The 280,113-nt window shown below is 47.1% G+C and overlaps 10 protein-coding genes across 25 annotated transcripts in view; 6 read left to right on the forward strand and 4 right to left on the reverse strand.

Annotated features, from left to right (window-relative positions):
• The first annotated feature begins 12,770 nt into the window (after positions 1-12,770).
• LOC135280108 (nuclear factor 7, brain-like) lies at positions 12,771-20,754 on the forward strand. Of its 2 annotated transcripts, XM_064387859.1 has the most exons (7): positions 12,771-12,805; positions 13,327-13,618; positions 14,180-14,275; positions 15,856-16,089; positions 16,460-16,479; positions 17,166-17,281; positions 17,378-20,754. In XM_064387859.1, exons 2-7 carry the CDS (start codon positions 13,346-13,348, stop codon positions 17,920-17,922), a joined length of 1,284 nt encoding a protein of 427 aa, XP_064243929.1. In that variant the 5' UTR covers positions 12,771-12,805; positions 13,327-13,345; the 3' UTR covers positions 17,923-20,754. The 2 variants fall into 2 exon arrangements, with proteins under 2 accessions (XP_064243929.1, XP_064243928.1); XM_064387858.1 differs by lacking the exon at positions 12,771-12,805 and having other exon boundaries at positions 12,827-13,618.
• Positions 20,755-22,699: 1,945 nt separating this feature from the next.
• FLT4 (fms related receptor tyrosine kinase 4) lies at positions 22,700-80,123 on the forward strand. 3 transcript variants are annotated; one of them, XM_064387745.1, is made up of 30 exons: positions 22,700-22,836; positions 43,952-44,048; positions 49,798-50,069; positions 53,700-53,812; positions 54,710-54,872; positions 55,135-55,274; positions 55,968-56,136; positions 56,684-56,801; positions 57,390-57,541; positions 58,299-58,461; positions 60,151-60,295; positions 62,820-62,928; positions 64,002-64,361; positions 64,611-64,757; positions 65,433-65,564; positions 65,842-65,948; positions 66,241-66,376; positions 67,189-67,293; positions 68,691-68,804; positions 69,030-69,118; positions 69,353-69,500; positions 70,066-70,160; positions 70,502-70,624; positions 70,993-71,104; positions 71,485-71,584; positions 72,074-72,179; positions 73,119-73,258; positions 73,852-73,972; positions 74,743-74,828; positions 76,181-80,123. In XM_064387745.1, exons 1-30 carry the CDS (start codon positions 22,779-22,781, stop codon positions 76,395-76,397), a joined length of 4,137 nt encoding a protein of 1,378 aa, XP_064243815.1. In that variant the 5' UTR covers positions 22,700-22,778; the 3' UTR covers positions 76,398-80,123. The 3 variants fall into 3 exon arrangements, with proteins under 3 accessions (XP_064243815.1, XP_064243814.1, XP_064243816.1); XM_064387744.1 differs by having other exon boundaries at positions 22,701-22,836; positions 76,178-80,123; XM_064387746.1 differs by lacking the exon at positions 22,700-22,836 and adding an exon at positions 42,335-42,456 and having other exon boundaries at positions 76,178-80,123.
• Positions 80,124-84,487: 4,364 nt separating this feature from the next.
• RNF130 (ring finger protein 130) lies at positions 84,488-140,284 on the forward strand. Of its 6 annotated transcripts, none has more exons than XM_064388219.1 (9): positions 84,488-85,074; positions 85,140-85,430; positions 95,316-95,510; positions 108,477-108,727; positions 112,193-112,264; positions 114,091-114,173; positions 120,667-120,763; positions 121,759-121,963; positions 133,097-140,284. In XM_064388219.1, the coding sequence occupies exons 1-9, from the start codon at positions 85,002-85,004 to the stop codon at positions 133,204-133,206; spliced, it is 1,377 nt and encodes a 458-aa protein (XP_064244289.1). In that variant the 5' UTR covers positions 84,488-85,001; the 3' UTR covers positions 133,207-140,284. The 6 variants fall into 6 exon arrangements, with proteins under 6 accessions (XP_064244289.1, XP_064244290.1, XP_064244284.1 ...); XM_064388214.1 differs by lacking the exon at positions 133,097-140,284 and adding exons at positions 124,008-124,101; positions 126,891-127,087 and having other exon boundaries at positions 84,490-85,430; XM_064388217.1 differs by lacking the exons at positions 84,488-85,074; positions 85,140-85,430; positions 133,097-140,284 and adding exons at positions 91,964-92,123; positions 124,008-124,101; positions 126,891-127,087.
• A 1,306-nt stretch (positions 140,285-141,590) lies between these two features.
• TBC1D9B (TBC1 domain family member 9B) lies at positions 141,591-162,580 on the forward strand. 2 transcript variants are annotated; one of them, XM_064387476.1, is made up of 22 exons: positions 141,591-141,788; positions 144,027-144,137; positions 145,935-146,053; positions 147,040-147,268; positions 147,928-148,186; positions 148,845-149,052; positions 149,185-149,397; positions 149,554-149,715; positions 150,287-150,437; positions 150,786-151,000; positions 151,734-151,851; positions 152,561-152,846; positions 153,501-153,630; positions 154,815-154,913; positions 155,574-155,642; positions 156,406-156,646; positions 156,939-157,004; positions 157,153-157,224; positions 157,630-157,680; positions 158,788-158,835; positions 159,283-159,389; positions 160,173-162,580. In XM_064387476.1, the coding sequence occupies exons 1-22, from the start codon at positions 141,671-141,673 to the stop codon at positions 160,863-160,865; spliced, it is 3,765 nt and encodes a 1,254-aa protein (XP_064243546.1). In that variant the 5' UTR covers positions 141,591-141,670; the 3' UTR covers positions 160,866-162,580. The 2 variants fall into 2 exon arrangements, with proteins under 2 accessions (XP_064243546.1, XP_064243547.1); XM_064387477.1 differs by lacking the exon at positions 157,630-157,680 and having other exon boundaries at positions 141,592-141,788.
• A 1,163-nt stretch (positions 162,581-163,743) lies between these two features.
• On the forward strand, positions 163,744-167,131 carry MRNIP (MRN complex interacting protein). Its single transcript, XM_064387687.1, has 7 exons — positions 163,744-163,828; positions 163,909-163,968; positions 164,092-164,189; positions 165,374-165,443; positions 165,748-165,881; positions 166,125-166,227; positions 166,457-167,131. Exons 1-7 carry the CDS (start codon positions 163,769-163,771, stop codon positions 167,024-167,026), a joined length of 1,095 nt encoding a protein of 364 aa, XP_064243757.1. The 5' UTR covers positions 163,744-163,768; the 3' UTR covers positions 167,027-167,131.
• Positions 167,132-167,566: 435 nt separating this feature from the next.
• On the reverse strand, positions 167,567-171,882 carry SQSTM1 (sequestosome 1). Of its 2 annotated transcripts, XM_064387685.1 has the most exons (8): positions 171,615-171,882; positions 171,409-171,504; positions 170,381-170,610; positions 170,116-170,272; positions 169,557-169,646; positions 168,879-169,123; positions 168,454-168,661; positions 167,567-167,869 (listed from the first exon to the last, which is right to left on the reverse strand). In XM_064387685.1, the coding sequence occupies exons 1-8, from the start codon at positions 171,790-171,792 to the stop codon at positions 167,712-167,714; spliced, it is 1,362 nt and encodes a 453-aa protein (XP_064243755.1). In that variant the 5' UTR covers positions 171,793-171,882; the 3' UTR covers positions 167,567-167,711. The 2 variants fall into 2 exon arrangements, with proteins under 2 accessions (XP_064243755.1, XP_064243756.1); XM_064387686.1 differs by lacking the exon at positions 169,557-169,646.
• Positions 171,883-178,867: 6,985 nt separating this feature from the next.
• MGAT4B (alpha-1,3-mannosyl-glycoprotein 4-beta-N-acetylglucosaminyltransferase B) lies at positions 178,868-229,546 on the forward strand. The gene is made up of 15 exons (XM_064388376.1): positions 178,868-179,116; positions 213,954-214,133; positions 214,815-214,955; positions 215,779-215,912; positions 218,360-218,406; positions 220,498-220,611; positions 221,046-221,121; positions 221,492-221,606; positions 222,358-222,488; positions 225,309-225,416; positions 226,354-226,547; positions 226,934-227,012; positions 227,468-227,555; positions 228,417-228,529; positions 228,604-229,546. The coding sequence occupies exons 1-15, from the start codon at positions 179,020-179,022 to the stop codon at positions 228,625-228,627; spliced, it is 1,641 nt and encodes a 546-aa protein (XP_064244446.1). The 5' UTR covers positions 178,868-179,019; the 3' UTR covers positions 228,628-229,546.
• On the reverse strand, positions 229,481-239,672 carry LOC135280457 (leukotriene C4 synthase-like). 2 transcript variants are annotated; one of them, XM_064388377.1, is made up of 6 exons: positions 237,462-239,672; positions 237,307-237,372; positions 233,204-233,303; positions 231,404-231,474; positions 230,656-230,737; positions 229,481-230,398 (listed from the first exon to the last, which is right to left on the reverse strand). In XM_064388377.1, the coding sequence occupies exons 2-6, from the start codon at positions 237,362-237,364 to the stop codon at positions 230,251-230,253; spliced, it is 459 nt and encodes a 152-aa protein (XP_064244447.1). In that variant the 5' UTR covers positions 237,365-237,372; positions 237,462-239,672; the 3' UTR covers positions 229,481-230,250. The 2 variants fall into 2 exon arrangements, with proteins under 2 accessions (XP_064244447.1, XP_064244448.1); XM_064388378.1 differs by having other exon boundaries at positions 237,307-239,672.
• A 136-nt stretch (positions 239,673-239,808) lies between these two features.
• On the reverse strand, positions 239,809-262,194 carry MAML1 (mastermind like transcriptional coactivator 1). 2 transcript variants are annotated; one of them, XM_064388374.1, is made up of 5 exons: positions 261,483-262,194; positions 251,401-252,798; positions 249,176-249,436; positions 246,160-246,274; positions 239,809-244,168 (listed from the first exon to the last, which is right to left on the reverse strand). In XM_064388374.1, the coding sequence occupies exons 1-5, from the start codon at positions 261,849-261,851 to the stop codon at positions 243,177-243,179; spliced, it is 3,135 nt and encodes a 1,044-aa protein (XP_064244444.1). In that variant the 5' UTR covers positions 261,852-262,194; the 3' UTR covers positions 239,809-243,176. The 2 variants fall into 2 exon arrangements, with proteins under 2 accessions (XP_064244444.1, XP_064244443.1); XM_064388373.1 differs by having other exon boundaries at positions 251,401-252,801.
• Positions 262,195-263,497: 1,303 nt separating this feature from the next.
• Positions 263,498-280,113, reverse strand: part of CANX (calnexin) — an 18,802-nt gene continuing 2,186 nt past the window's right edge. For 3 of the 4 annotated variants that reach the window (XM_064387400.1, XM_064387401.1, XM_064387402.1), the window contains exons 2-15: positions 274,316-274,504; positions 273,785-273,858; positions 273,187-273,245; positions 272,830-272,971; positions 271,444-271,525; positions 270,117-270,309; positions 269,025-269,214; positions 268,631-268,744; positions 268,015-268,171; positions 267,488-267,703; positions 266,957-267,076; positions 266,714-266,852; positions 266,467-266,555; positions 263,498-265,879 (exon numbers count right to left, since the gene is read on the reverse strand). In XM_064387400.1, coding sequence (XP_064243470.1) covers positions 265,826-265,879; positions 266,467-266,555; positions 266,714-266,852; positions 266,957-267,076; positions 267,488-267,703; positions 268,015-268,171; positions 268,631-268,744; positions 269,025-269,214; positions 270,117-270,309; positions 271,444-271,525; positions 272,830-272,971; positions 273,187-273,245; positions 273,785-273,858; positions 274,316-274,501 — 1,815 coding nt within the window. In that variant the 5' untranslated portion in view covers positions 274,502-274,504 and the 3' untranslated portion in view covers positions 263,498-265,825. Of the gene's footprint in view, positions 265,880-266,466; positions 266,556-266,713; positions 266,853-266,956; positions 267,077-267,487; positions 267,704-268,014; positions 268,172-268,630; positions 268,745-269,024; positions 269,215-270,116; positions 270,310-271,443; positions 271,526-272,829; positions 272,972-273,186; positions 273,246-273,784; positions 273,859-274,315; positions 274,505-277,323; positions 277,393-280,113 lie in introns of those variants that run through there. The other variant, XM_064387399.1, reaches the window with a different exon arrangement.

Genomic DNA, 280,113 nt, shown 5'->3' on the forward strand with positions numbered 1-280,113 from the left:
GACTATAAGAGGATTTCTCTGTTCAAGCACTAACATGCAATGGGTGCTGAGAGAAAGCAAGCACTGATTTTCCTCCTGCATCCCATATCCCCCTTTGCATCTCCCTCTCTGATCTGTGGCAGAGAGCTGAGTGCAGCAGCCTGTGCAGTCCCAGCACGGAGGAGCTGACGAGGTTTGTACCAAGCCACGAGGAGGCAGACTGCAGGAGAGATCAGGATTTCTCAGGCAGCCACGCACCTCAGCCCCTCACCTGCCCCTCTGGAGCTGGATGTGCCCGGGTTCTGCAGCACCCTGGAGCAGCCTGCTCTCCTGACTGCTCTCACTCAGCATCCTGCTTCCCACACTCCCTGCTTCTGCTCAGGGATCTTTCAAAACTCTTCTGTCAGTATTTAATTTGCTTTTTCTATTCCAGCTCTCAGGGCTGTCCGTCCCCAAATCCAGTTTCCCACAGATGCTTGGACCTTTTTTGCCTGAGCCATGTGGCATGGACAAGACCTGGCCCCCTCTCATCCCTGCTGCTCAGGTGAGCCCCCCTTGACCCACCTGCAAAGGCCAGAGCTTCCTCCTCCTGCAGGAACCGAGCTCTCTCCTCCAGTCACTGTCTCATCGCTGGCCAGGACGGAGCTCTTGGTCCTCTCCACTCTCTGGAAGTCAACCTGTGGCAAAGGAGTGAAAAGCACTTTTCTGCAACTGTCCTCGGAGGAGAGAGGAAGTCAGGTGAGGATCTGGGCTGCTGGAGAGTGTTTCATCGCCAGGAGCAGCTTTGGAAGCCGTCCCTGAGCAGCAGAGCCCTCTGGCAGGGTGACTGACAGCCCCCTCTCACGAAGCTGGATGCTGTCTTCGCTCCTGAGTGAGAGAAAGGCAGAGAGCGTGTGTTTAACAAACAGCAGTGGAAAGGGGGAGGGAGCCTGCTGCTGCTGTTTATACAGTGTTCAGCCACTGAGGGGCTTCTTGCATCGAGCAGAGAGCAGCCTTTCCACCACATCCAGTTTCCTCTCCAGGGAGAAGTGCTGGGAGCTGGAGCTCTGCAGGCTCCCTGTCCATACCATGGACCTGGGCAAGTGTTATCTGCCCTCAGTCCACAGCTGTCCCATCTCCTCAAGCTTTGAACTCACTGGGACTGGCACAGCCATGTCCAGAGGGGGATCTCCCCTGCAGCAAGAGGTCTGCAGGTCCTGCAGCTCAGCAGAGCCTTCACAGGCCTCCCTCCACCCTCCTCTGTCTCAGTGTTTGCCCAGTGCTCAGAGCAATCTGCAGCTTTGGGACGGGACTTCAGGGACTTCTGAGGTACAAACAGAAGTAATGCTGAAAAGTTTTAGCCACTTTGCAGTGGTTTGGTCTGCTCCAGAGCCAGATTCATTGTGGATGTGGAAACCACATGAGAGACTTTCAATTTTAGGATGCTCAGCACTGTCCACACACCTGAAGTAAGAAAGAGAGAGAGACAGAAAAGCAGCATCCTCATGTCCAAATCTGCAAAATCCAAGCTTGCTGGAGACCAGGAATGCACTCTAAAGGCAACACAGGGAAGCAGATAAGTGCAGATAAGCCCCAGCTGTTCAAAGATTTTGCCCTCAAGGAGAAGTCATGCGTATTCTTAGCATAGGATTTCCAACTTAGGCAATGTGTGAATTTGCAGCTCACCTGGGCTAGGAGATGCTCCCACAGGCTGAGGAGAAGGACACCTCTCCTTGGCTTTGAGTACCTGCAGCTGGAATTTTATCAGAGAAGTCTTGCTCTTTACCCCCACAGTGAACTTTGTTCTCCTTTTCTTTGTGAGAATGGAAACAGGGAGGCTCTTCAAGCACCCCTTTGTGCCAAAAATTCACAATACAGCAGGAAACATAAAACACTCTAATGGCTCAGCAGAAAAAGAGGAACAAGAACATTCCTGAAATCACATAGAAAGTGACACTTGAACCCAAGACTTGGACAAGAGTCCTCATAAGTCCCATCTTCCCCCTTCTCTCTCTGTCTCCCCTTCAGAAAGAAAGGACTAAGCATGAAATCCACCAGCTGTGCTAACTGGATTTTTGTGGGAGTTTCATGTCTTCTCCCCCTTCACTTTCCCTAAGGCTGTTGATTTAGCTGCTCAGGAAAGCTGGGAGTGGAGGGAAGGAGGACAAGACAAAACTGCTTGGAGAGAGCCATTGCTGTCTCCAGTGGCTGCAGAGAGAGGCAAAGAGAGCAGTGAGTGGAGTTGCTACTCCCCCTGTTCCCAGTGGATGGATACTCCTCCTCTCCAGGGTCCTCAGCAGTGATGGTTGATTTCAGCTCAAGATTGTTTTTTTCCTCCTTTCTCTTCTGTGTGAGATTCTTCTTGCTCGCTCCCCAGATTCCTTTGCTACCACTCCCTACTCTTCTCTTCCCAGGGCTGAAATGAGATGCCTGGGGAGAAGGCAGTGATTGACAGGAGAGAAATTTGTGCAGCCTGAAGCTGTGAACCTTCATCAGGACCATGGAGTCATTCCAGTCATTTTTGGCACGTGGTCTTTGCTGGATGATAGCAAATGCAAGCTCTTAAATCATGGATCAGTCAGCGCAAGTCCCCAGGATGTCCTCTCCCTCATCTAAGGGGTCCAGTGGAGCACCAAAACCTGCTGTGCTCCAAAACATCACCTCAGCTCTTTGACCAGACAGAGCATTGCAAAAAGGTGCAGCTGAGCTCCAGCACACCTGGAATGCCATCCCAAATGGCACCCACCAGTCTGGAGTTTGGTGCCCAGTCCCTGGCTGCCCCAGGCTCTCCTCACAGTGCCACAGACACGGGCTGCCTGCCAGTCTGCCTAACCTCCCCCAGCCACAGCAGAATTACAGCCAGCAGCAGGTGCAGCATAGCCTTGGCTCCTCCACAGGGAGGGACACCCGGGGGCTGCACTGCCAGACCCTCTCACTCCTGGTGGGCTCAGAGGAGCAGTCGTGGCACAAACTGCAGCAGCCTGAACACCAAGGTGCAAAACAACCTCCCCACACAGCTTACAGATCCCAAAGCAGCTGAGGGCCTTCCCAGCCCCAGCAACACTCTGAAGGAGGAGGATGGGGGGATACAAAAGTGGTGCCTTGCATTGTCCTGGGGTGTGGAAGGCTGTGCAGCCCCGAGCAGAGATGCCAGGACTGTTGTAACCTCAAGGCTGGGGTATTCTCACACACAGGCTGGATACCCACAAACACCTGCACAGGTGTCCTAGGAGCCTTGTGTCCTTCCAGACATGATGGGATCATCCAAAGGATCTTTGCAGCTCAGAAGCCTTTCCCAGTGGTTGGGCTTCTATTAGGCAAAAGCCATTCTGCTCACCCATGCTTCTGAGAAATACAACAGTGAATTTTGTACTCCAGGGAGCAAAAATGATGTCAAAAGGCTGAGAAATGGGGCAGAGAAGAGAGCTGTCGTTTGGCCTGTAATCTGCTCTGCCTCTGTGGGCAGGCAGGCTCTCAGTCTGAGCACCTGGCAGCTGCAAACCATCTGCTGTAGCTTAACTTCTGTCACAAAGGAAGGTGGATTATCTGTTCACTCCCTGGGAGGAATCTAAGAAAACTGTTACCAAGGCTTCCAGATGCTCTGGTTCATCCTGCTTCATCTGGAACAGCAACAGTGACATACTTTAAAAAGCAGCTTTTCATTTTTTAAACATCTGTTTAATTCCACCTGCATGTAACCAAAATATTTCCACTGCTCCTTCCTGAGGTGTCATGCCTGTGTTTTCCTGGGCAGCCTCCAAAGTATCAGCAAGTTTTGGTAACACAAAAGCCCCTTTTCCATTTGAGCCCCAGAGTTCACGGATGCAGTGGATTTGGGAGTCTGATGCATTTGGGAACTAAATTAGCCACAAAGAGACTCAGGGGTGGGAGGGCGGATGGCAAGCTGTCTGTACCTTCTCTGAATTTAAAAACAGATTCTCATTTCGTAACAGCTTTTTGTCCCCATGTGAACATTTCTGGAACTAGTGAAGGAGCAGAGACACCATGAGGGACAAGGTTTGGTTAAAATATCTGAGCTATCTGACACTGATAGTGTCAGTGAGAGGCACTGGAGAAGCAGGAGGAGAGATGAACCATGGGTTGGCCTGGGATTGGCCTGGGTCTGCCTCAGCTCTGCTCACCTTCAGGGCAGGCAGAAGTCAGGGATGCTGGGTGTGTCTGCAGGGTGAGGGTCAGTGAGTCAGGAAGGAGATGATCATATGGAAAAAGATCAATGGGATTTGTCCTGCTGAACACATCACCACACTTCAGCTCCTGCTCCACTCGCGGCAAACCCACAGGGCTCCTTTGATTACGACAATTAATGCCTAGGAGGGTTTACCCCTTTCATCCCCTTCCCACCCCTAGATCTCACTCTGAAACACAAAATCCCCTTGATCATCCTCACATCAGGACAGAAGGACTCCAGGCAGACATCAGCAGTGCTGAGCCCAGAACTGGCCCCTGCATTTAGCTGCCATTTCTGCAAGTCACTGCACTGAAAGCTTTGTTAATTTATTAGAGGGTTGCTTGTTGTTTGTGTACTGAGCCAGGTAGAAAACAGCTTCTGCAGAAGAGGATAATTGCAGTCAGATAAGCTCTTCAGAGCCAGGATTGCAAAAATACGATACAATGTAGACCAGCAGTTGTCTGGGTAGACCAGAAACATGGCTGAGATTTTGGGTTGGAACGTGTTTCCCCCATCTCTCACAGACTCCCTGTCTGCTTTTGGGCAAATCATTTGATGTATCTCAGTTCTCTGTACATAAAAAAGGTTATAAAAATGCCTCACTCTGGCAAACTCACCCCTGGAGCAGGGGACCTGGTGCTTGGATGTGCAGCAGTGGCAGCTGCTTTCCCACTTTGCCCTAGGGGATCTCTTTCTAAGTTGCCCATCTCATTTAGGCAGCGTGTTCTGTCATCAGGGTCTTGCTCTCCCAAACTGGATACTCCTCCTGCACAGTTCTACAAAGAAATTTTTGCCCAGGCTGTCACTCCTGAGATGACAAACAGCGCTATAAATGCTGGATTGTGTGATGAGAACAGGCAGAGCTGGATGGGCTGATGGCAGCCCCAGCCTAAACTCTTCCAAAGTGTCAAGACTGAAAGTGATGCAAATGGCTGGAAAATTCAGAGCATGACTTGTCTTCTATGGGCTTGGTGTTGCCAAAAAGCATCCAGGAGCTGGGATCCAGGTCTCAGCAGCACTGTGGCAGCTGCAGGGTCATGTTTGCCCCTTCACTGCCTCATTCCATCTTTTCTGGTCCTGTGGGGACCCACACCAGCTGTGGGCAGGGAGCAGGTCACCCGTGCCCTGCTCAGCTCAGCAGTGCTGGGCTGGGCTGGCAGCAGTGTGTGAGCACAGGAGGGTCAGATCCACTCCTGGTTTAAACCCAAGGATTTGGCTGAAAATCCATTTGGCTCCGTGTTCCCCAGAAACATGACTCACAAGCCAGTGTCTGACACTGAGAGATAGGTATGACACGAGTGCCCCATGGGAAGAGCTGTGTCCCCAGGGCATGAGCAGAGCACGCAGGAGCTGAGCAGAGACTGTGCTGGAAAGCACAAAGCCTTATAAAGGCAGTGCTCTGGGTTTGTCCTTCTCCCAGCTCTTCAGGCGATGAAAAGGACGGCTCACAGCCCTAATTAACTGGAACATGCTAATACCACTGAGCTTCCCTGGCCAGCAAATTTGGCACAAGGCATATGGGACACTTTCCAAACAACTGCTCAGGGGAGCGCGTGCCTGCAATTTATTATTCGAGGAGCAGTTTCCTCTCTGCCTTCGCTGAAGAGCTCACACCAGACACGAGGGAGGTGAGTCTGGAGCCTGCAAATCTACTCTGAAAGCCATTTCGTGCTGAAGAGAGAAGAGACTTATTTCTCCCCAGGCATTTAAGATATTTGAGGTATCAAGGGAAATATGGCTTTGCACAGCATTACCTCTGGGAGCACTCAGTGCCTTCGAATGGTGCAGCTCATAGAGCTCAGCTTCCCATGAGGAAAACCACGCTCCTTCAGGGTGACATTCACTCTGGGCAGGAGAGGCAGGACCAGAGAGTGTGCATTGTTATTTTGCAGAGTGAATCAGAGGAGCAGAGCCAGCCCAGGTAGCTGGAGAAAAGGGAAAGGTAGCAGGGGCCCTGGTGCTGTGTCTCCAGGATGGGTTATTCCCCCTTTGACAACTGTCCTGGACAAGGCAGTACCCCAGCTTATTGCACTGCAAAAGGAGTAGGAAGGAGCCTCCTCATCTCCTGTTACAAATAAATCAGTTTGGGAAGCTTTGGATGGGAAGCAAAAGGCAGGACTTTGTAAAAGATCAATCCCTGTGATAAGATCATCACTCTCAGTATTTACTGCACTGCCAAAAGCAGAGGCAGGAGCTGCAGCCTCCTGAAGGCCACCCCCTGCCCCTGGCCTCACCTTCAGCCTGGCTCCCACAGCAGCCCTGCCCCAGGACAGTTCAGGGCAGCTCTGACACAGGGTTTGCATGGCACTGAGCAAACCTCACCAGCACAGGCACTGGGAGCAGCTCAGGTTTGTGCAGTATTCCCAGGGCTACGCTGGTTTGATCTGCCCCTCATCCTTGGCATCACCTGTGGCCATCAGCTGTGCTGACCAAGGGCACATCTCCTCCTGCTCCCTCCCCACGGCCTCCTTGGCAAACATTCGTTGTTATGGTGACAGCTCCAGAAGGAAAATCTTTTTGAGGATCTTTCAGATTTTTTAACAAAGGTACAGCCATTTTAGTTATTTCTTTAAGGGAAATGGTTATTTTGCTCAATGGTAACTGAATTTCTTTCATCTTGTTCCTGGTGACCACTCTGCTGATTCTCAGGCTCCAGCTTTCAGTGTGTGGCTGTAAGAAAGTGGCAGGGGGAGAAGTAGAGCCAGGTTGTAAAGAGCTGCTTTTAAACCCTCTTGGGAGCACAGGAGGTGCCTACAGGCTGAGGCTGCTCAGCTGCAGGCAGTGTGGAGTCTGAGTTTCTCCAAAATGAATAAGATTTTGGAGCACATCTGCATCTTTCTCAGATAGCAAAGTGTGAAATGAATAACAACAGGGGACATTTATGCCCAATAACCTGTGCTGTGTGTGAAATGCTGCACTGAGAAATACTGTTCTTGTGCAATTTTCTGCAGAAACCTCCCTTGGCTTTTGAAAACTGTGTGATGGTAAATGAATTCTCTCTGTTTCCACTGAATAGACTGAAGACTTTCATATGTGACATCAGGGAGAGAATTGGGCTCTGCAGATGTCTCTAATGCAAGTAACGAATATAGCAAACAGCCTCAGCCCAGCAGGAGAAAGCAATCTGGGTATGTGATGTGACCACAGGCATGGATTTCATGGCTACTGTGTTCTGACCCTGGAATGTGGATGCTAATGGACAAGACTCCAGCATCCTGAGCAGCCCAGCCTGCCCAGCCCGTTTTTGTAAGATGAGGTCATGAAGACCTTTCCCACACCCCTCCCATAGAGAGCTGAGGTCAGAAACCAAAGAAAAATCATTAAAAATCAAAACCTGCAAATGCTTCAGGCTCTGAAGGGGCAGCTTAGCACATCTATGAACACTCAGCACCCTGAACCAGAGATCCAAGTGAAAGAGAAGAGCATTCCAGGCATCCTGCACGCAGTGACCAGCAGGGTGCCTGGGGGCTGACACACAACCCATCACAGGGCAGGCTGAGAGGACAAAGCTGTTCTGGGCAAGCCCATGCTCTGTGTGGAGTACCAGAGAGGTTTCACGCACAGCTCAGAGTAAACAGGCAAACAAGTGGCAGCCAGAAATGTTAATATTTGCAAAAATCTCCTGGTTTTGGCGCCTGGGTGTGGGGAGCTGAAGGATGCTGGTGGAATGCAAACATGATGGATTCTTGGCTGCCCAGAGGGGTGGCATGGGGAATCTCACAGGGCAGGACAGACTGCCTGACAGCCCTGCTCATGACTGTTCACACAAGGAGTCCTGGAGAGGGAGACTGGGATGAGAAGTTCAGTAGCACATGAAACTGGTCCCCTGGGATTGAGTTATTTGAGCATCCCTGGGGGAAAAAAAAAAAAAAAAAAAAAAACCAAAACAAAAGAAAACAAACCATGATTAGGCCATGTTCATCCTCCTTTGCCTGTTTCAGACCTTGTTTCCCTCCCTCCATGTAATAGGAGATGGATTTCTCCATGCTGAACTCCAACCCTTCTCCTGGATACATGAGGGCAAAAATGACGCAAACCTTCAGACTCCTGCCCTCACTTCACCTGGGTCCTTTCATGGCATGTTTAGGGTGGTTTGAACCTGCTGAACACTATCTCTGCAGGGCTTTTACCTGAACCATGGCTGCCACTTCATAGTCAGACAGCTTCAGAGGCTCCAAAGCCTTGAAGGCTCTGGCTTCAGCAAAACAGCAATATCATTTGGGACTGAGAAGAAAATATTGGCAAATAATGGTCACCTCTGGTCACCTTCCTCCTGCAACTATTTATCCAAAGATACCATATCTCAGAGCATTGCTTCATTTCCTGCTCACCTTTCTAAGCGAGGCCTCTAAATCACATCCCTGCAGCTGAGCTCACGGAGGGAAGTGTAATATCCATTAGCAGTGATGCTGCTGTTACTTTGATTTACCTCCTCCCTTTTTCTTTCACTCTTTTCTTTCTGTTTACAGCGATCCCTTTCCACTTCTTCCCCCTCCAGGTCTCAGTGCAAAGAGCTGGCAGGAGCCCACAGAAGCAAATCTTCCTGGGATGCAGCCTGCTTTTGGGGATGTGGGGAGGCTGGGGGTTTCTCCTGGACCAGCAGCACCCCACTCCTTCCTGACCAGAGATGCCAAGGGCAGTGGGAAGGGCTGGCTTCAAGCTACCCCATCCTCACCCCAACAGAGTCCTTCACCTGGGGCTTGTCACACATGGAAAAGATCAACCCCAATTTACCCCTCTGTCCCTCTTCTGCCCCAGAGCTGGGCACTGCTCAGGGTGAGCCACAAGATCCTCCAGGAGAGGAGAGCGGGATCCAGAGGAATCAAAGTCCTCGGAGTGTATTTGCACTCAAACCAATGTGAAACAGGGAAATCAAAATGCAAAGCTTCTTGTCCCCTGTGGAATTTCCCTGCCTGCATCTGGAGAGCCGACACAAGGGACTGACACTGGGATCAGAGGTTGCTTCCCCTTCCCCTTCCCCTCGTGTTTCACTGGCACCCCAGGGAAGCTCCCAGACCCACTGCACTTCCCCCTTCATCCCCCTCCTCCAGCAAGGCCAAACAGCTCCTCTGACACCATCTCCAAGAACACATATTTACAGCATGGAACAGAGAACGGTGAAGAGCTTTGGACCCAGTCCATGTGCTTTGAGCCAAACCCTTCTCAATCCATCTTATCCTTCACCTCCCCAGTGCATAATCAAATTCTCCAAACACAGCGTTCTCAGGTCCCAGCCCAGAGCTTGGAGCCTCCCGAGAGGGATATGCTAAAAAAAGAAAGAAAAACATTACATTGCCAACTGAAGTGAGTGCTGAAAGGAAGGAGATGCCAGGAGCACTTAAACAGGAATCCGAGACCGGGGGACGCGCGGGTGTGTGTTTTCAATCCCCAGGAGGAGATGTGTTCACTGGGAAATGACTGCCACTCACTGCTAGATTTAGACCTTGTAGATGATGCCCCAGAAAGTGAAGTGGCCATGACAAGGACATCCCCATCTGTATTAGAACTTTCTTCTTGGATTGATGGATTAGTGCATGGTAAAATGGTGCCACTCCTCCTTTGGCTCTGAAATCTGCATGTACAGCTCAAACCTGCAAAGAGGGAAATAAGCAATTTTACATGAGTGACAGGTTGGCAGCAAGGGGAGTTATTTGGGAAAACTTATACATGAGGGGGTCCAGGACTCTGCTGGGTGCTGAAGGATGTCCTGAGCACCTGAACCCAAGCTGGCAGCTCCACACCCTGGTCCAGAGCATCTCTTCCAGGAGAGCAGCATCCCATAGCCCCAGTCCTGGGCAGGGTATGTGCTGGCACTGCCCAGCCTGGTGCCATGCCAGGGGAATGCTCCTGCTGTTCCCACTGCACAGAGGGACCAGGACTAGGCTGCAGCTGGGGCTAAAAGCAGAGCTAATGGGGAAGTTCCACATCAGCTGAGCTATCCCAAATTCTGCTGTTTCATGGTGAAGCTTCAGTTCCAGCTGCTCTCCAAACAATGGGCCTACAGGTGTCCCTGGGAGGCTGTCACCTCCTGGGCTCCATAGCAGGGAGAGATGAGCTCTGGCCACAGCACAGATCCTGATCTACAGGGATGCCTCTCAGCACTGTTGGAACATAACCTTCCACAGCACAGCCCAGATCTCTGCTAAAAAGCAATTATTGATGCTTTTACCTCTCTGCAGAGCCTCACAAATAAAGGATCACAGTGCTGCAACAGGTGAGGGAGCAGCATCCTGGCTCACCCTAGGCTGTGTGTCCTGTGCTGGAGTCTTGTCTGTGTCTGTGCATAGTTTATAATGTCTCCTGGAGGAAGAGTGGCAAAGCCAGGAGGCTTTGAGGAACGATGGCAAAAGCCAGGAGGACAAAGCCATTTCCCTCTCAAAAGGATGCACCTAAGCAGATTATTCAGTTCCCATCCAGAATCCATGAGCTCAAAGGCAGCTGTTTCTCAGGATTGCTGGCACGTGGCAGGAGGGTGGGAGGTAACACCAGCTGCAGTGCTGCTGTGAGGGGCTGGCACTGGCACTGCTCTAGTTCAGCCCTGGCATGTCCACAGGGTGAGAGCCAGCCTCGTGGAAGCACAGAGATGTAAATGTGGGGACTGAGGTTTTGCTGCATGAAGTCACAGCTGAGAGGGGATTGTCCAGGCACCCATGGATCCCAGTGCCATTATCCTAGTGATATTCCTGGGGCACTCCTCCATGTTGTGCAGCAGAAAGGATAAAAAGGCAGCAATGGGAGCAGGTTCAGCCTGCTGGAAATAACCCCTGCCCAATGTGTTCTTGTCCCCCAGAGCCCAGTGGGGACTGAGCATCCCTGTCCCAGAGCCACCATGGGGACTGAGCATCCCTGTCCCAGAGCCACCATGGGTACTGGAGCAGGAGGGTGCAGCCAATGCCCACCTGCTCAGAGAGCAGTCCTGAGCCCCCAGAGTAACTGTGTGGGAGCTGCCAGCCCCTTTGGCCATGGCCTGACCTTGCTGTCCATGGATGTCACTTGCTTGGCCAGCCACAGGCCAAGGGGTGTACCTCGCTTGCCCAAGGCCAGCATCCCCCAGGACTGGTTGCTCCTCATGCATGCAGTGATGTTCCAAGTCCAAACATCAGCACGGGGCTGTGGCTGAGCGTGTCACCCCACAAGGCAGAGGCTGGGGCCTGCAGGGCTGCTGTGGCCACATGCCGGTGACAAAGCAGCACAGTGTAAGAGAAAGCCTGGGAAAATCCCTCAGACAAGCAAATGAAGATGGGCAGCAACACTTTCTGCACTAATTGCACTGCTGTAACGAGCAAACAGAGCACCAGGAGGAGAAGGGCAGTAGCTGGACAGTGCCTGGCACATGGCCCTTTTGGGGGCATGCTCTGGTTCTAATGGTTAGGAAAGAGGCAGGTGGTCTGTACAGCTCTTGTGAGTCCCTGTGTCCCCCCTCCTTTCAGTTTTATTTGCTTTTACTTCCAGTATTGAAAGTTCTTGTGATGTTTCTCACATGTCCACACCAGTGTCTGCCACTCCCCACAGCCTCGCAGGGCCAGCATCAGGTGACCGCACAAGGATGAAAACCCTTCCTTCTTTCTTTATTTCACTAACAAGCCTGCAGCCCTCGTGATTCCTGAGGTGACCCAAAGCCGTGACCCCAAAGCGTTGGCCAGAGCTCTGCTCTGCACATACCGTGAGCAGGGGAGAGAGGCAGCCTTTGCCTGGGGTCATTTCTGTGCCCTTTACGGAACGCAGCAGTGGGGCGGGAACTGTGCGGTGCAGGGGCAGTGCACGGCCCAGTCCACTCCAGTCTGGTCCGGTCCAGTCTGGTCCAGCCTAGTCCCACCCAGTCCAGTCCATTCCATTCCATCCCATCCCAGCCCAGTCCGATCCAGTCCAGCCCATTCCATTCCATTCCATTCCATTCCATTCCATTTCAGTCCAGTCCAGCCTAGTGCAGCCCGGTCTGGTCCGGTCCAGTCTAGTCAAGCCCAGTCCATTCCAGCCCATTCCAGTCCAGTCTGGCCCATTCCAACCCAGTCCGGTCCATTCCATTCCATTCCATTCCATTCCATTCCATTCCATTCCATTCCGGCCCATTCCATTCCATTCCATTCCATTCCATTCCATTCCATTCCATTCCATTCCGGCCCATTCCATTCCATTCCATTCCATTCCATTCCATTCCATTCCAGCCCGGTCCATTCCATTCCATTCCGTTCCATTCCATTCCACTCCGTTCCATCCCATTCCGTTCCATTCCATTCCGTTCCATTCCATTCCATTCCATTCCGTTCCATTCCATTCCATTCCGTTCCATTCCATTCCGTTCCATTCCATTCCGTTCCGTTCCGTTCCAGCCCGGTCCATTCCGTTCCGTTCCGCTCCAGCGCACTCCTTTCCTCGCGCGCAGCCCCCGCGGGCTCTCCGGGGCGCGCGGGCCCGTGACCGCGTCACATGCCGGGGCCCAGCCCCGCCCCCTCCGCGGGATCCCACCCAATGAGCTGGCGGGCGCGCGGCGTGTCCGCATCGTGATTGGTCAGGACGGGCGTCAGTCCGCGGGAGGGGCGGGGCGTGGCGGAGGCCCCGAGTTCGGGGGTGTCGGAGGTGGGAGAGCGACGGGACGGGACGGGACGGGACGGGACGGGACGGGACGGGACGGGACTTGCCAGAGCTGGACTGGACTAGGTTAGACCGGACCTGACTAAACTAAACTAAGCTAAGATAAACTAAGCCAAGCCGTTTGAGCAGGGCGGGTCCCTGGGATGGCGGGCCCGGGGCTGTGCCCGGCAGCGGGCGGTGCGCGCCGCGGGGCTGGAGCGGGGGAGCCGCGCCCGGCAGCGGCGGTGCCGCACGGCCCCGGAGCCCGGGCGGTGCGCGGGGTGCCGGCAGCCCTGGGCCGGGTGAGCGCTGCGCCCGGCCCGGTGGGGACGCGAGGCTGGGCCCTGTCAGAGGGTTTGCTGGAGGGACGGGAAATTGAGAGCTGCCACTCCCCAGGGAGTGACCTTCGGCCGGGCTGCTCGGTAATTTCGGTGATTCGGGGCTTTCCAGCCCTGCACACACCCGCTGTAGCAGCTGGACAGGCGCTGTGCCTCCCTGCCGAGCTCGGGCAGGCAAGCCCTGCCGCAGTTCGAGGCTGTGGTTCCACGGGGCTGGCTGTCTCCCTGTGAAATGCCGGGGCTGAACGGGATGGGGCGTGCTGTCGGCAGGAGCCGTGTGCCCGCAGGGATGGCCGGCGGGAGCCAGGAGCGGAGCCTGCGGGAGGAGCTGACCTGTGCCATCTGCTGCGAGCTGTTCAGCGAGCCCGTCATGCTGGACTGCATGCACCACTTCTGCAGGGGCTGCATCCTGCAGTACTGGGACAGCTGCGGCCGCGGCCCCTCGTGCCCGCAGTGCCGCCGCCGCTTCCCCAGCCGCGCCGTGCGCTCGCACTACCTGCTGGCGGGGCTGGTGGACAAGGTGCGCCGCTGCGGCTCCCAGCAGCACCGGCACGACATGCGGGTGAGTGCCCCTGCCAGGCTGGGAGAAGGGGACGGTGACACACGAGCCCTGAGCAGCCACCACCCCTCCTTCCCACAGTGTGAAGCCTTTTCTGACCCAAGTGCGCTGATGTTTGGGTCTCTTTCCTCTCCCTCTTTCCTTATAGCTTTCTTTTGAACACTTTTCTTTTGCATTTGTTTCCCTCACTGCTGTGCCTGATTCCAACCACAGCGTTGTCATTTCTCATTTAAGGACATGTTCCCCAAGTGAGAGGGGGGTGAGGGCTGCTTGTGCCAGGTGCTCTGCTTGAGGGGCAATCCCTTCACGACACACAGCATTTAAAGCTTGTGCAAACAGATATCTCAGCCTGGAGCTCCCAGTCATAAAAATAAACTGAATTCATCACGTGCACAGATACTTCATTCTCAAGGCTGTGCGTCAGGTGCTTGCTTCTCCTTACAGCCTTTATATGAGATCCTGTTGCATTCTCCTTCTGATGCTGAAAGTAGGGGTTGGGACTGCTCCTGAATCAGAGCACAGTGCTGAAATGGCCTCCTTACCTTCTTTTCCTTCTTCCTGCAGAAGCACCTGGAAGATGCTTTGCAGGCTCGTCAGAAGGAGATGGAGAGCTTGCTGCAGAGGAAGCGTGTGGTGCAGGAGGACATCTGCAGCCTGACGGTAACAGCTGCGGGAGCTGCTCCTCAGCAGCTTCTGGGACAGTGCTCACAGAGGATGTGTGTGTCTTCAGCTGAGGTCTAGCTCAGCTTCCTGTAAAAATCTAGATGAGTAACAGTGGGGATCTGCAGAAACTCCCTTGCATGAAGGCCCAAGCTCATCACTGCTGGGTATTCAGCAGAGGTTTTGGGAGGAGCACTCATTAATACAATGTCTGCATTGGTGCAGCAGAGATGAGACATGGTGAGGGGTGAGAGCTGTGGGCAGCCTGCTCTGGCCCTGCAGTGCCTCTTTGGGACAGCATTAACTCCTGGCAGCTCTAAAATCCTCTCATGTCAGAAGGGCTGGCAACAAAGCTGAAGGAACTGGGTTACTGGCAGGGTTGGCACTGCAAGAGTGGTCGCCTTGTCACAAGACAGTGTTGGGATTCACTGCAAAGCTCTGAGGTGCATGAGGAGCCTGAGTGCTCTCCATGGGCTTGAGAGGGACAGGCTCCCTGTTGGTACAGATCTGTGAAGTGAGAACAGCCACAGGCTGACTGTGCTGCTTTCTTGGGTGGCATAACAGCGTTAAAACCAGGGAAGGGCAGTTTAAGGAAAATGGAAATAGTTCAAAGATGAGATAAAAGTGAGAGGGTAAAAAACCCCTGTGTTCTGACTGGAGCCTCTGATCCCCAGCCTGCTCCATTTCAAACCTCTGTCCTCTTGCCAGATGTGGAATAGACCTTGGAGATTAATGAAGAAGTATTAGCACATAAGCACATGTTTTCCTGTTGCTGTGCAAGAGCCAGGAGGTGTCTCAAGAGTAAAGGAGCAAATCACTGATGTCAACAGGGAGGCCCTGCACCTCCTCTGTGGATCTGGTGTGTCAGCACAAACACCTGCTAGAGCAAGAGGAGAGGAGGCTGGTGAAGCTTCAGATCTCTGAGGGAGATGGGTTTCCTGTGAGGAGAGAGGGATGTGCACTTCAGGAAGCACTCCTTGAGAAAATAATGAGGGCTAAGGTTGCACTTGGAGATTAAAAGCTTAAAGATTTAAGGAAAACAAAAAGTCATTGGCTGTCTCTTGTAAACAGGCAGGAAGGCAGTGAGAACACAACAAGGTTGGCTGGCGAGTAAACAACTGGAAAAAAGTGACCTCTGTATAGAGCTGAATGGGATTTTATCAGCCTTAATGACAGAGATTAGTTTGTGCAGCTTGCCCATCAGGTAGCTCTGCTCAGGGCCTGGAATGATAAATGCAAACTGACCTGATCAGCTGAGTCTGTAGCTCCACAAAATGTAAAGAGCTCCAGTCTTGCCCACAGGCAAATACCTGGTGGTGTGGGAGAGGGCTGTGGCTGCATGTGGGGATTTCTAGTTACAGTGACCACGCCTTTGGTGGAGCTGGTTTTTTGTGTTGGTTGGTTTTTCCCCTTTGGCTCTGCAGCCTTGAATGTTGTCCTTGTGTCCAGTTCTCCATCCAAAAACTCATTGCTATGTCTAAACCTCAGATTTCCAGGGCTCTGTAAGCAGAGAAACAGGCACAGCCATTCTTGTGTGTTCTGGCTGTTGGACTCACCTTCTGCCTCTTCCCTCTGCTCAGAAGGTGTCTGGGGAGCTGAACTTCAAGATTCGGGCTGAGTTTGCTCGCCTTCATCAGATCCTGGAGGAAGAGGAGAGAGCTGTGCTGGCAGAGCTGGGTGAGAAGGAGGAGCAGTCACTGGCCCAGCTGCACAGGCACGTTGGCCAGCTGGAAGAGGGGGTGGCAGTGCTGCAGAGGGACATCGAGCACATCAAGCAGACCCTGAGCAAGATGGAAGATGTGTCACTGCTGGAGGTGAGATGCTTTGCTGACTCCGGCAGGAGGCTGAGAGATATTTCAGGATCTCAAATTGGGATGGGGGAAGTCTTGAATGACAGCATTAGGCTGTACCCCAAAGTCATTCTCACTGCTATCCCTCTGGATTATCTACCCAGTCCTTTGGAGTCTGGAGATTTCAGCCACAAGGGATACAGTGACATCAGATGTGTTGGGAGCCTTCCTCATTCTCCATCCAAGTGCCCAAACAGTTTTCCCCAGGCTACGGTTCCTGGTAGCTTGGTTTCCTCTCTCTGTGCTGTGTGGCAGCAGGAGGCAGGACAAGGAACTTATTTGTGCAGCTGCATGAATTAGAGTGACTGCTAATTCTCTCTGCTTCTCCCTGCAGGTGGAGAGCCTGGATATCAGGTACGTGTCTGGCATGAAAGAAGCTGATTCCCTTTTCAGGAGCTTATCTTAGTCCCTGGCTGGGACCACATGGGAGATGCACTTATCTCAAGTTTTAAAAACATCACAAAGTGCTCAGGAAGTTGGTGTGCTGTGCAAGGTGCAGGCTGGTCCCCAGCACACACTGGATGCTCTTCCCAGGGAGCATCCTACGTGTTGGCATGGCTGGAAGAGCGGGTAGAGGAGACCGTGGTTTGGAATGGGTGCAAGAGCCATGCATGCTGAAGAGGAAACAAATTTGGGGTGCTTTATCTTCCCCCTGCCCTTCGTCAGCTTCTTACTACTCATGAGGCTGCAAAAGTGACCTTGAGATGCAGGTTTGTCTGAGGCTGGGAGTAGTTGAGGGCCAGCACTGCCATAGGGGAGCGTGTCCCTGTCCCCTCCCTCTCTGGGATGCAGCCTGACTCCACAGGCCCAGCCAAGACTCCTGCTGAGTGTGCTGGGTGTGGGTTTGCCAGGAGTCACACTGCTCCACGAGCAGTGCTGCTGGCTCTGTCTGGGGCACCTCTGCCCTGAGCCCCTCACTGCACTGGGGCAGAGCAAGCAGAGACATTTGTGTCCTGTCTTTACCAAATCTGTCCTGCAGCCCTGCCCGTGCTTTTTCTGCTGGCATTGGCAGTGACCCTGCGTGCCTCTCTGTGCCCCAGGCCCTCGGTGCATGTTGAGCCCCAGCCTGCCCTGGACCTGCAGCACTACAGGGACAGCCACAGTGGCCCCTTGCAGTACATCTTCTGGAGGCGGATGCTGCGCTCCATCTGCCCTGGTGAGCACATCGCTGTGAGGGATGGGCGTGGTGGCCAGGCCTGCTCTGCACAGGGAGCACACAGCTGGTCAAATGTCATGTTTGATGTCTCTGCAGCTCCTGCCCCGCTCACCTTTGACCCCGAGTCAGCCCACCCCAACCTGGTCCTGTCCAAGGATCTGACAGCAGTGACAGAGAGGAGCCGAGCCCAGCCCGTCCCCGTCAGCCCTCGGCGCTTCCGTCAGTGCGTCAACGTGCTGGGCTCGCAGGCCTTCCGCGGCGGCCGGCACTACTGGGAGGTCTGGGTGGGCAGCAAAACCAAGTGGGACCTGGGGGTGGCTGCCGAGGCTGTGGACCGGGCAGCCAAGGTCAAGCTGTGCCCAGAGAACGGCTACTGGACGCTGCGCCTGCGGAACAGGACGGAGTACTGGGCCGCTGCCAGCCCCTGGGTGCGCCTGGCCCCCCGCCAGCCCCCGCGCAAAGTGGGCGTCCTGCTGGACTGCCCGGAGGGCACCGTGGCCTTCTTCGATGCTGGGGACATGTCCCACCTCTTCACCTTCCACCAGGTCTCTGCAGAGAGATACTGCCCCTTCTTCAGCACCTGCTTCAGTGACGGGGGGGACAACGTGGAGCCCATGCGCCTCTGTCACCTGGCCCTGTGAGGGACGCCGGCCTGGCTCCTGCCCGGGGCTGCGCTGGAGGCCAGCTCTGCACACACAAGCCTGAGGGGTTTGGAGGAGCTGTTTTGGTTTCAGTTTTGGGAGGAAGGAGGGGATGAGTCTCCTGCCAGTGCTGTCTGCCCTCCCCTGTGCCGTGGCTGTGGCACCCACAAGGCACTCACAGGGGATCCTGGCCCCCTTTCCCGAGCACAGCACAGTGACAGCACCACGGGGCTGCAGGGGAGGGGGCTGTGTTCCTGGCACCTCCTGCCTCTCTGTGCTCCCACCATAGGCCCCCTGGAGGAGGGCAGCGGTCTCGGGGCACCCTCGGGTGCCCCTCAGCCCCCCATCCCGGCCATGGCATCCCGTGCTGGAAGAGCTTCCCGGGGCAGCGCTCGGGGCCGGCGGCAGAGGGAGCCCGGTGCGCGGTCCCTGGCTTTGGCGCTATTAAAGCTCCTTACAAAGCCTCTGGTGCCTGCTGGGGCTGCTCGGGCTTGTGTGCTGGGGGATCTGCTGCTCTGCGGTGTGGCACAGCCTGGGGGCTCCGAGCAGCCCCCAGAGCCCTGCTCCAGCCCTGGCTCTTCGGTGCCTGAGCACAGAGGCTCACAAGAGACGCTGCTCCCGTATATTTCCCTGCACATCTTGCAGTGGCTTTTCACCATTTGCTGTTTGAGAACAAGGGAGAGAGGCTCTGAGCCTAGCCCTCATCTTGGGCTAGAGCGTTTTAAGATTTGGCCATCTCTGGTCTGACTGGGTCTTAGGGACTTGTACATGTGAAAAATGCCAAGTCCCAATTCTTTCCACATTCAGCAAAAACGTGGTTGTTTTCCTGTCAGCCTCCTGTGGCCCTGCTGGCAGCCCTGCACCTGCAGGAGGGCAGGCAGGGTCCCTGGAGGGGCAAGTCAAGGGGGTTTGGCTGCTGTGGTTTGTGGCCAGGAGGTGCTGGCAGTCAGCAGAGGGGCTGGGATGGATCCAGGCCTGGCTGGTGGAAGTGCTGGGTGGGAGGGAGGATGGCAGTGCCTGGGATGGGTGGAAATGTCATGTTTTTCCCACCCAAGTCCATTCCGGGCTCAAAGCAGAGGCCAGAGCTCCCCAATACTGTGTAGTCCCCAGTGCTGGCTGGAGCCAGACTCCTCTGGCAGAGGCTCAGCTTTCTGTGGCATGGGAAGGGCCAGGTGTGAGGCTGTCCAGCTCCACAGCTGGACACAGGGACACTTGCCAAAGCAGGGCCTTCACTGGCCATCTGTCTGCCCAGTGGGGGTGGCACAGGGGCCCTGTTCCCCCCCGTGGTGCCACAAGGGACATTGGCTCTCCTGCACACCCTGCTGCACTCTGCCAGGGCTGGGGGTGCCTGAGGGCTGTGCCAGGGCAGGACAGGGAGCCAGGGGAGGATGTCCGTGCAGGGCTCAGGCAGATGTGTCCTGTGCAGGATGCTGAGCACAGCCCAGGGCTGCTCCCAGTGCCTGGGAAGCCTCTGCTCGGTGCAGCCTTGCTCGGGGTTGGGTGTGGAGGGTGTGCTGGGGGTTTGTGCTCTCTCCTAGCCCCGGGCTGGCCTTTAGCCAGTGAGTGCTGAGCCCATAGGCTGGACTCAGCCTCCTCTCCCAGCTCTCATCTCCTCCTCTCACTGCCCCACAGCCTCAGCTGCAGTAAGAGTGGAGAAGAAAGAGCTCTTGGCTTGGAAATGATGCTGCAAGCAGGGCTGTGTTACCCCCTTCAACGGAGCCTCTGGAAAGGCAAGGCTGGTTTGATCACAGCAGGGAGTTACACTGGGAAAGCTGAAACCCATCAGCTGCCCAGCCTGCCCCAAACTGCAGCCAGGTCTGGCTGGGCAGCAGCAGGAGTGTCCCCAAAGTGTCACAGGGCATGGATCTGCCAGACACGGGCAGGGTGAGCACAGCCAGGCTTTGCTGTGTGCCAGTGCTCTGCCCAGCGCTGCCCTGTGCCCTGTGCCACGGGGCCAGCGTGAGGCACAGACTGCCAGCGTGTGCCACTGCCCTGTGCCACGGGGCCAGCGTGAGGCACAGACTGCCAGCGTGTGCCACTGCCCTGTGCCACGGGGCACAGACTGCCAGCGTGTGCCACTGCTGCCACCTTCCACACTCTCCCCATCCCTAAGGCCAAGCTGCAGAGCAGCCAAACCCACTTGTCCCAAATGCTCCTGAGGGAGCACGTCCTTTCTTCTCCTGCCAGGCTGTGCATAGTGGTCGTGGCACACTGCTACCAGGCAAAGCCACATTTTGGGGTATGATGTCCTCACCTGGCCCTGCTGGTGGGGCAGGGCTGGGGAGGCAGGGCAGCTCCTACATACAGGGAAAATGCTGCTCTGGGCTGCCACATGTGCAGTGTTAGCCCAGTGAGGAAATGTGGTCTCAATGCCACTAGATGCTGCCTGAAAAACACATTTCTCTTACAAACCAGAACACCGTGGGGTAGGAACCATAGGTATGAATGCAGTGACTGCCTTAGCTTGGCCTGGGTGCAGGCAGAAGGGGATAAGGATGGGAGAGTGAACACGATGGGGTTAAAGCACCTCTCACCCAGCATCCAGACTGCACCTGCCAGGACTGGCTCTCACCCATCTTCTCCCAGGTCCCGGCTGTGTTTTTCTTGTGGGTTACCTCATTGTTTTGTCCCTGGGTGTTCCCAGAGCCACCCCAGTGTCCCTTTCCCATAGTTATGCTAGGGCTGGGCAGTGTCCAGCAGCTCCTGCCTTGGCAGCTTTCTGTGATCTGTGTATGTCTTTATCCAGTGCTTTGGGGAAGCCTTTGCTTCCTCGGGTCCCCCCACGTGCTGGAATGGGGACAAGATTTTAAAATAAGATCCTTTTGTTTCCCAGGGCCGCAACAATGGAAAGGTCCCATCGGTCCCACAGTCACCCTGCGTTTGTGATGGAAAATTCCCCGCCGTGGCGGGGCGAGCCCTGCCCGTGTCCTGCCTTTGCTGCCATTAGATGGCAGCACGGACGGGCTGGTCCTGGCCGGGCCGCCTGCACCGTGCTGCTTTCGGGCTGCTGAGGGTGGAGGATGCCAAAATCCCTTCACTTTTGGGGTGCCAGAAGATGCCTGTCCCCTCAGCCGCGGTCAGACCCTCTGCTCCTCTCGCACTCAGCTTCTCCAGGCACCCTCTGACTGTGCCCTTCGGCCAGCAGCTCGGTGGTGCCATGATTCATTCCCGTGTCATTGTCCCCCCCAGCGCCTCAGCGCTCCCCTCTCAAGGGCACTGACCCCGATGCTGTCCCCAGCCTGGGGCACTGCGTGGCTCTCTGATCACAGCCCTTGTCACTGGGGAGGGGTCTGATCCAGCAATTTCAGCTCTTCACTCCTTGGTGCTGGGCAGTGACACCCCTCTGTGACATTCCAGCTCCCTCTTATCACGGCAAGTTTTGGAAGTTTCTCTTCAAACTTGTAAGGGCTTGGACACCCACCTGGGGTGAAGGGACGTGGCCACTTACTGCTCTGCTGAGATCCAGGAGGGAGGTGATCCAAGATGAGTGTGCTGAAGAGTGATGGAGTTGGCACTCTCTGGGATTCAAACTCACTAATCAGGATGGGGAGAGGCGGGTAAAATAAATTCTGTGACTTAGAGTCCCTCTGAGGATTCCAGGAGAGGAACAGGGTGATTCCTTCTGCGGGTTTGGCAACGTGAGCAGTTGAGTGCACCCCAAGTTTTCCTGCCTTTTTGAAGCCATGAGCACATGGCTTTCATTCAGGCTGTTTCTTCGCTGCCTACAAGTGAGCCTAATTAATAATCCTCTGGGGCCGTGTTAATTGATCCGTTCAGCGCTCGATGGGTGCCCAGGCAGCTGGCAGGGCTGTGCCATCTCCTCCGTCTGTGGCTCCGAGCCGGAGCCGCTGTGGCTGGCAGCGGCAGCGCTGTGGGGGCAGCGCCGCTGGCACCGGTGGGGCGGCACCGCTCCTCTGCCAGCGCCACGGGCGAGTTTGTGGGGGAATTCGGTGTGTACCTGCCAGAGAGCCGAGAGGGTGCCGCACCGAGCGGTGCTGAGGGACAGCGTGGCTGTTCCACGCTGCTGGCACCGTGCACGCATGGACGGCGAGAGTGGGGGACCCCGCTGCACCCCCGCTGAATAAGGGTGCAGTGTGAGCGCACCCAAGCGCGTGTGTGTCTGTGTGCCCCGGGGGGCGGCAGGAGCGGGGTGCAAGGGGTGTGTGCAGGACTGCGTGCCTGGGTGTGTGCCTGCAGGTGTGAGGTGTGGAGCGGAGGGGCTGCGCGGGCATGGAGGGGTGTGTGCAGGCAGGTGCGAGATGTGCTCCATCGCACGAGGTGCGTGTGTGCTGCTGTTGAGAGCGTGTTTGTGTGCATGCCCCCTCCTCCGGGAGGCCGGGATGTGCACCCAGGCACAGACAAGAAACAGGCGATGCACGGGCATTCTCACACAAGTGCAGGAGTGCACACAGGTGTGAAAATACACACAAGTTTGGGGGTGCTCATGTGCCCATGGGTCAGGGATGATGCAGAGCCACGCACACGGCTGGGGAACACACCCCCAAGACGCAGGGGATGCAGACCCACACGCACACAGGTGGAGACACCCAGGTGCGAAGGGATGCGCGCACCCCCGCTGGTGCGGGAGCGCGGATTGCCGTCGGTGCCCGGAGCCGCAGGTGCGCTCCCCCAGCCCCCTCCGCCGCCCCTCCCCGTCCCGCCCCGCCCGCCCGGCGCCCCGAGGCTCGGCGGAGGGCGGCGGGCGGCCCGGGCGGGCGGAGGAAAAGGAAGCGGCCCCGGTGCTCCCCGCCCGCCGCCGCCGCGCGTCGCCGCAGCTGGGGCGCGGCGGGAGCAGAGCTCGGGCGCGGGGCGCTCGCACCGCTCCGCATCGCACGGACCTGCCGGCAGCCCCGGAGATGAGGAGAGTTTGCACGCTGCCCCTCTGGCTCTGGCTCGGCATTGTCTCGGAGGCAGGTGAGCTGCCGGGGCTGCGGGCTGCCCTGCCCGCTCTGATGCCGCTCCGCACCTGCGGGCGCGCTGGGGACGGGGCTGCTCCGGCGGGACGGGACGGGACGGGACTCGGCTCCTCCGCCCGCGTCTCCCCCAGACCCCGCAGGGATCCGCACTGCTCGCCGCGGCGTCCCTCACCCAGGACGGGGATGTGCCGTGCCCCGGCGCTGCCCGTCCCGGGCTCCCCCATCCCCGGCGGGGACCGGCGCTCCCGGTGACCCCAATCCCCGACGGGGTCCGGCTCAGTCCGCCCTGGGGTGCCCCGTCTCCCACCGGCGCTGCCCGCCCCATCCCCAGCCGGGACGCGCCGCGGTGCCCGCCCGGGTGTCCCCGACGGCGGTGCCAGCGTGCCCGCGGTGCCAGCGTGCCCGCGGTGCCAGCAGGACCCTGCGCGGTGCCCCGGGGTGCGCGGAGCCCGCGCCGTGCTCGTGCCGCGGGTGTCCCGCTGCGAGCGGGGGGAACCCGCGGGACCGTGCGGGAGGGATGCCGCTGCGCGGGGACGCGCCCGGCTGGGGGGCAGCCTGGAGGCCAGTCCCGGCTCTGTTTATTTATTTTTTCACGCACAGAGTCATTAATTTGTGTGTGCCGCGGAGGAAGGCGCGAGGAGGCGGGGGTCCGTGCAAGGCTGTCCAGCCTGCCTGTCCCAGCTCTGGTCCGCCTCGGAAGTCACCCGAGGCAGATCCCAGTGAAATGCTCTCCCTTCCCATAGCACTCCTGTGGCAAAAGGCTGCTGGGCAGAGAGAGAGAGAGAGTGCAGAACCACGGCAGAGATGGGGCTGCAATGCCCTTCTGGCAGGCAGAGCTGGGTGGGCACTGCCAGAGCAGAGGGGACAGGACACCCCACCAGATACCCCCAGAGGAACTCTTTCTTGCACAACTAAAGCATTTATAGCCCAGATCAGATCAAGACTGAAAGAAAGTTAGTAATGGTGGAAGCTTGCAATGAAGGGATGAATTTTGGGAGCATAAATAGAATTTTCTGTAGCATCAGCTCAGTGACTCGCTCTCACCAGTGGCATTTGCTGCTATTGTTGAAGTGAGCTCACAGGAAAGCTGCAGGTGTGGCACGAATAGCATCACCAGCAGTGCCACTGTCAACCTGCTCTGCCCAAAAAGCTGCTGGTGGCTCTGGTGTCAGGGGGCCAAAGGACACAACGGGTGGCTGGAGCTCAGGGGATGCTCAAGGAGGCTGGGCAGAGAGGAACCTGCTGCTGGTGGCATTGCAGCAGGAGCAACTGTTCAAAGCTCCCTTGTTAGCAATTTGTAAAGCACAGTGTAGCTGCTCCCGGGCTCTTTCATCTCCTGGAGGTGCAGGAGCAGTGCCTGGGAGGCTCTGGCCAGCGCAGCTGTGTGGCCTCGTCAGCACAGGGCTGAGCAGAGCTTTGAAGCCCTCAGTGCTGCCTGATTAGTGCAGCGAGGAAGGGCGATGTGGAGCTCAACTGGGGGATGGTACCACGGGGATTTGCCTCTCCTCCTTCCATTCTATCAATGAGGACAATTTGTCAGTGCGTAAAGGATCCACAAATTTCTCATTAACCATAATCCCAATGGGCTGCAAATATTTGCTCCCCTTGGAAGCAGGGATGTGTGTGTGAGACTGTTCCACCTGTGAAGGATGAAATAATCATCTCAGGATCATGAAAGGTCTGTTCTGGCACCACTGTTCTGGTGGCTGTTTAAATGGGCTAGCATTACACACTGCTGTGTGTAAGAGCACAAAGCTCTCACACATTCCAGCTCCATGGTGCTCCCAGGATGGAGGGGAGCTGGGGAGTGCCCTGTGCAGGCAGTGAGATGGGGGGAACAGGCAGAGGTTCAGCCCCAGCATTCTAGATCATCTTGGCCTCTCAGAGCAGCCCTTTGAGAGTGGTGATGAGACCATGTGCTCCCTGAGCCACCATCTTCTGGACACAGAGCAGTGCTGAGCCCCCCAGAGCCAAACAATCCCGCTGGGGACACTGGCTGGCAGCTTCCAAGGGCGTTGTGTGAGGGAAGGGGCCGTGCTTATGTAGGATTGAGCCGATTGCCTTGGCTGCTGCTGCCTGCTCCCCTCAGATCCACACAGAATCCAGCCGGGTGCCGGGACAGCCGCACGCTGGCCGTGCCTGTGCAGCTGGGATTTGAAGCAGTTGCTTTATTGCAAGTAATAAACATGGGCCATTTCAGGGACACCCTTTCATTGAACAGCTCTGACTGCACAGCAGCCCCACCAGGCTCAACCACGGCGATGAGCCAGGGCCTCCAAGGGGAATGGGTGTTTGCAGGGATGCAGCCTGTGGTCCCTGGGGGCTGCCAGGGAGGGGACAGCCCCAGCTCCTGTGCCCTGCTGTGTGCTTAAGGATGATTTCAGATGAGTGAGTTGCAACTACCGCCCTGGGATTTGGCTTGGGCATGTGAGACCGCGGCTCGCTGCCTGCACAAACACCCACCGGGGCGTCACTGAGCTCAGACTGACGTCTGGTCAGAGGGACACTCCTCCAGCAGCACAATGTCCCCAGCCAGAGCAGGCAGGGTGGACGGGGTTTCCTCCAGTGTACCCCGTTCCACTCTGCTGCCTCTCTCCCAGGGGCTTGCTCCACGCAGGATCGCTGTCCCCAGGGTTTCTCTTGGCCCCGCGTTGCTGCGGTGCTTTCCGGGGCAGGCGTGGGAAGGGCAGGTGCTCCCAGCCAGCCAGGAGGGAACAGGCTGTTCCCGGCATCCCGAGGCAGTTCCTGGAGAAAGAAGGGGAGAGCGGGATCCCACGGGAACGGCAGCAGGAGGGAGGGAACCGTGGCCAGGGAGCAGTTTCTCCAAAACTGTAGGGGACACCCACCACGCTCAGGAGGTTGCCTTGCAGAGCAGGAGGGGGCTCTTGGTGGGTCCCCAGGTCTGTCCAGCTCCAAGCAGCTTTGGGGAGCAAGGTGAGCCCTGGGGATAGCATCTATCTCACCCAAATTTTTCTCAGCCACTCCAGCTGGCACAGCAATGGTGACTTTGCCATTCAGCCTGCTGGACTGAAACAGCCCCAAAAGGATGGGTGCAAGGCAGGGGACTCCTCACTCCCATTTGGGGGGGGCTGTGCATTTAAACCTGATGGGGGGGGGGGGAAAGCTGCAACAAGCTGGGGGTGATGGGGAGGTCCTGCAGGTGCAGGGAGAAGCAGAAAGCCCTGTGGTGGCCAGAGCCCACAGGCTCCACTGCCCAGGGAAGGTGGGGAGCCAGCAGTGCTGGTGGTTTCCGTGTGAAGAATGGCTAAAGCTGCAGGGCTCTTCTGCTGGGATAGACAGGCTAGGGCACAGTGCCTGAGGGCTGCAAAATCATGGCTCCCCTGGAGAAGGCAGCCCCTGGTGGATTCCCGTGTTGGGAGCACGGTGGGAGGCTGGTGGTTTGTTGCACACTGCTAAGCAGCAGTGGAGCTCACCTTCACAGGGCCTTGTGGGTGTGAGATGTTTGCCTGGGTCCACGGGCAGCTGTGCATGGAAAAATATGGGTTTGTGATGGGTTTGCAAAGAGAAAATCCACGGTTCAAGCTGAAATCCCCCCTTTCCCACCTCGGACTGTGAGCCAGAGGTGCCCAGTGCTGTGTTTTGCCTTGACCTGCCCCAGCTTCCCCTGCAGCTCCTGCAAATCTCCAGCTGGGCAAGGGGCAGCAGCCAGGTACACATCCCACTCCTGCTGTGTGCTGTGGGGGGATCACGACCTCCTGGTGCATGCCACGGTTTTCCGGGGAGACCAGAACTGAGCCTTGCCCTGGGCCAGAGCTTTTGTCCTTCATTAGGAAAAGAAATACTGCTGCAGCTGCACTGGCATCTAGTGACTGGTTAAATGAATTCCAGGGGTTTTATTGCCTCTGGCTATCCCAGACCTTTGTTTCTCATTTCACGTTGTTAAAAGAGGGGGTTAGCCAGGTCCCAGGGGAGCTTTTTCTCTTTGGTCAGAGCAGTTGTGATGTTTTCGGCACAGCGTTATTGCCCATCTGCGGTGCCTCATTGTTAAGGCAGAACAGTGGAAGCGGAGGTGGCCTGTGGTCAAGTCGGCGAGGAGGCACAAGCCCTGAGCCCAGCGTGGCCGCTCCTTTTGTCGAGCAAATCGCTCCATCTGTAGGTGCAAGTTCAGCAGAAGGAGGGTGAAAAACCTGGCCCTGCAGCAGCCGGTGCCGAAACTCCCACTAAGTTTTATAAGCTGAGGATATTAAGTGGGGAGTCTTGGAGTCTCTCCTGGAGTCGTTTCCCTGCTGAGGTAGCAGAAATAGGTCTCAGCCAGTGACTTGTATTTCACCTTACAAGTTCTCCCACGAGTGAATTGTTTTTCTTGCTGTGTTTCTGCCCCCTCCTTCCAGGGCGAGGATCCCTGGCGCAGCCTCTGCGGCCAAACCTGGAGGTGCCGTGGGACGGACGTCATGTGCTAATGAGGGAGGATCGCTTTAGGGGGTCAGGAAAAGGCTCTCTCTGGGCAAACAAGGAAGACATGGTGATGGGGGAAGGCAGACTTAAGTGCTGTGGTCTCCTGTATCCGAGCACATAATAACCGGGCAGCTGCTGCTCCCCTGCTCAGGTTCCGTGCAGTGAAAGACAGCAAGGACCCCAGGGCAGTTCACAGGAAGGACCAGAGAAAGGGGCAAGTGGATTGCAGACTGTCCTGGTCCCTGTTGGGCACAGCCCTGGAGCGAGCAGAGAAAAAAATGAGATGAAATGTTACCTGTCTGCAGCAGCCAGCCCAGGGCTGGTTACAACTCCTGGCAGAGCCTGGAAAACCCCAGTTCTGTTTCAGAGGAATTGGTGGAAGAATAAGCTTAACTCTGCTCCTGGAGTAGGTGCACGCAACAAGGGAAGGGATGGAGCAGCTCACTGATGTTTTTGGGACCCGTTGTCTCTATGTGAGGTCTAGCCACCCACCCATGTGCAGGTGTGGAGGGGTTCAGCCTTCTCCTGGCTCCAGTTGGCTGGCAAAATGCCAGCCAGTGCTCCAAGCCTGCCCGCCGTGCTCTGGGGTGCCAGCAACAGTGACACAGCACCCAGGCTCCATCCCACCACAGCCACACCGCCTGCCTGGTGAGACCACCTGCTCTGCAGGCTCTGGGAGCCAGGGTATCCCCCAGGGAAGGGTTAAGCAAAGAGGAGCAGTGCCAATGCCAGGCTGGGTGTCCAGGTTCTCCCTTGGCGGAGGTCAATGGTGGTTCATGGGAAAGGAAAAATTGGCAGCTGGGCCGGATGTCCCTGCATTTCCCCTCTTCCTGCAGCCGCCTGAACGATGTTCCTTATTTAGCTTTCCTGACGGACAGGAGGAATCTGATGGCGGAAACTGTCACTGCCTGATAACAGTTCAGGGACCCCTTTATGATGGGCGGCACGGCAGGGAGCAGGGCAGCGCTGCCCTGGCTGGGAGGGGACAGCCAGGGCTGCCCTTTGCTCCGGGTTCCCGGGGACGGCCAGGCAGGGCGGGAAGGGCACTCACAGCCTTTCCCTTTATGCTGCTCTGTGTACAAACCTTCTCAGTGCTACTAAAAACACTCTCAAGACCAAGAAGTGATGGTGTGTGTCTCTATATCTGTAATATTGGCTATTTTTCTTTCTTTTTGGTGAGGCATCTGAGCTGGTAGAAAGGGCCATGGATGGGCAGAGGGGAGGCATAGACAAAGCCACCCTGCCAAAGTCTGAGACCAGGTACTTTGTACTCACTGGCAATGAGGATGTGAAGGGCAGCAGGGGCAGGGATGCTCCAGCAGGAGCTGGGAGTGATGACCAGAGCCAGAAGTTGAGCACACACATCAGTACTGGGAGCAGGTCCCATACAGGAATCCTGCACAAGCAGATGAACACAGCAAAGGAGATGTTCCTCCATGTTTTGTTCCCAGCTTTTTCTCCATGAAAGATGGCATCTTCTTAGTGTCTGAGCCATTGTCTCATATGTACCCATGGTGACCAGCCTCAAAACCACAAAAAGTCCTGAAACACGTTTTGTGTGTCAATGTATCCATTGATTTTTGCCTTGCATCTGTGGGGGCCACCAGGCTGCTGCCATACCAGTAACAGCATTGTTTCCATGGCAATTAATGTACTTTAAAAGGGCAGAATGTACAGCAAGACTGTATTTACTCAAAAGCAAGCCCTAAGCACAGCAGCCCTTGCCACTGGCCAGGGCATTGCACTCTGTCTGTGGAATGCCCAGGCTGGCATTGCTGTGCTTTGCATTGAGATGCAGGACATGGTGAGCTGGTTCAGCCAAGGCTGGATAGCACAGAGCTCCCCAGACCTGTGCAAAGGCTGTGCCACAGCCTTGCACCTTGAGACCACCATTCCTCTGCTGCTTGGAGCTCTGTGTTCCCTGGGGTGGTTAGAGCTGCACAGCCAATGTGAGCCTCTGTTTCAGTCTTAGCTGAGGAATGCTAAAAATCTCACTGCAAGATGCAAAACCTCAGCAGGAACTCACAGGGGTTGTGTCAGTTCTCTCTGAGCCATCTGCTGTCTGACCAGGTCACCCACATGAGCATCCATGAGTTGCAAGACTGAGGTTTGGATCATCAAGCCATGGTGGTACCTCAGCACCAAATGCTTCTCGCTTCAGCTCAAATCCCTTTTGTGGTTGTTTTCTGTCACCAAGCAGCACAGGCAGGGTGACTGGTGCAAAGGGAATTGTTATATCTGCCCGTGTGTGTTCCTGTGCTGCTCTGTCAGTGCCACAGGTGTGTGCAAGGCTGGTGGACGTGGCAAGGAAGCAGCAGCTCCTGCTCCAAACCCCAGTGCACATTTCAGATGGTCGTGTTGAGGATGAGATACCCTTGGGCAATGACAGGGATTTGCATCCTCCTGGCTGTTTTGAGGCAGAAAAGGCAGTAAAAATTCATTTTGCAAGTTATTTGTTTAAAGTTATATGCGTTTCTGATGGTGTCACTTTCTAGAATGTGTCACTGCAGTGAGATGAGTTAACTTCCTGCTGCACTTTCCTGAGCAGGAGTCATCTCACCCATTCCCTCGCACAAAAGTTTGGTGTAGAGCCCTAGACATTTACTCTATGCTCAGCAGGGGGGAGAAAGGCTTTTTTGGAGATGCTCCAACCTGTCCTCGAGGAGGCGTTGAAGGAATTGGGGAGGTGATGGCGGAGCCAGCTCCTAGCCTGCATGGTGTCTGCATGCATCCATGTTCCCAAGACTGGCTCTGTGCCTCAGCCAGGCTGTATTTAACCCCACAATTCCCCCTCTTCCTCACTGGCTAATTCAGGTCCCTCCACCACAGCTGCATGAGGGGACTGGCATGGTCTGGCTGAGGGTAAAATGAAAGAGCAACATCAAAACAACTGAGCCCCAGCCTCAGGAGACGAGGCCAGGAGGAGGCTGGGAGGCAGTGGGATCATGTGGAGTGAGCAGTAGACAAAGGAAGGAAGTTTTTATTACTGGGCCAAATCCTGAACTCTTTCAGTTGTATTTAGGCCAATGTCTCAGTGACTTCAGTGGAGCCTGGTCTGAGTAAAGAGAGAAGGAAGAGCTTCAGAATCTGGCCCCTGAGTTATTGTGTCACGTGGGAAGTTTATAAAGAATTTGCAAGCTCACGGTGGCTTTGCTGTGCAGCTGGTGGTAGCCAGTGAGCAGCACCCCTGGCAGCTTCCCCTGGTCACTGTCCCCTTCCTCTCTGGGTCCTTCCCCATCCTGCAGCAGGTTCTCCATGCCAGCTGCTGGCAGGGCAAGTTGGGGCTTGGCAAACCTTGCAGGGCACAGAGAGGTGCCCCAAGCTGGGCAGCGGCTCCAAGCTTTATGAAGGTCTGTCTGCTCCTTCACAAGGCTCACGAGACCCATGGAGGGTTTTGGGGTCGTCATCATCCTTCTGAGTTACAGAGGCACTTGAGCTCTCCATGTAGCAGGGAAATCTGTGAAAGGATTACTGGTTTTATTTATTCCACAAAGAAGCACAGGGACATGTAGCAGAGCCTGGAAATTCCTCCACTAATTTCTCAAATTGATTGGGGGCACCATGTATATGTCTGCACGGACATATGTGTGCTGACAGTGAGGTTTGGCTCCAGGTTTAGCTCTCCATCTGTAACTTGTTTTCCCCATTTCTGAAGTACTGGTGTCCACTGAGATGGATGTTAGCTGTAGTGACCTAAAAAAATAAATACTGACATAAGTGCGGTTCAAGCCAGTAGTTTCCATGAATGACAGTAAATCTTGATATTTACTGAGGCAGGAATGTTGGGCACGAACAGTGGATTATACTCAGATTTGGAAGCTGCCAGCTCAGAGTGATGGCAGTGAGTGAAATGGCACCCAGCAGAGGTGACGGCATCCAGTGCCCACAGAAATCCATCACTCACACCCTGCCTCGTCCAGCCCGAGCAGAGTCCCCAGAGGGGCGTAACTGGGTCTGAGTGGCCATCAATCCCCTCCCCACGCTGCAGCCCTGGCCCTGGGGAAGCAAAGGGCAGAGGTTTAACAGCATGTCTGAGTGTGGCAGCCAGCTGCAGAGTGGGATGCTCCCACAGGAGGGGCACACATCCACAGCAAGGAGATCACTCACCCTGGGCAAGCAGTGCATGGTCCTGGTGCTGGGATGAAGCACAGGGGAAGAAACTGGCTCCAAAAGGAGTTACCTGGCATGCCTTGTGAAGCAATGTAGTTAAGAGAGTGCATCTGGGCCTGGTGCCTCCTCACGGGGTTTGTTGGCTGTTGCCAAACTGTCAGACTTGGCAGATCCTGGGCTCTAAGTGCTGGCTCTGGCAGTACTGCTGATGCTGGGATGGGATCAGGGCAGATCCTGGTCTTTCATCCCCTCTCTGTGCCGTGACAGCCCAGAGTGCAAGGGAAGGGCAGCTGCAGCTCATCCCGCAGTGCCCTGCTCTGGGCAGGCAGGCTCAGACCCAGGATGTGTCCCCTTGGGTGACAGGGTTGAAGTTGGATTTTCCTGACTGTATTTGCTTACTCCTGTGCTACAAGGACTGACAGGGCTCCACTGTTAGTGCTGCTCTGGGTGTAGTGTGGTGTCCACAGTTTAAACATGGGGATGGAGTTTGATGTTCCTCAAAGCCCCTGTATTGTAGGGAAGCAGGAGCCTTTCCAATGACGTCGGTCACACCAGGATTGTGTCCAGCCCAAGATGCAATCCCTGCTGCCAAGGTGCCTGTGTTGCCCAATGACGTCCCTCCACAATGTCCAGCATTTCACAATATTTATGGCTGTTCCTCACCCTTGGCTGCTTAGACAAATAAAGCTTGATGCAGCCTGAGGCAGTTAATCCTTAGCTCTCCAGCCTCCCAGCAATAACAAGGAGTGGGTGGCATTTGAAAGAATGCACTGGGGGAGAGGGGGAATGCTGGGATCTATTTTTTATGTGGAGGGGGAAATCCAAGCCTGCCTTCATTGAAGATAAGCGACATGGCTGGGCTGAGCTCTGGCTCAGAGGTTTCAGTGGTGATAGAAGGCAGGAGACTTTGCACAGTGTTGGCCTCACTGTAACCTTTGCCAAAAGAAAAACACTTCTTAATACAATAGTGATTTAAAAAAAAAAAAAAAAAAGGAAAAATAAACAGGACCCCACATGAACTTAGGAAACCTGTTCTGGCGTAAAGAGAGATGTGTATGATGAAATAGACCTGAGTGGCACTTGGAAGGACTCTGGCCTCCAGACCCACATTTCTGGGAGTGGGGAGGGGTCAATGTCTCTCCTGGCCCCTCTGGTTCAGTATGGTGCCAAAACACCCCTACTCCCAAACAGCTTCTCCTGCATTTGTGGACTGAGCCAATGTGTCTTTCCTTTATCCACACCTGAATTCTCAGGGGGGCTGCAGAGGCCATCACCAGCCTCACCCCACAGCTCTGAGCATCAAGTACCTCATGGTGACCAAATGGAGAGGCGAGGAAGTGGCGTGTTGTTTCTTTAGCACCGTTTCCCTGTTGGTACTTGTGCTCCTTGGCTGGAAGTCATTAGCATGTGTAAACGCTTCCTTCCCTGCGCGTCCGCTTGCGTGCTCTTCCCACTGCGCTGCGTGGCAAGGGAAGCACCTTGGAGCAGGAAAACAACAGTCAGCCTCTGCGCACCAACAGAGAGTAACTGCGTGTTTGTGGAGCTTGGTCACCCTGTGTGTAAGCTATTTTTAAAAAGCAGAAGAAGGAGGTTTAGCTCATTGGCCTTCCAAGAGTGCCAGAGTCCTCTAGTGCCATTTAGGCTGGGCCTTTCATTGTAGGAATTGTGCTGTGATATACAAAGTGTGACATTTCCAACTCAGCCTTTCTTGGAAGGGATTTAAGTTAGTTTCATAGCTGCACAAGGGGTGTTATGTGGAGGTGGAGAGAGAAATCTGTGCAGATGTTAACAGCCAGCTAATCTCAAGTGACGCGAATGCCCCAATACACTTTGGCTCTCAGAGATGATGATTATCATCTCCCGCTGCAGCGCGTCCTGGCTTGTGGTCACAGCTCTGTGCCAAGAGAAACTGAGAGTGTGTGCATCTGTGACTTGCCATTAACGCCCTGGACAGCCCCACAGGGCCAGGCTTTCTTCCACTGCCCTGACTCTCTGCATCTTCAAGTCTCTTTGCCCAGCAAGGGGCAGATGGGATGGCTGACCCAGGGCTGAGGTGCAGCCCAGAAAAATCCTGTGTTGGGGCAGAGCTTTGCTGTGCTCTTTAGAGCCCACCCCTCCTGGGGATTCTGCAGAGAACAGAGTAAGATTTCACTAACCACATCAGGGAAGGCCCTGGGTTTGGGCAGCTCCGGCTGCTTTCAGGAATGGCAGAAAGCCAAGCTGAGCTGTGCAGTGGAGGGTTGAAGTTTCTTATCTCCTACATGCTGTAGGTGCATTTACCCCAGGGATCCCAGCTCCCGTCCTGCTCGCACCGAGGGCTCTTAGATCTGCAGCGAGCGCTCAGAACTCCTCCGTGAGCCCTCGCTGCTTGTGTCTGACCTCGTACCTGAGCCTTCCTTCCTCTGCCGCTCCCTCTGATGACTAATTCTCCTTTGAAGAGTGTGTGCCTGTGATCTTCCTGGCCCTCCTCGTGCCCACCCCACCCAGGGTCGTGCTGATGCTCATGTGTGCGTGTGCAGGTGTGCAGGGAGGAGGGCTCGTGCTCCCCAGGCAGCAGCTTTCTCTGTGCTCCTGATCACTCCTCCCTTTGCTTTATTATTATTATTTTTAGATTATACTCAGCGCTTGAAGCCCCCTCTTTGATAATCAGGAAGTTTAAATTCCTCCTGCATTTTGCTTGTGCTTCCTACTTTCTACACCCATCCTCATCTAACATAGCTTTTTCATGTTGCATTGACTCTGGGCTAAATTAATTTTCTTTGTTCCCTGTGTACCTTTAATTAGAATGAATAAGGATTCCTCCTTTCTTGCATCCGTATACATTTTTCCAAGCCAGAGAAGCCCAGTTTCTGCTGCCCTACCCTCAGTGGCTCAGGCAGGGATGGAGGTACATGGGAGCTGTGTGACAGCCTTCCAGGGAGCCTAGAGCAGATGGGGAGTTTAATGCAGGTTTTCCAAGGTCACAATAATCATCTAATTGCAAAACTATTTTTTCCCCACTTACCCTGTTTATCAATCAGCTTCTCTTGCGCCTCACAGCTAGAGATCAACTTGAGGGTGGGTTGTGCTGCAGAGAACAGGCACTGCCAGCTCCAGGGCAGCTGTTTGGTTTGAGGGCTCCGAGTTGATTTCAGTTCACAGCTAAGTAACAAACATCTGGATGCAGACTCCAGGGACATGAAGATGGAGGAGCAGGTCTTTTCCACTCGGTACATTGTCTCCCAGTGCAGCTGCAGGGCTTGCAGACCCCTGAAAAAGCCCATCACAGTCAATCTTGCAAGGCCGGCTGGGCACAAGGCAGGCAGGGAACCCCAGACTTTGTTCACATGGGGGAAACCTGTGCTGAGTGGAATACAGGGTTTTTTAGTGTCCTGCTCAGTCTGTCCATAAGCCAACAGTCCTGGGAAGAGTTAAACTTCAAAGGCCAGCAATTAAGCCCACACACATCAAGGAAAAAGCAAACCTGTGACTTGGTTTTTTCTTTCCAAATGCTACTGCCCTTTTCTCTCGTGCCCAGTGCCGACCCTCGGGCTCTGTCTGATTTCCCGGTCAGCTGCCTCTGCCTCCTCATCTCCCAGCGAGAGCTGGATGCTGAAGCCTCACATGGCTTGAACTCCATCTTCCCCCAACAGCACACCTGCAGTTTGGTTCGGCAGGAGTTCACCTGAGCCTCTGGAAGTGGCTCGTGGTGGAGCTGTAGTTGATGATGTTGAATCTAAGGGTCTCCCTCCACTGCTGCTCAGGCTTTTCCCTTTCTCTGTGTTCATGCAGCAAAGTCCAGGTGCTGTGGGTGGAAACCTCTGCCCAGGGGCTGAAATTGGTCTTGGCTTTGCCTGGACTGGCAGCAGCCTCAGCATGGGCAGCTGGAGAAAGGGGATGTTGCCCTGGCATGGACAGGGAGATCCTGGATGTACCCACTCTGTTGTGGCAGTGGGTGGTTTAGAGACTCCTGGAGCTGGATGTGCCACCTGGATCACGGTGTGTAAGAGCTGGTAGTGACTTGTCTTCTGGGAGCTTATCTCTCTTTGGGAATCTCTCTGTGGATGTCCCACAGTGGAAAAATTCACAATTTAGGTGAGTTGTGTGAAGACGTACTTGGTCATCTGCCTCGTAACTCCACAGGTACTCCACAGATGTAAGAAGCAGTGGATTGTAATTTCATTCCATCATTTCCCTTTAATCACTGATGGGCTGCCACTTCTTCTCAGTGGCCAAAGATGTGTCCTTAGGGCTCCCTGGGTTTGTACCCACTGCTGCCAGAGGTACCTCAGCCCAGCAAAGCCCCTGGGGTTGCACCTGGATAGTCACAGGGTGGAATTAACCTCTGAATCCTGCAACGGTCAGGCAGCGCCTGAGCAATCCCAAAGAGATGAACTGGAGGGAGCAGCAGTACAAGCCTTTCCCAAGACACTGGCCCAGAGATCCCCGGCCCCAGGGCCCACAGGGGGATGTCCCTAGCCCATCCTGGCCATGCATTTGTGCTGGCAATACCTTATGACAAGTAGTGGATTTGGACCAACACTCGTTTCACACAAGCTATGGACCATCCTTTGCATCCCTTCAAGTCAGAGATGTAATGAACGGTGTTAATTGCTGATATCAGTCCCCTAAAGCCATCTGATCCCTCTGCTCCTTCTACACCACGTTAATCACACCCTGCTGGGGCAGAGAATGTGAGCAGGGCGAGATTTTGAAAGAAGTAAATTAAAACAGGAAGAGAAGCAACCTGACAGTCCTTAAGATGTGGGAGGATAATTTTAATTGAGTTTTGCAAGGGTTTAGCCGTGCAGTTAATAGGGGCCACTGGAAGAGGGCTGGTTATGTATGCTAAGCAGGACAGCTCACCCAGCACTCCTGCAGAGCCCCGGCGGTGGCAGAGTGGGAGCTGCCACAGGCCTTTGGGTAGCTCTGAGGGTTTCTGCCCCTTAGGGAGTGAATCCTGCGGACAGAATAGGTCCTGTTCCTGTCTGAAGGCGCTGGGCTCCCCCTCCCCTCCCTGCGCATCCCGCTGAGCCGGAGCTGCCCTCTGAAATGTCAGGGAGAGGAAGCAATCCTCGGCTTGTTAGTTTCTACAAGGAAATAAAACACACAGATGGCTCGAGCATCCTCTATCTCAAAGGCAGGAAAAGGATTCTCCGGGCAGGAGCAGGCAGCCAACAAACGCGGGGCGATCCAGGCAATGGAGGACCAAACAAAGCAGCGTCTGGCCAGCCCTGGCCCGCAGCAGAAAGGGTGGGCCGGCGGCCGCCGGGGAAGGCAGCCCTGTGATGTGCAGAGCATCCCTCGCTGCAGCGAGGGCAGCGAGCAGGCGCTCCCCTGGGGCCCGGGGGGGCTGCTGACAGCACAGATCCTGCAGGAGGTCTGCAGGGTGGCCCCGGCTGACCCGCTGCCCCCGGCCGGACATGTGGCTACCTGACACGGGCTAACTTTGGCTCAGCACGGAGCCGCTCGGGGAGGATGGAGCGGGAGCGAGCGCGGGGGGGCACGGGCAGGGAGAGGAAAGACGGCAGGAGACAGAAATGCAAACATGGCCTGACAGCCGTGGGGCAGGGGGAGGGGAGGAGGAAAAAGCAGGGTAAACCTGGCAGGATGGAGCAGGAAACCGGGCTGGAGCAGCAGGGCGATGGTGAGATAGTGCTTCCTGCCCAGGGAGAGCGGCAGACAGATAAACAGCCCCAGACAGGCGCTCGCTGACCCCTCCTTGGGATGCTTGGGGATGCTTTGGGATGACGTGGTGGCAGGACCCTGGGGCAGAGCAGAGTCCAGAGCCAGGTGAGAGCATGGTCAGGCACTGGGTGTAGCCGTGCTCTGCTGCCCTGGGCAGCCAGCTCGGAAACACCCTGATATAAATCCCTGCCTGGAGCCACCAAGGGACCAGGGATACATGGGTAACTGCTCCTCAGGACAGCCCATCTCTCTTGAACGTGCTTTCTGTTTTTGAGCTGCTGTTTCCATTCCCTGATGGATGCCCAGCTCAGAAGATGAAATGCTGAAGGAGCCCAGAGACCTTGTGCCTTTTTTTCCCTCATTACCCATCAGTGCAGGTGGTTATGAGATACCAGAAAATAACCATAACCAATTAATTAAAGTTTATCAGCCATGAGAGGCTAAAGAGACTTGTTGGGGTGCATGCACTGAGGCCCAGCAGAGTTTTGGACTGAGGCCTGTTTGGCCAGAGCCAGAGGCGCTGGGTGTGCAGCTGTGGAGAGCCAGGGGCTGGGGAAGCAGGGTGGAATGCCCAGCCTCCGTGCTGCTGCTCTGGCTGTGGCTTCTGCTGGTGTTGTGACCATGCTGCTGTTGTGTAATATGCTGCTTCTTTCTCTGCCCACCCCATCCCACTCCCCACTTGGCTGCCAGGCAGGGGGATGCTTTGGCTGGGGTCTCACCTGAGAGAGCTTCTGCTGAGCTGGAGGAGAGCCCTGTTCCTTCAGTCCCCAAATGCCTTGTCTGTTTGGACACATGTCCTTCCTCCTCACCCGGCATCGCTGCAGACACAGGATGCTTAGGGTATCTCCCTAAGAAAAGCATTTCCACCAGTTCTGGTGGTCCTCTGGTGGCCTCTTCCTCAGCCCTCCTGTTGATTCCTGCTCAGGGGGCTCCCACCTCCACACACCAACTTGCCCACAGGTGTTTTGGGGCAGAGATGATGTCTCACACCACTGGTGGTGGACAGGAAGGGTCAGACACCCAATAATGATGGTCACCTCTGTGTTTGTATCAACTGAGTTTCTACAGTTATTTTTTCTTCCTATCCCCTGAGAAAGGACACATGTCCTAATTGAAGCAACTGATCTGATGCTTTGGGAACGTCCCCACAAACTCATAAGGCTACAAATCCACCCCGCTTTGATTAGGTGTTGTTGCAGGGCTCTGAGGTCCATGGACAAAAATTTGTAGACCAAAGGACCAACGCCTTGCCATTGGCACTGCCCACCATGAGAAGGGAAAGGTGCTGCCCAAGGCCTGAGTGAGCCCCTGGTGTGTGGGTTCAGCTGTGTGGCTGGCACAACACCGGGATCAGAGGGCTGGTCCTGCAGTGAGAAGCACAGCTCCCCTGTTTAACCCTTTTGAGGCAGGTCTGAACTGAGGGCCCATCCTGAGTTATGGGACAGGGAATATCTTCCATGAACCCCTAAAATAAGGGATCTGCTCTCTTTGTCCTTGTGCACATGCATAGTTTGAGGGGGATTTTCAGTTTTCTATCATTATTTTTTTTCATTTGTTCATTAGCCTGTTTCCATCTCTGTTTTCCTCCCATCTGCACTGTGGGCCTGGGTGGCTGTCACTCTGCCCTGGCAGTCCTTGGGCACAGGCTGCTGGGCAGAATCTGCTCTGTTTTGGTGTCAGTTCCTACCATTGTTTGGGGCTCACTTTGCCCACTGTGAGTTTGGAGAAAAGACACCTGGTGTTTCATCCCTACATCGGCTGGAGCCTGACATTTATTTCTCAGCCTCGTGTGATATCTCACCTCTCTGCAAAACAAGCCTTCCTCCCTGCTGGAGAGCACTGGGAGGAGGAAGAGGAGGAGCTGACAGCCCTACTTCAAATTTCCCCTGCTGCTCTGCCAGCTGCCTGCTCCTTGTGTGACGTGACACTCACGCTTTGCCGCTCCAACCCACAGTTGGATGCTTGCCCCGTGCATGAGAACAAGTCGCTCTATGGGGGAACTTCAGCCCTGGAGGTGGGAATTTGGCCGGGCTCTGCCTCCAGCACGTGGACTTCCCACATGTCAGGTCCTCCAGCACAAGGGCAGCGAGTTGTACCAGCACAGGGCAATTGTGGAATGGTAACTGGAATGGGGGGGAAATGGCACCTGAGGTGCCAGAGTTAGTTCCCGTGGGGCACATGCAGTTTTGCCAGAAAATGCTGCTAATTCAGACAAGTCCAGCCTGGAAAGCAGGAGAAGAAGTCTGCAGAAAGAGCAGAGCAAAGCTTCTCCTCCTTCTGCCCCAGTGCTAGCTACTGCTGCTCTTTTGAATAGTCTCTCTTGGCCGGAGAGGTACCAGAATTCTACTGTTGGCTGCTCAGGAGCAAAGCTTTGCTCACACAGTAACTGGCACAAACAAAATTTTCCTTTTTAGAAAGTGTCCAAATCTTGAGTTCCTGCATTGCTTTGTTGGACAGATTGACTGGGAATTTTTGTCTGAAAAGAGCAAAGGAGAGGTGGGGCAATAGAAGGACCAGGGGAGCTTTGCTTGGGGAAAGGACTCTCTTTTTTCCCTTCCAGCCTATCTTTTGCCCCAGTACAGCACTGGGATGGGCAGGCTGGGCTAGGCAGGGTGCAGGGAGGCCTCACCTGGAGCAGCTTTGCTTTGTGCATGTTATCTTGCAGCCCTTGTCACAGACCCCAAGGTGTGGTGCAGGAGCTGAGCTGGGCCGGTTAGCTGGGGACATGTGCTGGCTGTGAGCAGAGATCCAGCCCAGCGCCGGGGAAGGAAGTCAGCGAGAAGGACAGAGTGTGAACAAAATCCCTCTCCGGAAAGGCGCCCCGTTAATCAGTCAGCGGGGCCGACTCAGCAGAGAGGGAGGGAAGGGGAAGCAGAGAGGGGCTGGGGTGGTGTGTGGGGCTTGGGGGAGGATCCGGTGCAGGGCTTCCTGTGAGTGGAAGCAGATGGGGAGCAGGAGCTGTGCTGTGCCCTACTGCACCATACCATGCTGTACCTTGTCCCACACACAGCCTTTGCCCTGTGTCCCAAAGCCTTGGCACGCTGTGGCAGTGCTGCCTCTGGCACTGATGCTGCTCTGCAGGGATTTACCATCCGCAGCCACTGCAAGGCAAAGCCAGGCCCTGTGGAGGGCTTTCCCACATGCCCAAGGGTGGAGAGAAGAGGTCAGGCTGCAAGATGCCCTGGGGTGGATAGCACTTTCCGGGGTGAACTTGGCTTCCCCACGAGGCAGGGAGTGCCCTGGATGCAGGATGCAACTGAGAGCAGAAGTGGTGTCAGGGTGCAGAAAGAGGTAGAGGGGCCTGAAAATGAAGGAGAAAGCCCTCAGTGCAGACTGGCCCCTTCCAGAGCCATGTCCTGCTAGATCAAGGCAAAGAAAACTGCTGGGAAATGTGCTTCTCTGGAAATAGACAAGGTGTGACTGGCTGTGGGATCCTGCTTCCTCTCACCGCATCCCATCAATCCCCCTCTGTTTATTTTAATATCCTGCTGCCAACTTGCTTGAAAAAAGCGGCAACCATCTTGAAAAAACAAAGCCAGAGCTGCTGCATGCCTTTTTAATTACATTAATGCTCTCCCCATGCAAGGGCACAATTGGGTGTGCAGGAGAAAGCGGGAGCTGCTTGGAGGGCTGAGGAGATAAAGCATCACAGGGGTTGGAGGTGGGGAAGGAGGGACTCAGAGGAGAGGAGACACTCCATGCTCTGGAGACATCTCCCTCGCACCCTGGGATTTGCCAGAGACACAAACCATCTGTGTGTCGGTTAGCAGAGATTTTATGGCCAAACCCAGCACCAAGTTCAATGCTGGGGAGAGCAAAATGCAGGAGAGAGCCATGGCAGGGCACATGCTCCCTCAGGGAGGGAAAGGGCAAGGCCAGCAAAGGGGTGGATCCATCTGGCAAGCACAGAGTGATAGAGAATTTTTGCAGGGAAAGCTGATGGCTTTGAAGATGATTTTGCAGGCTGGGAATGGGTCTGTGCATCCCTTTGCCTGTCCTGGATGCCATGGATGGCTCTGGGCATCAGCATGCCAGGCATCAGTGTGAGCCAGTGCAGGGAGTCCCCAAAGTTCCCAGCAATCCGGGGCCGGTGAAGAGGCTGGATGGCCACAAGAGCTGGGCCCGCAGTGCTGCCAGCAACAGGAGTGTCCCCAGCCCTGCGCCACGGTGCTTTCGGAGTGAGCAGTGGTTCCTTTTCCTGTTGTACTCACGGAGGGCCATGGACAGGATGCATCTGCAGGAATCCCACAGCCCCAACCTGCACAGATCGTACTTTTCCTTTCTTCCCCTCCACCCCCTGGTGTTGTTTGCTAACAGGTCACCAGGCAGCACGTGAAGGGAGGCAGGGGGTTATTTCTGCCACCATCCTGCTCCCCCCAGCCCTGGTGGTGGGGCACAGCATTGGCCAAGAGACTTCTGCCGCCTTGGCACTATTTAGTGGCTCAAGCAGAGGGACCATGCCAGTTTTAAGATCTAATTCAGTGCCTGCTGCAGCCAGCCCTGGAGCTGGCCATGCCAGAGTTTTGGGGATTACCTTTTTTCTGCTTGCTGCCCCAGAGCACAGACAGGATGAGAAGGTTTGCTGCCCCCAGCAAGCCATTATCTTTTGCATTTTGGACTGAGCACTGTGGGGGGACAGGCACCCCCAGCTGCTGCCTGGGACGATGGGCAGGGAAGCTGTGGCCATCTGGAGAGCAGTGTTTGCACTGGGATAAGTGTGTCCGGCATTAATAGGAAACGCAGCTTAGCAGACAGATTCCTTCCCCCGCCTCCTTTTTTTAATAAACCTTTTTACATTTTGAAGGGATTTTATAAAAAATGCGGTCATTTATTTTCACAGCCCCGGGGCACATTTTTTCTGTGTGACATCTGACATCCCCTCCTTCGGGAAAGGGGAGGTTGGAGGCGCAAGGCGGGGTGTCCTCCATGGTGGCCGAGCACCACGCAGCCCCAGGGACCACAGTGGCCGTGTGCTGAGTGACAAGCGATGGCTGCTGCTGCTGCTGTTGTTGTTGTTGTTGAGGGAGAGGTGTCTGTAGGACAGGCCGTGGCAGCGGGACACGCACACAGGAGCTGGGCCTGGGCTGCCACTCCTCGGTGTGGGCAAGTGGAGGGGAGGCGGGAGATGGCGGGGGAGATGGCTGTCACCCTGCTGTTGCCATGGGGGCAGCCGTGGGGACACCTCAGAGCCGAGCGGGCGGGAAGGAAGTGGAGAACAATCGGGGAGAACAAGGCCGGCGGGCCGGGCCTGGCAGGCCGGCGGTGCCGCTCCGCACGTCCCTCGCCGCCGTGTGCCCCCAGCAGCCTCTCCTGGTGGCACCGTGGCTTCCCCGCCAGCCTGGATCCCCACGCCACACTGTGCCGGAGAAGCTGGTTGTCTTCTGGATCAGGGTTCCCCACAGAGAAACATTCCTAGAATCATTGGGTGATTAAAGTTGGAAAAGACTTCTAAGATCGGCAGGTCCAGCCATTAACACAGCACCACTGTGTTCACCATTAAATCGTGTCCCCACGTGCCACATCCACATGTCTTTTGAACACTTCCAGGAATGGTGGCTCTACCACTACCCTGGGAAGCCTGTTCCAATGCCTGACTGCCTTTTCAGTGTAGAAATTTTTCCTAATATCTAATATTAACCCCCCCTGGTGCAACCTAAGACTATTTCCTCTCATCCTCAGGATCTCAACCTGTAGTCCTCAGGTCACAGTTCTGGAGGAAAAGTGTTACAGCTGCTTGTGAAACACGTGGAGACACCACATCCCTGAGACATCTCCAACCCTGCCAGATCTCTCTGATACCCGGGTTTATATGTTACAAGGGAAGGAAACAGACATACACAGAACACAGTTGCAAAAAAACTCATGTTTTTGTAGAAAGTCAAGCTAGCAGCATATTTTTGCATTCTTTTCTTCCTTAGCATTTAGCACCTACCTGAGTCACAGCCTCACATTCCATAACATTTTTCCCCCTCTCTATTTCTGGTTGGTTTGCTTGTTTTTGCAGTCAACAAGACTTCTTTTGAATAATCTCACATCTCCAGAAGCTGAAGTTTTAAGATAAAGATCATGAAGTAATGACAGTTGGCAACACTGTGCTGATGAAAAACAACAGTAGTCTCTGAGGGTAACCGGTACTTCGAGATGTTTTGTCCATGAGGAGCTCACTTAGGGTGCGTGTCTGGCATGCCAGAGATGCAAACGCACAAAAAGTGAGACTCTCCCTGAAAAAAGCTGGGAAAAGAGCATGATAATGTTTAACTGCCTGTCCCTGAGCCTGGATAATCTCACTCCTGGAATGCCTGTCCGGTGGTACAGGGAAGGGGGCTGCTGCAATCCACTAAGGTTGGTCCTCGTCAGGTGACTGCACCTGAGAGTGCACCACAGGAGACAGGAGAAGGGCATTCCATGAATGCCTCTTTGCTCCAGAGAGCATCTCAGTCCAAACACACTGTGGTATCTGGGCATCCCTGATTTGTCCCCCTGATTACAGAAAGCTACATGGGTATGGAAAAATCGCCTGCCAGACTCCCTCCAGTTAGCAGAGGGGATCATTTCAGAGCCCTGGTCCAGGGAAACCCAATATCATTCACCTGGTGAGGAATGGCTACAGCTGAATTCCCCAGTTTCTGGTCTTCCATTCTTTTCTGGCCCTCATGCTTGCTAGGCTGTCTGTCAAAGCCCAGGGGCTGTCTGGCCCTGGCTCAAGATCTGCTCACTGGAGCCAGGAGGGCTGCAGGAAAATCTATTGTGTCCCACTGAGCCAGCATTAGCTACCTTATAGGAGCAGACCCCAAGGAGATGTTGGCTTCTGGAGCCTCTGCCCCTCTCTGGGCTGGTGGCACCAGGATACCTGCTGCCCACAGCACTGGGGGCAGGCTCGTGGATCTCTGCATCACCCCCTCTCTCCTTTCTTTCCACAGACCTGGTGAGCAGCTATTCTATGACCCCTCCTACTCTGAGCATCACCGAGGAGGAGCACGTCATCAACGCCAAGGACACGCTGACCATCACCTGCAGGTAGGCACCAGCCAGTGCTCTGTCTACTTTTACCTGGGGAGGGTTGGAGGACCAGGCAAGAGGAGCCCACCAGGAACACCTTGGCTGCAGTACTCCAGCAAATTAGCATGTCTGACTACAAATCTTCCACATCCCCCAAGTGTGAATTAATCTAATTAATTGAAAAAGAAGCAAAAGACATCTCAGAGGATTCAGTGATAACCTCTGCTCTAGTCTTTTGGAGAAGAAGAAAGATAAAGAAACATTTTGTGTAATTTGATAGCTTTGCTGTAAGCTCTTCAGGGAAACTGGTCTTCCTGACTCTCCTTGTCTTTCTCTGATGTTGCTTATTCTCACCTCACTGGGGCCACTGAGATTGAAGTTCAGGTTTCTAAATCTAGTGGGACATTTGGGGGACACTGAGAAATATCCATGGGAGAAGGCAAGGCCGCAGTGAGTGGTGGCTATGAGAGACCTCCAGCTTTTCTAGGAAGAAGGGATTTAATGCTCTCCCTTTACATATGTGGGTGAAAAGAAGCCCCAGCCAGGCCAGGTGAATAACTGCGAGAGGAGCTGGAGAATCTCTGGTTGTTTTGGGCACTGTGGCTCTGAGAAGGTGCTGTGTCTGAGCTGATTTATCTGTGCTGGGACACTTGGCTGTGCATGTTTTCTGAACTGTCTCCTGTCTCAGAAAGCAGAAAAAAGCCCCCATAAACAAGTGGGAGAATTGCCCAAGGTCAGTTTTCCTGGAGTTTCCCTTCAGCAGCTGAAAACAGATCCATGCTTGGGATCTGAATGCTGGGTCCAGTGGGGATCTAAATTCAGCATGGGCCTCAGATGGGTGTTTCTCAGTGTTATATATAACCACAGAGCAATTACTGCAAACACTTGGCTGGCATTGTGTTCATGTCTTGTCACAAACATATTTAACTTTTCCTGGAACAGATGGCATTGCTTTTCCTTTGTGAATCAGTTCATAACCAAGGGAGAAGGACAGAGGAAAGGTTGTTGATATTAATTACTGAACTGCTTTCACTTGGTCTGGGAATCTGAGTTGTTGTGGGCTTGTTTTCATCCGGTGACTTGAGGAGCCATCATGAGTGCTGAGATTTAGGAAATGTGTGAGTTGGAGATCTGTCCGTGACTGTCTGTGGGGGCTGTGGTCAGCCACAGAGCCACTGTGGGAGCACAGAGGAAGAGAAGGGAGTTTGGGGATTCCAGTGCTCTGCTGTGGTACTTTTCTTCACAGAGAGATGTGGGAACTGACACTCTCTATTAAAACCTTGGAAGAGGTGAGAATCAGTGAGGATATTCTGAATGAGATTAGAATCAGGGCAGACCCTTTCTCCACAGGAGTCCAGAAGGGGACACAGAAAGCACTTTCAAGACTGTTGTCTATAGATTGAGCCAAGTTTAAAGGACATATTGAAGTTAGAGGTGTGGTAAAAGAAAGTGTCTTCTGCAGCTGTGAAAGACTGAACTGGCTAGCTGAAGAGCCCAGGACCATCTTCAGACAGCACTAAAACCCACATACCCTCTGCCCATATTGCTCTTTGGCTGCTCCTTGCCCCTGCATCCTGCTGTCCCAGATGTGCTCCTTGGGGCTGTGCAGTGTCCTTCACACCATCTGCAGATAGATAAGTCTCAGTATCTCCTGCATGGCTCAGAGCATTCCTCTTTTCCTTCTGAGCTCTCAGTCCTGTGTTTGTCTGTCTTGAGGAAAGGACTTTGACTGCAGGACACTTATTCATTTGAATGAGGAGTAAATCTTTCCTGGTCCCTGGATCTCTAATTACACCCAGCTGCTTCTCCAACCTCTTCTCTGGACCATGGCCCACCCTGGGAAGACCTGGCTTGTGTTAATGGGAGCTGAAGGGAAAAACATGCAGACCACCAAGAGAACAGGCAAAGGAGAGGGTGGTGGAGCAGGGTAGGGCAGAAATAAATACAAAATCAAATCCAGGATTCAGGGATTTCCTGCTGAGCATCATGTTGAAGGTGACTTCAGTTTGACCCTGGTCTTCTCTTGAGAGCAATGTCCTCTGGCTGCTCTTCGAGCTGCCCTGGAGCCAGGAGTACAGGCTTGCTTGAAGCAGTGCTTCAGCAGAAAGATGAGCTCAAAACCCCTGTGTGAGACTCCCTGGAGACCATTCAAGCTTCACCCACCGAGCGTGAGAGCCATGCAGCCAACTGTGCTCTCAGGCTCCCTCGCAGCAGCCTGAACCTCAGACATCCCCAGCTCTGCTGCCCTGCTCCTGCTCCGCAGCCCACCAAGCCTCGTTGGTGCCCAGAGCCCGTGCCAGGCCTTGGGACAAGCAATGCCTCTGGAGCTGGGCATGCTTAACAGATACACAAAGGCACAACACACACACACACAAGGAGCCACCAGATGCTGGGACTCTGCTTTTGCAAATGCCATCTCATGCAGTCTTGTTCCCTTGTCACCCAGCACAAGGCACCCTTGAGAGGCCCAGACAGAGCAGGGGACCAGTGCAGGAGTGTTCCCCAAAACAGAGATTGTGCCAGGGCTGGCTGAGAGCCCCAGGGATGTTTTGATCCAAGCAGGTGGCAGAACAGGGGGAAGAGGCTGGTGCCCAAATGGACAGTGCAGCTTTTATTAGCTCCCATTCCTAGAAGGAAGGAAAGAATATTGTGAATCTCTGCATTCATGCCCTCAGCAGCCTGCATGGGGGGAAAGCATGGAGCTTTTGCTCTTCCAGCTCATAAGCATTGGAGCAAATCCCACAGGAGCCAGCTTCACAACAGCAGAAACCTCTGGAGGGATCAACTTGGTTCTGTCTGTGCCATCCCATCCTGTCCCACCCTGTCCCATCCTATCCTGCAGGTGCTGGGCACACAGGTGGGCAGCAAACCAAGAAAAAGAAGGGCAAGGATGTCCTTTGCTGCCCGGTGACCTGTTCCCAGAGTGACTCACAGATGTGCAAACCCATCTGTGGCAGAGAGGAAATATTTGACCCCAGAGCCCTCTTGGCTCCCGTGAAGGAAATGAGCACTGTGGCAGGGCTGAAGGAGCCTGAGGATCATGTGAAGCCCCACAACCCCTGCTCTGGAGCAGTGTCCTGGAGCACACAACACCTGCTGCTCTCTCCTACACTTGAGTGGCTGCTGTGAACATCCCCCATGGTGCTGAGGGGAATCTGGTTTAGCCCAGCTAAGCCACAAAGCCACAACCAGCTTTGTCCATCATACCACGCATGGGAGTTTCAAAGAGGATTGAAGAAGAGGGATGCCAACTGCAACATCTCCCTTGAAGTGCATCTATCCTGAAAAGATTGAGGAAAACAGCTGTGGAGAAGACTACAGAGCATTTTTTTCCAGCTGGCATCAGCAGGCTCCATCGCCAAGAGGCAAATTATCACCGAGCTGAAAGAAAACAACTTGGGAATAAATCTTGGAAGGTGACAGATAGGAGAGAGGGAACTGTCCAAAACTGCTGCTTGGACCCTTCCCTGAATGCAGGGGGTAGATTCAGAAATAAATCCATGTGAGCCTGGCCTGCCCTCATTCCTTCCTTCTTCTGGACCTCTTAAGTCACCAGTGACACTAACCTGGACTAACAGTAATGCCACGCCTTCTGTGACCCCCCAAGCCTATGGACATATGAAAGGAAATGAAAGCACATCTGAAAGGAATGCCTGGGTTGAGCTGCCCACGGGCTGGTTGCCATGTCTGTGTGCACTGGTCCATCCATGTTTGTATAAATATGTGTCACTCAGCTGCTGCAGGCCTTGATGGTTAATGGAACAAGTGGATCTGATAATGTGTGAAAATCCCAGTAGATAAACAAACAGAAAGCGGAAACGCTGGAGACTTCCACAATTACCCTCCTGCAAGTGGAGTGCCAAAAATGCCTGGTCTGAAGCTCTCAGCTCTGGGCTGAAAGCAGGGACAGCCCCATGGTCTGTGCCAGCGCAGGGGGCTGTGGACACAGCAGCCACAGCTGTGGCAGAGGCCACCAGGTGTTCCTGGCTTAGTGATCAGTTTCACTGTTATTTTCTGTGCACATGAATAGGGTGGGACAAACTCAAAATTCTGTTCTTATTTTTATTTAAGTGTTCATGAGACTCTGGTACTTGGGAGAAGCTTGCCTCTGCTTCATGAACACAAGCTGCCAGAGCTGTGCTTTCAGCTCTGCCTCAGGCACTGATGGCATTTTTAGTGAAAGCAGAAGTTTGAGCTGGGTAAGAGGGGTTGTGTGACTGTCCCCAGGGGCTTGTCACTGCCTCCAGAGCCCTTGTGCTTGGCAGCACGGGAAGAGTGCAGCACACTCTCTCCAAACTCATCTGCCACAAGCTGGAAGAGAGCAAAGTCTGCTCTATCCAGGGAACATAAATCAGCTGCTGAAGACAAGCACAAAGGGGCAGGTCTTTCCCCTATGCTTGGACAGAAATCCTGTCCTCGTTGCATCTGAGCCATTGTGCCCTCCAATGGCACCTTATCTCCCTTCCTCCTTGCTGTCCCCTGCTGTCTAGTGATGGTCACAGTCTGCCTGTGCTTAAAAGTATCTGCCCACAGAGCTGCCCTGGCAGAGGAGCTGTGTGTTCCAACATGTCTATTCCCAGCTTGCATAATAGATGAACCCAGTTTCCCCTCATAGAGCTGATGGTGCTGACAAAAGGCCATTTTTACCCCACAGCTGTCTCTTATGATGGCTATGGCTTCTTTCCCCCCCCCCCCCCCCCATTTCTTTTTTTTTCGCACGTACTTAAGTGACTTTCAGCCATTTGGCAAACTTTCAAGTGGGGGCTAGGCCTTCCTCTGAAAGGGGCTCTGATTTCACAGAAGGAAACTTCCAGTGTGAAATAAAAGCTTGTTTTGTTTGTAGTAAACAAGTGGAGTTATAAGAAGCCACGGTGGCACGTGTGCGCACATGCAAGCTCCCGCTCTGGAGATCCTCAGCTATATATAAATACACACGTGCGTGTTCTGTCTGGGGCTTTCTTGAGTTCCTGCACTTTTCTGTCTGTCCTTGGGCTGCTGGTGAACAGGCTTTGTGGTCGTGCCATCAGGTGTCAGCGTCTCTGCAGAGGTGGGAAGGGCTGGCAGCCCCAGGCCAGCTGGGGTTTTGAGGGGCTGCAGGGTGCTGTGCAGAGCAAGGGGAGCCCCCTCCCACAGCAACGGGGAAAGGAAGCAGGTGGCAGCTGGCCAGAAGGCAGTCAGCTGAGCCTCCTCTTGTTTTCCCCTTGCTGTCTTTTATCCCTGACTCCCTCCTGCTTTTCTCTTTCTCGCTTTCTTTCCAGTCTGCTCTCCTTCCCCCATTCTTCTTCCCACTCCATTCATCACACAATGAGCCCCAGCCAGCAGCTACACTGAGCCAAGGGAAATCATCACATCCATGTGTTTCCCTAATAGCTATGGACCCTTTTAATAATGAGAGGGAATAGAAAATAAATGGAACCTTTCCCTCAGGGCCCCGTGTGTTTCCCTGTGCTGGCATTCATACCAGCAGGACAGTGCCATGGGACAGAGGGGCCTGTTTATGAGTGTGCTGATATCTTACAGCTTAGCATGGCCAGAGGGGTGTCCTGGGGAAGGGGATGAGCCTTTGCTTGCCCAGCACTTAGGGAATCTGGTTGCCATTTCCTTGTGCCTGTTTTTTCCCTTGGAGGATGGCCATTCCTCCTTGCCCCAGCCCAACTGGTGGCTGGCTGGGCCACGTGCAGGTGTGCAGAGAGTCACACAGAGCCACAAAGCCACCGCGTTCCCCACGCTCAGCCCAAAGCTAACGCTGCTTTTCACCCATGTCTAGAGGCCAGCACCCTTTGGAGTGGTCGTGGCCAGGGGGCAAGGTGGATCCTGCTGGGAAGGAGGAGGCTGAGCTGGTGGCCTCAGCAGCCCCCAGCGGCGGCTGGGCAATCCAAGAGGAAGACTGCGAGGGGACCGGCACGAAGCCGTACTGCAAAGTGCTGCTGCTGACGGAGGCGCAGGCCAACCACACAGGTTACTACCGCTGCTACTACAAGTACATTGAGGCCAAAATCGAGGGCACCACGGCAGCCAGCACCTACGTGTTTGTGAGAGGTAAGAGCTGCTGTGCACTGCAGGCTGGGGGCCTCGGGGCAGCCAGTGCACCAGCATAATATCTGAAAGATTAAACATCTCAGTGTGCCTCCCAGGGCAGAGCGTGGCTGCTCAGCCTCGGGGAGGGGGCTGAGGGCTGGTTCCCTGCAAGTGCAGGGGACCAATATCCGTCCATGGCGGGATTCAATTATGTCCCATCCCGGGGGCATTGCTCCAGCCGGGCTGGAATGCAGGAATTCAAGGAGTGAGAGCCCAGCCTCAGAGATGCTCCAGCACTAAAAAAAGCACAGGAGTTATCTTCTGGGCAGCTTGGGGCCCCCTGAGGTGCTGGTGGCCAGGGGTGGTAGTGTTTCATAAAGCTGAGACTGAGAGGGAGAGGATGAGTGGTACCAACACTCCATGTGCAGCCTGCTCCCAGACCTGCTGGCCTGAGCTGCTCCACAGTGACAGATCCAGGTGCTCCTCTCCACACTGTGCAGGGGCTGCCCATGCAGGCAGGGTTATGAGGTGTGTTTTGGCAGAGGAGGGATGTTCTCCAGGCTTGGGGCTGGAACCTCAACTTAGGGAGTGGCTGCAGGGCCAATACTCAGCATCTCCATGTCCCAGGGGTTCCTCCTCCGTTGTCTCCCCCACTGCTCACAGCAGGCTCCAGCAAGATAAATGAACTCTGTCCCCTGGAAACAGTTGGCTGAGCTATTTCTCTTTCCGCCCCCATTTATTAGTTGGTGCAGTTGTCATGAGCCAGGCAGGTCATGACATATAAGATGCATTTTTCAGAAGTCCCAGGGCAAAGCCAATTTTGCCTCTGCAGCTATACAGAGAAAAATGCAGGGGCAAATCAGAAAAGCTGGGCAGCTGTTGGAAAGGAATTGAAGTCTGTCTGAGCAATTGCTTCCTCTTTCTGTGGGCTATGCTGCCCACCCTAAAACAGGACAGAGCCTGCCTGGATTTCAGACACCTGTGAGTTGGACAGGGGTGTTCAGACACTCTAGAGGGTTGTATCAGGATGGAGGCAGAGAGCTTCTTAAATACACTGAAAATGAGTACAACCCCACAAGCTTATATGCAGGGAGTGCTTTTGCAAGAACTGATTTTTTTGTGATCCAACAAATGTCACTTTTCCCCGATCCACTGTCCCTCATCTCCAGCCTCTCTGCAGCTCAGGAGCTGCTCTTCTGTTTACAAAGAGTGCACATGGTGCAGGTTAGGGGCAATAAATCCCACACTGTCAGGGCCCATGGGACTCACAGTGCCTGTGGACAGTGTGTGTGCAACAGATCCTGCCAACAGCTCGCAGCACTGTGTGCACATGGCTGCACAGCACATGTTCACACTCAGTCCAATCAGGCTGTCCCCTCTTAAGGTTATCAAGCATCCAGAAAACCTCAGAATCTGCCTTTCCAGTCAGGACAGGCTTTCAGGCAAGAGAAGGGACATGTCAGGAAAATTCAGGCATGTGGTAAGCACAGCCATTGCAGAACATTCAGATAAAGCCTGCTCCTGCTGAACTGGGCTGCAACGTGAGACTGTCCCTGGAGAGCTTGGAAGGGCTGATGTAAGTGTTGGGGATATTTGGAGACAGGATGATCAGACCACAGGTTTATCCATCAAGCTCATTTCTCATGTTAAGGGCTTGGTGAAATTGCCCGGAAGAGAATATCTGTGCTTGCCTGGAAAAACAGGTTTTTCTGTATTTTACCTGCAATCCAGTGGTCAAATGAACTCTCCATGCATGCGTCTCCTTCCCAAGTGTCTGGTTAGGTGTGCATTTGATTACAACTACAGATAGCTCTGTAGACACAGAATGCCTCATCAGGGTAGGATAGGCTACGTACAGCCCACATCTCATAAAGCTTAGCATGTATTAATGAAGAAGATGCTAAATTATTCCCATCCGACCCATTAAGGCAGTCTTAAGGAAATTTGTGATGTTGTCAGAGAGGGGAGTTAGTGCATGAATCACAAGCCCATTGGCAGCAGGACCAGCCCACTAAATCAGTTCTTGGCTGCCGTCTGAGCTTGAAGGGGACCTCATAGTCTCTCACCTCTGCCAGCTGTGCAGCTCCTCCTTCTCAAATGCCCAAAGTTTGGGAAAGGAATGAGGAACATCTTCACACTGGAAACAAATCTGTGGTTTCAGAAATCAGCAATCCTGTGGCAGCAAAAACCACCAGGAAATAAAGATAAGAACACTCTGGGCAATCCATGTTTTCCTAAGAGGTGACCAATACAGTTTCTTGAGTGTGGGTTGTTTCACCTACACTGTAGAAAAAGTGCTTCACACAGAGGTGAGGAATTTGCAGCATGACTATCACTGAAGCAGCAGCTTTACAGATCGATAATTAAAGGTTTATGCACTTAACAGTGGGAGCACTGAATTGGGTTGGGCCCAAGTGATTTGAACAACAGAATCCCCAAGTGAGGATCAGTTCCAAATTTATCTTTGACTTGTCCCTTTAGATGGGTCTCTCTAGGGGTTGGGTATCAGAGGGAAAGAATCTCAGGTTGGACAAACGATTCTCCTCATGCTACACTCCCTTGAAATCAATGGTTTAGCTGAAACACAGGTGAAGAAAACTAAATGTAGACCACTGGGATCATTTGGTCTGATTCCAGTGTACCAAAAGCTGTAAAATCTCTCCTAGCAGGACCCTGAGGCAGCCCAGTGTCTCCCAGATGCAGACCCATCACCCCTTATAAAGCCTCCTTCACCCAGGGGATATTTCCATGAATAAAGCCAATCATGACCATGTGCTGGATGGACATTTACAGAGGAGACATGCTGGCAACACCGTGCCTTCAAGCCACTAGGAACCAGTCTCTATTCAGAGCATCCTGTGAGGCATAAAACCTGTGGAAAAGGGCAGGCAGGGGCTGATAGTACAGAATAAATCATCTGTCATTGAGGCCACCAAGCAGCCTCACAGTTCTTTGTCTTTTCCAATTTTGTCTTCATCCCATTTTCTCAGCCTGGGTCGCTGCTGATTGTACACTGGCTCTGCACAGAGTTTGGTGTAACATCCCTGGCCTTGCTAAGTCATTTCATCACGATTATTTCTGGGTGGTTTTGCTCTTCCTGTCAATATTTGTGCCTGCAGCAGTTGGGCGGCAGTGGGGTGGCAGCCCTGGGAAGCTCAGCTCCTGTGTTTATCTGCCGGCCGGGGTGGCTGCAGGATGACATCTGCATTCCACCGCGCTGCGGATCACTTCCTCGCCAGGGAAGGTCGCGGTGCCGGCGAGCAGAGCCCCGCGAGGGGACACAGCCACCAGCTGGGCAGGCGCCGAGCCCAGGACACGACGCACTGGTTTCACAAGGGTCAGGCTCAGGCAGAGACCTCGAGGGCTCCAGGAAAGGGGAGGTCATTTCCCTCACTGCCCACATGCCGCACCAGGGCTGCGCTGGTTCCGTGTTTGGTGCGGAGCAGCCGGCTGGCTTTGCACTGCCGAGCTCCAGGTGTCTCCTCTGGCTGTCACATGTGGCAGATGGGGCTGAGCAGCCCAACGTCACTCCCTCTGGAAAGCTTGTGCTGTGTTAAGGAAATTCAGAAAGCCTCTTTTTCTAGTGGTGGTTGCCTTTTCCCACTTTTTTCTTCTTTTTTAGTAGTTGATCTCCTTGTATCTTTTCTACAGATTTTGAACAGCCATTTATCAACAAGCCAGAAACCCTCCTCATCAGCAAGAAGGAGAACACTTGGGTACCATGTCTCGTGTCCATCCCTGACCTTAACGTCACACTGACCTCGGTGAGAGCTCGGCTGCTGGGAGCCTCTGCACTGAGATGTATTGCATTTGTTCTGCATTTGTAATTCCTGAGTGGAAGCATGACAGGCACTGCCAGGAAAGGAAAATGCATGGGATAAATTTTCCATGGAAAGTACAAGCCACTGGCTTCCTCGTTTTATTTGCTGGTTGAAGCTGTGTTGTCCAGTTCCCTTGGGCAGATCCCACGGGTTTCCTGCCAACCTTGCCTCTCTTCCCTGGAGCCCTGTGAAACAAAACAAGACTTTGTTTTAAACCCAATTCCCCACAGCATCCCCCGTTTGCCTCGTCTCTGTGATCTACACCCCTCTAGGTGGTCAGCATCCCCACAAGGGACGAGGCTGCAGCCCTGGGGCTCATGACTAAAAACAGCTCTCTTATCAGTTTGCTTTTGCTTTTGCCTTTCCCCCCCACACTTTTTTTTCTTTTTTTTTTTTTTTTTTCACAATGCAAATACATCCTTCCAGGATGAGTGTTACTATTGTACAAAGGCCTCCAGGGACACTCTGGGGGCCAGGGGCCTTTCCCTTGCCCGGGAAGGACACTACCCAAGGTCAGCACTCATCCCGGTGGGGCTGATGTTTGGGACATCGGCATCAGTTTCCTTAGCTATCTCTAGAAATTTCCATTCCTGGAAGTCTCTGGCCCACTCTGCAGACGGGGAGGCTCATGGTGCAGGATGCAGCTACTTGGGGTAGAGGGGAGGCCACGATTCCTAGATGGCAAACCCTTGGGGGAAGAGGGCAGGAGGCCAGCACAGCATGATGCTGCATCATTTCTTCCCACAAAAGGGATGTGTTAGCCAGCATAAAGTCTGGGAGGGGTGGAGTGGGAATGTGGTTACCCTCTGATTTCATTTGGCAAAATGTTGATTTTTCCAGCAAAATTTCTTCATACACCCTGATGGGAAAAGCACTTTCTGGGACAACAAGAAGGGAATGCAGGTACCCACACACTTGATCAGGGACTTACTGTATGTCCACTGTGAGACTGAAATCGACAAGAAGGTCTTCAAATCCAATTTCTTCATCATCCATATAGCAGGTGAATATTTGGGAAGGTTCAGGGGAGCAGTTGGGGTGGCTCTGAAGTCCATCAGTGTGGCTCATGGGATTGTTATGGTCCTCTCTAGCTACACAGACTCTGCATGGTGCACATAGCTCTTCCACTGTGTGTGGGACAGAGATACACCATGCAGCAGGGGGTCATTCCCAAACCTCCTGGGAATGGGAATGACACATTGCACAGTCTGAGTCAAAGAGTTAACTAGATCAGAAATCTCTTTTCATTCCCTCTTCTGCATCAGGGAGTGAGCTGTATGACATCCAGCTGTATCCCAAGAAAGCCATGGAGCTGCTAGTGGGAGAGAAGCTGGTCTTGAACTGCACAGTGTGGGCTGAGTTCAACTCCGGGGTCCGCTTCCACTGGACTTACCCTGGCAAACAGGTACCAGCAAGCTGAGCAGCTCCCCGTGCACTGAGGGAGTTATCCTCTGAGTCACCCCCTCCTGAGCCTTCATTGTTCCTCTTCACATCATTGGCAGGGTTCTTCTTCATACTCCTGACCATGCTGTGCCCTGGACATCTGTGTCAGAGTGCTCTCCCATTTTTTTCTCCTGCAGCAGAAGGCAGACAGAATGAAGACATCTTTTCCTGGCAGAAAGCTCCCTCCTTGACGAGGTGTTACTGCTCTGGGGTTCTTGAGAAAACACTGGCTTCACTTTCACCAGTGCAAATCCAGAGTAAATGTGATTGGTTTGAAAGGAACTACTCTAATCATAGAGCCCTTGTTACCAAAAGCCTGTGAGGTGGTCCCTTCCCCACTGTGTTTTCCCCTGCTTGTACCTTCTGGCTTTTTCGAATGGTGTGACAGGGGAGTCCCTTGAGAACATCTCTCAGTTCATGGAGCTCCCAGCCTGGTTCCTGGGCTACAAGAGCAAACCATGCTAAGACCTGAGCTCAGCCTCAGGCAGTCAGTACACAGAACATGTGCCCTTCCATCCCTGAGGATGGCACTCAGTTGTGCAGAAACCTGTCCAGGCAGGCACTGAGCATCAGGAATCAGAGCTGTGCAGGGCCCATCCACACAGCCTCATCCCACTGCTGTCCCTCATCCCCTTCTCTGTGTCATCTCCCACAGACGCAGCGAGCAGTGATCGAGTCCGAGCGCCGCTCCCTGCAGACATACACAGAGCTCTCCAGTATCCTGACCCTCCACAACGTCAGCCAGCAGGACCTGGGGAAGTACACATGCACTGCCACCAATGGTGCCCAGATGCTGGAGGAGAGCACCGATGTCATTGTGCATGGTATGGCACCTGGCAGTGCCCTGCAGAGCCACCCCCAGACTGCTTGGGCAGAGTGGCTCCTGACCCCCCCTCCACTCTGCTCTAGTGAAACCCAGCCCTTCTCCAGCCCCTCAGCCCTCCTGTGCCCCAGCACCATGCTGGGAGCAGAGTCACACTCACCAAGGTCCCAAAGGGGAGGGAAAGAGGTGCCAACACCAAACTGGCACAAATGCAGTGGACTGGCAGGACACACTTATCTTGTAACTCTGTGGTAAATGCAGTGCCCCTGTGGCATGGCTGGCCTGAGGGGCACAGCTGCAGGTGCACAAGGCACCATCTGCTTTGGGTGGTTGTTTTTTGGCAGCAGAAAGCCACAGGGCAGCCCAGCCTTCCTGCATTCCCAGTGGTTCCCAAGAGGGAGACAGAGGAGCTGCCAGGATCTCAGCTGCGCTGTTATGACACTCCCCCATGTCCTTGATCCTTGCTGTTGGGTCCTGTGGAGAGCAGCAGAGCTTTGTGGCACCCTGTCTCTTTGAGTTCTCCTCCATGGTCACTGTTTTCCTTGCAGAAAAGCCCTTCATCACTGTGGAGTGGAGGAAGGGCCCGGTGATAGAAGCCACTGCAGGAGATGAAGCTGTGAAGCTGCCAGTGAAAGTTGTGGCTTACCCCCCACCAGACTTCCAGTGGTAACTTACTTTTCTTAGCTTCAGCCACCTTCTCCTTTCCTCCTTTCCTCTGTCAAACAGGGAAGCCTAGCCTGGCTTCCTTGCTAGGTCCCTCTGTCACCAAGATTGTCACAAATGTCACTTTTTTCCACCCATGGGGGCCATTTCTCCCATGCCCTGGCTCTCAGCTGCACAGCCTGGCTTGGCAGCTCTGCATGGCTGGAGGGGCCACGTGGAGTTCCCACAGGAGCTGTCCCTCTTGTCCCTCTGCTGTGGTGATCACAGCTGCCCAGAGGAACAAGGTAGTGGGATGGGTTGTGCGCCTCATCATGCTGCACTTCCATCAAAGCTGACTGGAGATGGGAGCTTTGCACCCCCTCACTGCTCTGGCAGAGCTACAACACCCCCAACCCCACACACCTCCATACCACACAATGTGCAGACCCATAACCTGGGTCCAGGGAAGGCCCAGGGCTCTCTCCAGAGAGGTCCTCAGTGCTAGCACAGGGCACCCTGACTGCACTCTTGTGGGGACCAGCAAACCCTTTGCCCAGCTGCCAGTGGGACACTTCCTCCCCATGGCTGCATTTTCTCTCTGCCTCCCCGCAGGTACAAGGATGGAAAGCTAATTCCCAAGCAATCTCAATCTTCAATGCAGATCAAGGATGTGTCGGAGCAGCATGCTGGGACATACACGCTGGTTCTGAGGAACAGGCTGGCAGGGCTGGAGAAGCACATCAGCCTCCAGTTAATTGTCAATGGTAAGGAGGGGATGGGGCTGGGGCTGGAGCTGGGGGGGAGTGCTGAGCCCATGGCCCCAGCCTTTGGGCTGCTCCAAGAACAAGTCCCCCTTGCTGTCCTGAAGCAGTTGGTGCCTCCATCACCTCTTCCTCCCCTACGGCAAAATTTTGTTCCTGGCTCCCTCGCTTTGGGCAGGATTTGTCTTTGCTCAGGGGCCACTTCCCAACTGCAGCTGGAGATGCTGCTGAGGGTGACCCTGACTGATGTGGACTTGGGAGCAGGGCAGCTGCCACACAGATAAAGTCTTGATTTGGAGTAGTTCCTCTGGGAGGGAAGCCCCTGTGGAGTTTTCCCACAGCAGAAACTGGTCCCAGTCACACAGTAAACAGATACCAGCTAAAAAATGCTGAAAGGGCACTGCTGCCTGGAGATGTGTCTCCAGCAGGCTCTGTGACACTGTGCTTTGAGCCCTGCAGCATCCAGACAGTTCTACTCACCAGAGAAGGGAGAAATGATGTCACTTGAATCTGCTTAAGTATGACCTACTGTGCCTTGCAGGCGTGAGTTGCCCTGAGAGCCAGCGAGCTGTAGTGCTCAGGCTGTCCATAAATGGGGCTGGGGAGGGCTGTGCCAGGCCTGGGGAGGGCTGTGCCTGGCCTGGGGAGGGCTGTGCCACACCTGGGGAGGGCTGTGCCAGGCCTGGGGAGGGCTGTGCCATGCCTGGGGATGCAGCACCTGAGCCTGCAGCTGCTCACAATGTCACTCTGATCCTTGCAGTTCCTCCACGCATCCATGAGAAGGAGGCCTCCTCCCCAAGCATCTACTCCAAGAGGAGCCCCCAGGCCCTCACTTGCACTGTCTATGGCATCCCAGCACCGGAGGTGATCCAGTGGCAGTGGAGGCCATGGATGCCCTGTCGGATGTTCTCCCGACGCAGCCTGTAAGTGCCATTTCTTCCAACACTTGTGTCTTGTCACGCCACCATCGTGGTGTTATGGGCTTCTTGTGACCAAGGCTGTGCCCCCAGCTGTGTCTCACTTTTGCTCTCCCACACACAACATGGCACCTTGTGGGAAGGCAGAGTGGAGACACTTGTCTGTGTGGGAGTTTTGCCCAGGCTGGCTGGTCCCAGACACCAACAGCTTCCACAGCATCCTCTGCATCCTCAGCCCCCTGCATCTGTCAGTGCATGTCCATGGCCCAGCCACACCTCACAGCACCGGCAATGAAACCACTGATCAGTGTGCTAATGTGGAAACTGAGGCAGATTGCAGGAAAAATTGTCACAGCCCCTTGGTAAGACCCCAAGACAACAGTTGGGGTTCACACCATTCCTGCCCTGAGGTCCCCGTGGTGTTTCTGTCCTTTCTCTTCTCCTGGGAAGCAAAAGTGCTCATAGGCAGCTGCGGCTTGTGGGGAAGAATTGCTGAACCCTGGGGAAGTGCCAGATCTCTGCCAGCTGCTGGGATGATTTGCCCGCAGGGCAATAGGTAGGCAGGAAGGGTGCATGCCCACTGCCTGTGCCCTGGGAAGCTGAGGCAGCTGAGGCATTTTTTAATGACAGTCTCACCGGATGAAGGAAAGGGATGCTGGGGAGTTGTAGCCAGAGCAGTCAGGGTGGAGGACATCAGAGTGCCTGGAGGAAGCCAGGTCCCGCAGCCCTGTGCAGGCTTTTGCCAAGCCAGGGACACCAGAGAGCTTTCCATTGCATGCAAGTGCACTGTGGCCCTGTCAGGAAGTAGAGGGGCCCATGAATTATGAGCACTGTCTCCCAAGGCCACCATATTTCTGCCTAGCACAGCTCCAGAGGATGCAGGAGGCTTCTTTCTCGCTTCCTGTTGTTTACACAGCTCACCAGTGTGTTTACCACAAAGTGCTCTGGCCCACACTGCCAGCACACACCTTTGCTACAGCTCCTGGGCCCTCAGCTCCCCTCTGCTTCCCTGTCACCCAAAGCCTCTCCCTTCTATCCCAACCCACACTTTTGGGCAGACCTCCCACCTTCCACCCCAACCTGCAGGCTGCAGCATCCCAGGTCCCTGACAGATTTGGCCACTTCTCCCCACGCACCTGTCTCAGCCTGAAGAGGCACCACCATTCCCCTGTGAGACACCAGCAGCACCTCTGCCCGGGGAGATCTCCCTCCTGGCTTTTGTTGAACTGGGGGCAGCAGGAGCACCCCTGGGTGTTGTGCCCTTGGGTGTTGCACCATCTGCTCTCCAGGCCAGCACCAGCCAGTGACAGCCCTGACTCTCATCCCAGCAGGGCTTTAAGGCCTTGCTGCTGAGCAAAATGACACAAGAGTTGCCCTAGACACACATGAATCATCCTGTCTTTCTCCACTCTTAGCAAGGAAAGATGAACCTGCGGGTGAATACACTGCTCAGGACACCTGTATCTGCTCCCTGCCTCAGTTTTCACACCTACAATTTTTTTTTCTCACTGGTGGTTGCAAGGCACCCTTATAAAGCACATCAGAATTGTATAACTGAAAGACCATGACATTTTGTGGAGTTATAGGACAGGACCATCAGTTCTCTGACACAAAGCTGCTTTTGCTGTCTTTTTCCCAGCTAACCTTCTCTCCTCTCTCTCTTCTTTCCCCTGCTCATCCCTGGCTCTGGGTTAGCAACAGCAGGCACCGGGCAGCAAGGCGCCACCAGCGGGACCGGATGCCCGAGTGCAAGGACTGGAAAGATGTGTCACAGCAGGACGCCGTGAACCCCATCGAGAGCATTGACACCTGGGTGGAGTTCGTGGAGGGGCGGAACAAGGTGAGGCTGCATTCCAAACCCATCCTGGCACAGGGAGCTGGAGACGGGCACGGGACTCCTTTGCAAACAGCCAGGAAAGGCGGCCTGGAAAGGGGCCTGGAAGAGACAGATTTGGGGAGGGCTTCACACCTCTGCTTCTAAAGTAAACCATCAGTGGCAGTTCCCAGCCCTGGGGCTCCACAGTACCAGGCAGCCCCAGGGCGAGGGAGAGCTGTCATCTTTGAGAAATTACCCTGTGTCCAGAGAGGCCCCCACTGGGGCTGGCAGCACAGGGATTTCATGGATTGCTACTGAACACAGGGCATCCAGCTAGGGAAAATGTGGGACAGGTGCTGTGGGGGCTCTCATGGCCATTTCTGAGCATTTTGCATAAGCTGTTCTGTAAAAACCAAGCCCTGCAGAGCATCCTGGGCAAGAGACGGGAGTCACAAAGTGACCAGAAAATCTCTGGCCTTGGTGCATGTGTCTGGTGGGGCACTTCATCCAGCTGTCCCCATCCTGGTGGGGTGAGGGTGGTTTGGAGAAGCTGACATCCATCTGCTGCAGGGGTCAATGCGTGCTCCACAAAGCCACTTCTCCATCCAGCATTTCCTCTCTGGAACGACCATCTCTCCCTCACTGCAGTGTGTGACCTGCTTGCAGCCTGCTTCTGTCTGTCTCCCGGGTAGCCACAAGTGTCAGGCCCGTGCCATGACGAGGTTCCTGTCCCCAGTGGTGTCGGGCACCAGCCGCTCACAGAGGGATGCAGAACAAACAAACGGGCCCCTGTTTCCGAAAGTCACTTCCTGTTTTCCTACACACCTCTAAAGGCACTTCCCGTCCCCTGGCCTGGCCGGGAGTTCATCACTCTGCCAAAAAGGGTGGCAAGGGCAGATGATTCTCCTCCCAGAGCAGCTGAAGGGAGGTTGAGGGATTGATGTTCCCCAGGGACGCAAGCAGGGGTGGTGGGAGCTGTTGGGTAAGAAGCCCCTGCTACAGATGTGACTCTTGTATTGGTCCTTTCTGATATTCCCCTATTTTCCTCATTTTCTTCCTTCTATTCTTCAGCTGTGTCCTCATTCCATCTGTTTGGTTGTAACTCTTCCTAGGTTGTGCATCCCCACAGATGTGCAAGAGCTTTGGGAGAAAAGAGCTGTTTCATTTACAGTGGGACACTACATCCTAAAATCTGCTTTCCCTCTCTTTCCTTGTCCTTTCTGCCTGTCTTCTCTCACCATCCTCCTGGTTTTCATTCCATCTGAAAAGGCCAGAATGAGCCACGGGATGCCCAGTGCACAGTCATGCACTGCAGGCAGCAGGATGATGTCAGATCAAGAAACCCCAACTCAAACATAACTCCACAGATTAGAAGGAAAATCCCCAAGAAACAGGAAAGGCAGCACACAAAAGTGCCAGCAATAGGGTCACTCTGGTTGTATGAATAACCCCAAGAAACGGAAAAGGCAATGGACAAAAGTACCAGTAATAAAGTCACTTCAGCTGTGTTGAGTATGCGCTGAATGAATGGCTGTTCCTTCTGGTTAACACAACCTCAATGCATTGCCCCTCAGAACGGAAATGCTTCCCAAAGTCTATGGATTATGGGACGTAAAGGCAAAGAAATTTCCCTGTAGGAGCATGTTAGTTTTGCATTTTAAACACCATCTCATTAGAGGGATTTTTTAACTTGTTGTTTAAACTGGAGACTCAAACTGCAAATCTCCTCTAAGGGGAGTGCTTGTAACAGTTTTGGTAACTCACACATGTGCTGTGTGAGCCAGGAGGAGGAGGAGAGCAGCCTTATTCCCCAGCTGCTTTTCTTGGCTAATTTGGAGGCAGCATCCCCTGGGTTCATGCTCCCAGGATGGCAGCCTGGCTGTTTGCCCAATCTTAGTCATGTCTTGCTGGAGGGAGAGAGGAGGAAGCTTTTAGGACCACGTCTATGTACACTTGGAATTCAATGAAAGATGACAGCTCTTCCTGAAGGGATGAGAGCTGGGATATTTTCACAGGTTTGATTTCTCCTTATGAATAAAAGGAGTGCTTGCAGGTCTGTAGGTACCCGTAAATTCCACTGAACCCTGTGGGACACTAAATAGTCACTTAACTGCAGAGGGCTCAGGGAATCAAAGCCCTGGTGTCCTTTCCCTTTCTTCCCACTGTTATAAATAAAGCTTGGCAGGAGCTTAACCATCCCCTCAGCCCTGCATCCTGTTACTGTCCCCCTTGCTGAGCACTGTCCCCATTGTGACCCGAGGGGCTTAATAAGAAGTTTGCTCCCATGGAGAGGCATCTAAGCTGACTGGGCTCCATAAAAAGATGCAGAGATTGGGAATAAAATCATGTTGTTATCGGTAGAGCCAACAGATAAAACTTGAAATGCACAAAGGGCTGTAGGATAAGGGTCTGTTTTCACACAACCCTTTCCCAGGGCTATGCAACGACAGCTGTTGGGGGCTTTGCTACCTGCCAGAAAGCAGCACTGATCTTACTTCTCTTTCTTTTTATCTTCCTAACTCTTCCTCATGTTCTCTTCCCCCATCAGACAGTCAGCAAACTGGCTATCCAGGAGGCCAATGTCTCAGCCATGTACAAGTGTATTGCCTCTAATAAAGTGGGTCGAGATGAGCGGCTGATCTACTTCTACGTGACCAGTGAGTACTGTAAAATCCCCCCACCTGCACCAGCCAAGCTCTCTGCTTGAAACAGACAGGTCCCTAGAGCTGCCAGGTCCTGCCATTCACAGTTAGGATCTTCAACAGTCCAGCAGGAAAGCAGGGCTAACCCAGAGCTCTGCTGGGTGGCAAAAGCCTGAAGCCCTGGCAGTTTGGCACAGGCAGAGTTTGGCAGGCAGACCGGGGAATGAGCCAGCGCTGCCTGTGCCTAGGTCCTGAAGAAGCCGTGGCAGGTCCTGGGCAGGTCTTGGGCTGGGGACATCCCGCTGGCTCAGACCCAGGCAGCTCCCTGGGCTGGGGATGTGTCTGGTCCAAGAGCATCCTCTAGTGGCACCACCCAACCTATCCCAGGCCAGGTCCCGCTGGCCTCAACCCCCGGCAGTGATCCCACGGGATTTTGGTGATGGGAGGAAGCTGAGTTTGTAGGAACCAGAGCCCCGTTGTGGGCTGGAATCATGGCCCATAGGGGGCTGCTTGAGCCTCCTGCCAGTGGTACCCCAGCACTGTCTGCTGAGAAAGGGAGCCCAGCAAGGGCACTGCAAAAGCTTGTCCTATGGAATGACAATTCCATAATAAAGTTCCCAGCCCAGAAGGCTGGGCTCATGGTCCTTGTGATACTACATGTGCTGTCAGGGCCACCAGCTGTTGTGCAGCAAGATGAACATCTTCAGTCACTGCTTCAGTGACGCTCTCTGTGTTGTTGTCCAGGCTGCTGTGTCACTGCCTGCACGAGTGAAGGTGGGCATGTGTGCAAACCAGAATGCTGCAGCTCAGCTGGGAGCAGTAACAGCCTAATTCAGACCTCCTTGGCTTGTTTCATTTGTGAGCCCATCTTAATTTCACCCTGGGACTTGAGCACATCCCGTAGCACCCACTGGGCTTAAGCTGTGATTGCCAGCAGTGTGCACGTCACAGTTCTGGTCTGCAGTGGTTTCCTTTACCCTGGCTGAGGACAGGCAGATCTCTGAGAGCTGAGCCCAAGGAGACAATTTCATTGTGTCTGGCAGCTCAGCCATGAAAACTCATTCACATGTTCATTTCCTTCCTGAAAGCCATTCCAGATGGGTTCGAGATTGAGTCCCAGCCCTCAGAAGAGCCCATAGAGGGGCAGAACCTACAGCTGAGCTGCAATGCAGACAACTACACCTATGAGAACCTGCAGTGGTATCGGCTGAACCTCTCCAAGCTCCACGATGAAGAGGGCAACCCCCTCGTGCTGGACTGTAAGAACGTCCACCACTATGCCACCAAGATGCAGGGGGAGCTGCGCTTCCAGCCCAACTCCAACGATGCGACCTTGCTGCTCACCATCCCCAACATCTCCCTGGATGAGGAGGGAGATTATGTGTGTGAGGTGCAGAACAGGAAGACCCGGGAGAAACACTGCCACAAGAAATACATCTCTGTGCAGGGTGAGGGTCCACAGGGCTGGCGGGAGTGACAGAGGAGAGCTGGTGCTCTTGCTGCCATCAGCTTCCCAGGCCATCCCCAGGGGAAGCCACACAAGCCAGCTAAACTCAAGGTGGCAAAGGCAGGGCACCTGGGTTCTCAAGACACCCTTCAGCAGGGGTCAGAGACCCAAAGCCCCCCAGGAACACAGATATTCTTTTGATCAATCAGTTTCCCGTTTTCCCCTCCTCCTCTTTGTGCTGCTCCTCCAGCCCTGGAGATCCCCCGCCTCAAGCAGAACCTGACAGACATTTGGGTGAACGTCAGCGACTCCATAGAGATGCGCTGTAAAGTGGACGGCAACCACGTTCCCGAAATCAGCTGGTACAAAGACCAGAAACTGGTGGAAGAAGTGTCAGGTACAGTGGGCTGGGGGTGGATCACAGGCAGGGCAGTATGTCCAGCAGCTGCAGAGCTGAGCACTGCTGGGTTCTGGGACTTGCTGTCCCCTGATAAAGGCACCCGTTCTCTGAATCAGCCAGAGCCTGGTTTTAATCACATTCTGTCCTAATTTGATGCAGTCTCACTGGCCAAGTCTATGCCCTAGGGCCCGGCTCAACACTGTCTGTGCTTGTGCACATTCAGCTTGAGAGCAGGGAGAGAGAAATCATTCATGTTCTTACTCTCAACCCAGTGCCTGACATCTCTAATTATGCAGGGACTGACCCAGATCTCATGGAAGGAACATGCAAAGCATCCAGGCACACTGCAAAGGGAAAGAAACAGTTTCTGAGGGTGAAGCAGAACTTGACACACCAGCTGTACTGCCCCTATTCAGCATGTTCAGTGGGGGATTTGTACCCTTCATACACTTCCTGGGGAAGTGTATGCCTGGGGAAGTGTAGCCATGCTTTCAAACCCTCTCCGGGGTTTTTTTGTGGCCATCAAGAGAAGAGCCTCTACCAGCTGGTGTGATGTAATTCTGCCATTTAAAATGAATCAGCCAAAAAATGCAAGCCTTATTTTGAGCCTGAGTCCAGTGTACTAACCTTCCCTCCCTGTCAGTGACCATGACAACCCTCTGTGCCTTACAGGGATTGACCTGGCAGACTTCAACCAGAGGCTGAGCATTCAGAGGGTGAGGGAGGAGGATGCTGGGCTCTACCTGTGCAGCGTCTGCAATGCCAAGGGCTGTGTGAACTCCTCAGCCAGCGTCTCCGTGGAAGGTACCAGCAGCCACAACACCCCTGGGGATCTGAAGGGTGGAATAGGAGTTATGACCAAGCTCCTGTGCCTCTTCCCTGTGACAGTGGGAGGCAGGGAAAGCCCCTTGGCCTTGCTGGTGGCATGGTGGATCACAGGAGGATCTGTAGTCCAGACCATGTTTAGCTGAGGCAAACATGTACCTCCAGTCACCCCACATCCTGATGCAGGCCATAAGGAATGGCTCAGTTGGAGCACAGAATGGGAATCTCAAGCTATGATTGCCCTTCCATCCCACAGGCTCTGATGACAGGACCAATGTAGAGATTGTCATCCTGATTGGCACTGGAGTTATTGCTGTTTTCTTCTGGATCTTACTTATTCTCATCTTCTGCAACATCAAAAGGGTACGTGACTGTCACTGCCCCAGGCAGGGAGGGTGGCACACCAGGGCTTGGGGCAACACCAGTGCTGTGATGTGGGGCTCCATGACAGCACCTGCTAAAAGGAGGTCATTGAGTTATGCTTCCAGTGCAAGGACAGGTGAGTAAGGGCTGTGGTAAAGGAGGTGATGGGGAATGGCCTTTGCTTGAGGGGGCAGGAGGTCAAGGCAGGCAAAGAATCCAAATCCCATGTGGGAGTCATCGCCCAGGGCAAGGAGGGCACATCCTCACCCTTTGTGTTGGCTGGTTCCTGCAGCCAGCCCACGCAGACATCAAGACAGGCTACCTGTCCATCATCATGGACCCTGGCGAGGTGCCCTTGGAGGAGCAGTGCGAGTACCTGCCCTATGATTCCAGCAAGTGGGAGTTCCCACGGGACCGCCTGCGCTTGGGTGAGCCAGACCCCCTCCCTGCCCTGCACGCTGCAGCCAGGGCTTCCCACCAGCCCTGCAAACTCACTCTTCAGATTTCTTAACACACCTCTGTGCATTTAATGCTTTCTCTCTGCCTCAGGCTTCTCATCCTCTTCCCCAGGTGTCCCTAAAGCCCAGCTGTGCCTGGGAAATCTCTTTAGGTCTGAGGGTAGATAGGTCTGAGCCAACTGTTATCCCAGACTTCCTGAGGGTATCCACACAGGTATTACTGAAAACAGAAGACCCCTGGGCATGGTTTAAAACACATCCCCATATTTTCCAAGTGGGAGTCTGGACAGAACAGCCCAGTTTACAGCAGGTACCCCAGGTTCAGGATCAGGATTGCATCCATTACTGTCCTCATGCTGAGACACCTACCTGCAGCCTCTTCCCTCTGTCTGGCAGAGTTTAAAGGGCAGCAGACTACCTTTGAGGCACAGAGCAGTGACATTAGTCCTGACTGCTGTGCTGCAATGGGTCATTTACCTTTCCCACACAAAACAACTTGTTGCTCCAGGGCAACAAACAGCCCCTCACTTCTCCATGGCCATTTCCTTCCTCTGCTTTGTCCATGCCAGCTCTGTCTCAGTTCCTCCCATCGTCCTTTCTCTTATTCTCACCGACACAGCAAGCAGCCACCTGAAAGGGCACATGTTCCACTCCTTCCTTTTCCTTTATGATTTTTTTTCTTTTTTCTTCCCATGATTTCCTGTTGGGATTTTTGTTTTCCTTCATTCTATTCTGCCTTTTCTGCACCTGCCTTTCTTCACATTTACTCTCCTTGTCCATAGGTAAAGTCCTGGGTCATGGTGCCTTTGGGAAGGTGGTGGAAGCATCTGCATTTGGGATCAATAAAAGTAACAGCTGTGAGACTGTAGCAGTCAAAATGCTGAAAGGTATGTGAACAGTGAAGCAAAACATGCAATGTGTGTAGACAGCAATTAATGAGGCACCTGCCACAGAACATTCACCCTGTAAATGCCTGTGTTTTAATTAATGGCTTCTTGGCCTCAACACTTCTTGGCCAGAGTTGATCCTCTTTGGCTCCATTCAGCTGGACTTGGAGGCTGAAGTGGCAGACAGCAAGGACTTGTGGAACTCAGCTTTCAAGGAAATTTAGCTGTCTGCAGAGGCAAAGAATGAAATCTGTCTCAAAGGACTAACGAGAATCCAGAGCCTCTCTTTGGCATGCCACTGAAAGAAGTGTTGCTCCCAATTGCCTTCTTCCAAATGTGCCTGTATTTTGTGTTTATGGGCCAGATCCAGGGCTGGGTAGGAAGCAGGTTGCAGCTCTTATCCAGCTCTGAGGGCTAAATTTGCTTTGCACCTAAAGCCTGGTCTATCCAGAGTGAGATTTTAAACTTTTATAGCCACGTTTTCAAACAGGCATCCAAAACATTATTCTGTAATTTGGCACCAAACGAAACACTGAGGCAGTCTCTGGCCAGAGTAGCCTGTACATGGAAATCGTGTCACGACTCATCTGAGCAGTATTTGCTGTTGTAAGTGTACAGATCATCTGCTCAGCAGGGGGGAGCCTGGTGTGCAAGGTTGCTTTACAATTTTTTGAGGCAAGGCTCTCACCTGGCCCATCAGCTGCAGCTCAAGAGGATGCTTCTGTCTCCCAGGCTAAATTTACAAACTCTGAAGTAAGACAAAATGCATATGGGGAGGCTGACAAGTATGAAAAGGCACACAAAACCAGAGAACACACCCTGTGTAAAACAGAGGGTCAAAAATTGATGCGAATTGGACACTTGAGAGAAGATGTAGTACAGAGACATGGCAGGAGCATGACACTGTGTTTGCTATTGAAGAGGAATCATCAAAAGATATCTGGATCTGAGTTGAGACAGCTCCTATCTTCAATTGTGATAAAAAGAATCAGATATCTTTTGTTCCTAATTTTCTTTCAAATTGTGTCATGGCTCGTTATCTCTGTTTGGAGGCCAAAAGGGCAGAGGTTCAAACGGGTGCATCCCAAGGAGAGTCTCAAGTGATGTTTTTCACTGCACAACTATCACAAAGAAAAATCTGTTGGGCACAGATTGTGTTGTTCTTTGTTCTGGCTCCCTGCACTTACAGAGAGCACCCTATGTGTTACAGCAGGGATCCTGGGATCTCCAGACAAGGCTCAACATTTCATGTGGGAACATGCAATAACAAAATGTTCTGAGGCTTTGAGGTCACAGCCTCCTCAGCAAGACTCACATTAGCATGCTGCTAGAGAAGGGTGGTGAGGGGGAGTGAAAAGCTCTGAGGAGGTGTCATGACATGGTCTGTGTGTTTCCAGAGGGAGCTACAGCGAGCGAGCACAAGGCACTGATGTCAGAGCTGAAGATCCTCATTCACATTGGGAATCACCTCAACGTGGTGAATTTGCTGGGTGCCTGTACCAAACCCAATGGTAAATATCCCAGGGGAGCAGGCTGTGCTTGCTCCCAAAAGTCAGAGCTTGTCCCCTGTGTCTTTTTGCTGACCACAGGGACCTGTGGGGAAGTTGTTAGTGTGTGTGTGTACACTTAGAGCAGATGTCACAGCTCAGCAGGGCTGCACATAACACAAGTTGTGGCAAATTCTGACCATCTCAAGCCCTTACTTCTTGCCTTAACCTTTGGTGTCTTCTCACCAGGTCCACTCATGGTTATTGTTGAGTTCTGCAAGTATGGAAACCTCTCCAACTACCTGCGGACCAAAAGGGAAGGATTCAGTCCTTACAGGGTGAGTAGCTTCCTTTGCCCCTAGGGACCTGTCCCATGTCTAGGGAAGGGAGACATGCAGCCTAATCCATGATCTGCCAATGTGACAAAGACAGCCTCTGTCCTTCTTCCTGCAATGGTAGATGCTTCCAGGCCAGAATTACAGTTTAAGAACAGGAAGAGATTGTGCAGCTCACGGGTGCAGGGGTTACGGTGTGAGTTGCCTGCTGAGGGTTTTGGTTTGGTCCCCTGCCAGGAGAAGTCTCCCAGGCTGCGTATTCAGGTGCAGTCCATCGTGGAGGCCGTGAGAGCAGACAGGAGGAGCCGCTCTGGGACCAGCGACAGTGCCATCTTCCACCGCTTCCTGCTGCACAAGAGCCGCCCGCCGCTGCCCGTCCAGGAAGGTAACACTCCAGCCTCGGCAGCAGCTCCTCACCTGCACCACCTAAACTGCGCCAGACTTGGCTAGCCTGGGGAATGGGCAGGAATATCAGTGGGGAGCGGGGCCCAGCCTTGGAACTGGTCAGGGCTGCATGGCAATTCCCCGAACAGGGCTATGGTATCATCTCTTGGGTCTTGTAATAGACATCGAAACCCAGAAGGGATAATTAAATCCCTTTGGGGATTTTAGCCTGAAGAAAGGAGAGCTGAAGGGGATCTTGTTGAGTCCTCCCTAGGACAGAAATACTGAGCTGATCTTCAAAGCCCCTTCCAGTCCTGTTCCCCACAACTCTGTCTCACTGACATGTGCTGGAGGCTGGACTCTTTCTCCTCACACTTCAGCAGGTTCCTGCTTTGTGCTTTCTGGCACCTAAGCAGAAAACCTTAGAGTGGAGTTGATTATTCCAGTTAGGACTGAGGACTAACTGTGTTTCACTGAGAAACTGGCTGTGTCCTGCAGTCTCAGAGAGAGGCAAAGAGGACAACAGATTGCCAATTGTCTAATCATTTTCTGTTACTTCTGAACAGTGGATGACTTGTGGCAAAGTCCCTTGACAATGGAGGACCTCATCTGCTACAGCTTCCAGGTAGCACGTGGCATGGAATTCCTGGCATCCCGAAAGGTGAGTTCAGCCTTTCCTTTGCTCATCTGATCTTTTGTGCATGCCTGATGAGAGAAACCTGACTACAGCCACCTTTCAGGTGACACAGAGAGATTCAGTGATCTGCTTCACACTCCTCAGGAAATCTGAGACAGATGTGTGTGCAAAGCTGGGAAATTAGTTCTCTTGCATTTCAACCTCTCCTTAACCAGCCCTTTTTGAAATGTTTGTCTTTAGCTTCTTCCCATTTCCACCATTCCCCCATTACAGCTCAGGCTTATGGGGGAAGGGAGGTGCTGGACACTTTCTGATTGTGGTTTCTCTCACTCTTATTTTGCCCCTTCCTCTTTGTGTGCCCTCAGTGCATCCACAGAGACCTGGCAGCTCGCAATATCCTGCTGTCAGAAAACAACGTGGTAAAGATCTGTGACTTTGGCCTGGCCAGGGACATCTACAAGGACCCCGACTATGTCAGGAAAGGCAGTGTGAGTGCATTTTCTCAAACCCTTTACAGATAGGGCCCCTTTATGAAGAGATGAAAAAGCAGGAGTGGAATTACTTGCATGGCTGGGACCAGAAGCCATTGGACCAATGATACATGTCCTGTCCTCCTCCACCAGCAGATCTCTGTCTCCTTCCTTCTACCCCTCAGCCTGTCATTAACTCACTGCTCCTTATACTCTTTCAACCCCTTTCAGTGTCTCTGTCCCTCTCTCTGACAAACCAATTCCTCCATGGAGAGAGGAGCAGGCTTTTGACTCTGATTTCCTTTTATCCATTTCATCCCTTTGCTACCAGAAACCTGGAACAGGTTCCCAACTGAACATTTGTGCCTTGCCTCTCCCTCCTGCAGGCCCGTCTCCCACTGAAGTGGATGGCTCCAGAAAGCATCTTCGACAAGGTCTACACTACCCAGAGTGATGTCTGGTCTTTTGGGGTCCTTCTCTGGGAAATCTTCTCACTAGGTGAGTGCTAATGAGGGTCTTGTGTGCTGAGGGAGACACCTCTACTCACGTAGCAATTTGTGGGTGAGTCTGTGCAGGACAGACATTCTGAAGCACATCTAAGGACTGATGGGAAGCAACATTGATGTAGGCAAAAAAAAAATATGGAGGCCAAATCCACCCATGAAAGAGTGATGGGGGCACAGGCATACAGAGGTGGCCTCCAGCTCACTGAGGCAGAGAAGCCTGACCCAGGCAGCACCAGGGATTGGGCTGTGTATGAGTAGTGACCACACCTCTCAGTGTCCTGGGATAGATGGCAGTCTCAAAAGGGCAGTCTCTAAAGGACTGGTTTCTGATGGCACATTTCATGTTCCCACCCTTCTCTGAACCTTCTTTAGGGGCATCTCCATATCCCGGAGTCCAGATCAATGAGGAGTTCTGCCAGAGGCTCAAAGATGGTACCAGGATGAGAGCCCCAGAGTATGCCACAGCAGAAATGTGAGTCAGCAGCCTCAAGGATTCCAGCATTGGTCAGAGCAGGGGCTGCTGTGGGAGGGCAGAAACCTACCAGATCCCAGCAGAGAGCACAACAAGCCCCTCTGTGGGATGCAGACCTTCAGCAAGGGCAGGGGATGAGCCAACACATCCTTTGCTCTAGGCCATTGCCTGGAGAGCAAGGCAATGGGTTCTGATCAGGGCTCTCTAGGTGTCCTTGCATGCCCGTGCTGGGATGTCTGTAAGTCTGTAAGTGAGCACTGTGCTTTCCTGCTCTGAAGGGCATCAGAGGGGTCTGAATTAGCTCCTTGTTCCCTGTTATAGTAAGTGGATAACAAACCAACACCCTGCCTGTAAGTCCACTTGGCCAGTGTGCTGGGGGGGCCAAGCTTTCCTTCACAGTGCAGGAACTGGCAGTCCCAGTGGGTGGGAGCTGTGGAGTGGGGCAGGAGGGGATTTCTGTGGTGTAAAAGCTGCATCTCTTCTTGGCAGCTACCGTATAATGCTGAGCTGCTGGCATGGTGATCCCAAGGAGAGACCGACTTTCTCTGACCTTGTGGAGATACTGGGGAACCTTCTTCAGGAAAATGTCCAGCAGGTGAAAACCTCTCTGTGTCCCTGCTCTGCTCCAGACAGCTCTTTCTTCTGTCATCACCAGCTGCCTCAGTGTGCCCTCAGATGACTCCATGGTCAATGCAATACATTTGTGTAGGCCCCCAATAACACAGAGATTCCTGGGTCAGAGGTCTATTTCCCAGAGCTGTTAGAGAACTCATTTCTGCAACAGCCTTTTAGCTGCATCCTCATAAAACTCTGCTCCTTGCAGGGTAGAAGCCCTCTCAGTCGTCATTCTAGTAACTTCCATCCTAATCCCCAGATGATTATTTTAAATTCTTCAGCTGAGTCAAGGCCCTGGTACTTCTGCCTCCCACATGCCTGCATAATAAAAACCAGGACTTGACCAGGGTTTCTGAAACTCTGTCCTCAGATGGAAATGTCAGGGCCATGTGAAGCAAACAACTGTTACATTACAGCAGTCAGTAATACAGATTTCTTTGAACATATTACTAATCACTTCCATGTGGGAACTCACCAGGACATTTAACTGTGATGAGCATGCAGCTCTGATTTTAACTTTTTCTTGATGTTCTCTTTCAGAAAACGATAGCTAAATGCTTGAGTATTGTCTCATCCTGACGTTCTTGATTTAACCTTTCAGCACTGGTTCCCAGCACAGGCATGACTAAGCCACAAATGACATTGCCCTGGAGCACAGCACTCTGTCCATGTAAACTGGAGAATTATGGGATTATTATGGGCAGTTGTTTTCCTGCTCACACACACCTCCATGCGTCACTCACAGCTACTTAACACAAACGTCACAGAAATCTTCAGCCAGATATTTTGTGTAGAGAAATAAAATTTCTAAATGAGAAATCTTCCTTCCCAGAAGCTCTGACAGCTTCTGCCTGTGGAGCCTTTTCTTGTGGGAAAGTCCTCCCCTTCTTGTAAGGCCATTTACTGTTCTTCCTACCAGGAAGGGAAAGATTACATCCCGCTGAACGACTCTCACAGCTCAGAAGATGATGGTTTCTCCCAGGTGCCTTCCTCTGCCCAGCAAAACTCAGATGAAGAGGACTTTGACATGAGGATACGCTGCCACAGCCTAGCAGCAAGGTGAATCCCCCTCGAAAAGGGCAGAGAGAGCCCAGCAGGCAGCGAGCAGCCTGACCTGTAAGGAAGCCTAAGGGATATGGGGAGAACCCAGGTGTTTGGACAATCCCAGGTGATAAGGTGTGATCCAAAAATTTAGGCCATAGATTCTTGCTTATAAAAGCAAAATTACTTTATTTTGCTCATGAGGAAGTGCTGGTTTGTAAGCCTATCACATTCCTTCTTCTCCTCTGGCTATGCTGCCAGAGTATCATGTAAGGAGTTTGAACCTATCTGTTCCCAACTGACCCAAACAATAGTCCCAGGCCTCTCCTCTCTGATGAACTAAGATAATGTGATGCCTGGGATCTATATGACATTTTCTGCTTATCCCACATGGAGAGGTTATTGGGGCCTGATTCACTCAGTCTAGTCTCCACTGCAGAAGTAGCATGGGGTTAAGAGGTCTAAGGTGACCCCGTTACCCTCCCCAAATCCACCATTTGGGTCATCCTCCTCCCTGCAAACTTTGCACAGTGAGGAGGTTGATTTCAGGTCCTGTTCGTTCAGGACATTGACTCTTGCCTTTACTGAACACTGTATATTTCTGTTGGTAGATACTACAACTGTGTCTCGTTCCCTGGTTGTTTGACGGGAGGAAATCAGATCAGGTGTCCATCCAGGATAAAGACATTTGAAGAGTTTCCCATGACACACACAATGTACAAGGCACACCCGGTGAGTAGCATCTGAGTGGACTTGAGAGGGGACAGTCTTTTCTGACACCTTTACTGTTAAGACTGTGGAAGGAAGATCACCCCTATCTTATGTCAGTCTGTGTGTCATTCCTGTTCGGTCCATCCAGTCCTATGCACGTTCATTTCTCCATCTGGCACGCAGGGGTTTCTCTCCAGCAGGGTTCACACTGCCTTAGTGGGAAACAGGGAGGTTAGATATGCAAATGGGGAACTATAAAGGACCTCAGAGAAGAGCCTGCTCTTCACCCTCTCAAATCTGTGAAAAGAGCCTGATTGAGCACACTGAAATCCTGCCAGGACCAGGTAAACCCAGAGTGTTTATCTGCAGCTCCTGTATCTTGATCTATATGGAAGTGTGCAGTAGGGACCCTCCAGGTCTCTCTGAACTGTACTGGGACTGATATCTCCTCTAGCAGCAGAACTGAAGTCATAGCTTTAGTCTCAGAGGAAAGTATCACCTCTCACAGATTTGATGGTAATACATCTTCCAGCCAGGGAGGACTCTTTTTTTATTCCCCAAAACCGGCACTGAACTATGCATACAAATCTTACCTTTTTATGTGCTGCTTTTAAGAAGGTACCTAAGAAAATCAGATACAGCAAAACTATGGAGCATGCTGGTAAAGTGCTCATACCCCTTCTTCCCCATCACACATACACAGGATGTCATCTCCTGAATGATTTCTCCTCCCTTCCCACTCTGATCAGTCGACAGGGACGTTACTGATAACTCCTGTTGCTTCCTTCCAGGACAATCAGACAGACAGTGGGATGGTTCTGGCATCTGAGGAATTTGAGAGGATAGAAAACCGACACAGAAAAGAAGGTGGATTCAGGTACTCCTTAAGCCTAGCCACTGAGGCCTCCCTGCTGCCAAATGCAGTGAGACCAGGAGGCAGCTCCTGGTATCTCCCCATAGGCTGCACTGCTTGGAACTTTCAGCTGTGGGCCCTGAGCCAGATAAGTCCATGGACTCCTTAATGAGAGGCAAAACACAGGAAGAACAGACAAGCCTGCTGTTTTCTAGGGTTTAAAAATATAAGCTGTGCCCATCAATGAGAATGTGCCTGTTAAAATAATGAGGCACAGTGGAGTGATGGTGTTAATGAGACTGTTAATGCTTATTGACATTTTGTGGTGAAATGTGTCAGGGCTTGCTCAAGCAGTGGCAGATGGGATGGGCAGAAACTATGTAGCTGCCACCCTCCTCCCTTAGCCCTGACCCATGGGTTACAGGGCCCTGATGTGGTGGTGCAAGGATGGGGCAGGCCTTAGGATTCCCCACATGCTGACATGGAGTCTGGCAGGCTGAGCTGGCACTCTCAGAGCTGAGGATGTTATGGATGGTTATGTCCGTGATCCAGGCTTTGAAACTGGGTGAGGACCTGTACAGCTCATCTCTGCCAGAGCAGGCTGAGACCCTGTCTCTGTGACAGTGTGTTGAGCAAGGCATGTCACCTCACATGTAGACAAGGCCAGTCCCAAGCCTCTTCCTAACCTCCTCTGCCTCCCAACATCAGATTGGACTGGTCGTTGTCTTTTCTCTTAGCCATAGCCCTGTGGCCTGTCTGCTCTTGTATCAAACCGTCTCCTGCTTCTTGTCCTGTCCTCTTTTCCCTAAGGCATGTTCCTGTTGTCTCCTACACCTGATGTCCCGTCTCCTGGAAAACACTACTCTTAAACTTCTTCTTGAGCGTGTCCCTGCCCCTGCTCTTGTGATTTCTTGACAATCACCTAGTATTGGCAGGCACTGAGATGGGACATGTGATTTCCACCCACATCTTCGTCTTCTTCCTTTGTTTCCTTTCCCCAATCCTGGCAGTTGGTTTGTATCAATTTCTTTTATTCCTGCCAGACCTAGAAGCAATTAAGGCAATGTCTCTTGTCTCTCCCTACTGACTGGGGTCCCAACCCTTCCCTATATGTAGAAGGTATCCCAAATGTATCTAGGAGAGCTGAAGTAAGTGTTCCAGGTTATGTGTGGATTTGTCACAAAACAAACAGGCTGTGCTTAGATTTGGAGCAAGGCCTGGTTTTGTGCTTTGAAATGGAGGTGCAAGTCCATTCCTGACCCTGTCTCTGCTGCATGCATTAGCAGATGAGATGTCCTGAAGCTAGGATTCCTCTAAGCAGGACAGAGGCTTTCTTGGAGTGCCAAGGTTAATTCTGTCTCTCTCCCTCACAGCAGTAAAGGGCCCAGTCGAACCGTGGAGGTGTCAGGGGAGCAGTTGGACCTGCGGGGCAGATGTCGGCCGTCGTATGGGTCCCAAGTCGGAGGCCAGACTTTTTACAACAGTGAATACGGGGAGCTGTCGGAACACTCTGAGGATGGCAGCTGCACCCCGCCTGGAGAGGGGGCCAGTCCCCCCACTCTCCACGCTTCCTTCTTCTCCGAGCAGTACTAATGGCACCAGGCCCTGGAGGCGACTGCAAGGCCCTCCAGGCATGTCATCAGGGTCACTCAGAGATTCTCCTTCAACCTATGCCCAAACCCAACCAGGAACCTACCCCAAACGGACGGGGAACACCGATGTCCTTGGAACAGCAGCATGAACCATGCAGCACCTCCAGCTGCAGCTTCCCTGTGCCGCGACTGGAGAGAGCACAGCACTGATTCCTCGTATTTCTTTTATTCCTGCACCTCAGACAGATGCATTCTGCCCGAGAGTGGGTGCCTGTGTTCAGCACTATGGCACCTTCTGCCTAACATCCAGCCTCCGCTCAGATCAGCTTCCCATTCAGAAAGCCCATTTCAGGTCAGATATAAATAGATCTGTCTTAGTCTCAAGTTTCTTCCTGGTGTGCAGCCTGAATGTTTTTCCTTGGATTGCTTCCTCCTCCCCTCATCATGATGTCAGCTGCTGAGCTGTGGAGCAGAATCAAAGGGAAGAAATCCCTGGTGGCATTAGCAGCAAGAGCAGGACATTTTAAAGAGGTGTACAGAGAGATCCCGAGGGATCTTTGTAAATGTTCATGCATGCTGCTCATCCTGAGTAGGTGTCAGCCTCTCCATCTCCTCTGCAAGCAACACCCACACCCCTCTCATATCTGCTGGGGGGAAATCTGCCAATCTGCCTTATCACTAGGATTATTTTAGCCATCTCAACACAGCTAGTGCTGAGTAGGTCATCAGCAGATGGCTAGAGTGCTCCCGGTGAGATAAACACCAATTTTTTTGCAGGCTGTGTGCAAAACATGTTCCTTTATGATCTCTGCTGGGAGCAGGTTACTCACAGGTCTGCTGCTCTTGCCTTCCCCTTCTCCCAGAATGGTGCTGAGATCATTTGTAGCTCAAGTGAGAAATTAAAGCAAAGCTAGGTTAATTTGAGCTGGCTTCTAAACATAGAATTTGCTGGGAGGAAAAAGTTCAAAAAGGGCAGGGAGTGAAATGTTTATTTTCAAGCTGCTGCAAAGCATTTTGGAAACAATGGAAGGAACAGTGCTCCAGCAATAAGGTGCTCTGGGTTACATCCCCTTAGGTGTTGACATCACTGAACATGGAGCCCAGCATCTTGCCAGGGTTCAAGCCCTGATTCTCCTGGATGGACAGTTTGCACCATGACTTTTCCTGTCTCCCGAGTTCCCTGACGCAAAGGAGGCACTCTCTGCCCAGCGGGCTCCTCTCCAGTTTCTTTTGCAGAGCTTCCATCAGAGCATGCCTGACTCCAGAGGATTAAGAAATAGTTATTTGCTGAGGAACCATCTCCTCACTTTGGTCTTCTATTTCTAAGAGATACCACATGTATCCAGAGCTCTGGGAAACCTCCACAGCCCTTCTCTATAGATTTCTGTACTGCTGCCTCACCACTTCCCACCTACTTCTTTCCATCCTGCTCCCAATCCAAGAGCTCAGCCCCAGAGCACGGTTACATCACCTCCTCAGGAGTCTGGGTGAAAAGGCTCGTTTGAACAGCTTGTCATCATCTCTTCTCCCACATGCCCGTGGCTGGCAGAGCTCTGTGCACCAGGGCATCTCAGCACCAGGGAATTACTGCTTGTGGGCCACGCCTCTGTCACAGAGCCAAGGGTTTGGACTTGTAAAACTGTGTTTCCTGTCAGATGTACAGCTTTCCCAAACTGTATTTCTTTTCCAGCAGAGGGTTTTACGCGTTTCCCGACGTAAGCCTGTGAGTCCTTATGGATGATGGTGCCAAGTCTTAATTATAGCTCTCCACACAAGTGTAATGGGGAGATTTATTTAGCACATGGGAAAAGCATGCCTGTCATTCAGGTTCTCTAAGCCTGTGCAGCTTGTTCAATGTTCCACTCCCTTTTTGTGTCAGAAGGATGACATAGCTGCAATTTCCATGGCAAAAAAGAGGCACAAAACCAGACCAGCTTGAGCCAAACTCCTCAGGATGTGGAATTGGAAACTACATATGACAATGAATTCCCTGACTTCTACTGGTGTCCCCTGAAGCTGCCAGGAATTTAAGCATCTTTAAGTAATTGTTACTACTCAGTAAGAATCCTCTGGCAGGAGCTGCTGGAGAGCCAGGACAAGGAAGTAGGACAGCCAACAGGGTGTAGGCCAGATCAAATTCTCCTGCCCTCATCTTGCCCTGCTTTTGGAACTGGTGGTTCCCTTGGCAGAAGGAAGGCTGCATGTGACTCGTGCTGCCCCTGACTGGCATTGACAGGGGTAGAAGGTGACCAGCTGAGCTAAATTCAGGCTGCTCACTGGGTGATGTTCATCCACAGGACCCAGACTCTCTTGTTTCCAGTACTCCATGAAGAGTTCTTTACCTGGAAACAGCTCCATCTGAGAGAGAGCCCAAGAACAGTATAATAGTTAAAAAACAGAATTTCAAAGTAGCTGTTATTCCCTGTCCATATGTAGGGGATAGGTATGTGCCAGCAGAGCATGACATTTGCTGGGCATGGCAGAATTCCTCAGCAGAAAGGGCACAGGGGAAACTTGGTGCCCAGGCTGGGTGTCAGCATGGACATCCAGCCAGTACAGCTGCACTTTTTCTCTAGGTTTAGCTGTAAATTGCTCACAAGCATCCTTGTGGAGAAGGGTTATATTATTAAAACCATTGTTAATGATCCCCTGTGTCACCTGGGAGAAGCACTTCTGTGTCATCTGATTTTTAACCATTCAACTCCACAGAAGTTTATTTTGTCTCTCTTGCACGATCTACATGGGAGTTGGAATCAGATCCTATTGTGTCTGTATCAACAGTATTGCATGAACAATGCAGCCTGATAGGAGCAAATCTGGCTCCTCTTCAGACACTCCTGCTGATGAAGGACAGCTGTAGAGTGGGATATTGAAGAGCTGTTGAGACAATTGCACTTTTGCTCTCTAAAGGTATACTAAAATTAGATGTGCAAACCTGATAACCCTTCCCATTCTCTTGAATTATTTCTGGCTTTTTATTTTTACAGTCTCCAAATAAGCATGAAGTGAAGCTGGTCTGTTTTGGTTTTAAGATGTGAGAAGGAAGTGTTGTCTATCTTTCCACAGTACCAAGGGAGTATTTCAATGTTTAAAACCCAGGTTTCGATATTTGTGCCTGTTCTGTTCAAAATGCACTCTCTGTTTTGTTTTGTTTGGGCTTGGAACTCAGCATTGAAGCTAAGCTATTTATCATCATCACCTTCCTCTAAAATGGCTGCTTCCACTCTGTGCTCAATCTCACTTTTCTTTACAAAGTGTTGGTATTGAGAGGACATTCCTCCCTCCTGAAAACAGTGTTGGGTCCCCTACTTGCAAATACACGTGTCTCTGAAGAAAAACCTGTGTATCAAGTAACACTACATTTATATTGCAATATTTTAACCTGGTACCTGTTGTTGCTCTAGCAGCATTCAATGTTTCAGTGGGCTGCCTTTGAAGCAAGTAGGCTAAAACAGGGGTTATGTGTGAGTACAAAGCATGATCTGTGTGTGTGTGAGTGTGCTGTGGGTGAGTGCGTGGGTATTTGCACGTGAGTTTTCCTACCAGTGAATGTTATGTGAGTGATTGTAACTCACATTGAGTCCTGTCTCTGGAAGTTCACGGTTATATATCAAACCACTTAGAACACTGCTTCCTTTCCTCTTCTCCTATAGTACTTGTTATCCTTTGTCATTAAGAGTTTTGTTGTAATATCTAAATGTGAACATGAATAAAGTCATAACTGGCAGCCACTCTCTGGTTCCTGGGGCCATGTCTGCCCCTGAGGCAGCCCAGCCCTGGCCCAAGCCATCAGCACATTCTGGGTTTATTATTTTTACTTTTGTGTCCGTTTGCATTTCCCCCCACGTCTTCTTGGAAACAGCTGAATGGATCTTGGGGTGTTTCCATCCAGGATGAAAGTCTGTCTTTTCTCATGGTGAAGTCAGATTCTCTTTGGTGAAGCTCGCTGGCAGCAGCAAACACCGCCCCAGCCCTGTGCCCGGGACCCACCACCCTTTCCTGGCACCTTGGCCCTGGGGGTCTCAGCCCTGGAGGTCCCCAGCCTTCCTGTCCTCATTCACCATGCCAGGGGACCCAGAGAGCCCCGGACCCCCTTCTCCTCAGGGAATCAAACCAGTCCCGGACACCCTTTCTCAAGGCAACAAACAGCGCGGACTCCCCTTCTCCTCATGGTACCAAACCCCCACAGACCACTCTTCCCAGTGCATCAACCCCCCCGGACCCCTCTCCTTCTAATGGCACCAACCCCGCCTCAGTCGGTTCTACTCACGGCACCGACCTCGGGACCGGACCCCCTTGTCATCATGGCACCAATTCCCTCCCAGTCCCTTCTCCTCACGGCACTGATCCCCGGGCCGGACCCCCTTGTCATCATGGCACAAATTCCCTCCCAGTCCCTTCTCCTCACGGCACTGATCCCCGGGCCGGACCCCCTTGTCATCATGGCACAAATTCCCTCCCAGTCCCTCCTCCTCATGGCACCGATCCCCGGACCGGACCCCCTTGTCATCATGGCACAAATTCCCTCCCAGTCCCGTCTCCTCACGGCGCCGGCCCCCGCCCCGCGCCAGCCCCTGGCGGCCCGCAGGTGGCGCGCTGCCCCCGGCGGCCGCGGGCCCCGGGAAGATGGCGGCGCGTGTGGGGCTGTGTGACAGCCGAGCCGAGGGCGGCAGAGAGGCCGGGGCACCGCGGCTGAACGAGGTGTTCGCTGTGAAACGGGACACGAGTGGATTCATTCACCCTAAAATTTAAAAAATTTAAAAAAAAAAAAAAAAAACAAAAAAAAAAAAAAACCAAAAACAACCCCACCAGGAGTTCAAGGAACCCACAGGCACAACTCCCGCGTTACCCCACGGCACAGCTGTGGAGGCATCGGCACCGTTTGTCTCACTAAAATAATGTCCCCTGAGGAGCCGTCAGGGGCAGAGACACAGCTGAGGGGACAGAAGGGGGACATCTCCGCTCCTCTCCATCGTCATCCCTTCGTCCAGCTCCACCATGGTGTGAAAGCATCCAAAAGGACCTTTTAATTTTTCTTTCCCCATTCAGGAGCCTGCCCATCTGGGCAATGAGGAGATTGAAGCTGTTTTACTGATGAAATATCCTATTTTGGTGCATCCTGGAGCAGTGCTTGGCTGCTCCTCTTCTGGGGCCATGAGCTGTCCCCCTTGGCTGCTCCTCGCCTTCTTTCCAACCCATCCATGGGACAGGCTGGGAGGCAAGTGAGGAACAGCCTCCCAACCGTGTGAGCAGGGATGGGGATGGGGATGGGGATGGGGATAAGGATGGGGATGGGGATAAGGATGGGCACGGGCATAGAGTTGGGGATGGGCATGGGCAAGGGCATGGAGTTGGGGATGGGCATGGGGATGGGATGAGATGGGGATGGGGATGGGTATAGGGATGGGGATGGGCATGGGATGGGGATGGGCATGGGCATGGACATATGCATGGAGTTGGGGTTGGGCATGGGGATGGGAATGGGAATGGGGATGGGCATGGAGATGGGGATGGGCATGAGAATGGGCATGGAACCAAGGGCAGCCCTCACACAGGCATTGCAGCACCTCTCTCCGTCAGAAGCACAGCCCACAGGAAACCAGACGGGGCAAAATAAAAACCAGCCATTTCATGTGGTTAGCAAAGAATTGCGGATGCTCTGGCCGGGCTCCTCGTTTTGCTTCTAACATGGCCAGTGAATACTTCCTCAATGCTTTTCAAAAGTGCTTTGAGATCCTTCCCTCAAGGTCAGCACAGTGATAGCAAAAAGTCCTCAGGCTCCCGGGACTTCTTCGCCCCTTCTGAGGACATTTCAGCAATAAAGCACATGAGTTTGCATCAGAATGATGCAGAGCTCTTAGTGCTGAGAAATCAAAGCAAGAACAGCTCCAAAGCATGTTCTGCACACTGCAGTGTGTCAGCCACAGCTCTCGCCCTCTGGCTGGGGTGAAAGTTTGGGTGAAATGAGGAGACAGTCAATAGCATGTGGTTCCTCACCCAGCATGTACCAAGAAGGGCAAAATTAAATTTAAAAAAAAATGTAAGCAGAACATTCAGTTGCTGCTTCAGAATAATTTCCTGGATTGTATTGACATTCCTACAGAGCTCTGCAGAAAGAGCTTCTCAGAGGATTTTACAGAGCCACACATGCCTTTAGCAGAGCCCACACATCCATTCTGCTCCGAGATGCAGGTTTGCAGCATGCTGCTTTCCTTGGAAATTGAACAGGTCTCTCCAAGAGCAGGATAAAACTACTTGTATCTCAGTGAAAAAGACAGATTGTGCTTCAAAAGCGTTATCTTATGTGTGTGTGTGACCAGGTGCACCACAAATGAATAAAATACAAAAGTTCCCAGAAGAAAAGAGGTTAATAAGATGCATATGTTAAACACCAAACTTATCTGAGGGCCTTCCCATGCAGCTGGGGAAGTCACCAAGGAGACCATATCTCAAAAGAACAGCTCCACAGCCATTTTTTCAGAAACTTAGGAAATATCCTAACTCACAGTCCTGCAGTAATTGTTCTCTTTTGCTGTAGCTAATTTTCAGTTAGTTTGTCTTTCAAAATCCATGGAGGCCATTACACTATTTTGTTACATCTCGCAAGAGGCTGAAATCCTTAAAACTATGTTAGTTGATCATTCATCAAACCCTATTTTACAGTGTTTCTGGGGACTAATATTTATTAACAATATTTGAGTGTTTGTACAATTTCCCATTTTAGTACATCAGAAGCAAGCAATGCCAAATAGGGTAGGAATGACCGAAACCTGACACAGAGGCTGTGCTTTTCCTGCCCCAAAATCCCATTCAGTTCTACCTGGGCAGACTGAACACATCCCACCTGGTTTTCACACACACAGCTCTTTCACCCCTATTTCTGATATGCTTTAAAACTCTTTCTTTGTGTATTTTTGGCGATCAGCACTCCTGAACTGGAAATATTTTTCTGAAAAGGTGCTGAGGAGCCACGGGAGCCTGTATGTGCATGTGCCCCAACATCTTAAGCTGCCCCAGGGAAGGTTTGGGTTGGACATTAGGAAGACTTTCTTCACAGAAAGGTGGTTAGGTATGGGAACGGACTGCCCCAGGAGGTGGTGGAGTCACTGTCCCTGGAGATGTTCAAGGGAAGACTGCACGTGGCACTCAGTGCCATGGCCCAGTGGGCATGGTGGCGTTTGGTCACAGGGTGGGCTCCATGAGCTCTTTTCCAGCCGGTGGTTCTGTGACGCTGTCATCCATTCCTACTGGTGTCACTGCACCCCCCATGTGTCACTGCACCCCCCATGTGTCACTGCAGCCCCCCCCGGGTGTCACTGCAACCTCCCCTGGGTGTCACTGCAGCCCCCCCAGTGTCACTGCAACCTCCCCTGGGTGTCACTGCAGCCCCCCCAGTGTCACTGCAGCCCCCCCCGGTGTCACTGCAGCCCCCCATGTGTCACTGCACCCCTCGGGTGTCACTGCAGCCCCCCCGGTGTCACTGCAGCCCCCCATGTGTCACTGCACCCCTCGGGTGTCACTGCAGCCCCCCCGGTGTCACTGCAGCCCCCCCGGTGTCACTGCACCCCTCAGGTGTCACTGCACCCCCCCAGGTGTCACTGCACCCCTCAGGTGTCACTGCACCCCCCCGGTGTCACTGCACCCCCCCATGTGTTACTGCACCCCCCATGTGTCACTGCACCCCTCGGGTGTCACTGCAGCCCCCCCGGTGTCACTGCAGCCCCCCGCCGGTGTCACTGCACCCCTCGGGTGTCACTGCAGCCCCCCCGGTGTCACTGCACCCCCCCATGTGTTACTGCACCCCCCACGTGTCACTGCAGCCCCCATGTGTCACTGCACCCCTCGGGTGTCACTGCAGCCCCCCATGTGTCACTGCACCCCTCAGGTGTCACTGCACCCCCCCATCTGTCACTGCACCCCTCGGGTGTCACTGCAGCCCCCCCCACGCCCAGCTCCCACCGCCGCCTGGCCCCGCCCACAATGACATCATACACAATGACCCCGCCCTCCATGCGGGCCCCGCCTCCCGAGGGCGTGGTCGATGCCCAAGCTCCGCCTCTCGCCCTCGTGGCGCGGGGCGGGGCGTGCGGCGCCTGCGCAGAGCGCGGAGCTGCAGTCGAGGCGCGGGCGCGGAGCCGGTGGCGGAGCCGCGGGACGGAGCGGGGGCCCCGGCGCCCTCGGGGCGAACCGGGCATGAGGCGACGGCTGCCGGCTGCGGGCGCCGGGCTGGGCACTGAGCCGCGCCGCCTGCCGCACTAAGGCGGCGACGAGCCCCGAGGCGAACCGAGGCGGCGCGGAGGGCCGAGTCCGAGGCGAGCCCCGCGGCTGTTCGCGGGCGCGACTGAGGCGGCAGCGGCGGCTCCTGCCTGCAGCCTCCCCTGGGCCGGCGAGGGGCTGCCGGGGAGGGGGCCGCGGCGCCGCCCCCGCCTCCTCCCCTCGCCTCGCCCCGCCGGAGCTCCCCCGCGGCGGCGGGCGGGCGGTATGAGCGCGGCTCTCTGAGGGGCCGGCGGAGCTCGGCTGCCCCCGAGCCGCCTCCCCCGGGAGCCGCGGCGGCGGATCGGACTCGGCTGGGACCTGCCATGACTCCCCTGGCTCCTCCCATGGCATGAGCCCGGGCTCTCCTCCCCGCTCCGCCTGCTTTTGGTCTCTCTCCGCTCCCGGGCTGTCAGATGGGATAGGACACACCCGGGCGTGCGGGGCTCGACGCTGCCGGGGCGAGGCGGCGGAGGCAAGCGGTGACGGCCGTCGGCTCGCCTGGAGTCGAAGATGAGCTGGCGGTGCGCTCGCCAGCACTGGAACGGCGGCTCTTCCGTGCTGCTGCTGCTGCCGCTGCTGCTGTGGCACGGCCGGGTCCGGCCGGCCGGCGCCGACAACGCCAGCCAGGCGTACTACACCGCGCTGATCAACGTGACCGTGCTGAGCCCCGAGCGCGGCGGCCCCACGCTGCTGCGCATCGACCGCGGCCGCTACGGGCAGGACTCCCCGAAGGTGGAGGTCAAGGGGCTGCTGGTGGCTCCCGTCCCTATCAACGGAGGTAACGCTTCCCTCGCTCGCTGCCGGGTGGTTGGTCCTTGCCTGGGCTGGGCAGGCTTTCCTAGAGAGCTCTTGACAAACGAGGAGGAAGAACTTGCCCAGAGGGAAATAAAATAAATCCGTGATCTGAGAGTGTTGGCTTGAATAACAGCTCAGCAAAGCATAAAGTGCTTTCCAGCATGGATCCCAGTAGATTGGGTGTATTGAGCGGTGAAGGTGTTATTCCTTAGCTAACTACAGAGAGGGTAGCGGTAGTTGACAGTCTTTGGTTACAGCATCGCCTTGAATCCCAGAACAGCTGCATAGCCATCTCGCTCTGCATCTGGATAGCTGTGGCAGCTGTGTGAAGTCACAGTTGCTCAGTGTGCAGTTCTTAAAAACACTGTTTAAGGTGCCCATCAAGATTTGGAAGGACTGAAGCTACCAAGCTGTTGCTCCTAGAGCCAGCTCACAATGTGCTTGCTTGCAGTACTGAACACTGGATAGAATGTCCAAATCAGCTTTCTTTTAATTAAGCGAAGCGGTTGTCCATCAGTTCTTTTGATAAATGTTGGGGTTTATAGAGAACACTAATTGGAACAGCTGAGAGTATTGTCATGATTTTTGCCTGAAGCAAAACTGGTATATTCAGTAATAGTGATGTAGTTTTAACAGTATCTTCTTTCCAAAACCATTCTTGACATTATCTAAACTGCCATCTTTAAGAAATGGACCACTTGATGGAATACAGTGGTCCCAACCTGCCTCCTGGACAGTAAACATCTGAATAATGTATTCTGTGAAATATTGTAGTCAGTTAAAACTAGAGTCTAAGTGGTGAATACTAAGAGTGTTTTAGAAGAACTGATAGCACAAAACTACTGTATTATTAGAAGCTTTAGAGAATTTGCCAAATCTTAAGATCAGGAAAATACTTTGATACTTTTTCAGAACAAATTCATTGTGCTAGGCAGCCTCTGTAAGCTTCTGGTCTGGTTGGATCAGGCTGTGCATCAGCAGGTGCTTGCCAGTCTCAATGGAGCTCTGCAAAATATAACTAGAATATATTAATAGGGTCGATTTTGGGGTGGAAGGATGAGGGAGCAGAAATTGTTGAGGAAGTCTGCTGTAAAATGATTTTTATTTGTACTTCAAATCCTGTCTCTCAGCTAACATTAAATATGTTGCAGTCATTCTTCTGCTTCCTGATACTCCTCACATCACCACACAACCCCCTTGAAATCAGGACTCCGTCCTGAAAGTTTTAGGCATGTAAACACTGTTACTGCAAGTAGTATTTTAACAGGTTTTAAACTACTGCCTTTTAAATACATGCAAGATATCAAAGCACTATATTTTTTTGAGCTGCTTTATTTGTCAGGAAAAACTTTTGATACTAATTCCTTTTAATCTGCCTCTGTAACTTTTTCTGCTTTCTTTTGATATGCCTTCACTAAGGTGCAATTTAAACACTGAGGGAGGCTTTGACAGCATTTTCACAGGCAGCTGATAATTCTCAGAGCTAAATAAAATTATGAATAGTCTATAAACAGTATTTTTATATCTGCTGCTAAGTACTGTGATGAATAACTTTCTTGAGAAAGCACTGCAGGAAGTGTGAAAATGTCAGACCTGACATGGTTTGACATAGTGCAATTGTTAAAACTTTGTTACCAATTTTGGGGGAAATTCAGTTAAAGCAAGCACAAGAGTAGTTGTTTTCCTTATTCTTAGAGACTCTGAATTGTTCTGTGTAGATTGTTATATACTTACATTTTATTTGAATTTTGCTGATGTGCCTGTGGTTTTAAAATGTTTCATGTAGTAAGAAATATTGGAATATTTATGCTTTTAGTTAAGCTGTTCTTGAACATCTGCTTTTTTATATTCAGATTTGATTAAAAATGATGCAGTCTTACTGAAAGTAATTGCCTTCATGTTTTTTTAATCAGCCTGTTAATATTGTTGGTGAACTCTCTTGCATATTTTTTTCTAATAGCTCTAAACATGAGTAGCTGCCAGCCACTGCTCTTAGAGCAGTAAATGCTGTACCCCAGTTTTCATGTATCCTCAGAAGAAAAGGATTCTGCAATTGTTAGCAACTTTATTTGATGATTCCTTGAATTTGAAACTGCTGTGATGTCAAACATTCACCCATTTATGGGCTGTCTTTGAAATGTTCACAAATGTGGGTGATCTGTTAGCACCTTGATGGCATGGACTGTTTTAGAGCTGAAGTGTCCTTAATTTCACATTTTTGCATGCTCTGTGAAGAATCACAGAATGGTTTGGTTTGGAAGGGACTTTGAAGATGATAAAGTTCCAATCCCCCTGCCATGGGCAGGGGTGATTTCCACCAGACCAGGCTGCCCAAAGCCCTGATCAGCCTGGCCTTGAACAGTTCCAGGAATGGGGCATCTTATCACATCCCTTACTCATTGCCTGCAGGGAGATAAATGAGTTCACTAATTCCAGATTCAGGGCCTATGATCTGCTGCTGACCACACACAATTTGTAATTTTAAGTGTTCTGTGATGCTTTTGACTTCTATTCTTGAATATGCCTAATATTTTATGTTCTGCTTTTTGAAGATGCCAGCTCCATGTGGTCACCCACCCTTTAAATCCCAGTGCAGCATGATAGTCGATCACTTCTCCTGTTTCTTTAGCAGGATTTCTTTAATGGAATTCAACCATGTCATGTTAATACATGTATTAAAACCCTTTCTGTGTTCTTTTTATAGAGCTTGTATGAAACTGATAGGGGCTTTCAAAGGCAGTGTTCCCCTGGGAGTGGGGTGGCAGTAACTGGCATGACCGCCTGTGAATGTGACTTGTGAAAGTGCAGCTCCAGCGAGCTCCTGGTCACAGTTGGCTGCTGGCTGTACATTCAGCAGCTGTGTGGGCATATTTTTCCACGCACATTAAATGCACGATAGCAGCATGGTTTCTTTATTAATCTCGCTTCCGTTCTTCTACTTTGAGTTGCTTTTCTTACCTCCTCTAACTTGTTAATCTCTTGCCATGACTTAATTTCTTATTAGAAGAGTGTTTTAAAGTGTTTTAAACCACTTCTGGACATAATTGCTTGCAGATTCAAAAAAAAAAAAGGTCTTCTTCTTGTACATGGAAGGATAAAAGTGAAATAAGTCTTCACAGCCTGATGCAGATTTTCTGATAGTTTAGTTCAGTTTTATAGTATTCCTTCATTGAGGTTCCAGAATACTTCAGTCCCTTACTCTGTTATTTGTGACTTTGTGCAACCAGACATTTTCACAGATCATAGAGTGGTTTGGGTTGGAAAGGACCTTAAAGATTGTCTAGTTCCAAGCCCCCTGCCTTGGGAAGGGTCACCCTCCTAGACCAGGTTGGTCAAAGCTTCATCCAACTGGCCTTGAACATCTCCAGGTAATTTCAGGCCAGTCCTCTCCCAGCAGCTGCGTGGTGCTCCTGGATGTCTGTACATGCACCCTGCAAGTGTTGAGCCCTGTGCCACTCCAGTGACTGTGCTTTTGCTCTTTGGTGTTGGGTGCCTGACACCACTTGTGGTGCAGACCTTTAGGTGTCAGGCATATTCCCCTTGCCATGGCAAACCAAGCTAGAAGCTACTGAATATTCACCTTAATGGTTCTTGGTAGAAACTGCAGTGCTTTGTGGCTTAGTTCCCTCAAAAACATTCTCCATGGGGAAAAGGACTCTGTGGGGCTGTTGAATCTGGGTTATTGCTTTTGGTTTTCAGTGTGAGGACTGGAAATTCAGTCTTGTGTGCTCTGGAGAATCCCCTTGCTGGGAGCTAAAGTTTTGTGCACCTTGGCTGGCTTGGGAAGCAGGCAGGATGACCAGGACTGGCATTGGAGCTGACAGGAAGAGAAATAGCAGCACAGTCAAAGTTGAAATGTTAAAAATCACTAAGCCAGTAGGTCAGGAATGAGCAGGTGAGGAGTGGAAAGGGATGGAATCTAAAGGACTTGTAGGGAGGTGGTGGTTGTAAAAAAGCTGCTTTGGAGAAAGAGCTCACAGAAAGGAGAGCTCTCCCAAAGGGATCTAAGGATTGGGGCTTGGCAAGGAGACTGAGAATGTGAGGAAAAACATATGTTAGAAAAAGGTGAAAGTGTGGAAGAAACAATATTGGCTCAGTGTTAGGAAGGAGGTATATCTTCTGCATAGTGCTGTAACTACAGCATTCTGTAGCATCTGGCACTTCATAAACATGTTGTGTGAACAAGTTTTAGCTGCAGAAGGTTTGAAATGCCAGTTTCCTGGTAACTGCAGAGCTTTAGGCAGCATTCAGACAGAAATCCTGGCCCAGAATCCACACCAGAAAGGCTTAAAAAATGCAACAAGCAAATATATCAGTAGAGTAGGGGAAGAAGGATATTGTGCCATGCTTTTGTCCTTCATCATTGATCTTTGTATTCAGTTTAATTGGTAGTCATTAATTGATAGCAGAAGTGGAGGTTATATATTGGAGTATATAGCCATAATTGTAGAATACTTACTGAGCTAACAAGATTAAATCTGAACTATTATAGGACTCTTCTAAGCTTCAATGATTTTCTTTTGTTTAACTTCCTCCCTGAAACCAGATTACCTCTTGTTCAAAGAGTTTCTTTTCATGCTAAAGCCAGCTTTAGTCAAAGCAATTACCTGAAAGAGCTGTTGAAAAGAAAATGTTGCTGTACATAACTCATTGATTCATTGGCACCACCTTATGAAACAGAAGTTATGACTGGCATGAATAAGGGCTGTATTGATAGTAGCACCAGTAGTAATGGAAAGAAAATATGTCCATTGCATGTATTAAGCCCTAATGGGGTAGAAAATATTCCAATTCCTTGAAATAATCCATCAGCAATGCTGAGTTGCCTCTGTGAATTTCCCAGCTGAATTTCTTTTCTGGAGATTTCATCACAGGATTATAATGAATGTGTTGCACAAAGCTGTCTTGTTTTACCAGTCAGGTGTTCTGCACAGCACCTACCTGGGCAGCAGAGCTGTAGGGAGGGAATGCTTTGGGGTGCAGCATGCATGGCACTGCACCTTCCTGTGTTCCTCTGTGGTTTCTTTACCAACAAACCTCTTGATCTGCTGTCCCTCAAATACTAGTGGTGTCTCTCCAGCTATTGTATTACAGTGATTGAAGGTCAGACTTCAAAATTATTTCTGTATGTGTAGCTGAGACAGACCAGCTCTGGCAACTGGTGCTGGATTTACAGAGTACAGTATTAGCTAAGATGAAATCAATAGCAAGATATCTGACCTTTAGAGAGAAAAAAAGATAAAAAAGCCCTGCATAGAATAAAATGGTTAATGCCTAGAGAACAAAGTCTGATAACAGCCAGTGCAGCAACCTTGGCTGAAGGGTGGCAAGAGCAGCAGGAACACCGTGTGAGAAAGAGCAAACCCAGGCACAGTTCTGAAGTAGGGGACAGTCTGCATTCAGACAGGTGTGCACTTGTGACAAAGCTGCTGGGAGCTGCCCTTTTTGTTTCATTTTTGCTCCACAAAATGGCTCCTCTTCTTGTAGGGAGAAGGCTAAAACATGGTCAAGCAATTGGAAAAGAAGAGAAGGAAGGTACTGTTGCTGTGCTGATGTGAGCTTGCCACTACTTCTTCAGTAGCTGTGGAGCCTTGGTTGGATCTGTTGTATTATTAACTATTTTTTCTCCATGAATCCCTAAAATGCTGTCACAAACCTTAGTTCTATAGCAGAAAGGGGTCTTGAATTATAAAAAATGCTCAAAGAGAAAGAGTTACACAAATTGAGCAGCCCTGTGTATTCTGCAAAAGGAAACTGAAGCTCTCCTAAAGCAGAAAACAAACATGAGCCTAATGGTAGGTACTTAGATCACAGCTGATTCGTCTGTAAAGAGGCTCTTCTGTGGTGTTAGGACTGAGGGTAGGAAGGGAGATATTTACAACAACATTGTGCATCGCTCTTTAGCCCAGCAGGCTGCCACTTCTAAACCTTCTAAACCAGAAAATTGGGGTTTTTGCCAACACATGATGCATAGATAAAAACACAGAGACAGGCAGGGTAAATAGCTTATATTTCAAATAAGCCAGAAGAGTAGTACACCTCTAGGGAAACTTACTTAAATGGCTTTCTATATGCTTATATCTTCTGAACTTCCATGAGTGGCTTCTGATCATATCTTTCTCTGTGCAAGTGATTTGTTTTAGAAAAATTTAATAGGAAGTTGCTTTTCATTCTTGCAAGTAACATCAGTTTTGGGCCTCTCACTACGAGAAGGACATTGAGATAGTGGAACATGTCCAGAGAAGGACAAAGGAGCTGGGGAAGGGGCTGAAGCACAGGTCTGATGAGGAGAGGCTGAGGGAGAAGCAGAAAAGGAGGCTTGGGGAGGATCTTCTTGCTGTCTAAAGCTCCCTGACAGGAGGATGGAGCCAGGTGGTGTTCAGCCTCTTCTCCCAGGTGTAGCAAGTGGCACAGTGAGAGGAAAGTGCTTCAAGCTGTGCCTGGAGGGAGTTAGATTCAATATTAGGAAAAATTTCATCACTAAAAGGATTGTCAAGCGCTGAACCAGAGTGCCCAGGGCAGTGGTGGAGTCACCATGCCTGGAGGGATTTAAAAGACTTGTGGATGTGGCACTCGGGAACGTGGTTCAGTGGTGAACACAGCCGTGCCAGATTACTGGTTGGACTCAATGATCTTAGAGGTCTTTTCCAACCCAAGCAATTCTGTGATCATCCAGGTAATGCTTGCAACCCGTGTGTTGTTGATTCTAGTTGAACTTTGGATAGGAGATCATAGATGGCAGGGTAGTGGAGAGTGTCAGAGGTGATTCTGGCTGACCCTGTTCACGGGTGTCCCCTTCAGTGCCCACTGATACCCCTGGCACCTGAGCTGTACAGAGGTTTCATTGTAACCATCTCACTATTCTAGAAGAGGGACTGTTATTTTAAGACTTCCACACTTTTCAGAATATCTTCAGTCTATTGAAAAAACAAGCAGAACACCCCACATTTTTCACTATTGTTTCTGAATTTTATTTAGTTAAAAGTGAAAAGATTACTTAACATTTGTGTGGTGTAATAGAATGCTAATGCAAAGAAAAGTGGGTTGTGACTTTTTGTTAAATCTCAAGTGATTTGCAGACAGTTCAGGTTTACCTAAACCAACCAGATTTTCCTCAATGTTTTTGTATTACCTAAATACTACTGAGCTAATGTTGTCAGCTGTTAAATTTTCATCAGGATATACTCAATACACCTCATCAGGAATAACACGCTGTAAGCATTTGAGTGGTGTTGGTTGGTCTATATCTGGAAAGCTTTAATCTCTTAATATCTTGTTTCCTAATTCTTTTGCTTTATCCAGTAACATTTCATAGTTCTGTCCACAGCTGAGAGACTTTGATCTCTACTGTGGTAGAAAATTTTGTACTACTTTTCCCACCAATGCAGTTTCTGTTATCTCTTACTGCTTTCTCTGTTGCTTTTTAAGCTAAAAATTTTCAAGCATACAAATTTCAAGGTGCCTGCATGAATTTGGAGAATGCTTCTTCCTCATTCAAGGTGCTCTTTGTTACTTTTGTGGTTTTTCACTGTAATAAGCCATTGCCTTCTTCTTGTGGCCATTTTTGTTTTCACTTCATATTTTAGTTTTGATCATAATTGTACTGAAGGAAACAGTAAATAATCTGTAGGATTACTGTTTTTAATAATCTCATATATTTTAGGTGAATTTATGTTGGCCAGAGTGTCTACTTTCAGAATAATCTGTAGGATTACTGTTTTTAATAATCTCATATATTTTAGGTGAATTTATGTTGGCCAGAGTGTCTACTTTCAGAGTTATTTTTGGCTGTTTGAGGGGATTCTGTGGAATTGTAGCCATTTAGAAAATGGTATTTTCCAACAGATGTATCATACCTGAGATTCTTGAATATGATTTCATGAGAGTAGGATGGGATTTTTTGCTTTCAAGGCTTGAGAAACTTCCTGTGACAGTCTGCTAGTGCTTTCCCCCTTCCATGATTTTGAGTGAAAATATTCAGAGCAAGGTGGAATAGTTCATTAAACAGCTTTTGTCTTAAGAGAGGGCAAAAGGTTGGTGGTACACGTGCTGAGTTGTAATTCTTGGATGTTTTCAAAAAGGACTAATTCCTTTCAAAAATACACATAATTCTCAAGTTTAAGATTACAAAGACAAGCTGCAAAAGACTAGGGAGCATGAACATGCTCTTCTGTGATTGTTGGGGTGTGTGGTGGCCATCACCGGTGCTGCAAAACACGTGTGGATCCATGCTAGCTAGCAATTTCCACTAGGATTTGAGTAATGATGTCAGGGTAATGGAAGAAAACACTATAAAACTTGGCTTCAGGCATCTGTATTTCAGATTTTCCCTGATGCCTGTATGAAACAAAAATACAGCAAATAGCCCTCCATGTCTGAGATGTCTAATACAGGCTTGAAAAACAATTGTGAAAAGGATGTGCTGGTATCTGGCTCCCCACCCTCCTTCCAGGGGAACAGGGAGAGGCACTTCTTGTCCAAATTAAGAGATGCAACGACTTCCTGTATGTCTGCCACAGTATAGATTCATCTGCACTCGCCTTCTTTAGCAAGCAGATTTTCTTTGTTTCAGAAAACATCTTTAGCTCTTTGAATCCCCTTTGTTACAGATTTTAACCTCAGCTATGTTAAACAGAGAGTGCTTAAAAAGACCTTTTGTTTCCAGCTAATATATTAGACTGGATATTTTTTGGTGGTAGAATTTTTTTGCTGAAATCTCATAGTTGTGCTGAACTCATTTCTTGAAAAGGAAAAAAATTATGGGAGACTTCATTTGATTTGCTCTTACATTGCAGAACTGTAATGTTTTCTGAGCTATTATGCAAATAGATTGTTTTTTTATGTCTTGAAAAAATCACTGTTTATCCCAACTATTTTTAGTAGCCAGAGATTATTATACTCTTGGCATTCAAAAGGATAAATATATTTGCATTATAAACTGTTGTTGGCTCTAAATTAAAATGCTGTAATGATATGACCAGTGTATCAGACTAAACTGTGTTTCCAGTTGTGCAAACAGATCCGTCTTTCATCGGTTTCAGCTGCTGGGAAGTTCCTTCTGCCTTGGGTTTTGTGCCTTCTGTACACAGCTCCCTGGCTTTGGCTTGTTCCAGGATATGTTACACCATCAGAAGGGACAAAAGAGCTTTGCACACTGTTGAATTCAGACATCTGGCATTTGGCATTTCTGTTACAATTCCTTTATACCATCTATACCTAACGAGTGCATTGTGTTTGCAAACCCATTTGTTTCTCTATGAATTCGAATACATTTCCTTGTAGACAAAATGTGCATATGCAAAAAGCTGATGTTGGCTGCTGGGGTTTTACAAGATCAGCTTTTAATGTTGTCCTTTTTTACAGTAGCCTGCACATGGCAGATAACACTGAAATCTTGTTTTCACAACCTGCTTTGTTTAGTTGTACTTCCCACTGCAGTGATATTTGTGGCTGCATTAGGAAGAAAAAACAGACTTGTACTCCCAGAATGACTGATAAACAGCTGCTTTGTAAATGCCTGTAGCAGATGAACCATATTCTAATGTTTTTCGGCCCCTAGGCAGGTATTGATCTGAATGTGAATTCATTATTCTAGCTGCACTGGAGTTAAAAATAGCTTGTGTTAGTGAGACTAATTCTTGGGCATATAGTCACAGCTTTCAATGCGTGAGACTTCTTTTTTTAAAATCTTATTTTCATAAGAATACAGTTATCTTTAGACTTTCTTTACAAGAGAATAGTGGCTTCCTAGTGCATAACATTTAAGTACTTCAGCAACTTGGAATTAGGATTTTTCTTTTTATTTTTTTTTCTTTGTTTTGCCTGTTAGAAGAAATTGGTGTCGGTGTAACTTTGTTTCTCATTTCAGTTGCAGATCGTCTGGGCTGTGACCCTCGAACACGTTTCCAGGTCCCACCAAACACCAAGCAGTGGATTGCTTTACTACAGAGAGGAAATTGTACATTTAAAGAGAAAATCCTGCGAGCAGCTTCACATAATGCCACAGCTGTGGTCATTTACAACAACGTATCCAGTGAAGAACCTGTCACAATGACTCATCAAGGTAAAAAAAAAAAATGTAATCTCCTTCACTATAATGCTTTTGCCATACAAACTGTTCCTAAAGAGCCCTTGGTATTGGGGAGATGGTGTTGGAAGTAGCCATTCACTAATGATATTTGTGTATATGCAATATAATGAAATAAGCCAATAATTCTGCAGAGTTATTTTCCTTTACCATACATTTATCCAATGAGGAACACTTTCCTCTGCAGTGGGGATGTGGGTGTGTTGGAGTGAGGAAATGCCTGTAAGATCTGAGGAGCAATCTTTTGAACCTTTCTGCAGAAGAGAAGCTAACATACAGATATAATGGAAGATCTAGAATTTTACAAAGCATCTGAACCTGAACAATTCTGTAGCAGCATGTCTTCAACTCATTGTTCTGCTGGGGACCTTCAGATATTAACAGTTGTATTTTGGGATCTGAGCTTTCATGTTTTTTTAATGACAGTTTACAGAGGACACTTTACAGTTTACTCTTTCTACAGTATGAGTGCCATACAGGAATCAACAGGAGTTCCAAAAACAGTGATTTGGAGGGTAGCTGCCTCTGTAAATTGTCTGGAATCATGCTGGAAGTCTGTTTTTCTAGAGAGTTCTCTTCTTTTACAGATGACTATGTGTAAAATTTTACTGTTCCTTGTGATTATTTTTGTTGCTGGAAGTCTCATGTATAAACATTTCCCTTGGTTAATTTTTTTTTTTTTTTTTTTTTGCAATTCTGACAACTACCTTTTTCATTTTCCAGAAGGATTTCTCCTTTTGGTGCTATGTGGCTCAATCAGAAAGGGCATATCTCTATATTTGATAGTGGTACTGCTGGCTGATTTTTTTTTTTTTCTAGGATATATTCAGTCTCTTTTAGCATAGGGGGTTGCTTGGAAACTAGAATTTCTTAATTATTGCTCTGCATATTGTCACACAACTAGAATTGAATTCCTTGACTAAAGAAATGCTATGGTTGTTTCTTTCTTTTTTTGAACAAGGAAAATGTTAGAGGGGTTTGATCTTCCCAACTCTCCATACCACAGGAATTTTGCAAGAGGGTTTTGACCTCCATGTAGCAATTCAAAGCCTGTTGACAATTGATTTTTATCTCAGGTACCTTCCTTAGACATTTTTTCTATGCAATCTGCAGGTGAAAAGTCCCCTGGCATTTTTTGTCACCTTCCCTTTTTTTTTAAATATTCCCCATTTCTCTCTCTACAATTGTAGTGCAGTCTTAAACATTCAGCTCTAGACTCTTTGAACTGCCCTTAAAAATATTTATACAAATATGCTCTATTTAGCAATGATTGTAGTTTTCCTGTGGTCTGGAATACCTCAGTGTGTCAGGAAAAAAGCTACTACTACTAATACAACTTTAGCATTGTTGGCTGTATTACATGTTAAGCAACATAATGAGTTTGATTGTAATTTTATTACCCACTCTCATAATGCTGTATAGATTGCCAATTCATTTTTAGCAATAAGATGGGGTCTCTTTTATTAGGAAATCCTTGTTCACTCCCTGTTTCAGCTCAGAAAATCAGTGTGTTGCCTTTGAAACTTTTTCAATAAGCCCAGTAGTTCTGGTTGGTTGATATACCATCTAAGATGTAAAATTTGAGAACTGCTGTGGGTAAAAAAGTGTCTTGTAAGGTAGCCAGGCAGCTGTTTGGGTAGTTGATATTTGGGAAAAAGACCAATACTGTCTTGAGCATGTTGAATTCCAAATATTTACTCTTTCTTATGGTAAGCATTAAAAAAAAATGCAGTTGCTGGAAATTATGCGTATTTTAGCTTTGTATATTTGAAATACTGGGGTTTAGGTGCATGTGCTCAGTATGCTCTGGAATCTGCCCTGGTTTGGGCTGAAGGCTCTATCTCAAAATTAATGTCACACTTGAAGTGTTCAAACTACATGACAGGCTAAAAGTAATTTTTTAGAACTGAAGTAGCACCTGTAATGAAGTGTTGCTCCACAGCCTTTGTTTTGGTTGTGTTCTGGACATGTGAGGGATTTCCTCAGCAATCACTTTGCAGAGCTTCCTGCAAATAACTTCCTGGTGGGCTGATGGAGGAACTGTAATTGTGTGTAACTGAGATGTAGACTAGTCCTTTGGTGTTAGCCTTAGCCCAGGGAGGGTTTGGAATCCAGCAATCCCCTTCTTGAGAGTTACTCTAGGGGGGAAGCAGATTCCTGAACCTGTGCTTATGGGGTGAGGCTTTTTTAACACTGTGTAAAGCAGATTTGCACACATTCAAGCCATTCCCTGGTTTTCCTTTTTCTGCCTTTTCAACTATAGCACTGCTTATGTGCTTTTTAGGTGGTGAACAGTCATCTCAGAGGTCTCTTCCAACCTAATTGATTCTGTGTAATCCATTTAGATATTCCAGTGCACTGCATCACTTCTCTTCAGTATTTTCTGTCCCTAAAGGTTGGGAGGAGCTGTCCCTGTGTATTTGAGAGCTCTTCTGTACTGATTAAGTTAATGTGTTGGGGGTGATAGCAGGTGAGGATGGAGGTGAGCCACCAAGCTGGCTCATATGATGTCTATTGCTGTGCAGTATTCCTCTTTTCTTTAAAAATAGAGTCTTCACAAAACAATTTGGCAGCTGTGTTGATGACCAAGTTAATGACTCTATTTTCTTTCCAAGACCAAGGAGAAAGTAGACCTTGTGTTATTTTATACTACTGTAATATAATCTTTGTACTGCTGTATATTAAGCCTTAGAAATATTCTGTCTTTCTGGTGAAGTAGAGAGGAAGGCAGCAACTGCTTATAATGCACACTGAGCTGCAAGCTTTCCTGCTTGGATATTTGCATGAATTCCAATCACCCGCTTAGACAGTGTCTGTGGTAAAAATAAATAACACATGACACAGATTTTTGTATGTTGCCTACCTGCAGAGAGGTGATTCCCTGTGAAAAGAGCTTAGGAAGCACTTTTCACCTGTGGGATTAATATTTTATCCAAGCTATTTTATGCTTGAATACACAGTTGAAAATTTTATTCTTATGGAAATTTGTTCATACTCAAAATGTTACTTAGCAGAATGGCAATTCCTTCTGGTGGCTGGATAACAGCTGTCACTCTGGAATCAGTCTGTCATCACTGTGTCAAATGAACAGTTTCTGCTGCTAATAGCAGAATTTGCTTTCTCTTGTGTCATAGTCCACCAAGTCTCTGCCCTTTAATTTTCATCTTTGAGTTTTGAAGTAAGTAATGACCTTCAGTAATTGCTTCACTTTTTTTAAATACCTGTACTTCTGTTGGTGTTATTTGCAATATTATTTTCTTTTCTTTGTTCATATCCTTGTATATGTCAGTGTATACTTATTTTGCACAAAATAGATGTCTTCTATCAACCTAAGCAAAGGACATCCTTCCCAGCATAGGTTATGTTAGACTATGATGTCACTGGCAGGAAGGCAGTTTTATGAGTGGTTTTGCTTGCTGCTTCTGTTAAAGCAAAACTGATACTGTCTAATGTAAAAAAGAGCCTGTGTGGTGAAGAAAATATGTAGTAGCTGTCTCCTTTATAAGCAGTTATGGGAAAAGGAAGAAAATTCAGGTTAAATAACATTTTGATTTTTATATTTTGGTTGTGTGTGGTGGAGACAATCCTGTTAAGTAAAAAGTAGTTAAATCTGGGGAGGTTGGAACTGGGTGATTTTTAAGGTCCCTTCTGAGCCATTGTATGATTTCATGATACTGAATTTCTATCTTAAAGTCTAGACTTTTATTTTGATTTATAGAGAAGAATATATGCCAAACAAGCCTCTAAAGTTCAAATTTCATACTAAGAATTTATGGAAAAAATATAGACAGAAAAAGAGAAACACATATAAAAGACAGTGTCAAAATGAAGTTGCTGGATTCCAGTAACCATGGTTTATCAGCTCCTAAAAATTTCCATATAAACAGCTTTACCTGATACAGGTAAATCTTTTAAGGTCTTTTGAACCAAGATGCAGACATCTTGATCTTGATCATCAAGATCAGTCTTTATTTCTCCTCTGACGAAACACCTCATTAATTTCCTGGAGGAAGATGTTTCTGTTCCGTGGTGTGCACAGGTGACATTCCCCTGCCATGGCACTGTGCAAGAGCTGTCCAGCACGGGCTCCCAGAAACAGGTTCCTTCCAAGGGAAGGATTTTTCATGGCCCTCTGTTTGCTGAAAAAGAACAATGGTGTGGGAGGCAAGGGCTGTACTTGCTCTGAACTGTGCTAAATGTGCCTGTATGTTCTGTGGATTGTTTTAGGTCAGTGGGTCAGAGGCAGGAGGGACAGGAAGCAATTTGAAGTTGTTGCCACCTAATGGCTGTTCCACGTTCTTGCCCTCATTCTGAGTGGGTACAATAGAGATGGCAGTCAAGGTGCCACTGTCCTCTGTTGTGGCACTGATCCCTGAGCAGCTCATCTCTTAACTCTGCTGCTTGCCTTTTTCTCACAAATGTCTCTTTATGTAACTCCCAGCTGAACTGATGCATGAAAGCTCTGGCGGGGTGCACTGCAGATTATCTTGCACAAATGTGTGCTGACGAGTATTTTAGCTCTACACCAAATCCACTGCAAAACTTGTCCTGGATTACTGAGACCTACTTTTAATCCACAGGTCCAAACTAATTTTATTTTGTATTACAATATTGTTATTAAAAGGTATTATTAGTAATTTATCTTAGACTGTTAGTGAAAAGGAAAGAGCTGAGTCATTAAAACTGAAGCCTTTATAAAAAGGCAAAGTAATTAATAGTCTAAGCATTGTTTACATATATTTGATCATTTTTTGTTTATGTTTGCTAATTGAAAATGTGGAGGATGAGTGTCAACAGCTTTATTGTTGATCCCGTTTCCCACAACATTCCTTGGAGGTGTACCAATCAGGAAAATCTGTCACACAGTAGCTAGAGGTGCCTGACACTTAGAGACCTGGAGAGGAGTGTTTGATGTGCTGATTCTGGACCATAAGGAAGCACTTGTCTCTTCAAGGCAATCCAGGGAAACCCCTTTACAGAGCCATCACAGCCTTGGTGCCTTGCAGAACTGCCTACCAGTGTTTCTGTGTCATACATGCCTCATCCACAACTGAAATAACAGCAGTCAGGCTCATTTTAACTCAGCCAGCTGAAAGGGTAATTAGTTCTGTGGCTGTGAAAAGGCCCACGGGACTGTTAGTGACTGTAAGTAATTACATTCTTCTTCTTATCCAAAGTCTGAGCTCCAGCAGCAGAGTAATTCCCCATATCTGTGGACTCAGTAGAACCAAATTTATGATATTAATCTATGAATATGCTATTTATAAATCTCTCAAAGTATTTTGTGGTGTCCTTGGGTAAGGCTGTCTTGCCATTTCTCTTTGGTGCTTTGCTGATTTTTTTTTGAATGACTGTCCATGTCCAGATTGAGAGATGTGTACAGAAGTCTATAGAAGAAAATACATGAGCATGACAAATTGCCCTTTTTTAGAAATCCCTGGGTTTTTTAGGTGCACCATCCATTAGTGGGAATACAAACTGTTGCTATCCAGAAATGGCAAAATATAAGCCACCTGCTAGCAACTCATCACACTATGGAATGCAAGAGACAATTAGCAAAATCCAAGTGTGTCTTAGATTGATGAATGGGTCAGTGAGGTCTACACTGCACTGATATTATTGAGGAATCAAGAATGTAACACTGTAACAGGTTTTGGACATTGTTCAGAAGTATAGAAAGTGAAGAAAAGCTGTTTTCAAATCAGCAAAAATATCTTCTGAAGATAGGAGGACATAGATATTTCAGAAATGTGTTAAACTGTGACACAGTTTTTCTCAGTGGTGTGTAATGTGTTAGGATTACACCACTTCCCTAGTCAAAACTTAAAGTGATCCTTCAGCTTTTTATTCATTTGCATTTGTTCAAGGTTTGAATATAAAATTTGGTCTCCTTTGTTAGCATACTAATACCTTAACAATACAAGTATTTATGCCTTGAAAGAGACTGCAAATCAGTTTACTTGCCATAAAACATTGTTAAATGCCATGTAAAATTGTGAGTAAAAAAAAAAAAATCTGTGCCCAGATTGTGGAAAGAGGATGATCAAGTGATACATTTCTTTGTGCCAAACTTTTTTTATTCTTCCTGCATTATTTAGGTGGAATGTCCATTTCCTTTCAAAAAGATAAAACTGTAGTGCAAGCAGATGCAGAGAAGCATTGCTAAGAGAGTGTGAAATGTCTGTAAAGTCACTGTAACATCTGTCTGCTTTTCTTGTGCTAGGCTTGGTTTTTCCTAGTGTAAAGAACCGAAAAGTTCACATGCACAAAATACATATGTGTATGTATATAAATGTGATTTCCAGATGATAAAAGTCCTTCCACAGAAAGGGAATATGTGATATATGTGGAATTATCAAGATGATTCAAAGGAGGGGAGCACAAGAAGCCCCAGGTCTCCAAACCCAGTGTCCCTACTATTCTTGGGGAACTCTGCTGCAGTTTGAATTCCAGGGATTTATAAAGTCTCTCCCCTTCCTGGCCCAGCCATGGGTCTGTCCTCCTGCTGCCCATCAGAAGCATTGAAGTAGAATGTTTAAAGACTGGGCAGAGATTCTGGAACTTGAGGGACTCTGACAATAAAGAGGTGGGTGCATCTTGTAGCTTTATAGAAGATCTTAATTTTTCTAGCAGTGCTTGGTGTCATGTGGCTTGGGATGGAAGACAGGAGCTCCTTGGGTGAGGAGGAAATGACCTGCAGAGAAGCCAAAGCCCAACACCTTTTGTACATACTGATGTTGTGTTGGATCTTTGAGAGGCTGTGAGCGTTGGTTTTCTGGAGTGGGCTGGGTGTAGGGCAGAGACAGCTCGACCTTGAGGAGCCTGAGGAAATCCAGGGGTGTGGCTCCCCAGCTCACGTGCATCAGCTGGATTTGGACTTGTGAATGAATCAGGATGTGGCTGTGACTACCTGTTTTCATTGCATGCAAATTCCTCCTTAAGAAGCATTTCCCTGAGTGTCAAAATAGAGCAGTTGGGTTATGAAATAATGTGTCAGCAGTTGTCATCTAAATACAGCCCAACCATTTTTGCGATTGATTTTGCTATTTGGCTCTCCTTTTAGGAACTCTTGGTCAGAGTAGATTATAAAGCTGATCAAAAATACAGCAAGGACATTATACTGGCGCATTGTTTTGTGTTTAATGAAGGAGGACAGGCTTATAAGTTTATTATTTATCACTTATAAACTTAATGTGCTACAGACTAACACAACAAGAATCTGATTAGGCTTTTAATATTTGTTTTGAATTTAATTGTGTCACGCCCATCTTTGAAAAGCTGCTCTTGCTGTTTCTGGTTTTCTAATCATATGCCTTAATCAATGCCTGCATTTCTTAAAGGAGCAGGACTTTGTGATGATCCATCATGTCTGCAGTACAGCAGTGCCTGGCACGTTGCAAAACACTGAAGTGTGTGTAATCATGTTTAGAGGGCACAGAGCAGGACCCTCTCTTTACCTGACAGAGTGAAAAATGTTGAAGTTCTTCTTGCTACAAAGAAGAGTTTTGCGTGTTCTTCAGATTCATATTTACAGTATTTTTATAGAAGCCTTTTCCTCACTGAACTTGAAATGCCTACTTCTTTGTCCTCTTGAGTAGAGAGAATTCAAGTTTTAATTTCAGAAGCTTTTTTATTTAGGTTGTTTTGCATAGGTTTGGACAGCAAAGAGACTGTTGTGATTTCTGAAAATACCTGCTCAGTGTTTTGGGATAAAAGGTTGTTCCACTGGTTGTATTTAACTGAGGCATCCTATGAAAGCCTGACTTTTGGGTAATAGTTTCAAATGCTGCTGCCCTTGATGATTTTTCTCATGGTAATTTTGTAAAGTCTGTTCTGGTGTCTGACACTACCTAAAGCAGGCCTCCTAAACTAAGTGTTTACATACAGGCAATAATTCAACATTTTCAATATTATTAAGGCAACAGGAAGACAAATGTTTTTAAATGCTTCTAGTCTCATTTTAAAATTAATGTATATTCTTGGCATTAAATTCTTGTCTTGTTTAGAATGCAATAGCTGTCAAATATTATGGTCTTTTTGTGTTTTCAGAAGTATTTGATTTGGGACATCTCAAATAACATATTCTACTCTTGAGATTGCTCATGTGTTGACAGCTTGGATGTGCTCTTGTTTACTTTGTGATTAGATCAAAATAAAAATATGTGCAGCTAGACCAGTTTTAATGACTCTGAAGATATGCCAAGGCTCGTCCTCTTGGTGTCTGCTTTCCCATAAACCTGTTTAGAATGTAAGAGTTATCCTTCACAACGAATTTCTTTCTTTTGCATCAGACACAAATGTTAAGGTACCTGATAAATGTATGGGTTTTCCCACTGTTGTGCCATGGAATTTTTATTTATAAACAGTTCTCCCCAAGCCGGCTTTTTCTAGCAGCACAGCTTTGCACACAGGCCAGTATTCCCTTCACTTATCCTGTACCTCAGGGTTCCATGGATTATATCCTCTGTGACTGAATCCCTTCCCTTGTAGAGGTGATCCTTCCTTCCACCTCTGCCCTCAGGCAGCTCAAATGTCCTCTGGTGTTTTCATAGCACAATTGGTCTATCAAAATTTCATATACAGCCATAGCTTTCATTAGTGTTTTCCTGCTTTCTTTGTCATTTTCTGGGATCCCAAATTCTGTTGGAGTGGTTTCATTGTTAGTTGATGTTATTCCAAGAAATCTGTCGCTCACAGTAATAGGACTGATCCCTTTCCTGGGTACTGAATAGTAGGTCTTGCTGTCTTTTTATTTCTGATATAATGCATTAAGAAATGCTTAGCACACAGCTACAGGATTTTAACAGAAGAATAGGGAAGTAACAGAAGAATAGGGAAGTCTGGCTTTTGAGGATGGGCAGTTCTATTTCCAATTACATTATCACGATGATGATCCTATTGCTGCACTCAGAAAGGCAGTAGCATTTCACTGTCTGAATCCATCTTTAAAGTGACTGTCTGGACCAATCTTTACCTTTATCAGGGAATGGGGAATTTGTGTTTTCTAAGGAAAAATTTTCACCAGCAGAATTGTTCAGGTAAATGTGCTACATTTAGGTTTTTCAGAAAGAAGTGATGAAAGGACTCAGTTGCAGTTAAATTTTCTCTGCTATTTAAAGAGAGGACAGTATTCTTTCACAAGCATGAGATTAGTGCAGTCTGTGTGCTTCATGCTGTGTCTGCAGCATCAGCAGCCACTATCAGAGACTTATTGCAAGGACTTTAGCTTAAAATATCAGCCATTAGCAAATCACTGACCTTTGTTATGAGTATCTGACTTAATTCTCAGTTCTCTGCAAACCTTATTGCATCAAATCACAGTAGTTTGGTGCCTCTTGCAGTGGTCTGACACTCTCCACACTCGAGGTGGGATCTAAGGTTTGCCCTCCCCATGTGCAAGGAGGTGGATGAAGCTTTGCAGCCCTGACTGGCAGCTGCATTTTGCCAGGCTGCCATTGCCTGCAGCCTCCAGTGGATGCTGGGTGGATTGAAGGTGTCTGAAGGCTGCTCTTTGAACCATGCCTGTCTTCAGCTTCAGCCTGGTATCCTGGACATAGTTAACCATATTTTGAGCTTCAGATAAACATTTGGTAGTCAAGAATTAACAACGACAAAGACGATAAAAAAACCTACAAAAAAATCCCAACACAACAAAAGCACCACAGATATTTGCCTGTGATGATACTTGTAACATTTGAGATGACTTTTTATTGACTTTCTGAGCATGATCTTTTGGAATTGCTAGGGGATGTGAATAGGTCAGTGAGAGAGCAAAGCAGTTTCCTTATGAGGTCTACAGGAAACTCCTGGACGTTGCTGTTTTTCCCATAGTCCTGTTTTTACTGTCCTGTAAGCTTTTAATTTCTTCTGTCTTCTGCTCTCACAATGTAACATTATACTGATTTAATGATTAGTCACAACTTCATCCCTTTTCATACACAGAGTTGTATAACTATCCTAATTAAACATGCACATGGTAAAATTGCAAGCTAGAAAGAGCTGCCTGGGCTTGGATGATAGCAATTAAATGATTTATGTTTACAGACATCAATATTTATCTTATGCCTACCGTCTGTCCTAGCTTGTCATCTGTGGTTCCATGTGTAGTTCATTGGCTTTAGTAAGCAATCCAGATTCTTTTCTCTGGACACTGTGTTCTTGGCTGAGGAAAATATTGCTTTTCATAAGATCATGGAGTAAGACCATATTCTGAGTTTCACAAACACTCTTAGTCTTTCTGTCTTCACCTGAGGATTTTTTTCTGCTAAAGTTTCAGAAATACAAGGTTTCAAGGTGCTTAAAATAAATGAGTCACTGTCTCCTCCTGCCCCCAATTGTTCTCAAACAGGGAGTTCTTGCTAAAATTATTTAGGGTGATGCCCCTGACAAAAATACGGATGAACCAAGTCCCAGTTTTCACTGAGCTTCAGTATGTTCAACAGACACAATTTATTTTTCTTTTCTGCAGTTCTCCTTGGCTCTGGCGGGGTCAGAAGCAGCAGTAGCACTTTGGCTGTTCCCAGTTGAGTCATTTGGAATGCAAATCACTTTGCAGTGATGCCAGAGGTTCCCATTGTGCTGGGCTTTATATAAAACGTGTGACAGATTGTCAGCTTTGTCACATTCCCTGGGCAGCAGGGAATAGGTAGAGGCTTCAGCTTTGGATTCAGATAGAACTGGACTAGTATCAGAAGATCTTTGTCATCTTTGCCTTGCAGATAATTATAAATATTGATGTCTGTAAACATAAATCATGTTAGATATTACACTGAGTGCTTCAGCTTGATATTTTGATACTAACATAATTTCTCAGTGCAAATAAATTCCTACTGGGGAAGCTTAGCAGAGCATGTGCTCTGGGGAATAGTCTTCCTGTACCTTTCCCTGCTTTTCTTCCCAGTCTGAACTAAACATGAAGAGCAGAAGTGAAGTCTGGGGAAAATATCAAGCAATATAAATTATCTGCTCTTGATTGATCTTGCACTATCTGAGCTGCAGGGATTTGGGGTTGCAGGAGCATGTGCTGCATCTAAATGCAGGATCTTGCAGGAAGGGTATCTCTTGTGCTGTAAAAATGTGCTGCAAGTCTGGGCAGGAACTATCTTCCCAGCTGGACAAATAGGAATCTGGGTAGATGTCCATGAAAATAAAAGTAGTGACCGACTTTTACTCTGAGATTTGCTGTCTATTAAATATCTTGGTTGTTTTTGCATGAAACCAAACTTGGTACTGAAGTGTCTCTTGAGAGCTGGATTAAAGTTGATCTTGTGTGAGTCTGTGCTATACTAGAGATTAAATACATTGTGTTGAGTTTTCATTGCTATTCAAAGCTTTTGAATTACTGTGGCACTGTTTCAAAAATATTCAGAAGGAAACACTGAACTTTCTTTTCCTGTTCAGTCCCATGTTACCAGGACAAGGCCTGAATGACTTTGCCATTTCCATTTTAAATAAAATTTAAATTTCTTGAGGAGAGCAATTGAAGGGCTGTGGAATGTTTTTTCAATTATTGTGAAAATTTTAATTTCTGAGATTATCAGTTTTGATTCTTTGAGTAGTTCTGTCAGCACAATCCACATCACCAACGTTAGTAAACTTAACAGGAAAACTGCTGATGGTGACTGTTAATGCTACTATTTAGCATGGTGAATTCAAAGAGTAACAAGGGAACATTTAAGGCTCTTGCACAACTCTGTTGTAAGTCCCCATTTTGGAAAAGTATGTAGCCGTCACCCTTAGTTATTGTGCCCAGGGTTTCAAAGGTGCTGCTCTTTTGGCTCTTGAATATCATTTTGTGGATACAGTAGCTTCTTAAAAATTAGGTTGTGATTAAAAGACTTCTAACAAATGCCTTGTGTTAAAATAGGACCTCATGTTCTCTACTGTCACACTAGGTTTTCTGTAGCTTAAATCCACTCTAAATCCAGAATCTTGGTGCTGAAGTCGTTTGCCTTATACAGTTCCTCTCTGAGGGAATATGAGTTGGAGCAAGCAGATGGAACAAGCAGATGAACAGATTTTGCAAGCATTTTGAAAATAGGTCTTGAAAGGGTTTTTAGTATTGGAAGCAAATAAGTCTGGATGAATAAGAATGAAGCTTCACAAGGTTTTTTTTCATTCTGGCTTTGGTTTTTCTAAAACTTTTCTTTCTTTTAACTTAGAATTACCCTGTGTTCAAGATCCTCTTTTTTTAATAAGGTCTTTGCTTTAAAACATGGTGCTCTCTCTGCTCTATAGGTGATTTTGTTCTTTTTCAGCAAGGCTTATGGCTTTCCTATTATCCTTGTACCAATAATTTTCCCTTTGGGACAGGAAATAGTCTAGAGGCAAGACACTATGAAAACAGATGGGCTGCACATTGAAAATGGAGCTGATGAAGCTGACAGCCTCTTTGCAATGCTATCAAGCGTGTCTTTGTATGGGTGATAAAATCAGCAGTCAAACTTCTGCCAAGTTTTTTCAATTCTCTTCTACTTTGCAGCCACATAACCACACAGGAGAACTTGCATAACTCTCCCCAGCAACATCCACAGCACTGCCTATGCTGAGGGCACTCGAGCAATATTCTCACTCATCTCCTAAATGTTTTTCTGAGAGTTGGCTGTTTATGTATTCACGGCTTCAGATCTGGAACAAATATACTTTTGAAAGCTTGTTCAGACTGCATGCAGTAATTACAGTGTGGGAAGTACGGTGTACCAGCAGTAGAGATCTGCTACTGTGTGTGGAGCTGCAGAGACTTTAGGGCAAATGTTAATGCCCTAATTTGAAAATCTGGGTTTGAAGGACAAGGCATGAGTAGAGTGCCCAGTAGCATGTTCCACGTGCCATAGATGGCTTAGATTAAATCCTCTTGAGTTGTCATTTGCATTTGGAAAATCTTGTGAACAGCATGCCATGTTAATTTAAAATAAAAATTAAACTTTTTTCCCCTTTTTATAGGAACTGGAGACATTGTTGCTGTCATGATTACAGAATCGAAGGTTAAGGAGATCCTGAATTACTTGGAGAAGAACATCTCTGTCCTGATGGCCATAGCAGTGGGGTCCCGTGTTCCTCCAAAGAACTTCAGTCGGGGCTCTCTAGTCTTTGTGTCAATATCATTCATTGTTTTGATGATCATTTCTTCAGCATGGTTAATATTTTACTTCATCCAGAAGATCAGGTACACAAGTGCACGTGACAGGAATCAGGTAAGGGGTCTCTTCTCTTAAGTTATGGAAATAATATTTCAGTATACAATAACCAACAGAGAGCAAGTAAGGAATGCCCATCAAACTAGTGTTCAGAATCTCTTTGTTCCAAGGCAGAGCATGTTGCCAGAAAAGGATTTTTATGCAGCAAAGTGTTTTCATCCTGAGCAGCACTGGTATAGATCCTATTACATGACAGGAAAGAATCAAACTGAAACAAAATACTTGAGTTTTTGTTTGTGTAAGTCCAAAAGTCAGATGGATTCTGTGTTGGCTGAGTAACACATACTGGATGTATATTGGGAATTAGGAGGAAAGTTAAACTGTGAATCAACTTGTGTAGTGTAGGGGAGCACTGAGCAAATGTTAGAAATTCTCTCCATGCTCTTAAGGATATGTTCTGTAATAGTTAAGGTAGTTCAGAAATTGTACAAAAGTATTCCCAAACTATAATCTGTTATGAATGTTGGGGTAAGAAAACTAAGGTATAGAGCTGCTTAGTGGTCTGTGTTAACTTTCAATTTTATTTAAGATCACCCTTGGTAAGGAGTGCCTGATTCTCCTGGTCATACATTTTAACCAAAATTTTGTCCAATATGCCTTTCTTACGTTCTTTTTCAAGTCTTAATTTGTTTGAGCACTGAGTTATATATGACCATACTCAGAGATCAAGTTGTCAACTCAAACACAGATAAACTTTAGAAGTAAATGTTTTACTAGTGTGAACTTAATGACCCTCCATAGTGTGCCTTGGCTTTTATTGAGAAGGGTCAGTAAACCTCAGGAAATCTACAGTGCCCTCTTTGCCCTGTCTTTCTGTCAAGGCTAACTTAGAAACCTCCTGACCTCTAGTCACTCTCATCCCTTTCCCCCAAATTACAGCTGATACACAGCAGCTGACTGCAGGCCAGTTTTTTGGTGTTCTGTCAAACCTAAAATAAATCCAAACTTACAAAACCTCGGCTGTGGCACAGGATTTCCTTTTCAGTTACTATAAATAGTGTCTAAAGCTGCAGGTCCCATGGGCATCCTGTAGATTTTCTTAAGGATGTCATTCTTAAATGACCACACTGTAGCTGGTACTTAGTGTGGTCCCTTGGGATGGTGAAAGTTTAAATATAACTGTAACTTAATGAATGTCTGTGGAATACTAAATTGTGCCTTCTCTATCCCCTACATGGCTTTAGGCTCCTTCCAAATGTCCACGTTTCAAAACAGTTGCTCCATTGGGAAAGGGCTCTTATGACCTCCTTTTCTTTCTTTAGATTTTTACAAAGGTCAGGAGAAACTTGATGAAAATTTTATGTGGTTTAAAAAGCTGAGCTTATTAAACTTTAATAAGAAGGTGGCGACAGCTGCAGCTTATTTTTAAAGCGCTTTGAGAGCTTTCACAAAGACTGTACTGTTAGTGGTGAAATAACTTGGTTTAGACTATGATCTTGTTTTTAAGTTATGTCAAGGCACAAGTTTTTCTGGTTTTTAAATCAAAGCCATCAAAAACTTGCTGTGTTTTGTAGATGACACAAGTAGATATTGGTATTTCACATTGTTATTCTTGCGTGCTTCTACCAGAGGTGTGAAACTCTTTTGCATGTGGAAGTGACCTTTTCCATCCAGACAGTTGTGGGTTTTAAAAGCAAGCATATGCTGTGTGCCTGTGCCCTAACTTAGCAAAACAGCAAATCCTGAGCATTTCCAGTGTTAACATGAAAGAGTATTTGTTAAAATTAGAAAATAGAAGAGCTTGACCTCGGAAGAGATGGAAGTTATTATTTATCAAATCTATTTATGTAAAAGAACTTCAATATGCTGGAAGAGTTTTGCTGAAATATTATGCTTTCAATGGGAAAATAATCTTTAAAATTTCTTGTAGTGCATATACAGTCACATGCAGTAGAACGAAATGTAGATACTACCCACATTTACTTAGCTGTTGGAGTTGAGCATTTAAGTTAAATGCCATTTCAGCCTCATTCCTCTCTCAGTAGTCATGCTTTTGGTTATGCAATGGTTATCTACTCCAGCAGTGTGCCCAGTGTGTTCTGTGTCATTAAGTACTCAGGCCAATGTGCTTGTTCTGGGGCATGTAATTTAGATCAGCTTAAATTGACCAAATTCTTGCATATTGAAGTTAGGGTGAGATTTCTGACTTTAGCAAGCATGTAATTTCCCATCCCAGCTCTGTTTCTAATGCTGTGCTTCCTACATGGATGTATTTCAGTAACTGGGACTGCGTATCTGATTTTTTTCCAATTCTTGTTCTAAAAAATTTAAAATAAGAGTTGCTGTTCTGTGAAAATCACAAGGAAGAAAAGTGCTTACGTAATTCTAGAATAAGTGATACAGTCAGTTGTGATACAGACCTCTGAGGTCGTTGTGTTTCTCAAATAAAAGCAACTTTCACTGCAGTTTGCATGTGGGGAAATGTGTGATACAGGGAGTACACCTTATGAAGGATTTGGGTTTCAGTTTTATAGAAGGTGGGCACAAAACCCCACGCATTCACTTCAGGCTGCAGGAGAGGTTTTGAGAGCTGCATTCTGAGAAGCAGCCTGTCTCTTTCAAGGGCAGAGTACAGCTAGGAGGGGAAAGAGAAAATACATCATTTGTGTTTTTAAGTCAGTTGTAAACCAAGTCTCATGTTTCATGTCCCTAAAGGAAGATGATGGGATCTTTGTTTCATTCAGTGCCCACCTCTGGGACCCCAGTGGGAAAACAGTGACAAACAGCTGTTCTTTGTTAGCTGGGAGCTGGGCATTTCAATAGGAATCAGCACTTGCATGTCACAAAAGGCTCCTTCCATCCAGCTGTGCTGGTCATAAAGCAGCATAATCAGCCAAAAAATAATTCAACCTCTGCATTCAGATTGAGGTTATCTTCAAACCAATATTAATTTCAGCTTTATTTAAGTCTGTATTGGCTTATTTAGATTTCGTGACCCATCATTTTTTTTTCTGAGATCCTGGTGGTTTTGGGTAATAGCAAGAGAGAAACTAGGTTACACTGGGAGGATCATTTGCATCTCAGAGTAAGATCAGCCTGCTCAGAGTGGAAATATAAAAATAATTCAAGCTTAAGAGAACAGGCAGCATATTACAGCACACTGAATAAAAGCCAGTATGAACAGAATATAATGGAAATCATTGGGAGGGGACATTGCTTCAGCTTTTGTCCTGCAACCTGGGTTTGATTAGGTTTGCACATCAATGTTGATTCACTTCTGTGGACTTCTGTACAGTCCATGAGTTTGATGTGGAGAGCATTTGAGGATTCAACTGTTGGCTGTTTTTCCTTCTCAACAAATCTCTGTGCTTTGCTGTGTTTGCATTTTGTCTTATGTGTTGGCCTGCTGCCATAGTGTGTATTGCAGTGGTATTATTGAGTCCAAATAAGTCATTGTAAAGGACACTAATGAAGCTTGTTTATTAGGGTTAATTTGTGTTCTCTTCTTTGTCACTTTATTAGCGTCGTCTTGGAGATGCTGCCAAGAAAGCCATTGGTAAATTGACAACCAGGACAGTAAAGAAGGGTGATAAGGTATAATAATAAGATTTCAACATTATAAACTTGAGCATCATGTTTAATTTTTTTTTTCTGGGGAAACAATCTCATTTTTTTTCTTTGCGTTTCTGATTTATGACTTTGCCTTCCTTGTTGGAGGCTTATTTTGTCCTGTGGTACAATATTTTGTGTAACTGTTAGTATTGATGTGTGCTGTATATTTCAAAGAAGGTTTTCCTGCTTAAATACTATTTGCACTCCATCTGGCAGCTGTGACTGAGGGTGGTTTTGTGTGCTGGCTGACTGGGAGGGTGTCCTGGCATGAGTAGATGGGACTGGCATTGTTTATGTGGAACTCTGAAGCTTAGAACTTTATCATGTGTAAGTTCTGTAAAGGAAAAATGAATTTAAAAGACAAGTAATTGAAGATAATCTCTTAAGTAAAATACAACTATTAAGTAAATTAAGGGGGAACATAAAGAAGTATTTCAGTCAAAGTTACTCCAAGAATATTTCTTGCTAGTATAAAAACTAAAATATGTGGTGTGTTATATCCTAAGCTTTTTCCACTTTTGAGAGCAATATTGCTTTATTTTTGTTTCTGAAAGGAAAAAATAGTCATTTAATTGCTCATTTTTTTAGCTTTAATTTTCAAAAGGCAGGGGAATTCTGGCTATGATTTGATTTTTAAAATATTGTTTCTTAGGGCCTTTTTATTGTGATTCCTTTTTTCTTTCTTATCAACGCTATCAGCAGTGGGAGATTAGGAAGTGATAGGAAAATTTTCTTCCAGAGAGAAGGCAGAGCAAAATGTCTTTCTGTTCTTCCTCCCTCCCTATGTAGTTCTATTTCAAAACAGCCCACTGCACAAAATCTTTTCTGTAATGGGAGAATATACGAATTAGAGGAACCTCTCCATGTAAAACAATGCTGTTGTCTTGACAGCATAAATTGAGAACTGGCAAGTGCTGTGTAGGTTGCAGTACAGACAGCATGAGGTGCCCATGCAGGTGAACAGAGCAGGAAAAACCTTTCCTTCCTCAGAGGGGCATCAGGATTCTCTGTGTGCAGCCCTGGCTGGTGCTGACCAGGAGCAGTTGTGGCCTTGCTCTGGTCCCTGTCTTGGTGTCTGACTTGTAGCTGGTTGGCTTCAAAAAGAATAATGAAGTTGAACCAAGAAGGCACAGCCTGTTTTGTGTCACAGGCCCAAACATTTTAAATATGTATTGTTGATGCCATATCTGTGTACAAAGGAAGTCCCCCCTTTTTCATTTGAGATTTTAAAATATCATATTTTAAAATATAATTTTAAAAAATCATAACTTCTGGAAAACAGAAAAGAGAGGAGCTGGTCAATCAGTGATATTCATGTCTTGATAAGAATGATGATAATTCTGCAAGTAAGCAGCAGACATAAATATGGGAGTACTCTGCACTAAGTAAAATGTGCTCATTGTGACTGTAAAAATGAGCCCCAGAATTTTTTATTCTGCCAAAACAAACAAACAAAAAAACCCTGGATAAAATAGAAATGTTAGCTCTAAATTGGATGGAAAAAAAGGAAATCTAGGAAACTCTCCACTATATTTTACAATGATTCCACTGAACATTAGAATCATCTTAGGCCTTAGCTAATGTATCAAATGATGATTTACCAGCTCCAGGAAAGGGCAGTTTTGCATGTATGAGATGCATGTATGCTTTTGTTGCTTAAGTCATGATGGAATATAATAATCCAGTCATTGGGTTTGTGGTTTGGTAACAGCCACTTGGCACAGTGCAGTTCATGTACGAGTCACAACTACTTTGACATTTGTCATAGCCTCAACTCTTGACTTGAATTCTCATTCTGTTCATTTTAGGAAACAGACCCAGACTTTGATCATTGTGCTGTCTGCATTGAGAGTTACAAGCAGAATGATGTTGTTCGCATTTTGCCGTGCAAGTAAGATAATAAAGTTGCTTTGTTTGGAAACTGTTCTCTTTTGCATCATTTCATGTAATAGGTGCATTGTAATTCACAAATGCATTCGTTGGATGTTTCCAGTCCTAATTACAGACACTTTATTTTAGACTGTGGTGCCAGAAGGTGTGAATGTGGGTGCTGGCACTTAGGACAATGGAGATTAAACAGAATTATATTAAAGATATTGGCAATGGAGCTATTGAGATTGCAGTGAGGTGGAGGCGTGCAGGTTTAAGGACCCAGTAATGGGCAGACTCAAAAAACTTCAGCATAATGAGCCAGGTACAGCTGCAGCATTCTGCACTGTAGATGTGCAACAACTGGCTGCTGGTTTTTGAAACTGTAGGGAACGGAAATGCAGTCTTTGCAACCTTCATACCTCCTGACATTAGTCAGCCACTGTGCTGTCATCTGTCTTTGGTCCTTTTAATGCAGTGTGATCTTGGCTTGTGTCTGAAGATTTGTACTTGCTGGTGATTCTGCATTACTGCTTAAAGTGTAACAACTTCCTCCCCTTTTATAGCATTGTGTTGACATTTACAGGTTTTGAGTTTGCTTCCATTCCAGTTCCATTCTTGAGTTGTTTTGGGACATTTTCTCTTTGAGAGATGCTTTTAAATACTTTTCCACCTGGTGGTTGATTTTGATGAATCATACATTCTGGTAGCATTAAGCATTACCAAGGACATCTTTCCCTTGTGTTCTGAAATGCAAAGCTTCCTCCTCATCTCCAGGCACAAAACCCACGTGTAAATTAGGTTGTATATATGCAGCAAGATCCAGTAACTCGGCTTGTGCTTGGTACATAAATGGTTCTGCATGATACTCTAGAAGCAGCAAAGTCATGTGTTGGAATCAGTCTCCAGTCAGGCAGCAGCAGCACATAAGAGCTCATTATTGGTCTGCTAAATCCTCCTGCAGGCTGCTCTGAATAGCTTGAATATCTTCTAATGTGCAGGGTATTTCTATAATCATAAAAGGAAAACAGTATTATTTTCTATCTAATAGGTGTGCATTATACTTCTGTAGCCAAAAATCTAATTCAGTTTACTGTTCTCTGTGTTCCTTACCTCTTGGACAGCAGGAAACAATGACCTGTTTTAGATTCTCAGTGTTGTTTAGCTAAAATGCCCTACAACTGTTTGTTTAGAAACTTTCATTAAAATATTTAGGAATGGAAGAGATTAGATTGGAAAGATTTGGGAGCCTTTTGTCATGTGGATGTATGTGCATTTCTTTTTTACAATTCAGTCATTTTTACTCAAAGTTGATGTCCTCTTGCCCTGAAAAATGTACTCACAAGTGTAAAGTAAATATTTCAGTTACATTTATTGCAATCTCAAGTGAAGCTTGTATAGGTGAATTAAGCCCTGTTATTTTGATGTGTTATGCAGAAGGTTATTCAGAAATTAGAGGAGGAACTTCTGGAAACTGCCCACCAGTTTTGGACCTCTGAGATGGTTGTTTTGTAAACTGCCTCTTAAGAAAACTTCTCTTGTGTAGTTCTACTGTGAGGCTCAAGGACATGGAATGAAAGGTCACAAGTCCCACTCTTCTGTGCCTTTCTCTTGGTACTGAACAAAGGGCAGGAGGAGGTCCTTGCCAGTGAAGAGAGAATGACTCTTCCCTGGTAGGAAACCAGCTGTTCCAATGAGCACAAGGCAGAGTTGGGATTAAAAGCCAACTTCCTTAGTTAAACAGCTGCCCCTTGGCAAGCAGTGGATATGTTGCTGATATCCACAGATACAATACAGACCATTTGAACAAGGTGATCATTGATTTATTTTTTTTAATTTAAAAAAAAAAAGAGAAGTCCTTTTTCTTCAGACACTTTGTTGAGCTGCAGTGCTGCAGACAGGAGGCTCTGGGCTCTCAGGGGTACTTGGAGCTGTTCAGGGAGCTGCATGCGGGTGCACCTGGCTGCCACCTCAGCACAGCCTGCCCCAGTGCAGCTTCCCATGTAAAGGAGAGATCAAGGCTCTTGTGCAGATCATTTTCTGTTCTGTTTTTCACAAGAATGTAAGGTCAGCAAAGGCTCAGATTACATTGCTGCCAAAGGCTGTATGACAACTTTTATGTTCGCTTTCTACTTCGTTTTTACATCTCACTTTTCATTTGCTGCAGCCCAGCTTTTAAGTTAAGTGCAAAACCATCTAGGCTAGACACAGTGAGATGGATGCTTTCCACAAGACATTTTTATATTTGTAGATGAAAAGCCAACTAGTACCTTCAAAGATGGGCCCAATAAATTTCAGATTCCATGTGAGATTTTTCAGTCTTCAGTACCCGAGATGCTTCTTCCCAAATCTTGTTATGGAGGTTTAAGTCCTTTCTGCTTCCTCATATTTCAACCTTCCATTTTAGTGCAGCATGCAATGTTAGTTAAAAAAAAGAAAGAAAAAAACAGCACACAGACAATAAAACAAAGCCTACAAGAGACTTTCTAAGGCAGATGAGAAAATAAATTGCAAGGAAACCATGGAGAAAATTACTTGACCGAGAGGAAGCAAATAAAAGACTAGAAGTTCTCACTGTGCCTGTTGTAATCATTAGACAGTAGGAATCACTGACATGTGACATCTTTGCTGCTTTCATCAATTTAAAAGTAGCCTTTCCCTTTAGTAGCACAGTTGTTCTCTGCAGTTAAGTATAGTCTGTCACACTGTGCTTCAGCAGAGGAATCTGGTCTGGGCAGACAGCAGGCAAAATCTACCAGCAGCTGAGCAAGTTGCACCTAAAATTCTGTAGTGAAACACCACATTTGTCATGTAAAGTTTTGTGGCATGCAGGAAATTGTGGCCAATTTAAAAATAAACTAAAATGGTAGAAATTGAACTGCGTTGTTTGCAGTATTTTGTTTTGTGCTTCAGAGAAATGTTCAGTACCAGCAGCCTATGGACATACCTATAGCTTTAGTGCACAGAGGGACAAGCAGCCATCTGTTTTAGGCTTCCAAGCTGAGGAATGTGTCTTTTCTGAATGTCATTATGTAAGTGAAAAGTGAGTATAAGAAGCAATATCAGAGGGATCGTAGCAAAAGACAAACCTCATTGAGATAACTTTATTCTGCCATCACACTGTTGCATCTAGGGGCTGAACAGGCACTAGGTGAAAAGTGATCAGGAGTGGGTAGTGTGAAGGATTAGTGAGAGATAAGGGAAGAGGAGAGCAAAGTGACAGGTTAGAGAAGAACAGAAAATGACATTGGAAAGGGCAGAAAGATGGCCAAGGAAGGAAGGAATGAATTAAGAAGATAGGAAAATAATTAAAAGAGTAGCAAATACTATAAAATAAATGACTTTTGAGCCAACGTTTTAATTCCTGTCCTGGGCAAGGAGGAAAGTGACAAAAGTGACTAAACTGGATTTTCAGATTTTCATGTTTGATTCTGTGCTGCTGCAAATAGCTGCCTTTTTAAGACCAAATTAACAGAGAGTATTGATGGCATCCTTTCTGCTTTCTGCAGTCCTTGGACCCCAGGGCCAGAAGAGCAGCTGCCTCCAGCAGTAGCCAGAGAACCTCAATTGCAGCAGCAAAGATCCCTTTGGTGGGATGCTGCACTGAGAGCAGGGAAGGGTGCTGAGCTCTAGGGAAACAGCTGTCATAAATCATTCAACCCTTCTCCTTTTGTGATGTGTGGATTTGGAGGCCTTACACCACCAAAAGAAATTCCTAAGTCACTTTCTCCCCTGTGAAATGCTGCAAGGAAGCTGTGTTGTACAAGAGTCAGTGTTGTGGTGTTTATCACCAGCTGGAGGGCAACTGGATTGGGTGTGCTGACAGAGTGGAAAAATACCTGCAGGTCACCTGCCTGGAGCTGTGCCTGCATGGGAGACTCCTCAGTGCTGCCAGCCCGGCTGCCAGCCCTGCTTGCCCAGCCCCGGGCTGTGTCACACCTGACCCTGCCTGTGCTCCTGGGGAACGGCAGCAGCTGTCGTGACCAAGAGCAGCTCGCTGGGAACTCGTCACGTTTATGGCCTTGGAATACCAATTACAGAAGCAGGGAAGATGGAGGAGGTTTATGAGAGCAGAAATTGCAAGGGCTTACTTTGTCAGGGTGAGGTTTTGAAATAATTCTTGTTTGTTGTCGTCATTGCTGTATTACTGCTTTTTTAACTCTTGCAAACAGAGAAATCCAGACAGAGGCTGAGCCACAATGATGCTATCAGCAAACTTTTTAAGAGGTAGAGAAACTGTGTAAGTAGTAGGCAGAGCCATGCTTTCTAAATCAATAACCTTTGGAGAACTGCACTTCTTTGAAACACATTAATAAACATCCTTAAAGATTTAGGAACTAAAAGCAAATAATTAGGAGGTCATAAAAACAATTGCGCTGTGTATATAAATATACCAAAGTGCTAATGACTTTTTAAAATAACTCATAATATTTAGTGGATACATGTTGGCATCTATATCAGTTGCCTGCTTCACTTGATCTGAGTGCTTCTACAGCACTGATTAGCCAATAATGATGTAATAAAGCTGTTTTCATACTTCTGTGGAGTCTTGATGTCTGCTCTTGCCCAAAATACTAGATTTTCAGGTTTGTTCTACTTCAAAAAACAGACTCCAGAGACCTCAAACCTAAGCAAATAAAAGTAATAACTTACCTAATTTAGAAAAATAGTTTATCTGCATGTTTCAGAGTATTTCAAATCATTATGTATCACCCAGAGTTTCTAAACATTGTGTCCTGTAGTTTTGTGAGTAATAAAGGGAATGCATTAAGACTTAATAATAATAGAAGTGAGTCTATTTTGGGTGATGATTTAAATAGAAGGCCCTGTACATACCCTGTTTTTTGTGATTGCCAGAGGACTCAGACCAGCCAAGTGGCTAACTGAGGTCCTTTAAGTCTCTATACCTGCATTATCTGGGATAGAGATAAGCAAAATAATTTTTCTGCCTGTCCATCTTCTGTTAACTATTTTACACCCTAATTCTGCATCTTTAGTTAGTACAGGTAGGACATATAGCTGTAGCTGCTTAGAGCTTCATTATGTTGATATTCTTTAGGCCCTCCATCAGTCTGAGTAGACATAGACTGTTATATAATTATATGCTGTCTTTTGCCATCTTTAACAGTTTCAGAAGGCTTTTCATGTTATTTTCCAGAGATTTAAGAGAGAATTGTCTGGTAACATGCCGTATTTGGTGTCTGGTTTTAAAGTCCCAAGGGATAGGGAGCAAAGAACTCCCAGATTCCATGATGAGCTTTCTCAGGCACAGAGCACAAGTGTAACACGAGCAAGGAGGGGACAGAGGGAGTATCTCAGCTTTGTGCTGCCTTGGGGCACGCATGGCCACCTCTCAGACTCTGCTGATGCCTCAAATGGATGCCAAGACCTGCTTGTTCTGCCCCTGCCCCTTTCCCTGCTGGCTCCAGAGCACAGCTCTTCGCTGACTAAGCAGCCCTTATAATTGCTGATCATTGTCATGATCACCAGTCTGTCGTGTTTGGGTGTGCCTGCTCTTACTGGCTTCTTGCTCTGCAGGCAGCACCACTGGAAATGAAGGCTCAAGGCTCTTATCATAGGAATTAACATAGGAGTTACTCTGACTGGGTTATTATGAGTATTTGCTAAAGCTATATTGGGTAGAGGGTCCTGTGCTACCCATTCCTGCCATGAATATGCTCTGGAAAGTTCTTTGCCTTTTGAAATGCTAAGAAGGCATTTCCTTTACTTCCTTTAATTTATACACCTTGTTTTGCTCTCTGCATATTCCTTCCTTGTTATACTGGTTCATATCAATCCCAGCATTTACATTTATATCCATGTATGTGACTAAGATTTTGAATACAGTGTAGGAGGCAGTTCAGACTGTTGCCTATTGCAGAGTTCCCTGCTTTGCAAGTAGGAGCCCAATTTGCCTTTCCATCTCTGAAAGCCCAGTTTGCCTTTCCTTTTATTTTCATGACAACCGTATGGTGGTGGACATGTTTTTCTTCTTGATACAAGAAATACGGATGGCAGGGAGAGCCTTCTTTCTGCTTCAGTGTGATAATTATAAAAGCCTTTTCAAAGTCAAACAGGAGTGTGTTTGGGTTGCTTCCACTGACTTGTGAACAAAATTGACAGCTGATGGGTCTGTGCTCTTCCTACCAAGTTTATGCTCAAGATTCTGCATCAAAACTGAGACAGGACTGTAGACAAGGTTATGGTTGAAATGGCATTACCTTGGTTCTTCTACCTTACATCCACTACTCATATCCACAATAAAAGGGGGAGAGGGGTGAAGGGGAAACGAAAATTAAGTGTTTCCTCCTAACTGAACTATTAGTAAAGACAGACAACAACAAGCAATATTTTTAATTTATTTTTTTTATTTACTGCAATTAGCATAGAATACTGGCAATTCTAAGAATTAAAATAAGGGGAAAAAAAAACAACTATCCAAAAGTTTGAGTAGTTCTCATTGTATTAAACAGAATTGTTTGCAAATTATGTATGTGCCTTCTCTGTTCTTCTAGGCACGTGTTCCACAAAGTCTGTGTGGATCCCTGGCTCAGTGAGCACTGTACATGTCCAATGTGTAAACTGAACATTCTGAAGGCACTGGGAATTGTGGTAAGTTGCTTGGTTGTGAACTCTTCCTCTTCCTCCCATGTCTGAGACCCAAAATAGAAAGAATAATTGTAGGGGAGAGAGGGGGAAGAGTGTTCCAGTATCCTTACTCTGAAAATATTTGGGGGTTTTTACAAATTTCTTTGGTGCTGATGTGTTGGTTGTCCTTCTTTCTATGGTTGGTAGTTGAGAATATATTGTTATATTTGCATTTATGGCAAGGATCTACCAGAAGTATGTTAGATTCTCTGTAATCTTCCTTTTTCTCAAGTCCTTTCAATTCTTCTTGTTAAATTTACTCTCTGAATCTCTTGTTCTTTTGGTTTCCTGTAGGCAGTCTTAAATTTGCACATTAAAAGCCCTGCTCTAGCCAAGGCCAGTGAGTTTTCCTCAAGCAGCTCATGTCTTACGGGATCCCCAAGGACTGCTTTCATTGACCAGTTCACAAAGGGATAGCAGTGAAACCTCAGAGCAGATTTTTTAATCTTTCCTGTATGAGGAAAAAATTACAAAGTGGGAGTGATGCTCTTTTCAAAGTAAGAGAAGAACATATGGAGAGACTGTCTAAAGTGGCTTTGATTCAAGACAGTGAGAATAATCAGGCCTCCATTTTTAGCCGTGTCAGTCGCAAATGTGCACATTTCCTAAGGAATAGTAGCAGATATTTTTTGGATGACCTGTTTTTGCAGTCAATAACATCCCTGGGTTTTTAGAAGAGGATACAGAATTCAGAGTGTGTCATGATTGTGGTAAACCATCCAGACAGAGGCTATGATTCAGGTGTATTTGAGTCCCTTCCTTGTATCTCAATCCTTTTTTCTGCTTCTTCCTTCTCCTCCTCAAGAGGCAGAGGAGGTTCATTCATGTGTTTCTCACGTGTGTGACCTCGGCACAGCCACAGCAGCTGAACAAAGTGTGTGTGTATGGTTCCACTCCTTGTGTGGGGGTGCTGCATGCAGAGCATTCCCCAGGGTAACGTGGAGCTGTGTCTTTCACAGCCCAACGTGCCGTGCACGGATAACGTCGCCTTTGACATGGAGAGGCTGACGCGGGGGCAGCCGGCCAGCAGGCGCTCGGCGCTCGGCGACTTCGGCACCGACAGCTCCCTCAGCCTGGAGCCCCTGCGCACCTCGGGCATGTCACAGCTGCCTCAGGACGGGGAGCTGACACCAAGGTCAGGAGAGATCAACATCGCAGTGACAAGTAAGTGTCCTTCGGCTCCCGGTACCATCTACGGCGTCTGTGGGATGTGTGTGTGTGTGTCCATCCCTCTGTGCTGCAGGGCCCTGGTGATGGATGTCCCTGCAGGGACAAAGGTGACCTCAGTGTCTCTGCAAGAGGCATATGCTCCTTATTGGAACCAATAGCTCTAGGTATGACAGTGCCAGCACTTCCATTATTAATGGTATATCCATTTAGATCCGCATACAGAGAACCCTGGATGAACTGAAATGGCACCAAAATAACCTTCCTGAATTCGGTGACCAGCACAAGAAGCTGGATTGCCAAAACTGTTATTTATCTCTTCAGAATACTTTACATGCAATCATTTATACAAATATAAATATTTTAGCTGATAGCTATTTCTGCAGACGTTTTTTCCCCTGAGAACATTGCTACTGGAATTCTGACATCACTTAGCAGGTGTTTTTCCTTACAAAATTTGTGACTTAAAGAAGCATTTGATGTGCCAACATTTGAGTATTGTCCAAGTGTTTTATAACATCAGAAAACTGTTCCTGCACTGCTTGAAAGCTCTTATCCAAAAGAGTAGCATGGAAAATTTCCACTTACTGGAATTTACCTAGGGTTTTTAATGTACAATAGCACTATAATAAATTCCATACAGATTGTGTTGAATTGCATCAGTTTTCCATATGCTGTACAGTCTCAACTTGATGCATGAATGGTTGTTTTTCTGGCTGAATTGAAAAATAGAATCTGTGCAGTACAATAGTCTAATTTTCTGCTTGTATTTTGTTTATGTGCATCTGTGATCTAGATTTTGAACTTAGTGACCCTGGTTGCCACTGATACATGTATACAAGGCAGTGAAACCAATGCAGTTCATAAGAGTGTTTCTTTAGATGCTGTTGCAAAGTAAATGTCTCATAAAAAATAAAAAAACTCGCATCATAAAAAACATAGTCCATACCTAGAAATGTCCTGATCTGAGATGGGAAAATCCACATACAAAATCTGGATTCTCCACAAAGCCAGGAAGTCACTTTGCCATCCAGGGTTCAACCTCTGGTTCACATTGCACTCAGTTGTGTTGAAGAAGAACAGATCCATTGCTGTGCTGATTCCTTGTCATGGGTGGGAAAAATGTAGTTTTCACTTTTTACTAATTGCCTGTTCAGAAGGTGTTTTTTACTGTGTGTTCCCAGCTGTAGTGCTGCTTGTGCACAGATGGGATGCCAGGGTAAAACAAGAAATAACCACCAACAGTTCATTCTGACAATGTTTATAAAGTAAAGCTTTAGAAAGGGCTCTTGAAATGTTTGTATTTCATGGATGACACATGCACTCCTTGATGCATGAGAATTCAACCAAAAGCTGTTCAACAACAGTGTTTGTATTCTGAACTGTTACTGTGTACCAGGTTGATCCTGGGGAGAATTTTGAATAGTGAACATTCTTTAATAGACTTCTTTATATTACTTTTTGTTTAATATGTTTATGTGTCTACCCTAGTATTGAAATTATTTTTCCACTGGTACATCTGTCTATTAAGTAGAAAACTGTAGTTATGTTTTACTCTTGAGCAATCTATCCTGATTTTTGCTGAGTTTTAAATAACACTATAACATAAATTCAGGAGGGAGGGGGCAAAGACACAGCTGAAGTGTGACTCTACTTTGGGTGTGCTTGTGTGAAAGAGCTGCATCTCACCAAACCTAACCCAACCTGGCAGTCGTCTTTCTGACTTGGGGGTGGACAGAGTTTTCATTACATTTCCCTCAATCCTGCATTTCACTTCACTTTGTTAAGTAACTTCTTTGTCACTAACCCTTGGGCTCAGCCAGGAAATACTGTTTGTGCCATGCTTTGTTTCTGCACCTCTCTCCACTTCTTCTTTGCTAGCCTTCTCCCGTCAGTAACTCTGTGGCTTAACCTCCTTCTGCTTCACCTCCCGGGGCCAGTCATGGCTTAGAAGCCTCTTGCCTTCCGCCAGTGGTGTTTGAGGGAAATATTGGCATCGCTTTCTCCCACGAGTGATTTCCTCCCTTTCCTTTGTCAACAGAAGAATGGTTTATTATTGCCAGTTTTGGCCTCCTCAGTGCCCTCACACTCTGCTACATGATCATCAAAGCCACAGCTAGCTTGAATGCTAATGAGTAAGTAAATACTCAGATGTTTCTGTGCGTTTCTGGTGGGTGTGTGGCATGGACAACATTGGGAATAAATACCAGCAGAAGGGGGAATATGTAGTTTTCAAGGAATCAAATTAATTTCCTGCTTTTCTCAAACACGAGTGTCTCTGTTAACAGCAGGTTTCAGGGGAACATATAAAGTCCCTCTTAATTTCTATTAAGCTGGGTTGTCTGAGGAAATCTCTTTGTTAAGTTGAGACATGAAAAAGGGAAAACAGAATATTTATGGTCAGTTTTTGATCAATGTTTTAGGTAAACAGTAGATTTTTGCCATTGAATTCCTATGTTCAAAATTCACCTGCCAGAGCCAAAACTTACTACCAGCAGTTACCTTTTACAGTTTTCACCTCAATTTTATAGCCAAATTTCATATTAAAAAAATAAACCTGTATTCCTAGTTTGCACATTTTCAGCTAAAGGGCCAAAAAAAAAGGTGTTTAATTTGAAATCTACCTTTTTCCTCTTAGGTGAGGAAAAGATTAAAGCAATGAATGCTCTCTTAAGTGAGGGGATGCTTGCTTCCATGCTTTCTTAACCGATGTGGAAACCCCCAGCTTCCCTTCAGGCAGGCTGGACAAGAAATTACCCTAGCAGACGACTTCCAGTCTATTTTTTTTTAATAATTCTGTGTGTGGCCAAGTATAAATCTTGCAGTTTTGCACATCTATTAACTAGGTACATCTAATTATTTTCATGTAGGTGTTCAGAATATCTGGGCTCAGGATATATGTTTAATTTTATTTTAATTTTTTATTTGGTAAGGCAAAGTGTCAACATTTGTCTCTGAACATCTTGACACAGCTGAGTTTCCATTAAAGTGCTGATCTCTCTACCAGAAGTGGGGTGAGATCCAAAGAAATGCAGCTGGGAAATGCAGCTTTATAAACATTTTCTTTGGGTTTTTTTTCTTTGAGATAAGATAAGGGGTTTGGAATTATTTTTTTTTTTCTACTTGGAAAGTATAAGATGTCCCCAATAAGATGGAAACATGTCTAAGAGTCTCCAGTGTAAAATTTTAGGCATTGAAGAGTCTCTAGGGTAAAATTTTAGGCAATCTCAAGCTAATGCTCTTCAGGAGGGTCCATAGTATTGATCATCAGGGATTTTTGATTAACACTGCTTTGCAAATTTTCCTCCTCTTTTCATATGCTCATTCCAAAAGGGCTTCATGAAGAAAACTTTAGAACTTCAAAAAGCCCTATCAAGTCTACTGATTTTTTTTTTCCATTTGTCAAAATCTTGACATTGCAGCCATCAATCAGCAGCTTGGTGACAGAGCTGCAGCTGAACATAGTTAATCTTTAATCTGCCTGGAAAAGTAGCTTGGAAAAGCAAGGGGCAAGATGAGCTGCAGAACAGGAACGTCTGCATTGCTGGGCACTTGCACGTCCTTGGCAAGGAGGAGGAGCTGGAGCCCGTGAAGTCTCATCCAGATGTGGGCACTGATAGCAGCTGCATTTCTGCCTTTCCTTGCAGCTCTTCTTTTTGTTGCTCAGTGGGATCTGGGACAGTTTTTACTGCAAGGACAAGCTGCTGCACATTGGCAGGGACTTTGGGCCTCCAGCAAAGTGTTTTCAATGATGTTTCCTCAGTACAAACAAAGGGTGTGCTGATACAAGGAGAGCTCCTGTTCTCAGTGATAGGAATTGAAATGCAAGCACATCAAGTGTGTACTTGAGACAGACTTGAGAAAACTCACAACCCAGCAACCAGAGCTTCAAAAATCACTTCTTTGTGTAACTGAGGTTCTTGGCTGTGGCCTTTAACCTCAGCAGCTCTTCATCTGAATCCTTTGGGATCTGAGCAGCCTCCACAAGTGCTGCTGGGTTCGATTACTCATTTTAGACTCTTTTAAAAGACACTAATGCTAAGATTTATTGTTTTACTGACACCTTCCCAGTGCCAGACAAAGATTTTCCTGTGCTGAATATCGTGCCAGATATATGGCAGCTCCTTCTCATTGCTTTTTCTATTAAACAGCATAACTGCTTTTTATGCTGCTCTCCATGTAAAAAGCAATGCTGGCATGCCCTGCCTTTCTTATGGTAGTGTTTCAAGAGGAATCTGAGGCAGTTTTCTTATTGAAAAACAACAGTAGCAAGAATGAGGCCATGTAATATGCTGATGCAAGTAAAAGACCGGAAATTCTGCTTTAAAGCTCACCTAAAAACATATCCTGTACCTTTTCTTCACTGTGTCCTTCACACAGCTTAAACATAGTTATTTAGAGCATTAGTTCTGGAGTTGTGAGTATATACATACTTAGCTGTGTGCATGTATAAATACACACACATGCATTTTTAAATAGTTGTGATAAAAGTAAACATTGTCTAAGTGATAAAATAAGGAACCAGCTGCTTTCTCTTGGTCTCAAAATACCCTTACAGCACCAGTATAAAAAGTTTTAGGGAGTGTTTGAAAGGAACAGAAGCAGCACAATTTGCCTTGCTTCCTAGGGAACAGTCAGAAATTACAGTCTAAGCGTGGGTTTAAGCCCAAAAAGCCCAAATGTTGGTTAGCACCACTTGAGAAAGTTTTCAGTAGCAGATGGAGTGTCCTCAAAACCTTAGAAGTGCTCAGACCTCTGCCTGAACTGTAGGAACCATGTGACAAATAGAGACATCTCTTAATGCTCTGGCTTTGTTTAATTAGTCATTTTTCACTAACTTACTTTTACAGGATATTTTTTTTTTTAGTATTGGCAGTATTAACTTTAACATAAATATTTTGTTCCTTTTTTTTCTGCCCTGCAGAGCAGAATGCTATTGAAGAAGCGCTTTCCGGCCGATTGCCTTGGAGAGAGACACCTATTTTTATGCATCATTTATCGATCATGCAGCACAAGCAATTATTTAGTACATTCTATTTTTTCATAAAATTTGCTGATGCCAAAGCTTTGTATTAAAGAAAAAGTGAAGAAATAAAAAAAACCTTTAATTATGAAATCTTACTCTGTGAGAATTTGATTTTTCTTGGGCTTTCTGTGTTAGTACTCAAATCTGAGAGCATTTTGTAAATTTTACAAGGTGCTTTATTTCATATGAATGATTTCATCTCTGCAGATCTCTATTATTCTCCATTCATTTCGGACACAAGCTAAGTAGTGGAAATCTCATGCAGTGCCCTTGTTATGATGCCAGTCAAGTGACTGAAGTGACTAAAAAGTGTTGTTAGCAATCATTTGACATCAACTTGTTAGGGAAAAAGCTGGGTCAAGCTGTCAATTCTGCTATAATGGACTTATCTTGACTCCAGCTGAGAATTAATTTGAAATAAGAACATTTTCTCAGTTTCTCCTCCTGTAACACTCCCAGTCTCCCTGGGAGCACTGCAGTATGATTTTTGCCTTGAGGCCAGGCATTGCTGGAGATTTGCAATGCTGTGGTCTCAAAACACAAATCATAAACTTTTTCTGTCTTTTTCTTTCACCCCGCCCACCTTTTGATAAAAGTGAAGCTGCTCTAAACCACTTCTTCCTTCCAAATAACAAGTGAAAATGCAGCATTTCCCCCACTGCAGTGTGTGAAACCTCCTTTCATACCAGTGGCAGGGGTTAGTTTTGGTTCAAATTCAGATCATGGAAGATTGATAACGCTCTTTAATGCAGAAACTCTGTGCAAGCATGTCCTTTCTTGCCACGGCTCCTGTACTGATGAGGAGACAGAGGGAAAACATCTCCCCTCACTGTCCTCACTCTGGCTGTTTCATGCAAGTTATGCAAGCCCTGTGTGAGTAATTTCACAACAGTCAGTTAAAACACACGGGCCTGAGTCGCAGCCAAATGCTAATGCTTGACTTAACGAGATGGGTAAATGAGGGTAACAAGTAGGGAAGGAAAAAGTAATTGACAGAAGTTAAAAACTGTTCTGCGTTCAGTTGTTTTTGTTGTTCTCGGATCAAGATGTAGAAAGTGAATGCTTTCTAATTTAATTAAATTAACAGAGAGAAGCTATTTTGCTGTAAGATTTAATTTTTTTATATACTGGGAACTAGAGGATTTAATTTAATTTTATTTTTATGTATAGGCACTTTTAGAATTTAGGAACATAGCCAGATGCTACATTAAAATAGTTTCTTAATTCTTATTTGTCCATCAGGCTTCAGCTGAGAAGGCAGCTTTTATAATAAGCAGTGAAGAATGTGATAGCTTCAGTGCATTTAATAGAATTCTTCTTCAGTGCGTCCTTGTGAAATTCTGAAAGAAATATGGAAACAAATCAATAGAGCAGTAAGTGCATTTTGAAAGACTGGAAAACCCCATTGGACTTAGTCATGAGAAGAAAAAAAACCTCAGACATTCTGTGTTTGAGGGCTGTGTGCTTGTAACGTACAGCATGTGTCAACTGAGTGTTGTTGCCAAAAGTGGAGGAATGTGGTTAGAGCATGATTTAGGGAACAAGCTATGATACATGTTTTCTTCACTCATCTCTCAACAGCAGTAGTAAAACTGATAAGTTTGTGCTTGTCTCCTGAAGCAAAATTCCATAAGTGCTATTTAATGCTGTTGGGCAGGGACCACGTGAGCAGTGCAGTGACCCAGATGCAAAAGGCACCATAATAGTTCCAGTTCATGTTTCTTCTTCAGTACAGTACCAGAAGGAGAAGTTGAGTGATATTTGGAACAAAAGGGTTGATAGGACTTTTTAGTGCATTTCCCTCCATGGAAGATTTAAATAACTTAGCATCATCTTTTCCAGTTTTTCTTTTGTGCCTCTAACAATTGTCTCAACAAAGTGTTAATAATGATACAGCTTTTGATAGGTTGCTTAGAGGTCAGGCAATCAGTGCATGTTTATCTGCTAATGAAATAAATATGTTCAAAGATGGACACTACATCATCCCAGAAACTTTGGGTTTTTTACTCTGGATAGACAGAAGGAAATCCCCAAAGTTTTTCATAGAATCTTAGAATCACTTAGGTTGGAAAAGCCCTCTAAGATCATCAAGTCCAGTCATTAACCCAGCACTGCCAAGTCCACCACTAAACCATGTCCCCAAGTGCCACATCTCTATCTTTTAAATACCTTGATCCAGTCTATGCAGCTCTGTCTGTGGAGCCTTCCTGCCCTCCAGAAGATCAACCCAACATGGTGTTGGCTGCAAACTGACTGAGGGTGTGTTCAATCCCCTCATCCAGATGACTGATAAAGACATTAAACTGGGCTGCCCCTGTTCTGAGCCCTGTGGATGTAGCTCCATTCCCCATTGCTCTCTGGGCTGAGCCATCTAGCCTGTTCCTAACCCATGTATTGTGCATCTGTCCAAGCCATGTCCCCAGTTTCCAAGAGAGTGCTGTGGCACACAGTGTCAGACTCCACCAAAGTACAGGTAGACACATCCACAGCCTTTCCTTCATCCACTGAGTGGGTCACCTTGTCACAGAAGACAAGGCTGGTCAAGAGGACCTGTTTTTTTCCTAAACCCACACTGGCTGGGTCTGACCCCATGCTTGTCCTGGATGTGCCATGTGATGGCACTAAAATGATCTGTTCTGTGACCTTCCCTGGCACCAAGGTCAGGCTGACAGGCCTGCAGTTTCCCAGATCCCCCTTCCAGCCCTTCTGTAGCTGGGTGTCACATCTGCTGACCTCCAGTCAGCTGGGACCTCCCCAGGTAGTTGCTGGTAAATCATGGGAAGTGGCTCTGTGAGCATCACAGGGCTACCCCAAGGACTCTCCTTCCTTGCTTTTCCCTTTGGAAGAATTTTTAGCCCTCTGTTGCAGCACTCCAGTTGTGGCAGTCATCCCACCATGTCTTTCTGGGTCTTCTGAGGAGGCACATCCCTGCTTTACACGGCTGTAAATCAACAGCCAGCACCAAGTGCAGAACTCCAGCCTGCCCCAGCCTTGCTCAGACTTCACCTCTTTTATCTGAAAGAGCCATTTGAGGTGTGACTGTTCATGCATATGGAAAGCAGTTGCTTTAAAGTCTTCCTGCGAAGCTGGCTTTGAGGGAAGGGTGCTTTATGAAATAATTCCACTCTGTTCCTTAACTGAGAGGGTGTCTAAAACAGATTAAGGTAGGGACTGCTCTGATCAGATTTCCACAATAAGGAGTCTTTGCTGGAGGAGCTGTGGAAGGGACTGCAGCTTGTGGCAGAAGATGGCCCTGATTAATGACTAAGGGCATTAAGATACTTTCACATGGAAAGGGAACACCAGGTGATGCTTAATCCTGGTGCACCTGCAGTGCTGTGTCTCTTTGAGTTTTTGGCCTTGGTCTTGTCCTTACTTTGGTGGCATCCTATGGTAGGTATAAAGGTCAATTCCAGGGTAGTATGTTTATTTTCACACTCAATGCAAGTTATCTGAAAAGTTATTTTAAAGCATGTAATGAAAAATAGTGGCATAGAGCACTGAAGGATTCATCTTCATGTCTAAAACTGCATGCAGCCTTCCCATTTGTTTTCTGTACCTAAGGGATAAATCTTGATCTTTCTTGGTAAGTGCAAAATAGGAAGAACAGATTCATAAGCTGAATTTGGAACTGCGGATGTTTTTACTTGTCCTTAAAATACATTTATTCAGTAAATTTATCAGCTGGACCAATGCCACATTTTTAACAAACAGTAGCAATTTTCTGCATTAAGAGGACCATGGCTGGGTCACTGTGCCCTGCTGCTCCAGCTGGAAGCTGTGGGCAGTGCTCCTGACCTGGTTAATGGAGCACCTGAAGATTGAGTGGTGGAAAACACTGAGCAGCAGCTGGAGTCTCAGCTCTGGGCTGGCTGCACTGGATGGGAGAGGAGACAATTAAGAAAAGAATGAACGATGTGTCTCATAAATGGTATGGAAGCCAAGAGATGTCTATCTGTATGGGAACATGCAGCCTTCCTGGAAGTGGGTGGTTTAAATTTCCTTTGCCAAGAAGGACAAAAACGTCACAGTAAAGAATTTTAGAGGTGTTTTATATACACTGTCTATTTCCAGATTAATATAAAATACTTGTTGTCAGATGACCTGCTCTGCCTGTTGATTAAATCTCTCCCTCCAACCTGCTAGAGTGGAAGTCTGGGTGCACACAGGAAATGACAGCCTGGGCTGTCTGCTTCCTAATCCCACATTTGATTTCTGTGTAATAAAAACAAAAGCAGCACCAAGATTTAGAATCCCTTTGGTTTGTTTGAGCATTGGTTTTTTGTAACACTGCAGCAGGTGGAGAAAGGGGGGATGAAATATCCAATATTCACAGCTTGTTTCAGCTGCAAAGTGAGACTTCCTCATCAAAAAGAAAATTATCCTGACCCATAAGACAGTCTTGAAATCAGTTCTATCTGGTATAATTTCAAAGCAGGTTCAGCGTTTGGGGTTTATTTGCTTGAATCATAGAATCATTAAGGTTGGAAAAGATCTCTAAGGTCATCAAGTCCAGCTGTTGGAGACTGACCATGATAATCTGGAAGTCACAGTTCCAGCGTTATGTTTCCTTAAACACTCAACATTTATTTATTTGCTTGTATTTTAATTATTGCCCAGTTTTAAAAACCTGTAAATTTGGGGGATGGTTCAGATCCAGAAAATGGGTGTTTATCATTCTCCACCAACTGCTTCTGGAAGTATATTCCAAGACAGCCCACTTGGTCCAAGGACCTGGATACATGCTCCTTGCAGAGTCAACAATCCCCTGCAATGTAACCACTAATTTCACTCTTGTTTCAGTTAAGTACAAGATCAAGAATTAATTTGCTTATGACAACTTCCCATTCTCATTGCAAATGGTGGAATGAGTGTGTGCACTGACTTTTGCTTGTGAAAGAGGAGCAGATCCATTGCCCAACTCCATTTTCCTGCTTAGCAGTTGTTAGCAAAGGGCACACAAAGTCTCTGTTTTGGGTGAGTGGGAAAGGAGAAAAGGTGTTTTGGACAGTAGCAGCTGAATTCTTATTTTCTTATGTCTTCTGTAAGGTCTTTATTTCGGAATGGGGTAGGCTGGGCTCAAAATTTGGCAAAGAAAGGGGGATTTAAGCAGCTAAAATCTATCAGGGCTAAAACTACAATTCCCTAATCATCTTGCTTCACTGATGCCTGAAACTGGAGGCACCTTAGTGTGTTGAATGCCTTTTTGATGTACTTGGAAGCTTTTCAGTTGCCTCCAGTTTGGCTCCTGTAGCTGTTGTAATCTAAGCAGCCTTGCTCCCAGCTAATCCCCCCTGGGATGGAGAAACCAGGTAATGAAGTGTTTTGGCCGAGGGCCTGATCTGATGATAGATGCTTTCAGAGAGAATCATTTGTACAGCAGGAGGGCTGGGCTCCTTGCAAAAACACATCTGTGGATTCAGAGAGCCACGGGAATGCCAGGCCACCAAGGAAAAAAAGAAGACTTGCACTCCCCAGTTTATCAACAGCCACGTGGTGCTTGTTTCAGTTACTGCCAGTGAAAAGAGGGTTGGGTCTCCTTGGTTATGTGCAAGGAAATCATAGGTGGCTGTTTCTAGAAGGTGACTCATGTGCGTGGAGTTTGCTGAGCTCTGGAGGAGGTCAGGCTTCCAGCAGCATGGATGGAATCATCCCTGGGGAGCCCCTCACTCTGCTCCTTCCTTTTGACCCTGAGCTGAAGCTCTTTGTGCTGGTGCAGGGCACAGCGCTTTGGTGCTGACCAGAGATTTCAGGGTCTTCTGAGGAAGCACATCCCTGCTTTACAAGGCTGAAAATCAACAGCCAGCACCAAGTGCAAAACTCCGGCCTGCCCCAGCCTTGCTCAGACTTGACCTCTCTTATCTGAAAGAGCCATTTGAGGTGTGACTGTTCATGCATATGGAAAGCAGTTGCTTTAAATTGGCTGGGGAGCACAGGAACAGAGGTGAAATGTTTCATATGGTGGTTACTGCTTTATGTTGAAGGTTGGCTGTTTTTTCCATGTGTACCGTGTTTGTGTCCATCACACAGGTATGAGGATACTTTACTCAGTTTTTCCATTGTTCATGTGTGTTGCTAATGTGGTTTTGTTCTACCTCTTGCAGGCAGTCACTTCTTCCATCGTAACTCTCTGTCCCCTCGAAGCCTGGTCTACGAGAGCGAGTTCTCAACCATAGAGCCTGCCTTGGACATGTACGACGAGAACAAAACCTGAAAGGAATCCATGCTCCTTCCTGGCCCTTTTTCCGTTTTTTTCATTTCTCATTCCTATTGTTGTGTACTCTTTCCATGGATCTCCTTTGTCTGAAGAAGAGCTGCTTTTTCCAGAACACGAACCCGCCTTCTCGTTTGCACAGACGAAGACCAGCTGTGGTGGATTCTGAGGGTGGCATCTTTGAGGTGACAAAGAGCTGTGACAAGCAAGGTTGTCTGATGGAAATTGCTGAGTAACAGCATGGGGAGCTGTGTCGGCCCAGCCACGGCGATGCAGGAGAGGTTTCACGGTGGCCCTAAGAGTTTGTGCTGAACTGCAAATGCGTCCCTTACACAGGCATCTGCTGTTTCCAATTTTTTAGTTGTCCAGATGGTTGGGCAATGTCAGAAAGGGAACTGGTTGTAGAGGAGATGGCCAGTGACTGGTAAAAGCACTCGTATATCTAGGTCAATCCATAACTTTACTGTGAAATAACCCCTTCTGAGAGGGACCTTTATAAGTGCATTGAGTTTCCTACAACCCACTTAACCCTGGACAGTGGCAAGCCAGTCTGATGTTCAAGCTGCAGAGAGGACCTGCATTTGCAGAAAGATTTCAAGGAACTTGATGGTTGGATTTTTTTTTCTCCAATTTGATTGAAGCAGGAGAAAAATGGTATACACAGAATATACTTTTGGTCCTTCTGCGTGCTGAAGTCAAGTGAGTCTCTTTCTGTAGAGAGGACATTCACAGAACCAGCACTTGATCTACCTAAAAACCATTAGACTTTTTGAAATATGCAGGAATCAAATTAGCTTTCTTTCTCACGTAACTTTTTTTTTGGGGGGTGGGGGGTAAAAAATCCACCAAATTTTTCACTGAGGTTTTTTAAAAGCCAGCATGTTGGCATTACACAGAGAAGAAAAGAGGTAAGCTTCTTATCCCACTCTCCTGTTGAGATCTGCAGCAGTTATTTAACAAATACGTTCTCTGAGCTGTGCCCTTTCCCACTGACATCAATAACGGGAATGCAGAAAGCAGGAGAAGAAAGGAAAGCAGCTACTGCTTTGGCACGCTGCAGGAAAAATCAATTTTTACCAGCATGTGACACAAGCGGTGGGGAAATGGATATTGTTTGCAAGCTTCTGAGAGAACAATGCAGAAATGGAGAGCGAGAGAGGAACCTCTGGAGCCAAGTCATGCACAGCGTTCCTCAGCTGAGCCGACATGGGGGAGCGAGCGCTTCCGCTCCAGCGTTTCCTACCGGACAATGCATAGCTGCTAATGAATGTTTGGATTTTTCTCCATTGCAGTCTGAGTTACTGTAGGTGTAGAAACTCATTTGTGTCCTTGTAATGTGAAACACAGTTTCACCCTCTGTATAGGAATCTTGAGAAATCAGTTAAGCCAAAAAGAAAGGTAAGACTTATCCTGCCATGCTTTAATTTCACCTGCTTTTGCAAGCAGGGGAATTTCCCCTCCTTTATAATGTTTTTAATTGTATAGCAGTCTGCTTAACATATATCCTTTTCTGAAGTGTGGTTCAGCTGTGTATTTAACATGGATGTTCAAGAGAAAAAGAAAAACCCAGCTCTGTAAAATGAGGAAATGAGCCTCTTTGCCGAGCATGCTTTGACTTTTGTTGCTGTGCGTCAGCTTTATTTAATCTGATAATTCAAGAGTGGGTGGCATGAAGTGTAGGGAGGTTTTTCTCATAATACCCACATAGATATTTACCAAATGCACTTTTATTGCCATTCAGCTCACTCTGGAAATGCGCTGAAGCCCCAGACTTTTTTAAGAGCACAATTTTGACGCCCACTTTCTCCTACAAAGCAGAAGTGAAGGTCACAGGAAGTGCCCCAGGGGCTGGGCCAGCAGCGGGTCGTGGCCAGTGGTCAGCATCCCTCCTCTGGTGTGGGGCAGGCAGCGACAGCTCCGCCGGCGAGCCCAGGCACAGCTCCCCAGCCCAGCCTGGCTGAGCTGAACCCAGGCCCAGGCACAGCTCCCCAGCCCAGCCTGGCTGAGCTGAACCCAGGCCCAGGCACAGCTCCCCATCCCGGCCTGGCTGAGCTGAACCCAGGCCCAGGCACAGCTCCCCATCCCGGCCTGGCTGAGCTGAACCCAGGCCCAGGCACAGCTCCCCAGCCCAGCCTGGCTGAGCTGAACCCAGGCCCAGGCACAGCTCCCCATCCCGGCCTGGCTGAGCTGAACCCAGGCCCAGGCACAGCTCCCCAGCCCAGCCTGGCTGAGCTGAACCCAGGCCCAAGCACAGCTCCCCAGCCCAGCCTGGCTGAGCTGAACCCAGGCCCAAGCACAGCTCCCCATCCCAGCCTGGCTGAGCTGAACCCAGGCCCAAGCACAGCTCCCCATCCCGGCCTGGCTGAGCTGAACCCAGGCCCAGGCACAGCTCCCCAGCCCAGCCTGGCTGAGCTGAACCCAGGCCCAAGCACAGCTCCCCAGCCCAGCCTGGCTGAGCTGAACCCATACGGGGCTCGGGGGCGGCAGCAGGGCTGGTTGAGCAGCCCCTGTGTTTGTAATTACATCTGTGAGATCAGCAGGGACACGTGGGAGCGGCGCCTTGGGAACGCAAACCCCGAGAGGAAAATCACCGTCTCTCAAGGATGTTATGGGGCTTGTTTTTATCCATGAGGGCAGTCAGGTTATGATAAACCCAGATACCTGGGTTACCTGGTTCAATGCCAACATGTCTCGTTGTCTTCCAGCCAGCACAGAGCTGCTCTGGTGGGGTTTTGGGTAGGACAGGCTCTTGTAGCACTGCGTGGGGTGCTGATGCCCCAAGCAAATCCTTCTCATAGGGGCTGCCCCATCCCAACACAGGGATTTCCCCTAAGGCCACCGGGAATTTCACTGGGGCAGTTTCAGCACAAAACCAAACCTGATGATTTCTCAGCTCCAGCTGAGCCTGTTTGCACGAGCTGTGTGCCAGAATATACAGAAAAGCTAGAAGAGGCATGGAAATTAAAAATAAGAAAGCACAAATCCCCCCCAAAGACAAAATAATAACTAATGTAATTTGTGCTCTGCTAAATCTTATTTCTAACTGAATACCTTGGCTTTAAGCAGGGGGAGGGCAGGTTTGCCTCAGTGGAGATCAGGGTCTGGCCCAGCAATGTAAAAATGGATTTGCGCTGCAGCATCTTGGATAGGGGAGCAGGTATTTGTAATTGGCATCCTGGATTTGGGACATCTTGCAACACTGGAAAAATTAAAAGCTTGTTCAAGCAATCAGTCCCTACGTGAGTGCCAGGACGTGCTGGAGCAGGCCTTCCCCAGTTACTCATATTTAGTGTGGGGAAGAGGCACCACAGCAACATGGGTGATTTTTTTCTGGGCTGTGCTGGTAAGTTTGAGGTTTTCCTTTTAATATTAATCAGTATATAAAAAAAGCTTGATGAGCATTGTTGTTCTTGTTCTGCTGCAGTGGTGCTGTGTGTGGTTGAGTCATTTCACAGAAGTAAAATATACGGCAACCTACCAAGCACTGTAAGTGCCAGTAACTTGGAAAATCATTCTCAAGGTTAAAAAAAAAATGCTTTTTTTTAACGGGAAAACATTCAGTTTATGACTTCTACGTATAAAAAAAAAGCTTTTATCTCCAAGTGTTTTCCTAAAGCATTTAAGCCCCAACACTTTGCCTTCTCTTTCTCAGCTTCCTTTTCTAGGAAAGTTTTGCATGTTCCCATAATACATTTGTAAAATCAAGGTTTGCTTGTGTTCTTAGAAGATAATTGCCAGTAAGAAACCAGACTGTAAGTGTGCTTTTTACCTATAATACACAACATTAATTATTAAATTTGAAGCATGTTAAAATTTACCTAATGACCCTCAGAATTGCTCCCTCCAGTGAGCTCATGTGTTGGAATCTGCATTGTCCCTTTGCTCTAGGATGCTTGCCCTGGCACCTGAGGATGCTGTAGGAATAACCAGGCATCCTGCATTAGCCAAAGAAAAAACAAAACCAGTTTATTAAACATGTCTAGGACTATGTTATGAGACTTTCACACATCTGTTTTCTTTAAACACATTCCTGTAAAATACTGCAAAGGCTTGGGAGAGCCAAGAGCTTTTTACCAGCTCCTGGAAAGCAGAGGGAATTCTGCAGGAAACATGGGTCACACTGAGGCTCCAGGACTTGTTCAGTCCAATTTAGGTTTGAGGTAGTGCCACAGTCAGTTCATGAGCTGAAGGATGAAGGCACCAGGGTTGAGCTGAAGTTCAGGCAGCTCTGCAGCCTGATTACTGGCGAGTGAGTTGACTTAATTATTTAAAATATTTGTTATTTTGCTTAGCTAATAGTAATTTGTTTTTTACAGCACAGGAAATAGCAGAGCAGCTCAGAAGCCGAGGCACAGTGGGGCAGAGGGAAGAGCCACAGGGCCGCTGCCAGCCCTGCAGGGTGGGGAGAGAAGGACAGGAGAGCTCAGGGCAGGAAACCTCAGGAAACACCTTCAAATTCCCAAGTAAAGCTTTTGCTCGTTTTTCACCCTGTGTTACCCAGCCATACTTGACCTAATTTTCCAGCCTGAGTGGTGCAGAAGAGTGTGTGATGTGCCATGACAGCTTGCATATGTGTTGTTATATTTAAAGATATCTTCACTTTTTCCTTTCCCTGCTAGACTTGCACTGCAGGGCAGCCTCAGCTCTGGCACACTCGGTGGAAACTGGTGAGCAGGGGAGGGAGTGAGAGAGGGAAAGATGTTCCAACTAAACAGACTGGGGGGAAATCAGGGGAGAGGTAGCACTTCAAGATGCTGGTGCTCATTTCTGCTTTTTTCCCCTTGTCTTTGAAATAATTAAGAGAAAAAGCTGTGCTCCCTACCCCTTCCTTGTGGGATGCAGTGATAAGAGCAGGACTCCAGTGGGATTTTGCTCCTGAGGCAGAGCCATGATGCTCTGTAACCCCCAGCCAGTGATATCCTCAGATGTTGATTAAAAACCCAAAATTCACAAGGGTGTGTCAGGTTTACCTGGTCCTTGCAAAGTGCTTTTTTTGAGGAATGGAATCTGGTCACAGAGCCTTTGCAAAGCACCACTAATTGACACCTTGTTATCTATCTTTCATTAATCTAGTCTTTTTAAAAGCCTTCGACATCCCCAGACACTTTTAATTCTAATCTCTACCTTTCCACTCCATCAGTTCCTACTGGCCTCCTCCTCCCCTGGAGAGCTGGGTGAAGGTCCCTGTAGTGCAGGCACTGCTGTCCACTGTTCTCCAGCATCTTCTTCATCACTGTGCCATCACCTCACTGTGCCATCACCATGCCAGCCAGCCCCTCCAGGGGGATGCATCACCCCAAACCAGTCACAGTCTGTGGGAGCACAGAGGCTCCTGGTGGGCTGTGCTCAGCCAAAGCAGGGTGTGTGGGATCTGGGCTGTTGTTGTGGGATGCTCCTTCCCTGGATGACTGAATGGAGCATCCTTTTGCTCTTCTGCCCATCAGCCTCATGGAGATGCTCACATGAACAGAAATGGATGTGTAGGTTGTGCAATAACATATTAAATTTTTTTTGTTTCTTACTGCAATAATGTCCAGGGTCTCTGGACCTGGGGGTCCTGTGGTATAAATTGTTGCCCAAAAATAGTCCTTTTCCTAAGGAGTTAATAAGTATTAATATTCCTACAAAGTAAGAACTACATAGTGTTTTACTGAAAGTTGAAGCTGCTTAGAGTGATTTCAATGCAAGACTGAGGTGTAACATTAGCTAGTGTCATACAGCTGGGACTGGGGGTTTGCCCCCCAGAAATCAGATGGACATGTGTGTGAAGGCTCCCTCACTCCTGCTGGGCTACTCCTTTCTCCACTTGTATCCAGAAGCCCCTCAGAAGCCAGGAGCTTTTATTCTTTTCCCTGAGCTCAGCTGTGTGCATTTATATGCCATTTGTGCCATTTGCCTTCTTTTTTTTTTTTTTTTTTTTCTGCTTCTCACATATTTGGGGGCTCTCCTTTGCTTGGCTCTGACTCGATCTTCAGCTGCCCAAACCCGTTGGGGGGACAAAAGCCATTAATTCCCAGCAGAGCAGCTCTGCTGGGCTATGTTAAGGCATAGATGATCAGATTTGCTGTGGATCCCCCGTGCCTGTGTCTGTAACACCCTCACTCTCTTTCAGGCAGTAAGAGCTGTAGCTGCCTGCAGCCTCCCCACACACTGGGCTGCACTGGGAGGGAGGATCATACAGAAAACAGCTCAGCAGCCTCCCATGCTCCAGCACAGGAAAGTCTGGGTGTGAAAGTAAACTTGTTCTTTGCTGCTGTTAAGCCAGGAATGTTTAATAGTGTTTGGGGCTGTCAAAGCAAAGCTCCTGGTGCAGGTTCATGAGGTCCCAGCAAGGCAGCACCCCAGCCTGTTGCTTTCTGCTTGTGCTGGAAGGTGCTACATGAATGAGAGAGTTTCCCTGTGCCACCACATCAGCAGACAGACTTTCCCCACCCTGTATGCCTAGGCTTAGCTCCCAGCACTGGTAAGGTCTGTCACACTGCTACTGTAAAGGGGAATAACCTTTTGGAGCAAAAGGAGTGGTAGCATTGCTCTTCTGCTGTCCCATCAGCCCTGCTGCAGCTGGCAAGTAGATGTTAAATCCTAAAAGCTTCTCTGGATGGCCATGCCTGTCCAGGATCACCTGCTCGAGGCCATGGCTGACTATGCACTGACTCCACCAAAACAGGATTATTTTATCTCAGCAGAGAGGGAACCCCCCGGCCTTTGGGCACAGGAGACTGCAGCAAACAACAACACAAAACCCCAATTTGCGTGCGTGTAAAATGAAGTCTGTTGGGACTGGCTTGCTGCCAGGTGGGTCACACCGGTGTGACCAGGTAACCTGAACATGCCAGCAGCTGCCAGGGGTCTGGGGACACTGTGGGGACACAGGGACACACAGTGCCCTCCCAACAGCCAGAGCTCTCCAGCCCCTGTGGAAGTGTAGCTTGCCAGCAGCAGAACTTGTTGACATGTTTTGATGTAAGTATAACACTGTATTGTAGTTATGTGGTATATGCCAGTATGTTCATAGTGTATACCGACTAGTTAGGGTTTGCTAATGTACTACATTTCAATAAAAAGCAGTTTAAAAATACGGAGTTTGTGAGTTTGGTGTCTGAAAAGATGGGACAATAAAAGCATCACCCAGTGACTCCAGTCCTTCCAGCATTTCTTATAGATCTGTTCTAGAGGGTGGTGTGGAACACCATTTTCAGAGAGGATTTTTCCCACTTGGATGTAAACTAATATTTTTTGTTTTTCTGCACTAGTGTCTAGAAATCCCAGGCCATTAAGGGCCATATGGTTCAAAGTGGCTTATGAATATATGGAGACACAAATCCACCTTCTCACAGCTTTTGACACTTTAAAGATTGCACAGAGTGAGCAAGAACAGCAATAGTTAAATGGGGAAGGATCCTTCAGCATCTTCTCCCAGTGCTCAAACCCTTCCCACAGGACACCCAGCCTTCAGAAACCACCCTGCTGCTCCCCAGAAACAGCCATGGCACTGAGGTGAAGGTACAGCCCTGCAGGCTGAGCCAGCTAATAAATATTTATATTAGAGTAGTGTAGAAGGCCTCCAGCTGGGATTAGGGCACTGCACTAACAAAGATAGATCATCCAGGGTTAAAGGATTTAAAACCTAAAAAAACCATGGAATTCCTGCCTTCCTGGGAGCTGGGCAATAAGCACAGATATGGCAGATGTCAGTGTTCTCTGCTGCTGTAACCCTTTCAGAGTTTTCCGGGAGGCTCTCTAATGGTTATTGAAACAAGAATAGCGGTTCACTAAATTATTGGGAGCTGTTCCACAGCCAAGGGATGAGAAGGAACTGCATCTCCCCCTGTCCTGTGTGCTGCAGAGATCATCCTTGGGCTGGGCCACAAGCTTTGAGTGGGCTCCAGGGCTGCAAAGCGAGGACAGAAAGGGACCAGCTGCCACAGGGGGATGCCAGGACCCCCGCACTGAATTCAGGAGCGTGGGATGCTGGAAGTGCCTGTTCTTCACAGCAAAAAGGGAAAATTAATTATTAATCTGAGAGATGGAAGCATCGCCAGACTGGGCAGGAGTGCTGGACAGTCTCTGCTGTTCCACTGCCCGGCCACCCCTGGGGTGGATATTTTTCTAATATCCCCCCCAGGATATTCTAAAATCCCCCTCCCCCTTCCCGACTTCAAGCCATTCAGTTCAGGTGTTTTCAGTGCCACAGTGTGCCCACGGGAGGCAGAGGAGCTTCGCAGAGCGCGGCGGTGACCCCCGACAGCGCACCGCGGGCATCGCGGGGGCGGCTCCGGACGCGGGGCTCGAACCCGCGACCTGGGCGCTGCGGAGGCAGTGAGGGGGCCGGGCCGCCAGAGGGCGCGGTGGCGGCGGGCGCGGCGCGGGCCCCGTGACCCGGCCCGGCCGCTCCCCCGCGCCGCTCCCGCCCCGGCCGGGCCGGCCCAGCGCCGCGGGCCGCTCCGCTCCGCAGCCCGCCGCGATGTGGCTGGGCCCCGAGGAGGTGCTGCTGGCCGGCGCGCTCTGGGTCACCGAGCGCGCCAACCCCTTCTTCCTGCTCCAGCGCCGGCGGGGACACGGCAAAGGGGGCGGCCTCACGGGTGAGGCGCGGCGGGGCCGCGGGAGGCTCCGGCCCGGCGCGGGGTCCGGGAGCGCGGGGCGGGGGCCGGGAGGGCCTGGCGGGGGGACAGAGGCGCGGTCCGCCCGTCTGCTCCTCGCTGTGTGTGACCCCCGAGCCCCTCGGCCGCGGTGTCCGCCCGGGCCCGGGGCTGTCAGCGGTCAGGCCCCGGGAGCTGCTGCCGGGGCGGACGCACAGCTGACGGGATGCCCGGGACCGTCCTTTTCTCTTGTCAAAAATGGCTCCTCAGCCCTGCTCGCGTTGCTTTGAATTATTAAGGTGGTTTATTTGCATATTTTGTGTGTCTGTGTGCCTTCCCAAGATGTAGGGGATGACAGTAAGACGTGGTTTATAATTAGCAGCAGTATGGAAGTTGTGCTGTGCATGGGCCGGGGGTGAAGCTGTGTGGGTGCTGCCCAGTGGAAATTACCGCTGTGTGTGGGGGACAGCCGTGTTTGTGACATAAACTGCTAAAATAACATGACTGTCACCACAGCACAATGTTAACAGCAAATCCCTTCACTTTTAAAAACCCCGTTTATGTGCAGAACGTTTTCAGTTATGTGAATTACAAAGATGTGAATCTTACTTTTGTCAATTGCACATAGCAACTGTCGTGTCTTAGCCCTTTTAGACAAACTCATTACAGAAGTGGTGCAACTGCTAAACATCATTGGCATATTTCATCTTTTCACAGTGTTCAAAATTATTGTGAACTGTTCTGTTTGATGCCACCTAACTTGTGCAGTTTTGCATATAGGTCTATACTTGTATTCTACAATTTTCTATTTTTTTTCCAAAAAGAAACAACGCCCGGTGCTATTCTGGTGACATTTAAACTGATGTGTTCCTGACGGGTGGAAGCTTTGAGCTATGTTTACTTTTTGAGCTGGTGTGGCTCAGTGAGAGTCTTCTTCAGAGCTCCTGGAGGTTCAAAGCCACATGTCCTTAGGGAGCTGTGCAGCTGCACAGTGACATCTCAGAGCCAGAGTGGGATGTTCAGCTGGGCTGGAAAGGTTTTTGAGTTGCTGTCAGTCTCAAGTTATTAAACATCTCATTACCGGCCTGTGTGTCAATATTTGACACATTCAGTATTGTCATAGGATGGATTATTCAAATTTAACTTTTAATCCGTATCCTGCCTAAAACTACACAAGAAACCCAGAGCCCGAGCAGATCCTGCTGTGCTGGTTACGTATGTGTGTGTTGGTCACATGGGCTTGCTGTGGGTGATGTTTCACTGCAGGGACAGTCAGTGGTATCGTCTTAATTTGTTAATTGCTACATAGATAGCCAGCAGAGATAAGGGAGAGGAAGTGGCATGTTTCTTGATAAGGAATGAGATATGCTTGAGTACAGTTTGCACAGGCTTACCCAAACCATGAGAGCTGGGAATTGAAACTGTACCCCCCACAAAGTCAGAGCATCCATGCTCCCTCTCCAAGTTCCAATACTAGAAAGCTTTTAATCATGAGTGTGTTGCAAAGTTAATTTGCATGGGAGATGCTCATAATGCGTTGTCTAGAATAACAAAGCAAATCATGTATCTGTTTTATCTAATTGAAATAAAGGCCTCATTGAAGTAAATTGATTTGCTTTACAAAGTCTGGTTCATCAGCATTTACTCTGGAAGTGTCTCCTTTCTTATTTAACATCATATAAAAATATTTTGACTTCTGTATTGCCAAATTTTGAGTTGCTGACATCTTTGTTTAATCAAAGTACTACTGGGAACATCCTTGAAACCTGTGAGCACCAGTTTTTCTAGATCTACCTGATTCCATTTGGACAAGTTACCTACTTTTGGCATTGGTGATTCTGAAAAATACAGCATTGAAGACTCTTGTGTCTTTTAGCTTGGTAGGCTTAAAAATTGCTATTAGAAGCAAAAACCCCACAGAGGAAAACACATTTCACTTTCATTAGAAAACTCTTCTATGAAGATGGGGGATTGTACTGAAGTTTAGTAGGCATTTTAATTGCCATCTAAACTTTGTTCATTACCAGTGGGACAGGCTGCAGTTGGTTTTTAGGGAATTTACTCCCAGTGGCTGGAGGTAAATTTCTGAATTTTCTGAACTAAGTGCCACAGCTCTTCTTCACAGCTGTTCACAGGCTGTAAACATCAGCTTTTTCTGCAGTGATCATCCTTTGTTTTTGCTTATCCCAGTTCTTTGTTTTGGTATGACACTGCTGTAATTTGTGTCTCTTTGTTTCCTAGGTCTCCTTGTGGGAACTCTAGACGTGGTTTTGGATTCCAGTGCCAGAGTTGCCCCGTACCGGATTCTGCACCAGACTCAGGACTCTCAAGTGTACTGGGCAGTGGCCTGTGGTATGTGACTCTTATTGGGGACTGGATTTGAGTTATTCTCTTGTCTTTTTGGTTCAGATGAGCAGTTGTCCCACACAGGAGTATCCTATGACTGCTCAGGACACTTCCAAGAACTTCTGATGAGGTAGTGGAAGATTCCAAAAATGACAAAACTCAGTGTTGTTTAAACTGTGATTAAGGAACTTGAAGCTCTGCAAAAGCTTCTGTTTCTGCAGATGTTAGGAATTTTCTTTCTTCCAAGATGTACCTTGTGTTTGCAAGGTTGTAGTGAGATTGTACAGAGAATAATACCTGCTGGTTTTGGTGGGATGATGAATGTCCTGCTGCTGCTTACCAGGAGCATGGCACAAGATGGGAGCATGTAACATTATTCAAGGTACCAGAGGTACTTTGGGGAATCTCTTGATCCAGTTTATGTTTTTTCTATTATTTCTGGCCTGGAATAGATGTGTATATAGATCTGTAAAAAGGACTAGAATAGTATTTTCTTAACATCAAGGATCCTTGGCGTCTTTTACTTGAGAAAGGTAACTGCTGGTTTAGAATATCATAATGCAACCATCTGGTGCCTGTTGGTGAACTTTGATTAAAGCTTTAGGTCCTAATGGTTGCTAAAGAGGAAATATCTCCAGACATATTTGTTAGACGAACTTTGTTTATAATAAAAACTTCCACTTCTCACTTTGTGGTGGAGACAATCTGATCATGAAGGAATCATTTGCTAGGCCCACACAGGCTGATGTCTTGTTTTTCCTCTTCCCACCTTCTCCCCAGGCAACCAACACAATATTCTCCCTTGCAAAGCTATTTAAATTCTGCAGAGGAGAGGTTTAGATGTTGCTGTGTTTCACAGAAACTCAGGTTCCCCTTTGAGGAGGGTGGAGGCAGAGAATTAAGAAAGACAGAAAACAAAATGGCAGGTTGGGAACTGCGTAGAAAAAAGGAGAATATTTAGTGCAGATCTGTAATTTTTTGTTATCTTGATGCTCAATAAGTAATTTTTGTTCAATTTCAGGAGTATTTTAGTTGGTACCCTCTATATCTCAGTTACTTTTAAACAATGCAGCATGTGGAAGTGGGGTGGGCTGGGTAACACCCAAATGGAGTTTGATAAATTATTTTGGAGTAAATAATTGTTGTCCTAATCCAAAGGTTGTTTTTTTAAGTCATACCTGGTTCTCATTCTGCTGTCAAAGTAAAAGTACTGGCATTCCTTTAATGTTATAAAATATATACTGCTCTCTAGTTTAAAAATGCAAATATTTTATTTACAGTTCACTGTGTATAAATACTAGTGGGCAACAATCTGGTCACACATGCAGCTTCAGCTCTTCAGCACTTTGTTCTTACAGCCCTTCTTGTAGGAATCACAAACTTTTACTCCTTCATGTATGTCATTCTAATATTCTTCTTACAAAGATGTCACTTAGTGAGGCCAAGCTTATTTTAGCAATTTGGCTGCTATCACTTGGTAAGAGATGTAGCTCATGAAACAAAACAGGACACAGACTTTATTCTGCTGCTGTTTCTGAACCTGTGGATTTTTTTCCACAGTTAAAGCATATAATTGATAATTGTGTGCCTTGGAATATCCTTGGTTATAATGGAGACATTTTATTAGAAACATAAGGTTGGTGTACATAAAATATCCTCGACATGTACACAGTTGGTGTGTGCAGTTCATCCTAGTCACTGTTCAGTAATTATTAGTTTCCTGCTGTGAATTTGGAGGAAAAAAGACCTTGTTCTAATTTTTTTTTCTTTGCTCTTGGCATCATCTTTCTCCCCTTCAATTAGGATCATCTCGTAAAGAGATCACAAAGCATTGGGAATGGCTGGAGAATAACTTATTGCAGACCCTGTCCATCTTTGACAATGAAGAAGATATCACCACCTTTGTCAAGGGCAAGATACATGTAAGTGACATGTTTCCCTGAAGGACTTCCAGATTCTGAGAAAGGACAAGGGAGATGGTTGTAAGACTTTTTTGTCCTTTTCAGTCATACATACGTGTGAAAGTGTCATGGAATGCACCAGCGTTGTCAACATCAGGTCACAGTCAGAGCAAATACCGAACTAATATATTGGAAGGAGAAGGGTTAAGAGGAGTAGATCTCAAGGAACAGCCTTCTTAGAATGTTCTTACTAATCCAAATATAATATCTCTTTAAAATCATTGCCAGTTATGCCTGTGATGCAGGGAGAATGGTTTAACCAGCATATAGCAACAAATGGAGGAGAGAGAATTCTAGTTTGCAAGCAATGTACTTGCCCTGCCAGTGGTCTGAAAGGTGCCTGGGTTGTAAAGGAACTGCACCCCAACTTCCACTAACTTTGGAATCAGGTGTCTGCTGGTTTTGCAGTTAACACACTTCAGATTCCCAGCCCACAAACCTTCCAGAGCAGAAATTTATAAATTGAGCTGCAGGAAGTTGCATCTTTTTCAGCTCTCCTGTCAGATTCTTTGTATTTTCCATGTGTGTCTGTGCATGAGAGAGATTGTGGTCATTTGTTGTCCCTTCTGGCCAGTCAAGATCTGACAGACTGCAGAGTTCTGCCCTTCCTGGCAGATGATCTTCTTCCAGTTGAAGAAGCAGGTGTGCAAGTGAAAAGAGACTTCAGTTCTCCTGTGTCCCAAGTGTTCCCAGGCCAGCCATGAGGAGCTCAGTCAAACATTAAACATGAGTGCTTGTGGCATGTGTTCAGGAGTGGATCCCAGACAGCCACAGTATCTGACTGCCCTTTCTGCATGTCTTTGCTGTTTCTGACATGACAGGATAAGTGCTGTGTCGTGTTCCTTTGTGCCTTCCAGATTGCTGCTGTGACCCTTTGCTTTGTACGTTATTTCTGTCAGCAGGCACCTTCACTTCTGTTTCTCCTCTCTCCTCCCACATCCTTGCAGGGCATTATTGCTGAGGAGAACAAGAATGAGCAGCCCCAGAGTGAGGAGGATCCAGGTAAATTCAAAGAGGCTGAACTGAAGATGCGGAAGCAGTTTGGGATGCCCGAGGTGGAGAAGTTGGTCAATTACTATTCCTGCAGCTATTGGAAGGGACGTGTCCCCAGGCAGGGCTGGCTGTACCTCACTGTCAACCACCTCTGTTTCTACTCCTTCCTGCTGGGCAAAGAAGGTGAGATAGGAGCCTACAAATTGTGTTTCTATCACTTCTCATGATCTTTTTGATGCAGTTGATCTTTTGTGTGAGCTCCTTTTTAAATGACAGTTTTGGTTTTTTTTTCCTTTTAGGAATCCTTGAGCTCTGTCTGGCTCAGCACATAAATCAGTCCTTGTTTTCATAGGCACTTCAGTGCTGTTTAGACTGAATGCCTGAGTCATTTTTTAAAACATGTCCCAAGTTGTACATGTGTTTTACTCAAATGTTTTACAAGTTAGACTTGGTTAGAGAACCAAGCAGTATTTTTACCTTGGTGGGTCTTATCTGGAACACCTGCCAGGACCCAGTCTTTGCAAAGCCCCAGCTCCTGAGTCCAAATCTAATTTGCTGGAAAGAAAGAATGAAAACTTGAGTGATTGTAGTTGAAAGCATTTATTGGATGGGAGATAGTTCTTTTGGAACTGCATTATTTCTAGTCTAGTTAATCCCAAAGGTTATTTCCAAGTATTTTTGGAGAACCCGGTAAAAGTGTGAAGAAAAGAAGTGTTCATGTGTAAGAGGCAGGGGGGAAATGCTGCTCCACTGAGAGCTTGCAGGCTGCTTGACTTTCATTTCTGTTTGGTTGTTGTTTTGCCTTAATTGTGATAATAGTATTTTTTAATTCTTTTTCTCAGTTACACTGGTGATCCAGTGGGTGGATGTAACCCAGCTAGAAAAAAATGCTACACTGCTGTTCCCTGAGTGCATTAAAGTAAGCACAAGGGACAGTGAACTCTATTTTTCCATGTTTCTCAACATCAATGAGACGTTCAAGCTGATGGAGCAGTTGGCCAACATTGCAATGCGGCAGCTACTGGATAATGAGAGCTTCCTACAGGACAAGTCTCTCCCAAAGCCCAGGAGGCCTCTTAAGAACATCTCTGCATTAAAAAGGTATTATGTTCTCAGCAGTGAGAAAAGAAGACAGGTAGTAGGGAATTGTAAAAATAAATCTGCATTATTTTGTAGCTCCCAGGTGCTGCTGGGGTTTTCTTACTCTAGGGGCTGCATCACTTGCTTCAGTCATTAGCCTTCTGCTTGTTCTCTCTTTTTCCTCATCCCAAATTGGAGCTGAATTCACACACACCCTCATGTCTGTCTCATGCATGCCTAGGCACTGTCAGAAGGAATTTTCAACTAGAAATTGCTGAACTTCATATGTAAAAAAAAAAAAAAAGGTGAAGAAAGAAAATTACACCAGCCCCTTTGTCTGAAGTTAAAGATTTATAAAAAGAAACAGATTGGTATTGTAATAAATCCTCCCACTGGGGACTATTCTCTGCAATTTCAGGATCTGATATAATATTTCAATTTTGCAGATGCACTTCCATGTTTTATTTTGTATTGCAGAACATACCTTGTCAGAGAGGCATGTCTGAAGGCTGAAAGAGGAGTCAGAGGAGGGGTGGCATCTCAGTTAGAGAAAGGAATACTAAGAATATACAGCACAGTCTGAAGGTTGTGATTGGAATGAACATTTGACATTAGTGTTTGAGTGGGTTTTTTAATTGAGTAAAAAAGCTTCAGGACAGTGCCTTTTACTTTTCCCCAGAGACCTGGATGCTCGAGCCAAAAATGAGTGCTACCGTGCCACTTTCCGTTTGCCCAAGGATGAATGCCTGGATGGACATACAGACTGTACCTTGTGGACACCATTCAACAAGATGCATATTCCTGGCCAGATGTTTGTTTCCAACAATTACATCTGTTTTGCCAGCAGGGCAGAGGAGGCCTGTCATCTCATCATTCCTCTCAGGGAGGTGGGGATTTCTTAGCTGTATGTTAAGACTACAGGTCTCTCTTCTCTTCTGTGTCCTTCTGCCTGTTGTGCTGTGCTTTGTGGATAATGGAAAACATGGCAGATCCAAATGGCCCTTGTCTTTATGTTCTAGGTGACAATAGTTGAGAAAGCAGATAGTTCCAGCGTGTTGCCCAGCCCTCTGTCCATCAGCACTAAAAGTAAAATGACCTTCTTCTTTGCCAATCTGAAAGACCGGGATTTCTTGGTACAGAGGATCTCTGACTTCCTGCAGAGAACACCATCCAAGAAACCCTGCAGCACCGACAGGGAATGGAAGTGGAATGTGGCTGATCCCAGCAGCGAGGTACTAAGGAAATAGCTGGGAGGAACTTTATCAACTTTTCAGAGCAGTGCTCCTTACAGTGTGTTTGCAGTGCTTGTCAGCAGCCAGTGCTGTCTCTGTTAGGCCATGAGCAGAGGAGGGAGTGTGAGCTCAGACATATTCTGTTCTCTTGTCCAGGAAGTTCCAGAGCTGCCTGCCAGCAGCCCCCTGGCTGTCAGCCCCACGTCTGCTCTCAGCCATCGACCCGTCAGCTTCTGTGCTGGGCAAGTGCCAACAGCCTCACAGGGACTGCTCAAACTCTTCAGGAGGAATTCTGAGGAGCTCTCTGGACCCAAAGGGGTAAGTCATATTTTTATGTAAAGCAATAAAGTATAAATAGTTTGCAGTAGATTGCTGATTTTCTGGCCTGCTCTAGAATGGAAATGCATTTTATCCCTGCTCAGTATCACTGCTGTGTGTGTCACAGTGGTAGTGCTGCATAGAGGTAACTCAACTGTCAGCTTATGCTGTTTGTACTGACATGCCTGAGATACTTGACCAGAGGCTGAGAAATTAGTGTCACCAGTGTTCTGGGATGCGAATTCATGGCTGTGAAGAACAACTTTTCTTCAGAGAAAGAAAGCAGGGAACTTGTATCTCTGCTTGCTGATTAATCATCTTGATCCATGGTTCTGCTTGCATTTATGTGGAGATTTGCACAGTTGTAAAGACTTGATTTTAAGCAAGGTCATAACTGATGCAGAAAAGGGTAGATTAGTATATATACACTCTTTTCTTCAGCAGAAAGGTTTTAAATGTCACAATGTATTTTTCCTGTGAAGTGCAAGCCTGAGTATACCCAGAAATCACATGTCCTCCAAACATAAAAATGCAATAATCTCCTAAAATAGCCATATTTGTTCCTATGAAGGCAAAGGAGAAGATGAAGGAAGAGTCTTGGAATATTCATTTCTTTGAATACGGGCGAGGGATGTGTATGTACCGCACTGCCAAGACGAGGGAGCTGGTACAGAAAGGAATCCCTGAGAATCTCCGTGGAGAGCTGTGGCTCCTTTTCTCAGGTAGGATGTTGTGCTGACAGCAGGAATAAACTTCCTGCACATCTCAAATGAAAGGGTGTGAATCTTAGCTAATTTCAGAAGAAATTCATGACAGTTTAATTTCATCTGAATGATACTTTATGGTGGCTTGCTTTATTATCCTAGTAGCTGTTTGGCCTCTTTTGTCTGTGTTTCAGTGTTGAGACCTAAACTATAAAATGGTTTAACAGTGAGTTTGCTGCTATATTTTCACATCTGTTTGTAGTTCATGAGTTCATGTAGTGCTTCTTGGCTCCCTTATTTCTGACACTGGGAATAAAATCTGTTTGAAAGCACCAAAGGTAAAGCAGTGTTTGTTTGTCATTTCAGGGGCTTGGAATGAGATGGTGACTCACCCTGGGTACTACGCAGATCTTGTGGAAAAGTCAATGGGAAGGTACAATCTTGCTACAGAGGAAATTGAGAGAGATCTGCATCGCTCTATGCCAGAACATCCTGCCTTCCAAAATGAACTGGGAATTGCTGCCCTCCGGAGAGTCCTAACAGCTTATGCATTCAGAAATCCAACAATTGGGTACTGCCAGGTAGGAAAGAAGTCTTAGACTTATTAGTCCTACACAATGACCATGATTGATATGGACTTTTTCTGCAGTTTTTTGTTCAGTTTCAAGCTTTTCCTTTATGTTGTCTGTGTAGTGGTGAGAAAGTAGGAAAGAAATTATGCTGCATCATCTCTTAAATATCCTTTGAATATAGTATTTGAATAAACTTTTCACAGTGCTGTTAGGTGTAATGTTAGTCTTTAATAGTTTTCCTGCTAGAGTTTTCCATAGTTCAGCAAAAACATCTTCTGGTTTCATTAAAAGGAGCAGTTAGATAAGTGATGTTGCACATGGACAGTCAGTTAAAAATGTAGCCATTTCCTGGTTTGTGAAACAACTTGGTGGAAATTCAGGTTGGTTTTGTGTATTGCTGTGATGTTAGAGGTTCTCATTATGGTGTACTTTTATGGCCAAATTCTTACAAAGATTTTTATGAAGACTTTGACAACTATTCTTGTTCATGTTGTTTACTGAAAGTGCATGATGAAAGGTCGTCAAATCATTTGCTGTCTCATGAACAGAGGAACTGAAAACAGGAAGAAAAACTGGCTTAAGGTCATCTATTGACTCAGATACCAGTAGAAGCTGGAAATAGATGTGACTCTTAGTGACAATTCATTCATGCTTCTAAGTTTAGCTAATCTGTAATAGCAGAGTTTTGCTGAAGACCTCCATGTTTTTCTCCTGTACCTGTGTTTACTGTGCTGGCTCCTAGGCCATGAACATTGTCACCTCAGTGCTGTTGCTGTACTGCAATGAGGAGGAGGCTTTCTGGCTCCTGGTGGCTTTGTGCGAGCGGATGTTGCCAGATTACTACAACACAAGAGTAGTGGGTGAGTCCTTGTCAGATTCCTGCTGCACTGTGGATTTTCAGCTGCACCAGCATCTCCCAGAAACATTTTGTTGTTCAGAATTATTTAAATGATGGGTTTTAAAGATAATGAAGTGCAACTCTGTTCCTTTTAAAGTGGCAGGGGTGTGATGGAGACATAGGAAGAGACACTACAGGCCTCCAAGGTGGTAGTTCTGCCTTATATTAACAAGGAACATGTCACCAAAAATTGGTATCAGGAGGGATCATTAGCAGTAAGGAGGAATATCTAGAAGAACATTACTGAGTTTTAGTTTTCCCCATCTGAATGATGTGTTAAATCTGTGCAACAGGCTCTCAGGGAAGGTTAGTCAAAGCACCACTTCATGGGCTTTTAAAGTTGGTTTGTATAAAAGACTACAGTCTGGTGTAAATACCATAATATCAGTAATCCTCCACCCCTCCATTCAGGGCAAATGCACAAATGAATGAAAGGTTCTGTGTTGAGATGTTGTGTCTGCATGCTCTGCAATGTAGAAATAGTCTTATTGGTTTTATTGAGAACAGGGTAAAAAATTAATGTCTTTATTTCAGTTATGATGTTCAGAGGAAATTTATATTACATTTGTATGAAATTTGGTGAACTCATACTGTTTTGTTTAATAATTGCTTAGCTTGGTACATGACGCCACCATTTTGAGTTCTACCATTGTTTTATTTGTCTGTTTCAGGTGCATTGGTGGACCAAGGCATCTTTGAAGAACTTACACGAGAGTATCTTCCACAGCTGTCAGAAAAGATGCAGGACCTGGGAGTGATCTCCACCATATCCCTTTCCTGGTTTCTCACTCTCTTCCTGAGTGTGATGCCCTTTGAGAGCGCCGTGGTCATTGTTGACTGTTTTTTCTACGAGGGAATCAAGTTTATCCTGCAGGTGTCATTGGCCATACTTGATGCCAACATGGAGAAGTTACTGCAGTGCTGTGATGAAGGTGAAGCCATGACTATTTTGGGCAGGTACCAGTCATTTTTCTTATTTATAACAGAATAGTAACAGTGGCCTTTTAGTCCTCATCTCTTTCTACCTAATAGCAGGTCACAGATAAGACTCTAGGATAAAACTTCTACTCCAGAGAAGTTTGCTATTGCTTTCTGCAAGAGCTGAAATTAATTGTTGGCTCAGTTATGGAGGAATCCATTATTCTGGAGCTGTTTTGCATCATGATGAATTCCTGCATCTCAGTTTGAATTTGAATTCTTAAAGGTTATTTATTTGAAGTTTGCATATTAATTCTGCTTTACTATTTAGAACAGATTCTGGCAGGAATCACCTTCTGGAAACTTAAAGCATTATCAAGCAGATATCTCCCAAGTCTAGTAAATGTAAGATTTTCTTGTTTGAAATGACAATATCTTCTATGTGCAGCAAGGTTTTCAGCATGTTACTGGAAACCTACTTTTAAAAGAGCAAATACCCCCAAAATAGGGTGAAAATCAACTTAACTCCAAGTACATTGAGGGTAGCATTGCAGATTAGATGGGAAAAAATAAATTCTCCTTCATGTTTAGATTAGTGATGCAAAGAAGTTGGGAGTAATGCATATAGGATATTATTTCTTTTTCTGGACACTAATCCTGGAATCTTGCATCTGTTCTCATTTTTGTGCACAGATATTTGGACAATGTAGTTAACAGACAGAGTGTCTCTCCCCCTATTCCCCACTTGCACGCACTGTTGACCAGTGGAGATGACCCCCCACTTGAAATTGACATCTTTGAACTCATCAAAACTTCGTATGAGGTAAAGTTCTGGCTTGGTATTTTGGCCAAGAGATTTCTTCTCAACTAACATGCCATTTCATACATTGTGCAGCCAAAATCTGAGCAATGTTCATAGATTGAGATGCTTAAGGAGTGCAGGCTGAAGCCATTGTTGCACTTCCTTGGTGTGAGTAGAACCTGACAGTGTTGGCTGTTGCAGATCACAGAGAGTCTCCCCAACACCAGAGGGACTAAAATGAAGAGTGCAAATAAGGAAGGAGTGATGGACTAGAGATTTCTTCCTGCTTTGTCAAAAAAAGTCTCCATTATTAATTCTGTTTGAGGATATTCAGTGCTAAGGAGTTAAGGAGGGAAATTCTGGGTGAAAATTGTGAAGTACTCTGCAGAAACATGGAAGAATCCCAATTCACATGCATAGGAATCCTGTTCTGTGAACTACATTATAGTAATAGAAAGGTGACCCCAGAATGGTGCCAAAGCTGTTAAAATAACTCTGCACTGATAGAGGTGTTCCTCACAATTCATACTGAGAACAAACTCATAAGAAATTTGTTTCTGAATGATGGAAAGAACACAGGCAAAGAACTGGTGTTTGGCAGTTCTTCTCTGCTATTCTCTGCTAAGTGTGGGATCCTTTCCCTCTTTATCTTGTTTTTCACCCCATCCCCTTCTGGCTGTTTAAAGTCAGGCAGCTGTCATTTTCCTGGGTGTTTTGTGTACTTCTTCAAATCTGCCATCTCTGTTTGTTCTTGGCTTCTTTTTATAAAAGAGTGTCACTGAATTCATGTTACTTGTCTGACCTAGTCCATAGAAAAGCTTCTTGACTGTGGTGTTTCAGGCTGAATCTCATGGGGGTCCTAGAGGAGAAGAATGACAGGGCTGGAAGGAATGACAGTCTGTTCTCTTATCTCTGCTGCAGTACAGGGCCTGTATTTCAGTCAGTCCTGACAGATCCTTTTTCAGCTTTTCTGTAGACTCCTCTGATGTTGGATTTCTCATGAACTCTGAATTATTCCTCTTGCAGGACAGGAGTGAATAGGGAATAGAGCTCAAGTTTGTTCTCATCTTGCTGCTCATAAAAGGCTTCTGGTGGCTTTAGGTCATCTCTGAGGGGATAGTACACTTGTTAAAGAGTGTGTAATTGCACATGGGTTGTTCTCTCTTCAGGAGGTGATGTTGACCTGATCTGTTCCTTTCTTGTAGAAATTTGGCAATCTGAAGGCAGATGACATTGAACAAATGCGTTTCAAGCAAAGGCTGAAAGTGATCCAGTCTCTGGAGGATACAGCCAAGAAGAGTGTGGTATGTGACTCCCAGACTGAATGAGCTACCAAATGGCACCTTCATGAAAAGTGTTTTGCTGTGAGCATTGAGAAACTTGGTGCTGTAGCAGACTGAGTTTTAAGTGACTGAAAGAATGATTGAATGAGATGTTTGGCATGGAGGCTTTGACATAACCTCCCATGCCTAGTGCTGTCTGTTTTACTGCTTGTCTGGAATCTTTGAGAAAAGCTGGCTAGCAGATAATTATTTTACTGCCATTTAGAGAGTCCATTAGGGAATTTTGCTGAAGGGTTCATGGCCAAAGGGGAGTGTCCATATTTATTGCCATTATCTCCCATGTCCTAGGTGGAAAATCTCATCAGGGTGTTTATTTCACTGTTGCTCTTTAATGCATCCAAGTCAAACATCTGAAGATAAAAACAAGAGGAAGGGGTGACACATTCTGCTCAGACAGGTCTGCACAAACAGGAAATAAGCACAGTAAACTACTGAAAATGTCAGCAGTTTCTGCTTGACTGCAAACTGGTTTCCAGGGGTATTAGAATGGTGATGTTTTTCATCCCATTCTTTGTGATATCTCTTTGCACTTGTTCTCTTCTGTGTTACACAGGTTTTTCAGTGAGTTGTATTTGATTTTTCTACTTTTGAAATAAATTGTTCTCTGTGTTTTAACTACAGGTCCGAGCTGTGTCTGGTGACATTGGTTTCACTATGGAAGAACTAGAAGAGCTGTATGTAGTGTTCAAGGTAAGAAGCTTTCCTTGAGGGTGAGGAAGAAATGTTGTCACACACAGTACAAATAGCAAAGTAAGTTGAAAGGGAAGCAATGACTTTGCTTTAATTCTTAATGTGACCTATCAGAAACTGATGTGGCATTCTGTTACACATGGTGCCAGTAGGACTGGCCCTGTTACTATCTGATTAATTATTTTTCATCTTTTTCCCCCAAAGGTGGCCAAATTCACAGTATTTGAATGATACTCAGAAAGAAACTGTAGAGTCAATGGAAGAGAATGTAACAAAGCCCTGAGAATGGGGAGCTAGGGTTGACTGTACCTCAGTTTTTAATCTCAAGTTTCCCATTGACCTCATCTGTAATTGTGACAAGATTACTTAAGGGCTTTGCCCCTATTTGTCAGCATACATATTTTTAAAAGAATGGTATTGCCCAACTGCATTTACCAAAGTTGGTTGTACTCTGTTTTAGACTCAGAAAGAGAGGCTTAGTTCTAAAACCTGCATGATCCCTTTGCAATAAAGCCTGAGTATTGTTAAAACCTGAAATCATGTATTGTAGTTCTCTCTTTAAATCATTCCTTGTTTTTCCTGAAATCTGTGTCTCTTCCTTCATTTCATGTTATTTTGTAGTGAAGTAGCACTAGGAATCACAAGGCAGATAATGTTTCCTGAGATGTCTCTTGTTTGCTTCCTCAATGCTGTTGTTGAGCTGTGACAGTCTCCACTGCTGTGGAGCAGCATCATGTGCCCTGTTAATCCTTTCCCTCCAAAGGCCAAGTACCTGATGAGCTGTTACTGGGGGAACAACCGTGCGGCCGCTGCGCGCCGGGACCAGAGCCTGCCCTACCTGGAGCAGTATCGCATAGACGTGGAGCAGTTCAAGGAGCTCTTCATCAGCCTCACCCCCTGGGCCTGTGGGGCACACACCCCTGTGCTGGCAGGGCGGCTCTTCCGCCTCCTGGATGAGAACAGGGATTCTCTCATCAACTTCAAGGAGTTTGTGACAGGAATGAGTAAGTGTTGTTTTTGGAGAAAACTGAATGCTGCAAAAAAAAAAGTGTCTGTCCTTTTCCAAGAAGAGAGAACTAAAAGGAGATAATGGTTTGTTTACTGTCATGAGGGGGGACATGGCAGGAAGCCTCAAGCTGGACAAAATACACGTTTTGGTATGGATGTCATTGTTGATTCCTCACAGGACTTTGAGCAGTCATTGTATGGGAATTCATTCTGGTTTGAACCTGTGAGCAGAGGGTGATTCTTTATCATTAAAGTACTATTTTTCTTAACCTTTTATTTTACTTTCAGGTGGTATGTACCATGGTGACCTCACTGAAAAACTTAAAGTACTCTACAAACTGCACCTGCCTCCTGGTGAGTGACTGCTTCTGTGTACTGCTGTTATTGAACACAGGCTGCTCTGATATCAGTTGACATGGGGTGCCTCAGGAGTTTTGCTAATGAAGTGGGTCATACTGCTATTCAATTAGAGATTTTAACATTTGTTTCTCTGTGAATACAGCTCTGAATCCAGAGGAGACAGAGTCTGCTTTGGAGGCCACAAGTTATTTCACAGAGGATGTGACAACAGAAGGTAATGCACCACTGCTGCCTGTAGGCAGGAGTTGCAGCATAGATCCATGAGCTCTGAACTGTGGTGTTGCACAAGGCATGGTCTCATGCTGGCATGTGTTAGGATTGCCAGTGTGTTTGAGTTCACTGTCTTTGTTGCATGATGGGGAAGAAGTTTGGAGCTAAAACTCCTCAGTGTCCATTCCATGCAGGATACAGCATGCTCTGAAGCATGGGCACAGACTGCTGAGGAGGAGCAGTGTGCTTTTACCAGCCCTGTCTCCCACCATGATTTAGGTTTTTTTCATACAGGTCTCATTGTCTCTCTTCTTGTTTTTGTTTCCTTCTCTGTGTCTGTCTATGTCTGACCTTTTCCTCTGTTTTATCTGGGATATTGTCCCCTCAACCCTTTTTTCTGCTGCTCAAGTATCTCCTTTTGTCTCAGAGCTGGATATCTGCCTGCACTGTGAGTCTCAAGGTCAGTCCATGGATTATGTGCATGCATTGAGCATGGCTGTGGTGCTGATACCACCTGCCAGCCCAGTGTGCTGATGTAAATACTCTGAAATTATTGCTGCTGCTGCTCCTCGCTCATGACACTCACTATTAATAAAGTGCTATAATTAATTAAATATCTTTCAGTATATTCTGCCTGTTGAGTTTCAGCCTTGGTCAAAATAGGTTTTGTCTGGCTTCTTTCAGTGGAATTCATCTCATCCTAAAAACTGCTGGTCAAAAAGATGCTCAGAACAGAGTAGGGGGATGTTAGGCTTGCTGGCCTGGGGAGGTGATCCCTGTGCCTACTCCACAGTCTTCCAGTTTAAAAGAATGAGGATGCAAGCCACTGAATTGCTGAACTCTTGGTAGACTAGTTTACTGCATTTCTTAAAGTACAACATTAGGGATTGTCAGATAGGAGTTCAAAGCATGTCAGTCATGCTAAACATTTACCAAAATACAACAATGCCCCCCAAAAATCTGAGTAAGTACAAGAGGTAATTGTGCAGTTTGGTGCTAGGTGGCTGATTTAACAATCTGAGTTGAACCAAGACTTCCTATTTTCTCTAGTGACAATGCAGGGAATCAGAAGTTCATGAAGTTAGACTGCAAATTGCTCCCAAAATGTCAGTTAAGGCAGTGACTAATGAGGAGTGTAGACATTAAGTCACATATGTGCTCAGAAGTGGTTTGGGTTTTTTCCATTCATTATCTTGCTTTGGACAACTGAACATCCTTATCTTTAAGCCATCACACTGCTTTTCTATCTTCCATATCTTTGTTTTCACACTTTCTTTTAAGACCTCTGCCCTCTACCTCAGCTCTTCAACCCACTTTTTGTGTGGCTCTTTATCCAGCTCATCCCATCAGCCTTTTGCTTCCATCCTGTTCTGTTCAATCCTCTAACCACGATTATGGGAGTGTGAGATCTAACTTCTATTAAATGTATAATATATCAAATGTACATATATAAATGTATTCCCCTATTGTATAACTTGAATTTGTATATTGAGTTGTCTTAAGTTCTTTGTGTGTTGTATTACTGAAAATCAGCTAATAATTATTTTATAATTCTATAATTCTTTAGAAACCCAAGAAGATAAAGGAAGAAGAAATGAGAATGGCCCAGAAAAAGGTAATTTCATCATCAATAGACCACATTCTAATCTCATCTCTCTCATATTATGACCTGTTCATTGTCTCATGCTGATAAAGGAGACTGCAAAGTGTCCCTTGTGGACAGAGGTAAAGCAGGAGGTGAGCTGGGAAATAAGCATCCCTTATGCTTTACTGCTCCTACTCTTTTACACACCAAGATCACAGAATTTGTAATTCATATTGGGTAAGTTGTCACCTCACAGAGTTTGTCTATGAGAAGTCAGACTGATGCAGCGCTGTTAAATTTTTTGCTCTACTGACCTGCATCAGATAAACCAGCAGAAAACAGTGCAGCCTTCCTGGTAGATGCTTTCCTGGGCTGTCAATAACACCTTCTTTAAGCCTGATTTTTGTTGGCTCAGCATTCACTTTTTAAGTCTGAAACCATAAACTACCTGACTAGTGGCTTGTTCTTGCCTTGCAGAGGAGAAAGGTACCAGTCCCCAGGACTACAGATACTACCTAAGAATGTGGGCCAAGGAGAAAGAGAACAAGAAAGAAACCATTAAAGATCTCCCCAAAATGAGCCAGGTAAGAAAGGAGTATGAAGGTTTCCAGTTGGATCATTGGCAGTTTAGTGGAATTCTGCAGTATGTGCAGCCATTGTGCCACTATGTTCAGTCCTGTCCCACAGCTTTCCCTGCTGTTCTGGTCTGGTGAGCTTTAGGACCTCGAATTCCACACATTCCTGTTGAATTCTGCAGTGGATATGGACAAACTGCTTGGTATCAACCAATCAAATGTAATGGATTCACTCAGCCTCACCTCAGACCAGTTTTCCTGTAAGAACTGCACTGTGTTTTCCCTCCAGAGCAGGATGTTTCAAATATGCCATCAGTCACAGAAACTTTTTCAACTTTTTTTGTTTTGCATTGTCAAGTTACAGCTGCTTGGTGGAGAGTGAAGAATGTGGTTACAGAAGAGAGAGTCAGATGACTGGTGTGATCTTTTCTGTCTCTAATTTCCTTGATGGGTGCTACTTAAACCAGTTCAGAAATGCTTAGAAGCTGACCACAGAAGAGTAGCAGAATAGAAGTAAAACTTAAGGTTTTCTTAGCATTAGTGAATATGTGATTATTCTGTTCATCTGTCAGCAGAAAACCCACCACTATTAAATTGCTAGCTGTGTCTCAATTTAGCCACTACAGAGAGGGGGGAGTTTGTGTCAGACTGTTCTGAATCAGTGCAGTAAGTTGCCACTTGGTGGGGAGGCAAATAAGCAATGAGTCATCTGAGATAGTGCCTGTTGCTTCATCCACCACTGACAACTTTTTTCAGCCTGATACATGATTATTTGGTCTTTGTCTTTTAAAGGAACAGTTCATAGAGTTATGCAAGACCCTTTACAACATGTTCAGTGAGGACCCCGTGGAGCAGGAGCTGTACCATGCCATCGCCACTGTGGCCAGTCTGCTGCTGAGGATCGGTGAAGTTGGAAAAAAATTCTCCAACAGGCCCACGAGGAAGTCTGAGGACTGCAAAGCAAACAGTAACCAAGATCCTGTCAGTGAAGAGGAGTCACCAACATCTGAGCAGAGTCAGAATTCAGCAGTGGAGCAGCAACCCCAAGCTGACCATGAGGACAAAGCCAGCGTTGATGCTCAACCTGAAAAAACCCAGCAGGAAAACCAAACTCTAGGAGATGGGTCAGGGGAAGGACAAGGCTCTCCTTTACAGCTGCTATCAGATGATGAAACCAAAGATGATATGTCCATGTCTTCCTACTCCATGGTCAGCACGGGCTCCCTGCAGTGCGAAGACATCGCCGACGACACGGTGCTGGTGGGCTGTGAGGGCAGCAGTGCAGCTGCCAGGTATGGCAGCACCATTGACACTGACTGGTCCATCTCCTTCGAGCAGATCTTGGCCTCCATGCTGACAGAAACAGCCCTTGTGAACTACTTTGAGAAAAAGGTCAACATTCTTCAAAAGATCAAGGACCAGAAGAAAGTAGAGAGGCAGTTCAGTTCATCCAGTGACTATGAACTTTCCTCTGCATCAGGGTGAGCTCAAGAAATCAGGAGTTGTCTTTGGGAGATAAAACAAGAAGATAGTGTGGCAGATGGCAGGATGGTTTGGTATTTTCTGTTTGGGTTTTTTTTTTGTTTATTCAGAGACCAGTAACTACATAATTACAATAGAATCCAGTTGATAAGGGGCTCCTGACAGTGACTGTGTAGGTGTTTCTTTGGCTGCTCTGGCTGAGAGAATTAGATTTACATTCTTGAGAGCCATTAGAACCTAATAGCCCCTGACATATAGAATTACCACCATAAATTATGCATGTCTGCCTTTTGCTATCTTTTATTTCAATGAAGTTTTGTTTCAGACAGTAACTGCTCCTTGCCTGCCCTTGTTTGCTGTAGGTTCCTGGGTAACTGCACAGCAGATGCAGCCTGGCTTGAAACCATGCTCACCTCTGGCTGCCAGTCCGAGAGCTAATGCAGTGTAGTCAAGTGCTGTAGGACTCTGACCTAAAAATAATCTTGTACGTTCTTGTAAGCTGTTCTGTGACTCAGCAGCTGTAAAGCAAATGTGCCCCACTGCTCCCAGCACCCTAAGATCTAAACATAGACATTGCTCAGACCTGCAGGTTTCTTTCACATTTGGCATTTTCATAGTGTACGATCACTTATTTCTCCTTCAGAATTCAGGAATTTCCAGGCAAACCTGGTTTTCTAGCATTTGCTTTTCTATTTCTTTGAAAGCTATTGTTTTTAGTTTGTCTGGGAAGCCACAAGCTCCTTGACTTCAGTGCAGAAGTGATACTGAGTCAATCAGTGGGCCCATGATGGTTATAATGAGGGAATAAGTTCCTAAAATAGAAGTCAGTGAATCAGCCTCAGCATTCCAGGGGAGTGGCACACTGGTGTGCTGGACTGTCCCTGATGACACATTCACTATTTAGTGCTGATTCTGTTTTTCCTAGCTAGTGATGGTCCCCTAAGGAGGACCTCCTAGGAGGAGGATCCCTAAGAATTACCTGATCAGTCAGCCCTCACAAATGCTTGGGGCAGAAGCTGTGCAGGAGCACTGTGCCACCCACTGCTGCTCAGTGTCCTTCCTTGAGAGCTCAGCAATGGCTCTTAGAAACTATTGCACATCCAAGGGCATTTGACCTAAAGGGGAAGAATACAGAGCAGCATGGCTCTGACATCAGCCCCTTGTGGGAATACCAGAGCTCATTCCAGTTAGAGACAAAGAAACTGGGAGACTTAGTGAGTGCTCTTTGAAATTAAACCCAGAGGAAACTATGAGTAGCCCTTCTGGTAGCAGGGTGTGTTCTCCAAGGGAGAAGTAATGCTGTTACTACAGATAAACTCATCTCAGCACAGAGGCAGTGGCCTTGCAGGGTCAGGGTGAGGGACTTGCTGCTTAGCCAGAGCACACCCTGCACTGAAGGCAAGGTGTGATCCAGCTTTTGGCTGGCACTTGGGATCTAAAGGTAGGAAGGACACATGTGGATGTTCCCGTTTGACACTACTTGGTGTGCTACTCAGTGTTAATTCATCCTCATGACATTTTTGGTCTGTTCACAGCTGGTACATACTTCTTATTTCTCTGCCTCCTCTGTCCTGTATCACTGGAGAGCAGCCATTAGTAAAACTGCTTTTACTAATTATTCAGTAATTTATTGTAATTTTTTTAAGTACAAATAATACATGTGATTTTACACTGTCTGTCTTACTTGTCATGTATTCAATAAATGAATCAGAATCCTATAGGCTATTTGGCTGTCTTTTATTTCTCTCTGAGCTTGTGGAATACTGCTGGTTCTTTACCCAGTTTCAGAAAGAATGTGTCACCAAAACTGTGGGGGAAAAAAACCTTCCAACAACATTTTTTATGTTAGAGAATCAAGGCATTGCAGTTCTGTCCAGGCTGGCTGGTTTCGCTGAGGGGCAGGGGGATGCACTTCACACAGGTGTAACACAGTACGGTGAACACCGCATTTCTTATAACTGCCCTTGGAACCCCTTTTACAACAGAGCAACCAAACCAACAATGCTTAACAATCACCAACTGTTTTACAACTGTTTTTGACACGGACCCGCACATCTCCAGGTCGGTGCGAACCTGACCGGTACCGACAGGAGGGTCAGGCACCGCCGGGCCCGGCACAGCGGGGTCTGCCCCGGGAAGGGCACTCGGCAGTGCCCTGATGGCCTTGGTTTGTGAGAGGGGAGAGCCCCTCCCGGTGCCGGTGTCGCTGCCTGGCCATGGTTCCTGGTGTCGCTGCCCGGTGCCGGTGTCATTGCCGGTGTCATTGCCGGTGTCGCTGCCCGGTGTCACTGCCCGGTGCCGGTGTCACTGCCCGGCCGTGGTTCCCGGTGTCGCTGCCTGGTGTCATTGCCCGGTGTCACTGCCCGGTGTCATTGCCGGTGTCTCTGCCCGGTGCCATTGCCCGGTGCCATTGCCGGTGTCTCTGCCCGGTGTCGCTGCCCAGTGTCACTGCCAGGTGTCATTGCCCGGTGTCACTGCCAGGTGTCATTGCCCGGTGTCATTGCCCTGTGCCATTGCCCGGTGTCGCTGCCCGGTGTCATTGCCCGGTGCCATTGCCGGTGGCATTGCCCGGTGCCATTGCCCGGTGTCTCTGCCCGGTGCCATTGCCCGGTACCGGTGCCATTGCCCGGTGCCATTGCCCGGTGTCACTGCCCGGTGTCTCTGCCCAGTGTCACTGCCCGGTGTCATTGCCCGGTGCCGGTGTCACTGCCCGGTGTCATTGCCCGGTGCCGGTGTCATTGCCCGGTGTCATTGCCCGGTGTCTCTGCCCGGTGCCATTGCCCGCTGTCATTGCCCGGTGCCGGTGCCATTGCCCGGTGCCGGTGTCATTGCCCGGTGCCGGTGCCATTGCCCGGTGCCGCCGCCGAGCGGCGCTGGCGGCGCGCCGCGGGGGTCACGTGGCCGCAATGGCGCAGCGGTTCTGGGTGCTGAGGTGCTGCAGCTGCCGCCGCTTCCAGGGGCAGCAGGTGGGGCCGGGCCGGGCCGGGCCGGGCCGGGCGGGGGCGGTGCGTTCCGGGCCCTGACCGACCCCTCTGTGCCCTCCCAGGCCAAGCGCAGCGGGCGCTGGAGCTGCAGCGTGTGCGGGCAGCGGCAGGCCGTGCAGAAGGTGAGGGCAGCCCTGCACCCCCGGCCGCGTGTGGTGACCCTCGGTGACACCGGGGCCGTCCCTCACCCCGCGCTGTGCCCCTCGGGCTGCGCCCTCAGCCTTGTCCTCGTCCGTTCGGTGCAGGTTTACGGGCAGGGCTCGGGCCTGGAGTGCCGGCGGCACGTGCAGAAGCTGAACTTGCTGCAGGGTGAAGCAGAGGAGGCGCTGGGTTGGACATCTTGGTACCGCCATTGACCTTTCCCTGCTCATTGCTCTGGGTGTGCTGCGGCTGATGAGCATCCTCACCCGCTGGGTGCAGCTGGCCAGCCTGAGCATGTCACAGCAAGGTTTTCTGGCCTGCTGGGAAGCCTTGACCGTGCTGGTTTTGGCCTCTTTGTTGGGGGTTTAGTGTCCCAGAGTGTGTCTTTAGATAAGGATTTCTTTCAGATAATTATAGGTGATCAATAGCATATGTTGGTCAGGCCTTTGCTCATTAATATGCACACAATAGGGTTTGGGTTTGTTGGGGTTTGATTTTTTTTTTTTAATTTGGTCTTTCTTATGTACTGTTTGATGAGCTGACTGTGGAGATGTTCCTTTTACAGATTACAGTCTTCATCAGATTACATCCTCAAAAAACATCCATTTGAAGAAGTTGCTGCCTAACTGTTGGCATTTAGGAGGTTCACACTGTGAATCTGTTGAGTAATCACTGTTGCTAGTGATAAAAGAATTGTTCAGGGTAAACACTTCAGTGTAATTCCTGCTGGGCTGGAAAATCTGAGTAGCACCTTACTGTTTATTTCTTTTCTAAATCTGTTTATAAATCATGTAATCTTGAAGTGGTCTTGAACTCGTCCAGTCTCCTTTTTACTCAAAGTTATTTTCAGAGATCGGTCAAGGGTAGTTATGTAACTTGGTTGTGACTACACAGTGCTTCACAGTTAAGCTTGGGGAAGAAAACTCATTGTTCACTTTATCAAAAAGTGTTGCTATTTTTATTCTCAAAGAATTGTGAAATTCAAAACATTATGAAACAACTTCCCTTTTCCTTGCTTTCATGGGATAAAATGAGTGAGTTTAAACTGTTGTACCAAACACTGTTATATCCCTAGCTGTGATCAATTAAATTTATAATTTCATAATTAGTGGCATTAGCTCAAACTTGCAACTTTGTATAGCAACAAGGAGGGCTCTAACTAGAGCCTGTAACTAGATTTAATCAAGTGTTTGTGCAATGTATCTTGTAAAGCATTCATTTGGCATAAGTTTTTCCATAGATCCTGTTTTTCTGATATCTCTCCTATCCAGTGTTCCTATCCATGCTTTCTATTCAATCCCTTGTGCTGTGACTGGGTGATTTGAAGCCTATAAATCAACAGACAGGAGCGTGTTCCAGAAATTGTAGTTTAAACCTCTATTTTAGGTGTGTAGAAGACTCTGTAAATGACAGCAAAAATAGAGCAGCACAGCATGAGGACAGTTCAGTGCAGCAGGTAAGATCCCTGCAAAGCTGGGGTAAATACAAACCCATTCTGCCCTGGGTGAATGCTGGTGAAAGCAGTGATCCCTTTTTGTGGTTCAGAGAGCTGAAAGAGATGTTTATGAAAGAGATGTATTAAATCAGAGATGTACAGAGGTGTACACAGAACCTGCTCCACTGGGGACTGAACCTGGAACGTGGTACAGGAACGTGTCCTAAACTGATTCATGATTTGAGGCATTCAGCACACGTGTAAACAATACCAAAAATGAGAACCTCCGTGTTTTGCTGGTTTTAGTAACTCTCCAGTGTTGTAGGAGGGAAGGACAGAAGGCAGTCGCTGGAGTAAATATCTGGACCAGGAGAGTGAGGATCAAGAAGATGAGGAGGAGGCAGCTCTGGAAAGGCAACAGTTCTGTTCCCAGAGAAAGAACACTGTGGGAGAACGAAGGTACAGAGAGAACTTGGTTTTGCAATTCCTGCCCCCGAGTGGTGACACTTGATTTGGAGGTGTGGGAGGGAGCTCAACTCAGATCTGAGCTAAAGGTGCAAGTTGCAGTGTATGACCTCAGCTGAACAGGGACTTGGTATTTGGGGATATTGAGCCACCCATTTTATAAACTTCTCTGGTGATTTGTGAAAAGAATCACAGTGGATCTAATCTGTCCTCTTTGTGAATGGTTTTCTTGGCCAGGAAACACCCGAAGCGCTTCCTCTCCAGTGCTGCTCCAGAGCATGCAGAAGAAAGTGGAGCTTCTCAGCTTGTCTATCAAGCCAAAAAAGTTAAAACCACTGAGGTATTTTACTTATAGAACATGGTCCTGACCTCTTTTGTATCATCATTTTGAATTTTTATGAGTCTTTCTCTGTTTTTCTCCAAGCAATCCAATGAATGACTGAATGACCGGGGAGAAAAAAAAAATGTGTTGGGGGTTTCCTCTCAGAAAGATTTTATTTAGACAAAGCCAGTGCCACCTTTAATGCTTCTATGCTGCATTTATAACCAAGGTCTCTCCTTTCTTACAGTGCAAGAAAGGCTTTGTAGCAGTGCCTGATGGACATGATGGAGATGCTGGTTCTGGAGGCAGTGTGGTTCCTGCTGTCTGTGAGACTGTAGTGCCTGAGGAGAATACACAGCCCCCGACTGCTTGTACCAAACCATCCAAGTGGGGAAAATTTCTCTCAGTATCTGACAGCTCTAGTGAAAATGCTGCTGCAGTTCCCATGGCACTGCAGGACAGTGGAGGTTTGGGGCTGGACAGCACAGCTGCTGGTGGAGCCTGGAGGTGCTCAGAATGGGTTGGAAGAACTCTGCCTCAGGATGCAGGGTTTGAATTTAAAAAGTGTGTTGCTAGCACTGAGGATCTGGCCTCATCCCTGGCCAGCAGCAGGTGGCCAGTTGAGGATGTGCTCAGAGAACCTCCCAGCCAGGTGCTGAGGGTGGGATCTGTTGCAGACACCACTGCAGGAAGGTGCTGCTTGGACACCACGGGGAGGGCAAACACCCTTGTTAACTCTTCCCCTAGACCAAAGCTGAGCAACATTTCTCGTGAGCAACTCTTCTGCACAGGTGAGGAGTTTGATGATGATCTCTGAAGTTCAGGCATCTTTGGCACCTCTTTCTTGGCTGTAATGTATTTGAGATAACGTTTACTGATACACTTTTGAACTAAAGGTTGTTTCACTCAAAGCCATAGAGAACTGCACTATTAAAGTTGTTTACTTGCTTGATGGTTGTTTGGGGGGGAAGGGAAGGAGGGAGAAGAGACTGTTGCTCTCAGGTTACAGGGTTGTCTAGCAACCTCAGCAGCTAGAAATAGGAATGGAATTAGGTCAGCTTGGGGAGAGAAAGCTCCCAGGCTTTAAGGATTCCTGGCCTGTACAATTAAATTCTGTGATTGACTCCTCCTTACAAACTACAGCTCTTTCTCCCCAAAATACATCTTTGTTGAAATCTGCCATAGCACCCCTTTCTTCCAGAGCTGTAAGCAAGCTCCAGAGCCAGCACAGCATTGGATTTCTCTTCCTAAGTGTAGCCCTAGGTGTACACCAAAGTATGTGCAGGAAGGCACTCCCATGTTTTCAACCTCATCCATAAATAATGTAGCTGTGATACTGAAATGTTCCACAGACACATGACATGCAGTAGTAATTTATTTTTCCTCCATTCTACAAGCACTTAAGAACATGAGACAGAAACCCAGAGTAGCAAGAATGATGAACCACAATAGCTCATGGTGCATTTATCTGCTTTCAGCTAGAAAAGTGCTTTATGTTACTACTACAAGTGGGGTGGCTGCTTAGAATACTGGATGGCATCTAGTGCTGCCCCAATGTCGCAGTTCTTGGTCTGCAGGAGCCGAGTGAGCCATCCACCCTCATCAGAGAAGCCCATGGAGAGCATCTGGGACAGGGACTCGATGAGGCGAGGGTCAGCTTCTGTGGAAAGAAGAATGGAGTTCAGCTATTTCATGTAATAGGAAAAGCAGGCAAGGCTTTAATAGCACTCTTTGAGAGGAGACATGCTCTTCTTTGTCTCCCAGGAGTGCAGATGTTTGAGATAAACAATATATAATCAGAGCTAAGGAAAGTGCTTAGTCAGGCTCAGCTGGCCTTGCTGTGGGACTCAGTGCTGCCGATGGCAGTTGAGGGACCTTGGATACTGTTACTGGCTCCCAGCAGCAAAGCCACGGGATGTACTGGTCCACATCCTGCATTAAAAGGCTCTCTGAGCAGCACCCAGCAAGGACATGGCTGAGGACAGCACCTACTCTGTGTTGCTCAAATGGCATATTAGCCCAAGGTCAGACACGTGGTTAAGACTTAGCAGCCCACATTCACCTGATCATCTCTAACAGGGTGCAAGAGCTGCCAAACCTGGCCAGGTCAGGGACAGGTTTAGCTCTGCCTTACACAACTTTGGTTTTTACCACCTCTAAAACCAGTCTGCTTGTGTCAGGCCAAGCTGGCAGTTCCCAAGCCAAAGTTACTCTTAGCTATGGAACCTGCTCACACTCTCCTACCTGGGGGCAGGTGTGGGTAGAGAGCAGCTTCTCTCAGTCCTGTAGGTCCTGGCTGGGGAGGATCCCGAGGCACATCCAGGGAGCTGGGACCATCTGTGTCTGGCATTTGCAGAGACTGCAGTTCACCTGTGGAGGGATCCACTTCTTTGGATGATAAGTGGGTCCAGTCCTCCTCACCCCCCGATGAACTGCTAGACTCACTGTTTTCCTAAAATGGAAAAGAAAAAAAGGGTCCAGGTGCTGTAGTGCCTTCCAGGCAGTAGGCACACTCCTGCTATTTGCCTTGAATGTAAAGAATTACATCCACAAGAAGTCCCACCACCTTTGCTGTAAATCTGTAAAGGTGCTGTGTGCTCTCATCTTAATATTCACTCCCACAGTGCATGCCAAGTGATTGTATTCAATTACTGTCACAGCTCCTGTACCTGGGAGTGGAAGATGCCATCTTCCATTGGTGTGGGCACAGGATCGACCACCATGTCTTGCATCTGTCCTGCAATGATGTTTACTTGTGCAGCAGACTCTGCATTACTCCAGTCTGCTTTGGTCTGAGCATTCTGGGTTGGAGCACTGCTGGGTGCCGCAGCATTGCTGTTCTCTTGGTTGGCAGAAGTGGGAGTCACTTTGCTTCTCTGTCCTCCGTGTTCCACATCAATATCAACTTCAATACCTAGAAAAGCATTTGAGGTGGACAAAGTCTTAAGAGGTTTTTCCAAAGCACAGTCCTAAATGGATCAATCGTGCTCTACACCCTTAAGGTTTCTGCCATCCTACAGTCTGCCATGTAACATGCAGGAATTAAAATGCAAAGCCTTCTTTAATAATATGTCCACATAAACCAGGCAAAACCCAGAGTCACCACTGATTGAAGTTAGTGTTACAGTGCTGACACATAAATGAAATCTGTCCTCATTTTCTCTCAAAGAAAAGGTACTGAGTGGCTGTTCTAAGCCTAAGCATTATTAGTATCCAAGTCTAAATTAAGCCTTTGAGGCTTAGGATACAGGAGGTAGTGCCAAGACCAGTCACAACTGACTGCTGCTGCTGTTAAACAGACCTGTAAGCCAGTCTCAGGGACTGGTAACAAACTGTAGGTCACTTACCCAGGGGACTCAGAAAAGCTGCAACACTCTCCCCAACATTCTTTAGGAAGGTGACATTGGGGTCCTGAGGCTGGCTGTTAGTAGAAGCTTCTAGAAAAACAATTTCTGTTAGCACACACAGGCTCCGAGGGAAAGGGCACCTGCAGAGAGTGTGTCCCCACAGGAGCTTAGTGCTCACTCCTGTCACTCACATACATTACAGAACAAAGCACTACAGAGAAAAACTAACTGAGCTACCTCTGGAACAGAAAGCCAGCATTAGCATTGTTATGGCTCGTTACCCATGCTGAAAGGCAGATCTGGAGTAGAATGGTGACATGCTTGACCTACCAGCTCAGCTTGGTTGGGTTCCAGATACTTTATCTGCATCCCCATTGACTGCAAGGACCCAAGCACACCTTACAGTAATGACACTTAGTGCTGAAAGGTGCCAACTGTTTAAAGCAAATTAGATTCGCTCCTTTGTTTGTTTTCCCACCCAGACTCTACCCTGTGCTGCAGAACCTCAGCTGGGCTGAGGCTCCACCACCACCCTGTCTGCCAGGACATCTCCTCTCACCTTCTGCAGCAGGTGCACTGGGGGCTGCAGCGGTGGCCTCAGCTTGCTCCGAGTTCTGGCAGGGAGCTGCAGGCCCAGGATACCCCCAGCAGTGCATCCATGCAAAGGGTGGGACACCATGGCGCATTTTGCGGAGCCAGCGTCCTCGGGGAAGCCACTGTAAAGGGTGACATTCATGTGACACTGGGTTCTGAGCAACTGAAACTCCTCACTTGAGTTTGAGGACTCTCCCACTCGTCAGTTCCCTGCCACAGATTTTGCTCACCTCAAATGGATTGAGCAGTGGGCTTTGGAACATCACCATGTTGTGCTCCTTGTGGATGCCCTTCCCCTCACAGGTGCTGCACAGGTCATAGTCTGGACAGACACTGCACTTGAACCTGGTCCCCACCACGGGTCCCTCGCAGGCGTCACAGATGACGTTGGGGTGCACCATGCTGCGGGGAGGCTCCTGGCTGCACTGCGAGCGGTGCTCCCGCTTGCACTCCCTTTTCTCTGTAAAGGAAAGGAAACTTCACATCAACATCAGGTTACTATTTGCAGCCTGGAAGTCAGGCAGAGGAGGAAGCACCAACAGCCCATCAGAGCAGTGTTGACTTACTAAGTCAGTTTATTTTTACACCGGCTGTCAAACCTAAGCTGGGCTCATGGAAGAGACCTTAAACCACGTGCAAAGAGGTTTTGCAAAGATACCTTCTACTGAAACCAAGCATACCTTATCCTAAATATCTCTTGGCATGCTTAACTGAGATTAGCACTGCACCACCTCATCTGGCTTCTCATCCTACCTTCCCAAGTACTGCAAGAACAAAATGTTTCTGGAGAAGGAGTTAGGAATGCAGATGCCAGGAAGCACAACATGAGAACGGGGACAACAGGTGTGGCTCGTTAGATGGACTGCAGATAAAGCTTTGAGGGCTTCTACCTGAACACAACGGACTAGGGAGCAGCTATCCCCTGGGAAAGGGGAATTAAGGCTAACATGTTGTGAATATTTAGGATATCAGTGCTAGTTGAGCGTATCCAGGGAACGAGGATGACAACAAAGCCTCACAGTGGGCCAGCTGATAGGGCTAGGAGGAAACCTGTGGTTTGTTTATCCCACCTCAAATTCGTGTTCTGTCCTATTACACTGCCCTTTATTTAACCTCCCCCGCAGAGGCCGCAGTCTCCACCAGGCCCCCGAGGCCACGGGAGGGGCCAGGGCTGGCTTCTCCCTTCGGGCAGCTTTGGGAGCGCTGCCAGGCAGCGCTCAGCCCGACCCGCCGCGCCTGCGGAGCTGCGCGCCCCTACCTTTGATATAAACACGGAACACGCCATCCCGCGCGTAGGGCATCGCCAGCTCCAGCTCCTCGTCGGTGGAAAAAGCGACCAGGTCCCCGTCCTCATCTGAAAGGGCGAAGCGCAGGATGAGGGGCCCGGCCGGGTGTCACGGGGGGAACGGGGTACCCAGAGCCCCGAGACCTGCCACCCCCGGGCCCGGCCCCAGCCCCGCTCACCCTTGTAGTGCATGCGGAAGGCGGGCGGCGGCCCGGCCCGCAGCAGCCCCTGGAACAGCTCGGCGACGCGCTCGTAGATGGCCCGGTAGCGGGCGGGCGGCGGCAGGGTGAAGCGGCGGATCTCGCGGACTGTCCCCTCCTTGCCCAGCAGGTAGGCTTTCACCGTCAGCGCCGCCATGGCTGTGGCGCAGCAGGAATTGCGGCCGGGAGCCGGGACACGCACAGACACACACGGGGCGGAGAGAGCGGCGGCGGCAGCGGCGGGGCGGCCGCGCTTTTATAGCCGCTGTGTAGGTCACGCCCCCAATATTACGTCATCTGCGCTCCGGCCCAGGCTCCGCCCCCGGTCCCGATCCCGGTCCTGGTCCCGGTCCCGGTCCGTGCCCGTCCAGCCCCAACGGGAACGGTGTCCTGCAGCCCGGAGAACTGTGCAAGTGCCCGTGTCTGCTCCCTGCCCCGGGGCAGTGCGGCAGCGTTTGGCGGAGCGGGGTTGTTGTGGTCTCCAAAGCACCAGCGGGGCGGCGGGGGGCGAGTGCGACACACGGACCTCCTGGGTGGGCTCCGAGACCCTCCGGCGGGGAAACACCACACCACGGGGCAGCGCTGGGCCCTTCACTGCTCGGCAGCGGCCACCAGGATCCACCGGGCCAGGTGCCACCATCCCGGTGCTGCCTGTCCCTGCCTCGTGGCCAGCAGGGCCAGCTCCCCTTGGCCATTCTGATCCTGCCTGTCCCTGCCTCATGGCCAGCAGGGCCAGCTCCCCTTGGCCATCCAGCCTGATCCTGCCTGTCCCTGCCTCATGGCCAGCAGGGCCAGCTCCCCTTGGCCATCCAGCCTGATCCTGCCTGTCCCTGCCATCCCTTGGCCGGGGAGCAGAGGTAGGAGCCACGCGCCAGCCCCGCTCGTGCAGCACTCACCGGAGGGGTTTGCATGCCGAGCATGACAGGAATAAATAACTCTTCCCTGAACCCCGTGTTTCGGAAGGGGGGGCACTAAAAATAAGGTCACTGGTGTAAACACAACTGACATTAAGGAGGATGTGCTGTGGCCTTTCCAAGCTGGTTGGCAGCAGTATTTTTTTGCAGATCAGATACAGTTGACAGGCATCTTAATCCAGCCACGGGAGGGTTCAGCTGGCAGAACACACCGTCTGTGCTGTCCAAGCATAATTAAATAATGATGGATCAATGATTATTAGGTTCCTTGTTGGTGTTAATATCTTCTCACCCAAGGGCCTGACCACTCTGACTCTTGGTGCTATATTGCTTGGTTTAAGATATTAAGAACTTAGGAGAAACTATGTCATGATTTATCATCTTCTGTAATCAAGAGAAACATAAATTTTAATTTCCACCATCAGAAGGTAGTTTATTTCTTGACCTAAAGTACATATGTTAAAGCACTTGGCCTTTCATGTAGACACATTTTTGGCATATGCGTGGCAATGTTGAAATTGCAACCCTTTCCTGGAAAATAGTATTTACAGTGGAAAAGTTTGCCCCATTTAAGTTAAAATGCTTTCTAGAAAATTCAGTTTCTAGGTATGACATGGCTAATATTTCCACTGTAAAGCAGTGGGTTAAAGTTTAAACACCAGCAGACTTAGGTGGAAGCATGGAGGATGCTGTGTAGGAAATGATTCAGCGGCTTTTACAGCAGGAAATATTGAAAGGTTGGGGCAGGCAGCAAATCTGTATGGCGTTCACCTTCCCTTTTGCCTGTTTATTGTGTGTATCCTTATGTCTGAAAATGTCAGTGAAAGCTGATGACTTGACTCTGTTGGATTATGTTTTTTCTCCATAAAATCTGTTGTGGCACCAGGAGAAGCAGGAGATGGAGTACAGGACACTCTGCCAGTGTTGGATGTGCCTCAGCAAGCAGCACCTCCAGCATGCCCACCTCATGTCCTGTTTTTGGGGACCCCGAGGGTCACTTTTGTCCCATCTATAAAGCCACAGAGTGTATTTTGAGACCCAGCTCCAGCACATTCATTCCTTAGGTTCCAAGCTGTCCCAGACAGCTCCAATTCCTATTCCCTTCTCCATCCCTGCCTGTGTTTGAGGGGTGTTTGAGGCATGGGGGGTTGTCCTCAAGTTGCTGTGTCTTTTTACATCAGTTCTGTCTCCAGGCTAATTGATTGTTACATTTATCAATCAATGCGCTAGAGTAAAATCAGAAATCTGCGTTTTCCTCTGTGTCCACTTGAGTCCATTTCTCCTGGTGGGACATGCTGAGTCACGCTCAGCCCTCTGGGTGTGACATCATGCACTTTTACAAAACATAAGGCAAACAGGCTTTCACCGGCCTGTTGTTGGCTTACCTCACCGATCACGGGACGGGGGTGACTCAGTGAGTCTCCTCCTCCTCCTCGAGGTCGGGGATTTCCTCCCAGCAAGCCCTTCTCAGCTCAGACCATTACCTCCAGCTCTCCCCCGTTACCTCCAGCCCCTGCCCGGGTCCTCAGCCCCCTGGAGAAGCCGTGTGAGGAGCTGTGCTCTGGTCCCACATCCACTCGAGAAGTTTCTCCTTCTGTTTGTAAGTGGATCTGGATTTCGGCATGAAGTAGTGGCTATATGGATATTTTCTTATGATTCCTTAGGAATGCCATAGCATCACAGCAACCCCTTCCCCAAAAAGTGCCTTGTTGGCCCGGGGTGCTGAGCAGCCAGCTCCACAGATGGATGTAGCAAAGGAACAGTAAAGGCAACAGGGAAAAAAAGCTGTTGGAGTTTAAAAATTCAAGTTAGAGAGGAAAGGCTTAAAAAGGAGCAATTAGCATCCCTTCAGTGCTCTGCTTTCTCTCTACACCCACTCCTGCTGGGAAATGTTTAAAAATATTTGGTGAGGTTTTTGTTCTGAGGGCACAATCACCAGAAATATGCCTTCTGTCCAAACTTCTTATGTTTGCAATAAAGCCCTGGGGGGAAGAAGGTGGGTTGGAGGAGGGGAAATGTCCAATCTTTTCCTTGCTTGCAAGCCACAGCAGAGGCTGATGAGGAAATTTTCCAGAGGAAATTTTCCCCCAGATCATTGCTCCAGCCTGAGGCTCCCCTCACTGTCCCAGCAGTCCTGGTGAGGAGGGGAGGGTTTGACTCCTGTGTCCCCTGGCCCTGCAGGATGTGTGTGGTGACGGAGGGACCATGCTCAGCTCTCCAGGCTGCACCAAGCTCCCCATCCACACACAGCAATCCCTCATGCTCCTTCCAGAGGCTTCTGGAGAGCTGCAGGATCCTCCAGACACGTCGGGTTGGACACCGGTGACTCAGCCCGGTCCCATGACCTCTGCTTTCCTCCTCCAGCCCAGTGAGAACCCTGCTCATGCCTCGGAAGCAGAACCCTCCTTCCTCATTGGCACAGGCAGAGCACAAAGCCGAGCAGGGAGTTTTTTGCTGTCTCATTTCTGAGGCTGAGCTTTCCTGAAGTTTGGCTGTGCCACGTCAGGTGTTTACACAGGCTCAGCAGCTCCTCATTGCTGGAACTGTTCAAGGCAGAAAACTCTGGCACAGTTTTTTTTCACTGAGACACAGGAGCAAATAGGAAGAACAGGTAGAGAGCAGGCACAAGGTACAAGCACACTAGGAATGTCATGCAGCTCCATAAGGATTTTGTGTTCCTGGAGGTGAAAAAGCGTTTTTTGCAACCAATGAAATTTCTTGGAGCTAGTGTTGCTTTGAGAATCTGACTTGTAGCTTTTGCCCTGAATTAAAGCATCAATATGTCAACACTTTGAAGGTAAAGCACCTTGTTGTCATTTTCCTCTCTCATGGCTAAGGAGATTTGGAAACATTCATACAGCAGTGAAACAAGCCGTGGTGATGTTTGAACACAGCAGCCTATAAAACACACAGAGAATGAAATTATTTTGTTTCTTGCATAAAGCAGCCTGGGGAGGATCAAGCCTAAAGATGGGTCAAACTCTTTAGAGCACTAGATAAAATCAGCTATCAATCTGGATTACATTTTATACCTAGACCTAATAAATGTTTTCTCTTTCTAACTTTTGTAATGGCCTCAGGATCTGTGGATTGCTATGGGAGTGTTTCTCATGAAGGCCCCTCATTTCTGCAGCATGCTCAGCATTGCCAACATCATCTGTACAAAGATTAAAAAAAACCACCCTTTTCTCTGTATTTGCCATTTGCCAGGGGTTTGGTTCTCTGCAGTTCACATTTTAATCTTTGCTCTGCAAAGGGACCAAAGCTCAAAAACTTGCTCAAAATTTGCTCAAAACTTGCTCAAAATTTTAAAAACAGAATAAAAGACAAAACTGGGAAAAGAAGAATGGATGTCAAGAATAAAAGAGACCTTTGCAAGTCTGAGAGAAAAATAGCATGTGCTACGATTTGGTTTAGTCCCTAATTTTTTCCAAGAGAACCCAAGGTTTTTATCATGAGAGGGTGATATAAAGCTCATTAATTTTTTCTTTTATGAAGACAAAGTATAACAGCAGAAATTAGATTAAACTTTATCCTTGGGAAAGAGTCTAATTAATTGTCTTGGAGAAATTATTAATGTTCCTCCCCTCTCTTCTGCTGCTGACGCACCAGATAACCCGAGTGGTGGGAGCATTTTGCACCTCTGAAAACAAACAGCCAACATTTAATGGAGTACAATGTTTCCCCACCAGCAGCTCTCGCTTGTCTGCCACCTCTAGGGAGGGCTGCCATGAATTCCTGCGGACTCGCTGCTGGCTCGCGTTCTGGTGGGGACAACGCTTTGTAAAACCCGGGTGAGGATGCGCAGGTCCGGGTACCGCCCCGAGGGGTTTTTCAGCGCTCCCGAGAGTTCTGCTCCGGGCATTTCCCTGCTCAGGGCAGTCCCTGCTCGGGGGTGTGCTCTGTGCTCGGCCTTGTGACTCCTCCTGGCAGAGGAGGGAGGAGGCAGAAACTTTTGTTGCCGTCCAAAGGGCTCCCTCTGCCGATTTCCTGCCCGGATTTTCTAACCACCGGCAGAGGCCATTTCAAGATCTGAAAAACGTGCTTTATTTCATGAGCTGAGGGATATTCTAAGGATGCAGATAGGCAAGGATGCAGAAATGGGCGAGCTGTGCTTTTCCTCATAAACGAGTTACCCAGAGCGCCTCGAGGCAGCCCCTGCGCCTTGCTGAGCGCTGGGCTCCCTTCATCACCTTCCCAGGAGGAAACACAGTGGATGCCTGTTTGGCAGATCTTCCTTTTCAGGAGAATTCCCGTGTGTGCTGGAGTGCTGCTGGGCGGGGATGTGCCCGCGGAGGGCAGCTGGCTCCCGGCTCCTCCCCGCCTGGGGTGGCATCCGAGCCCGGCCAGCGCCTGCCCCGCCTCCGGCACGGCGCACGCCTCGCTGTGCATCGCACCCGGCCGCCCCAGACACTGCAAGCAGCAGACTTTGATCGCTGGAAGCCAGTCCTGCGGTGTTTACATCTCTGAGAAATATTTACTTGCTAAAAGGGCTCTGGGGAATGGGAGATGACAGCTTTCGCTGGTTCAGGAGTTACGTACCCGTGTACAGCGCACCTGAGCTGCCTGACCTCGTGCCCACTCACAGAAACAAGTTCAGATGATGAAGGCAAATAAATGCCTGTGGAGCCTGACCTCACAGCACGGTCTGTAATGGAATAAGCTGAACCCATTAACAGAAGAAAACAGAAGCAAAATAATTTTGTAATGTGATTTCTTCTGTCCTACACCCAGGCAAGCAGCTTGAGGTCATAACCCCTGGATGCCAGGTGCTTTGGAAGAGGGACAGCGTCCTTCCAGGCAGCAGCTTCCGCTTGCGATGTTCTTTGGCATCGATTTTCTCTCAATAAACATTGGATGCTGTTTCCTTAACCAAGACGAAACGCTTTGGGAATGGCAGCGAGGATGCACTGCACGGCTCCTCATCCTGCAGCCCCAGCTGTGCACACGCCGTGGGGACATCCCTGTGCCCAGGGGCTGAGCACACACCTCCCTCCAGGGCACCCACCCGTGACACCGCGGGGGCCACGCCATTCCCGGGGCTCCACCTGCAGGGATGTGCAAAACCCTGGCACGGCCACAGTGCTGCACACCCACACTGCAGACAGACGGACCTGGGTGCGTGCTCACACACACAGACAGACATATGGACACAGAGCGACACATACGGGCACACACACACACACACACACACACACACACACACACACACACACGTACAGACCCACACAGGCACCCACAGGTTCATCTGTAGCTCTGTAGGCACATACGGATGGGCATGAGGAGGCAGGCGTGCATCGACAGGAGTAAGCCAAGGTTACAGGTGTGTACATTGATACATGGAACCCGTGAGCTTGCACTCTTGCACACACGTACACGGAGGGACATGGACAGATACACACACACATAAGGGCACACGCACTCATACACACACAGACACACAATCTCAGACACAATCTCACACTGTCACATGCTCACAGACACAGATACACACACACAGACATGTACAGACAGAGATGTGCAGACACACACAGACACATGCACTTACACTCACACACACATACTCATACACACCCATACTCTCAGATGCTCATACACACACACATTCTCACACACTCTCACACACTCATACACACACAGTCACACACACTCATACTCTCACATATTTATACACACACATTCTCACACACACTCACACACTCATACACACACATTCTCACACACTCACATACTCTCACACACACATTCTCAGACACTCACATACACACACTCACTCTCACACACACACTCTCACAGACTCACACTCACACACTCACACTCACACACAGACTCACTCACACTCACACTCATACTCTCACTCACACACACATTCTCACTCACACTCACACACATTCATTCACACACTCACACACAAACACACACACACACACTCACACACAGACTCACTCACACACACACTCATACTCTCACTCACACACACATTCTCACTCACACTCACACTCACACACATTCATTCACACACTCACACACAAACACACACACACACACTCACACACAGACTCACTCACACACACACTCACTCTCACTCACACACTCACACTCACACACAGACTCACACTCACACTCACACTCACACTCACTCATCCCGCCCCTCTGCACTCCCTCATTCCCCCGCACGAGGGCGCCCTTCACCCGCTGCCGCCCCGCCCCTGGGCCCCGCCCTTTGGCCCCGCCCCTGGGCCCCGCCCTGTGGCCCCGCCCTCGGCCCCGCCCTGTGGCCCCGCCCCGCCCGCCCGGCGGGCCCGGCGCGGGGCTGCGTGCGGGCGGTGCGGGCTCTGCGCCCCGCTCCGCTCCGCTCCCGCTCCGCTCCCGCTCCGCTCCCGCTCCGCTCCCGCTCCGCCGGGGCCCCCGGGGCCGCCGAGGCCGCGCCGCGCCCGGGACATGCGGCCGCCCCCGCCGGCGAGGAGGCGATGAGGCTCCGCAGCGGCACGGCGCTCACGCTGCTGCTCGGCTGCCTGTGCGCGCTGCTCTCGCTCTCCTGGTACGGCGCCTTCGGCGGGCACAAAGGTAAGGGGGGCTCGGCCGCCTCCGCGGGGACCCGGCCGCCGCCCCGCCGCCGGGGAGGGCGTGCGGGGACTCGGCGAGCCGGGCCCGGCTGGACCCCGGGGGTGCATTGGGACCCAGAGCCGGTGAGCATCCTGCGGGATCCGGCTGGAGCCCCACGGTGCGGACTCGGCGGGGCTCTGTGCGCCCCTGGCCCCGCGGTACCCCCTGGTCCCCGCGGGACCGCGACCTGTGGAACCCCGGGAGCGACTGCCCGTGCCCGGCTGGGCGGGAGGCACCCAGCCGGGCGAGCTGTGGCCAGGGGTGCCCACGGAGGGTCGGGGGGCTCTGGGTGATGGGCGGGCTGTTGTCCAGGTCGGGGTGCGCTTGGCTTGGCTTTGGTGATGTGCTTCTTTGCATCCCCATGTTTATGGCCAAAACCTTCATGGGCAGTGGAGCCAGGTGGGTTAAATCTGCGTGGTAGTGCCAGCAACTGGGGGAAGCTCTCAGATGCTGGGGGTTCTTTGGGCAAACTGGTGAGGGGAGATCTGAGCATCTCTGCCTTCTCTAAATGTGTCTCTTGTGGCTCCAAGCTTAGTCCGGTAACTTCAGTGGATGTGGGACAGGTGTGACAGCTGTGGCTTCGGCACACAAATATTGGTGCTGCCTTTGCAGTGAGTAGGCAGCTGCAGAGCAGAGGTGCAGGGCCCCGTCCCGCCGAGGCTGCAGAGGAATCCTGTGCAGGTGTTACAGAGATGCTTGCTGCTTGTTTTTCCTGACAGCACAACAGTTGCTTTTCTCCACCCAGTCTCTCACTCAGGCAGTGCACTGGACTTATTCTGGCCTGGAATTGTGACAGTTGCTTCTGAATTGTGTCTCTGTACTGTGTATGAGTGTGTAACCTCCTACACCTGTGGTAATTGCTCAGCTCTTCCAGTTCCTGCACTTTTAGAGGTCATTAAAGGTGTGTGGTCCAGCCAGGCCTTGATTCTCTCCTCCCACTTGCTATAGAAGCATCTCTGCCTGCCACAGGTGAGAAGCAGCTTTTGCTGAGCAAAGCTGTGACTTGCTGGATTTGCAGTCCTGTGGCACACCATGCACCATCACAAGGTGCAGCTTGTATGTAGTGCAAGGCCAGCATCAGGGCTGGGCAGCTCTTGGGGAAGGTTTTTGGGGCAGGATGATGTGAACCCACCCAGCCCCTTCCTTGGCAGCAGCCTTGGAGTGCCTGGGATTTTGTCCTGGCAGCTGCAGGTGTCTGACAGGTGGCTCTTGGAATCCTCTGCCTCATTCATCACTGAAAGCTTCCCTGTTGTGCTGCTAAGGTGATTTAAATCCCACCAGAGCTGCCTCCTGCAGAGGTTTGTGTGGTGGGCGTTTGCAACGCAGGGGTGCTGCCTCTGTACCAGGGATTGCTTTGCTTCTGCTGGTGATATTTTTAACTGGCCAAAACGTTTGCAGGTGTTGCTGTTGTGTGTTGCTTTCAGACAGAAGTACCAGACCACAGTAGTTGTGCAGGGGCAGAGGAACGCTCTGAGAACTGCCCTGTGGTTACCACTGAGCAGTGGCTTTGCTTGCAGCTTCCTCTCGTGAATAAAAAGCAGCGTGCAGGGCTGTGTGGGCTCCGAGCAGCCCCTCCTGCTTCCAAACCCCACTAGGCTGTCTGGGCTGTGTTGTCCTTTGACACACTTTAATTTTTTAACAAGCAGCTTTTCCCTGTGGCTCATGCAAGTGCCAAAACAGCACCCCTGGGTACCACTGTCCCTGTCCCTCTCGGCAGGTCCTTCTCTGGGATGTGCGTTTTCCTCTGGCAGCAGCAGATTGTGGCTGCACACAGCAGTGGCCACAGCAGGGCACGGCTGGCTGTGGCAGCACAGCAGCTTTCAGCTATTGTGGACATTTACCTATCAGTAAATGTTTCAGTACAGAGCTGGAGAAGACCTTGAGAGGTCATTGAGTCCATCTCCTGCCCTCCGCAGGATCGCTGATAACCAGCCCCTTCCTGACAGATGTTTGTCGTGTTTGTTCTTAAAAACCTTCGATGCGGGGACTCCTAAGCTCCCCAGACAATCTGTTTGACATTTAGCAGCCCTCATATTAGGCTTTTCTTATGATTTGTACAGAAATGTCTTTTTCTTCAGTTCAGTTTCAGGATTGCTCTTCTTTTTTTCCATCTGTCGGGAATAGGCAGAAAAGTTCCTTCTGTCCTTCTTTGCAGCCAGTAGATATTTGGAAGTTGCTACCATTTCCCTTCCTAATACAGATTAAACCACACTGGTTCCTTTGATCACTATTTTTTAGGTCATGTATTCTTGGTCGGCAGTTGCTTGTTACTCTCTTCTGGACCATCATCCTTAATGAGGGGGATGCTTAACCTGGATAAAGGGCTGAAGTTGCTGCTGTATTTTTGTTCGGAAGACTAAGCGTTACTTTGTAGCTTTTACTAACAATGATCCTGTTTATACATCCCACTGTGTGTGTGTTTCACTTTTGCCATAGGTGACTCATGTTTATTTTTTATCCCATCAACCCTTCAACTGTTCCTCTCCAGATGTTGTCCTGCTTTTCATTCCTTATCTTGTGTTTGCCTGGTTAATTATTCTTACCAATTGCATTACCTCACGCTTGTCCTTCTTGAACTGTATCCTTTTTTTTCCCAGACTGCATCTTGTAAATTATTGTGATTGTTTTGAATTCTGATCTTGTCCTCCTGCATGCTTGCAGTCCCTCTCAGCTTGGTGTAGCCTTCCAGGGCAGTTAGCCTGTTGTCTCTGCCATCAGCCAAGTTGTGGATGAAAACACCAATTGGTGTTGGATCTGGGATGGGTTCCACTGGAAGCAGCTTCAGCAGAGCCCCCCAGTCTGGGCTCAAAGAGCAGTGCCCCACTCACAGGTGGTCTCCCAGCAGTGGTGGTCCTACCTTCGGGCAGCTCAGGCCAGTCCCTGCATCCCTGGCTTCACTGTGGGGATATCCCTTCAGACACCATCAGATGTCTCTGAAATCTTTGTTTCTTCTCCTTCCTGCAAGTCCTAACACCCTGTCACAGAAAGAAACATGATAGATTTGATGTGATTTGTTCTTGATGAACAGGTTATGTCTTGCTGAAGTTCTCCTTGTCTTCTAAGCATTTCAGCTGAAGTTAACCTGATTATTCTATAAATTCCTGCTTCCTTATTCCCATACCTGTATTTTTCAAAGATAGGCTTTGTGTTTGCCAGTCCTGTGATATCACTCATGCCCTGTGAGTGATGAGACAACTCCCAGTGCTCCCGAGTTGCTGATGTCGCTGAGTTCTGGGGAAGTCTGGCAAGGTGTCCGCATTGCCTCTAGTGGGGAATAATATGATATTAAAATGTAAGGCATTGCAGAGTCTGCTTGTCTTCCCACTCTGTGTTGGGAGGACAAAACAATTAATTGAAAGGAAAAAAAAAACCCAGAACAAACCATCTCTAGAGCTGCTTTTCCGAGACCAGCTCAGGGCTTGTTTACCTGCTAATGGTGTTCTGCTGTGCTGTGTTTATTAGTAAAGTTTTGACCTCATGGTCTGCAAAAACAGATGCTGCCTCTTTCCAATTATAAATGGGGTTTGAAATAGTCTGCTGGAGTGGGAAGAGAAGGGCAGCCTCAAATAGCACAGCCACTCACCCAGGCAGCAGGTGTCCAGCATCACGTCCTGTTCGGAGGTGGGCCACGTGCTGTGCGTCATGGTGGTGGGTGTCTTGGCCAAAGTCTGATATTCTCTCTTTGCTGATTTTAGATTTAAATACGGTTTCACTTCCCAAAACCGTGAGCTGCCATGCAGAAAGCTCTTTTGTAACCTGGTGTCAGGTGTTGGACGTGTAGGACTTGACTGTGGAGGATCAGGCTTTGGGAAGGCACAAGCAGGTTCAGGTGCCCAATGTGGGGACTCTAGGGGACTCAGTGAGGGATTGGTAAAACCAAGAACGTTTCATGACTTTAGGTGAGTCACAAATACAGGTAGGATGAAGGCAAACAATTTAACCTACCAATTAAATTGTTGTGGTTTTTTTTAATTTCCAGTGGTGTAAACTCTTTAGTTCTCATCCGTAATGTTTGTTCTTATCTTGACTGACTGATCAGCCATGTGCTGTTTATGCAACCCTTCTCTTTGCCCTTTGCAGCTTATGCCAGAGCCATAAATGCTGGAGGATATTTGATTTTTAATTGGACAGGAAATTTTAAATCTTGTGTTGAACCTCTTAGGAGACTCCCATTGGAAATGCTGTGTGTAGAGGCTGGCATGTTACCTCCTTGGTATGGCTGTGTAGCTCAGGGGAGGCTCTGTACCCATGTTGCCTGTGCAGGCTTCCCCTGGCAAGTTTTTTCTCTGTCAGCTTTTAATGATTTCTAGTTGCTCACTGCCAGCCAGCTCCTGGCATCCATTGTAAAACCCCAGCTGCGGCCAGCTCTGTACCTGCAGGTTTGCCTGCAAAGGGGGGTTGCTGTTTGTGTGGTGGCTTCACACCCCTGAGATCAGTTGTGACTGTGGTATTTTGGATGCTGACCTTGTGGGAGCTGTTTTTCCTGGGGATGTTGTGAAGTGCTTCAGAGCAGGCGTGCAGAGCTCCTGGAAGGACTCGGCACACGCATCCTGCTGGGTGTCTTGGTGCAGGTCTGAGCACAGGGTTTCTCCCTTGGTCTGTGGGTGTGGTGAGGAGCAGGATGCTGGGTTTGGTGGCTGTGGGGCCCTGCCTGCAGCGTGGCTGTTCCTCTGGAGCAGCAGGGAGGGCTCTGTAAGGAAATATCCCTCGTGCAGCGCCACGCACGGCGGGATGCTCTGCTCACTGGGGGTGTCCTTTGTGGGAAGCAAACTTTGTCCTGGAGGGATGTTCCTCTGAGTGTGTTTACAAAGTCTTCTTCTATAGTGCATAAAAGCCGTGAACACTAATCCGCTCTGGAAGCAGCAGAGTCAAAGCTTGATATTGTTAAAGATGAGCCGTGTCCTGCGGCATGTGGGGTTCCCGCTGCTTTTTCATTTCTGTTGCCTGCACCAGCTTGACTTCAGGTTTTTGTAGTTCCTTTGAGGTCTTGGGCACTGCCTGCAGCGAAATGGATACAAGTGAAAGCCCTGGTTTGAGCTGGGATCGCTGCACGGCAACCCTTGCAAACGTTTCCCAGGAGGAGAGATGCCAGCAGGAGACCCAGCAAGGGCTTTTGAGGAGTGAGGAGGTGCAGGCAAGGACCTGGCTAGGGGACCATGGAGTTTGGAAATCTGTCATTAAAATGCATGGTGGATAAAAAGGTGTGCAGGAGCATTTCTGAGAGACTTTATGTGGCCTGGGTGGTGCTCAGCAGACATTGTGTGAAATTGGTGGCTGGAATGCAGCAGCATTTGCAAAATTACAGCGCCTGTGACTTGAACAAATTCATCCCAAGAGCGAGGGGCACTGTGTAATCTGTTGAAATGCATTTATTAAAAAAAGTTGTTCATTGTCTGGAGTCATCTGTATATCTGTTTTCGTTTATTTGCAGTTTTTTAAAGGCCTTTAAATGGGCCTCTTGACCTGTATTGTGTGTGTGGTTGCTGTGTCCCATTGCTGCTCCCACACTAAGAGCTGTGGCTGTGATGGAGTTGAAGTTACAAGGGCTCTCTGCTAACCTGTGTTCTCCAGCATAGACTTGGATTCATGCCTTGCTGTGCTGTGTCCCTCCCAGTCTTGGAACAATTGACTGCCTGGTTTCATGCCTCAGTTCCCATCTGCTCTCTGGGGACAGTGGCATCTCTTGTCACAGGGGTTTGGAGGACACTGCCACGCTTCTGTGACAGCAGGGTCTGTGTCAGTGCACAGGAGAGGAGGAGTCAGAGGAGGTTAACACACCCCCAATTACATCAAGTACTTCTCTTGGTTTACTTCTGTTGGAGAACAAAACTCATTTGTGATTCCCTTTGATTCATCTAAAACAAATCATTGATTTGTACTTATATCCTGAATGTTCATTGATTATTCACTTAGTGTTTAATGTAAAACACATCTGTAGCTGGCTAATTTAAGTGAAGCTGCCAGTCATCTCCAGAAAGCCTTGAAGACACTAAGTGCTGGAGAAATTGCTTTAGCAAGGCTGCTGCAGGTAGGCTTGGATTATCCATGGTTCTCCCTCTTCACATAACCCAAACCAGTCACCAAAGGACCAGTTTTTCTGTTTGTAATGTAAAGAAACACAAACAAATATCCCTACTGGGGTGCCTGGCTCAGCACAGGCATCCACAGCCACCAGGACTTTGAAGGAAGTCAAAGCCACCTGCCTAAAAATACTTGGAGATGATGCTTAATGTTCTGGGTGAAGGTTTTCCATATCATTATTGCCCCAATTCTAATGTTCAAGTTTTCTTTTTCATGAGACAGAGATCAAGAGGTTGGGAGATTGGGTGGCTGAAGAGAGCTGCTGTGGTGGCAGAACTCACTGGGCAAATTAAAGGATTGTGGAAAGTATTAAAATAATCAAAGAGCTTCAGCGGAGGCGGGCAGGTTAGCATTGTTAGGAGGAGAGGCTTTTCAGGGAGGGCTGATCAAGTATCTGCTTAGCAGCTTCCTGATACAGGCAGAGGATTGTTGTCTTTGATGGAGGGGAAAAAAAATTTCTGCCTTTTCCATTTGAATTGCAGCATAGGGGGCTTTTTATTCAGCAGTGCCCTTCTTGGGTTTATTTTCGAGCTTATGTCAGGCTTCCCTTTCAAAGCAGGAAAGTCTGGGAGTGGCAGATTCCTGTATTAAATAATCTCTTTCTGCATTAATTGTGTCACTGGCCAATTCTCCTTCTGTTTTTGTCCCGGTGTCAAGTCACATTTGAGTCTCCAGGATCAGTGCATTAGCATGGATGCATCTCTGATGCACAGAGACAGCTCTGTAACTCTGTCTTCTCTCCTGCCTGCCCCTGCCTTGCCAGTGTTTAAATATTCTATCCTTCCTGTGTTACATACAGGATAAATGCTTACCTAAAGGTTAATCTGTATTTTGAAGTGACTAGACATGCACATGAAAATGTCTTTGATGCGAGATATTTTAATTTCTGCTTATATTAAAGTGGACAGCAGTGGTGTTAAAATGTAAATCATTAGGCTTTAAAGAAGCTTTTGGGCAAAAATTAATCTCCACCTGTCTTTTATGTTCATGACGAGTTTTGTTGTGTTGCAGTGTCTATTTACTGGTGGCTATAATCATCACTCTGGTGGTTTAGGAGTTGTTGGTAGTGGGATGGATACTGAACTGTGGAAAGAGCAAGGTGTTGGCTTATGTCAGTGCTGCTGTCTGGTCCATACCTGTTCATCAATGAGTTTTTAATGATCACATTTTCAAGTCTGCCTTAGATTTTTCTTCTCTCCTGTGATGCCAAGAGCTTTCTGGAAGGTTCAACCTGGACACCCTTTTTTGTCACTCACTGCTTGTACTTACGTGGCAGTAAATCCTCTGTGTATTGTCAGTGTTCTGAGGAATGTCACGGCTTAGGGAGGAGGCCTGTGGTACCAAAAGGCTGTGCAATCTTTAGAAGCTCTTGTAAATAATCAAAGAAACACTTCTAGTCCTGAGAAATTAGCTCCTTGAAGATCTCTGTATATATATTTTGTATAGTGGAAACGTGTAGTGGTTTAGTTAAAGTGTAGTAGTGCCAGTACCAAGAACTTCATGCAGAAGGTGGAGAAGATTTCTGAGGGAGAATTAAATGTCTTTATTCCTCCCCAAAAGACAGTCAGGGGAGCAGAACTGCTGTGCAGTGTCCCCAAGGTGTGTCCCCACGTGAAAAACAAGAGCAGTGTTTGTCTGTGTTCTTTGCTGGCTGAATGGATGGATCTGCTGAGCTGATCCAGCTACGGCTGAGCTCTCTCAGACTCAACCACAGACAAGTACCTGTCAGATGAATTATTCAGTTAATGCTAGCAGAAGTGTTGGGGTGGTCTCCCCTCCCTCTGCTCTGTGCCCAGACTGTGATCTTTTACTTTTATTTGATCTCACCTTTCATGTTTTAACTATTCCTTTTTCGTGCCATCTCTCATTGAGCTCTCTGGAACTGGCTTTGATATCTTTTCTCTTTGTCTTCTATTTCCCTCAGTTTCATCCCTTTCTTCTTCCTTTGATATTGTAGAAAATGACCAGGATGGAGATCTTCCCTATGTCTTCCCTCTCTTAATCTTGACCAGTTCAAGTTATCCACTTTTTGAAGAACTTTACCAGGCACTTGCCCAATAGCGTGGCTCCCTTAACACCAAGCAGTGATTTTGGGTAGGAGCTGGTTTAGGCTGCCTGGGAAGAAGATGCTGCTGGTCCTTGTACCGAGCTTCAGGGGTTGTTCTGAGTCCATCTGGGTCCCTGGAGTGGTGGTCAGGCCAGGCACAGCCCCAGGACTAACCACCCTGGCCCCAGAGTGAGGATGTGCCGTGGGATGTTTCCACAGGTGTCACGTGTGGGGCGGCTGGTGCTGATGGGCAGCAGGAGCTCATCCTGAACTGCACATACAGAGCTTCAGCTAAACTGAAGGAAAAGCAAAAATTGTGTTCAAAAGGAGATTAATTTGCTAACTTTGAGGAGCGAGGAGTATTTAGGGAAAAAAAAAACTGGAAATGCAAATTCTGGCTGAGCACAAGCTTTGTCATTTGATGGCTGAAATTCTCCACTTCGTTGTGCCAGTGAATCCACATGAAACATGTATTTTCCCCAAGCTAAAGAGCTGACCTGGGTGGGGGAGGTAAGTATCAGAGTGGTGGATGAGCATAATTAGGACTTGGATTGTGGGTTGGCTCTGTATAGATCAGTTTGTGTTTCGTTAATGTCTGGTTCCACCCTGTCTGTCTGTTTTATTGGATTAATTTATTAGTTTCTGAAAGTGTCTCTCCAGTGAGCTAAAATATCTATTTACTGTAAGTATTTGGTTACCATGAAAAAGTGTATTTGGCATGTGTTTGGCAAATATTAAGTACTTTCTTCTGTTTCTTTTGCAATTTAATCTTCTATTTATCTTGGGTATTGATTGCTGAAGGCCTTGGTAATTATTTGCTGATCTTGAAAACAATTATTTTAGAGGCTCGAATTACTTTTGTAATATTAATCATTACCTTCGTGTGTTTGCCTTAAAGGATGGGGTCCCTCTGACAGCTCCAGGGTGGACACTTACTGTCTGAAACGATGCTGCCATCTTAAAATAACAAAATCATTACTGGTGTTTTGTTCCCAAAACTAAGCAAATACTCGCAGAGATGCAAACCTGGCAGTTGCAGTCAGCTTGTGAATTCACTGTTCCTCTTGATGTGAGGAGTGGCCAGATTCTGAAGTCAAATAAAAATATGGTTGTATTCAGTTTCCAAAATAATTTGAGGGTGCGTTGGTGCAGGGCTGGTGGGGCGAGGGGCAGCCCCCCTCTGGTGGCAGTGGAGCTCTGCTGGGAGGGAGAGAAGCCACACTCCAAAGGGTCTCACACTTGCAAGTGAATGTGGTACCATGCAGAGGCACATCTTGCTTTGGGGGAAGGTGAGAAATTGAAAAGTCTCTGCTGGGAGCTGAGTAATTGGCACCTGCTATTATTGTGTCCCTCCTCCCCCTTTTAATAACTTGTTTATAGAGATACCTCTCCTACAGATCTCATTACACAGCCATAAAGCACGATTCTTTAAAAAAATACATGCATTCCTATTCATGTTGGGTCTGAATACCTACCCCCTTCACGTTCCTTAAGGAGAAGGGATGGTTTTTGTGGTACCCAGGCATCTTTCCTCACTGCTGTCAGAGTCACAGTGCCCATGAGGAGACGAGCTGTGTCCTTGCCATACCTGGATGGAGATGTAATTCTTCCATTAATACAAAGCCTGGCAGGCAGTTAGAGTGGCTGGGAGGGGAATTTTGTCTTCTTGTTATTTTAGGCCTTGAAGCAAGGGGTTGTGTTGGGTGTTTGAGTGACGTTGGCCTGATCTCCAGCAGAGCTTGCACAGTGCCATAGATTGCTAGAGAGCACGAGAGGTGACGTTTGGCATGTGCCCCAGGATCTCCTGTGCCCTGAATCCCCCTTCCTGCTCGTGCATCAAGTGATACTTTAATTGGTTTTAACAGTTTCATCCCTGTTCTTTTATGAGTGGATTGTGGTGCAAAAGGAAGCTGGGAGCGTTTTTGGATCCTGTCCTGGGTAATTTGATGAGTAAGTCTCGCTGAGCTTCATCTCTCTGCAGGTGCAGTGATGCATCTCCTGCAGGGGATGCAGCAGGAAGAACGTCTCCTACTCCTCCTCCCAAACACATATGTGAGGAAGGAAGAGGAGGAGAGGGCAAAATCATGTCCATGACAATTATTTTCTGATTCTTTTCATCACCTTATAGAACAAGAATGACAAGGGGAGCCTCAGAAAAGAGGGCATTCCAGCAAGCCCTGGCAGGGATGTAATCTCTTTTCTTCATACTGAGGTATAAAGATAATTCCAATCGGGTTTGAAACAGCGGATGGCAAATAATTCTTGAGCAATCCGCTTATGGTGTTCCAGGATGCGAATGAAAACCACTAATGGGATAAAGAAGGATCTAGATAATTATCTGAACTGCATTAAATCCCATCCTTTCAGTAGAATACTCTTGTGTGGACACCGATTTCATGTGTATCAAATGCTAAAGCTGACTAGACATTTTCAGAAGCTGGTTGATTCCAACACAGCCATCCTCTCTTGGTGATCATCTATCTTTTATCTACCTGGTTGGTCATAATAAATCTGATTTCTGGTCTCTGCTGCCCTGTTTCCTTTTTTCCCCCTCCCCGCAGCAGGTTAAAGCTGTGACACACATTCTCTCCAGGGCAGATTTGAAACCTCCTTCATCTTTTTCTCCTTTCATTTGGTCTGCTGTTTTGAGAGACTTCCTGGGGTTTTTTTCCCTGTTTTACAGATGGTAGTGCTGTTGTTTTAAGTCCGACAGAAGAGCTGCATATAACATTTAGGTGTGCAGGATATTTTTTTAATTGATCAATTTTTTATCCCCCCATCAAGAACTCTGCCTTGCAGTGTGGGGAACAGTGCTGTGCTGCAAAACAAATTCAGTTGTACAGTCAGCTAATGAGGCTCTTGTGGTAGCTCTTTGTGTGTGAATCTAAGGGACACCCCATGGATGGAATGGAGGATGGCAGAAAGAGAAAGGAACAGTTTTGTAGTGACTGAGACCGTGACATTTAAGTGGGGTTGGCTCAGTTAACAGCGTTCAAAGCTTTGCATTATGGAAACTGTTCTCTGAGACCCCATGGTCAGAGGAAAGGGTGACACAAACACACCTCTAAAAATGTGAAGAGCACCTCTAGGAAGTGGCTGATTCTTCATTATCCCCCAGCAGCTTAGGCAACTGCATTTTCCAGCTGTCAGAGAGCCATTTCTCTCCAGTCTCACATCAAGTGTTCCCCAAGTGAACTGAGGCATGTCTGAGCTGGCTGCAGCCTCTCTTGGTGAGCCAGGCTGTGTGTCCCACAATGGGAGCAATCTGGAGACTCTCAGCTGAGATGGCTGCCCACGAGCTGTCCTCCAGCTGGAAGAGGAGGATTGGCAGTTGGCACCATTCCTTTGCACTCCAGAGGACAGATGCTGTTCATGGCTCTTTTGTCAGGGAAAGAGTCCCATCATTCATTTGGAGAGTGCCCAAATGCAGCTTCTCAGTAGCAGACCCTCTGAAAGCACAAGGTTCCCATCTTTACTTGCTGGCATGGCAGCCTTGTTAAGGCTCAGTTGTCTTTAGGAGTACAGAAGGGCTTCCTTGTTCTTAGTCAGAAGTCAAAGAAGAAATTCTGTCCTGTCCAAGATGGACTTGGGTCTCCAACCTCCCTCATGTGGCAGAGAGAGTTACAAGGACTAGTTTTGTGCTGAAATCCAAGGAGTTGGTGTGTCTCTTTTTGCTGTGAACTCTAAATTGCTCTTGACACCAGAATTGCTGTTCACACCAGCGTGAGCTGTCACTTGCCTGTCCCAACTGGAGGATATCCCTAAAGGCACATGAGGCTCAGCCCTTCCATGTCAGGCTTGGATTTGGGACGGGGAGGCTGCACAAGGGTGTGATGTGCAGCTGGGCACACCCAATAAGGCACTTGCCAAGCAGGTCTGTGTGTAGAGAAAAGGATATGTGGGATCCTTGCAGCCTCTGGAAGGCTCTTTAGGAAACAAGTCTTGTTTAAAAATTGTGGCCATTTTTGGTTTTGGTGACATGCTTCTTGAACAGCAGCTCTTAAATTTAAATGCTCACACAGAAGAGTCAGTATCAAGCTTTCTTCACCTTCTGATCACAGTTGTGTGCCCTGTGGCTCTAGGAACAGGGCTCAGCTTTACAGTGATGCCTGGTGCAGGCTTTTGTCTAAAAATACTGACATTCTGCAAGAGGAGTCTGGCAAGGTCCAACAGCTGATTCCTTAAAATCCATTGATTGCTGTTTAAAATAAGATATCCATCCCACACTCTCATGACTTGCACAGAGATCTGGATGAGCATTTTCACCTGGGTCTTGGTATCACTGCACACCGTTAAGATGAACCACTCATTAAGAAACCTCATTACTTGCTCCATTAAAGGTGTCTGGTTAGCTAAGTTGCTAATTGAAGTGTCCTTTCTTCAACCCAGTGTTGTGATGGAGCTGTTCCTGGGGCTGTTATGCCAAGTGTTACTTCCACAGAGCATTATAAATGATCTCCTGCCATCTCCTGCTTGGGTGAGCGCTACCCAGAGAGAAACTGTGTTTTTTTCCAGCTGTCTGCACAGCTCTCAAGTGACTTGCACGATGCACACACACAGAAAGGCAGATATTTCATGTCTCTTTGGAAATCTGTCAAGACAGTGGCAGATCGCTTAGCCTGGGTTGTGCTGTTTGTTCATAACTTCTAAAATGCAGGTCAAGGAATATTGCTGTAATATTTAAAGGTCAGGCAAAATTACAGCCTTTAGCCCTTTGTAGCAGCTGTGGTCATCAAAGGAGGTGTTTTCCTCTTGGGATTGAAACTTTCAGCACTTTTCTGTTGTTCCAGAGTGCTGGTTAGTTGTTCTGCAAGCCTGCAAACCAAAGGTGGCCATTTCTGCAGGTACCCCTGGTGGTGCTCAAAGGCCCCAGCTGAGACCAGGATCCTCTCTAGTGTGCCCTGAATGTCCTGGGTGCTCTGGGAACCCTCTCAGAGAGCTTCACCATGAAAGGCTGGGCCAGGAGGAGTGGGTCCCTGTGGGTGAGGTGCTTGTCAGTGGCAGAATTTGAAATCCACATTGACTCATCAGCATTGTTTGGTTACCAAGGTCACTGCAGTGCTGGGATGTACATGGGGATCATTTGCATCAGACTTGAGGATTTCATGGAGAGGAGGAAAGGGAAGATGTTGACAAGAGAGCTTGTAGGTGGGTAGAATTCAGATCACTGCCAGCCAGTGCAGAAAAGGTCAAGAAATTCTTTAGTCTGCTGGTGTGTGGCGTAGCACACTGGCAAGGTGTGGATTTTGTACACGCAATCGTGTTTCATTTGGCTTCAGGAGAAGTCCTTTTCTCCTGCTGCCAGCTCCTTTGGAGGTGCCCTCCTTCCCTCTGCTCTGCCTACATTTCTTGCTGTGATTTCAATTATTTATACCATTTCTCTTCCCCTTAAACTGCTCCACTGCCTGTGCACTGTGGAAGCAGCTGTCGCTCCCCAAGCCTGCTCCGCTGATGTGTGAAGAGCTGATCCCTGTGCACACAACTCGTTAAGAGCATTTCAGGGCTCTTCAGTGTGGGCAACTATGTGGATGTAAAATTGCAATTGGATCTTACCTTACAGAAGATTTTAAGTGCTGCTGGTGAAGTAATGATCTACTTACTGATGTCAAATAGCAAGAAGGAGCTGCTCAGGGTAACAAGGGGAGAGGAGGAAGAGTTTGCAGAGGAGTATGTCCCCTTCTGATGCAAATGAAGCAGCTTAAAACTAGAGGTTATTCTTCTCTTGGTTCCACCCGTGTGCATTCAGCAGAACCTCATTAAAATAATTTCCTTTCTTTTTGACACAGGCTGATGTCACAGAGGTGACAGGGAGGTGCAGCCTCACCTGGCTGGTCTGGATCCAGAGCTGAGGCTGAGAGGGCAAATTCAGCCATTCAATTCAGTCCTCTTTCATTTTTACCTCCTCAGCATTAAGCTTGGAGAATGAGCAGAAAATGTTTAAATCCCTTTCCTCATTGCTGCCATGTTAAAACTGAATTAAATCTCATCCAAAGGCAGCCTGTGCTGTAGGAAACATCTGCCATGGTCTAAATTATGTTTTGAGGTCAGAATTAAAATGTATGTAACTGTTGAACAGTGAGTAATGAATACTCAAATCCTGCTCTTTGCCAACAATTGTTTTGCAAGATGTGATTTGTACACATCCTTTGTACCTATGCAGGTACATGAATGTGTTATTAGAATAGGAATCAGCACAACATGTCACAGGAAAGAATGGTTATAAGGTGAAGTGGCTTGCTAGAAATTTAAATAATTTTTTATTTCAAGATTGCATTTATTTATTTGACTTCTACAAATGTAGCTTCTGGAGTGTAATTGATGTGGGGATGCAATTGTATTCACGGCACATATGTGTCAGGGACAATATTTATGTGCAATGGCTGCTCCATGAAATATCTGTTCTGTCCTCTTGGCTCTTCCATCCAATAAGTAAACGTGAGCTCTCAGGGAAAGTACAAACAATTTTAGAGCTGTTCTAGATACAGTCCTTAAGGAATTTTTTGATTGTGTAACTGAAAAGAGCTTTTGAAAAGATAGAAGTCTCAAGTAGAGAATGGCCAGAGAGAGGCTGGTGCCCTACTGTATTTGATGGGCTTTCAGTCTGCTGATGGAGAAAAGCTAAAGCTCCCTCTTCACAGCATGTCTGAGGACTGAGACTCTTGGGGTGTGTTTGAGTGCACGGGTTTCCTTTGGGTAGAGACCATTCAAGTTCGAAAAAATCGCTCAAGCTCCTTTAATTGTGTCCTGTCTTTCAGTGGGAATTGCAGAGATAATTGCAAAGTAAACTGAGGAGAGACTGACAAATATGAATGAAGCAGAAGTTTGGGCAGGTGTGCTGAAGTCATACTTGTGGTGCACAGTGCCCAGCACTGGCACCACGTGTATTTCAGAGGTTGCCTCCATGGTGCTGCCAGATTCCCAGGGGATCAATGGATGTCTCTGTTCAGGGTGAGGGCTCCTGAGGCCCCACAGCAGTGGGGTGAGGGTGGAGTAGGTGAGAGTAGGAGTGGATTGATGAAAAGCAAAGCCCTCTGCGAGGCTGGCTGGGTGTCATTCAGCCTGTTTCTCAGCTGGGCACAGGAGAGGTTCCCAACCTGCCAGGTGCATAAATCCCTTTGGAACCTCCCTCTGAGCATCCTTCCTGCAGCCCCTCAAACACATATCTACAGAAGGATGGGTTTGCATTTCTCTTGCTGCTGGAGGAAGGGCATTTATGGGTTTTTTCTGGGAGATCTACCCTTTTTCTGGGCTGCCTGGGGAGGCTGTGGGACTCGGGGCAGGAACCTCGAGGTGTGCCAGGAGGGCAGACAGAGGGAGCATCCTCTCTGCAGCATCTCACCCTGTTCAGCCCTGTGTTCTTCAGCAAGGCTCCAGTGCCAGACAAAATACACATGTGGGGAGGCAGCTGGTGCCAAAGCTGCTCGAGGAGAGCAGCCATTAGTGCTCAGAGCTTGGGTGGATTGATTGTGCTGCTGTGGAAACCCAGGGCCAGGGGCCAGGGGTGGGAGGTCACACCACGGGCTGCTGTCGGCGCAGAAGAATGAGAGAGATTTTTATGTTTTGTGGCGCCTCTTTTCCTACTTTGGAAAAAGCTTTTATTTTATGTGTCTGTGTAAATGCTTTATAACCCAAGTGCTGTGAGTACTTTGAGTAATTGCTCAAAAATTGATGGTGAATTTTGACCATGTACAGACAGTGCCTTCAAGTTCCAAGGATTCTTCTCTCAGATTGTGATGCATTTTTTTACTGCATTTAAATGAGTTATTTTATATAAATTCTGAGTGCTGGCAGGCTTACAATAACTGGGTTTTTTTTAAGCTTGTTTTTTCTAAGGGACTAAAACAATGCCCTTCTTCCCAACAGCTTTCAAAATCTTAGTCTCACTTCAGCCCCGTTAGGCCATGGTATGGAAACCCCGGAGGTGATCTAAAGTCCTCTGGGTATTTTGAAGGAAGCCAGGAGGGCAGAAAAGAGATCTCTTGATGGTTCTCTCAGGCGTGGGTGAATCTGTACAGAAAGTGTTATCTTCATAGCCCAAGCCACACTAAGTTCTTTAACCAAAGCTTTTGGTTGAGTACAGGATGCCCAGATGCTGGGTTCCCCCCAGGGATGGGGTGTGTTGGGGTGGCTGCAGCCAGCAACACTCTGTGCCTGCTCAGCAGCTCAGCCCATCCCTCATAAAGTGCTGCCAGTGCAGAAAATAAACAAGACCAAGTTTTTTGTGCTTTCTCAGACTTCTAGTAAGAGTTAGAATTAATCACAGAAAGAAAATTTTTGGGGGCGGGGGGGAAGTGGGGGCAGCATTAATGGGCCTATCCATTTCAGTATTCCTACCTATGGCCAGAGCCTCATTCTCTAATTTTGTTGCTCTGGCTGCTTTGTTTTTCCTTCATTGCAATCAAGATAATGCAGTACAATAGTGCACTAAGAATTCCAGCTATTCAATTACCTTTCAGAAGTTGACTTAATTGGCTCTTTAAGTGATAGCTCTCTATTGTGTGCAATCAGCACCACTCAAGGAGGGAGCAGGAAGAGGAGAAGGACTTTTTTTCTAATCAATAAACAGAGGTCTTTGAAATAATGCTGCTTGCAATTTGTATCACTGGTTAAATTACAATGAAGATGATCATCTGCACCTTCCTGGAGGAGCACGGCTCTAGCAGAGTAATAAAGCTTTGCTATCCACAAACATGGACTATTTTACTCTATGTTTCAAGTTCATCCAGTATTCTCCCCTTGAACTTTTATTTCCCCCCCAAGTATTAAAGAAAACCAAAACCAAGCTGCTGCAGAACCTGGCACAGATGGTTTAGGAAAGTCTGATATGGAGTGACTAATCATTTGGTTTGCACCTCATAAAGTATGCAAATGAATGTGATACCTGATGATAAATAATTCAAAGTTGAGATGCAAGGCAAGGGGAGATTATAGAAGGAATAAATATATGTAAACCGACCTTAAGAAAAATAAGCAATCTCAAAAGCTTAAGCTCATCTTCCATGCTGGTCCATAGAAACAGCTGCTTCTTGGTGCAGGTTTGCTTCCAGTGTTTGAATGCAGGGGATTTTAGGCCAGCAGAATTTCCAGTTTGTAGTCAGAGTTTGGCCAAGACTACAAATCTAAGGAGCTGCCCTCCTTGCACAGCTCTGCTGCACTTCAGGTCATCACTGATCCTGGCTTAGGCAGCAGGAAAGCTTTGCCTAGCAGACCAGATTTCTTTTAAATATATGGTTTTTGGTTTCTTTTTTCCTAGTTATGGGGTTAAAACTGATTGTCTGCTTCACAGTTTCATTAAAGCTAAAATTACTAGTCATAATTAACTATTTAGTCATAATTAAAAATATTTTGAATCCAGAAGGGTCTTCATGAGATTGCAAGAGGCACAAGACTGGAAGTCATGCTCAAATCCCTAGTGCTACCACTGTCCAGGGTAATTCCAGCTCCCATCCCCTAATCCATCCCCTTCCATGGGGGCAGGTGAGAACTGCAGATGCAGCTCTGTAGGGAACCACACGTTTTAATGGCTAAGCATGCAGCACACTCCTGGGTAGGGTGCATGTCTCTCTGCCCTCCATTTTCAGCACCTTCTGTAGGGAATTTTGTTTGATTTGTGGGAGCAGCCGTGGTATGTTCTTTGCAGGGATTGGCTCGCTCAGACCAAGCTGGGATTTAATTGATTAAAGATGCTTCTTCCTTAGCTCCCTGCCCCATCCTGGTAAGAGCTGGATAATCACCCTTCAGTGCAATGTTCCTGCAGCAGGAGGGAAGGCGGTGTTGATCCACAGTTATAATCCTGCACTGAACAGCACCTTTAAGATCATTTCACCTGCCAGCCTTGTAGGAGCTTTCACTAAACTGTGGAGGTAGCTGGGTTTTGCCCTTTTATCAGCCAGAAATAGCGATGCTACAGTGCCCTGCTGCAGCTGAGCATGTGGCAGCGTTCTGAGGCTGCCAGCAGCTCCTCGGTGTCAGGCGCCTCAGCGCCCAGGCCCCGACAAGGCCGCGTTTGTTCGCCGGGATCGGCGCGGTCCAGTGCTCGTTCTGTGGTGACAGTAATTACAGCAGCCCTGCAGTTCCACCCTCCACGTGTTTCCCTGATGATCCCAAGAGAGCCCTTCTGTAAGGACCTTTTTGGTCGCTTGGCTCCATGGTGACTTCGCAGAGCGCTGTGGCGCTGGGACAGTGTGTGGCCTCTCTTCACCAGATGAACCGACTCGATTTGCTCGTGATTTTGTCTGTGTTGAGTTAAGCACTATAGGCCAAGGAGGGAAAGGAAGCAAATTTTTTGTTGCAAATTTACTCTGTGGCTTCTTCAGCTCCTGGGAGGGGCTGTTATGATAAAGTCTGATATATTTTCACATCTGCCTACGAAAAATGTAGGATTTATCTTTCAAATGAAATTTGCTCTGCTGCGCTGCCAGCAGGGTTTTTTTGAGTAGCTATTTTTGTGAAATATAACCCGAGAATTTGTATTGGCTTAACACTTAAAATGTAGCCAGGGGAAGATGGAATATTCATCTTTATTGTATTTGTTTCTCCTGTAATGAGACGTTACTGTCTGTCATAAAGGAAGTGGTTCTCCAGCCCAGGGAGCATGCCCAGTGATTTTCTGTTTGCTCCATTAGCTCGTGTGCAGACCTCCTGATTTTTTATGTGCATGTGCTTTTCTACTTGTTTAATCCTGCCAACTGCTCTTCTGGTTGGAAATCCATTTCTATAATGCTGGGTATTACACAAATTTGTTGAAGCTCTTAATGCAGATAACGGGGAAGGGGGGTGAGCCTGCTTTGCCCGGTCAGCCTGAGTCAACTTTCTCCTTCCCATCAGTCATCCAGAGCTTTAGCTGCTGCTCACTGAGGGCACAAAATGCACGCAGCAAAGAAAAATAAAGTTTAAGGAACAGCTAGAGTGCTGTAAATGTCGCTTGATTTACGAAGTCCAAGCACAGCACAAATTGGATGGCTCGCTGTGCCCTGTGGAAATCTCTTTGTCTGCCTTCTTTTGAAATATTTCCATAACTAGTAATCATGGTATTGTAGCAGAGAGCCCTTCTATAAAGGGCTTTTTGGTCACTGCTGCTGTTTACTGTGACTCTGTACTGTGTGTTAATTCTCATTCATGGGAATATTCATCAGGAATTGCAGAGTGGATGCCAGCAGTGATGCTCTGGATTTTGGGGTTCTAGTGTTCACGATGCTTTGGGGACCAGAGCTGGAGCAGTGAGAGGCATCCTCCCTCTGTGTGTGATTTGCAGTGTTTGTGGAGCTGTTTCCAGCAGGACTGAGCACATCCCTGCCTGTTGTACTGTTCTGGTTGTTTTAATCTGTTGAATTCATCCATGGCACTTTGCCTGGTGGAGAGTTGTGGGAATGTTGTCAGCAGTGGCAGAGAAGGATGCCAGGCTGCTTTTTTAAAAATTATTATTTGTAGTAAAGCCATACAAAGTCCGTCCAGGGCCTCATGACGAGTGGCTGTCAAGCATGCATGTACTTTTTGTTTAAGCAATGGAGCAGGCAACCTGCTCAAAGTTTAGGTGAGTTTATATCCTGGTGTTAACTTCTGACTTAACTATCCAGTTCTATTAAAAATAAAAGGAGTAAAATCATTCTGGCACACTTTGGTAGCTACAGCATTTGGAAACTCTTCAGCTTCTCTCTCTTCTCTTTCCTGATTTCTTCCCAAGAATAGTCACAACACTTTCTTTTTTAGGACTTTGCCCTAATAATTACATCTGCAAAGATCCGCTGGGATGGGCTATCCCACAAGCAGGATTATGCCCTTAAATGGAAAATAAGCCACCACAACAGCCAAAGTTTGGGGAAAAATATTATTGTGGGAAAATATTATTGCTAAATGTGTTATTCCATGTTGTGGAGCTGCACAGTCAGGAAATGCTTGTTTGTGCAGAGAGGAAATGCTCATGTCTTCTAAATGCTTCTTGCATTCCTTTTTAATTGTTGTTATAGTAGGAAAACATGGCTCTAATAAAATAGCAACTACTACCCCATCTGTAAAAGGGACGAGTAGGTGTGAGAAATTGGAGGGAGACAGGGAGGCCAGTCTTGCTTTATGAACTCTTCATTTGCTGGGTTCTGCTCCTCCCTTCCCCCCCAAGCCGAGGGGGTGCTGCTCCTCTCCAGGCTGCCTGTCCAGCTCTCCAGCCCGGCTGCCTCTTGGCCAAAGATTTGGGCTAAATAATCCAATTAAGCTTTGCAGCTTATATAACTCTCTTGGCTTGAGGCAGCAGCCGGAGTGACGGGGAGAGAGGCACATCTGGAAATAGAGTTCTAAACACGCTGCCGCGGCCGGAGCCAGAACGGTCTGGACAAATCTGCTCATACGCACAAGATGTCCTTTGAGCAGCAAGATGAGCATGCACAGTCTCCTTGCTGAAGAAGTTGAAGCAAATGCTCCTATCCATAAATTGTTTCCCTGGCTGGGAAAGTTAGCTGGCTTTTTTTCCTTCCTCTCCCCGCTCCTTTGGAAGATCATCCAGCTTTTCCTTTTCAGCTGCAGAGGATCAGCCAGGCCCTGTAGTACACTGACCATAAATAACACATATGTTGGGGTTTTTTTTATTTCAAAGGTGGGAAGGACCTCCAGCATTATTTAGTCTGACTTCTTATCTGCTACCCATCATACGAGTTGCTTTTTATTTCATGGTGTATAACTGGAACACAGCTCTGAAGACACAAGTATTTTTTCCGAGAATTCGTTATAGCCCTGGTAATTTATCCTAATGCTTAATGACAGTATTAAAACATGGGCATTTTATGTTGGCTTGAGGGTTGAGGAGAAAATAGAATTCAGCCTTTCTGTGTTTCAAGTAGCATGCCCAACACAAGCTTAGGGAAAAAAAAAAAAAAGCAGTGCATGTTTTGGCATTCTTGGATGTCTGTTCTTTTGTTGGTATCCATTACTGTCACTAGGGAAGTTATGGGCATTAACAGCAGAATGCATTTTCCTTCATGTGCAGTGATATGTGCTTATAGCTTCCTTTTATAGTCTGCTGTCTAACCTTAAAGAATTTATTTGTCAGGTGTGCAGGGCTGGCTTAGCACTCACGTCCTGCCTGTTTCTGGGTGCTTGGATGGCTGCTTGTCCAACACCTTCCAAATCTGTGCTGGGGGAGGGTTTTAGAAACATCACCTTCCTGAAATCTGATATCAAACACACACAGACACACACACAAACACGGAGTTCCTGGGCTTGTCCTCAGTAAACCATGCCCAAGGAATTGGCTGCAGCGTGTGCACTGGCCAGGCTGCCAATGAACAGTGCCAGAGCTGCAGAGGTACTGGAGGTGGTTTGGCAGAGGGTGTGTTTTGGTCCCAAAAGGGGACATTGCTGGAGCACAGCAGTGCTGAGGCAGCTCCCTGTGGCATCCTGACCCTACTGTGGCTTTAAAGTGGTTTAGCCACTTGTGGGTGGTGCACGAGGATATGTACCTTGGCAAAACCCTCCAAGCCAGGGAGGTGGTGCAGAGCACTGGGTGGCTCTGCCGGAGCTGCTCCAGTCTGCAGCAATGTAGGGCTAATGTGATATTTGTTCCAGTGTATGGATTTATAAGGCTGTCAGAATGCCCCTGCTCTCACCAGGCTTTGGACATGGCCATGGGAACCTTGTAGGATTGTCTTTGTAGTCATGAATTCCTACATGCAAAGTCATGATGTTATAGTTTGCACATTTTGGGGTTTTCCGTGGTCATAAAACTAAACACAACCATAAGAGGCTGTGTGTCTTGAACCACTCCTCCCAGCCCCTGCCAGCGCTGGAGCTCCCCCATCTCCACGGCTCCCTCAGCCATGGTTTTGCTGGCAATGATAACACAGCTGTGCTGCCACGCTTCCACATTGCTGCTGTATCTGACTGGCTGCCTGTGCTTGATGTTTTATTCCTAAAGAAGAAAGAAATTGGATTAGATTTTTCTCAGCCATGCACAGCGGTGATCCTGGGTAACAAAGCTGATCTGTGTGCAGGAAGCATTGGGAAGCTGGCTGTGAGGACAGGTTATTAACTGGGGACTCACCCAGGGTGATTTGCTTGATGGATATACCAGCCAGGCATTCCAGGAGGTGCTGAGCAGCCTCCATGGCCCTTCAGAGACTGTTCTGAGTGCACCAGGGGTGCCTGAAGCACCTCAGTACAGAAATTACCTCCCTGGACACTGAAGTCCAATAAACCTCTTTGTAGAGAGGCCGCAAAGGCTCAGTTGTTGCTCTCCATGGTGGTGCTGCAGGTACCAGGGCAGGTTCCGTGGTTCTCCTGTTTTCCCTGTGCCTGCTGAGCCCGGCTCCCCCGTGGTGGGATTTTCCCTGAGTTTTGATCTCCTGACACCCCTGGGACAGGCGGATTGCATCGGGTCACGCCCTGCAGTCCCTCCTGGTGTAGTTTGCGGTGATTTCTGCATTTAACTCCTTCAGTACCAACTGTGGCTTTGCTCAGTTTTGCTGGGGTGATTCTTGTGCAAAAGCCCTCTCCCTTCCGTGCCTTTGCTGGGCAGCCGTGGCCTCTCCAGCCCTCTGTGCCCTCTCTGGTCCTTCCCTCACACCTCCCTGAGCTGGCAGCCCGATCCGATGTGATCCTTGGCACGCTGCTGGGAGGATGTGCGGCTGCACTGGTGCTTTCTGGGCTGCGAGAGATGCAACTGTTTCATCACGGAAAACTCTCCCTGTGGGCTCTTAGCGCTGGTTGCTGGGCACAGCTTCTGGCAGCCCATTTTGCATTCTCTTGCAGCACCTGAACACGTCAAATTTCTGTAACAAAGTTTCCCTCGGGGTGGAATGGCTGGAAAACTGGTCCGCAGCAGCCCATAGCAATTAGGTTACCTTATGGGTGGCACCAGTGAAGGTGTGTGAAATACTGAAAAGCCAAATCCATTTAAATAGACGTGTTCGAAGGGAATGTGAGGTGTGAGCAGCGTGCCTTTGCTCACACGGAGTGTGAAGTGTCTTCTACCAGGACTCAGCAGCACTTTAGGAATGGTTGTGAAATTAAGCAGAAATACCACGGTCCTGTGGTCCAGGCTCCCGGAATCACACCTATTTTTGGAGGTGGTGAGCAGCAGGCTGCAAGGCTCAGTGCACTCACTGCCTTTAAGCCTTTAGGTAAACCTGACATTGCAAGAAAGCAAAACCTCCAGGGATGTGGTTTCACAGACATTTAAACTGTTCTCCTTTCGGGCTGTTGTCCAAAAGGGCATCCTGGTTCCCATGTGCTTCTTTGTATGACTGGCTCGGTCAGCAGGATGATCTGACCCTAAATTAAGCCTGCAGCAAGGATGCTAAATTTTCCATCTGGCTCAGGCCATGGGACTGTGGGGCTGACTGGGTTTTGGTGCCCTCTGAGGAGGTTCAGGGAGCACCCTGCACATTCTGGCACTCCTGGCTCGCCGCGAGCCACTCGTGACTTTAGAAATTGCCTGGAGCTCGGCACAGGGGAGAGGGAGATGCCAATAACATTGCAGAGCAGCAGCTTGTTGAGAGGCTTTCAGGCATCATTTAATAAGCAACCAAAGGTCTTAGCAGTAGGACACCCGTGTAGTCAGCATCCTCCTCCCCTCCAGCTGTTTATTTTCTACCCTTGAAATGTCCTGCAACCCCCACCTTGTGCTGTGCCATCACCAGCATCTGTGTTGCCTCTCAGCAGAGCTGATCTGCTGGAATAATGCTGCTGCTGCTGCTGGCATGGGCTGGCAGGCAGCTCTGCAGCTGGGCTGTTGTGGGGTGTGGAGCCAGGGCTGCCTGGTTCTGGGTTAGTCCCTGCACTGTGAAATAGCGAAAAGTTAATTTACTTCAGGCTGCTATTGGGGGAATTCTGTACTTCCAGTGATGTGTTTTCTGTAAGAGGAAGAAATAACGGCGGGTTTTATGCATTCTAAAGCAGCTGGTCTGGCTTTGTGGAAGATGGTGTCGACATTATTTGATAACCCTTTCTCATGTTTTCTTGGCTGGTGAATGACAAAAGGGAGAAGTGGGTCTTCCCACTCTTTTAATGATATGTTTTTCTTCCCAGGAACTATCCTACCATATAAAATGAAACAAGAGCCCTCAGATAGCATCAACAGCTATAGTTGGCCTAAGTGTGCTATTTTGTGGCAATGTCTTGTTTTTTCTCTGGAGAAAAGAAAATGTACCCCATTAAGTGCTCATGTTACAAGTCTGCACCCCAGGGGATAAATATTTCAAATATTAATGCTGAGTAATTTTTAAAAGGTTCTGCATGCATTTTATTTTGAGCATTCTGCAAATTATTTGAGACTACTAAAACAAAATGCAATTTAGATCAGCTCATCCTGTGATCAGTATGTGGTGATTTTAAAATCTGCTCTACCCAACAGCATGGTCATGCAGCTGATCAAGCGTTGGTACAATCGGGAAATTGGAATGTGGTGGTGGCTGTGGATCTGCAGGTAGACAAGATGTACAATTTACATAAACAGCGGAGTGAGGGGAGTGCTCTCAATATCCTTTCACTCACTGGAGTACAGTCACATGCATTGCAAATGAGTTACTCTTTTGGAAAAAGAGCTCAAACCTGACTTGCATTGAAGTTCTCAGCTGTTAACATCAGCGGAGCCAGGAACTCCAGCCAGAACTTCTGTGATTTCCTTGATATCCCTCTTAGTACATCACTAACTTTTCCATATGTGTTCTCTGATTTATAACACAGCAATACTTTATTTCACTGTTGTAAAATTCTTTCATACACTCAGCCCTGCCAAAAGCTTCATATGTTATTGATTAAACAAATTCCCACTGTTCCAGGATCTCGGCTGCTCTGAGTCTGGTGGTAACTTTAGTGGAATGATGAGTGCACTGGTCGATTGTACAGGAGGTGGGGAAATACAAGGCACCAGCACTTACTGCTGCTAATCAATAAATTCACCTTCAATTCTTAAAGTGGAGCTGCTTTTTCCACCGGTCAGTGCCACATCTCTCCTGAGATGGGCTGAGCTTGTCCATCAGCTGCAAAGTGCTGGTGGCTCAGGGTCATTTGTGGGGGAGATAATGATGATGTTTGATTTTAGTAATGTTGGGAGAAAGATTAACAAGACTTTCATTTCGACTCCTTCACAGGCAATTACCAACAGCTGCTGCTAGAGAAAGGGTGTGATGATTAACACAGTGACCTTTGCAAGGATTGACTTCCCTTCTTGGAGGGATTCCTTTTGGATGGACTTGGGAGCCATTAGCACTAAGCACAGAGCAGGATCCGTGGGGGCTATGGGTTTTTGTGGAACAAGGTCTCTGTTTCACTATTAACTTAATTAGGTTATAATAGAAAGGGTTTTCCTGTTGGACTGCAAGGCATTTGCTCTGCCTCAGGGTTTTCTGCTTCTGTAAAGCTCCAGAGCTGGGTCTTGCCAGCACCAGTGGGGACATGGTCCTGCAGCTCCAGCCATCAGCTGTTCCTTTGGGGCTGTTTTGGTTCATCAGATTTTACTCACTGGCTTTGCTGCTTGTTGTGAGAACAAGGTGAAAGGGAGAGAAATGCAGTCTGGAGGGTTTGGTGAGAGCCAAGCAAATCCAGTTTGGGCTCTTCCTGCATTGTGATGGTTCACAGTCCAGCATGACAAGTGACATGGCCCATGGCATGGTAAGTGCCCAGAGCTGTGCCTGGACCCCAGGGATGCTGGGGCTGCTGCAGGTTCCTGCATGTTCATGTTCAGAGCAGGAGAATGACACCCTCTCCACTGCCAGGCTGTTCCTGCTGCCCTTAGGAGCATCCAAGAGCATTTTCCATGCCCATGCCACGTGAGGAAAGTGCATCAGGCAAATGCATCTCCTTTGAAACCATACACAGGTTTGCTTGGTGGGACTGGCCACATGTACAAGCTCCCAGCTTTTCCCACTCCCCTTTTCCCCCCATTCCTTTCCACTCCTCACCCAGGTTTGGCTGTAATGTCCTCACTTAAAAATCCTGTCGAGCTGCAATTATTTCGAGGTTTAATGACTCATGATTTCTATAATGCTTTATTTTGTTCACTTTCAGCATGTTTTTATTCCCCAGTCAAATAAAGGCTATTAAAAAACCCACCAAGTACAAAGCCTTCACATTCCATTTGAGAGAAAAATGCTTCGAAAGCTGTATTGGTGCTACACAGGTAAATAATTAGATTGCTAATGAATTAGCTTTGCTTTGAAGACAAAAGCTTCAGTGTTCCTAATTAGGTTGTGAGGAGAGACATAGAAATGCATGATCTTTCTCCCAAGGAAAAGGGGAGAAAAGGGGGCTCCCAACCCAGCTGAGACCAGGGACCACTGGCAGGGCAGTATTTTACCTGACCTTGGGCTCAGCACCTTCCAGCTCTTTGATATTGTTTAAATTCCTTAGTGAATTCAGAGAAATAATACACTTTGTCTGTGCAACACATTTCCTTTTCAGTTTGAAATTAATATTTGAATGAAATGGTTACTTCGTGCTATGTTTTGAAACAGGGAGAATGGAAGCCTATGGTATATTTTCATTATATCACTCTATTATTTATGCTTTTCATCATAAGACCTATTATCATGCTCATCCTAAAATGAATTATGTCATATATTTTTTCTTTCCTCACAGAGCAGGATTTTTTCCCAGGCCTTTGATCATTCTTATCACCCTCTCAAAAGCCCCTTTTAAGTCTGTATTAATACTCTTTTTCAGATGAGGTGAAAACTATTGTGGGATTAGGCAGCATCATTTTAATAATGTTATAATCTTCATACTATTATTCCCCATCCTGTGCACTAACCACACTAACATCTTGTTTGCCTCCCTCCCTATCCCCCCTTTTTTCCCTGGATTGCTGCAGATTGGGCTGCAGACATTGATGCTGTGGCTTCATCCCTAGTTAATATTGCTAATTAAGAACCATGTGAAAAATACCTTGATCCCCCCCTCCAGTTAAATTGCATCTATCTGTTTTGGTGTCACTTTGCCATTTGGTTGACTTTTCTCCCGATGATTTGCTCCTTTTCTGGCTTTGATGAGCTTATCTCCATGTCCACTCTGTATTTGGCTACTTCACAAATTCGTCTCCTTCCCCAGATCCCCACTAAATCTATTAGCTGGTGAGTTTAATACCAATCCTTATGGCTTCCTCTGGATAGTTAACCTTTTGCTGTGATGAAAATTCACTGTTTAATGCCATCTTTTTTCTCTTTAGATCAATGGCAGCATTTGCCCTCTTCCCCTTTCCTCCTTAGCTTTTTGCAGCAAAATGAATTGCCATCTGATTTCTTCATCTCATAAATCCCTTGAATGGGTTGATAGAACCCCAGGACAAATCAGAAGGACTGGTTCCTTTGTCAGAAGCTGATGGTGGTTTATACCTGCGGGGAATTTCCTCTCCTGCCAGTGCTTTTGTTTGGCAGGTGAAGCCCAGGGGATTCAGGAGCCCTTTGTATCCTTAACTGTGATTCACCCACGGAGCTGCTGCAGAAAGAGATCCCAAACCTGCTCTGCAGGTACCCAGGAGCAGTCTGACAGCTTCTGCTGCCTCCTCTGCCCTGATCCAAGGCATTTTAGGCAGAGGTGATGGGTATTGCTGTTTACATTCCTAATTCCTGAGTTTCTACATCAGCGCTTTGGTGCCTGCATCCCCCCTGGGGAGCCTTTGGATTTGGGCACAGGCGCCCCTGTGACTTGCTGTCCTCCTTGGAATGGGGAATTGGAATGCTCACCATCTGTGTTGTGTTTCAGCATCCCCATAATGGGAAATCTACTCATCCCATCTCTGAAAACTTACTACTTAGGACTTTAGAAGCAAAACAAAAAGCTTATTTTTTGAAATATCTGTGTGTGTGTTGCCTGAAGTGATGCTCCAATGCAAACAGTAGCTCATACTTTGGAATAACAAGGCACAGGGGATATGAATTTTCCTCTCTCCTTCTGATGACGTATGTGCTGAGACAACATTAAACTCCAGCAAGGAGATGCACAACAGAAATATGATCAACACCTACTGCTGCTAAAAGAAATGGTGACTTAAAGGTGCCTGTGTTCCCTGGGGAGGAACCGTCAGTGGAGAGATGCATTGCATTTCTATCTCATTACACGGAGCTGCTGAAGGTTGAAATGCTGTTAAATATACCACAGGCTCTTATTAAATGGCCATATTAAAGAAAACAACACCAGACTGGAGCTGGGGAAAGCTCTTGCTTTATTTGAGGATCATTTTTTCAGACAGGTTGTCTTTTAATAAGCCTCTTGCCCTGGCTGATGAGTTCTCTCAGTGTGAGACGGATGCTGTGGGATGCTCAAACCCAGCAGCCAACCCAGGGGCAGCACAGGAGCCTCCACTGACTGGGGGGATCTTTCCTGCTGCCATCACCCACCTGGGCAACCAGTGCCTTTTGCTGGGAGTGGAGGGTGGGCACTGGTTTTTCTAAGATGCTGTAGACTCTGGTGCTCCAGAACAGCTCTCCATTTGCTCAGGACAGTTCTTGAGCACAGGCTCCAAGTTGGAGCAGAGTGATGGCACTGAGGGGTGCATCAGGGTGGGAGGCATCAAAATACATTATTCAGCCCCAGTGCAGGATAGCACATACTATAGGTACTGACTGAACTGAAATAAAGAGTAAATAAGAGCAGAGGATGAACACAAGGAGCTAAATGATAGCTGGTTTTTGACAGCTCTTTTCACCACCAGTGCCATTATGCCCCTGGATCCCTGGCAGCATCTGAGGCCAGGTTGGATGGGCCTTGGAGCAGCCTGGTCTAGTGGAAAGTGTCCCTGCCCATGGCAGGGGACTGGAATGAGATGAGCTTTAAAATTCCTTCCAACCCAAACCATTCCATGGCTCTGGTGACTGGGCTCCCTGTAAGTGCCAGTGCCAGCACCACCTAATCCAGCCCGATTGCTTTGAGCTGGGAAACCCACGTACCACCCTCTCCTTCCCTAGTCCCTGTCCTGCCTGAAGCTCTTCACACCTGTAGCTATTTTCCCAAAAATCATCAGCTTTCGAGTAGTACTAAAGATTCTACTTTCCATGTTACTTTTTACCTTGGTGGTAACCACAAATTACAACATAATATAATTTTATAAACTTGAAAAAGTTTCTTTTAAATCTTTTTTTGCTTTAAATTTTTTTTTTCTTTAAAAAATTATGTAAAAAAACCTTAAGATTCTTGGGGTGTACTTAAAAGCAGCAGCTAGAAAATGTCTGCTTTGACTGAGTATCCAGGTGGTTTGGGACACAGTGGAGAATTAAATGTCGCATAATGTTTACTGAATAGAGCATCCGTGTTTGCTGTGTGGTGATGGCACTGCTGAAACAGACTTTCTGTGCAGATGAATCAGCCCCCAACAGGGTAATTGCAACTGCTGGAGCCTTTTGGGAGTCCACCCTGCCAGATACCACCCACTCCCCAAACTCTATCCTTGACAGTGTTTGAATTGTTGCTCGGCATGTCTTGGTGCTCAGATCCTTAATGCAAATCAGGTTCTCAGTGGCTGCATATATCCCACTCTGCCAAAATATTTATGTTTCTAAAAGATGAGTCTGAAACTGGGAGCAATGACCTGCTGGCTCACAGAAGGGAAGGTGATGTGTCTCTCAGCTTTCTCATCTCACAGGAGCACTGTTTGTATTTCTTTAGATCTGAAGGAAAAGACCTCAATCATCATCCTGCCTTTGGTGGGGGGATGAGGAGGGGCTGATATTTGGATATTTTGGATGCCAGACTATCCTTTCTGACTGCTACTTAAAGAATCCCTTTGCAGTGGTTTTTTGAGGGATGATTTGGGGATTTGTTCATAGTGAGTCTCTAGAGCTGGTTTCTACTTTTTAAAGCCAGATAAGCAAAGGGCAACATTTTGCTTTTAATGGTATAAATAGGTTATTGTGGGGTTGCTGCTGTGTGCCTGTGTGCAAAGTGCCTCACACCTGTGTGCTGCACCAGCCACCAGATTTCCATGTCAAGCAGGACTGTTCCTTCTGTGCATGTCACAAGCAGAATTTAATTCACGGATACGGCACAGTAACTCCTTCTCTCCATTTTAATGGTCCAGTGGAATTCTGTTAGCAAAAGACCTAATGAATGTTGCGATTCAATCAGGGCAATCTAGAGTGTAATGCGTGGAGCCGTGCCAGCATTATATAAATCATTAAACATCAAAACGTAAAAATAAAATAAAATAAAATTCCCTAATCATCATCTAACTGCAGGAGCTGCTGGGAATAGCTGGGGCTGGAGGCAGCTGGGGCCAGCATGGGTGGGTGCCTGGCTGGGGTGGGGACAGTGGCTCTCCAGCCTGGTTCCTGTTCTTGCCTGTTAGCATTTTTGGATAACACAGATGCTCCAGGATGGAGAGGGTTGTTTGTGTGCTCTGCAGTCCCCCCAGGCCCTTGCAAGTCCTAGAGGGGGAAACATTTATTTCTTAAAGGGGTGCTTTAAATAAAATGAGGGAGAACAGTCATTACAGAGATGTTTTCTGTAGGCAGATGAATTTTCTGCTCCAACTTCATTTACATTGTAAAGGAACTGCACTTCTTGCTCTTTTGGCTTTGGGAATTCCTGCAACAGCGGTCAAAAGGTGCAGTTATGCTCTAGAAGCTAAGATTTTGTAGAGATAAACAGTTTAGAGGTTTGAGAGTTGTTTTTAGTTTTTAAACCAAGTCTCTTGAAAGTCTTCCTAATGAGAAGCAAGTCCAGCTAGCAAAGACTGTGTGTTTGCTTTTGAAAAGATTGAGTTGGAGGGAAATCTCTGGCGTTAGCCACGGGTCCACTCTGCTGGGAGAGGTTATCAGCAGTGAACAAAACCAAAAGTAATTGGAACTGAAATATGGACATGTTTAAAATGCACTGCAGACTCTCTGGGAGGTTGGAGTGTGATTGGAAAGACGAATGCAAAATATGGAATTATAACATTCCTGACTCTGTGTGTGATAGTACATGTGTGTGTATGTGTGTGTATATATATATATGTATATATATGTATATGTATTTATATGTGTTTGTGTGTGTGTATGGATGACTGTGTGAGATTTCAATTTCAGGGTGGGGGTTTTATTGCCACTGGTCTGATTTTGTTTCTGTCTTCTGCTTTAGAATCAGATTATTTTGCTTTCACTCAGAAACTGAAAATGGATGTGGATGCAGTTGTCCCAGCCCTCACGTCTGTTAGCAAACACAGTTTGCACTTAAGAATCACTTGAATAAGAATGAAGACACAGAATTCTCCATAATGGAGAAATCCTTTTTATTGAGGGGTTGCTGTCTTTGATGGGTAAATCCTTTGGGGAGGCTGCAGGAGCTCAGCTCTGGGGGAGCAGCCCCTAATCCCCACCAGCCTGTGCCCATCCCTTGCAGGCTGCTGCATCCCAGCTGCTGAGAAGTCACAGAATGTTCTGGCTTGGAAAGCACCCACTAGGATCATCAAAGTCTAACTCCTGAAAAGGACTGTTCAAGCCATCCCTGCTTTTGCTTCCCCTGTGGTTTGTGTTGCTCAGCAAACCCAGCCCAGGTCTCTCAGCTAAAACACAAAGCCTGGCAGCTGTGTCTGGGCACGGGAGAGGGATGTGGGGGACACTGGTCAGTGAGTGATGCTCAGCCAGACACTTCTGTGGCCGCTGTCCCTCAGCCTGGGGCTGCTCCCCCCTCCAGGGATCCTCTCTCAGAGCTGCTGCAGTGGGCATGGCATGGACAGATGGTGACTGGCACTCAGCTGTGCCCAGCGCTGCCTCCCTGCCCTGCTGAGCACTGGCTCTTGTATGAGGATGCCTGATTCCCTCTTGGAGCCTCACAGCCAGCCTGCTTCTAAAAACAGATTGTGAGAAACCATTGAGTGCAAATATGGGCCCTGGCAAGGTGAGAAATGAGTTCTTTGCACATGTGTGCTGCAAGTTTGAGAGGTTTTGGTCTCCCAGGTCAGTCCTGCAGCCTGTCACCTAAGGCTGACTTACTTTCTTTCTTAAACCAGTATATTTTAAGCCCAAAGCAATGTGTTATCTCTCAAAAAAAAGCTGTCTTTTTTTTTTTTTTTTTTTTTTTTAGACATAGCTAGTTTTTGTCCTTCAGTGCTTGAGTCTAGGGATATTTTAAGAGCTCTGTTATCTTGTGCTGGGAGGGAATACAATAAATATGTAGATAGGGCGTGCTGCTGGCTCGAAAGGTATGTAAAGGGTCTGTGCTGAACTGACACTAGCTGAAAAATTTGTTCAGCCTAATTAGCAGCAAATCACTTCTGTGTCCAACCTTGCTTGTAGAGATGGGAGCCAATCCCCTCTCCTTATCCTCTGCTGCCCTTCGTGGGTTTTCAGAGCCCTCCCTGGTTGAGAGGTGAGGGTTTTTGTGAGGACACAGATCTGCAGCCATGTGTCATTGCAGGCCAACAAGTGCAAAATTACTGGAAATTCATGGGAAACTGTACACCCATCTCGGGCTTTGTCTAGGATTGTTCAGGCTGTCATCAGAACCAGTCACGATCGATCAGCTTTTAAATTTAATGAAATTTTAATTAAAGAATGGAAAGCCTACAAAGACATCATATGACAGGAGAGCTGGAAGCAAATACAATTTCACTTCCAACCATTAACCAGAAAAGCAGCAAATGGTTGACTGCACATCACCATTGCAGTCTAAGGAAAGTACAGCTCTTGGCTTCGGCAGGCAGGTCATTAGTGACTGAATAATCAGTGACATTTCCCTTCTAAATCTGACACAAATGAAGTGCAGTGCTCTGGAAAAAGCCATTAAGTGCAAAGCCTCGCCTTTACTCTGCTCCAGGTATTGCAGAACAAGATCTAATGGCAGCCTTTAGCTGTGATTTGGCTTTGATAGCATCCACAGGATAGTAACACCCCAGGATGCCAAGAGCCAAATGCTTCCAGCCTTGCACAAGCCATCATGTTGTGCAAAAACAGAAAGTGAGACTTGTTCCTTGCTGGTGTTCCCAGATGCAGCCAGTAAAAGATACAAGTAGGAAAAGCTATAATGTGGAGCATTGGGAAGCTGAATGTAGCTGTATTTTTATGTCTGAGAGGCAGCAGCAGGTAAAGGTCTCACTGATCGTGGGATGAGTTTTTAGAGCCTGATATCCTCCTGAGAATTCCTGTGGCAGCTCTCAAAGCTGGGTGTTAACTTGTTTTTCTGCATATTTGAAAATGTTTTTTCGATGGGAGTGGAAAGCGAGCAGCACTGCACAGGAAAAAGGAAGGACTGGTCTTGTTTATGTCTCTCTTTGAATTTCTCTGAATAACGTGTTGTCAGATGGACAGAGTCATCAAATGGGTGTAACTTCCTCTGCTCCCTCCCCGTGTGCCGTGGCTTTGAAAATAATGTCAAAAGGTTAATGGGAGCCAGACTGCCTTGGGGGGGTCCCTTGTGCTGGAGCAGTGAGTCTTTAAGGAGGTTTTTTTTGGGGAAAGACTGAATAGAGGAAACTTTTTCTAGGCAAAAGCATTACCAGTACCTGGACTGGGAAGTACTGTTGTCTTGGAAACTCTGTGCGCTGAAGCTGGATATGTCTGATTTTCAAAATTCCTTTTGCTTTTTCTTCATGGGCCCCGAAATAGAAGGTTTTTTTTATGCAGTCAATGTATCTTTTTCAATTGCTTTGATTTATATTTAGCCCTGTGTTGTGAAGTTCCAGTGCAGTATTTTTGATCATTAACTCTCCTAGTCGTGTTTGGGTTAAGAGTCTACTATTCAGTGGATAAATCTGCTTTGGGTATAGTCTTGTGAGTTATAATCTTACTGAAAACAAATTAATAACCACAGATAAACGTGTATTTTTAATGAGCAGTTTCATTAATAATGGGAAAAAATGTCCCAGGAAAGTTCATTAGTGGCTCACTGATTCCACTCCCAGCTGTTGTATGGTTGGTTCTGACTGAAAGCTCTTGATAGTTTTACTGCTCTGTTTACAGAGCATGGGATAAGATGTTGTTTCAAAACAAAAAGCTTTGTTACCCTAGCAGAAGGGATTTTTTATACATTTATGATGCATTCTAAAGGTGGATGTCCAAATTCATATAAGCATCCATGCAGCTGTTACCACATGATTTTCTTTATCCTGACGTGTTTTGGAGAGGTTAGAGTGCCAAAATCTCTTTTGACTGTTAAAATTTGGGGTTCTCTTCCAAAGCTGGGGGAGGTGCTGCCTGCACCCTTGTCTCACTGCAGAGCAGCATTCCCCCTTGCCAACATCTCTCTTTCCATCACTTGGGATCCTCCAGGAGGTGGTTGTATTTGTGTGTCCAAAGAAGGGCAAACAGGCTGGAGAAAGCTCAACCTGAAGAAAAGGATAGACTGGATATTAGGAAAAAATCCTTCATGAGAAATCTGCCAATCATTCACACAAGCTGCCCAGGGAAGTGGTGGAATCACCATCCCTGAAGAGATGTAAAAGACGTGTAGATGTGGCATTTGGGAACGTGGTGATCATGGCATTGCTGGGTTAATGGTTGGACTCAATGATCTTAGAGGTCTTTTCCAGTCCAAACTGTTCTATGGTTCTATTTCTACATGACCCAGAAACCCAAGCTGAAAGAGGAAAAATGGAAGCAGCTTTATTATGGTAGTTCTGAACTTAAACTGCCCTCCCCGCGACCCTTTCACCAAAGGTGTGTGCTGGACCACAGCTCCCTAAATCCGTAATTTAAGGACTGGGGAGCAAGGGAGGTATGAGTGAAACCCTTCTGAGCACAGAGGACTAATCTTCTCTCTCTTCTCCATCCTCAGGTGACGTTGTGGACATCTACCAGCGGGAGTTCCTGGCGCTCAGGGACCGGCTGCACACGGCCGAGCAGGAGAGCCTGAAGCGCTCCAAGGAGCTCAACCTGGTCCTGGAGGAGATCAAGAGAGCCCTGTCGGAGAAGCAAGCCCTGCGGGACATAAACCGGACCTGGAGCAGCTTATCTGGTGAATAAACAGGCCTTGAGGAGCTGGGGCTCTCTTGAAGCTGTTTGAGGATGTAGAGAGGTGTGTGTGTGTGTGCGCAGGGCTGCGGACAGGACCTGCTCTTCTCTCCCCCTGTGCGAGCAAATTGTGGAGTTCAGAGAGACTTGGGAGCTCTTAAACTCCTGTTTAATTAGAGGTGCATAAGCATCATTAAACACGGATTTGCCTCTGCCAAGGATATTTGCCAATTTGCTTGCTTACAAGCTTTTTTTTCTCCCTTGCAAGTCATACACTGTTTCCTATGGCTGTATTCAACCCATATGGGAAATGGGTATCCAAAGAGAGGGGGGAGGAAGGAGTTAGGCTGGCTGAGCACCCCTCACCAATTTATTTGGGGTTTTTTTGTTGGTTTTTTTTTAAGTTGCTCGGTTGAAGAAAATTGGATCTCTGCAGAAAGATCTGATTTGACCTTCATTTTATCTTCATTCTCCCCTTTCCTTCCCAAATATTTTGGGACTTCTTTAAGGCCCTCCTGGCTCCTGCTGAACTTTAATTGGGTTTGTGGTAGCATGTTAAAGGTTGGCCTGATTTTTATAACCCAGCAGTAGTCTCAGGTGGCCAGGCTGCTGTAAAAAGGCTTTTTGCCTTGCAGTCTCTTCCTACCTACCGTGCCTTGCAATTGATTCCCTTTTCCTTTTTAAGACGAAACCAAGTTAAAACTGTGGAATATCACCAACAAGAATGTGCTGCACCTTCCCACCATCTTCCATCATTTGCCACATTTGCTGTCAAAGGAGAACAGTCTGCAGCCAGCCGTGCATGTGGGACAGGGGCGCACTGGAGGTAAATGGGAATTAGTGCTGCTTCTGGTGCTCTTCCTCACCTTGGTGCCTGTCCCTCCCCTTTCCTCCGGGCCTGGCTGTGGCACACATACGAGCAGGACTGGAGGAAGGGCTGCATGCATCATGCAAGCTTCCTTGGTTCTGGTGACATGTGGGGTGGGTGAGCCATGTCACGCCTGCAATTCTACAGGGGAGTGCTGTCTGTGCTCTTGACTGGCCCTAAAATGTTCTTGATGCTTCTGCCAGATGTTGTTTGCTGCTTTCCATATCCAGAGTGCTCTAGACTTTGCCTGGAAGGGTTCAGATGAAAGCATAGTTTGTAGGATGCTTCATGGAGACTGTAATCAAACTAAGGAGACAAATCCCAATGGTAACAGGACTTTGGTTACTTGATGATTCCCCCTGCTCCCAAATTCCAACCCAACGCCAAAGACCTGACTTGCACCTACTAAACTGTAGTGTTTTTGGCTGTGGGAGGGGTTTGGAGAACAAGAGGTGGTCTTCAAGCTGCTGTTCACAAGTTGAAAAGGCCCCTGGGAGGGATTTCTAGTGTTTCCTTAGAGATCATTCTTTCAGGGAGAAAAAGCAGAGCATACCTGACTGCCCACGGGTGCCCTGCCAGCCCGGCACGCTGGGCTGCTGCTGGCTGGCACTGGGTGAGGACAGCAGTGTGGGAATTCTGCATAGCCCAGGAGCCCACCAACCTGCTGTCACTGCTGCTTTTTAATGGCAGAGCCTAGCACTGACCAGGTGAGCTGTCATGGGAGCAGAGCAAAGCACCCAACACAGCCCCTTCTCTAAAATCTCTCCGTGGCCCTGCACAGTGTCCGTCGTGATGGGAATCCCCAGCGTGAAGCGGGAGGTGCACTCCTACCTCACCGACACCCTCAACTCCCTCATCTCAGAGCTCACGCAGCAGGAGAAGGAGGACTCTGTCATCGTTGTCCTCATTGCTGAGGTAAGACAGAGCTTTGCCAGTTTGCCCCCTTTCCCTGGCCCCCGTTCCCCTGTCTGCCAGACTTGGTGCCAAACAGGATGCTGCCCACCCGGACACCAGCTCTGCCACTTGCTGGGTGGATGAGCCTGGCCCTGGGCTGCCATCCAGCAGGGTCAGCAGGTGTCTCTTGCCCAAAATTAAATGCTGGCTGGGCCAGAGAGGATCAGGATGTGAGCAGGCAAACATGTCCCGTTAGCAGCTACCAGTGTGGCACAGCTCACCTAAACCATGATGCTCCTGCAGGGTGCTTGAATGGATATCTACAAAATGAGCTGGAGCAGCCCCATGACCAGGAGAGCTCTCAGACCTGCTCCTGCAGCAGCTCCATTTCTCCACATACCTGTAACACAGCACTAAACCCCTCTTGAAACCCAAGAGTTGGTAATTTGGGGTTGAGACTGATATGCCTCTTTGTATTGGTGCCTGGAGCCCGGAGTCAGTTGCTGAATCCAAGGGCTAAAAAGCCTTGATACATTAATCCACAAGAGCTGCTTTTATCTATGGGTTTAGATGGTTATTTTTCTCCATGGCTTTTCCTCTCAGGATTATTTTCTTGAGCCTGAAGTGCATTTGTCTTAATTTCCAGAAATCCGGTGAGAAAGATAAACCTCAGTAGCCTGTTACTGGGAGTGGAACAAAGATGAATGTCTGGGTTTGCTGCCTGTTTACCCGTAATTTGACATTTTGAGTAGCATTTGGCCTTCAGGGCTCTGGCTGGTATTTTGTACAGGGAGAAGGTGTGCACAGATGGGTGCAGCCCAAGGGGCCCAGGACAGGGTTTGGTCCTGGCTTTCATTTGTCTCCCTTGGCACCAGGACAAGTTTGGTGGCTGTTTTTGCAGTGGGTAAGTTAAAGCCCGAGAGGTTTTAAGCAATTTGGCCCAGACCAGCTCCTGTTTTGGACTGCAGTAATACTACTTTAGTTGACTTGAAAATAAGGTGCATGCTGTGATGGCAGCTCCTGATTTTGAGGATGTAGCTATGATGAGGAAAGTGAACAACAAATAAAGTTGTTGCAGATTCCTTTGGCCAAGTTTGGTCTTGGAGCTGCATAACATCCTTCTGTGCAAGTGTCTGCCACTGCTGTGCCTGCTCTGCCTCTTCCCAAAGTGTTTCTCCATGTACCTGCACTTGTAAAAGCTCCTTGGGCATGGGATAAAGAGTGAATAGTGGAAAGGGTGGCATGAACCTGAAGCAAATGCTGAGCAATTTGGAGACTCAGCACAAGTGCAGTAACTGAGTGTCCTTTCTGGGACAGGGAGTTCTCATTCGCAAGTGTCACTGCTGGCCACTGCAGGTGTCACCCACAGTGGCTGGGCTGCCTGGGAGAGCAGGGGCTTCCTCAGCTGCCTGGGGGGATCCCTGGGGTGAGATGGCTGGCTTGGCTGTCACCAGCCCACAGTTTCAGACACTTGGAGTGGCGCTGCACGGTTCCTGCCAAAGCCAGGAGCATCTTTCCTGCTTTTGTTTTCCCCATTGCCGTTTTCTTGGCACGCTGAGGTAAGAAATCAGTCCAGCACTGGGACTCCGAGCCCTGTTTAGGAAAGGGACCTTTTCCTGTGGAGAAAAGCCTCCCTTGTCCCCGTGCCAGCACAGAAGTGCTGTGCTCAGCCTGTGACACACATCCCGGTGTCTCATTCTCACCTCGCCCGCGAGTGCAGCAGCAGCTGGTCCGGCTCCGGCGATGCTGCATCGGCACATCCTGATCCATCTGCCTGCCCAAATCACCGCCACCACCAGGAAACAGGAACAGATTTGGCTCGTGGGTCCCTGCCCTTTGTTCTGGGTGTTGTTTCCCTGTCACTGTGCAGAAGGTTTCTGTCCAGTGCCTGTCCCTGTGCTTGCACTTACCTCACCCGCAGACAGCAGCGAGCGGTGCTGGCGACCTTTGTCTCCCAAATGTTATGGTTGCCACGTTGATTGTGGGAACAAACTGGGGATTTAGGAGGAAAAGTGTCAAAATTAACCTGAAATGAAAAACTCATAAATAGACCCCTCTTTTTCAGCAGAGAGTACAGAGTATTCACTGCCAAGAATATTCTCTTGGATGCAAGCCATCATGTGTAGGGAAAAAATAAATAGCCCAGAGGTTAAAACTTGTGCAAACACTTGGTGCTGGCGGGGGCAGAAGTGCCAGGAGAGCACATGGGACAGATGTGCAGGGTCTTGTGTCCTTTGGGATGGATTTTGGTGTGTGATGCCTTTGGTTAACACTGACCACAGAGCAGGGCTCCGGGGAGCCTGTCAGCATGGAAGAGCAGTAAAGCTGGATGAAAGGAGACATGAAGGTGAATGAAGATGATACAGATGTGCTGGCAGTACCCTGGGGTGTGTTGAAGAAGATTTCTGAGCCATGGGGGACACAGGCTGAGGCTGAAGGGTCTAACACTGCTTTTCTTTTGTTTTCAGACGGATCCACAGTACACAGCCGGAGTGGCAGAAAATATCAAAAACTTGTAAGCACTTCCAAGTGGCTTCAGTGTATGGCCTGTGCCTGCAGCAAGGCCAGGGAACAGCTTCATTAAGGAGAAACACACTTTTCTGCTTCCCTTTTGTATTTTCTTGTTGTTGCTTGGGGTTGTTTCCTCTTTTTAAAGTTTGTGCTGTCTTTGTTAATGCTGCTTCCACTTTCTGCTTGTTCTGAAATGCATCCCGTATGTAGCTTCCAGGAGGCTGCTTTGTGCTCGAAGTATTTAACACACATGGTCATTTCGTTCTGTTTTGCTCCTTCTGCCCTGGGGCACTGTGAGGAGATGGATTGTTTAGATTTCCAGCGATCCTGGCAGTTGTTTCAGTATCTCCTGCAGCCCTGTACTTGCTCTGTGCAGTCTGGGCAGTGTAGTAAGCACACATGAATGCTCCTGCCTTATTTTGCTTTAAAATCCGTGATCCATCTTTCTTCCCACTCCAGCCTGTTTGTTTTCCCCTTGTTCCAGGCTCTAGTTACATTTGTCTCTGGTGCTGGCTGCTATTTATGTCTGCAGCCTCAGTGGCTGTTGCAGCTTCGGCTGTGGCTGTTTGAGCAGAGGCTGGTGATGGATTATTAACCATGATTATTAACCGGTCCAGGCGCTAATGACACCAGAGCTCGGAGGCAAAGGGAGAGGGAAGGTGGTGAGAGGAGGGGCAGTGACTCCTGTGGCTGCTCCTCGCCCAAGGACCGCAGTGGCCGCACGAAGCAGGAGAGGAAGGGCAGCACATCCTGCCAGCCCCCTTGTCCCCCAGCCAGCGATGGCACAGGGGCGTGGGGAGGGTTGTGCTCCCGGGCACTTGCAGAGCAGCTGAAGCAGAGCCCTCCATCTTGCAGAGCAGGAGCTGGCAGGGCTCCCCTTGGACACGCTTACCGGGGATAATGGACTGATTGTCCGATGGCTCCTGATGAAATTACCGGGCGCTGCTGCAGAGAGTGCCTCTGCGCAGAAGTCCTGAAACTTTAATTGACTTAATGATTTGATTTCTCATCATCCCCCTCCCCAGTGCCTCCTGCCCCTCCCTGAATCGCTGAAATTATTTTTCTTCCTAATAGAATTGAGGTGGTGTGGGGCCAGGGCAGGCTGGGCTTCTCTCGCAGGAGGGAGGAAGCTGCTGCTGCTTTACTGCAATGTTTTGTCAGCTCAGTGGGAAGCTGCTGTTTCACTGCTGCCTGAAGAAGGGAAGATTTGAAAATGTTAGCTGAAAGACCTGCCGGTCCCAAGGAAGGAATAAGGAAGGGAAAAAGAAGTGAGAAGTTTTTGGCAGTGTCACTGCTTTGTCTCCCTTTGCCCCATCTCCCGTCCTCCAGGCTCTGCACAAACAAAGGAAATCAGCCTTGCACCAAATGTTCCTGAAAAGGCAGTGTAAAAATAACTGGTTTTCCTGCTTATCTCTCACAGTTAGAGCAGTCCTGGGGTATTGCTTGCAAGGCTGATGTAGGTGCCTGCTTTTCAGATGGGTGACATTATTTTCTGTTGGAGTTCGACTCTTTAAAGGTTTCTTAGCCACGTTATAAGAAAAGTAAATGCTGATTTTATCAGCATAAGAGAACTAGGTAGACTTCCTGCTGGCTCTCTGAACTACAGCACAGCAGTGTTTTAAGGAACTTAGCAGAAATGTATAGCACAACCTCGGCAAAATTAATTTCAATTACTGGTGCATTTGGAAAATCTCTAAATACCTGTAGTGCCAAGTCCTTTCTTTGCTGAACCAGTTTGCAGGTCATTTAATCCTGTAAAGGGAACGTGGTGTTCAGGGCTGGCCTTTAAACCTGACCAGTGTGTGTGTGCAGGAGGGAGGAGGATGCTGGTGGGGAGCATGTGCACATGGGACTATTAGAGACTGTGGTGGGGAGAAGATAACTTAAAGAGTCTGTGTCAAGCCCTGCTGATGTCTTCTGATGAGGCCTGGAAGTGCACTAGATACTGGGGAAGTTATACCTTAGAAGCTGTGTTTTTTGTTTGGTTCTGTGTTTTCTGTTTGGTTCTGTGGCTCAGTGTTTACCCAGTGATTTGGTCTATGAAATGTTGTGTCAGACGTGGAGGTATTTGTTTACTGTTCCTTTCCTCTCTCAGATTCCCGAAGGAAATACACTCAGGTCTCCTGGAGGTAATTTCCCCATCTCCACATTTCTATCCTGATTTCTCCCACCTGCGGGAATCCTTTGGCGACCCCAAGGAAAGAGTCAGGTAAGAATGAGTGACCTTACAAACAATCAAGCCCTGAATTAAGGAACTGTAGCAAGTTCCTCAGTGACTCCAGCAGGGAAAGCTCTTCTGCAGGGCCAGGCAAGGACTTTAAACTTGAATTAGCCAAGATCTGAAGGACATGATTTGGTGACAGGGGGATGAACTGGCACCAGCTTTGCCAGGCTTGCCTCGTGCTGTGGTGTTGCCATCACAAAGCGAGGAGCTCATTTAAACCCAAATTATCTTAATTTTGGAAGTCCTTGAGATTTCCAGTAACTTAGCTAACCAGGGACCAAAGGGAGAGGCCATTTGCCATCTCCTCTGCCTCCCAGGGCTGTGCCACCTTCCCATCTCCAGCCCAGCCTGGGCAGGCTCCCTGGAGCAGCCACTGTCCCAGCAGAGACTGATGCTCCCATTGTCTTTGTCTGTTGCAGGTGGAGGACAAAGCAGAACCTGGACTACTGCTTTTTAATGATGTATGCCCAGTCCAAAGGCATTTATTATGTGCAGGTGGGTTTGGTGCTGGAGGGAAGATGGATGTACCTGTGAGTTCACTGTACTGGCTTGTACCAGCTGAGAGAGAGCACAGAGCATATCCAATTCTGTGATGCAGCAGAGTGGGAGAAGGTTTTAACCACCTGGTTAAAAAAAAATTAAAAAATGGGTTTTTAAAATACTTTTAGACTTGGAAACCTCCCACTTAGGAAAAACAGAAGTCTTTGTTTCTCTTACCTGTTATATTGAGTGAAAAAAGTGCTTGGAGCACCTTCCAGAATAAACTGGGTCTGTGCCAAAGCTTTCCTATGGTGTGATTGCTCTGCACAGAGACTGTTGCTGGGGCCTGGATGGGACATTGGCACTGTGCCCTTCTGTCTTGCAGCTGGAGGATGACATTGTGGCCAAACCAAACTATCTCAGCACGATGAAGAACTTTGCCTTGCAGCAGCCCTCTGAAGAGTGGATGATCCTGGAGTTCTCTCAGCTGGGGTTCATTGGTAATGTTCTCCCCCACTCACCCCAGTCCTAGCAGGCAAAAGAGCAGGCTGGCTCCTGCCAGCTCTACATTCTTGGCCCAAGAAATTGTCCCCACAAGATGGTAAAATACTTGGACTTGGTCCCCTCCTATTTTTGCAGTGACCCTTGTGTTTGCACAGGGGAGAAAAATCCTCACAGCTGGTACTGCTGATGCTCACTTTAAGTAAAAATAAACCTGGTGAGTGGCCCAGCCAAGAGCCAAACAACATAGATATGGCCAGTAGCTTTTAGGCTGGATGGGATCTGGATTTGCCTAAGAGTGTGCAAAAGGAAGTTTGCATCAGCCCAGAACTATTTTGGGAACAGCAGTACATGGTTGCAGTAGCAGCTTGATCTGTTATTTTGGATACTGGTTTGATTGGCTTAAAACTTGTAGTTCTCGGGGCAGGAAATGGTCTGTCCTGCAGCTGGCTGCATTTTTTATCCTTGTTTCTCTTTACTGAATGGGAGAGTTTTAGACCTTTTGATACTGTTATGACCTGTGGGACTCTAATGCTTTCTAATTCTGTGACAAATATTAAATCCGGAACTGTATTAGCAATGTCAGCAGTGCTGGTACATAAACAGGGGCCACGTGTTGTTTCCTTCACACAGATAGACACATCTAACCTCCACAGCCCAGTCTCCCAATGTTTTCTTTCCCAGCTCTGATTCTAGACCATTTCATGCCATAGCTCCTCACTCTCTCTTCGCGCTCTCTTTGTGCTCTAGGAAAAATGTTCAAGTCTCTGGATCTGAGTTTGATTGTGGAGTTCATCCTGATGTTCTATAAGGACAAACCCATTGACTGGCTGCTGGATCACATCCTCTGGGTGAAAGTCTGCAACCCTGAGAAAGATGCAGTACGTAAACAGCCTCTGTTGAAGGGAAATGTTCTGTGTGTGGGGGCAAATGTACACTTGGCTGTGCCTCCAGAGGATCTTTTCTGTGAGCTCTGGTGCTAACTGACTTTGCACCGAGCTGTGCCATCCCTGTGGAGCATGCTGCAGGGTGTCCTTGTGGATTGTGTAAGTGGAGACCTGGGAGTTCAGGCTTTTGTAGTCTGCAGCTGCCAGGGAAGGCATTATTTCTGCATCTAAGCACTAATAGGGTATTCCTCCTGCAGCCCTCGAGGGCAGGAGTTGTTCCCCATTCTTGTGTGTTGTTTTGCATTCCTGTGTGCTTCTCTCCCTGAAGCCCTTTCCCACTCACTGACTGAACCCCAGGATAACCCTTTGACGTGGATCCATGGGCTGTGCCTGCCTGGAGCACGCATGGAGACTGCCCAGAGAGCTCATCCCAGACAACCCAGAGCAAACCCTCCTTGCACAGTCTGCCAGAATGAAGCCAGATCACACAAAGCTCTTGTCAGGGTTTCTAGGAGGGTGCAGAGAGGTGAAATGGGCTCTGCTTTTGTGCTGCCACTCCTTTTGCAGAGCCATAAGCCCCTGTGCCCTGTGGAGGTTGTGTTTGAGCTCCAGCAGCAAGGGGCTAAAGCGAGTGGGAAGGGCAGAGGAGGAGTGTCTGTGGCAGCAGATGTAAGATGAGCTCAGCACCAGATGCTCTCCTGTCTTCTCTCTGAACATACTGTATTTACTCAAACACTTGCTTGCCCTCCTCCCTGGTGGAGAGCAAGCAGCAGAGTCGCTGTGCAGAGCTCAGAGCCAGTGGCTTAGAACAGACTTCATGGTGACAACCACATTGTGGTGATAAATGCCAGAGCAAGTGGTCACTCTGGGAATTAGTGTTGTATTTATGTGCTGGGGGATGGACCATCCTCAGAGCTCTGCAGAACTGGGGCAAGGATGTGGTTTAATTGGGCCTGATCCCTGGCACAGGACATGGCATTGGCTCCAGTACCCCTTGTGCAGCAGGACCTGTCTCAGATGATGTTCACCAAATCCTCCTGGCAGTTCAGACCATGTGCTCAGCTGTGACAGAGCAGTCCCCAGGACTGTCTGGCACCCCCACAGTCTGCACAGCTGTGGGTAAAGCCGGATGGGTGGGATGCTGGGATGGAGCTGGGAATGATGCTGCTGTCTGTGCCCCCACCTTCAAAATCCTCAGCTTGAGCACTGATTAAATGCAGATCCTGCTGCGCTGGATCATCTTCTCCTTAACTCATCTGTGCTCATCTTTTCCTACCTGATGGAACGAAGGTTTTCTCAGGGGAAATCGCAAACCTCTTAAACATGTTGCCTTTTTAAAAATTAACCTACTTTCCATGTGGATTTCTGGCTCCTTTCCCCCACTGTTTGCATGATTAACTCTGCACAGCGCCCTTTCAAACATGACTTTCTCTTGTAAATCCCACTGTGCAAAATCAAATTGGTAGCAGGGAGGATTTGTCTTTTTGATTGAAAGTTTGTTTGACCTGAGCTTTTGGTAAGTGCTTTGCCTGCTCTGGGTATATTCTGCTCTTTCTTTTTTAACTAATTTTAGATTTACCTGGGGTAGACCTGTGTGAAAGGATGACCTTCTTACCACCAACTGAGCTGTTCCCCCTCTTGGCTTGTCTGTGGCAAGGCTGCTTTCAGGAAATGTTTCTTTAGCAGTGCAGGAAAAGGGGAGAAAGATAAATCAGGAGATGCTGTAGCTGCCTCCATTCCCCTTCCTCCTCCTCTCCCAGAGTGAGATAGCCACGATGGAGTTGCATCCAGAGTTGCTGGCAGTGAGTAGGTCTGTCCCATCAGCATGGCTGGTTTTAATTTTCTAATGTAACGTGAGCTGGATTAGGGGATTATCTCTTTTGCAGCTCGCAGGGGTCATGCCTGGAATTTCCCAGCTCCTGGCCCATGGTGGAGGCTTGGTGTGGCACCCTGTCTGTTCCAGGCAGCCACCACAGGATTTCTGCTGGGTGGGAGGCTGCAAGAGCAGATGGCATTAAGGATGTGCATGCATTTCTTTTCTTGGAAAAAGCCAAAGTTGGATAACAAATATCCTCTCCATACAGCTTTTAACCTGTATTTTTGTCCTGCTCCCCCAAACTGAGAAATGAGCTATTTTAAAATGTGAGTTCTCATCTCCCCACGCTCTCAGTGATTTTCCCTTTTGTCCTTTATTCCCTCTCCATCGTCTCTCTCCCTGCACTCCATGGTAAATCACTGCCAGGATCACAATTGCATCTGCAAGTTTATTTATGTGGTGGATAGGCGTGAAACAGCCCAGCAGCTCTGACGATGGCACGTGCTGTACATCTGCTCACAGCTCCTGCCAGCAAACTGGGAACTGCCCATCCAGAGAGAGCCCACACTTGGTGCCTGTTCACCTGGCTCTGAGTCATCCCAGGATTATTGTACCTTCAGATATTAGGGATGCCAAGCTCTGAGTTGTAGGAAAAGGCTTTCCCAATAAGCCAAGGGGCAAAGGAAACTCAATTCTCTGGCTGTTCCTCCCTGACAGCACAGAGGGGATTTGCTCAGTGTTCTTAGCTATGCTTGGCAAGGAGAAATTTGGCACTTAAACCTGGACCCTGCCCAGCAGAGCCTGGGGGGCAAGGGGCTGAGAGTCACAGTCAGGTTTCTCCAAAGTGAGGTTAAAAGCCCCCTTGCCAGATTAGAGCCTAAATACCACAGAAGGGTGTAGAGATGGAGGATTTGTCTGTCCCTCCTTGTGCCCTTGTCCATTGCTCTTGTGGGCGTGCAGAGGCTGGAGCCTGGGGCACTGTGGGGCTCTCGTTTCAGAAACACTGTGACAGGCAGAAGGCAAACCTGAGGATCCGCTTCAAGCCCTCGCTCTTCCAGCACGTGGGAACCCACTCCTCCTTGGCTGGGAAGATACAGAAGTTGAAGGTGGGTACCAGCTCTCTGTCCAAGCTGCAGGTGGCCTGGCCTGCAGGCACCCAGGAACTGACTGCTTTTGGGTGGGGACATCAGTGACAGCAGCTGGTGGCAGCTGGATTTCTGTGAAGTGGTTGTGTTTTATTCTGTGTTACAGTGAGCTCAGGCAGCTCCTGCTCCTCACAATGGCAGTGACATGCACCAAGAGTCACTGCAAGGCTATAAGCCTTGGTACCAGTCCTGGCCACCCATCCTGAGTGCCAGGCCATGGTCCAGGCAAGTGACTTCAAAGAATCCACTGAAAAACCTTGGAGAGATTACTCCTGAGTTGGTCTGACTTCCTTCCCACTCCACTTCATGTTCCTGGGATTTAGTGATAGACAAATTAAAACTCACTGTATAAGATCTGGAATTGTTGATGTGTGTTTAAACATGAACAAAATGCAGCTTCCCAGAACTACAAGTGCAGAATCCATGGACAGGCATCCCTGGGCTGTGCTGTCTGTGTGATCCCCAAGGAAATGGATGGTATAATCCAGTTTGTATGTGCTGTCACAGTGCAGTGCTGTCAGGCCATGTAATCCAGTCATTTTATGCTATTGCCAGCCTCCCAGCTGCTTTCTCCTCAAGTGTAAAGACTGTTTCCAGAGCTCCTGGGGCATGGACAGGCGTTCAGGGACATTTGGACCATGAAAGGCTCCTTGGTGTGCTGGATCAGAGCACAGAGCAGAGGTGTTTCTCTGAGCTGCCTCTCCTGAAGCAGTGTCCTGGGATCCAGTCACACATTCCCCTGCCTGGTGCCTTGCCCAAATTACTTCCATCTCTCATCCTTCTGTGCCCTGCAAATCACAGAATTTTAATTTGCAGTGCCTTGTAGCTGGGCCCTGATTCCTCACGGGCCAGAGCAGCTCATGGCCCTTCTCTGCCCTTTTGCTTTGTGCCCTGCAAGGACAAGGACTTTGGAAAACATGCACTGCGGAAAGAGCACGTCAACCCTCCTGCTGAGGTGAGCACCAGCCTGAAAACCTACCAGCACTTCACCCTGGAGAAGGCTTACCTGCGGGAGGACTTCTTCTGGGCCTTCACTCCCACTGCCGGAGACTTCATCCGATTCAGATTCTTCAAACCACTCCGTATTGAAAGGCCAGTGCTTGAGGGGTCAGGGGGGTGTGGGGACAGCCCAGAGCATGTGGAGACACTTGACTTTTGCTCTTCTAGCAGTTTAAATCAAATTTCTTGTCTGTCTTCTGCTTGGCTGCCCAGGAGGAGAGAGCAGTGCTCTTCCAGGGGGAGGATAATTTGACCCTTTCTCAGTGGGGCCCCCTTTGCCAGAGCCCTTTGCTTTCCTGCACTTGAGAGCAGTCCATGGTTTAGCTGATCTGGCACAGAAAGTCTCCTGCCAAATCGTGCTGTGGGCTCTTTGGGAAGGTGCCTGTTAGGTTGAGCTGTTTGATGATTCAGAGGGGGTGAAAGCCATCATGTGCCCCCTCGCTCAGTGTGCCTTTCTGTGGGTTTGGTCTCTGTCACAGGTTCTTCTTCCGCAGCGGGAACATCGAGCACCCAGAAGACAAACTCTTCAACACAACCGTGGAGGTTCTGCCGTTTGACGTAAGTGTTTGATTGAGATTTGAGGTGAGGGTGGAGTGGGAGGCAAAAGAGGTTTGAGAGGAGGGAACTGCTTAAAGCCATCAGGAAAATCTGTACAAGATTCGAGTGCCTCTTACAGGTGCTGGCAGGGAGCCAGAGGGTCATGCCTGGTGTGATGCCACCTCGGGAGCAGGGTGCTTTGCTGAGCACAGCCGTGTGAGCCATCCCTGCCTGGGGATGCTCCCGTGGGTGGGATGGCTGCAGAGGAGGGGATGAAGCCGGAATGGTGCAGTGGAAACAGCAGTGTGAGGACTGCAACTGTCCTCTTGTTCTTTGGGCACGTGTCTCAGGGGGCCAGGTATGGGATGAGATGCAGGGTTTGCTGGCAAGGACAGCTCTGGGATTGCTGCTTTTCCTTGGGGCTTTTGGGTGACTCTTTCCTCTGGTCTTGCAAAAAAGCTCCTCTCCTTCTGCAGAGTCTGCAGTCAGATAAGGAAGCCTTGCAGGAGGGAAGAGGCACAGCCGTCAAATACCGCAGGACAGCGGATGGCTACATCCAGATAGGTACAGGGGGTGTGGGGTGGGAAGGTGCCTGCTGGCTCTGATAACACAGCCCATGTCCTCACCTGCATGTCAGTCAAGAACCTCAGAGCTGTTTGCTTGGCAAAGAGTAATTTCTGCTTGCCAGGAGCCAGGTTGGAAGAGGATTTGTCACTGTCTCCTCTCCTCCACTGCCCTCGCTCTCAGACCAGGTTGTCCTCAGATCATTTTCAGTCCTGCATTCCTGCAAGTCCTGCTCAGAGCTGAGACCAAATTATGCCGATTATTTGTTTGCTTACCCTGGCATTAAAAACCTCCACTACGGGCAGTTTTGCCATCTCTGTCCTCACACAACCTGCAGGTCAGACTTCTTCTCTTGCCACCTGAGCTTGTTTTAGTGCTCGCCCTGCCCTTGGACAAGAACGAGCAATTGCAGCCTCCAGAGAGCTGCCAGTGTGTGATAGAGCTCTGGTGTCCCTGCTAAGATTTTAATTTTTTTTTAAGTAGACAAATAAAAGAAAGATTTCCTGACACATGCAGTGTTTTGCCATTTTCTCATTCCTCTGCATGCTGGCTGGTTTCTCCCAGTTGCATTTAAAAAAAAAAATCAAAACCAAAAAGCATATCAGGCCACTCTGTCCCCTTTGACACAGCAGTGATATGTCACCAAATACTCCAAATAAATTTTGGTTTCTTTACCTGATTTGTCTTCTCCAACGTGTGGCATTTTGCACTGTATTGCCATCCACGCTGCTGGTTTTCAGCCTGTTTTGTACTGGGGAGCTGCAGGCAGGGGCTGCTGGGGATGTTGGTGCCCTGGGGGAGAAGGGGCAATGCCAGAGGGGCAATGCCATCCCTGTGTCAGCCATGTGCTCTCCCCACCAGGCTCATTCTCCAAGGGCGTCGCAGAGGGTGAGGTGGACCCATCTTTTGGGCCACTGGAGGCCATCAGGCTGTCCATCCAGACTGACTCCCCGGTGTGGATCATCCTGAGCGAGGTAAGCCAAGCTCCCAGGCACCTCCCCACCCCTGCCCTGCTCATCACTCTGATTCCATCCCGCTCTTCTTTCAGATTTTTATCAAAAAAGCAGAGTGAAGCAGGCATGAGGCAGAAGGGACACCCTCTGGATCCCTGCTCCTGCTCCCTCCTCCCCGCGGCGCCTTGCCTGGAGCAGGACAGCGCAGGGACTCGCCCGCGGCAGAGCTGCTGCTGCTGCTGCACCATCCCCAGCAGGGCTGCGGGGCCAGGACGGGCACGGACTTCTCCTGAAGAGGAGCAGAAAGCAGAACCCAAGCCCTGTGCAGAGGGGTGGCTTTGCTCCGCTCCCTCGGGGTGCTGCTGCTGCTGCTGGGGACACACGGGACAGTTTGGGGTCGGGATGAGCTCCAGCCAGCGTGGGGACAAAAAGCACCTTCAGCCCCAGACAGGGCAGTCTGTGGCTGTGTTTGGGGACAGAGCAGGTCACACCAGTCCTGCCAGCTGACCCCACTGACGTCCTGGGATGGAGGTGGCAGGGCTCGAGGTCTGCCTTGCCCTCTCCCAGGCAGCAGTCCTGGCCACAGCTGAGGATTAAGTGAGGGCAAAGACTGACCCTCCTTCAGCAGAGGAGGAACGAATCCAAAGGGGTTGGAGCTATGATTATGGCAGGGAAAACAAAAAAATAAAATATGCCACACTGTGCCTGCCAGCATTGAACACAGCCCCTTAACTCACGGTGAAGTCTCCAGTGTCTTCATGCCTTGAGATTGAGTGCAGAAACTGTCTTTTAAATAACTAATTCAGTTATTGATTGATGTGGGTTTTTTGGGGACGGAAAAAGAAAAGCAGAGGTAGCCCAGTTCAAAAATAGTAGGGATTAGTGTAAATCCCAATGTCCTTTCAGCTATACACTGGAATGCATTATACTACTTTAATGTTCTGTATTTTTTATTATTGGATACATTTGATTTTTCAAGTACATCTCTCTATATAAATATATAAAATAATGTGCACTGTAATAAAAGCTGAATTTAAACCTTTGGTGCAGTAGTGAGAGTCACTTGCAGCAGGGCTGCTTCAGGCACCTGTGAACTCCAAGTTCACAGTGGAGGGTGGAATTTAGGGAGGGCAAAGTCCTTTTGCAGAGTTGGTGATAAGTGAAGCTGGGGTAAAGTAAAGGTCATTTAATCAATGCCAAACAGACTTTAGCACTTGGGCTAGGGTCAGGCTTTTCTCCCAATATTTGGATGTGGTTTTAGGCAAGCTTACCCATCATTTTCAGTTAATCACAGCTGCTTTTCCTATGAAACCCAGTTCCCAACTCAGATGTTCTTACATCAGTCTCTGAGTGCCTTTGACAATCACAGGTGATTTCTAGTGAGGAAAAGAATTTATTTTTTTATATCCACGGTGTGATTCTTCAACATAGATCATTACAGCAGTAAGGAGGAGAGACGACAGCATGTGGGTCAATGTGAGCTCCATGAGGCAGAGCCAGAGGCATTTTAGAGCAGACAGTGCTACAAAGCCCAGCAGTGAAGCTCCTCAGCAGGGGCAGGGGCTGGAAAGCATTTGCTTTCTAGAAGGGAAATTATCTCCAAAGAGCAGAGGAGTGCCAGCATCCATCTCCCTTCAGCAGGGAATGCAGAGCCAGGGAAATGTTCTCTCTCTGATGGTGCCACATGGCTGGCTCCCCTGTGCAGGGGCAAACAGTGGGATTTGGGGGAGCTGTGCCCCTTCTCACCAGGCACCACAGAGCTGGAGAGGCCACACCAGTGCAGCCATCCATGTGGAGGAGCTGGGCCTCAGGAAGTGTGCCAGGAGCCCGGCCAGTGCCAGCCCCAGCAGCACCCAGAGCAGCCAGGCACTGGCATACAGTGGTCCCAGCCTGGGTGGAGAAAACCCCATCAGGCACTGCCAGCCCACCAGGGCACTCAGGCAGGGCTGTGGGTCCCCACCCCCCTTTGGGACAGTCGGGGAAGAGGAGACACAGCCACGAGCACACGGGGGCAGGAGGGGAGGAGGAGGAGGAGGTGAAATCTGCCTGCAGTGCCAGCCACGGGGAGGAAGGCTGTTCCAGGGGCCAGGCCCTGCTGCCAGGCTCCCCGGGCTGCTTTGGGTGCCCCTGGGGGGGTCTGTCCTTACCGTGCCTGGGCAGCCCCGGCGTAGCCCTGGAAGTACCTGAGGCGGGTGTAGAGGTACAGCAGCCCACACGCCGCAGTCACACCTGGGGGACAGGGCAGCTGAGCTCTGCTGGGGCTCAGGATCCCTGCACTGCTGCAGCTGCATTCCAGCACAGCCCCCCCAGCAGATGGGCATGACCAGAGTACCAAACACTGAGTGATTGGCTTTAAACACTGTGGGAGTTTAAATGAGTTTTCTACCTTCCCTTTTTGTGAGGGATGAACTTCTCTGCCCCACAAGTTGTCTTGGGACTTGGGTTGGCAATGCTCCCTTATGTGGTTTCTCCTCACAAATAAATGGTTGCAGCAACCAAATCCCCTGAGCTCGCTTGGTAGGGATAGACAGTGGATGAGTACATGTTTGGGTTATGGTTTCTTGTTCTGACATAGCTCTGCCTCAGCTGCTGACACCTTGGCACCCTGGGACAGCCTGACCTTGTCCAGGAGAAGCAGCACGAGGGGACAGCCAGGCTCCAGCAAAGGACCAAGGGCTGCCAGTGCTTCCTCCTCCAGGCAGGAATGGGCTCAGCTGCTCCCAGCTGGAGCTGAGGCACTTCTCAATCCAGCTAAAGGGAAATTTGCTTTCCTTGAACAAGAGCCTCACAGGCACAGAGAGAATGCCTGAATCACAATGGGATTTAAATTGGGGCTGGGGTTCTTTGGTTTGCTCACATGGTTTGGGTTGGAGTTCCCCCCCAAGTCCCTCTTACCTTGGTGGAAGAAGATTCCAGCAACCCAGAGGAGGGAAATGAAGATTGGGAAGTACTCTGAGCAGTTTGCCCTGAGGAGAACCAGAGATGAGAGTTAAAACTGCCTCCTTGTACATCAGAGCTGGATAACCAAGGCTGGAGAAAGGAACTGGAAACTCACATCAGAGCAAACTAAAAGAGCTGATGAGAACCATTGCTGTGCTGTGCTGTGGGAAAGGAGCCTTTTCTGATCAAGCACACCCAATATCTGTATTGTAGAGAAAAAATCAGCCAAACAACACACAGCATTCCCCTCTCCTGCATCCACATGGCCCTGGAATGACAAGCTGTGGCTGAGATGGAGATTTGTCTCTGCTGGACCCTTGACAGGCTGCTGCTGGGGGAGAGCCTTGCCAGTATTTAAGGAGCTCTCTCTTCCCCTTGGGTGAACACAGCCCAAAGTTGGGAGTCACACAAGTCACACACCAAGAAGGAGCCTTCTCTTAGATATAATTCAGCAGGAGGTGATCAGATGTACAGCCAGGTTTTCCTCCTTTTTGCTTTAGTGATAAAAATACAGATTTTCTGTAAGAAGAGTAGGAGCTGTGATATTAAAGACATTGGTTTTGCTTCTCCCACATTTTACCATTCCCTAGGCAATTTAATCTTAATGTTGGCCAAAAATATACAAACCTTTGGAGAACAGAGCCAGACTGGGAACTGGAAAAAGTCTGAAGAACCTTCTTCTGTAAATGCAGTTTGAGCCTCAGTGAGGGGAGTCTGCCAGGTTTCAAGTGAGTAATGCATCGATACCACTTTTTCCCATATTTTTTTCAAGATATCAAATTATCTATTTGTATACTACTCCACATGGAAACGAGAAGAAAAACCCACAAAGAAGAAGTATCTTCTCAAGTCCAAGCTCCCTGAGGTCACCTTCCCTGCCGCAGCCCATGGCATGACTTGGTTAACACACATTTAATAGTTAAATATTTAATTAAAAGCCACATCAGCAGCTCCCCAGCTCGCAGAGACTGATGTCTCCAGGCAGGCTGGCCTTCCATGGTCCCACAGAGGGACTGAAGCTGGTGTTTTTGTCACTCCACAAACGTTTCCTGTGTGCTGGCAAGGGAGCACAGCTGCTTTGTTCGGGATTTAGCGCCGGGCTGGAGCTACCCTTCACACCAGCTCCAGCCAATTCCTTTCAACTGCTTACAAAACAGAATGGCTGAGATGAAAGATGGAATCTGGTGCTTGCTGGAAGCCGGAGGGATCTGTGAACGTTTCCAGTTTAGCTCCAGCATTGCTCTCTCCATAGGAACAGAGCAAAAAGAAGCAGCCCTCAGCAGGGGCCCACGAGTGCTGATTCTCACAGCACAATGGCTTCTGAAAGGGAAAAAATTAAAATGCCCTTGGAGCTGGTTCTGCCAGCAAGGCCCTTTGCTTCAATTCAACAGCAAAACATTACAAGAAAATATCAGGTTATTAATAAAGCTTTGGCTGCTCTCACCATTTGGAGCCAATGGTAATATTAAATTTAATGATTCTAATTGTGAATGCTCTGCACCTCCTCCATACGGCCACTAATTTGTAATTTGGCTGCCTCACAGTGCCAGAAGGAGAATTATCATGGATGGACAGAAACACCCCAGCCAAAGTGCTCCAAATCAAAATGCAGACCTTTGCACACAAAGCATTGAAAAAACAATATATAACAGGAGCAGTAAGTGGAAAGGTGATTGAGGGAGACCAGTCTCTCCTAACAGTGACAGTTGACAAGTCTTAGCTAGATAAAGCCATCACAAAAAGTCAAAATCTTACTGAGCTCTGAAGGTCCTCTCAAATTCAGGGTGACCTGTTGTTTCAGGAGGGGAAATCTTGTACTTGCGACGGGCGTAGATCACCTGCATTGCAAAATAGGCTGAAAACAGAACACAGGAATGGTAACAGACCAGCAATGTTTATTTAGCCAAGTGTTATCTGGCTTGGAATCAAGCAAGTGGTTAGAATGAAAGAGCTGATATGATCTGGGTCCATAGTCCAGGGCTGTCACACATGACCTGCAACAAATGTGCCATTTATTTAATTCTCATGCTTTAAATTCAGGTTTGGTTATCCCAGCTGAGTGCCAGTGCTGGATGACACTTTGCATCATCTCACACCCAGCAGAGCCCTCAGTGCTGCTCCCTGGCAGATCAAACACAATAAAACCTTACCAAGTCCACACTGAGCCACAGAATTACTTCTGAATCTTGCACTTTGTGTTTAGAGGACACATGCACCCTCAGCCAGTCTGATGGGAATGACGTGCAACACTTTCTGCTATTCCCAGTGGGTGCAAATTACGGCCCATGTCACAGAGCAGCATCCAAACTGCCAAGCACTGGGATATATTAAGTCGATTGGAGCTGCTCCCAATCATGGCAATAAAAGGAAAAGGGAAGAGGGTGATGATTTCTTGCTCTTCACTCCTGCAGGACAGCCCCAAGGCTGTCAGGGAGCAGAGGTGCTGCCCATGCCTGCTATCAGCCTGTGCCAATTTGAGCCAAGGCACTGACTCAGGGTCTGCCACATCAGTCCTTTGAACATTTGTAAAGGACGTGGAAAGTCACTTCAAAACAACGAAAACTTGCTAACATTAAGATTTAGAATGTTTCACTATTTATTGAAAGCTCCCACTCCCACAGGCAATTGCTGATGTTCTGTTTTATTTAGGTACACTACTACACTGCTGTCTATTGAAAATTCCTATTTTCATATAGGAGAAAACTAAATTATAAAAAACAATTACTTTGATGGCTCTGGTGGTGTCACTGAGACACTTCAGTGAGCAAAGCCCTCACATAGCAACATTTCCAGAGCATTGCACAGAGAGACAAGGAGCCAGGGTGCAAGGCCTGCCCTGGGGACTTCCTATTGTAACAAAGATAAAAGCAGAACAGCAGGATAGAGAAGGGGAAGTAGGGACAGATGTTCCAAGATTAAAGACAAAACATGTGTCTGCAGAAAAGCATTAGAACATATGTAGAAGGGAATTAGAAATGTAAATAATCTGATACTATGTGACTTGTGTATCACAAGGTTTTACTAACATAAACAGTCATTCCTTTCAGAACACACGTAAGAACAATTAAGCATGTTCTAGCAACTTCCACAGAGCCCAGCCCTGAACAAGAGGTGCTGACAGAGTGGGGGAAACAAGAATGTTTCCTCCTCTTTGATTCATTTGTAGCAGGTTCTCATGGGCGAGTGTGTCACCCTTCTGCAGATCCCGCAGGACAGGACAGTGTTCCCTCTGTGAATCCAGAGAGGTGCAGCACACAACTGGAACTCAGCAGCTGCTGGAGAGCTCTGGGAATAAGATGAAACCACAACCCATCTTGTTACCTCTCCTCCTCCCTGATGCTCTCAGGGCTTCATCCCAATCTCCTCTCCAGAAATGGGCTGAGCTGAAGTTACAGCATAAGAGCAGACCTGGCTGGTGGCATCAGCCCAGCTGTGCTGGGAAATGCTCTTTGTGCTGCTTTGTGCCATCTGCACCTTCCCGAAGGTAGGATTCCTGTGACTGATGGCTGAGGTAAGAGTCATTCACATCAAACCTCTCCACCAGCTCTACTCTTAGCATCTTGCTTCTAGACACAGAGGCCAATATTCAGACAAGTCCTACACAGATCCCTGACACTCAGGGATGGGTGACACACAAAACAACCACCCAAGAGGAGCAGGAGCCTTGTGGAGAACAGCTGGCTGTTCCCCAAACCTGGTGTAAGGGTGAAGAACTGAGGATGAAGAACCAGTCCACAAAAGCACTTCTCAAAATGAGGTGTTGAAAAAACCTACACTGCATGAGCCTTCTCAGCAGAGACTTTTAGAGAAAAAAAAAAGATAAATCTGCTCTGCAGAACCTTTCAAAGCTTTTTTTTTTTTGTTATTCATGCCTCGAGGTTAATCACCTATGTGGATTCCCATGTGGCTTAGGGGCTCAGCTCTCCCTGAACTTTGCCCCTCAGTGGAAATATTCTTCATTCTCTATTTGATTATGTCCACAAACTTGTCAAATCATATCATAGTTGCTATCTGCCACATTTGAGTGAACCTGGCAAACAAGCCCTCTGGGGCCTGACAGTGACATTGCATAAGTTTTCTTTCCTTTGAAACTGTAAAATAAAGGAGTGGGCAAAAAAAACTGGAGTAGAATAATTTTGCTCTACGGTACAATGTTCACCACAAGGCTGAGGCACACATCTAGAGAGTGCTAAACTCAGGGTTTCACTAAACTGAGAATGACTAAATTAAAAAGGGGAAAGATACTTGAAAGAACACAGAAACTGCAGGCTCACAGAAAATTCAAAAGGAAGCATAAAAATCAACCAACACTGTACCAAGGTCAGCCATTAAATTACACCTCCTGCACCAGGATGTGATGGAGCAGTGTCTGTAGGGATAGCCCACGTCCATGCTTCAGAGTGAATCCCAGACTGTAACTCACCTACAGAATGTCCTTTCAAAACATGCAGAGAAAGTCACTGCACAGCTCTGAACCCCAGTGAAACAGGCACACAGATTTCACAGGACTAGATGGAAAGGAAACACACAGTATTTTGCAATTGCTCCCTGGCTTCCCACACAGATCATAAAACCAGGATACCTCATGTGATCGAACAGATAGGAGGGTGCCAATGTCAGCTATTTATCTGCTGGCTTCACACCTGGCTTGATATGCCATCAAAGTAAAATGCTTAATGCTGCAACCTTTAAAAACTACTTGAAATTCTCATTAAACAAAAATATTTGAGACAAAATTGTTATCTAGGGATTTGCTGCTGAAGGTTTCCTAAAGGAAAAGGGCTCAGCAGCATTTCTGTAACTGAATTTCAAGTTTTCTTCATGTCTTGTCTTTGCACACTAAACACTCGCTCCACTCACACTTAGTTTAAGAAAAAAATTCATAGTACAAAAGTTTCTTCCATTTGTAATTGTATGTCTCTGTAAATTGAGTGGAAATGACTGAAAATTCAGAAGTCTTGAGCTCTATTTTTAAAGTGGCATGTTTTGTTTTAAATAATGCTTATATTAAGAGAATTATCATCTGACAGCCAAAAGCACATGATGCTGCTCAGAGATTCACATCCATTTGTAAGCAGAGGTGTGATAGCTGATAGTATGGTGAATTAATACAGTAATAATAAACCCCTCAGACCTTTCCTTAGAGAATGGTGAAGATTTTAACAAAATGGGGGCTCTGTCCCCATCCCAGGCAGGGGAGTGACTGTCCTGAAGCTCAAGGGGGAGAAACTTTGCCCAAACGATCCACCAATAAATAGAGCTTGTCACCAATGCTGCTCCTTCTAAATGGTCTAAACACAATGCATCTCTTTAAATTAGAAGTCACCCAGTTCCTTTGAAGAGCTCTGTGTCTGTTTCTGACCAGAACTTGCATGTTTCCAAATTACTGTGCTCTCAGTCCACCTCGTCATCTGCTCTGTGCCATACGAACATGCAAGGACACTGATCACAGAGAAACACCTGTGTGCACTCTTTCCTACATCCACACCAGCTCTGTCTGTACACTGACCTCCCCACCAGCACATTTACTAACCTGCCTTTATTTTGGCTACCTCCAGCCACTGCAAGCTACAAATTACCTGCTAAAATGCAATCACAAATTAGTTTATTTCAATAACATCACACTGAAATTGCTTTAAGTCTAAAAGTTTTACTTGCTGGCTTTGAGGATCATTTTAAATAATGACCACCCTGAGACATGACACTTCTACCATTAACAGCCAAAAATTTGTATCATTTTACCATGCTGGAAAACAGTGACTTTCACTCCACAGACACTCCAAGAAAAACACAGGAACCACACCTCACAAAATTGAACATCATTAGCTGAACACTGGCATTGTACAAAGGGCATTTACCTTGCTCCAGGACGCCCAGAACTGTGACTGTGGCCAGCAGGTCTATTTGATCTCTCATGCTGCTGACTGTGGAGGAAACCCCAGTGTGACGTGCTGGGTACAGCAGGTCCAGCACTCTGAGCAAGGTGTGTTTCCTCCACCACACCTCAGCTCACCTTAACTCTCTTCACACCACGTGGTTTCCCAAAGCAGCCACCCACCAGAAAATGTCTGTTCCATTCAGCCAAGTGCCTTTTGCTGAACAATAGAGCAGGGAAGAATTTTACATGAGCAAACTGTGAAATTCTTCTAATTACATTTACAGACTTTATACCATGATTGAATTACATGTTGCCAGCAATTGAAAGATGATGGAATTATCTCCAGCCCTTTTGTTGCTGGTTTTAATGAGCTCTGAAGCATCTCAATTATGTGCAAGGTTGTAAAAATTATTAACAAGCATTTACAAATTAATGACTTGACCTTCTGCTCTTATTTCAAGTAGTGGAGTTGACCACATGAAAGATTCGAGACTCCAGCTGGAATAACTTAATTCTGTTCCCAGAATCTGTGATTTAACAGAACATTCAGATACTTTATCCTACTAATTACTACTCTTCAGTTTACCAAAGAGGAGTACAGTTCTTTCTACCACTCACTCACCCTTAGTAGTTTTCTGAAGTTTTTAAGCAATACAAACTATTCCCTGCCTAACATACAAAAGAAAAGTTCTCAGTTCTGAAGGCAGCAGAGGATGTAGAAACATACAGACCCTGAGAAATGTTACACTGGCATCAGAGTTATAACTGTAAAATGTAAAATCGGAAAACCAGGAATGTTTTAGCCCTGAACAACTTTTCCCCCACTCCACAAAAGTAAAATTGGCATCAGTTCAAAAAGGAACCTTATGTTCTTGAGCAACTTTATATGGATGACTACTCTGACTTTAAAATTTTTAAAATCAAAGAGGAGGAAGTTTTTCCCTTAATGTTGGTGGCTGAGCCATTGCAGTTCTCTGTTGAGTCACACACACAAACCCTCCCTACAGAATTTGTGCATGTACCAGACCTACAGTTTCTCCCAAGAGGGACACAGCAAGATTTTTTTCCATTTGGCTCTTCATTGCTTCAAAACCCTACTGTGACTGCTCATCAAGTTGAAAATTCAGTTAATCAATCAAATATCCAATGTTACACTTTTTATGTATAACCGCACACGTAGAATAGCAAAACCACTCCCTTTCTGTAAAAAACATTCATATGATGTGACTTCAGCCTCTCCAAGGTACAGCAGACTCAGACTAAATAAAACTAAAACCTAAAAGTTAACCTTAACTGAACCTATTGGTGACCAAAGATTTCATCTGTGGTGTCCAATATAAAAGTCAGAGGGGAAATGCCACTGGGGTCTCCTTACAACATATTTCAACAAACAATGCAGGCTTGAGAAAACTTTCATTACAGATTTCCATTACTGTCAGGAAAAACACTGGCATCAAGAAAATAAAAATCAGATTCTGAGCAAAGGTTTGTGACAAGCTGCCACTGACTCCTTAAAATCTTTTGAAAGCCACAGATGTCATTTCAGTGGGGAGTGGTTTGGGAAATTTCTGTTTCACTCAACAATAACCAAAATGCAGCATTTTTAATGAGACAATAAAGCAAAAATTAATGTAACTTCATGGTTCCCCATGGGCTAAAGGCAGCTGATTCTGGTACTGCTGTTGACTGCTACGTTTGTTTCTTTATAAACTTCTGAAATTACAAGTCTCCTTCTCTCCCAAACAGAACACAAAACTTGTAGAGTAGGAATACATTAAAAACACACTCTGGTAAGCCAGGGGCTGCAAACACAAATGCACCATGGCACCAACTGCAAAGCTCACAGAATGATCAATGTCTGAAGCTGGGCAGTGGCTAAGGGACTTGAGCAGCCTGAAGCCAAGAGCTCCACACACGCTGCTGCCAGTACTTTGCTCCTTGTTCAGAAACATCAGCTCCTGCTTGCAGCACGTGTCCCACGTCTCAGCTGGATTCCTGTGTGTGCCAGGTGCCTGCATCAGACAAGTCTTGAGGAAATCAGTTTGAACCTCTAAAAGCTGTTAATCTGAGGGAATTGGCATATTTTGGAACTCCACAATTTTGCAATGTGAGGTCGTTATTAACATCTTTTTCACTATTAACAACCACCTCTGCATTGAGGTGGTTGAATTGAGGTTGAATTTCCCAGCTTAAGGTCTACAATGCATTCCAGACAAAAAACCCAAAGCCCAGAAGCAGTGGGAGTAGCATAAAGCCTGATTTTCAAAGTTACATTTTCTAAGGCCCCTTTATTCAATTCTGGCCGGTTTAAATGGACTTTCTGAAACCATAAGAATTGTAAGACAGAGCAGCAGAATTTGAGCCTTAGTAATAAATAGGCTGAGCAAAAATTGTGTGCTAGGATGAAGGGAAGAAACCACCTCACTAAGAACGACAATGCTGAATGCTAGGCTCATGCAAATGTATAAAGTCACACCATGTATATTTAATACACTAGCAAAATATTTATTTTATAATGATAAAACAGAAGTGAAGGATTTCTTTTTGGTGTGCACCAGTAATTGTAGTAAAAGAATAAGGGGATTAATGGACTCTTTATACATTTCAATGACAAAAATTCATAAAGGTTAGCATCAAATTCAACTGTTCTCCATTTACAAGCATAAAACTTACCATAATACCCCCCAAACACATATATAAAGAATTATAGTTTTAAAATCTATAAAAAGTAAAAAATATACAGTCAGAAGATCTAACTCTTATTCAAATCTTTAATATAAAATTGTAAACATTTATTTACACAAAGGAAATGTGTATAACAAAATTTTGAGCACCCTTTTCAATTGGATCGTGGTTTTTGGAAGGCAGTGGATGTTGCACAGTGACACTCTCACCTTGCCTGCCCAACCAAAACCGCAGTTTATAAATAAAGCCATGGGCGGCCGGCTGGGTTCAGTTCAGGGGAGATTGGTTTTATTGCTCTGAAGCTGCAGCAAATGGAAAGCCCGAGTGCAGACACAGCCAGTGACACATCACAGGGCACCAGGGCAGAGCCCAGCCCTGCCCATGCACCCGTGTACATCAAAACCGTATTTTCAAATCCATTGAACTGTTCCAACCTTGTTCCAGTGGCACCGTGCTCTGTGCACAGGGACCAAAGCCAGAGCCAGGGGCTCTTTGGATCCTGTTCACACACGGACACCAATGGGCATTAAAAGCCAGTTTGTCTAGAATCACACCTAATTGTACTCCAACAGTACCATGAAAAGGCCCTGTCATCAAACCCAGATACCTTCCTGAACAAACCCTCCGGTCAAGCAGAGCAATATCCACCTTAGCTTCCAGAAACAGCGGAGGAAAGAGCACACCTGCCTTTTCCTGGACATTTCGCTGGATTGCCTTTTTGGTAGTAATAATGCAAACAGCAGATGTTCTTTTCCTCCAATTAAGAAATCACAACTGGATGGATTGTATTTTAACTTATTCAGAACCAAGTTTGTGTGCAAAATCTACTGGAAAACAGAGCAGATTTCACCACAACCTAAACAGGGAGAAAGAAAAGCTGAATCCTACTACCCTGTTATTTCTGTTAAGTGTTTGTAAGGGGGAGAAAAAAAACAGTGACATGGAAAGATGTCACTTGAAATTGAGGTCCCAAGCACCCCCGACAGGAAGGGAAGGCACACTGGTGCAAAGTTAACCCTTAAAATTAAAAATACAGCAAACACTCCTTCCCCTGACATTGCTAGTTTATATCTATACTCTTCTAATGACACTTACCTTGGACCAGTTTTTGGTTTAACTTAACAGTAAACCAAGCTCACTAGCTCTTTTCTTAGATTGCCAGTATGAGAAAAGCTAGCTCAGTTATTTGCATCTCAACTACTTATTCTAGAAAATATCAGAAGTGTCAACAACCAAAGTCACCAACACCTTCGTCTTCCCATCCAAAGACAATCTTTATGTTATCTTTTCAAAAGCTCTATGAGGGATTAAGTCTGCTTCAGTGAAGTTTTATTCACTGTTTAAAGGTGGGATCCACTGATCAATGCACATCTTTCATCAACAGTTCAACATGACAAAATAGCAAATCTGATCAACAGAGCGGAATTCATCCACACTAGCTAAGTGTGCTGGACAAACCATGTTCCATGCATATTTGGAAAGGGTTAAAGTATTAGTGTTAAAAAAGCAGTTTTCAAAAGTGCAAATTGTCTCATAAAGGAGCTGCAGATACAGTAAAATATTTTCCTTCTCTGAAACCAATGATATCTTTCCCTTCCCTTCACCCCCTCTGGAAAAAAACCCTCTCTCACAATTCTGCAATTCAGAAAACTCCCAGAGAAGCCAGTCTGTGTTGAAGGAAATTGCTTTTAAAATCACAATGCTGGGTTTGGTTAGAAAGTTTAGAGGAGTTTTCCAAGAAAGTGGATTTAGAAAGGGAAGAGGTATTTGTGCATTTAAAACAAAAGCTTTCAACTTTATTTTCATTTTAAAATAAACATTAAGGCAAGGTGGTTTGTTGGTGGATAAGGGATTTTTTTGGTAGAGAGTAAGGACTTTGGAACATTGACTGTTCCCATTGTGGTTTTTGTCCTTTCTGGGACCAACCCCAACTTATGGATAAGAGGTCTCCTTGGGCTATGCTGAAGAACAGCATCTGCTTCAAGGGATATTAAAAAAGTAAATCCACCAGTCTATAGAAAGATTATCAAACTTGTAAGCCAGTATTAAAAAAAAACCCAAAGCATTTAAAAGGGGAGACTTCCACATTGGAGCAACCCTGATACAAGTATTCTCCCAGGCTGCCTGTGCTATTATTGCTAATAAGGACTTTCCACCTCCAGCCAAATTCTTTTTTCCTCATTTTTATCCTGAAGTGACAAAGTCTTGTGCTCATTGCTAACTTCGGGGGATGAACTGTTCTCAAAGGTTAGTTTTACTTTTTACAACAAAGAAAACTAGATGAGCTGTCATGAAGCAAAGCCTTCATTTAAATACAACTACCTTTGGAAATAAGTTATGAAGAAACAGGTGCAAAGTAAATGGCTTTACAATTCATGTTAAACCTACTATAGTTTAAAAGTTCTCCCATAAGAAATTCCCCCTTTAAACACAGCAAGGTACAAGCCAAGAACTGTGCCTCTCTACAACAGAGTGCAAACTGCAGCTTAAAAGACTACAATCTATGAAGATGACTATCTAGACTAACTGGCCAGGTTTTAATACTTTTTCTCATCTATTACCAGCATCTAGAAATATTTACTGTGAAATATCACTTGCTTACTGAGAGTACAGGCACATGCTTCAGCAACGGGGAAAAGAAACAATTCCAAACATTTTGCAAGCATACTCAGTTGCATACAGCCTCTTCTCAAACAAAAATCAGAAGTTGGATGGACAGTACTATAACAGCATGTCAAGCTATGAACAAATAATTATTGCAAGTAATAGCTGCAGACTAAGCCCTAAACACAATTTGTGCAACTATTTGCGTTCTTTCTGCACTAGTTCTGTGGAATTTTTGTTTTGTTTTTAAATAATTAAAATATTTAGTCTTAGAACACTGCAAGTGAGATTTCTGGAAGGCTGGCTAGGACACAGTATTTTTTGACCTGTTCAAGTGTGCGACTCCTCAGAGCCCGCAGCCAAAGCGCACTCCTCCTGCAGACCTGCTTGGTGCGCCGTGACCACGCGTCAACACTCAGTGAGAAGCAGCTCCAGTCTTTTTCCCAACCATTTACCTCTAATGCCTGCAAGTCTCCTCAATGCCACAGGTTTTTTGGTCCAAGAGTTGTTTATATCTCATGAAATAATTAAAAAAGTAGAACCCCTGTCCCCAGCCCCATTTTAATGAGTTCCTAACAATTCATCCAAATCATTCATCCACTCCTCTGAAGTCCTGTTTTTCAGCAAAGAGTCTATCAGATCTGTGTCACCAGTTAAGTTCTGAAGTCCATTATTGCCTGACTGGCCGCTGTAGGCAAAAGGCAGCTCCTGACTGGTCGTCCTCACAGGGTACCCTTGGCTACAGTGCAGGTTTCCTCTGTTGGGAATTTGCTGATTTGGGTTCTGGTTGAAAGCATTCAGGTCTGGAACAGTCTGGTTGATGCCAGGCAGGACTTGCTGTGCGGGTACCTGCTGCTGTGCGGGTGCGTTTGTCCGCGGCTGCGCTCCCAAAGAGGACGGGAGCATCTGCCCAGAGACGGCAGCATTCATCGAGGTCATGGGCCTGCTGGTGCTTAGGCTTACCTGAGGCATTCCCTGGGCAAACTGCTGGTTGGACATCTTTAGATGTGTCTGCTGCATGTGGAAAGAAGAGTTGGCAGTAAATGGTCCTAAGCCACTGTTTGCTTGTGTCTGGTTGTTAATATTAGGGATACCTTGGTGTTGCCAAGATGGATTTTGAGCCCCCATAGCAGCTGGTACTCTGGCCATCTGTGGCTTAGATAAGGTTGCATTCAGTGTACCTTTATTGTGCTGCTGAGAAATATTTGAGTTTGGTAAGGTGTTCTGCCCGTAGGCAGCAGGAACAGCAGCGCCCTGGCCCAAGCTGCCCTGTCTCTGCATCGGGGTCTGTCCGTTGGCACTCGGAGTCGTGTGCTGGGCAACCATCTGGCTCATGCCACCTGCCAGGTTGTACAACCCCCCACGCTGCATGTTCTGCATGCTGGGGTACTGAGACACCCCCCGCTCCTGCTGGCTGGAGCCCGACTGCAGGGGAGCAACAGGAGCGTGTCCAGGTCCCATGGGAATCATGTTCTGGCTCTGAGGAAACAGCCGAGGACTGCCGGAGCTGGACTGTCCTAAATTACTGACCCCAGGCATGGCTGAAGATGACCCTGAAATAAAAGAAATATTTTGTTCATTAAATACCTCAGGTTCAACCAGAGCCAACCAGGCTTGTAGGCACAATAACCCACAAGAGAGATGCAGCTGCATTTGTATAAATTGACCTCTGCAAGCAACACACAGAGAGCAGGAGTTTAATTAAAGAGTGTCAACTGTGGCTGCAGTTAGCACCTCACCTTGATCTCAAACACAGATATGCCAATGTCCTAAAAAAATCTGAATACCACTTCTAAGAGTTCAACATCACTAATTTAAAAAAAAATTATGACTTTAAAGGCAGGACTCTGATATTTCTTTGTGAACAAAGGTAAACATCTATACTTTGAAGTGCACGCACAATTTACTAAGCTGTTAAAAATACCTCTTACTGCACACACACACACTGTCAGTCATTCCATGCATAAACAAGAGTGCATCTCTTATCATACAATTGCAGAGTTGCCAGTTCTGCGTTTTCCCAATTCCAGGAATATCTTCTATTTGTCTAATATAGAAATATCTAATTCAGAAATTTTTGGTCAAGTATCTTTTGGATTTTCACAGTCAAGTATTCACTATGTTAATATGCAGTGCTGACAGCCAAGCAAGGTGATTTGGAAAAATGTCTTCTCAGCCAACCAAATACGGTCCTTTGTTATTGCAAATTCTGAGTTCAAAATTTCTTCTTGTAGAAGAAACAGCCCCCTATTTGAGGCAAAAAAAAAGCAGGAAAACTCTGTAAAGTGTAGTGCATGTCACACCCCCCCCCCCACTCTTTGAGTTGACCAGGGGAACCTACCTACACTAATAATTTCTCTAAAAGTAAGCTGCAGAATTTTTTCATATTTTATGATAGCTGAGAAATACTGGATCTCCATTATTACTAACATCCTATCTGAATAAAAACAGAATTATCAAAAATAAATTCAAATTATATTGAATTAATTATCAACAAAGTACATAATAAAAACATCAGTGTTGAAGGAATGGATGAGTGGGGGAAGAGTCTTACTGTGACAATATTTACAGTGAAGAGATAGCACACATATCAGGATTTAAGATGCAAAAAATAGTTGCAATCATCATCACAAAGAAAAAATATTTTTAATAGAACTGAAGTTCATTATAGCAAAACCTACTCTATTTCTAACAGTTGTATGCCTATCTTTCAATAGAAAGGTGGCAAGATAAAACATGTTTCAATGCAACAGTTGAAGGATGCTACTGATGCCTGTGTAGCACACAATTCTTTTGTACTGGAATTGAGTTTTTCCAGTTAAGTAACAAAACCCAGTTGTAGCTGCACTTGACACTGCACAGGCACAAACACTGTCAGGGTAAGGGTATTACATTTCCATTTGCATCTTACCCCTTCAGTATTTATTTCTGCAGGAACATGGAGAGTAAGAAAACAAAATGAAGGGAAATTTAACAGAATTAATACACTACAGACATACGAAGCTGCTTCTCACACAAAAAACCCCACTTAGGACACTTCACATGTAATGAAGAGAATTCAAATTGCACGCCCTTTTAAAGGTAGAAGGCATAAAAATGTTAAAGACTTTTAAACTCATCCTAGAGATGAGAGAAATAACACACCACTTATCTTTCTTTAATGAGGGCCTGTGATAGATACAGGCAGCAGGGATGTCAGGCTTCAGAAAAAAACCCTCTGAATCTTAACATATCAAAGACAGAATTTTCAACCTGCACAATGAAATAGAAGTATAAAAAAGGCCTATAGAACAATGAAGGCACTTAAAAATTTCACTAATTTCCCAAACAACATTAACAATCAGAAGCTTAAGTTGTCCCAGATACCTGCAACCAGGGAAGCTGTTAATTTGTAACTGAATCAGAGTACAGGTCAAGAGCTTTTAAGGCACAGTGACATGTAATAAATTAATTAAAAGCTATCCAATCCAGGAAATTTGAAGACACCTTGTTTTTCACTCCTGGTATTTTTTCTGCTATTGTTTCAAGTGCCATGTTTACTCACCTGTGAACTGTCCAACCTGCTGCTGGTAGGGGTTCTGGGGCTGGTCCTGGTACTGGGGAGGAGGCCGCGTCAGGTGCCGCTGCAGCTGCTGCTCCTGCTGCTGCCGCTGCTTCTCCTAAAAAATGTCCAATGCAAGGTTGTTTGAAAACAGAGCAAGCTTTTTCCAAGGGCTGGCTTGGAGAAAAACAAGTTGTCTGCATAGTTTTATGCACAGCTGGTAATCAAAGGGGCTTCTGCAGCCCTAGAGTCACTTCAGACTTTGTTCTCAAGGCTCAAACACAGTCAGTTTAATCTGAGTGACAAGACCAGGATCTCAGAGACAACAGCATGCACTGCAAGAGTTACTGCAGTGCATGTCTGAAGCTTTTCAGAGATTGAAAATCTGAGATGCTAGTCTCCTCACCAGTAACATAATCAACGGGCATTTTTAGCAATACTCTAAAGACAAAAAGAGATATGTGTACAAAAAGAGTAAAAGTAAGTGTATAAAAAAACCCACTTTTTTTTTTGGTCTTTATTTCCAAATCAATATATTTTAGACCCCTCTTTAGAAAACAATAAAAGTTCAAGAAAAAATATCAAAAACTGAACACGTAAATATTTTCTAGTCTTTGTCTGCAAACATGAAAAGATACACACAAATCCATATTCTCATATATCACAGGTTTTCCTAGATTATGAAAAACTGCAGAACTAAGTCCATAATAGAAGTCACACAGGTTTTGCAACCATTGTTTCAAACCACTTTCTTAGCAACTCATTGATCAACTGAAACAAACCCTACTCATGACACAGAATAATTGTACCTCTTTAAAATAAAAGCAGATTCAACCCACACCTATTTTATACTCAAACCATTTGAAAAATAAACCAAGCAAATTTTTTATTAGGAAACTTTGTGGGAAAATGAAATTTAAACTCATGAGGGGAATGTAGATGTAGTGACAGTAGACTCAGATTTTGACAGTGTCAACAGCCACCTGGCTGCTTTTACAATATGAAATGTATCAGGTACAGCATTTCTGTCTCTTCTTCCATAGATACCTTCAGCCAGACTGAAATTCTGACCTAATCAAGTAGTGATACAATGCACAACTATCTACTTATCCAAAAAGTTACACAGAGCACAGCAGGGGACAGAAATTCCCTTCCAAGAGTATTGGGGTAAAGACACAAGGCAGAGCCTTTACAGAAGAGCCTGGTGCAAAGTAACAAACAGCAGATACACATCGCTACCACCCTTCCCAAAGTCTCCAGCTGCGAAGCTGTTGAGACACGCACAGGAATGAAGAGGGCAGGCTGCTTGACAGAGGACCTGCTGCTTGCAGGACCAGTCAGACCTGAAAGAGGCTGACCACAGAAGCCAACAAGAGATGCCATAGCTCTGAGAGAAACCAAGAACTGCAGAACCTGGTCTGGAGAAGAAAATGAAAAAATACGCAGAACGCCAAGTGAAAAGACAAATTTATAGTGGCAGGGAATGGCACTGGAGCTACCTGAAACTACAAGTTTCCTGCAAAGCAGACATCAGCAGATTCAGAAATCTTTTTGTAAAACTACATCCAGTATCATGTGTATCCAAAGGAACAAGTATCAAATCAGAATGCTAACAAGACCTAGCTTGACTAGGCAGCATAAGGCCAATAAATGTGGCAAATGCAGGGCCTAAAGCTGTTCAGCTCCAAGGCAAAGCCACTCCTTATTTGGGACCAGAGTCCCAACATCACTATAGAAAAATGGAAACTACAGAAGTTAACTGTAGTTACCATAACTAGGACACAAGTATTTTCATAATACTGATATTTACTGCAGCAACATGTGCTGCAAAACAGAAGCAAACAGATAGGAAAATAATATTTTAATGCTATGTTTGAGATATGCTACTTATCACCTCCCCACTGTTCAGAGAGGTCTGACACCTGTTAGGTCCATTATTGTTCTAAGGAAACCTACTGGGCCACAGCTCTAAGAGCTCTAACAAAGCTCTAATGATCACCATCCACCAGACATGCAAAAGCACAAACAGGAGGTCACACCCCATACTTCCTTTCTCCCCACCTGCTCTCAAAGAATACCTGTTTGTTAACATTCTGGAGAATAATGATTACTCATCTTTGATATTTGATATTAACAGACAAGTCACCAAAGGCTGACTGATTTACTAAAGTATTCTAAGCTTATAGATCACATAACTTATAGAGAAGATGTGATTTTATTGATGATTTGGGCATTTTCTTTCAGTCTTTAATAATATAATTCCCCCACAGTATTCTCTTAATCCAAATTGTTTCAATTGTTTGAAATATCAAAAACATATCTTTAGCAACACTCATACACTGCCAACCACATTACTAAGTTTTGTCTACAGTGGCTTCAGAACTGAGGGGGTTTTTCTGTCACCTCTATTGAGACCTCAATTTCATCAGGATGTCTCCAGGTGATAAAAGACTCATTGGCTAGGACTTGGCACAGCCATAGCTCCACAATCCTGCATGTTCTACTACAACCTTCCCCACAAAATGGGCTGTCATACATTTTCAGTTCAGAGACTATATTTTCCTTCTTTGTTAAAGCTTCTGATGGGCAGATGATTCAGGGAGACCTTAGAGCACTTTTCAGTACCTAAACGGGGCTTATAAGAAGGCTGGAGGGGGAAGTTGTCTCAAAAGAGCATGAAGTGATAGAGCAAGGGGGATCCAAGACCTCCATCTGGAGGAGGTTAGGTTCAGATTAGATATTAGGAAGAAATTATTTACTGTGAGTGTGGTGAGGCATTGGAACAGGCTGTCCAGAGAAGCTGTGGCTGCCCCATCCCTGGAAATGTTTCAAGGCCAGGTTGGATGGAGCTTGGAGCAACCTGGTCTAGTGGAAGGTGTCCTTGGCCATGGCAGAGGAGCTGGAACTGAGATGATTTTTAAGGTCTTTCCCAAGCTATTCTCTGATTCTAAAACATCAAATGTTATTGCATGCACCAAAGCAAAGCAGCACAAATTAATGGATAGCTGGCACCTCTCACCTGTTCTGCCAGCAAATGCTGCTGCCTCTGTTCCATTAGGAACTGCTGCTTCTGCTGCTCCATGAGCAGATGCTTTTGTTGCTGCTCTCTCTGTTTCTGCTGGTCCATCAGCATTTGGTGTTGCTTCATCACTGCTGCTTGCTGCTGATAAGCTGAGTTGCTGTGGTTACCTGCCATGGAGACATTTGGAGCCTGGGCACCCACCCCAGGGCCTGGGACAGAAACAGGAACACGAGGAACAGCAGGAGCAGGGTTCTGATCCTGCAGAACATAGGAAAAGTGACAAAAGTTACAGAAATGCAGTAACTTCTTCACATCTGTACAGTGCCAGACACAGAACTGCCAGTCTGGAGTTAGGGTCAGAAGCTCCATAACATTCCTCTATTCCTCAAGGAATAGAGGCTTAAACTCCAGTCTCAAAGTTCTTCCCAATTTCCAGCTCAAACAGGTCAGTATAGCTCTGTGTGCTTTTTTTCAGGCACTTACAAACTGCTCTTCAAACACTCCAGCTTCAGTTAATTTTGGTAGCAGTTTTTCAAACAGTACATTTTATATTTTTGTTATACAAAGCATCTATTGAAATCCTGCCTATTCTGTCAACATTTCATTCTGCAAGTGTTTATGTCTCCCAACCTAAAGTTGCTTTTTTTTAGTATCACAGAATTTACTATTTGCAGGTGAAGGGGAGAAGGCTTCCACTGGTCAAAATGGGTCTTAAGTATTTTTCCAGCAATCCACAGACAAAAAATCCACAGACAAAAATACTACTAGAGATAAGTGATATTATTAATGTTTCTTAAGTCTGCATTTCTTGTCTTTTTTTTTGAGACTGGTATTTGGGATAAGCAAAAATAACAGGAAACATTCAAGAGCTGATACTGCCCTTTTAGTACCAGCAAATCCCTTTGAAATTTGACAGTTTTCATCATTTTAAAGCACAGTTCAGCCTCATCTCTACTTACACAAACAAATGTTATGTTTAATTTAAGCATTCAGCTAATGGGTTCAGCTGTTGGTTCTCACTTTGCAGTTTCATAAGGACTCACCAGCCAAATACAAGGAATGCTGCACTAAATTGTTCTGTGTGCAAGCTTTTGAGAAATTCTCCCAAAGCTTTCATCAGTATTTCTGTTAGCTCAGTGCAAGTGTGGCAGTGTAGACACAAGGTCACCCTCATGTTTTTCAGTGAGGGGGAGATGTGACACACACAATCATCTCTACTGTTCTTCCATCAAAATGCTGTTAGACTGTTACTTCTGCCAGCTTTCAAAGAGATTAATTTTTTTTATGAAGCACACATTGATCTCAAATTCCTATTTGTACACCGGTGTGGTCTTTATCACACACTAATCAGAGCTTTTTCACAGGTTTTCTGGTTTGTTGAGGGAACATATGACTAGAGTTGGATCTCAAACAGTTTTTGCTGGAGGAACTTTAATCAAATACTTTTTCTTTTCAACAAGCCCTCTTGTATGTGCATTGCAGGTACATGTTACAGAATCCAATGAGTCCATACTTCCACCCACTACTGCAGAAATTTTCACCTGCAGCATACCTGTAGTAACAGTTCTATACAAGGCAAAGGAGCACCATCTGGAATTTTCTGTTACAGGAAAACCTGAAGCATATGCTTCAAGCAAACAAACATTACCATTATTCATTCTTAATGATATATTTCTCTCCAATGCCATGCTTTCCCAATACCCAGAGACTTAACCAATAAAAATCCATAGAACTGAAAAGCTCCATGGAACACCCAAGAAATCAGGAATGCAGCCCCCACTTCCACCTCTCTGCAAAAGTAGGTCTTTTAATAGTAAGCCAACTCTGACACAAGTAGGGACTAAAAACAAGGTAAAGAAATCAAAGATTCTTTGAGAACACTGTGTAACACTACAGCTTTATACAAGTTATTTTAGTCAAAAGTTTACAAAGCATCTATTTATCTTTGTAAGTAGAAGCTTCTGTGAAGCACGACATAATTTGTTGCCCACAAAGTATATTAAGCTGCAAATCACATGTTACATGACCTAGAACCCAGTATTAAAAACTGTCCCCAGTGGAAAAAAGACCTCATGATTCTTGTCTAAGATTCTTGTATATAGGATTTTTCTCTTTAAAATCAATGAAAACATTTGAAACTATACCAAGGAATCTGCACTCCAGCCTTACCTACCCACCAACCTTAAATCTGCTACTGAGCAAAAGTAACTCAGGACATTCACCTGACCATGTGGCAGTCGGTAGGCGATGTTTCCAGGCTTGGGTTTCAACAGGATCATCCCATTTTGGTCGTCACCTACGTGGGACAGCGGTGGCTGCTGGCGCTGCTGGATGTATGCCAGCATGGGAGTCTTGTTCTGCCCAGGCACTGCCACCCCCTGCTCACACTCTGCTTTGTAATGGGAAAGAGGTTTGGTGTTCCCATAGTCCAGCATAGAGCTTTGACTGTTCACAGGGTTCTGGTTCAAGCTGTTTTGCTGATGACCCAAAATGTTCACATGATAATTGCCTCCAGCTCTTGGGGAGCTTTTATTGCCCAAATTAGGCATCATGAGTTTCTGATTGTTGAAGTCTGGCTGATAAACTGATGGGCTGGTAGGATTTTCCATGGTATATGGGACAGCCAGTGGACTATGAGAAGGCCCAGGCTGCTGCCACGTCGACATCTGATTTGTTTGGTGGACTTGTGAAGCTTGTTGCTGGTTCTGCAACATCTGATCTCTCTTCTGCTTTGCAGCAATCTGCTGAAGTTGATGAGCAGAAGACATTTCTTTGGCACTTCCTGCACACTTCCCAGGTAACAACACAGGCCTCTGGATGTTCTGAGAGTGGTTTGATGCCTGCATCAGGGGCTGATTAGGATTTTCAGTCATTGACTGAGTGGAAGGCTGGAACATAGCCTGAGAACTAACCACCGTTGTAGAAGCGGCACTTACAGGTACAGAAGCAGCACCAATAAATGCTGAACCTGAAGAAGTAGGTCTAACCTGGGGAGATCCCAGCTGTTCTTGTTCAAAGGGTGCTGGGGAAAACTCAGTCTTTATGCTAATATCTTGTGGTAATGGAGTCTGTGCAGCTGAATTTGAAGAATCTGCATCTTTTTTGTCTTCAAAGTCATCATTAAAGAGATCCTTCATGTCTTCATCGGGCACTGATCTATTGAGCTCCTCAATAAGTTCCTTCCATTCTTGCTCGTTTAGATTAAGATCAGGCATCAGGTTATTCTGAGATATAGAACCCCCTGCTACAGGATTCATACAGGGAAGCTCATCTACAGGCTCCTGCTTCAGCTCTTTGTTCAAACTCAGAGGAAATGAATCATCAGCATCACCACCTCCATTCATCTGCAGGCTGGAATCTGGAAGACACTTCTTGCTGATGCCATCGAGCCCCATTGGATGTTTCCCATTAAGTTGCAAGGTATCACCAGTACCAGATTTCTTGTCAAGATGATGAAGTGGAGACACAGGGGGCATTCCATTGGAAGAACCACTCACTCCCAGGCCATCCTCACGACGCAGTTTCTTGGACACAGAAAACACATCACCATAGCCATTCTGCTGGTCTCCATTCTGAGGGGAAGCAGCACTATCAAGCTTTCTTTTCACAGTCTCATGGAGCTGCTGAAAAAGAAATGGAATATTTTAGTTATGTAGTTCTATGTTACACAGATCTGGATTTTTATTTCTTACCAGAACATTGTCTTGCTCTGAACAAAGCATTTCAGAAAAAAAAATAAATCAAAGATTGCACCTTTGTTTTGGTAACATTTTGTTTTACAAGTCAGCACATGATATTACTTCCTCACTATAATCTCTTACAGAAATTTTTCAAAAGACATGTATTACTTTAAACAGACACCCCCTCCTTCAGACAAAACTAGAAGCTGCCATATACTCTGACAACAACAAAAAGTTGAAAAATGGCTGTGAACTAGAATATGTTATGATTTTTCCTATTCAAAAGGAGAAAAACATTAAATAATGTTAAGAATCAAATTTCAGATGGGAATAAAAACCTGTATTATATTTGATCTATGTACATATACAGTATAATTGTTCCACAAGACTCTTTTATGAGTCTCACATTTAAATATTTATAAAGCAGTCCCACATTTAAATATTTAGAAAAAAGGAGACATTCTCTTGTGATAATAACTTTTAGAGAAGAACTGTGTATATAAATTTTGTACACAATCACACTTTTGGCACTGAAGCAAAGCCAATTTGTCACTTAGTGACCATTGCTTCACACTTGTGGAAAATGCAATTCAGAGTTCAGCCAGTTCTATCACAGCAGAGCAAGTTCATTCCTTTCCTCTTTTCTCCTGAAGTATTTGCCAGCTGCTCTGACCACCAGAGCCCCAAGCAGCTCCACGGTTGGCCTCTCACAGATGGTGAAGGCACAGATTCTCTTTCTCGTGGTGCCACCTAGAAGCGACCAGCGGCTACAGCAGCAGCCTCACAGCCAGAGCACCTTTGTTCAACTTCTCCTTCTTGCCAGCATTCTTGCAAATAAAATGTTCTTTCTATTGACCTCAAAAGCATCTGAAAACTGAATTCCTGCACACATCAAAGGTGACTATAAACTTTTCCTTCCCTCAGGTGCATTCTGTAAAAAAATCTGAGCTTTGCTGGTGCTGGAACGCTCCACCAACGCAGACAAACCTGCAGGGCAGAGACGCTGCTGCAACAGCGTGGGGAGCTTGAAGAGGGAACTGCCATCAGCTCCAGCCTGGGTGAGACACCCGGTGCACCTCAGCAGGACACTCGACAGGAATCTCCACCAAGAGCCACCCATCTGAGGTGTGGGGTCACTGAACAGCCCTCTCAGGTGGCAGGAAAGCAGCTCACCAAACAAACCTCAAGATAAGTATGGTTCTTTTCATATTACCTGCAGTGTTCACAAGGCAGTCCACTAAGCCCTGGGGAAAACTCTCATCCAAGGAAAAACGGGAAACCTCAAGATCTCAGCATTCAAGCAACAGGCTGGATGTAGGGCCAGCATAAATTATCAGAAGAACTTTACACACTTGCCTGAGCAACAGCATTCTTTGATTTACAGACAGAAGGACTGGTTCACAGTTAATTGTTCCTATTTTTTTTAACCGTCTACAGTGAGCTGATCTTTGGGGGCAAAGAAACCCCAGACCATCTGTTTAATTCCTGCACAGGTAACAGCAAAAAACCCCACTATTTGTTTAATGCTTGCACAGGTAACAGCAAAGCCTTATTTTTATCTGTGGGACAGACTCCAGCTTCCCTGGAGACTGTGATCTTCTAGATGGCTCATGGAAATAGCAGCAGAATAGCAAGATCAGCAGAAGACTGAGTAGGATGAGGTGAGGTGTACATCTGGAGAGGAGGCTGGAACTTGAAATCTCTTAATTTGAACAGCAGGTCCTTAGCTTGGAGTAGCAGCTCTCTAGTGAATTTTTCAAATACAAACTAGAAAAAATAATGGAAATTTACTGTTTTTTGTAAAAAGACAAGACAACAGAGAGCAAAAAACCTCAACTCCATCACAACATTTGGCTTTCAGTGTTTCTCATTGTTTACTTCATACTCCCACCTGGAAAACTGAAGCTCAAGGTGGATGAGTAACTTGCCCAAGGTTATATGATGAGTCAAATTACTCAAAGTTTGGGAATGGGTCCTCCTTAATTCTAAATAGTTAGGGAAAAACCCTACTCCCTGAAAACTTACATCAAAATAATGACTTTTGTGAGCTACACTCACTGCAGTGTAGGAAAAGACACAGACCCCTAACATCCAGCTCAGGAACTCTCAGATCTCTATGGATTTTAACAGTCATAACACTCAGATATCTGATCCTTGGAGACATTTTGACTGTAAGTTGCTTGGGACAAAATCCTCCTTTCACCTAAAACTGTATTCCTTTGGTGGAAAAAGGGAGATTAAGTTCCTCCCCAGTTTGTCTGTGTCTATCCAAATAATCTGGTCTGAGGGGAAAAATAACAAGCTGCATGTGAGATACAAGTCAGACTGCAAGCTATCTACATATCAAGCTGCTCCAACAGAGTTCTCAAGGCAAGAAAAACCTGTTCTCTTCTGCCAAAACTCATGAAAAAAACCAACCAACACATGGATGAAGTAAAGCATAGCTTGCTACTTGCTAAGAAAACCCTTTCAGCTTTAATTTTTTTGTTCATTACCACCCTGTAAGGCACAGTGTTCCTCCAGTACGCTGTCCATGGTTTCCTTTGCAGAATCAATCCATTTTATATGTACCACTGAGCCAATCATTTCCACTGTCACAAGATCAGATACAGAAGTGTCCTCTCATTTTCTCAGCCTATTCAATTTTCCAACAAAAGATGAACTTTCTACATCACTGCTATCTAGCTATGCCTAAAAATATTACCCCAAAAGCATTTATCTGCAGTATTTATACCAATATAGGGACAGTGCAAGGCAGGGGATGTGAGCTGGCTTTGGTCCCTTGCCCATGACAGGACAGAGTTTGTCAAAGAGCCACTGAGGGGCCACAGGCTGCACGTCCTCCATCACCTGAGCTGCATTTTATTCACATGAGCAGAACACAGTCCTCATGATGGCCATAAACACTTCCTTGGCAGGAGCACACATACTCCACTGCGCATTCCTCATGCAGGGAACACAAGCTGACAAAACCCAGGTGGCATCCATGACAACAAAAGGTGTCCAGCACAGCAGCCTCTGGCCATGTAACTCACACACTGACAAGGACACAGGCCTGCAATGCCAGAGATGGATGCATGCCCAGACAAATGACAAAGCTCCCAAGAAAACAGAGAGCACACAAAGCATTTTGATATATTCAACCTCTGTCTTAAACCCACCAGTTTTACCACAATGGTGCTCAGCCCTACTGTGGTCTCACTGCAGGGGCAAAGTGACTGACTTCATAAAAGCTGTCCAAGAACTACATCAGAAGCTCAACGAGAAACCAGAAAAGCTTGAAAACTTAATCTATTGCTTGTCTTTTAGCACTGGCAGAGTTCAAAACTTCAGAGGCCAAGGCAGTGCTCTCTTACCTTGGTGGGAAGGGGCATGAATCACTGATCAAAACACTGGTACAAAGTTGTTCTGATTGGTTTTCTTGGGTTTTTTGTTCAGGTTTTTTTGTTTGTTTGTTTGGTGTTGACTATTTTGGTGTGGACTTAATACCTGAAACTAGATTTAGATAATAATCTGAAACCAATGACATTTCAATGCATTAGAACTTAACAGGCATGAAAGTTTAGATCACATTATTTGCTTGAAAGCAAAAAACCCTCTACCATTCAGAACAGCTAAACTGAACAGTCAGCTAAAGTGCCTTTGCAAAAATCCAGTACTATGCTATACTTTGAGACCTGTAACTGGAGATGGTAAATACATATAATACATGTATATATATATATAGATACATATATATATATATATATACACAAACTGTATGCAGGTTTCATTTAAAAAAAAACAACAAACCACCTCAGGAACACGGCAGAAAAGAAACTCCTTAAAAATCTGGTACTCACAGTGTGCCTTTCAGGCTCTGTAATGTTCTTATTTAGCTTTTTAAAGCATCTGTTACAGATATTTAAATATTCTTACAGGATTCAGTAGAGCTTTCATATTTTGTATTTTATTTAAAATTAGTTTATCATTTCAATATCAGAATTAAGTCCACAAGAATTTGTTCTGATATACTAGCAAGAGAAACACAATGCTGGACATTTTCAAAGAATAAATGCTATATTAGACTACAAGCATAATAAAAGCTAGCTCCAATATGGCTCCTAGCATTCTCAACTAGAAGGGGAAACCAAATCAGAATACATCCATTTTTCTGCCATGGAAGTGGCAGTACTGCAGCACAGATAAGCCCCCATGACCAGAATTCACAGTAGGTGCTGTACAGACACTGATTCTCCTCTCCTGCCTCACTAACAACAAGAGCAACAAAAATGACAACTCCTTAAGCTGGAATAACAATGCAAATACCAGACATTGTAGTGTATGAATTTTGGACAGAAAACACAACATTCTGACTACACACCACAGAAAGAACTCCCCCTTTACTGTGCATCTACCCTCAGCTTCCAAAGCTGCATTCCCCCTGCAAGGAAAGCATTTTATTACCCAATGTGTTCCTGCATTCCACTGTGCTGTCAGAACCAAACTGCTGGACTCATTTTAATTTTTACTTTAATTCCAGCAGACTTTTGTATTTGGGTGACTGCCTGCTGGAGTGAAGAAGGGCTGTGGATAGGCATGTCTATAAATATCCCAAGCCTGCATTAGTCACAAGGGGCAGCTTCTGCTACAGGAATTGTTCTGCTGAATCAAAAAAACTCCTGTGCCTTCAGCTGCAATGCCGGATCCTCCACCTCACTTGAACTTAAACAGCAGCAGCAGCAGCTCAGTCACTCCCAGATCCTTACAACTTAGGAAACATCACTGCATATCTAACTAATCTGGTAAGGGAAATGTTTCAAACATAAAACAATACCTCACAGAGAATTAAAAGGAGACAAAGAAAAACCTGTCTGAGTTGTTGGGCAACAAACTATCAGACTTGTCAGCAAAAACAAACAATGGTGGCAAGACTACACTGCACCACGGCTATATATAAATAACATGTAAATAATTTGCTATCTTTGTGGTAAAACATAATTTCACAATTTAACACCCCTACACCACAGCTTACACAAAAATGAGGTCTTCTGAACTGTTAGAGCACCAGCCTGAGCTTTGTTAGAGGAACGTCATTAACACTTGTCAGTACACTATGGGCAATCCATTCCCTTTAATTTATTCCTTTAGGTCTTTCAACCAAGAAACACTGCATTGCTCTCCTTGGACTTCAATTTCATTTAAAACTGTTTACTTGGTGCCTTTGCTTAATTTAGTATTTAACTAATATTAATGTAAAACATCTATCACTCCCAAATAAATGCTGCTCTTCAGCTTTAACACAAAGCCTTCTCAAGACAGGCCACTGACTCGACTTCTGTGCTCATTCCAGAAATACTGTTTGTGGTTTTGTGGCAGTCCTAGACAAAGCAAGCTCTCTGCACAACAACTGCTCTCAGGTGGGGGAAAAAACCCAGTAAGAAACAGGGAGCAGCTCTCCTTCCAAGACACCACATCATAAAACAAGGAGTGGAGATGAAAATCCAGATCTTTGCCATTCTCCTCTTTCACATGTCAATGAAACGCCTTCTGCTCAGCTCAGCCACACACTGCCTTATTGTCTACCACAGAAATGTAAGGAAGCCAGCCCTTCTCTTGCAGAGAATTTAAACACCATTATTTGATGAACTTTCATGTATCAGAACCTGGCAGAGAAAAAAAATGTTCTAGGAGACAAGCCCCATCTCTTCCCAACTTCCCCATTTCTCAAGAAGGGAAGATGAACACAGCAAACACGTTATCCAAACATCAAGCATCTTCTACTTTGAACACAGCCTTAATAATGTCATGTTAAACAACAGAAATGGGAAGTAGATGTCAACATTTGGATTTCCCATTAAATAATGGTCTGGAAGTTTTTTAGAAGTAGGAAGCTAGAAGGTTTTTCAACATTTTTCTCAAATGAAGGACAGGCCTACATGATGCACAAATAATCCAAGGTATTTCTGTATCAATGCTGTATTCTCTCAGTTTCTGTTGCTCAAATTTTACAGCTGCTTAGTAAGAAAACAAGGAAGAATCTACCCCTTACTTCTGTGTGTAAGCAAGATCCATCTAACTTCAGGATCTAAACCGGAGAAAAGACTAATGGAAGAGAAAATATCTGATTCTGCCCATGTGACAAATCACACAAGACACTAAGGAGGAAGTGGTGATGCCACCCTGTTGTTACTATTGTGGATTTACAGAGGGTGCTCTGCAGCACAGCACCTGGCAGTGCCCACACTGTCCACAGCTGGGGCAATGCAGCTTCATGTCCTACTGCTACAAGACCTCACAAAAGCCTTCACCTTTACATGAACTGCTCTCTCCTTCAGGGACCAAAATAAATGCTTCATTAACGGTCAACATAAAGCACCAATTTCCAAGAGCAGATTGATATGCAGCTTCCCAGAAAAATCTGGACTGCTACAGCAGCAACAGCTGATATAATGCATGTTGCACTGAGCTAGCAGCACTCTTTAGAAAGGATGTGTCCAGGACATTTTAAAAGATAGTTCTGGTGTTCATCCAAACTTTATTGAACAGTGGAAATCAAGGCCATATCCCTCCCATTGAAAGCACATGCTTGGTCTTGATAATGGCAACATGGTGGGTAGAGGTAAAATACCAACCTAGAGGGACCTTCTGGGCCAGAGGAATTAAATTAGCTGCAGAGGTGGTGTTGTTGTTGTGTTTTTTTTCCAAGACTTGAATTACTAAGCAAACCAACTTTATACCCCAGTAACGAGGTGATGAATCAGCAGCTGCAATTAAGCTCACAGTCATGGATCCTAGGAAGGAAACAGCAGGCCAGCCCCAGGAAGAGTCATTCACACACTAAACCCCTCTTCTGTTGTGTAAATTGGCCACTGGCAGCAGCTTCCTGTACAAGGGCTTCCCCAAGATGTGCAGTGCACTTCAGAACCTGCTGCTGTTGAGAGCCCTCATTATAATGGATGCTAATTAGATCAAATCCACATGCAAAGTGATTTAAGAGAAACAACACCAATAAATTAGAGAGATGTCTCTTTCAGAAGATCAATATGAAGTCGTGTGGTGGCAGTTTAAGCAAGAGGATTTGACATGCTAAAGAGTCTGGAGTGTAATGAAAATACACATTATTAAGGGGTAGAGCCCCATATGCAAAAAGCACAAGAGCCCAGCAGGAAATAAACAGAAACCTCCACCAAGGTTTTAGATAATAAGAAACAAGTTTGAGTAATTTTTGTTTTGACACAAGTTTACATTCAAGATCAGTCTGCTAACAACAGCTAACTGTAAAGTTTTGTAGAATCAGTGTCAGGAATGCACAAGGTTTCCTCTCTTCCTCAAGCACCCTTCTGTAGCAGCCCTCTGAAGTGCTCTAACTGTGTCACAAGGACCTCAGTCTTCTCAACAGTCAGCAAGTCCTCGAGTCTCATAGGTGTATTAGCAAGAACAGAAACAATTCAGTCAAGTAACACTTTCAGTTCATCTTGAAAATACTACAAACTGCACCCCGGCTGCCTAGTGCTGGCCACACTAAAGATGACATCCATAAACCCTGTGTTCCAGTATTTCACATTATGTCCTGGACACTCAAGCATACATAAAAGCTCTATTGTGATTCTATTTTAAAAACAGTAAATGAGGTCCAAGACAGAGAGGAGTATATCCTCCTTCCTTTCTAATCCAATCAAATACACAGAACACCCTAAAAATATTATTTATTCTATATATTAACCTGGGAATATCTTTGTTTAACCCAGTGTCCCCTTTTAAAGACACTCAGAGTGCTACTGGATAATTTCCATTTAAAGATACCTGATTTTAAGGCAGACAGGTATTAGGACAGGCAGCCTTTAAGAGGTTATCCTACTAACCTACATTACTGACACATTAGCACACAGCAGTATATTTAAAGGGCCCAGAATAAGTTAAGCAATAGCTATCTTGATATACAAACAGGGCTATGTGAATATGTCCCGACAACCAGAAATGCTAGAGAAGCCAGAGAAACATTAAGATTTTGAGCTAAGCCAGTTTTTAATGGGTGGAGTGGGATTCTCATAGTGCTCACACCCACTAGAGTGAGCGGCAAACAAGCAGCTGCCTTTCCACTGAAATTCTTTCCAATATGAACCAGAATTAACAGACACATTGTCTTAAAACTCCCCCCCAGTAATAAGCATATCCTTATCAAATGACTCCACAAAACCCTGATACCCCAAACTGAAGACTTAAGCAAGCAAACAAAAATCCAAAGGCACCGCAGTATTAATACCCCTCTAACAGTTTCTGCAGGGGCATTTTAGGTGAATTAGCCAGAAATATGATTCACAAAATACTCTGAATGATTTAAGCATCACAGAAATCCTGCCACTACCCCCACCCCACCATGGCACAGTTTTTATACACTCTGCCAGCGTGCAGAGGTGACGAGCGAAAACAAAACAGCCCTTATCGGCCGCGGAGTGGTAACACAGCAGACAGGGCACTCCGCACAGCAGCCCCAAGCCAGCCCTCGCACCGCGGGCCACCACACCAGCCGCGACAGCTTGTTCTCCTTCCCCATGCAGCCCCAGACCAGAGGTCCCGGTGCCAGCCGGCCACGACCGCCGGTCCCTCCCCGGCCCCAGCGCCCGGCCCCGGGCGGCGCTTACCGCGATCAGGGCGCTGCTGCGGCCGTGCTGCTGCTCTGCGCTCGCCGCCTCGCCGTCCAGCCCGTTGGCTCCGCTCCTCTCGGCGCTCCCCGCGGCGGCGGCGGGCGGAGGGGGAGCGGGCGGCGGCGGCGCCGGGGGCGGCTGCCGGTGTTTGCCGGCCCGCTTGGCCTTGGCCTGCAGGCAGCGCTGGTGCAGGGCGAAGGTTTGCTGGCGCTCCAGCTCCAGGCGCTCCGGGGACACGGCCTGGTAGCGGGACTCGCAGGCGCTGTGGTGCCGCCGGCAGAGCTCGATGCGCCGGCGGAGCCGCTCCATCACCGCGCTGTGCCGCGGCACCACGAACTCCGCCATGGGGCAGGGGGGCAGCACCATGGGCCGGGCGGCGAAGGGGCGGCCGCCGCCGCTCACCGGCTGCTCGCTCCGGCGCCCGCCATGGCGGGGCCGCCGCCGCCCCTCCCGCCGGCCTTACCTGCGCTCCCCGCCGGGATCGCCCCGGCTCTTCCCCCCGCCCGGCCCGGCGCCCGCTCCTCTCCCCCCCGCCTCACTTCCTCCTTCTGCCCCGAGCCCGGCGCCGCTCCGCTGCCCCGCTCTCCCTCAGCCCTGCCCGCCTCGCGGGGCCCGGCGGGGCCCGCCGCGCTCCCCCGCCGCCGCCCTCAGGCGCGGGCCGGCCCGGACCCCCGGCCCCCCATTGTTGTCCGCGCCGCCGCCATCTTGAAATTGTTTTTCCCCTCCAGAGCCGAGTTGAGAATAAATGGGCGGAGCTTCCTGGGTGGGGGGGTACGTCACGGCGCGCGGCGCGTCACGAGCCTTGACCGACGCCCCTCGCAGCCAATAGAAGGGCGCGGAGGCGCGAATTAAGCAGCAGAGGCGAGCTGGGGGCGGTGCTCGGCGCGGTTTAAAGGAACAGGTAGGGAGGGGCGGGGCGACGGCGGCCCAGCCAATCAGGAGGCGGGAGGCGGAGCCGCGGGTGATTGGCAGGGGGCGGGGCGCTGGCGCGGGGCCCGGGCCGGCCCCGTGTCCCGGGCAGCGCTGCGGGCCCCGCGCGGCCCTGCCGCCGCAGGAAGCGCGGGGCACGGGTCACCGCACCCGCACCCTGTGAAAACTGATCCAGCCTTGCTAATTAAACAAAGAAAGCCAACCAGGTTTAAGCTTCTTTATTGATTAGTTCTTTACATTTTTTTTTTCAAGTTGCTTCTACAAGTACCTGTTTGAAATGGACATGAAATCGCAGTAGTTGTGTCCGGCAACACTTAAAAAAAAAACCAAAACCAAAACCCAATCAACCAAAAACCCCTTTCACAAACCATGAGGCAAGAGGGGTATTAACCATCATTTTGGGATGAGCAGAGCAGTCACAAGCCCCACGTCTGTACCCACAGCCTCAGAGGAGGAGCTGAGTGTGTGAGGGAGGAGTAGGGAAGGAGCAAGAGAAAACCACAGATGTACAAGGGGTCACTCCTTGCGAGGAACCCTCCTCAGGCCCGGCAGTCGATCTCAAAACCAGCCCTTCATAACGGAGTAGAGGCCACGGGGTGAAGCTGTGCCAATTCAGCAGGGAGCAGAGCCAGCGAGGGGAGAGCACGCAGGGCCACTGCTGCGAGGGGTTAGTGGGTTAGAGGCACCCTGACCTACCCCCGGCTCCGGGAGAAAAGCTGCTCTCAGCCCTTCTGCCCTGTGTGCCAGAGCCCACGGGTTTTGTTTGGATTCCCCACGCCAGCCTCACACCCCCCTCGTCAGACACAGCACCTCAAGCTCAGCATCCTTGTCAAGAGCTGCCACCCTCGGCTGCACAGACACAAAAGGCCCAAATACACCGTCAGGATCTGTAGCAGTTCCAACACAGCTCACAGGTTACAGCCAGGTGGAGTTTCACTACTCTAAAAACCACAGCTACGCTTCATGCACTGAGGATAAGCAGGTAGCTGTATTTTTCCTCCAAGACTTTAAAAATAAGAGCGATTCTAAGGTCAAACTGAGGCACCCAAGCCAGAAAGCAGGATTAAAAAGTAACTTGTCTATCCATTTTGGAAAGTCTTCATTTATTGTAGTGATTATTTAAAGCATACACTATGGTATCAAAAAAAGCCATAACATGCAGACAGGACTTTTTCAGGAGAATTAGCAGAAGCAAATGTAGATTTACAATTAGCTTTAATATAATGCTATTTAAAAGCTGATAGCAGATCTCAAGTTCACTTTAGATGCTTTGAAAGAACATGTATGCACAGGGATTGTTTGGGAGTTTAAGGCAATTTGCATATTAAGATAAAAAACCATTAGATTAATTAATTTTTATGTTGTGCTCAAAACATTAGCTGAATTGAAACCATTTACATATACTTCATCTCAAAGGACTGAGAGTCATAAATAGCAGCTGCTCCTTGATAAAAATACAGTCCTGAGAACAAGCTAGTAGCAATGCTTAAGCTATGACATCTTCCATGTCAGAGTATAAGCTATTTTTGCAATAAGGAGCAGTATTGACCAGGTGTTCAACAGGCAAAGGCATTCTAAACATGCAATAGCTCCCAACAGAAGTCTGAAATTACTTCCAGTATCTTGCTTACAATAGTTTATTTGTACACTGCAGAGAGATCAAGAAATCCTGCTATGCATTTGTGATCACTAATATTTCAAACACAACAACCAAGGGATACAACATAAGGACAGGAAGCAAGAGGTGTTTAAAAAAAAAAAACAACCAAAAACCAACCCCAAAACAAGAGTCTTTTAGTAATTGGTTAGATTGTTTGCAAGGTAATTGGAACACTCTTCCCCCACAACCCCTGGGAACTATTCCACACACTATACCTATCATATGACCAAACAACACTGGAGTGTTTAAGTTCAGTGCAAGAAGAATAATTTCATGACATTTAATTTCATTCTAAACAAAGGCAAAAGTTTATCTACATAGACATCCAAATGCAAACATATTTGGTACAGTGTAATGAATTACATCTATCTCACCCTCAGAGGTAATGCTCTTGTAGTGCTCACCTGCATTCCACAAAAAAAAAATGGTGTTTGAAACAGTGTAGTATGGTAGACTCAACACTTAAAAAAAATTTATTCAGCTGGAATCGGAATTTCCTAACATTCACAATATAATTTAGAATGCACTTGTTACATGAAGAGCAGATAAAAGGACTTAAAACAGTTCCACATACCAGTTAAGAGATTCCACATGCTCCTTCCCCACCTACAATACTGACATCTTGGTTGTGGTTTTTTTTTCCTTAACAAATACTCAGTTCAACTTGTCTACCTGCCTACCTCCCCCATTTCTACAGCAGACATACAGTGACAACAGTGAGAGGATATGGGACACTGTCTTATTCAGTGTTTGGACCCTGGAAAGGAGCAGGCCTAGCTATGAAGTAGAGTTTGACAATGAGCTGAACATGAAGTGCTTCAGCAACTGAGGCAAAGCTGCTCTCAGGAAGAGCTGTATCGTCACAGAGGAAAACACCGGTGGTGAACAGAGGGCAAAGGGGGAAGCAGCCTAACCACACCTCCCCAGCAACCCTCAGCTTTACAAAAAGAGTTCAAGGACAAATAAACCTGGTTGTCTGCAAGCTCTGCAGGATTAAATGCCACATTAAGATGACCCACTCCAAATCCTAGATCGTTTGTCAACATTTAACAGGGCTTTAGCCATGCACAGTATGCATATATTTTATAGACTGCCTAACCCCTTCCTTCCACCCCTTCTTCCTCTTTCCCCTCCCCCCAAAAGAATGAAGTTGATTGATTAGAGAGTTTCACTACTGGTTTCCCCGTACATCTCCCTCCAGCTGTCTTTTCTTTTGAGGGCAGGGGTGTTGTCAAATGCATTGACAACTTTGCTTCGAACAATTACCACATTTTTGGGGTATAAAGACATTGGTGCATTTAGGAATTTACATATTTGTAAAAAAAACTAGTTATAAAACTGCATTTTTATCACCTAGCACTTTCAAGATTCATTGTTATATTTCACTAATTAATATATTAAATTAAGCCAAGGTTTGAGACTGGAAAAATTCTACCAATCTACTTAAGAACAGAAAAGAATATTTAAAACCAAAAATGAAAAGGTTAGTTATGTTACATTCCAAAATCCACAGCCCATTATATTAAATGCTTTCTTTCTACAGGAATGATGCTCTTTAAAACAGATGATTGCAAATATTTTACTGCTAGACACTCCATTACATTGGATCGTGTGACTGGAACCTGTGGATGGTGAAATCTTGAGGTTTGTCCAAGTTTCAATGTAAGGTGTCCAAGGTCCTCTCCCAGAACCATGTTTGAAAACAACAACAAAAAAAAAGAAATCACAGATCAAGTTCTTATGACTTTTTTCAATCTTTCCTTGGCTTTCTGTTTCTGGGTGATCTATTCACAGTTTCTTCCTCCTGCAAGAAAGTAATTTGTGTAAACATCAATAAAACAAAACCTAAATATACCCTTCATAACCATTTTGAGAAAACTTATGAAAAATAATCCACCTTCACTTCTACACTAGAATTCAGTTTTGGAAAGGACCTACTGCTGAAAGTACTTTGTGACAAACAGGCAAATTCTTTGTTTTCACAGTGGATGAACACCATTTGTTGGGAGTGCTCAACAGCTTCTGCTTGCTGGGAGAATCCTTTAACTTCAAGCAACACTCCATCCATTTTTGAGTCATTGTGCCAGTGTGGAGCACTTAAGGTCACATCCTGACTGCACCTGAAGCTGAGTAAGCCTTTTGCCTCAAGGAGCTCCTTCCAACTCCCCTCTCAAGGCAGGGGCTGCAGCAGAACCTTTAGCAGGGTGCCCAAGCCTGCTCAAGTCAGCCACAGCAATTCCTATTCTTTAGGGGAATTAAGTTTTCTGAAGTTCTGAACTGGGAGGGAGAGTCACATGAGCCAGGTTAACTTTTAACACTGTAGAAAGGCCAGTTCTACACAACCTATGAAAGAAAATGCATAAGCTTCCTTCAAAGATTAGGTGCTCTTACCTCTGATGCAGGTTTCCTGTCTTCCTCCTCCTCCTCTTCTTCCTCCTCTTGACTAGCACTTCCTAGATCAGCATCACTTTTCTGCTTCTCTTCAAGGGAAAATGGGGAAAAAAAAATGTAAAAACCCCAAAAAACGTTATCCTTCCTGACTTATCTTCAATTCACCACTGACTTTATTCCATATCTGCCAATCTTACTGTTTTTTCTATCAGGAAGAACATCATCCAAGATTATGTAGTTTACCTACCAAGCTTTTCCTCATTTACATCCTCCTCTTCCTCCTCCTCTTCTTTTTCTCCTTTATCTTTTTCTTCTTCCTTCTCATCATCCACCACATCAGGCTGAGGAGCATCAGTCTTCTTGTATTCTGCAGCACTTGGCTGTTTCTGAAAGGCAATGACAAACCCAGGCAATTATTTGTGACATTTAGGCACATTTTACTGAACATCCTTTTAAACATGAAGCTAATTATCAGAGGAAATGCATTTACCTTCCCAGAACAACAGAAGAGGATAACAAGGAACACTGGCAAAGCCACAGTGAGGATGTAGACTACCCAAAGCCAGGGACGCTCTTCAGCAGCTGCCATCATCTGGCCCACAACACCAGGCTGTAAGACCAAAAGAACTGTCAAATTCCACCTCACACAGCAAGCTGTAGCAGCCAAGTTTAAGCTACAAAATTTTCAAATAGGGTTTTTGCAACTTTAAACATTGTATTTCAGACCTCAAAAAAATCATAGAGCTAACCTGCACAAGTACTTTTCCCATGGCTTACAAATTAAGAATTAGGCTAAACGGGCCAAATATCAGAGCAAAAACTCAGAAGAGAGCAGTGAGTACTCTTAATTACTTATAGCAACTATTAACATACTGTAATTATGAATTGAGGCTCCCACCTGGTTTAACAAAACCCTCAGCCTTAGCACAAACAGGTATATATTGATAAAGACAGAGAGAGAACAGCAGAGGTGCTTCTACTGTTCCACTCCACAGCACACAATAAAACCTTCCTCTCTCACCTCTGCAGCACCATCAGCTGCTTTTTTCAGTCCCCATCCATCACTGGCCCAATCATCAGCCACAGCTCTATCAGTACAGATGATAAAGTTGTCAAAAAAGATGTCAGATGTCATGGACCATAACTCGAGTCCCACAGCACTGACGGGAGTCATCTTGAAAGGTTCCAAGTCTTCAAAAAAATCTGGGTTTGGGATCTTTCTAGGTTTCCATATACCCTAGAAAACACAAAAGACATTGAGCCTCATCTACTAGAAGACAAATCTTAGTTTTCAGCCCATTATGAATGGAGAGATATAACAATCCATTGCACTTAATTACAACATCTACAGGTGCAACTCATCAGTCTTTGGGAATCAATACAATGAAGTGATGCCTGGTAAGAAAGCATTTGAATCTGTCCACTTGAAACACAGCACAATCGTGACTGCACTTGAATTTCTAATTACATCTGCTGAATCTAAATCATTCTGCTTTTTGTGAGAGAGATGCTTTATCAGCCACCAGCTTAAGCAATGAAAACACAAACCTGATAGTTCACGTTATCAATCATAGGAGGCTTCCATTTGCCTTTGTAGTTTGGATTGTCAATCATTGGGCGCTGCCAGGTACCACAGCCAGGAGCTGCCTCACATTTAGGATTTGCAATCTGAGGTGCCTCCCATTCACCATCCATATCTTCATCCCTGAAAAGGCAAACTCAGTTTTGAATTCCAGCCCTTGCCTTCACACAGAATAAGGCTCAATGTCTGGTTTCTGGGAAAATCTAAATTCCTACCACTAAATGAAGACATCGAAATCTTGTTCCTTCTGCAGTATATTTATCTACAGACTTATGCTATACAAAGTTTCAAAGACTAACTGTGAGGCACAGATCAACAAAAGCCAGATCCTGAGCACAGTCTCCCCCACTGCCCCTTCCAAGTAGGTTCTACTTCAAGGTGAACATCCCTGCCCTGTTCTGCTTACAGTCACAGAAGAGTTGAAAAATGTGGAGGTGAATGCAGAACCTGAGTCCTCAGACCACTATTTTTTGAAGAAAAATAGCCAGAACAGCAACTTTGTCAGCAAGCAACAATGAACTGCAAACATCAGTACCAATGAATGAAATAATTGCTGCCATTTGCAAGAACTAGCAAACTTACCAATCTTCAGGTTTCTCAGCATCAGGGTCTGCTACATACTCTGGCTCATCATCCAGCCAGCCCTCTGGTTTCACAGCGTTTTCATCCGCGATCTTTGCAGGAGCATCCTCATCCCTTGAGGGCAGAGCATTATGTGTTAACATAGACAACATTTAAGTTCTTAAGCCCAAGCTATGATTCTACAGACTCTGAACAAGCCCACTGCTCTAGACAGCCAGCCACCTTCCCTTGTGTCAGGGTCACTCCATGATTTCCAAAAGGAATTGCCTTGCAATCCTAACACATGTGCCTCATGGCATATCAAGGTGCTAACTGCAAAGTAGTACTACTAATTTTGATCAGGACAAAATTATGAGGCTAAGATTCCCTCAATTCCACCCTTCCAGCACCTTACCAGTCATCTGGTTTAACAGCATCTGGGTCTGGGATTTTTGGCCTCTCATCCCAGTCCTCGGGCTTCTGGTCATTTGGGTCCTCAATCTCTCGGGGTGGATTCACAGGAGGTGACATATCATTTAGCAAATTCCCACTGTTGACAACTGTTTGATCAACTAGTATCTCAAAAGTATTGTCAGGATTCAAGACTGTAAGGAAAAAAGTTGATGTAGGCATTGCATGTACTATACAAAGCATGAGTCATAAAGCATCACTCAACTTCACTGTACAACCCAAGCTACCACCTACCCATCAACTGTTTTCAAGAACTGCTAAGAACCTTTCTCCTTACACCAAAGTGCAACTAGTGATGATGTACCACATCTCACCCTGAGAGAAGGCAGACTCCTGGCAGAGATCCTACATGTGTTAAAAGCATGGAGGTTTGTAAAATGATTTAGCAGTTACCACAACAAGTTGACTTTGGCACAGGAAGTATTGCTTTAGTAGTAAGAATGTATATACTCATATTCTACTCCAGACTAAGACTTCCAACTACTGACTTACAGGATTTTAATCTCACTTCTTTATCTACTGCTGTCTCTGTAGTAGGAAAAGAAGAGACCCTCCTAAGTACTTCCTGAAAGATTTTGATCATAATTAATATACCAGAAATATACTATTTCAAGAACTCTTGAGTTTGTCTGGTGCATGAAAGCAGAAAAAAACCCAAATAAAACTAAACCTAACTATGATGCCTCTAAAGCTCAGTGTACCCCATGTTACCCAGAGGCAGTATTCAGGCAGTTTATGTATGCTGATAATTATTTCAAATATACTTAGCTCAAGTTACTTACAACAGCCCTGAAATTCAGTTCTCCTTTAAGTATTAAGTTCAAGTCACATGACCTCTCTTACATGAATCAAGACTTTCTGGAAGGATGAAATAAGCCTTTGCACAGACAATCAGTTTTTGCATTTGAAGCTTTCATATGTATTTTAGTTGTACGGTGCATTGGCACAAATCTTCACCTGTTCATCTGGCTCACTTTGAGTTTCTGCTGCAGAAGATGTAGTAATTATTAATATGCATAATTAGCAGCCACCATACCTAGAGTATAAAGATGAGTCTTCTTATCAGTAAAGTAAGTCTTCAGATCTGCATCTGGGCGCTTTGCGTGCTTTTCCTCGTATTTGCCGGTCTTGGGGTTTTTGTGCCGGAAGATGAAGTGCAATTTATAGTCCTCTCCACATTTGTCAGGGCCAAACATTATTGTATATGGAGTTTTGTCATGGAACTGATCCTATAAAACAACACAATACCTCACTCCGTTATTTTGAAATACAACTTAAGTCATTGTCTGGCCTAAGAATTCCCAATTCGTTAAAAACTATTCTGCAACCTGAATATCAAGCCCATGAAGTCTCCACACAGAAGCTTGTGTTCCTCATATAAGCCTCCAGAAAAAAATAATATGCTAAGAACCATCCCAGCTATTTAATTTTGCACCCTTGAGCTCCACTTTCCACATGGAAAACACCAGCTATTCAGGTATTATCCAAAATATTTTGGATATTACAATGTTTAGATATATCTCTACATTACAACAAAGTATTTGAAAAGCCATCCATTAGAAGTATCAGCTACTGGCAATAATGAAAGGCTAGCAAGGCCACTGAGTTCCTTTCACACAAAGTAATAAGCAGCACTAAAAGTAAAGCCAAGCTGCACTTAGTCTGCACTTACGAACTGGGGTATGCCTCAGTCTAAGCTCTAACTGGATATAATCATCACTGAACTCTTCAAGTCTGTTCTTGCTAATGTTATCTGAAAATTCAATGCACATATGAAACTGATTAGGCAGTCAAGTTGTGTTCTGGGTGTTTGTGGTTGTTTTGGAATTTTTTAATAGTTTGGAAATTGCATTAATAATACAACTCCAATGAGACTGCAGAAAAAAAGGATGGATAACAAGTCATAAAAAGTACATCTTATGAAGTCTAGGAAAATGGCTAAAGAAAACCCATAGGCTACAAGAGCCTAAGCAAGGTTACCCAGCATTCAGCTTTGTCTGAACAGGCTAAACCACTTCAGTGAGAGGACAAAATGCAGTTCTTAGGCCTTAGGAGCTGGCCACTCTCCTAAGCACCTCCTTTTTCTTTCTAGAACCCAGGAAAATCTGAAGTATTGCAGAGTTTGGCAAAGGTCTACAACTGCTCAGCTATAAGGGAACTTCAGTTCCCACTCAAGTGGCTGTCACATTTCAATACTTATCCTCTCCAACTGAAAGCACTGGGAAAATGCTGAGTGCAAAGTACTTGGGCAATCAAGTGAAGGCCCCATCGCCGTCACTAAAAAGGTTTCTTCAGAAAAAAGCAAAGTGAAAAAGCTTCAAGTTCTTTCCCAGCTAATACCCAAAAGTAGGAGCATTACTCACCAGGTTCAACTCAGGGGTTTTTGAAAGCAATTTCACATAGGCCCCACCACACTCTATTCCATTCTGGAAGTTTACTTCATACCTAATTTTAGTTTCAGATAGAAGAGAGGAGAGCACATGTTATACAGGAGGAAAAATTATTTTTGTAATACACAATTACAATTTTGTCAGTACAAATTAACAGTAACACTGCTTTGTTGTTGTTTGCTTTAAATCACTTACCCAGTGAACATTAAAGATACCATCATATAGATACATAAAGACATGAGGACTAAGAAAATATTCACAAGAACCTGAGAAACAGTTAAAATTGAAGATTTAGAAGAATTAACCTGACAGAAGAGGTTAAAGAAACTGAATGCTGGCCTAGACAATAATGACCTAGAAGTAGAGAGCAGGAAGAAAAAGCTTTCCAGCATATGACACTGCAACAGGGATTGAAGCAAACCAGTTCTTTTCCCCACGACTACTACAGTAAACAGACAATTCAATTTGCAAGACTACAAAGCAAAAACAATTGGATTTTAGGAGAAGTCCCTTTAGGGTTATAAACATACAACAGTATTTAGGGATGCCAAGGAGCCTGAAAAAGGCAGAATATCTCTGTCAGGAATAAGCTCAGCATGTTTGATCCTCTCACAATGCCAGCAGCTGGAGTGGATGACCACTGGGCTTTATTTTTAGCCTTGTATTTTGAACCAAAACTAAACAGTGCAAAGCAAAGTGATCAATTCATTATCTTGTGCAAATACAAGTTAATTTATTCTTTGTTTAAAATTGATAACATCACTAGTAGTGCACAATTCAACTGTTCTCACTGCATTATGTTTTTCCCCTGGCTTGTTAGTCTAACACACATGCAAATAGATTAAGCTACAACAGTTGTGACCTATGTAAGGTGCTCATCTTCCATGGCAAATGAACTAAGACACAGGAAGGAGGAAACAAATGCATTTTTACCCCTCTGTCCACTTCCCCTCAGAAACAGGGGGCAGTTTACTGTATAAGAAAGTGCACTGACCTACTTACAGACCAGCATGCTTTCAAAAGGACAAGGACTTCCACAATTAGCAGTACAAAAGTCAGTTGCCTGACCTTGTTACCACAATTAAATCAAGTGAACTGAAGCTACAAGACAGGTTACCAAGACTAGTTTGCAGAGACTTCTTCCTGTTCCAGGCTTCAAAAGGACCCATGCTGTTACTAACTCCCCACTTTGGGAATCTGGGTTACTATTTTACTCTTACTTAAAACAGTGTAATAATGTGTTACAGTATCTTGTGTCATCCAGACCCCCAGTCAACAAAAGCTCAGCTATGGAGTTAACCTCAGCTTGGTATCATGTCACCCTGGAATCAACAGAACATCAAATAATTCTTTACTTACTGTATAATAAGGGGTTTGGTATCAAACACAAATGGCTTGGAAAGTTTGGACGAAATTGCATGATGCTTGGCTCGGGTTACCATTACAAGCCCTTTGTCTCCTGGAAGCTTTGTTTCCTTCATGTCTTGGACTTCCCACTTACCTGGGGAGGAAATTGACCAAACACTCATTTATCTTAAAATCTCCAAGTGGATATTTTGTTTAAATCAGAACTACATTTTATATGAACATCCCTCTCATTTTCTTCAGTGGATATAATTTTAGCTGAGAAACAGAAAATAAAGACTTGCACCTCTTTTTCATACATGACAAACGGCATCAGAAACACTTATCATCCAAAACCTAGGTTGGACTCACCATCATATTTGGCAATCTCATCATCTGTATCATCTTTCTTAGCTCTGGAAAGGACCCATCTAGAAGACAGACAGCCAATGGTTGGAAAACTGTATTTCCCCTCCACCATACACACACTAAAAATCCTGCCCTTAAGATAAGGTAGCCCTTGCTGTCTCATGACTACACCCCAGGATCTTGATCCCCTGAGGAGTTCTACTCCCAAACCTGCAAACTTTTCTGTGTCTGCTACTTCCCACCCCAAGGTAGGACCATGGCCTCATGAGCAAGTATCTTGCTCCTGAAAAAAAAAAAACCAACCAAAAAAACCATCCAAATAAACCAGAAGGAGCATCTTACCATCCTCACATCAGCTGAGGAAAGTAAAAAAGCCATGTGTAAAGGCCTCATGTTCCCTTTATTACTAGAACTTAAGGAAATACTGATTTAACTCAGCACCTGAACACCTAGCCTCAAGAAGTCATTACTGTAATCCAACTGAACAGGGGCCCTTTGGTTCAGCTTTGCATAACACAAGTTCTGCAGGGAGGGTTTCATTGCCTTTCACCAGGATTTTACATTATTTGCTGTACCAAATCATCCCTCAGATTCTACTCACCCATCCAGAGTTCCTTTATCAAAAGATTCCGCAAAATACACTTCACCAGTTGGGACAGGGGGCCTGTAAGTAACCTGTTGGAAAAGGGGGGCATTTATGCACCTTGCAAGACACGTTCTTTATTCTACAGAAATACAGGCATGTAAAGCTCACACTCCCTCCTACATTCAAGTACAGCTCACCTGGACATTCTTGAAGCATAAACACAGAAATTACATAAATACTGCTGCTTGTGCCAAGTTGTTGTGCTCTTGTCTGCAACTAAAACTCAAGTATATACCTAACTGGAAATTTTAGCTTCAACTCCTGATATTCCCATCACAGATTTCAAGGGTAGATCTAAGTCTTCTGGAAGAACATGGGAAACATGAAAACAGGAACAAAGCAGCCAACCTTAATTCCAAGCCCTACTCCTAGATAACATCTTTTATAATATTACAACAGGTTAAGAAAATAAAGACAATTCTGATCACTCACATTAACCAAAACACAAGAAGTAATTCAATTGTTAAAAGAAATTCTATGTCAAACCTTTGGAGCTGGAGGAGCACTGCTTGTTTCAGACTTTGACTCTTCTACATCCTCAATACCATCATCCAAGTCATCCTCAATATCAACTACATCATCAGCATCATTGTCTTCATCTGTATCATGTGTCTGGACAGCAAGGATCCCAAGGGCTAGCAGGGTCACCCACAGCAGCCATTTCAGCTCCATGTTCTGAATAAACAGGACAAGGCAAAGTGGTCAAGCCAGCACTGCACACAGAGCAACACGATGCTTCTCAGTACAAATCAGAGCATCCAAGGCAACAGGTGAAGTGCAAACTTATCTCTCCAGCTCTGTTAATTTACAGCATCTGCCTGAGACAGCTCTAAAAGCTGGGAAGGAACACAACATAAAGGTAAGTATTTAATATCAAACAGACATTAACTCAGTGGAGAACTACATGTACATGTTCTGCACATCATGCAGAAGTGCCATAATTTTGCTCTTAGACTGTCACAGTCCACAAGCAGGACAGCAGACACATACATGACAGCACAACATACGTGGCTGTAAAAGCCTAAAAAGAAAACCTATTTCATGCTTATGAAGGAGTTTAAATAGACCATGCAGGAATTGAAACTTCCAATCAGTCCAGAAATGGAAATAAAATTTTCCATTTTATTCAAAAATAATAATTTTTCCAGACTACCCAATCCTCAACTCCTGTTCAATATATTTTTTGTCCTTTCAAATGCAGAGTTCTGGGGTTTTCAATAATCAAACCCCTTCCCCAGGTTTTAATGTAGAATTACTGCCAACAGTTATTGCTACTACTGGCAGATGCTAATAAGCAGTTGAAGCTCCTGGAAACTGCCACTTAATTCAATTCCCTTCTTTCAATCTCTAATTTAACAAGATGACCAAGGAAAGAGTAGCTGTTAACTGAAGCCTTACAGAATTAAAATATCACATGTAAACTAATTCATAAGGTGCTCAGCACATCGTCACACCTAAAACAGGATAGATATTGGCAAGCTGTAGCTTAAAATATCTTGTGAGTAAAATGGTTTTTCAATTTGACTTTCCTCCTAGAAAAACGACAAGATCACTGCATCTTTAGGTTGATACAGAAGGCAACATTCCCAGAACTCTACTCAGTTTTATCTGCCCAAAACCCTCACAACAAGCTGCACTTTGCTCATCTTTTCTCCTTTGAATCCCACTCCAAATCTTCCTGCCAAAACCAGAGGTATAACTGAGACTGACTTTTTGGTTTTTTTTGGAAACAAGTATAAAACCAAACATCCCCTCCTCCTTCCCTTACAGTCCTACCTCACACTGCAGCCCTGCAGACTTTCAAACATAACTCAAGCAGAGTTAACAGTGCCTGTAGGGGTTTAAGATCATGCTAGGAAACAAACTTTCAACTTTCCAAAGCATGTTTAGGCAACTAAAAGAGTTTACACTCTCAAAAGCTTATCAGCATTATCCAATTTTCCAAGACTACGCTGCATACTAGATCTACCATTCTTAGATTATTCTTTAACTTACTTCTAATGACAGAGAGGATTTTAAAAGTTTACAACTGCAGTTTTATAACTGCAACAAAATTGTATTTTAAAGACTTGAGCTGAGGTCATGTCCAGTTTGCCACTACAGGAACATGCAATTGCAGCCAGTTTTCCAACAATAGTGATGGCCTTGAGGATTATAGTCCAAATGCATGTGCACAGAGCTCCCTCACTCAGCTCAGGCAACTGCACCCAAACACCTCTGAGCCAAAAGGACAATCATTCCAGAAGGAATAGCTGACAAAAACTTCCAAGGGCTGTTATATATGAGCAAAGCTTGTTTGCTTAATGCACGATGTACAGCCAAAACTGAAAACAGTTTCAGACCTCAAAACAGCTCTTATTAGTGTGAGAGCCACAACACAAAACCAAGGACTGAAAAGGGTCAAGCAGACATCAGTACCCTTGGAGCTGCAAATTCTTGCACAGATAACATGTTCTTTGAATAAACCCATACCCAGCAGCATAAAAGCAATACAGAAACAAGAGCCTGACACTTCATCAGAAAAAGTGATCTTTAGAACTCTGGATGTGCCCTGTGTGACTGAAGCAACCATGGATGAAACAGCACAAATACACCTCTCCATGGCACAGGTTTCATTTTGTCTTACCTTACCAATAGGGCTTCACTAAATATTTTTAAAATAGAGCCAAATTCAGGAAGATAATACAGTTTTATAACTGCTTTCAAATTATATTATGCAGGCAGAATGAGCACATCATGATTTGGAAAATGATACGACAAAGTTAATCTTAAAAATATACCATGGTTAAAAATGAGCCAATTCTCTCCTTTCCTAAAAGGAAGGAGTTTTTGCACCCCTCCTCCCAACCTTGTGCAAAGGGTATTAAAGGTTTAGCATGCAAGTAATCCTTTAAGTAATCTCACCAGTAGCCAACCAGCATGAAAGTTTTGGTGAAATAATTAAATCATCCCCCACAACTTTCCTGCCAGTACTGACTCCATAAGTAATAATTACCTACTTCACAATCCCACCTCAACTACAACCCTTCAAAAATATTTGTCAGCAGCAAATGGACTTCGGTAAATGCTCACACCCAAGTGGCAAAGGCCCGTGGCCTCAGAAATTCTTCTGTCAAAGCATCTTAGTGAAACCAGACAATTCCAGGGACCACACAGCAGAAGTCTGCTGCTGCTGCATGTCTGTGCTCCTGATACAGCCACAGGTATCTACCCTGCCACACTCATCATTTAATGCTCTGTCTGAATTTGAGGCCTTGCTGAACCTCATTTCAAGAGAGAAGTATTTCATGGTCAAGTTACCAGGCAAGTTTCATCACCCTCCACCAAAAAAAGAAAAAAGTCTGAAGAGAAGCTAATCCAGTTTCATGTCCTTACCTCTTTTACAGTCATTGGCAAGCAGTTGTCACAAGTTTATACCCCTGCAGAAAGCTGCTTAGGACACTTCCTACATATTAAATCAGTCCCAAATTCAACATAAGCTACCATTCATATACCTTGAGTACAGGCTGGTAGCTTCTGCTGCAACTGCCAGTTATCATGCCAAACTCCTTATTCTGTTTAACCTGAAACAATATAAAAAGCTGACTAAATTATAGAAAAAAGGCACTATGTTCTCAGAAGAGCAATTTAAGTGAAGCACACATTTTTGGTATTTAAAAAGCTACTTCTATCCATAATGGATGTACAGCTACAGGAAAAAATTTCAAATTCACTTTACACAATCCTTAGGGACACAACATAAACACAATTATGCCCTAGTAAATTAGGTTATTCCTAAATAGAAGAGGAGGTGAGGGGGAGAGAAACACAACTTAGGTTTTATAAAAACAGGTATAAATCAATTTTTCAGTGGAACTTTTAAGTTGCTGGCAACTACAGGTTTTCAGTTAGCCACCTCAAATGGAGCCTAACCTTCAGGCACTCTCAGCTACTCCATTATGATCTGACTTCTTCCTTAAAAAGTGTCCAATTTCCAAGCAATTACCATCTTTAGCCATTTTTACTCTGCCTGCACCTCCCTTCCTCAGGTTAAACTGCAGTATTTCTGAAGGTTGGTGTATTTCTGATCATGCAATTGCCAAAAGCCATTAACAAAGGAACACTTCCATAACAGGTGAGAGCTTCTGACGTCTCAATTCTACTTCAGTGTAACCATCACTTTCACCATAACAACGTTTCAAGTCAGAGATAACTCCATGTACTTTTTTTTTTAATAAGGTCTTCAGTCACTTACAGACATTGGCACACCACTCAGATTGAAGGGGAAACCACTGCAATCCCAAAGTTTGAGACTGTCAGTGCTACAGATTACTTGTTCTCTCTGCACACACCCATGGCCAGCCTCTACCCCAGAAAACTTCAGAGCTGACACTAAAGCACTGTGCACCTGATTGCCAAAAGGCTGAAACATTTTACCCCAGTATTTGTAAGATCTACAGCAGAGTGCTGGAAACAGTCTCCTGGAACATCTGCACTACAGACTTTACTTTTTCACAAAGTAAAATCAAAACCAAATTGGAGGGGGATTCAGAAACAGAATCAGGATCTTACTCCAACAGCACAACTCCTACCATGCAGGACTAAGTGACTGCTACCTTTGGATTCAAGGCTCTCAAAGTCATGCATCTTCACAGATTAATTTTTATTTAGAATTCCCCTTTTTCTGGGCATAACGGAGAAAGTTCTTCTTTATTATTGGTACAACACTGGAAGCACTCATACAACAGACAGTTGTCACTACTCTCCCTAACATACACGTCCCCTAGAAGAGAGTGAAATTGCCCATAGAGAGGATCTTCAAGTCCCCTGCTATCATTCTTCCAGAACATACTGTTTAGTAACTCCCCTGTCAGGTCAAACAGAGCCTGCAAAACCAGTTTAATCATCTCCTTGGTTACTAATCTATTTCAGTGGTTCATCAAGCCAGTCCTTAATACAGCATATTTCAGAATGTATAACTACATTTGAATGGCTACTGGCTATCTGATTTACTGCTTGCTCTTTTTAAAAAATAATTAAAGAGTCAAACTAAATAGATCCATGAAAATAAGACACATATTACAAACAACACCTATGCAATTTAACCTGAAGAGCATCAATGGTTTCTCTTTCAGCAGTACCTGAAGTCTCAGCTGAGTGACTTAAGCAAAGGAAGAACAAAACCCGCTAGCAAAGTCCTGTGCTCCCAACACTGGGTTTCAGTGTGGTATCCACAGCAGAAGCATGCCAGTGAAAACAAGCACAATGCCTCATGCAAGGCAAGAATTAGGGAAGAAAAATTTAAAGTCAAACATAAAGATGATTCATCACAACACAAAAAAAATTGCAAGGAGACAGGAACAGAAAGGCTGAGACACAGATATACATTTTCCCTCCCAAATGAGAGTTCTGTGGGTTTTGAGCAAAGGCTCACTTACCCTACTTGGTAGTGCACTCATTTCCTAAAGTCAGAACTACTGAAGAGCAGAGGAAACCTCTTCTACATCTGACAATCCCTCTGCCTTCCACATCCTGCCTCCTCTGCGGTGCCAGGGTAACTGTTTACACAGCCTCATGATGAAGCAGCCGCTGGCTGAAGATGGCTCCAAGTCCTTCTGCCATGTTATTCTAACCCTGAATCAATAGCCCAGGCCAACCCAGCAGCAAAAGCAAAAAGAGTTGTAGCAGCACCAGTGAAAGTCAGTAGCCAAGGACAGAGGAAATAAAACTGTTGGCAGCAGAGCCAGCTCAATACCACAGTTTCAAGTGGTAGGACTGTGCACTCTGTCCCCTGCACCTGCCTGATCTGTCTTTAGGCAGATTTGGGGGATGGACACCATGGTGAAGCTGGAAACTGTGAGGGCAAATACTGTAATTTCAACAATCAGTACAGTGCCTCAGCACCCCTCAAAAGGGGATATAAGATTATGTTCATGCATATACAACAACTCATATAATGCAGACAACACTTTTTCCTCTGAAATACTGTTTTTCTGCTGGACAGCTTCCAGTATTGTGAAGATTCTGCCTTTACCATCCTAACTCAATGAACAGCAGACAAGGCTAAAGAAAACCACCTTACAAACAAAAGAAGAGAGGCAAGAACTCTCCATGGTGGTGGCTCACCCTCCTACACCTTTTTTTTTTTTTTCAGTAAGGAGTGGCTGGGATACACTTCTACATGAGGAAGAAGTCTCCTGGAAAGGATTAGCCAAACCTCTCTTAGAGAGCCCCACAAAAAAAGCTGCCTCCTGTTTGGGTTGTAGAGAGCACAAACCAGGCAAGGGATTAGGTGTGAAAAGGGA

Source organism: Passer domesticus, chromosome 13 (assembly GCF_036417665.1).
Source record: "Passer domesticus isolate bPasDom1 chromosome 13, bPasDom1.hap1, whole genome shotgun sequence".
NCBI classification, from domain to species: Eukaryota; Metazoa; Chordata; class Aves; order Passeriformes; family Passeridae; genus Passer; species Passer domesticus.

What these genes read in the sequence shown, in the direction of transcription:
- LOC135280108 (XM_064387858.1), top strand. Translation starts at nt 13,289, where the DNA reads ATGCCGGGGCTGAACGGGATGGGGCGTGCTGTCGGCAGGAGCCGTGTG. An exon ending in AGCACCGGCACGACATGCGG is followed by an intron (nt 13,619 to 14,179) that starts GTGAGTGCCCCT and finishes TTCTTCCTGCAG; the next exon opens with AAGCACCTGGAAGATGCTTT. An exon ending in AAGATGTGTCACTGCTGGAG is followed by an intron (nt 16,090 to 16,459) that starts GTGAGATGCTTT and finishes TTCTCCCTGCAG; the next exon opens with GTGGAGAGCCTGGATATCAG.
- MGAT4B (XM_064388376.1), top strand. Translation starts at nt 179,020, where the DNA reads ATGAGGCTCCGCAGCGGCACGGCGCTCACGCTGCTGCTCGGCTGCCTG. An exon ending in TCGTTGTCCTCATTGCTGAG is followed by an intron (nt 215,913 to 218,359) that starts GTAAGACAGAGC and finishes TTTTGTTTTCAG; the next exon opens with ACGGATCCACAGTACACAGC. An exon ending in AAACCACTCCGTATTGAAAG is followed by an intron (nt 226,548 to 226,933) that starts GCCAGTGCTTGA and finishes TCTCTGTCACAG; the next exon opens with GTTCTTCTTCCGCAGCGGGA.
- MRNIP (XM_064387687.1), top strand. Translation starts at nt 163,769, where the DNA reads ATGGCGCAGCGGTTCTGGGTGCTGAGGTGCTGCAGCTGCCGCCGCTTC. An exon ending in GCCGCTTCCAGGGGCAGCAG is followed by an intron (nt 163,829 to 163,908) that starts GTGGGGCCGGGC and finishes GTGCCCTCCCAG; the next exon opens with GCCAAGCGCAGCGGGCGCTG. An exon ending in AGCGGCAGGCCGTGCAGAAG is followed by an intron (nt 163,969 to 164,091) that starts GTGAGGGCAGCC and finishes CGTTCGGTGCAG; the next exon opens with GTTTACGGGCAGGGCTCGGG.
- RNF130 (XM_064388219.1), top strand. Translation starts at nt 85,002, where the DNA reads ATGAGCCCGGGCTCTCCTCCCCGCTCCGCCTGCTTTTGGTCTCTCTCC. An exon ending in CGGGCTGTCAGATGGGATAG is followed by an intron (nt 85,075 to 85,139) that starts GACACACCCGGG and finishes AGCGGTGACGGC; the next exon opens with CGTCGGCTCGCCTGGAGTCG. An exon ending in TGAAGGCACTGGGAATTGTG is followed by an intron (nt 120,764 to 121,758) that starts GTAAGTTGCTTG and finishes TGTCTTTCACAG; the next exon opens with CCCAACGTGCCGTGCACGGA.
- SQSTM1 (XM_064387685.1), bottom strand. Translation starts at nt 171,792, where the DNA reads ATGGCGGCGCTGACGGTGAAAGCCTACCTGCTGGGCAAGGAGGGGACA. An exon ending in CACTGCTCAATCCATTTGAG is followed by an intron (nt 170,273 to 170,380) that starts GTGAGCAAAATC and finishes CACCCTTTACAG; the next exon opens with TGGCTTCCCCGAGGACGCTG. An exon ending in AGCTTTTCTGAGTCCCCTGG is followed by an intron (nt 169,124 to 169,556) that starts GTAAGTGACCTA and finishes ATGCTTTTCTAG; the next exon opens with GTATTGAAGTTGATATTGAT.
- MAML1 (XM_064388373.1), bottom strand. Translation starts at nt 261,851, where the DNA reads ATGGTGCTGCCCCCCTGCCCCATGGCGGAGTTCGTGGTGCCGCGGCAC. An exon ending in GCAGCAGCGCCCTGATCGCG is followed by an intron (nt 252,802 to 261,482) that starts GTAAGCGCCGCC and finishes TTTCTTTTTCAG; the next exon opens with CAGCTCCATGAGACTGTGAA. An exon ending in AGCATTTGCTGGCAGAACAG is followed by an intron (nt 246,275 to 249,175) that starts GTGAGAGGTGCC and finishes GACATTTTTTAG; the next exon opens with GAGAAGCAGCGGCAGCAGCA.
- LOC135280457 (XM_064388377.1), bottom strand. Translation starts at nt 237,364, where the DNA reads ATGAGAGATCAAATAGACCTGCTGGCCACAGTCACAGTTCTGGGCGTC. An exon ending in GAGAGGACCTTCAGAGCTCA is followed by an intron (nt 231,475 to 233,203) that starts GTAAGATTTTGA and finishes GGTTCTCCTCAG; the next exon opens with GGCAAACTGCTCAGAGTACT. An exon ending in GCCGGGGCTGCCCAGGCACG is followed by an intron (nt 230,399 to 230,655) that starts GTAAGGACAGAC and finishes TTCTCCACCCAG; the next exon opens with GCTGGGACCACTGTATGCCA.
- TBC1D9B (XM_064387476.1), top strand. Translation starts at nt 141,671, where the DNA reads ATGTGGCTGGGCCCCGAGGAGGTGCTGCTGGCCGGCGCGCTCTGGGTC. An exon ending in TTGTCAAGGGCAAGATACAT is followed by an intron (nt 146,054 to 147,039) that starts GTAAGTGACATG and finishes ACATCCTTGCAG; the next exon opens with GGCATTATTGCTGAGGAGAA. An exon ending in CTTCCTGCTGGGCAAAGAAG is followed by an intron (nt 147,269 to 147,927) that starts GTGAGATAGGAG and finishes TCTTTTTCTCAG; the next exon opens with TTACACTGGTGATCCAGTGG.
- FLT4 (XM_064387744.1), top strand. Translation starts at nt 22,779, where the DNA reads ATGAGGAGAGTTTGCACGCTGCCCCTCTGGCTCTGGCTCGGCATTGTC. An exon ending in TCGTGGAGGGGCGGAACAAG is followed by an intron (nt 60,296 to 62,819) that starts GTGAGGCTGCAT and finishes TTCCCCCATCAG; the next exon opens with ACAGTCAGCAAACTGGCTAT. An exon ending in TGCCTGTACCAAACCCAATG is followed by an intron (nt 68,805 to 69,029) that starts GTAAATATCCCA and finishes TCTTCTCACCAG; the next exon opens with GTCCACTCATGGTTATTGTT.